This window comes from Microcebus murinus, chromosome X (assembly GCF_040939455.1).
Source record: "Microcebus murinus isolate Inina chromosome X, M.murinus_Inina_mat1.0, whole genome shotgun sequence".
NCBI classification, from domain to species: domain Eukaryota; kingdom Metazoa; phylum Chordata; class Mammalia; order Primates; family Cheirogaleidae; genus Microcebus; species Microcebus murinus.
The window spans coordinates 50,405,134-50,693,491 of record NC_134136.1 but is presented as its reverse complement, the minus strand read 5'-3'; the positions used below and the strand labels follow the sequence as shown (position 1 = coordinate 50,693,491).

General features: G+C 37.7%; 2 protein-coding genes, 2 non-coding genes and 2 pseudogenes across 16 annotated transcripts; 2 read left to right on the top strand and 4 right to left on the bottom strand.

Annotated features, from left to right (window-relative positions):
- Positions 1–53,047: 53,047 nt before the first annotated feature.
- On the bottom strand, positions 53,048–192,516 carry STAG2 (STAG2 cohesin complex component). 8 transcript variants are annotated; one of them, XM_075999191.1, is made up of 35 exons: positions 191,507–191,523; positions 190,588–190,718; positions 138,808–138,951; positions 132,669–132,747; positions 126,786–126,950; positions 117,790–117,886; positions 114,544–114,620; positions 111,807–112,011; positions 109,084–109,235; positions 107,237–107,310; positions 105,646–105,769; positions 104,739–104,837; positions 104,560–104,639; positions 100,005–100,112; positions 97,670–97,781; positions 95,203–95,320; positions 94,678–94,781; positions 93,549–93,641; positions 93,340–93,429; positions 92,555–92,758; positions 90,375–90,445; positions 90,072–90,159; positions 89,897–89,977; positions 87,445–87,537; positions 84,861–85,035; positions 80,146–80,285; positions 77,237–77,338; positions 74,553–74,701; positions 72,654–72,782; positions 68,800–69,023; positions 65,043–65,232; positions 64,842–64,952; positions 61,537–61,663; positions 60,194–60,271; positions 53,048–54,965 (listed from the first exon to the last, which is right to left on the bottom strand). In XM_075999191.1, the coding sequence occupies exons 3-35, from the start codon at positions 138,849–138,851 to the stop codon at positions 54,942–54,944; spliced, it is 3,807 nt and encodes a 1,268-aa protein (XP_075855306.1). In that variant the 5' UTR covers positions 138,852–138,951; positions 190,588–190,718; positions 191,507–191,523; the 3' UTR covers positions 53,048–54,941. The 8 variants fall into 8 exon arrangements, with proteins under 8 accessions (XP_075855306.1, XP_075855308.1, XP_075855304.1 ...); XM_075999193.1 differs by lacking the exons at positions 190,588–190,718; positions 191,507–191,523 and adding an exon at positions 192,148–192,516; XM_075999189.1 differs by lacking the exons at positions 190,588–190,718; positions 191,507–191,523 and adding an exon at positions 191,583–191,981.
- LOC142866006 (U4 spliceosomal RNA) lies at positions 88,169–88,309 on the bottom strand. Its single transcript, XR_012916079.1, has one exon. It is a non-coding gene; the product is annotated as a U4 spliceosomal RNA (small nuclear RNA).
- LOC142866059 (uncharacterized) lies at positions 150,007–150,106 on the bottom strand (annotated as a pseudogene).
- Positions 192,517–233,105: 40,589 nt separating the features above from the next.
- Positions 233,106–277,747, bottom strand: XIAP (X-linked inhibitor of apoptosis). Of its 6 annotated transcripts, none has more exons than XM_075999422.1 (8): positions 277,218–277,552; positions 262,602–262,682; positions 254,790–255,698; positions 253,531–253,630; positions 252,412–252,490; positions 251,694–251,736; positions 244,048–244,248; positions 233,106–237,951 (listed from the first exon to the last, which is right to left on the bottom strand). In XM_075999422.1, the coding sequence occupies exons 3-8, from the start codon at positions 255,664–255,666 to the stop codon at positions 237,758–237,760; spliced, it is 1,494 nt and encodes a 497-aa protein (XP_075855537.1). In that variant the 5' UTR covers positions 255,667–255,698; positions 262,602–262,682; positions 277,218–277,552; the 3' UTR covers positions 233,106–237,757. The 6 variants fall into 6 exon arrangements, with proteins under 6 accessions (XP_075855537.1, XP_075855538.1, XP_012601093.1 ...); XM_012745635.3 differs by lacking the exon at positions 262,602–262,682 and adding an exon at positions 277,605–277,747 and having other exon boundaries at positions 233,107–237,951; positions 277,218–277,344; XM_075999421.1 differs by lacking the exon at positions 262,602–262,682 and adding an exon at positions 277,605–277,722 and having other exon boundaries at positions 233,107–237,951; positions 277,218–277,418.
- On the top strand, positions 259,608–260,752 carry LOC105860714 (partitioning defective 6 homolog beta pseudogene; annotated as a pseudogene).
- LOC142866100 (U7 small nuclear RNA) lies at positions 261,642–261,703 on the top strand. Its single transcript, XR_012916163.1, has one exon. It is a non-coding gene; the product is annotated as a U7 small nuclear RNA (small nuclear RNA).
- Positions 277,748–288,358: the final 10,611 nt, after the last annotated feature.

The following is a 288,358-nucleotide window of genomic DNA, read 5'->3' as shown; positions in this document are numbered from 1 at the left end:
GGGGGTACAGATTTTAAGGTTTCAATAAATGCCTATTTCCTCCTACTCATAAACTCTTGAAAGAAATTATTCCAAAATATGGTCTCCCGTCTTACACAAAAAGTGATAATGGCTCTTCATTTGTATCAGAAGTCACACAGCAAGTAAGTAAAGACCCAAATATAGAATGGAAATTACCTGCCTCCTGGGGACCACAATCGACAGAAAAGATGAACCACACTCTGAAGAAGACCATTGTTAATTCGGAAAACCCAGTTGCCTTGGGATAAAGTGCTATCACTTGCCCTCCTTTGGAGAAGAGTGTCCCCTAGAAGCAGGCTCAAGTTAAGCCCCTATGAAATAGCTTATGGGAGACCCTTCCTAGCCTCCCGAGGTATGTATGGGATACAGCAATAAAAGAGGAGGACTGAATCAAGCAGTACATCAAACAGCTAAATCAAATATTAGCCACTATACATGAGTTTGCTTGTTCTGGGTTTCTGCCACAACTAGAGGTATCCCATCATCCTTTTCAGCCAGGAGACCAAGCACTGCTTAAGGCTTGGAAAGAACAAGGACCAGAACAACAACTGCAAGAGAAGTTGAAGGGACTAAGCGAAGTTACTTCTGACAACGCACACTTCCTTGAGGTTATCCAGAGTGAAGCTGTGGGCACATCATACCAGAGTGAAGAGTTGCCCCGAGGAGGAAGAAAACTGGGCACCCCAGTAGATGAGTCAGCCTCTGGAAGACTTAAAATACTTATTCAAAAAAAAAAAGCAAAATGGGCCAGGCGCAGTGGCTCATGCCTGTAATCCTAGCACTCTGGGAGGCCGAGGTGGGAGGATTGCTCAAGATCAGGTGTTTGAGACCAGCCTGAGCAAGAGTGAGACTCCATCTCTACTAAAAATAGAAGGAAATTAATTGGCCAACTAAAAATATATAGAAAAAATTAGCCGGGCATGGTGGCACATGCCTGTAGTCCCAGCTACCTGGGAGGCTGAGGCAGCAGGATCGCTTGAGCCCAGGAGTTTGAGGTTGCTGTGAGCTAGGCTGATGCCACGGCACTCTAGCCAGGGTGACAGAATGAGACTCTGTCTAATATATATATATATATATATTGTTTTTTTCTGATATAGCCTCAGAAATTACAGCCCATCACTTCTGCCATATTTTATTGGTTGAGGTAGTTACAAAGGTCAACCCAGTTTCAAGTGTAGGAATGCTGGGGTTTAGAAAACAATACTCCGAACTATGGCACTTGTACATGCTAAACAAATGAAGCAGCCTTAGGTCTCTCTGACTTTCTCCCTTCCCAAACTTCTGTCTCTCCCAAAGCACAGGAGGAGGCTTTACTCTGATATTCCCTTAACTATCTTTTTTTTTTTTTAAATTTCGGCATATTATGGGGGTACAGATTTTAAGATTTCAATAAATGCCTTCCCCCCTCCCCCAACAAGTCTGAGTTTCCAGCATGACCATCCCCCAGATGGTGCACATCTCGCTCATTATGTATGTATATACCCATCCCCCTCCCCCCTGCCCAATACCCTATTACTGTAGCACCTGTGTGTCCACTTAGGTGCTACTCAGTTAATACCAGCTTACTGGAGAATATATCTGGTGCTTGTTTTTCCATTCTTGGGATACTTCACTTAGTAGTATGGGTTCCAGCTCTAACCAGGAAAATATAAGATGTGCTATATCACCATTGTTTCTTAGAGCTGAATAGTACTCCATGGTATACATATACCACATTTTATTAATCCATTCTTGGATTGATGGGCACTTGGGCTGTTTCCACAGCCTTGCAATTATGAATTGTGCTGCTATAAACATTTGAGTGCAGGTGTCTTTTTTGTAGAGTGTCATTGGATCTTTTGGGTAGATGCCCTTCCCTCCACTATCTTAAGACTGGATGCTTCAAAGAGAAAACAATTGACCTCTATACCCTCTCTGAAATTTCATTACCTATAGAAGAAAAGAAGACTGAGGAATGGAACCAAACCTGGGTGAATTTTTTCAACTTTTTCTCTTGGGCTCATTTAAATTCCAAACAGGGTCATTTGCAAGTCAGTTTATTCCTCAAGAGTCCGTTCATTCTGTCTCAAGGGTCCATGTACCACCCCTCAAAAGAATTACCTATATTCCACTCTCTCCCCTCCTCTAGGAAGAAGAGTATATAAGCATCTGTACCTCCTTTGGGTTATTGGGTAATCATTCTCCTGCCATTCTCCTATGCTATGCACTTTAAATATATTTGTATGCCTTTTTCTCCTATTCATCTGTATATTGTCAGTTCATTTTCAGCAAACCTTCAGAGGGTGGAGGGGAAGCTTTCCTTTGGCCCATATGGGAACATAGATGCCCTCTCTTGATAGAAAAGTGCCAGTATCAACATCACATTATAAGAAGAGCACATAGGATAGGATTACTATGGCCATCTTTGAAAAATGCTATCTTGTAGAGTTTTCTATATGTGTATATGTGTGTACTGGTTTTCAATTATATGTACACCTCTTTGTGTGTGCATGTGTGTGTGTGCTGAATCACAATATAAATAATTATTTCTTTTATTCTTTTTTCTCTCTGAAAACAGATGACCTCAGAAATTATTTCTCATTATGGATCATGATACCAAAAAAGTTGTAAAACACTATCCTCGTGTGATGGCCTCTGCATGCCTCTTTGACACCTTCTTTCCTCCTAGCTCACTACATTGAGCTATACTTCTTTTCCTTCCTTTCCTTTTTGGTGCATCTGGTCTCTGGTTTCCTCAGCCTTTTCTTTTTGATCTAGGGAGAGGAGCGTGCCCCCCCACCCCCGCCCCGCCACCAGCTTTACATCTGCATGATACCAAAATTGGTTTATAAATAAAAGAAGCTCTCGTAAATTAAGTAAATAAACTCAAAAGCTCTTCAAGTTCATGTGAATTTGGTAATCTTTGGTAAATAAGCTATTTATTTTCGAAAAAAATTATTGGTAAAATAAAAATTAAAATGTCTTCAAAATTGTCAACATACATTTTTGACTGAGTTTACTGGTCATTTTCATATTTGAAAGTATGAAGGTTTGACACAAATTATAAAACTATAAACCCAGCCAAAACAAATGTTCTATGTTTGTGTGATTGTTGAATTTAATAGTGTTGGTGTTCTCTCAAATAGGTTTTTAAAAAGAAAAACATTTTTATAAATTTAAAAAAAAAAGAATAAAATTTAAAAATTAAAAAAAAAATAGTGTTGGTGTAATGAAAACAGCTAAATCTCCTGTGTTGACAGCAAAATTACCCATGTGTTTAACTTTAAGGTTCTTGCTTAGGTAAAAAGTAGGCATGCCTAAACAAAAATGAGTGTCTGTATTAGAATAAATAAAACTCTAAGTAAATGGTAGCACAAAAACAGAAGCTTATGGTCAAAGGGTTATGAAGATATTTTGGTTTTGGTCTCTTAATCCTAGTTGCTGATGCACTTTCTTCCATTGACTTTATGGTCTGAGAAAAGCTACACACAAAATCTGTTTCTGACTCACTCGATCATCTGATATTAACAGTACCATTAGGAAGGATCGCTTGAGCCCAGGAGTTTGAGGTTGCTGTGAGCTAGGCTGATGCCACGGCACTCACTCTAGCCTCGGCAGCAAAGTGAGACTCTGTCTCAAAAAAAAAAAAAAAAATTCTGGTTAATGTATGTGATACTATATATTAAGTGAGGCAAAAATATAAAGATATGGCTTTAAAAATTATTTTATTTATTTTTTTATTTTAGCATATTATGAGGGTACAAGTGTTAAGTTTACATATATTGCCCATGCCCGCCCTCCCCCCTTGAGTAAAGATATGGTTTTATAGAAAAAATTATAAAATGGGCATAAAATGCTTTTGTTTAATTTGGAGGTTATTTAAAGGTTTTTATAAAACAAGATAAAAAACAATAAATAGGAGAGGTATGAAGAAAGTTATAAAGATATATTTTTATAAATAAACAGAAAAGAAAATAATTTTATGTGAAAAAGATCTTATATGGTAACTTTTTGGTCCTTAAGTAAAATGACTGGTTTGTAAGGAAAACTTAGGACAAAACAAAAAGCCCAAGCATGTCATAGCGGGCCTATGTAAGTTACAAAATTTTTAAAGTTGGCTATAATTACAGGGAAAATTTTTAGGTTATAACAAGAATCTCTGAAAATATTAGTTTGTTCTTAATAAAATTAGAAGAGGTTTTAATTCTAATTCTATAACCTGCTTCTTTTGAAACTTCTCAGATTTATATGTCAGAATTCAACTTTTGCCGTGTCTTGCTGCTTTCAGCTTTTTCTCCCCTTGAGAGGGCCTGACATGATAACCCTCTCCTCCAACCTTTTCACTGGTTCCTGTAACTTTTTTCCCCTCTGCTTCTAGGTATGCTGTTAAGGTCTGATGCTGAAATGTTTATTTTTATTTATTTATTTTTTTTGAGACAGAGTTTCGCTTTGTTGCCCAGGCTAGAGTGAGTGCCATGGCGTCAGCCTAGCTCACAGCAACCTCAAACTCCTGGGCTCAAGCAATCCTCCTGCCTCAGCCTCCCGAGTAGCTGGGACTACAGGCACGCGCCACCATGCCTGGCTAATTTTTTCTATATATATTAGTTGGCCAATTAATTTCTTTCTATTTATAGTAGAGACGGGGTCTCACTCTTGCTCAGGCTGGTTTTGAACTCCTGACCTCGAGCAATCCACCCGCCTCGGCCTCCCAGAGTGCTAGGATTACAGGTGTGAGCCACCGCGCCCCCGGCCTGAAATGTTTATCTTAAAGATCTGAAAAGCAATGTTTTTTCTTAACGTCTTGCTATGTCCGAATTATTCAATATGGTCAAAAAAATCTTACTATGCTGTTACTAAGAGTTGTGTATTCCCCTTCTCAAGGTATTAGTTTTCTAGTTTCTTGTTCTTTTTATAATATAATGTTCACTCATGACCCTGGACACAGTTTTCTATGTCTCATAAATTCTGGGACTCTTTTCATGAAGTTTGACTTCCAAGTTGTTTAAACGGGTTTCCCATAAGAAAAAACAATCACACTAAAGAAAGTTTTTTCTTTACCTTTTGGGTAACAGGGCCTAAAAAAGAAGAAAGTGTTTATGCTTTATCAAGATAATTTCTGTGTTGTCTTTTTTAATTTATTTTTGTTCTGCTCCATTCCTCCCTCCCTTTGTGTTGTCTTTATTAGGTTTTTGTTTGTTGTTTGTTTTTGAGACAGTCTTTATCTGTGGCCCTGGGTAAAGTGCCTTGGTGTCAGCCTAGCTCACTGCAACCTCAAACTCCTGGTCTCAAGCGATCCTCTTCCTGAGTAGCTGGGACTATAGGCGGACCATGACACCCAGCTAAATTTTCTAGTTTTAGTAGGGACTGGGTCTTGCTCTTGCTCATGCTGGTCTCAAATTCCTGAGCTCAAGCGATCCTTCCACCTTTGCCTCCCAGAATGCTAGGATTACAGACATGCACCACTCCACCTGGCCTTTATTAGTTTTGTGACTAACTAGAAAAACTAAACTTTAAAAGGGTTAAGGATTTTACACCCATGTAACTTCCTGAATAACCTTTAAAGTTTTTGATGACTATCATTCTTGATTACATAAACGACCATTAGTTTGCAGTGATTTGCGATTCTATTTTGAACAAATGTTTTAAACCTTTATGGCTGGGCACTGTGGCTCACACTTGTAATCTCAGAACTTTGGGAGGCCAAGGCAAGAGTATTGCTTGGGGCCAGGAGTTTGACACTACCCTGAGCAATATCACAAGACCTTGTCTCTACAAATATTTTTTTAAAAAAGAAAACAAAAGCAGTTTTCAAGTATAAAATATATTGTTATTAACTATAGTCACCGTGATGTACAGTAGACTCCTGATCTTATTCCTACCCATATTTTTTTCTATATCTTTGCATTTTAATGTTTAACTCTAAACAGTGTGTTGCTCCCCTAGCCCCCCCCTCCGCCATGACACTTTTATTTTTTTTTTTGAGACAGAGTCTCACTCTGTTGCCCAGGCTAGAGTGTTGTGGCATCAGCCTAGCTCACAGCAACCTCAAACTCCTGAGCTCAAGTGATCCTCCTGCCTCAGCCTCCTGAGTATCTGGGACTACAGGCATGGGCCACCATGCCCAGCTAATTTTTTCTATATAGTTTTAGTTGGCCAATTAATTTCTTTCTATTTTTGGTAGAGACGGGGTCGTTCCTATTCAGGCTGGTCTTGAACTCCTGACCTTGAGCAATCTTCCCGCCTTGGCCTCGCAGAGTACTAGGATTACAGGTGTGGGCCACTGCTCCCGGCTGGGACACTTTTCACACTTTTCTTTTAAAAAAGTAAACTCTTAGGCCGGTGGGGTGGCTCATGCCTGTAATCCTAGCACTCTGGGAGGCCAAAGGGGGAAGATTGCTCAAGGTCAGGAGTTCAAGACCTGTCCCGTCTCTATCAAAAATAGAAAGAAATTAGCCAAACAATTAAAAATAGAAAAAAAAATTAGCCAGGGATCAAAACTTTATAGTACAAAGTAAATCGAAACTTTACAGAACAAATCCCTTTATTCAAAGGATTTGTTCTGCAAAATTTGGATTTAGTCAAAAGTTCACACTTAAGGATCCAGAAGGCTACATGTGGCCCCACGTGTGGCTCATGCCTGTAGTCCCAGCTACTCGGGAGGCTGAGGCACGAGGATTCCTTGAGCCCAGGAGTTTGAGGTTGCTGTGAGCTAGGCTGATGCCACGGCACTCTAGCCCAGGCAAGAGAGCGAGACTCTCTAAAAAAAAAAAAAAAAAGAGTAAACTCTTTGCATCGGGAACTGTCTTATTCATACTTGTATTTTCAAAATCTAAAACAATAGGTACATAGTACATGTACAGCTAATGTTTGTTGAATGAAGTTAATTCAAATCAAACGAATGTTTCAATTCATTAAAGATGTTGTTACACTACCCTGGGGTGCTTTGTCGTTAGTAGTTTCCCAGAATTAAAAAAAAATGTTTACTTCTCCAATCAACATATCATTTCTCCCCTCCTTGTCCTATGGAGCTGGACAGGGGTGCGTATAGTAGAAAAAAAAAGGGAAAAAGAGGGAAGGGACAATAAGTAGTGTCCTTAAAGCAGCAGAACTGTATTATACAATATCAGTCTAAGAATAATAGGATTCTATTTCTACACACGTTTTCCTGGATTTATTGCTTGTGTAAAATAAGGCATACCATTAAAGTAGCAGAGTATTGATAGTGTAATAGCAGAGTATTGAAATTATAATAATGGAATTAATTCAGACATGGTTCTACTTCAACGGGTCAAATATTCAAAAATAATTGTACTATTTTCTTACACTGATAAGTACTTTATGGTATAGATTTGAAACCAGAGACAGTTTTGTTTTTTGTTTTTGTAAAATAAGGCCTATTTGGGTCAAAAGAAACCTTTATTTGTATGAATTACATTTCTAAAAATAATAAAAATTTTAGAAGCAAATGTGAGCTTTAAAGTCTTCTCACAAATTTATTGCAAACATGGTTAACATAGAAAAGTGCTTATGCATTCAAATCCCTTTTTTCCTGGGACTAGTCATTTTAATCTGTTTTTCATACACAGTCCTTGGATTCAATCCTATTATAAATGACATAGGTTGGCTTGAATTCTGTCAAATTGTTCTCCGAGTTCTTGGTGCAATCTTTTAATCTTAATATTTCATTTTAAAAATTTTCCTCACTTAGCATATTTTCCACCATCTCTAACCACCAATGTTTTCTTTGTTTTTTACTTAATGCCATCTAATTTTCTAGAAGCAGAAGGTGAGGCTATTACCAGGTGATGAAGGTGTGGCTGATATGTGTTAAAAACCAGTAATTAAAACTCCATAATTCACTTTGTTTCACTTAAACCTATTTCTTAGAAGTGAAAGAGAGATTTTGTTAAAACCTAGTATATTTACTTTACATAATCTTTTCTGATGGTATTTTCCCCAGAATGATGAAGAAAAAGGAAGGTTTATTTGGATAAATTGCTTTGAACAAGGTAAACTCAGGAAACCTAGCCACTGACTTATTTCCACCCTCTGAGTAAATCGAAACTTTACAGAACAAATCCCTTTATTAAAAGGATTTGTTCTGCAAAATTTGGATTTAGTCAAAAGTTCACACTTAAGGATCCAGAAGGCTACATGTGGCCCCAAGGCCACAGGTTCCCCACACCTGGTTTACACTGTCACATAAAATAGAATAAATAGAACCATGACATATATTTTAATAGCCTATTTCCCCCACCCCGACATCTTTATATGGTTAACATGAGCTCAGTAAACTTAGATATATTCATGATACCTTTTTTTTTTTCCAGAGTCTCATTCTGCAGCCCCAGCTAGAGTGCAGTGGCATTATCTTAGCTCACTGCAACCTCAAACTGCTGGGCTCAAGCAATCCTGCCTCAGCCTCTCCAGTAGCTGGGACTACAGGTGTGTACCATCATGCCTGGCTAATTTTTCTAATTTTTTTATAGAGACGAGGGTCTGGCTGTTGCTCAGGTTGGTCTTGAACTCCTGACCTCAAGCAATCCTCCTGCCTCGGCCTCCCAGAGTGCTAGGATTACAGGCATGAGCCACCGCACCCACCCCATGCTAATCCTTGACGTCCTCAACTCATTTAAAAATAAAACAGGCCGGGCGCGGTGGCTCAAGCCTGTAATCCCAGCACTCTGGGAGGCCAAGGCGGGAGGATCGCTTGAGGTCAGGAGTTCGAGACCAACCTGAGCAAGCGCAAGACCTCGTCTCTACTAAAAATAGAAAGAAATTAATTGGCCAATTAAGAATATATAGAAAAAATTATCCGGGCATGGTGGGGCCCGCCTGTAGTCCCAGCTACTCAGGAGGCTGAGGCAGGAGGATCGCTTGAGCCCGGGAGTTTGAGGTTGCTGTGAGCGAGGCTGACGCCATGGCACTCTAGCCCGGGCAACAGAGTGAGACTCTGTCTCAAAAAAATAAAATAAAAATAAATAAATAAATAAAAAAATAAAACAGATACTATTGAACACCTACGTGCCAGGCGTGACTCTTAATACCCAAAAAGCCTATAAGCACAGACTCCAGTAGGAAATTTCTTGGCGTTAAGCCAACCAGAGAGCTATTTGGGGGCGGGAGGGGTAGGCTACACAGATGACTGCATCTTCTGATGGAGTTAGAATGTCCTGAAGTTCCTGTTTTTTTTCAGTACAGTCCCTAATCCTGAGCCTTCAGCCTATTGAAGATTTACAGAATTCCACAAGAATGAGGAAAGTGAATATTAGTACAAGGTCTTTATAGGAATTTAAAGAGAAAACAGAGGATCTAATCTTTGCCTTTTAAGATTTTTACAGAAGCTTTCCAGAGACTGAAACTGCTATGGGAACTTTCAGAACTCTTGGCCTGAAGTGAGGGAGGCAATTTCCAGTGCCTTCTCCCCATCTCGTTTTACACCTCATCATTCACTCTCACAGCTATGGCCCATAATCTGTATTAAAGTCTTTTCTGAATTCTCATCAAAGTTAACTAATCTCTAGGGCAGGGCTCCTCAAACTTTTTAAACAGAGGGCCAGTTCACTGTTCCTCAGACCATTGGAGGGCTGGACTATAGGTTAAAAACACTATGAACAAATTCCTATGCACACTGCACATATCTTATTTTGAAGTAAAAAAACAAATGAGCAAAAACACCTACATGTGGCCCGTGGGCTGTAGTTTGAGGACGCCTGCTCTAGGGTGCAATAAATCAATCTACGCTAAGGTATTAATGCCTGATCATGCAGTATTTCAAAGAGGGCTTGCATTGGAATAGGGTACTCCAGAAAGCATATGGAGTACATGCAAATGGAATTTAAGGGGCAAATTCCACAAAAAATGACCTGGAGAAATGAGATTGTGTATCTCAACCCACTTATGGGTGGGGTAGGCCCTGGAGGCACTGGTCGTAATTAGATCATTCTTGCACGAATTTCTTCAAGTTACTTCCTTGTTGAAACTTCCTTGTTGACTCTAGGCCCTTCCATCGCTACTACTGTTCATACTATATAAGATAAAACAAATGTCAGTATGCAGTTGCATCATTAGTAAAATGGACCTTGAAAGAAAAGATAAGCAGTTTTCATTATAGACATGAACTCTAGTAGAACATCTGTAATACTTGATATTTAATATTATACTCCCTCATAAGTTTTTTTTTTTTTTCTCAAAGACACATCTCCCTAACTCAGGTGAGGGCTGAGATCATATCTTTTGCTTCTTTTCTGCCCATGTTATAATCCTTAGGTTAACCTATGCACAGAGTAAATATTCCCTATTCGTTGAGGAATTTAAGCAACACCTGATGATCGACTCTAGGAGGATATTCAATATCACAGGGTTTGTGTATTTTTCTACGTTTTACACAAAAATCAATTCTCCTCTTTCTTTTCTACATTTTGGTTACCACTATCTTGAAACCGCCCACACAGGGTTAATCAGAATTACAAGCCAAACCGGGCATGGTGGCTCACACCTGTAATCCTAACACTCTGGGAGGCCGAGGCAAGGATCGTTCAAGGTCAGGAGTTTGAAACCAGCCTGAGCAAGAGTGAGACCCTGTCTCTACTAAAATGGAAAGAAATTAATTGGTCAACTAAAAACATACAGGAAAAATTAGCCGGGCATGATGGCACATGCCTGTGGTCCCAGCTACTCAGGAGGCTGGGGTAGCTGATCAGGAGGATCATTTGAGCCCAGGAGTTTGAGGTTGCTGTGAGCTAGGCTGACACCATGGCACTCTAGCCCAGGCAACAGAGTGAGACTGTCTCAAAAAAAAAAAAATTACAAACCAGGCTTTAGGCAAAATTATATTAATAGTTACGTCTTATCTAGGGTGCACTGTTGCACTTCGACCAGATAGGGAAAAAACCCCACCCGAGGGCCCTGCTAATTGGATTCATATGAAGCTTATGGCTGATCCTACTAATGATAGGGAAAGCCCCTACCTGAGGGCACTGAGGCAAAATACAGGTGAAAGCTTACGGCTGATCCTACTAATTAGATAATAGTAGATTGGTTGTATAAATGTATAAAATGGGAAAAAATAAGGAAGCATTGCTCAAAGTTTGGTGGCATGCCCCTCTGAGCTCACTGGCATCATACCTCTCTGAGCCTGCCAGCAAAATAAAAAGCTGATTCTCTGAACTTCTGTGTGCCACTTGGTTCTTTCCTGGTCAATCGCTGGTTATCTGCCGTAACAGACCCACTTCCCAGCACCTGCTAACTAATCAAGAGTCATGCAGCATACTGACCACCTGCTACCTAGTACCCCACTGTTCCTACACATAGAATCTCTGATGCTAGAATCGTAAGAACTTTTTGCTTAAGAATTACTTAAGGTGTTTTTCAGACCTTGAATTCCAGTGGAATGGCTGATGCCAACCAGTCTGAAGACCACCACCAAGGAATTGACTCAGCACAAAAATGTAGTTTCTTCATCTCCCTGTCCCATGCCTTCAACCCGCACTTCTCAACCAATCATATCCCCACACTTCTGTTACCGAAAACTCGGCACTTGTCCACGAGGCCGAAGAAGAACGAAGTCAAGGGGTTTGAGGAGGAAAGAAAGAGAGTTTACTTTGCTGGCAAAGGAGGAAATATGTTAGACCTTCTTGTCTCAAAAAAACTCACATTTCCTGAACGTTCACAGAAATACAAAGCTCTTAAAGGATGGACTCTCAGCTTTAGGTAATTACTGTTCAACTACAGTTGATAATTCTGATCATCCCATCTCAGCTGAAGACAATCTCATAACCTCCACTCAGGACCTCCCTTTACCAGGTCTGGGCTGGGCCATCTCCTGTTGCACAAATAAACACAAGACTTACCCACCTCCTCCCAGCCACGGGCCTGAGGCAGGGATGCAGGCTTTAGAGACAAAAAAGTATTTTTTTCCATTTTTCCAGGCCATTCCCCTATTACACTTCAGCCAATGACCTGTCAAGACCCCTTTAGAAACCCTATCCACAAACCTCTTAGGGAGGTGGATTCAAGGTTTCCTTCCGTCTCCTTGTTTGGCTGCCCTATAAATTATTAAACTCTTTGCTACATTCCATTGTCTCATTATATTGACTCACTTGCACATGGGCATATGAACCTATTATGGTTACAGCCTTTTTTATTTATTTATTTATTTTTTGAGACAGAGGCTTGCTTTGTTGCCTAGGCTAGAGTGAGTGCTGTGGTGTCAGCCTAGCTCACAGCAACCTCAAACTCCTGGGCTCACGCAATCCTCCTGCCTCAGCCACCCGAGTAGCTGGGACTACAGGCATGCGCTACCATGCCCGGCTAATTTTTTCTATGTATATTAGTTGGCCAATTAATTTCTTTCCTTTTCTTTTTTTTTTTTTTTTTTTGAGACAGAGTCTCACTTTGTTGCCCAGGCTAGAGTTAGTGCTGTGGCGTCAGCCTAGCTCATAGAAACCTCAAACTCCTGGGCTCAAGCAATCCTTCTGCCTCAGCCTCCCAAGTAGCTGGGACTACAGACATGCACCACCATGCCCGGCAAATTTTTTCTATATATATTTAGCTGGCCAATTAATTTCTTTCTATATTTTAGTAGAGGTGGGGGTCTCGCTCTTGCTCGGGCTGGTTTCAAACTCCTGACCTTGAGCAATCCTCCCACCTCGGCCTCCCAGAGTGCTAGGATTACAAGCGTGAGCCACTGTGCCCACCTAATTTTTGATTATTTATTTTTTAAACCACTTTATTGAGGTATGATTGGCATATAAAAGCTATACATATTTAATATATACATCTCAATATGTTTACACATATGTGAAACCATTATCACTATCAAGGCCATAAACATATCCATTACCTCCCAATGTTTCCTCCCACCTCCTTTATTATTATTATTGTTTGGGGGGTTTTGTGTGTGTAATAGAAACACTTAACAATAGATCTCTCCTCTTAGCAAATTTTAAGTATATGATACAGTATTGTTAGCTATAGGCACTGTGAGGGCGGCCTTGCTGAAATAACAGGAAAATATCTAATGCCGCAATTTTCTAATAATAGTTAACGATCAGTCTTGAGCTCTCCGTACTCTCTCCCAAGCTGGCAGGCACCCTGCAGGGTTCCGTAGTCACTGTCAATGGAAAAAAGCCAAACTCTGTAAAATAATTTTAAAGAGATTTATTCTGAGCCAAATTTGAGGACCATGACCTGGAGCCACTCCCAAGAAGCCTTGAGCAACTGGACTCGGTGTGGCAGGTGTAGGGCAGAGGAATTTGTAGGACAGAGGAAGGGCAGAGGAATTTGTAGGACAGAGGAAGGGCAGAAGAGTTTTTCCAATTGTCGGGAATTTACTTGGGTGGGGCAATGAGCTAACCGCAAACCTTTGCTTCTGGTCATTGCTTGCTTGCTACACCGCTGTATGGGGAATCATGGGATGAGATCATTAAAGCATGGGCGACTGGCCCATCAGGCAATAGGGGGCAACCAACCCGCCAATTATTTCAAAAGGCAATAGTGGGCAACCAGTCATTTTAAAGGTCAACTCATGATCCATGCAGTCAGCTTGTGCACAGTTTGTGCACCATGGGGATAAAAGGCATGCCGTTGTTCCAGTCGGGGTCCTTGCCTGTGAGAGTGGCCACTGCGTTGGTGCTCTGGGGCTTGGACCCTGGCTAGCCAGAAAATAAACCTCCTTTTGTATGATTGCATCCTCGATGTCTCTGCTTTTCTGTCCGGTGGGGCTGTGGAAGGTCGGTCCCTAACAGCAGGGTTACTGTTTTTTTTTTTTTTTTTTTTTTTTTGAGACAGAGTCTCACTTTGTTGCCCAGGCTAGAGTGAGTGCCATGGTGTCAGCCTAGCTCACAAAAACCTCAAACACCTGGGCTCAAGCAATCCTGCTGCCTCAGCCTCCCGAGCAGCTGGGACTATAGACACATGCCACCAAGCCCAGCTAATTTTTTTCTATATATATTAGTTGGCCAATTAATTTCTTTTTATTTATAGTAGAGACGGGGGTCTCACTCTTGCTCAGGCTGGTCTCAAACTCCTGACCTTGAGCAATCCACCGCCTTGGCCTCCCAGAGTGCTAGGATTACAGGCAGGCGGGAGCCACCATGCTGGCCAACATGAAGCTTTGTAAAGGCTTGGAATGTTTCAACATAAGGAGCTGTTTTCAGAGATAAGGCACCAGACATATTTGTTGTGTAAATTGAGGACCTGCAGGTTTGTCTTGCATACCCTTAGGCCTGTTAATGGGTTACAAAGGATGTTCCCAAGGGGCAAGATAAGGCTTGTCTGATCTCCTTCCTCCTGGCGGGCAATTTAGTTTTAGGATATTCCTTTGGCCACAAGGGGGTCCATTTAGTCAGCCGGTTGTGGGGTGAGCCTTAAAATTTTACTTTAGTTCACATCACAAACATCTGAAAAGAGCCAAAGACAGAAAGGAAATCTAAATCTTCCTCTTTACATTCACCCCTGGTCACAGCCTTTAGAATTTGTTTAATAGCCTCAATCAGTTCCTGAGAAACTTCAGGACAGACAGCAGGAGAGTAAACTCCTGGCCTTAGTTTCTGGCCCAAAATCCTTCCCCTGCATAAGCCTGACCACATTTCATAGATAACCAAGTCTCCAGGAACAGGGAAAACAAGAAAGACAACAACCTGAAGTCTTGCAGCTGCCTGCTAATTACTCCACAACAAATTACTATTTTTTTCTCTTTGTCCCCATAAAAGCTCAAGCCACTTGGCCTTGCTGCTGGCATCTTCCTTCTCTTTCTTTGGGAAGACATACTATTTCCCTGCTCTCTTCCCCCCTTTCTCTTTTTTCCTCTCTCTCCTAAGAAGATAAAATAAACCTTTTTACTTTTATACATCTTAATTTCTGTGTGAAAAATCTTTCTCCACTGGCGCTGTGAACACCTACCAGGCTTTCCACCCTAACCGGCATTATGCTGCATAGTAGATCTTCAGAAGTTATTTATCTTGCATAACAGAAACTTTGTACCCTTTAACCTTCACCTCCTCTTTACCTCCTCCCTCCAGCCCCTGGCAACCACCATTCTACATTCTGCTTCTATGAGCTTAACTTTTTTAGATTCCACATATAAGTGAGGTCATGCAATATTTTTCTTCCTGTGTCTGGCTTATTTCACTTAGCATAATATCCTCCATGTTCAGCTATGTTGTTGTAAATAGCATGATTTCTCTCTTTTATAAAGCTGAATATTTCATCCTATGTATTAATATTGATATATACTACAATTTCCTTATCCATCCAAATTCTTTTTTTGAGACAGAGTCTCACTCTGTTGCCCCGGGTAGAGTGCCATGGCATCAGCCTAGCTCACAGAAGCCTCAAACTCCTGGGCTCAAGCAATCTTTCTGCCTCAGCCTCCCGAGTAGCTGGGACTACAGGCATGCACCACCATGCCCAGCTAATTTTTTATATATATATTAGTTGGCCAATTAATTTCTTTCTATTTTTAGTAGAGACGAGGTCTCACTCTTGCTCAGGCTGGTCTTGAACTCCTGACCTTGAGCGATCCGCCTGCCTCAGTCTCCCAGAGTGCTAGTATTACAGGCATGAGCCACCTCGTCCAGCCTCCATCCAATTTATGATAAACATTTAGGTTGATCTTGTAACAGAGTAGTCTCCCCTCCTCCCATAGATATGGAAGGGAAATACTGAGAGTGGGGAATATGTAACAGAGGGAATGGCCTAAAAAAAAAAAATGGCAAAAATATTTTGTGTCCTTTAAAACATCCTCCACTCTCTTTTGAGAACTAAAGCCTGCATCCCTGCCTCAGGCCTGTGGTTGGGAGGGGGTGGGTAAGTCTTTTGTTAATTTGTGCAACAGGAGATGGCCCAGCCCAGACCTGGTAAAGGGAGGTCCTGGACATAGGTCACAAGATTGTCTTCAGTTGGAGATGGGATGATCAGAATCATCAACTGTAGTTGAAGAGTAATTACCTGAAGCTGAGAGCACATCCTTTAAAAGCTCTATATTTCTCCTAATGTTCAGGAAATTTGGATTTTTGAGACAGAAGGTCTACCATTTTTCCTCCTTTGCTGGCAAAGTAATAAAATGTCTCTTTCTTTCCTCCTCAAACCATCTGTCCTCATTCTTCTGATTTGGCCTCACAGACAAGTGCTGAGTTTTTGGTAACAATCCCATATCTAGGCTACTGTGAATAATGGAACTGCAGATATCTCTTCAACATACTGATTTCTGTTTCCTTTGGATATATACCCAGAAGTGGGATTACTGGATCATATATGGTAGTTATATTTTAGTTTTTTCAGGAACCTCCAGAGTGTTTTCAATAATGAATATAGTAATTTACATTTCCACCAACAATATACAAGGCTTTCCATCTTCTCCACATCCTCACCAAAATTTACATTTTGTCTTTTCATTAATAGTCATCCTAACAGGTGAAATGATATCTCATTGTGGTTTTGATTTGCATTTCCCTGATTAGTGATATTGAGCATGTTTTCATATACAGTACCTGTTGGCCATTTGTATGTCTTCTTTTAAGAAATGTCTATTCAGGTACTTTGCCTATTTTTAATTGTTCTTTTTGTTTGTTTGTTTTTCTGCTACTTAATTGCGTGAGTTCCTTGTATTAATATGGTTTGGATATGAATCCATTGTCTAAGTCCAGTTGGGCTATTATAATGAAATACCTTAGGTATAAACAAGAGGAATTTATTTCTCCCAGTTCTAGTGACTAAAAAGTCCAAAGCGCCAGCAGATTTGGTGTCTAGTAAGGGCCTGTTCTCCATGTATGGTGTTACTGTTACAGCAACTGTTACAGCAAGTGTTACAGCGGGTGGTCCCGAGGACAAACCGAGTGGCACTCAGAGAGTAGGAAAATCAAAATTCTGAGACCCGTCTATCCAATTTTTCCCACTTTAATTAAGTTGGGGTGGCCTGAAGGGTGGGGTATCAGGCGTAGGTTAGTTGATGTGCCAGGTAATCGGTTAGTATTATGTTCCAGCAGGTGTGAACAGCTCTTGGCGGAAGAAAAACCCGAGCGGCACACAGAGTTGGAGAGTCAGCTTTATTTCGCCGGCGTGCTCAGAGAGGCATATCTGCCACCAAACTCTGAGCGCCCCCTTTTTGTTTTTCTTTTAGTTTTATACCTTTTGGGGGGTTACAGTTAGCCAATGGCAAGTTTTCACAAAAGTCACCTCATTTACATAGTAGTCAGCCAATCAGAAGTATGTCCCAAAAGTTACTTCATTTACATAGCAGTCAGCCAATCAGAAGTATGTCCCAAAAGTTACTTCATTTACATAGTAGTCAGCCAATCAGAAGTATGTCCCAAAAGTTACTTCATTTACATAGCAGTCAGCCAATCAGAAGTATGACCCCAAATCACCTCATCAGCTGTGAGTATTAGTAGCTGCTCAATTTAGGAGCAGGATAAGCGAAACAGGAGGGTTTTGGTAGAACGCCCTGATGTTATGCTGATGCTGGTCTTCTGTGAGTGGTGGGGGATCTCTGGTGGCTGATGTCAAGTAATGGATTAGTTGATGGGTCAGGTCACAGGTTAGTGCTATGCTGATGCATGTCTTCTGTGAGGGGTCTCAGGTGCCCGATTCGCCAAGTAATAGATGGGGTTTTTCCTTATCATTACCAAACTAAAGTTGGGACTGCTTGCCCGGCATACCAAAGCCAAAGATTGGCACCAATATTTGCAGTGAGAGAAAGAAAGGCATTTATTTCATGGCACCAAGAAGAATTGGCAGCTAATGCTTAAGACGGGGATTCACCAAATACGCACAAGCAAGCGTTTTTAAAGGCGGGGTACATTTCTGGAACATGGAGGTTATATATCGCTTTGGCCCAACGAGGCGCGATATTTTGAAGTGAAGGTTTACAGGTCACAGGTGGATTCAGAGATTATTTGATTAACAATTGGTTAAGTAAACTAGGCCTTGTCTAAAAACTTTTAGGATCAGTGGAAAGGAATGTTATAGTTTGGCCTGTGGGCATGACTGTCTCCAGACCCTTCAGGAAGAAATTTACAACAAAGAACGTGTAGTCTTCAGTTCCTCCTTATCTGAGGTTTACAAGACAGCAGTGGGCATTTTCCATCTGGTCTGGGTCCAGGTTTCTGAAAAACAACTCAAGAACATATGTTAAGATGTTATCTATAGGGAACCAAAATGCTCTGTGACTCTGGCTTGCTTGGGAGACTATTGTTTTAAGTTATTACTATCTTCCTTATCAGTTTGCTCTTTTAATTTTCAAGGCTAGCTAGGTGCAAGGGCGCTAATACTATTCATTAAGGCTCCACCCTAACAGAAATTCCTAAGGGAAATATTATCACATTAGGGATTAAGTTTCAACATATTAAATTGGAGAGGGGGGACACAAAATTCAGATTTTTTTTCTCACCTAAGATGCCTTTCTTTCTTTCTTTTTTCTTTTTTTCTTTTTTTCTTTTGGCATATTATGGGGGTACAGATTTTAAGGTTTCAATAAATGCCCATTTCCCCCCAAAATTCAGATTATACCACCTCCTAAGATATATAGTTTGCAAATATTTTCTCCCACTCTATGGTTGCCTTTTCATTTTGTTGATTATTTATTTACTTTGCTATGCATAAGTTTTTAGTTTGATGTAAGCCTACTAATTTTTTAAGCTGCTTAATTTTTTAAAAATGAATTTAAAACTATGAAACAACATGCTAAGAAAAATAAGTGAGCCATATCACTCCAAAACTATAGCTCAACTGTAACTCACATCTGCATAAAAGGGGAAAAAAAATATCTGGTTTCTTGGAACTCTGACCCGAGGTGGCAGATGTCAATTTCATGTGAATTGAACATTGGCTAAAGACTAAAAGATAACCTATCTTAGAGAATAAATTTGTACGGAATCATTGCCATTTCATTATAATACACATGTTACTATTGTTAATAATGTCAAGGGGCCGGGCATGGTGGCTCACGCCTGTAATCCTAGCACTCTGAGAGACGGAGGCGGGAGGATCCCTTGAGCTCAGGAGTTCGAGACCAGCCTGAGCAAGAAAGAGACCCCCGTCTCTACTAAAAAATAGAAAGAAATTAGCTGGACAGCTAAAAATATATAGAAAAAAAAATAGCCGGGCATGGTGGTGCATGCCTGTAATCCTGATAGGGAAAAGCCCCTGCCCGGGGCCCCTGAAACAATGATAGGGAAAGCCCCCGATGATTGGATACAAGTGAAGCTTATCCTACTAGGGAAAGGGAAAGCCCCCACCCGGGGGCCCTAAGGCAAAAACCACTACTGATTGGATACATGTGAGGCTTATGGCTGATCCTACTAATCCCACCATTAATTGGCTATTGGTTGTGTGTAACCCCAAGAAGTGTATAAAACTGGAGAGAAATAAGGAAGCAGTGCTCAGAGTTTGGTGGTACACCTCTCTGAGCCCGCCGGCAGAATGAAGGCTGACTCTCCGTGTGCCACTCGGTTCTTTCCCTGGTCAATCACTGGTCACTTGCCGCAACAGTCCCAGCTACTCGGGAGGCTGAGGCAGGAGGATCGCTTGAGCCCAGCAGTTTGAGGTTGCTGTGAGCTAGGCTCACGCCATGGCACTCACTCTAGCCTGGGCAACAAAGTGAGACTCTGTCTCAAAAAAAAATAAAATAAAAATAAAGAAAAAAGAAACGCTGAGGGAAGAGGAATGCACGATGCCAGGAAAGGTGAAAGGAAGTTAATTTTAACATCTGCATACAGACCAGCTGAGTCCAAGTTGGCACCATCCCCGAAATAGCCAGTATTCAGGGGTTTTATGAGCTGATTTGGGCAGCCTCCCTTCCTCACCAAAGGGAGTGTGGGACTATCTTGCATAAGCAGGAAATACCTTGCAAGAGCAGGATGCTGCGTTTTGGCTGTTTATGGGCAAGGGGCCTAAAGGCAGGGAGGGTTGAGGGTCCAAAGGTCAAGCCCCTATGTAATTTCCCACTGGCCTCCAAATTCAGCCTAACAACTATTGAGATCATTTCCTCAAAATTTCCTCAATAAATAAGATTCTGGCTGGGCGAGGTGGCTCATACTTGTAATCCTAGCACTCTGGGAGGCCGAGGCGGGCGGATTGCTCAAGGTCAGGAGTTCAAAAACCAGCCTGAGCAAGAGCGAGACCCCATCTCTACTATAAAAATAGAAAGAAATTAATTGGCCAACTAATATATATATATATACCGGGCATGGTGGCGCGTGCCTGTAGTCCCAGCTACTTGGGAGGCTGAGGCAGGAGGAGCGCTTGAGCCCAGGAGTTTGAGGTTGCTGTGAGCTAGGCTGACGCCAGGGCACTCACTCTGGCCTGGGCAAGAAAGTGAGACTCCATCTCAAAAAGATAAATAAATAAATAAGATTCTGATGTAAGTCTATCCTCTACTTTTTCTTCAGTTGTGTTTTATTACATTACTTTCTAGTCCATATTTGGAGCAGTCTTTCCATTCTTCCCATTTGACCTTGTCTGTGGGCCTTGCCCTAAGGGCAACCCCTCCCCACAAAAACCCACTAGACTACATTCAAATCCAGGCTTTTTTATTTTCCCTCAGTTTTATTTTTTTATTTTATTTTATTTTATTTTTTTTTGAGACAGAGTCTCACTTTTGTTGCCCAGGCTAGAGTGAGTGCTGTGGCGTCAGCCTAGCTCACAGCAACCTCAAACTCCTGGGCTCAAACGATCCTCCTGCCTCAGCCTCCCAAGTAGCTGGGACTACAGGCATGTGCCACCATGCCCGGCTAGTTTTTTGTATATATATTTTTAGTTGGTCAATTAATTTCTTTCTATTTTTAGTAGAGACGGGGTCTCGCTCAGGATGGTTTCGAACTCCCAACCTCGAGCAATCCGCCCGCCTCGGCCTCCCAGAGTGCTAGGATTACAGGCGTGAGCCACCACACCCGGCCTTCCCTCAGTTTTAGATATTTTCTTTTTTTTTTTACTTTTGGAATAATTTTAGAATACAGAAAATTTGCAAAGATAGTATAGAGAATTATCATATGCCCCCACCCAGTTTTTCCCAAGGTTAACATCTTACATGACCCAGGTACATTTGTTGAAACCAGAAAACAAACATTCATACATCATTATTAACCAAACTTTGGGCTTAGATTTCTCCAGTTTTTTGACAAACATCCTTTTTCTGTTACTGCATGCAATCCAAGATACTGCATTGTATTTAGGTGGCCTGTGGCCTTTCTTTCTTTCTTTTTTTTTTTTTTTTTTTTTTTTGGAGACTGAGTCTTGCTCTGTCGCCCGGTAGAGTGCAGTAGTGTCATTGTAGCTCACAGCAACCTTAAACTCCTGGGCTCAAGTGATCCTCCTGCCTCAGCCTCCCAGAGTGCTAGGATTATAGGCGTGAGCCACAGCACCCAGCCTGGCCTTCCTTTTAATCAGCAACAGACAACCAGGAGTTTGAGGGCTCCCCATCTGTTGTTCAGGATATCACTTGTTATGGAAAAGCTGTTCTCACTTTTTACAAAATCATAAAGTACATTAAAACTGGAAAATCTGCCTAGCAAGTATGTGTGCTGGTTTCTGAGGACATCGTTGGCCCACTAGTTCTTCTTCCCCACTCCTGAGATTCTGCCTCAGCAACTTTCTCCAACATTTAATGTGGCTTCTTCCCTCAGAGTGTCTTCCTTAACCCCTGCAATTTTCACATCCATGACTAGGGAAAGTTAGAAACAACCTGTAACGTCTGACAATCATTCAATGACTCTAGTGATGCTTCACTTCTGCAGCCTCCTCTTTTCTAAAGAAAACCACAGTCCTCTCTGGGTCTTATCCTAGCCTATCTCCTGGTCGAATTTTTTCATGTTCTTCACTGGTGTCTCTCTTTTCTCAGTACAGGTGCACTCTCCACTTACTTAGCCACCCTAGTAATCTTAAAAGGGCCCAGCTCACAAAAGGAAGAGATTTATGTCTCCCAGGGCAGGAGTTGGGGGTGGTATTAGTGAAGGCACAGGATATTATGTGGAAGTGAAGTCAAATGAAACAGGATGTTATGACATTCCTCTGTGTGCTATTATTGATTACAATCATCCCAGCACTTTTCCAAGTCACATCATCCAGGACAGTTCTGGAGCAGGGACAAAAGTAAAGGTCAGATGTAGGGATACACTGACGTTTATCTTTGGCCTCAGTATTTAGCCAAAATATTCTCTCATCTTTGGCCTCACCCTTTGGAAGGCTAAATGTCTACCTCAACATCACTTCTGCCATCCCAGAACTTGTGCACAATGTGATCATGTATATTACCCTCTTATATAATTAGTACCAAAATGTCAGTAATATGAACAAAGAATGACATTTAGATTTATTTTTAATATCTGAATATTTTCAAATATAGGTAAGCTTTCTAGATGCTAACTGGAGTAAAAATCTCCCTATGTGTTGAAATCGTTTAGTCATTTGAAGTATTAATATAAATGCATATTTAGTATGGTAGGAGTAAAATATTACAATACTTAATGGTGATTATGGAAATTTCTAATTTTAGGTATAAACACAATTATTAGGAACTTGGAAAAGGTTAAATAGGGAAGTAGAGGAATAGTAAATATAAATATTAAGATAATATTAAGTGGCCAAATAGATTTAAGGTAATCATATTCTTTTAAAGCCACTAATTTTTTAAATAAGAAAAAAATAAAAATTGGATATTATAATTCTTTTTTTAATTTAATTTTTTTGTTTTTCTGGAAAAACTAGCAATACGATAGATATCATATTTCTAATCTTTGTATTATAGAATTCTTTTGTATTAGCATTCATAACAATAAATGAAATAACCTTTAAGAACTGTATTTAATTTTTATTTAATTATAATAAGGCCATGAGTGTTATTATAAAAAAGTCTTATTTGGAAATCTTTCATAGTTTATGAAGATGAAATAAAAGCTGAATGTCAACTTTTCCAACTCAAAATTTCATGAGGAAGGCCGGGTGCGGTGGCTCACGCCTGTAATCCTAGCACTCTGGGAGGCCGAGGCGGGCGGATTGCTTGAGGTCAGGAGTTCGAAACCAGCCTGAGCAAGAGCGAGACCCCGTCTCTACTATAAATAGAAAGAAAATTAATTGGCCAACTAATACATACAGAAAAAAATTAGCCGGGCATGGTGGCGCATGCCTGTAGTCCCAGCTACTCAGGAGGCTGAGGCAGTAGGATCGCTTGAGCCCAGGAGTTTGAGGTTGCTGTGAGCTAGGCTGACGCCACGGCACTCACTCTAGCCTGGGCAACAAAGTGAGACTCTGTCTCAAAAAAAAAAAAAAAAATTTCATGAGGAGGAAAAACTCCAAAATCACTATATTTCATCGAAATATAATATCAAAGAATGAAATGACTATAAGGAGAAGATGTTAGGCCAGGCGCGGTGGCTCACACCTGTAATCCTAGCACTCTGGGAGGCTGAGGCGGGCGGATTGCTTGAGGTCAGGAGCTCGAAACCAGCCTGAGCAAGAGCAAGACCCTGTCTCTACTATAAATAGAAAGAAATTAATTGGCCAACATATATAGAAAAAATTAGCCGGGCATGGTGGCGCATGCCTGTAGTCCCAGCTACTCGGGAGGCTGAGGCAGGAGGATTGCTTGAGCCCAGGAGTTTGAGGTTGCTGTGAGCTAGGCTGACATCACAGCATTCACTCTAGCCTGGGCAACAAAGTGAGACTCTGTCTCAAAAAAAAAAAAAAAGATTTTCTCAATGAATCCCAGGTACAAAATTCCTTCTAGAAATTAAGTTACAGGAAAACATTTTGTCTGAATTATATTCTGCTGTGCACAAAATAATTAATGATACTAGTAGACATGTCACTTTTTGTGCATCATACAGTGGGACATGCAGAAACCACCAGAAATCTTAAAAAAAAATTAGACAATGGATTAATGCCTTTGTTTTACTTGCTTACAAGTATCAGTTAGCTATTGTTATATTTTAAAAGCTTAGTGGTTTAAAAGAATAACCATTTATTTGACTCACAATTCTGCAGGTTAGGATTTAGTCTAGGCTCAGCTAGGCATTTCTTCTGGTCTCAGCTGGGCTTTTTCATGTCTATGCTCAACCATGGGTCAGCTAGGCAAATCTGCTTCCGGTGGTAGACTGGATGTATACATGCAATAAGTGCCTAGATACAGGTGGAAATTCATAGATGATTTTCATATCTTAAAAGTCTATTACAAAAAAAAAATTCTATTACAAGCTAAGCATTGTGGTGTACACCTATAATCCCAGCTATTTGGGAGGCTGAGGCAAGAAGGTCACTTTAGTCCAGGAGTTTGAGACTAGCCTGGGCAACATAGCAAGACCTCATCTCAAATTAAAAAAAAACAAAAAAAAACAAAAACGTTTTTTCAAGTTAAAAAAGAGTCTATTTTTTTTTTTTGCTTCATTATCACATTTCTACATTCATAGTTTAAAGACAAATTTCTCTCAAAAGACTGTATAAAACATCAAGGGCTGGTTTCCATTCCAGTCAAGATGTAGAAACACACTTCACCCAATCTCTCCCGCTAAATGTAGCTGTAAAACCTAGGCTGAGCGCAGTGGCTCACGCCTGTAATCCTAGCACTCTGGGAGGCCGAGGCGTGAGGATCGCTCAAGGTCAGGAGTCTGAAACCAGCCTGAGTAAGAGCCAGACCCCCGTCTCTACTAAAAATAGAAAGAAATTAATTGGCCAACTAATATATATGGAAAAAATTAGCCGGGCATGGTGGCATGTGCCTATAGTCCCAGCTACTCGGGAGGCTGAGGCAGAAGGATTGCTTGAGCCCAGGAGTTTGAGGTTGGTGTGAGCTAGGCTGACGCCACGGCACTCTAGCCTGGGCAACAGAGTAAGACTCTGTCTCAAAAAAACAAAACAAAACAAAAAAACCCCAAAAAAACAACAAAAAACACCCCACAAAAACCCTGGATACATGGAGCAGCTATTTGAAGACTCTGTAAAGTAAATGGTATCAGACATCTTGAAAAAGAAGACAATTCAAAATGCCACCAAATTGGCTCCTGTAAGCAATCCTGTCATGGCAGGGGCAGCAGCAGTAGCAGGGGCCCACAACTCTGAGGAGGTATGGTACCAAGAGGGTGAGGCAAACACCCATTGCTTTGTTTCCCTTTCTCTCTTTTCTCCCAGATATGAGCATAGTCACAAGAAGTACATGGCAGAACGTGATGATAACTAAAGTCCTAGCTTTCTGGCCAGAAAACTCAATATGGGAGCGCTAGAAACCTCAAAGTACTGGGGAGATGGCAAGAGGGAGGAGATGACCCCATAAAATTATTTAGGAACTCCTTAGAGAACTGTACACCAGAAAAAGTCAATCTTACTTTATGTTAAATTAAGAAATAAATTAAAAATAAGATAAACACAATTTTAAAATAATCAAAAGAGAGAAAAAACAGCAAGGACATATAAAATATCAAGATGATATTTTATATCATCATTGATATATTATTTATATCATCATTGATAAAATCTTGATAATAATATCTTGATATTTTATGTCTTTTCTGTTTTTTCTCTCTTTTGAGTAATTTTAATTTTAAATTGGTAATCTAAACATTTTTACCCCAATATGCTGAAATAAAAAAAGAAAAAAAATGCATGATGGCAACAGTCTTAAAACTGCTTCTGAAAATATTCAGAAAACACTTTCTTCAAGCATTGCACAAAACTGACGGTACTGGGAAGTAAGTGTTCCTACACTGTAATGTTAATTAGCTTGATTTAATCATTGCACATTGTATAAATGTATCAAACGTCACTTTTTTTTTTTGAGACAGAGTCTTGCTTTGTTGTCCAGGCTAGAGTGAGTGCCATGGCGTCAGCGTAGCTCACAGCAACCTCAAACTCCTGGGCTCAAGTAATCCTTCTGCCTCAGCCTCCTGGGTAGCTGGGACTACAGGCATGCGCCACCATGCCCGGCTAATTTTTTCTATATATATTAGTTGGCCAACTAATTTCTTTCTAGTTTTAGTAGAGATGGGATCTCTTGCTCAGGCTGGTTTCAAACTCCTGACCTTGAGCAATCCCCCGTCTCAGCCTCCAGAGTGCTAGGATTAAAAGTGTGAGCCACCGTGCCCGGCCCCAAATGTCACATTTTTAAACAAATAAATGTATACAATTATGATTTTTAATTAAAAATAATGTTAATAAAAATTTAAATGTGAAAACCTCATTTTTAAACAAAGAAACATTTAATAATTTTTCAATACTATTTTGGATTTACTTTTTTTTATAATGACAGAGTCTTGCTCTGTTGCCCAGACTGGAGTGCAGTGGTGTGATCATAGCTCACTATAATCTCAAACTCCTGGGCTCAAGGATCCTCCTGCCTCAGCCCCTGAGTATCTGAGACTATGGGCACAAGCTACTGCACTTGATTGATTTACTCTTGTATTTTTCTATGATAGCATTACTTAATTTTGTCCTTGGCTTCAGGTAAATATTGATTTTTAACACTTGACCATTTTTCATTTTGCCTAAATATGTATTTGGTCACTGCTATTCACAAATTAAATAAGAATGGCAGAATCAGCTGGGCTTGGTGGCTCACGCCTGTAATCGTAGCACTCTGGGAGGCCGAGGCAGGTGGATTGCTAGAGGTCAGGAGTTCGAAACCAGCCTGAGCAAGAGGGAGACCCCATCTCTACTATAAATAGAGAGAAATTAATTGGCCTATATATATATATATATATATATATATATATATATATATATATATATATAAAATTAGCCGGGCATGGTGGTGCATGCCTGTAGTCCCAGCTACTCGGGAGGCTGAGGCAGGAGGATTGCTTGAGTTCCAGAGTTTGAGGTTGCTGTAAGCTAGGCTGACACCACGGCACTCACTCTAGCCTGGGCAACAAAGCGAGACCCTGTCTAAAAAAAAAAAAAAAAAAGAAGAATGGCAGAATCATTATTACTCCATTTAACCTGCTGGAAATTCTATGATTCATCCAACAGGCATTTGTTCTGGCTCCTCCTTAATATCACTTTGAAGTAAGTAGATGCTTTATCTATCCCCACATGCAGAAGGATTTATAGTTACAAACTGGAAGTGACAGCTATAAAGAGGGGCTTTAAACCAATCCTTAAAAATTCAAAGTCATCATCTTGGGTGGACATTCCCCAACATTTATAAGTTCAGCAGTAACAGTCCTATTCAGTAAGTCATACCTTTTACAACTAGTTTCTTTGGGGCTGGCTCATCAGGAAGTTACATTGTTCAAAGCTAAATCTTTCCTGACCTTTTTCATGACTGAGATTTGGTTATTGTTTTAAATTTTTTCCAGCCTAAAATCACTATGGTGATGCTCTCCAGTTTAGAATTATAGGGTCTGGTTCATCTCTGTGCTAAAGCAGACCACAACTTGCTTCTGGAGAGTTTTATCGGTCCTGACAGGGAGTTACTCCCTTGGCATGCCTCCATGCAGAAGGGCAGCGGCTTTCTGTTCAAGGACGGGTTCTTGTTTGGCTCATCTTTCACTTGGGTTGACTTTTAAAGCACATGTCTCTGTACCTTGGCAAACACAGAATAGTTGTACCTTAAGAACTTGTCAGAGAGGATATCCTCAAACTCACAGTTGCTCAATACTTATCAAAAGGTCAGCTGAGAGAAAGAATATTTATAGAGGATCACCTAAAGGCTAGGAAGTCCATCCACTTCTCTAGTCTAAAATTTATCCCTAGGTAAAAGTGAGATCATCAAGAAAACTGTATCCCTGGACTGATTTGATTTATCACGTCCCCAGGCCAGCTCACACCTGTAATCCTAGCACTCTGGGAGGCCGAGGCGGGCGGATCACTCAAGGTCAGGAGCTGGAAACCAGCCTGAGCAAGAGCCAGACCCCATCTCTAGTATAAATAGAAAGAAATTAATTGGCCAACTAATATATATAGAAAAAATTAGCCGGGCATGGTGGTGCATGCCTGTAGTCCCAGCTACTTGGGAGGCTGAGGCAGGAGGATTGCTTGAGCCCAGGAGTTTGAGGTTGCTGTGAGCTAGGCTTACACCATGACACTCACTCTAGCCTGGGCAACAAAGCGAGATTCTGTTTCAAAACTATATACATAAATAAATAAAAATATCACGTCCCCACCCTGTACCCACCCTCTGCCATGGAATTTTTTTTTTACATATACATATTTAAAACAATGGTAAATTAAGTGGTCTTCCAAAATCACCCATACTGTCGGTGAATGATCACCTCAGAGTCTATTTATTAATATTTGGTACTTGGAACAGGTAGCTAGCATGTTAGATCTGTTTCCACTCCACAGAACAAATCCTCCTCATAATTCTTTTTTTTTTTTTTTGTCATTTCGGCTAGAGTGCCATGGCATCAGCCTAGCTCACAGCATCCTCAAACTCCTGGGTTCAAGCAATCCTCCTGCCTCAGCCTCCCGAGTAGCTGGGATTACAGGCATGCGCTACCATGCCTGGCTAATTTTTTCTATTTTTAGTAGAGATGGGGTCTCGCTCTTGCTCAGGGCCCAGGCTGGTCTCCAACTCCTGAGCTCAAGAGATGCCCCCTCCCTGCCTCTGGGCCAGCCTTCCTAGTAATTCTTTCCTTCTCTCTCATCCTTCTCTGCTCCCTCCCCCATTTTCTCACCACCCTTTTTTTCTTTCGACATTTTGGTATGGAAATTTTCAAACACACAGAAGTTACTAATAAAAGCATTTTAGAGTGAACACTCATATACCTACCACCTAGAGTCTACAACTAACATTTTAACTACACATATCTATCCAGCTCTTCCATAAATTAATCTTATCTTCATGCGTTCTGAGATAAGTTGAAGACATCAGTGCATTTCACACCTAAACACTTCAGTATACATATTAAGTAGAGTTAAATTTTTGTTTATGGGGTTTTTTTTTGTTTTTTTTTATTTCGGCATATTATGGGGGTACAGATTTTTTAAGGTTTCAATAAATGACCATTTGCCCCCCTCCCCCCCAAAATCTGAGTCTCCATCATGACCATCCCCCAGATGGTGCACATCTCACTCATTATGTATGTATATACCCACCCCCCGCCCCCTTCCCACCTGCCTAATACCCTATTACTGTAGTACCTATGTGTCCACTTAGGTGCTACTCAGTTAACACCAGTTTGCTGGAGAATATATCTGGTGCTTCTTTTTCCATTCTTGGGATACTTCACTTAGTAGTATGGGTTCCAGCTCTAACCAGGAAAATATAAGATGTGCTATATCACCGTTGTTTCTTAGAGCTGAATAGTACTCCATGGTATACATATACCACATTTTATTAATCCATTCTTGGATTGATGGGCACTTGGGCTGTTTCCACAGCCTTGCAATTATGAATTGTGCTGCTATAAACATTCGAGTGCAGGTGTCTTTTTTGTAGAGTGTCATTGGATCATTTGGGTAGATGCCCAGCAATGGGATTGCTGGATCAAATGGTAGATTCACTTGTATCGCTTTAAGGTATCTCCATATTGCTTTCCACAGAGGTTGAACTAGTTTGCAGTCCCACCAGAGCGTAGGAGTGTTCCTCTCTCTCCGCAACCACGCCAGCATTTATTGTTTGGAGACTTTTTGATAAAAGCCATTATCACTGGGGTTAAGTGATATCTCATTGTGGTTTTGATTTGTATTTCCCTGTTGATTAGAGATGTTGAGCATTTTTTCATGTTTGTTGGCCATTCTTCTGTCTTCTTTAGAAAAGTTTCTGTTCAAGTCCTTTGCCCACTTTTTAATGGGGTTATTTGATTTTTTCTTCCTGATTTTCGTGAGTTCTAAGTATATTCTAGTTATCAGTCCCTTATCGGATGCATAGGATGCAAAAATTTTCTCCCATTCTGTAGGTTGTCTGTTTACTTTCATGACTATTTCTTTGGCTGTGCAGAAGCTTTGTAGTTTGATCATGTCCCATTTATTTATTTTTGTTGCTGCTGTGATTGCCTTTGGGGACTTCCTCATAAACTCTTTGCCCAGGCCGATGTCTAGGAGAGTGTTTCCAACTTTTTCCTCTAGAGTTCTAATAGTTTCATACCTTAGGTTTATGTCTGTTATCCAGCGTGAGTTGGTTTTTGTGAGAGGTGAAAGGTGTGGGTCCTGTTTTAGCCTTCTACAGGTGGCTATCCAGTTTTCCCAGCACCATTTATTGAAAAGGGATTCTTTTCCCCAGCGTATGCTTTTGTCTGCTTTGTCAAAGATTAGATGGCTATATGAGGATGGTTTTATATCAGGATTCTCACATCTGTTCCACTGGTTAATATTCCTATTTTTGTGCCAATACCATATTGATTTAATTACTACAGCTTTGTAGTATAGTTTGATATCTGGCATATTAATGCCTCCCATTTTGTTTTTGTTGCCTAGAATTGCTCTTGATATTCGGGGTCTTCTTTGGTTCCATACGAAGCGTAAAATTATTTTTTTCTATATCTGTGAAGAATGCTGATGGGATTTTAATAGGTATTGCATTGAATCTGTAGATCAGTTTGGGTAGTATAGACATTTTGATGATATTGAGTCTGCCGATCCACGAGCATGCTATGGGTTTCCATCTGTTTACATCCTCTGCTATTTCCTTCCTCAGTGTTTCATAGTTCTCCCTGTAGAGGTCTTTTATGTCCTTGGTTAAGTATATTCCTAGGTACTTTAATTTCTTTATTGCTATTGTGAAGAGAATTGAGTCTTTCATTTGGTTCTCAATTTGATTGTTGTTGGCGTATATGAATGCCTCTGATTTCTGTGTATTGATTTTGTATCCTGAGACTTTACTAAATTCATGGATCAGTTCCAGGAGTTTCTTGGTTGAATCTTTGGGGTTTTCTAGATGCAATATCATATCATCAGCAAACAGTGAAAGTTTGATCTCTTCTGCCCCTATTTGGATACCTTTGATTCCATTTTCCTGTCTGATTGCTGTAACCAAGACTTCCAGCACTATGTTGAACAGAAGTGGAGATAGTGGGCAGCCTTGTCTGGTTCCAGTTCTAAGTGGGAATGATTTCAGTTTTTCCCCATTCAGTATGATGTTGGCTATGGGTCTGTCATATATGGCTTGTATCATTTTTAGGTATGTCCCTTCTATGCCTATTTTCTTAAGTGTTCGTATCATGAAAGGGTGTTGAATTTTGTCAAAAGCTTTTTCTGCATCTATTGAAAGAATCATGTGGTCTTTGTTTTTGCTTCTGTTTATGTGGTGAATTGCATTTATAGATTTACGTATGTTGAACCATCCCTGCATCCCTGGGATGAAGCCCACTTGGTCGTGATGGATTATTTTTTTGATAAGTGTCTGGATTCGGTTAGCTAAGATTTTGTTGAAAATTTTTGCATCTATATTCATTAGGGATATTGGTCTGTAGTTTTCTTTTTTTGTGGCATCCTTTCCTGGTTTTGGTATCAGAGTAATATTCGCTTCATAAAAGGTGTCGGGGAGGTTTCCGTTCTTCTCGATGTTGTGGAATAGTTTCTGCAAGATAGGTACTAGTTCTTCTTTGTAAGTGTGGTAAAATTCAGGTGTGAAGCCATCTGGACCGGGACTTTTCTTTTTAGGGAGACTTTTAATTGCTGTTTCTATTTCAGTTGTTGAGATTGGTCTGTTGAGGGAATCTATTTCTTCCTGGTTGAGCTTAGGGAGGCTGTGTGTTTCTAGAAATTTGTCCATTTCCTCCACATTTTCTAGTTTGTGTGCATAAAGATTTTTGTAGTATTCATAAATTGTATCTCTTTGGGATCAGTTGTGATATCTCCTTTTTTATTCCTGATGGAGCTTATTAGAGATTTCTCTTTTTTGCTTTTCGTTAGCTTAGCCAATGGTGTGTCAATTTTGTTTATTTTTTCAAAGAACCAACTTTTTGTTTTATTAATCTCCTGAATAGCTTCCCTGTTTTCAATTTCGTTTAGTTCTGATTTGATCTTGTTGATTTCACTTCTTCTGCTGGGTTTGGGGTTGGTCTGTTCTTCTTTTTCCAGCTCTTTGAGTCGTTTCATTAGATTGTCTATTTGTGATCTTCTTGTCTTTTGGTTATAGGCATTTATGGAGATAAACTTTCCTCTCAGAACTGCTTTAGCTGTGTCCCAGAGGAGTTGATAACTTGTCTCTGCATTGTCGTTTTCTTTATAGAACTTTTTTATTTCCGTTTTGATTTCTTCATTTACAAAGTAATCATTTAGTAGGAGGTTGTTTAATTTCCACGTTTTTGTGTAGAAATGTGAGTTTCTGTTAGGGTTGATTTCTAGTTTTATTCCACTGTGATCTGAGAAGGTACATGGTATGATTTCTATTTTTTTAAATTTGAGATTTTCTTTGTGTCCTAGGATATGGTCAATCTTAGAGAATGTCCCGTGAGCTGATGAGAAGAACGTATATTCAGTGGATTTTGGGTAGAATGTTCTATAAATGTCAGTCAGACCAAATTGTTCTAGAGTTTTGTTTAAGTCCATTATTTCTTTATTAATTTTCTGTTTGGAGGATCTGTCTCGTGCCGTCAGTGGGGTGTTGAAATCTCCGGCGATTATGGAGTTGCTATTAATCCATTTGCTTAGCTCCAGTAAGCTTTGCTTTATGAATCTCGGTGCACCTAAGTTGGGTGCATATATACTTAAAATTGTTATCTCTTCTTGTTGGACTGTGCCCTTCACCATTATATAATGACCCTCTTTGTCTTTTACTACTTTTGTTGGTTTAAAAACTAAATCGTCTGAAATTAGAACTGCCACACCAGCCTTCTTTTGGCTTCTATTTGCTTGGAATATTGATCTCCACCCTTTTATTTTTAGTCTATATGCATCCTTGCAGGTTAGATGTGTTTCCTGAAGACAGCATATACTTGGCCTGTATTTTCTTATCCATTCAGCCAGCCTATGTCTCTTGAGTGGAGAGTTTAAGCCATTCACATTTATTGAGAGAACTGATAGGTAAGGTAGATTACTGATCATTCTGTTGGGTTGGATGTTGTTGCTATGATTTCTGTCTTGAGCCATTGTAATATCTGGCCTTTAATATCTTTGGGTTTGGGTTGTTTTTATATTCGTGGGTTATTATTATGATGTTCCGTGCGTAACGCTGTTTTAAGTACTTCTTGTAGGGCTGGTCTTGTCTTGGTGAATTCTCTGAGCCTTTGCTTGTCTGAGAATGTTTTTATTTCTCCTTCATATACGAAGCTTAGTTTTGCAGGGAATAAGATTCTAGGCTGGGCATTGTTTTGTTTCAGAAGAGTGAGAATGGGGCCCCAGTCTCTCCTCGCTTGTAAAGTCTCATTAGAGAAGTCTGATGTTATTCGAATTGGCTTTCCCTTGTATGTCACTTGCTTCTTTCGTCTTACAGCTCTTAGAAGGTCCTCTTTAGTTGATACTTTGGTCAGTCTGATGACTGCATGTCGTGACATCTTCCTGTTTGCATTGAATCTCCCAGGGGTCCTCTGAGCTTCTTGAACTTGTATATCCAGATTTTGAGCAAGGCCTGGGAAATTTTCCTCTATTATATCTTCAAACAGCTTGTCCAACCCTTCAGTGTTGTCTTCTTCCCCTTCTGGTAACCCTATGATCCTCACATTAGGTTTCTTCACATAATCCCACAGCTCTTGTAGGCTTTGGTCTTTTCTCTTATTTCTCTGCTCTATTTCTGTGACGGATTTATTTAATTGGAGGGTGTTATCTTCAAGCTCTGAGATTCTTTCTTCTGTTTGATCTACCCTGTTCTTGAGACTTTCCACTGTATTTTGTAGTTCCTTGAATTGATTCTTCATTTCCAGGAGTTCGGTTAAACTTTTCTTCATTGTGTCTATTTCTTTTTCCATATCCTGGAGGCTTTTTGTGGTTTCTTTGTGTTGGTTATTGAGTTGTTGTTGCAGCTGGGTGAGTGTTCTTATGATCCACATACGAAATTCCTCTTCTGTCATATTGGTTGCCTGATTTTGGTTGGTGTCCGTTTCTAGGGGGCTGGTGCTCCTCTTTGGGGGAGTGTTTTCCGTTTGGTTCTTCATATTTCCTGAGTTCTTTCACTGATTTCTTCCCATGTGGATCAGTTGTTGTTTCTTTCCTTAAGTTATTGTTTGGGTATTCACACACCTTGTTTAGTTTCTGAGGTGTTAGCTGGTGTCTGTGGGTGAAATTGGACCACTCCCTGTATATTGAGTCAGTGGGTGCCGTGGAAAGGCTGTGCAAGATGCCGTCCCTGTCAGTAGGTGGCGTTTGTTTGGAGGAACAGGCTATGCTGTTGATTTTGTGTCCTGTTATCAGCTCTTGTTCTGGGCGGAGCTGGGTTGGGTAAGCCTGCCCTCAGGCAGTTAGCAGGGGTCAAAGTTCTGTTCTCTGCTTCCAGGGAAAGCTGTCAGGGCGGGGCTGGAATGGTCCCACTCAGCCAGAAAGTCTGGGTGTGGGGGTGGGGCTGTCTGAGACCCGCAGTCTGGAGCGGGCCTCGCTTCTTTCCACCCTCCCCAAGGTCGCAGCTACTCCTGGGCCTCTGCCAGCAGGCCAGACCACAAGCCACCAGGCCTCCCCGGACTGTGATGTCGGAGGGGAGGTTCCCTGCACAGGAACGCCACCTGGGTTGGGCGCACGGCCTCCTCCTGGGAGGAGGGTTGCCCTCTAGGACGCCGATCCACCCCTGGAGGCACACACACCTCAGTAGGCTGTTCACGTATAACCCTTCTGTGCCTCGGGCAATGCTAGCCCTCGGTGCAGGGGATCTGGTCTGCAGGTCTGACCTCTGCATCCCAGAGTTCAAACTGTATCCCCACCAGGGAGAGGATTTCCGGTCCCAATTCACCCACAGGGAGCCCAAGCTGGGTCTATGTCTCTCAGCCTCTGAGTCGGCACCGTTCTCCTGGGAACACCGTGCCAGCAGCACCTTGGAGGGCGGGCGGGTAGGGAGCTCACAGTCTGAGTTCCCCTGAGTCAGCTCTAGGGTCCCAAAAGGGAAGGTCCCGTTCCCTGGAGGTGCCTCTGGCTGGTGGCTGTATTGTCTCTCTGCAGCCGCGGGTAGGGTCGGCGGAGGGGAGGAGGAGGTAATATGGCGCCTGCCGCGCGGCTCGGGTCTGTGCACACTGAGGTGCCCGGAGGAAGTTCGGAACCTGGTGCCACGTCTGCTACAGCCTCACTGCTGGCTGGCGGCAGCGGTCTCTGGGCTGGTGTCCGCAGGTCTCTCCACCTGCTGGTGAGCCCACCAGCAGTCCCAAATGCAGGGGAGGGGAAACAGCAAATCCACCTACCCTTGCCGCTGATCTCCGGGCTGCTCCGGTGGTCTCAGCCTCCAGTTCTCCTCCGCAGCCTCTTCCCGTGGAGTCTCCCATGGTCTCAGGTACCCCTCCTTCCGGCCCTTGTCCGCTGTATGCTCGTCTTCTTCCTTCTTTCCTCTAATTTCTGCTAGAATCTGTCTTTTCTGCAGAGACACTCTGTCTGGCGGTGTTATTCGTCCGCCATCTTGCTCCACCCCTTTTCAGTTTATGGTTTTTGTTATTAGATAAAATATATGTGAAAAGCACAAATCTTATGTGTAAGGCTTTGAGTTACACAGGTCAAAACTTATCATGCTATAGGATATCACCATCACCAAACAAGTTCCCTCATGTCTTTCTCCAGTCAACCCTGGCCTCTACATTGCTAAGGTGATCACTGTTAGGATTTTTTCCACCATAGCTTCACTTCTGTGAGAATTTCATATATATGAAATTATATAGTATGTACTCTTTTGTATCTGGCTTTTTTCACTCAGTATAATGTTTTTGATATTAGTTCTCATCGTGTGCATTGGTAGTTCATTCCTTTTAATTGCTGAGTTGTATCTCAATGTATTAATAGACCAGTTTATTTATCCATTTTTCTGTTGATAAAACTTGGACTAATTCCAGTTTGGGGCAACTATGAATAAAGCTGCTGTGAACATTCTTTTTTTTTTCTTTTTTTTTGAGACAAGAGTCTCACTCTGTTGCCTGGGCTAGAGTCCTATGGCATCAGTCTGGCTCACAGCAACCTCAAACTCCTGGGCTCAAGCGATCCTCCTGCCTCAGCCTCCCGAGTAGCTGGGACTACAGGCATGTGCCACCATGCCTGGCTAATTTTTTTCTATATATATTAGTTGGCCAATTAATTTCTCTCTATTTATAATAGAGACGGGGGTTTCGCTCTTGCTCAGGCTGGTTTCGAACTCCTGACCTTGAGCGATCCCCAGCCTCGACCTCCCAGAGTGCTAGGATTACAGGCGTGAGCCACCACACTGGCCTGCTGTGAGCATTCTTATACCAGTATTTTTGTACACATGCTTTCATTTCTCTTGGGTAAACACCCCAAAATGGAATTGCTGGATCACAGGGTATGTGTGTGTTTGGCTTAGTAAGAGACAGACTGCCAGACCTTTTCCAAAACAAAATATGAGAGTTTCACTTGTTCCACATCCTTGCCAATATTTTGTGTTGTCAGTCTTTTTAATTTTAGCCATTCTGGTAGATGTGTAGTAGTATGTCATTTTTATTTTTAATTTCCATTTCCCTCATGATAAATATTGTTTAACATGTTGCTGTGTTTATTGTCCACTTATATATCTTCCAAAATGAAGTGTGTGTTCAATTATTTTGCCCATTTTATTGGGTATGTATTTATTTCACTAAGTTGTTAGTTCTTTATATATTTTGGATGCCAGTCATTTTTCACATACACCGTGTTTCCCCAAAAATAAGACCTACCCATAAAATAAGCCCTAGCAGGGTTTCTAAGCATTTGCGCAATATAAGCCCTGGGCGTGCCTACCCAGCGTATCTGCACAACCCATGCATTTCGTTGGGGAGTGGTAAAGAAGATGAGCAGCCCTTCTCATCTGCCCCATCATGACATCTACTATCCCAGAGGTGACAGGAAAAGTGTGGGCAGCCCCATCAACAAGGTTGGCTCCTCCTGTCAGGTCCCGGCCATTCGTTCCAAAGGAAATAGAGTAGCAAGAAATTCAGGATGGAATTTGGGGTTTGGAGAGTTACGATGTTACAGAAGATGACTTAACTATATTTGAATAAATGTAGATTGTTGCCGGGCGCGGTGGCTCACGCCTGTAATCCTAGCACTCTGGGAGGCTGAGGCGGGCGGATTGCTCGAGGTCAGGAGTTCGAAACCAGCCTGAGCAAGAGCGAGACCCCATCTCTACTATAAATAGAAAGAAATTAATTGGCCAACTAATATATATATAAAATTAGCCGGGCATGGTGGCGCATGCCTGTAGTCCCAGCTACTTGGGAGGCTGAGGCAGGAGGATTGCTTGAGCCCAGGAGTTTGAGGTTGCTGTGAGCTAGGCTGACGCCACGGCACTCACTCTAGCCTGGGCAACAAGCGAGACTCTGTCTCAAAAAAAAATAAAAAAATAAAAAAATGTAGATTGTTGTACCGTACTTAACAAAAATAACACATCCCCTGAAAATAAGCTAGGATGTCTTCTTGAGGAAAAATAAATATAAGACCCTGTCTTATATTCAGGGAAACATGGTATGTTTGATGAATATTTTCTCCTAGTCTATGGCTTATCTATATATTTTCTGTCTTTTTTTTTTTTTCAAGATAGTGTCCATGTTTCCCATGCTGGTCTCAAACATCTGGGCTGAAGTAATCCTCCTGCTTCAGCCTCCCAAATAGCTGGGATTACAAGTGCATGCCACCACACCCAACTGCTTAACTATGTATTTTCTTAATGGTGTCATTTCCCTAGCAGAAGTTTTGAGTTGTGATGAAGTCTATTTTATCAATTTTTCCTGCTAAAATAGTTGTCTCTGTTTCTTGATAGCTGCGTGTGTCCTAAGAAACCTTTTGCCTAATGCCAAATCATGAAGATATTCTGTATTTTCCTCTAAAAGCTTTATACTTTTGGTTTTTACATTTAGATCTATAAATCACCTCAAATTGATTTTGTGCATAGTGTGGGACAGGGGTTGAGTTAATTTTTTTTTCATATTGTTATCTAGTTGTTCCAATACCATTTTATTCAATAAGGTAGCAGAACATAAAATTAAGATACAGAAATCAATAGGCTTCATATACACAAACAATAACCAGTTAGAAAAGATAACTGGTAGAGGAAAATGACACTCAAATAGCAATAATGAAGATAAACTAAACAAGAATTGTGCAAAACCAATGTGAGGAAAGCTATAACACACTAATGGAGTACGCAAAGTAAACGTGAAAAAATGGAAATATAGCCCCTGTTCTTCAATAGAAACAACTCATTATCATTAGTCCTCTGTAAGGAATGATAAGGAGGAGATATCAGTCCTCCCAAAGTTAATTTTAAAATTTAACACAACTTCAATAAAATACTAACAAGGGTTTTTATGGAGCTAGACAAGTTGATACTGTATGAAAAAATAAATAGGCAACAATAACTTGCAAAACACTGAAAAGGAAATCCTATGTGGAATGTTAAAGCGGGCTAAAAAGCCTTTGTAAGTAAAACAGTGTGATACTTCTTACATGAGTAGACAGACTAGTGACACAGAAAAGATAGTCTGGAAATATATACCAAGTACATAGGGAAATTTAATGTATGATAAAGGTTATATTACAAATCACTGGGGCAAAGATGACATTTTTTTTCTTTGAGACAGAGTCTCACTTTTTTGCCTGGGCTAGAGTGCCATGGTGTCAGCCTAGGTCACAGCAACCTCAAACTCCTGGGCTCAAGTGATCCTACTGCCTCAGCCTCCTGAGTAGCTAGAACTACAGGCATGTGCCACCATCCCTGGCTAATATTTCTGTATATTTTTAGCTGTCCAATTAACTTCTATTTGTAGTAGAGACAGGGTCTTGCTCTTACTCAGGCTGGTCTTGAACTCCTGACCTCAAATGATCCACGTGCCTGGGCCTCCCAGAGTGCTAGGATTACAGGCATGAGGCACTGCGCCCAGCCGACTGTATTTCTTGCTGATGTCCTGTTGCCATGAATTTTCCAAGTGTTGGATGATCTTCTTGTATTTGGCTGTCTATTTGATCTCTAGTGATACAAGGGAAGTTATCACTTATTCCCCCAGATAGTTTTTCCCTACTTTTGTTTCTTCTGCTTCTCCCTTAGTGATATCTATGATTGTTATATTTGTTCACTTTACGTAGTCCCATATTTCTTGGAGAGATTGTTCATTCTTCTTATTATTATTATTACTTTTTTTGGAGCCAGAGTCTTGCTCTGTTGCCTGGGCTGGAGTGCTATCAGCCTAGCTCACAGCAACCTCAAACTCCTGGGCTCAAGTGATCCTCCTACCTCAGCCTCCCCAGTAGCTGGGACTATAGGCCTGCACCACCATGCCCGGCTAATTTGATTCTTTTTTCTTTTCTTTCTTTTTTTTTTTTTTTGTGACAGAGTCTCACTTTGTTGCCCGGGCTAGAGTGCCGTGGCATCAGCCTAGCTCACAGCAACTTCAAATTCCTGGGCTCAAGCAATTCTTCTGCCTCAGCCTCCTGAGTAGCTGGGACTACAGGCACACGCCACCATGCCCGGCTAATTTCCCTCTATATATTTTTAGTTGGCCAATTATTTTCTTTCTATTTTTTAGGAGAGACGGAGTCTCGCTCTTGCTCAGGCTGGTTTTGAACTCCTGACCTTGAGCAATCCACCCGCTTCGGCCTCCCAGAGTGCTTGGACTACAGGCGTGAGCCAATGTGCCTGGCCTGAAGAACTCTTAAAAATTAAGGAGAAAATTTCAAAAACTTAAGAATAAGCAAAAGACGTGAACAGAAATTTCACAGAAAAGACATAAAAATGGCTTTAAAACAATGTAAAAATGTTCAGCCTCATTTATAGTAACAGAGAAGCAAATTAAAACTATACTGACATACTACTTTTTTTTTTTTTTTTGAGACAGAGTCTCACTGTGTTGCCTGGGCTAGAGTGCCATAGCATCAGTCTGGCTCACAGCAACCTCAAACTCCTGGGCTCAAGCCATCCTCCTGCCTCAGCCTCCCGAGTAGCTGGGACTACAGGCATGTGCCACCATGCCCGGCTAATTTTTTTCTATATATATTAGTTGGCCAATTAATTTCTTTCTATTTATAGTAGAGACGGGGTCTCGCTCTTGCTCAGGCTGGTTTCGAACTCCTGACCTCGAGCAATCCGCCTACCTCGGCCTCCCAGAGTGCTAGGATTACAGGCATGAGCCACCGCGCCCAGCCCATACTACTTCTGAATAACCAGACTGGCAAGAATTAGAAAACATGCTAACACATTCAGTCAGTGAGGCTGTAGAGAAATAGGCACTCATATATACAGTATACTATGCTCGTAGTAATGCAAATTGGTATAACACTTTCAGAGGGGGGATTTGGCAATATCTAACAGAAATACACAGGCATTTACCATTTGAAATAGCAATTCCACTTCTAGGAATTTTCCCTGAAGATATATCTTCAACAATACAAAAATACGTATACACACAGTCACTTTAGTATTTTTTTTGCAGATGCAAAACAATGAAAACAACCTAAATGTCCTCACATAGAAGAGTGGTTAAACCATAGGTTATCCATACAATGCCATATGAACTGCAAGAAAGAATGAGAAAGAATCTATGAATGATATGAAGTGAGTTCTAGAACATATTATTAAGTAAAAGAAAGAGTGCAAAAGAGTAATAAAGAAGAGAAAAGGCTGAGCGCGGTGGCTCACGCCTGTAATCCCAGCACTCTGGGAGGCCGAGGCAGGCGGATTGCTTGAGGTCAAGAGTTCGAAACCAGCCTGAGCAAGAGCGAGACCCTGTCTCTACTAAAAATAGAAAGAAATTAATTGGCCAACTAAAAATATATAGAGGCCGGGTGTGGTGGCTCACGCTTGTAATCCTATCACTCTGGGAGGCCGAGGAGGGCGGATTGCTTGAGGTCAGGAGTTCGAAACCAGCCTGAGCGAGACCCCGTCTCTACTAAAAACAGAAAGAAATTAATTGACCAACTAAAAAAGTGTGTGTGTGTGTGTGTATGTATATATATATATATATATACACATACATATGTATATAAATTAGGTGGGCATGGTGGCGCATGCCTATAGTGCCAGCTACTCGGGAGGCTGAGACAGAAGGATTGTTTGAGCCCAGGCGATTGAGGTTGCTGTGAGCTAGGCTGATGCCACGGCACTCACTCTAGCCTTGGTAACAAAGTGAGACTCTGCCAATCAATCAATCAATCAATCAATCAATAAATAAATATAAAAATATATAGAAAAAATTAGCCGGGCATGGTGGAGCATACCTGTAGTCCCAGCTACTCAGGAGGCTGAGGCAGGAGGATAGCTTGAGCCCAGGAGTTTCTGGTTGCTGTGGGGTAGGCTGACGCCACGGCACTCTAGCCTGGGCAACAGAGTGAGACTCTGTCTCAATCAATCAATAAATAAAGGAATCTGGGTGAAGGATATACAGAAATTCTTTGTACTAATTTTTGCAACTTTTCTATAAGTCTGAAATTATTTCAAAATAAAACATTTAATGTAAATTTTATAACAAAAGGAAAAACTATAAATATTGAACTCTAGTAAATTATATGCCTACTGAAAAAAGAATTCTAATACAGGTTGGGTACCTTAAAATGGGATGTTGCCAAACAAAATAAACTATTTGGTACTGCTCAATTCAGAGGCATCCATGGAGAATAACAGACAAGATGGTGGATAAGGAAAACAGATGATAAGGAAATCTCATGCAGAGAGCAGAACCAGAATATGAGAAAAAGACTTTCTTCACTGTCAAGGCAGGACGTTTTCATAATTTCTGTCTAGCAGGATTCCTAGGGACAAGTGACTGTTATGTTTCACATACTTCTCTGTTCTGAACATGAGTTATCGTGGTTATTCTGTCCATGGTACACTATTCCATATGGGTATGCTATGGTTTCAATCTTTGTCCCCTCCAAAACTCATATTGAAACTTAATAGCCATCGTGGGGATTGGGGGCCAAGATGGTGGACTAGAAGCAGCCTCTACACACCATTGTCACAGAGCAGGTTGCAAATGACAAGCAGATATTCACCTTTCCATCAATTACCTAAGAGAGTGTATTGGGAGTCAACAGAGCAGAGACAAGAGGTTCCCAAAGTAAAGAGGAAAGAAGTGGGGTGACCCTCTAGGCAGGATCAGAGATACATGGGGAAGGCGCCAGCATGTGGGGAGGAGACAGAGGAGAGAACCCCAGGGCTCCACACTTCCCCCATAGATACTCCAATCAGAGCTGAAAGAGGGCTGCCACCATTGGACTGAACAGGTTGCTGACTAGAGGCTGTGCAGTGGCATTGCTCCAGGGAGAAAGCACAATGGGGTTCTGCTGGCTTATGGACCATGGGTACTTAGGCTAGTGCCATTTTGAGGTCCAAGCTCCAAAGCACTGCATCTACCCAGGGGCCAGATCTGTTGCTGCTGCCTCCCTATAGCCCATGCCAGGCTGGGGAGGGAGTGGGAAGGGTGGGCATTCTTGCATGCCCCATGGGTGGGTGTTGCACAACACCATCACCACTGACAGGGAACCCAGGCAGAGTGGGTGCCCATGGACCTAGAGCCCACTGCAGCCACCTAGGCAGCCCCACGCAGCCATAGTTTTTACAGAACTTGGATGGAGAGAATGCCTGCAGCCTCAGGTGCCTGCCACCACAATCTGAGTGGCACATACGCTGCCACCAGTATGCCATCGCCTGGGCAATGCAGGCACCAACAGACAGGGGTGGGGCAAATGCTCACACTGCCACATGGTCAATGCTCTGCTGAAACTGACAGACATGGGTGGGATGAGTGCTCATGAGAAGTGGACTAATGAATGCTACCACTACCAGACCTGTTTAGGGCAAATGCTCACATCACACACTATCTGTGACAACACAGGAAATGAGGAGATGCAGGAGAGCTGAAATTGTTAAAGAATCATAGTGTATCCACCTCTCTCTTGTCTGGTCAATATTCTGGAGTAGGACTAAAGCATGCCATTCAGGGACTCTCTGTCTCGTTACTGAGCAAGAGTTCCCAGCAGAAAAAAACAGGTCAATCATAAAGCTATCTGTCTTTAGCTCTAAAGAGGTCTCAGATGAGAAGGAACCAGCAAAAGAACTTTGGCAGCATGCAAAAACAGGCTGTTTTGACACCCCCAAAGGATCACAGTAGTTTTCCGGCAATGGACTCCAACCAAAAGAAAATTGTTGAAATGTCAGATATGAAATTTCAAATATGGATGGTAAGGTAGATCAATGGGATTGATGAGAAAGTTGAAAGCAAACACAAACCAAAAAAAATTAATTCAAAATATGAATGCAAAAATCACTAAAGAGATAGATAATATAAGAAAAAACATAACAGCAATTCTAGAAATGAAAGAGTCATTTAGGGAATGTCAAAATACAGTAGAAAATTAGAATGACAGACTAAGCAAAGCAGAAGAAAGAATTCCAGAGCTTGAAGACAAGGCTTTTGAATTAACTCAGTCAGTCAAGAATAAAGAAAAAAGAATCAAGCCAGACGCGGTGGCTCGCACCTGTAATCCTAGCACTCTGGGAGGCCGAGGTAGGCCGATTGCTCAAGGTCGGGAGTTTGAAACCAGCCTGAGCAAGAGCAAGACCACGTCTCTACTATAAATAAAAAGAAATTAATTGGCCAACTAATATATATAGAAAGAATTAGCTGGGCATGGTGGCACATGACTGTAGTCCCAGCTGCTCAGGAGGCTGAGGCAGAAGAATTGCTTGAGCCCAGGAGTTTGAGGTTGCTGTGAGCTAGGCTGACGCCACAGCACTCTAGCCCAGGCAACAAAGTGAGACTCTGTCACAAAAAAAAAAAAAAAAAAGAAAGAAGAAAAAAGAATCAAATTAGCTGGGCATGGTGGTAAATGCCTGTAGTTCCAGCTACTGGGGAGGCTGAGGCAGGAGGATCACTTGAGCCCAGGAGTTTGAGGTTGCTGTGAGCTAGGCTGACAGCACTCTAGCCCAGGCAACAGAGTAAGACTCTGTCTCCAAAATAATAATAATAATAATCAAGAAGAATGAACAATCTCTCCAATCAATATGGGACTATGTAAAGTAAACAAATATAACAATCATAGATATCCCTATGGGAGAAGAAGAAGAAGCAAAAAGTAGAGAAAAACTCTCTGGGGGAATAAGTGATAACTTCCCTTGTATCACTAGAGATCAAATAGCCAAATACAAGAAGATCATCCAATACCTGGAAAATTCATGGCAACAGGACATCACTAAGAAACAGAGTCGGCCGGGCGCAGTGGCTCACACCTGTAATCCTTGCACATTGGGAGGCCAAGGCGGGAGGACTGCTGGAGGTCAGGAGTTTGAAACCAGCCTGAGTAAGAGCGAGACCCTGTCTCTACTATAAATAGAAATAAATTAATTGGCCAACTAATATATATAGAAAAAATTAGCCGGGCATGGTGGCGCATGCCTGTAGTCCTAGCTACTCGGGAGGCTGAGGCAGAAGGATTGCTTGAGCCCAGGAGTTTGAGGTTGCTGTGAGCTAGGCTGATGCCATGGCACTCACTCTAGCCTGGGCAACAAAGCAAAACTCTGTCTCAAAAAAAAAAACCACAAAAAACAAAAAAAAAACAAAACAACAACAAAAAACGAAACACAGTCATCAGTCTGGTCAAAGTCAAAGTGAAGAAGAAAATCCTATAAGCTGCAAGCTGAAAGCATCAAATAACTTACAAAGGAAAACCCATTAGACTAATAGCAGACATCTGAGCAGAAACTTTACAAGCCAGAATGTTGGAGTCCCAGTTTTAGTCATCAAAAACAGAATAACTACCAGCCAAGGATTTTGTATACCCCAAAACTAAGCTTTGTAAATGAAGGACAAATAAAGTCTTTTTTTTTTTTTTTTTTTTTTTTTTAGTAAGAGTCTCACTCTGTTGCCCGGACCAGAATGCTATGGCATCAGCCTAGCTCACAGCAACCTCAAACTCCTGGGCTTAAGCAATCCTACTGCCTCAGCCTCCCGAGTAGCTGGGACTACAAGCATGTGCCACCATGCCCAGCTAATTTTTTCTATATATTTTTTAGTTGGCCAATTAATTTCTTTCTATTTTTAGTAGAGAGGGGGTCTTGCTCTTGGTTCAGGCTGGTTTTGAACTCCTTACCTTGAGAGATCAGCCTGCTTCGGCCTCCTAAAGTGCTGGGATTACAGGCATGAGCCAACATGCCCAACCAACAAATAAAGTCTTTCCAGATAAGCAAACACTAAGGGAATTTGTCACTACTGGATCTGCCCTACAAGTTACGCTTAAAGTGCTCTATACATGGAACAGAATCAATACCCGCCCGTGTAAGAACACCTAAAATTTAAAACTCAGAGCTCTCTTATAAAACAGTAGCACAAGGGAGAAAACAAAGCAACTATATAACAATGAACATGATGAATAGAACAGTATTTCACATATTGATACTAACATTTAAAGTAAATGGTCTTAATGCTCCACTTAAAAGACACAGATTGGATGAATGCGTTAAAAAACAAAACCCAAATATATGCTGTCTCCAAGAAGCTCATTTAACTCACAAAGATTCTCATAGATTCAAAGTAAAGGGGTGAAAAAAAAATATTCCAGACAAATCAAAAGTGAGCAAAAGTAGCCATTTTTGAGCACATAATATAGACTTTTTTTTTGAGACAGAGTCTCACTTTGTTGCCCAGGCTAGAGTGAGTGCCGTGGCATCAGGCTAGCTCACAGCAACCTCAAACTCCTGGGCTCAAGCAATCCTACTGCCTCAGCCTCCCGAGTAGCTGGGACTACAGGCATGTGCCACCATGCCCCGCTAATTTTTTCTATATATATTAGTTGGCCAATTAATTTTCTTTCTATTTATAGTAGAGATGGGGTCTCGGTCTTGCTCAGGCTGGTTTCGAACTCCTGACCTCGAGTAATCCTCTTGCCTCGGCTTCCCAGAGTGCTAGGATTACAGGCATGAGCCACTGCGCCTGGCCAAAATAGACTTTAAATCAACAATGATAAAAAAGACAAAGATGGCCATTATATGATGATAAAGGGAGCAATTCGATAAGATGTAACAATCTTAAATATATATGCACCTAACGTAGGAGCTTTCCAATTTATAAAACAAATTCTACTAGATATATGCAAGGAAATATACAGCAACATCATAATATTAATAGCTGGGGACTTCCACTGATAGAACTGGAGAGATCATCGAAGAAGAAAATCAACAAAGAAACACTGGATTTCAATGGGACTCAAGAACAAATGGACCTAACAAACATTCACAGAACATTGTACCCCAAAACTACAGAATATATATTCTTGTCCTCAGCACATGGGAGATTTTCCAAGATAGATCATATATCAGGCCACAAAACAAGTCTCAGCAAATTCAGGAAAATCAAAATTATACCATCTATCTTCTCAGACCACAGAGGAATAAAGCTAGAAGTCAATTCCAAGAGGAACTCTCAAAACTACACAAATATAAAAAAATTAAACAATCTGCTGCTGAACAATCCTTGGGTCAATGACGAAATCAAGATGGAAATAAAAAGATTTTTCAAATTGAATGACAAAGATGACACAAGCTTCCAAAATCTCTGAGATACAGAAAAAGCAGTGCTAAGAGATAAGTTCATAACCTTAAATCCCTACATCAAAAAGAAAAACAGACCACAAATTAACAACCTTATGTCACACTTCAAAGAACTAGAAAAAGAACAAACCAAATCCAAAACTAGCAGAAGCAAAAAATTAACAAAGATCAGGCCGGTCCTGGTGGCTCACATCTGTAATCCTAGCACTCTGGGAGGCCAAGGCAGGCGGATTACTTGAGGTCAGGAGTTCGAAACCAGCCTGAGCAAGACTGAGACCCCATCTCTACTATAAATAGAAAGAAATTAATTGGCCAACTAATATATATAGAAAAAATTAGCCGGGCATGGTGGCGCATGCCTGTAGTCTCAGCTACTCAGGAGGCTAAGGCAATAGGATCGCTTGAGCCCAGGAGTTTGAGGTTGCTGTGAGCTAGGCTGACGCCACGGCACTCACTCTAGCCTGGGCAACAAAGCGAGACTCTGTCTAAAAAAAAAAACAACAAACAAACAAACAAAAAAACCCACAAAGATCAGAGCAGAACTAAATGAAATGGAAACAAAAACAAACAAAAACAATACAAAAGATCAACAAAAAAACAATACAAAGGATCAACAAAACAAAAAGTTGGTTCTTTGAAAAGACAAAAAATCTCCCAAGAGAAATTTAATTGCCATTGTAACACTATTAAGATGTGCAATTTTAAAGAGCTGATTAGGCCATGAGGGCTCCACCCTCATGAGTGGGATTGTTGCCTTTATAAAAGGTCAAGTTTATCTCCCTCTTGCATTTTTGTTCTGCCTTCCATCATGGAATAATGCAGCAAGAAATCCCTCACCAGATGCTGGCACCTTGATCTTGGACTTCTCAGCCTCCGTAACAGTGAGAAATAAATTTCTATTATTTATAAATTATCTATTTCTGAGGTATTTTGTTATAGCAGCACAAATGGACTAAGGGTGTTAGAAGATATCTATATCTGTGCCTGATGGAGAAGACTGTGCATAACCCAGAGAAACTGGACTTTGAGCTGCATATAGTAACTGAATAGGACTTTGAGTCATTTCCTTTGGTGGAGGGAGCAAGTATACATCCTGAGGATGGCAAGCAGAATGTACATGGATGGCCAGAAGGGAAAGACTAAGGGAGAAATTGCCAGTGGTCTGGCAAAATCCATTCTTCCTTTCTTCTTGGACACATGCCTGGGCTACATTCCCCAGCATCCTTGCAAGTTAGGTGTGACCATATAACTAAGTTCATCCAATGGAATAAGTGCTGGGTCCCACTTCCAGGTCTGGCACATGAAAACCTCCCACATGCACTTCTCCATGTTTCCCCACCTTCTGTGAACTAGAATGGTGATGACCAAAAAAATCTTGGAAGCCATGTGTTAAAGGTGGCAGAGTTGCCTGCCATTAGACTGTGCCCCTTAACAACCATGTAAGTAAAGACATCAATTTGCAAAAGCTGTCCTAAATTGCTACCACAGGGAAAATAAATTTATGTATCAAGTCATTGAATTGTTAACTGAGTCTCTTCTTACAATAGCTTATTCTTCTGAAGCAATACAAGAGGCTATGGATGCTCTAAATGCATGAATGGGTTTTTTTTTTTTTTTTTTTTTTTTGAGACAGAGTTTCACTTTGTTGCCCAGGCTAGAGTGAGTGCCATGGCATCAGCCTAGCTCACAGCAACCTCAAACTCCTATGTTTATCAGTTGGCCAATTAATTTCTTTCTATTTATAGTAGAGACAGGGTCTTGCTCTTGCTCAGGTTGGTTTCGAACTCCTGAACTCAAGCGACCTGCCTCGGCCTCCTAGAGAGCTAGGATTACAGGTGTGAGCCACTGCGCCCGGCCACGAATGGGTTTTAAAGGTGCCAAAATCCCAAGAACAGGCTAGATAAACCATTAAATTCTATAGAAGGACTGGTTAACAGTGTCTACGCCTACACTGAGACTTGATATAAAGGATGTTGGACCTAAGGGATTTAGACTCAAAAAATTTGACTCTGACCTAAATGGATTTTGGCAGGCATGAAATTGAGTGCCATGCTCTGCTCCAAGCTTAATCCTAACACCCCATCCAATCTTCTCTCAACTCACTACCAAAGCCATTTGGTAGTGGGGAGGAAGTGGGGAGGAAGATGATAGAACTCGTTGCTCCACTAAGAAGGGAGAACCAGGAAAACACAGCAAAGTTCCCATGTGATTAGGCCCTGACAGCTAAGGAAGCTGTGGATGTAATACAGCAATTACAAGTTCAGTCAATATTGTACATGCTTTGAGGGCCGGGCACGGTGGCTCACGCCTGTAATCCTAGCACTCTGGGAGGCCGAGGAAGGAGGATCGCTCAAGGTCAGGAGTTCAAAACCAGCCTGAGCAAGATTCCGTCTCCACTAAAAATAGAAAGAAATTAATTGGCCAACTAAAAATATATATCCAAAAAATTAGCCGGGCATGGTGGTACATACCTGTAGTCCCAGCTACTTGGGAGGCTGAGGCAGTAGGATCACTTGAGCCCAGGAGATTGAGGTTGCTGTGAGCTAGGCTGATGTCACTGCACTCTAGCCCAGGCAACAGAGTGAGACTGTCTCAAAAAAAAAAAAAAAAATAGATGGTGAGGATGTGGCTAAAAGGGAACCCTTATACAATGTTGGTAGAAATGTAAACTAGCACAGTTATTATGAAAAGTAGTATGGAGATTCAATTCCTCAAAAAATTAAAATATAACCACCAAATTCAGCAATTCCACTACTACATATGTATCAAAGGAAATGAAATCAGTATGTTGAAGAGATAGCTGCACTCAAATGTTCATTGTGGTATTATTCACAATAGCCAAGATATGGGAGCACCTAAGTGTCCATCAATGCATGAGTGGATAGAGAAAATGTGTATATACTCAAATGGAATCTTATTCAGCCTTTAAAAAGAAGGAAATCCTGCCATTTTCAACAACATGGATGAACCAGGAGGTCATTGTGTTAAGTGAAAGAAGCCAGACACAGAAGGACAAATACTGCATGATCTCACTTATGCGTAGAAGCAGAGAATAGAACAGGGGTTAACATGGGCTAAGGGGAGGGGAAGGTTGGAGAGATGTTGGTTAAAAGATACAAAATTTCAGTTAGGAGACATAAGGTCAAGAGATCTATTGCACAACATGGTGATTATAGGTAATATTATATATAATCAATCTACTAAGAGATTTTAAATGTTCTCACCATAAAAAATGAGGTAATACCTGCTAATTAGCTAAATTTGGCCATTCCACAATGTATATTTTCTTTTTCTTTTTTTAGCACATTCCTTCCTGTTGTATGTATACATATTTAGAAACATATATGACAAACACACAATTTTGTCAACTAAAAAATTTCATTTAAAAAGCAAAATAAACTTATAGTAAGTAGGTAGCCTTTCATCAGCCTCAAACTTACTTCAGTTGAAGAATCTATTTTCAAGAATTTACAGTTTATTGATATAACTACACAAATGATAAACCGTTAAAGTGTATTATTTTCTGCAATGGTAGAATAAGACCTCATGTGACTAAAATACCCATATTTAAACAAATCAGTTTATTAAAACTCATTTAAAGGTACCCTGCTACTACTCTGGATCTTTGCCAATTCTGAGAACATCACATACAAAACAAAAACATTTGTTACCAAAGGTACCAGTTGTGAATGTTCTTTTCATTTTTAAAGCTGATGTAAGGTATTGGATAACCAACTACCCCTTCCAGTCTTACCCGCCCATAAGCAATTACTAAATAGTGCTTACATTCAAGATAGTTGTTTATGTTCTCTCCTTTGCCTTAAATTGTCACCTTTGGCCACCTTGCCTCTCCTTTCACCTAGCCCATCTCTCAGTTTTTAAAATGCAACTCAAGTAGCAGCTTTCTTCATAATGGCCATAAAAATAGAAACAACCTAAATGTCCATCAGCCACTAAATGGATAACAAATTGTAGTATATCTTTACAACAGAATACTACTCAGGAATAAAGATAAACTGTTGATACACACAACTTGGATAAATCTCAAAAACACTTTGCTGAAATAAACCTCACACTAAAAGAATACTGTATGATTCCATTTATATAAAGTTCTAGAACAGCCAAATTTAATATACCTCAAGAACTGAGAGATGACTGACGAAAGATACACATGTAATATAAGTTAGTATTTTGTTTTAAACAATGTCTAGCTGCCTAAGCTAGAAATGTAACAGCTGTTGCCTTTAGAAAACATGGAAACACAGATTGATTAAGGAGCATAAAGGAACTTTCTGGGTTGATGGTAATGTTCACTATCTTCTAAAGGAATTTGGGTTAAACAGCTATAAGCATTTGTCAAAACAGCAATATATACTCATAGTTTGTATATTCACAGTATATAAATTTTACACCAAAAGAAAAATAGTAAACAAATATTAAACTTAATGATATGCATGAAGTATTTAGAATATAATGCCCATGTCTGCAATTTACTTTGAAATACATAAACAAGACAGATGGATAGACGGATATGTGGTAAAGCCAAGTTAAGTGTGTTTACTATAAAATTCTTTCAACTTAGTTGTTATGTGTGAAAATTTTCATAATAAAATGTTGGGAAAAAAATTCAACTCAAATGTCAGTCTTATAAGGCTCCCCAGGCACATCCACTGTTTGTGCCTCTCCTCTGTGCTCCCATTAAAACATTTAACTTACTTCCTTTTGTTAGTTTTGATTCTGCATCCCAACACCCAGCAGAAATGAAAGTAATTTCAAAACAAAGTCTGTCTTGTTTGTCTTTGCCTTCTCAGCAGGTAGCACAAGGCCAGGCACACAGTAGACAGTCAATGAGATTTTCTGACTTTAAGTGATACTTGGCGAGCTTCCCCCAATTTCCTCATAACCAAAGGGCTTGTGCTGCTTAATCGCTCTCCTTTTGCTGAATCATTACAGCTACCAGAATAGTCTATCTGATCTGGTGCTCACCCGTGTGAATCCTTACAAGTTCCCTTTGTGGAAGAATATTAAAGACATCTCTTCTAGGTTATCTTAATCTTCTTTCCCAGTCTCTCAACTTTTAAAGCTATTAGCAAGTAACTATTGATGGGCTCAGAGTTCAGATTCAATTTATACTTTCTTCATAGAAGCCAGCTGGGTAGCATATTTAGGACAATGTTTATTCACATCACTCAATTCCATAGCCAGCTGGACTCCTTAAAGATACACATAGGACAACAAATAATGTACCATTTTATCTTTGTGCAATTAGGTACTCTATCCTTATGTATCAAATACTTTCAATACTTCCTGGGATTTAATGCAGCCAGATTGCCTAGGCTTGAATACCAACTCTATCATTTACTAGCTATATAGCCTTGTCTAAGGTATTTTTCCATGCTTCATTTTCCTCACCTCCTGATTTGCTAAAAAAAAAAAAAAGGCGGGGGTGAGGTGGGGTAGAAAACATATATCACCTCTTATAAGTCTTAATGAGTTATAACATGTAAATTACTTAAACTAGTGCCCAACTATTAGCTGTCATTTCAAATGTTCAGTTGTGAAAAACAGTGATAGAAGACAACTCTTCTAATACCTACAAACTAGCTCAAATGAACAATGTGCTAGTGTTACACTGATATGAATTTCTTTTAAAGAGTACAGTGTAAATCTTGACAACACATTGCAGAAAGAGTTTTCAGTTTTGTTTTTTTTTTTTTTTGGAGACAGAGTCTTGCTCTATTGCCCAGGCTAGAGTGCCATGGTGTCAGCCTGGCTCACAGCAACCTCAAATTCCTGGGCTTAAGCAATCCTTCTGTCTCAGCCTCCCGAGTAGCTGGGACTACAGGCATGCGCCACCATGCCCGGCTAATTTTTTCTATATATTTTTTTGGTTGTCCAGCTAATTTCTATTTTTAGTAGAGACAGGGGTCTCACTCTTGCTCAGCCTGGTCTTGAACTTCTGACCTCGAGCCATACTCCGATCCTCCTGCCTCGGCCTCCCAGAGTGCTAGGATTATAGGTGTGAGCCACTGCATCTGGCCTTTCAGTATGAATTCAATTATTAAATTCTATTTCACATCTTGGCTTTTACCCTTCATGCCAAGAGCCCCTTATCTAAGATAGGTTTCTGTCTCTCTCATTCACTAACTTGGCACACCCTGTTAGTTTCCTTCCAGCCACTTATTTTAAGTTTATTTTATTTGTTTTCCATACTGGATCTATGAGGGAGGGACCTCTAATACATGCCTACACATAGTAGGCTCAAATGTATCCTGCATGAACAATGTAGACATTTGAAAGTGTGTTTATCCCATACCAGATTAGTAACTGTTACAGGTTCTTATTTTAAAGTAATAGCCTAATTAGGGATTTAGTCTCATTTGAAAATACATATAATTTATTAAAAATATCATATGGTGGTGTTTTCTATAAATTATTCTTAAACACATTAAAAGATGTGATAATAGATATGATTCTCAAACCATTTATAGCCACCCTTCCCCATGATTATAAGAGATAAAAACATACAACATATTGTAGGTTTATTTTTATTCAAAAAGTTACTGTCTCAAGACATAAATACAAATCAGAAAACAGTACAATTAGGACAATAGAATGTGGAGGACAACAGGTTAGAGTAATATATAAAACATTTTTAGCTGGTTGAAAACAAAGCTGTAAGAACTGCTTTCACAAAGAAGTACTCCTTTCAAGAGTGAGAAAAAAATCAACTTAGGTTTAAAATCATATATACAGTCCTCTCAGCAGTTCTAGTAAATGCAGTGGTGTGTAAAACAACATAGGCAATACTTTTTGCACATAACAATATTTGTTGATGGAAAATCTGTTAGACAAGTCTGGTTTCATTTGTTATTAACCATGATTTAATAAAATAATTGTTTTTTTTATCATGATCTTTTAGCTAACCTATGGTTTTTGGCTACCACAGCCCAATGCTTGTTGATTCTGAATCTAAAAACTGAAAGCCTTTTGGTATTCACCCATCTGAAGATATTCTTGTATTGCAAGCATATTAAGGCATGGAATGATTAAAATAATATACCTCAAGAACTGAGAGACGACTGACAAAAGATAGATACACATGTAATATAAGTTAATATTTTGTTTTAAACGATGTCTAGCTGCCTAAGCCTCGCAAAATGAGTTGATGTCAAAATGGCAAGTAGCCACTTTCTGTTTTAAACTAATTTATTTGTGAAAGGACATAAAATGAAGTTTAAAGCTTAGCTTTCAAAGAATATTATGGGTTATGAATTCTATTATCCCATCTAATTTACATACAGAGGAAATGTACTGTAACCTGTTAGAAGTATCTTTAACCTGAAGACTGCTTGCAAAGACAGATAGATAAAACAATATAAAATACAAATTTAAAAATCATTTTAAAGCATGAACACTCATGCTTTTCTATTTTTAAACATTGTTAAACTTTCAATATAGTTCTGAAACCTCATAATTTTAAGTTGGAATTTAAAAGTAAGAAAAAACTAAACAAACTGCGCAATTATAAAATCAGCACCAATTTATATATATATATAATTTTATTTAAAATTTAGATCCCTATTCCCACACTCTAATAAGCTGTATAATTTTTGTTTAGAATTTTTCTGCAAACATACTACAATAAGCTTCTTTTATTTGGAGACAAAATACAGTGGCACTACTGGAAGGAATATCACAACATTACATTTTTACCTTAAAGGACAAGCAAACTTTCAGGGTTGATAATGGGATAAGCATGTTTGAGACGGGTTACCTTCTGGCAGTTCACTGCATCTGGATATTTCTGAAAAGTATAGAGAAGCTCTTGGATTTTAAAAATATCTTAAAATACTTTTAGATGAAAAAATTGTAAAAGTTCTGCTTATAAGTTTACTTTTCTCCACAATTACAATATTTAAAACAAAGTTTTGTTGATTGATGTTTTAAGCATTTAAGTTTAGAATGCTAAAAACAATTCTATCCTACAATTTCAGGGTGGGGAGATAAATTCATCCTTGACGTTTCTTAGATGTAAACAGAAATCCAGCAGAGGCCATCATTATTTAGTACAACCAGTAAATAAATGTGAGAGAATTCATATCTGTACCAAATGCCTCTTAAGATTGTTATATTTTTTTTTAAAAAAAGCATGAAATAACTGATTCAAAAGCCAACTAACAGCGCATAAATAAAATATTTACTTTCTAAGAAAAACTGTAGCTTATCATCAAATTGTTTACTTGTCCTTTACTTTTTTCAGGCAAACAAAACTGCCCCTCAATGCACTTGATCTTGGTAAGCATAAGCATGTCATATTCTCCTTAGAGAAAAATCTGTACAGAATTTCACTGTATCTACCACACTTTATTTTAAAATTTCCTCTTCCACTTAGAAAATGACTCCACCACAGATTTGTGTACTGGTATTAAAACATTGACACTCCAAGAACCTAATGAGAGAGAGAGAGAAAGGGGGAAAATGTCATTAAAATAGTCATTCATTTCTTTGTAATGTATCTATAATACCACATTAATACTTTATTAAGTTAAATGACATGCTAATAAAACCACTTTGAAAACTTACCCTCTCTTCAGATATGTAATTGTAAAATTAAATTGACCATCAGTAAATAAAATGAAATAAGATCAGGACTAAAGGCTGGGAGTGATGGCTCACTCCTGTAATCCTAGCACTCTGGGAAGCTGAGGCAGGAGGATTGCTTGAGCTCAGGGTTTCAAGACCAGCCTGAGCAAGAGCTAGACCCTGTCTCCATAAATAGATTTTAAAAAAAATCAGAACTAATCAAGATGCTACTTACCTCACAAATATAACTAAGAGTAGTGACTTTGGCTTGATTATGTTTATATACACTCCTAATCCATAGGCAATGCCCTGAACATAGGCATTTGCTGAATGAACAAATGAATGTGCTTTTGGCACAGGTTCACTGGAAAGAGTTTAAGAAAGTCTTGCAAACTTGGCCATTTGTACTCTGAAATGGGTATAGTTTTTAAAAAGGTATTTGAACATGCAGACCCAAAAAAAAAAAAATCCAAGAACAATGCAAGTATATAGAAAGCAGAAAGCTTTCTTCAGAAAATCTGGCCTGAGTGAATGAGCAGAACTACAAGTTTTAAGAAATTAAACAAGCAAGGTTAAGTCTGGGCAAAGTGACTTATATTGATGCTTTTCTATAGATTCTAATTGGGAAAAGAATGTTAGGTAAAATCTAATAATTACTTGTCACTAAAAATAAAAGCAGATGATGAATGGAACAAGCCTCTCTTGTTCATTAAGCAAAAATGAATACATAACTTTAGTGTATATACTAAAAGTTAGGTTGTTCAATTAAAATTCTTAGAGAATTTTATTTTACTCATTATGTCAATTAATATTTTAGAATACTGTAATAAACTAATAAAAGCTGATATCAAAGCCAGATGTGAGCTGAGATTGAGATCGCAAAGGGCTCTTATTTATAAGTTAAATCTCACTTGAAAAGCAATAGAATTTAAATTATTTTGATCTGAAGGAATTGCTTATTTTCAGACTAAGAAACAAATATCTGATTGGAGCCTCTAAGTAAATAAACAAACAAACAAATAAAACAAAATATAGTATCCCTTCTAGCCATAACACTATGAATCTGGGTAAGGAAAGGTCTGATATTGAATGAAAGGATAAAATCTTAATTAGCAATTCTTGGTGTAGAGTGTGGCATAAAGATGAACTCAACTTTCTTTCCAGAGTGCCTGACTGGAAAGCACATGAACAAGTGAAATTTTGTGGGGTTTTTCTTTTGGGGGGGGGGGACATTTTATAAAGACTAGTGTACAACTAGATTCTTCTACTAAAACATTATATATTAGGTTCATTATACTGAGCTCTTCTTATACCAATTTTATATTACAGATAATACTAATAAGAGAATTTCAACACAAGAGAACATTAGTGACATTCTCTTTTCTATGCTAATACAAACTACCTGTTTCTAATGTTAACATTAATAAACACTTAAACATATATTTAAAAGTATAAATATCAAGCTTTGGTGTGTTGTGGTAAAACTAGCAGAAAATGACCATTATCACAATGGGATAAACCAATTTTATTTACAGATATAAAACCAACTCCTCCATAAATCTAGAATATTATGTATATGCATCTCAAAAATGATATGCTAAGAATTTTTATATTACCACTCCTGGGTGATGTGAAAATCTTATTTTAAAAGATATATTTAGGCCAAGGCGGGCAGATTGCTTGAGGTCAGGAGTTCAAAACCAGCCTGAGCAAGAGAGAGACCCCATTTCTACTATAAATAGAAAGAAATTAACTGGCCAACTAATATATATAGAAAAAATTAGCTGGGTATGGTGGCGCAACTGTAGTTCCAGCTACTCGGGAGGCTGAGGCAGCAGGATTGCTCGAGCCCAGGAGTTTGAGGTTCTGTGAGCTAGGCTGACGCCATGGCACTCACTCTAGCCTGGGCAACAAAGCAAGACTCTGTCTCAAAAAAATTAAAATAAAATATATATTTAGCATTTATTTAGTAATAACCTGAAGTATCTATACTAAGGTGCTTTGAGTTATTTCACCTAGAATTGGAGAATCTTAGAATCGGACATTACAGAATTTGAATCCTAATTTTACTATTGTTTTGATAACTCACTTATCATAGGCTTGAGTAAAAACAGATGTAGGTTATTATATAAAGGCAAACGGAATTTTATATTCAAATGTTTCCATTATTACATTCTTATGACTGAGATAATATGGGGTAAATTCTAATGTATATTTTTAAAAAACCAACCCTTATTAACTTCAAGAAATACATTGTCAAAGACTTCTTAAAGATACCTCAGCCATTAAAGATTATTGACCATTCAGTTATGTGGCTGCTGCCATCATGTGGTAATACTATAAAACTACAGTTATAAGTATGTATGCTTATTTTCCTAATTTTAGCAGCAGAAGCAGCTAACCTGTTATCAAATTAAGAATAAATAAAGGCCTCTCAGTTGGAACATAGTTAATATACATGAGAGTGCCATAAAGTTGTTATAAAGAACAAACAATTATTAAGGGCCCTATATTTGGCTTCACTGAGATTGTAGCTTTCTCTAAATGTTAAATATCAAACATAGATACACAAACTTTACATTGCTGTTTCATTGTTTTAGTTATCTGAGGTGGAGAACACCTTTTTTGCAAATCTAATACATGACTAATGAAACAAATGCTTAAAGTTCTCCTGACGTCAGACAAATATATGATAAAAATATGCAGATCTCTAAATGCCCATATCAATTATGATTATAGTTCATCATTTCAATTTACTAATTATTTGTCTTGGTATTTCACCCAAATGAGGCCTGATTTTAGTTTCGGGAAGTACAACAGTAGAGAAAGCACAAGATTATTAAATAAAAAGAAACTGGGAACAAATTACAACTCTGACACTTACTAGTTGTATAGCTCTCGGTAAATCACTAAACCACCTCTTTGGTCTCAGTTTGCTTGGGTATAAAAGCGGGAATTCTACCACCTTTCTCACAAAGTTGCTGAAGAGGGTCAAAATAAATCATGCCTAGCATAGTGTCCAGCATATAAGCTCTCAAATACTAGCTTCCATACTCTTCATTTCAAAGTGGTAGTCAAGTTCCACTAGAATATGAATTCCTTAAGGACAGAGAAAGTGTCTTATTCATTTTAGTAACAACTTACAGGTTAATAAATTGAATGAATGCATTTCATCATACCTGCTTGAAAATATTCTCTATTATCCCTCATCATAATAATCTCTATCTTCATGTTTTATTTAACAATTAGAAGATACATATTTCTAGATTAATTATCAGTAAACCACATACTTTAATATGCACTTAAACTATATAGACATATGGGTAGAATAGGTCACCTATGTACTTTATCATAAAGCCTTGCTACTCATTGGTCTTCAGACCTGAAGCATCAACAGTATTTGTTAGAGACGCAGAATATCAGGCCACATTCCAGACCAATTGAAACAGAATCTACGTTTTAATAAAGTCTCCAGATGATTCAAATGCACATTAGAGATTTTTAAAAATACTGATTTAGAAAAACAAAGGAAAAAACACAAAAAAAAATTAAAATAAAACAAATAATGATTTGAAAGATTCTAAGGTGGTCTGTCCAAAGACATTTCAATACCCACTGCTGCTGTACGAAACTCTATCTTTTGGGGTACAACAAATGACCTTATTAATATAATATGTTAGTGTGAATTTTTGTCAAATAGTTCCAAGAGCTATCTGAAAGCAGATTATGAGGTGGGGGAGGGCAAGAAGGGAATGGTAGAAACTGGGGCATAGAAAGCAGGCCTTAGCGGATGGTATGAAGTCACCTGAGTTAGGTGTTAGAAGGAATTAGCATAAATGGGTAGATAATAAAAAGGGACATGGAAGGTTACTTAAATTATTTATTTATTAGAAAAAACTAAACACCTACTATGCTAGGCAGAACTCAAAATGAATAAAATCATCACTGCCTCAAAGAGTTAAGTCCAGTGAGGGATCAGCATATATAACATCCTATCTCACAACATCAGTCTGTAATTGTCACAATGAAAGTATATACAAACTATTAAGGAAGCAGAGAATAAAATATCTATCTGGAAAGGTCAGTAAAAATTGCAAAGGTAATGTCAGAACTGAGTATTAAAAGAAGAATTCACCAGGAGGAAAAGGAAGGGGGTACTTCCAGCAGAGAGAAAAGCTTACAAAAAAGTCATGGAGTAATTAAAGAGCATAGTACATTTGAGAGGAACTATAAGATTTGGTATGGCTAATAAGTATACATGCAAGGAAAAGGTTAAGGTTAAGGTGGAAAAGGAATCAAATCACCAAAGGCTTTGTATGTCAGGCTGAGGAGCTACAATTTTTTTCCTAATGGCAATGGGGAAAAAAAAATCAATAAGAGACTTAGAACTCTGAGAAGATTAGATTTGCATTTTAGAAAGATGACCCCAGAAGAAATATAAAGTGGGGGTGGGGCAGCAAGATCAACTTAGAGGATGTGCAATAGTCCAAATGAAAACCAAGGACTTAAACCAAGTCATTGTCAGGGAAAAAAAATGACACAGGGGACTGATATGAGAGGTACTTAAGAAAAGTAACTGACAAAGCCCAATAATAACCAATTAAAGGTTAGAAGAGGATAACTAACTCTTCATCCTAAACATCTCAATACCCTTCTCTTCATTATCAAAGCCTTTGTTCAAGTTCTCATTATTTTTCACCATGCCTTTATATTACAATTGTTCCCCTCATCCTATCCATTCATAAATGCCAAGGAAATCTTCTGAAACACAATTCTGATCATGCCATTCCGTCATTTAAAATCCTTCAGCTGGCAACCCAAACTTACAGGGACAGTCCAAATTCCTTAACATAACATTTAAGTCCTAGTTGGCCAGGGATTCGAAAGTACTTTTCTAATCTGTCACCACTACTGCATCACCACCATCCCCCTCCACTTCCCTCCCACTGAAATTCTACCCGCCTGCCTTTTTTTCTCACAGCCAACTGTTTTCATCCATTCTCAGTATGCTGCCCTAACTTTACAACCTCAAACTCAGGGAGAGCCTTTACTTTTGATTTTGCAATCGTGGGGTACATTTTAAATTAAACCTACTGATTCGTCCATAATTGAAGCTGGATCAAAGAAATCAGGCTTCAGTTCTGTTCTCTCTCTTCTGTTCTTTGATGGTGGCTAAGGGAAAAAAGGAAGTCAGTTGACATTTGTTATACCTATAAACCAGACAGTAACTGAAAATATACAAGTTAAATGTTCATATGGCCTATGTGACTGTAAGTGTACTTACAATACTTTAAACACTGTACACTCAACTACAGAATGTTTAAAAGTACAAAAACAATTCATTTGTGGAAAATTATTCTGAAAAACAAAAACTGGAAAACTCATTTCATTTTAATTTACTTTAAAAATCCTTCTCTCAAATCATTTTCCCTTCAAGGTGTCAAATCACACTATTCTAAAGATTTAATTATTTCTTTGAGAATATACCATAGTATGCCAAAAAGTAGAATCAGGAGCCTGGGCTTGGCCAGGCGCAGTGGCTCACGCCTGTAATCCTAGCACTCTGGGAGGCCAAGGCGGGAGGATCTCTAAAGGTCAAGAGTGAGACCCTGTCTCTACTAAAAATAGAAAGAAATTAATTGGCCAACTGGCTGAGGCGGGAGGATTGCTTGAGCCCAGGAGTTTGGAGGTTGCTGTGAGCTAGGCTGATGCCACGGAACTCTAGCCCAGGCAACAGAGTGAGACTCTATCTCAAAGAAAAAAAAAAAAAAAAGCCCAGGCTTATAAGTCTCAGCTTCACTGCTTACTAGTTTTGTCTCCTTGGATAGGTTACCTATCCAAGCTTCAATATATTCAATCCTCTCAACCTACCTCACAAAGTTGAATGAGATATGTAGAAGCATTTTATATACTGTAAGCCCTAATCATATTAACAAATATAATCATATATATTTAACTTCCTCCAAAGTTTAAGTAATTTTACTTCATTATCTGATAATGAAATATGTTAGTAATAAGGTAGTATCAAGTTAATGTGTTGTTCTGATAATGGTAAATAAATGGAAAATTACAAGGTGATATGATACTTATTATGCTAACTCATAAAACATTTTGGAAAAACTTAATACATAACCATTAAGTATCCTTTGATATTCATAGTCAAATTAATGTTAAGCAAAATATATCCATTAAATCTATATATTCCTAAACTAATTTCAAAAGAAACAGCTAATTTTTATCATCTTAAGCTAGGATCTAACATCCTCACCAAACTCACCCTTCTCCTCAATCCCTTCTCATATACCTAAACCTCTGGCAACTACTTTATTTAATATTTCTCCAAAACTTATTTTTCGTGATGTTTCTTTAATAAATACCCAACTTAATTTCCAAGGGGTCTAAATTGAAAATCTTACAAAAATCCTTAAGTTTCTTACCAAGTCTATATCCATGGTGTCGAAATCCATTCCCTCATTAAGATCCTCAATCCTCCCTTCTGAGGACATCATAACATCTTCAACAATTGGCTCTTCATCATCTTCCATTAGGCTAGTGCCACGCCGACTGGAGAAATATAAAACAAAGTCAAGATCTGAACCAATACTGTGACTATTAAAATACAGGCAGCAGTATGTGGCTCTCTATATTCAAGTATAATGGAAAATGATGGAATTAAAGGTCAGGGAGAATGATTAGGCATCGATCATGTCATCAATGATGTCAAACCCCCAACGTTCACTTGTCTAAAAATGCTAAGCAGTTATGTTTATTCTATACTGCTTCAATACATTTAGCTTTATAGGTCTGATATCCCATAAAGAAGGTTCAATGAGAATTTCCCACATGGGAACATATAAGATACCTCAAATCCTTTTTGAAAGTAGGCAGGATACAAATTAATAAACAAACATAAAACAGAGACCAAAGAAATGACATTTTCAGAATACATATAATTTCATCAATACATAATGCTAATTTTACCCATCACTCATTCATTCAGTACCTAATATGTATCAGGCATGCACTCACTCATTCACACAGTGCCTACTATGTGACAGGCTTTTACTGTGTGCTATGGTTGTAAAAAAAAAAAATGATGAAAAAGACATGGTTCCTGCCCTCAAGGAGCTCACAGTCTACTATGGGAAACAGAGATAAACAATTAATTATGACAAAATGTGATAAATATTACAACAGAACTATGCATCAAGTGCTATAAGAATATGAAAGAAGGGATTAAGGAAGAAATGAGCAATGCTTATGCTGAAACTTGAATTGTTGTGCCCTATGAAACTCAAAACTAAGACATATATAGAAATGTAAAATAGAAAATTAAGACCAAAAGCTTTATATGTTATCACATAATTATGGAGAATAGGTTCACAAATTAGCCCAGATCAGCATAAAGTAGCCAACATAATAGTGAAATTAGGTATGATTTGCTCTCCAGTTTGGCCAATATTAACTTGCTTTTCTTATCCAAAGACACCTCCCTCTAAACAGAGACCATCAAAACCCCATCGATTATTTACTGAATGCTTAAAATTTACACAATATTGTGCTATGTCTTTTAAAACTCTTTTCCTTGTAAAGACAGAGTCTCACTATGTTGCCCAGGCTGGTCTCAAACTCCTGGGCTCAAATTATCCTCCTGTCTCAGTCTCCCAAAGTGCTAGGATTACAGGCATGAGCCACTGTGCCTGGCCTGTGCTGGGTCTTAAAAGATATAAAGATAACAAGTCTGATAACTTGTCTCCCTGGACAAATATGTTGATAATAGTCCTTATTTCCTAACAGTTCTAGATAATAAAGATAACCTTACTATATTTAACGGAGGCAACTTTGCGGATCATGTTACAGAAAACCAGAAATCTATTCTGCATTTTGTTTGGAGTATAAGGAAGATATGTGATATAAACTTGAAAAAATAAGATAATCTGGAAGTATTTTCAGTTATAAGGCAGATACCATTACAGAAAAATCATTGTAAGACAAAAATATTTTAAGGTCCCAGGCAAGAGACCACTTATGGTCACAACCACCACCAAAAAATAATCCTGTGGTAATAGTTATTTAACTGAGATAATCCCTTGTAGTTGCCTGGGGGAGATTATCTATAATTGGGAATTGAAACAAATTGCAAACAAAAGAATAATGATATGATAAATGCTACTGAGTGATGAGATTCTATATAGGATCTTGGGAACTACTACAAAGTTTTCAGGGAAGATATATAGATCAAACGACTACATGGCAGAATTCTGGAATATCTGGACTAGTGACTGGTTGAAAGCTAAGAAATTAGTTGTAGAATCCAGCATTAAATAAGAACATACATTAGGGGAGTGTGGCCACAGAAACAGAGAAAAGGGGATAGAACCAAGTGATAATATAAATGATGACCATATTAACCAAGTTAGAATCAGTATCTATACATGTAATAGGGTATACTTTTTGTCTCTAGAGGTTCTTAAGAGCACTATGGAAATAACTAAAGTGAATTTATGTAGGCTACCATCAATGTGGTAAGTGATAATTTCTTAAGAAAAGTGAAATCCTTATTTAAAAATCAACAAAACAGAACAAAATATAAATTAAAAAAAGAGGGTAACATTTACTACCTCCCAGTTTTAAATATATACCACATTATGTTCCAAGTACAATGCTTTCAAACTAAAAAACTTAATCAGATTCATCACACTTTAACCTGAATACCAATCAAGACATGAAAAACATTATCTAAAGACTGCTTGTCTGCCATTTCTTTTAGAGCCAAAGCTAATGAAGATTTCAGAAAGATTTATTAAGTTCTCATACAGAATCTGGTAAAAACGAAGTACTTAAAAGGTAAACAATTTTTTTTAGCATTGAACATTTATTCATTCAATGAACATTCACCTAGCACCTTTTATGTGCCAAGCACTGACAGGCAATGAATGTGGTCCCTGCCCTTGAGGAGCTCACAGTCTAGACAAAGGGACAAACTCATAAACAAATAATTACAATACAACATGGTAAATGCTATAAGAAATATGAATATACATAGTGTTATGGGAGCATAGATGACCGAAGCTTCACTTAAGGTGACACTTGAGCTTGTTCTTTTACGATGACTTTACCAGTTGCCAGGGAATGGGAAATGATACTAAAATGTAGGCAGGGGCCATATTTTGAAAGATCTTTGCATGCCATGAGCTAAGGGGTTTGGACTTTATCCAGCAGGAAATGGGGAGCCATGGAAAGGTTTTAAGTTAAGAGTTACATGGTAAGATTTCTATTCTAGAATAATAATTCCTGATGGCAGTGTGAATGATGGAGCGGTGGGGGAGTGTAAAGGGAGGGGTTTGGTGAGAGGATAAATGGGAGATTTGAGGGAAGAAAACCAGTTAGAAAGCTAATACAATAGTTCAGGTAAAAGATGAGGGCCTGAACTAAGGTAGGAAAATCAATTAAGTTGTAACAGAACTATAGTTTTAATTCTGTGTACCAAAATAAACAAGGATTCATATTTAAACTTTTCCAACAGATCAACCTAAGATTGGTCCTTTGGCTAACTAGTTAATATTAACTTAAAATGTTTTTTTTGTTTCCTGTTGGAAAGACCAATTTTTAATTCCTTGATTATTTCAGCTTAAATTACTCTAGAGAGTTTGCTGAAATTTTTAGATAAGGCACACATTAAAATATGTTAAAATGAATTAGTGAACTTCCTAGACTCAGACAATAAGGCACTCTCACTTACATGGCATGCTGAAGATTAGTTCGCAGTTTAACATAGCTCATTGCTGCTCTCTCCTGCTGTTGCCTTGCTTCCTCTTGTTGTCTTTGAGCTAACATCCATGTTACCTGCGTGCTTCAAGGAGAATTTTATTCTTCTTTTAACTTAACTTTTTTCTATGTAATTAATAAAGTTATAGTACAGAAAATGATCAAGTGTACTTACTTATAATCAAGAGGAGGTTGATGATGTTCAGTCTGCATTGGATAGACACTCATGAAGCTATCCTCAGGCCGTAATCTTTTGGGCTCTCTCATAATAGTGGAGGTGAGTTGTGGTGTCTGCATCATAACAGGGGTGTGCAGTGTTTGTTCTCTGCTTAACCACATACTGTCACTACTACTGCTTTCTTCAGCTGAAAAAGAAAGTTAATAGGAATTAAGTCCACTTACTAATTGTGACTAATCAGATGTCTAATACAACCATCTATTGCTTTCAACATGCTAGTGCTAGGAAAACAGGCACATGAAGATACAGAAGGCGCAGTCGCCGCCTGCTGTTTATAATCTAGCTGTGGACAAAGAACCACTAGGCAATTATAATACAGTATGGTAAGTGCTAGGAGAGAGGGAAACACGGGGAATAGGAGCAGCTGTGAGAAGCGTCAGAGCCAGCTACTAGGAAGCAACTTCTAAGTAGAGTTAGTATTGAGTGGGCTGTGAAGGCTTTTCTAAGCAGGGAGAAAAACATAAGCAAGAGCACTGAGGCATGAAATAACAATGACTGAACCCTATTAATCTGCTGATATCTGACCTACAAAAAGGGCAATTTCATATGATTCAAACTAATAGTTTGCTACTTTGGGGGTATAAAGATTGAAAGAGTGGCAAAAGACAATGGCTGGATAAAGAAGGGGGAATCAATTTGTGCAAAGTCTTGTAAGCTGTGCCAGCTAAGATGACAAGGAACTGCCGCTGAAAGTTTTAAGGAAAGGAAACAATTTGGTGAATTACATGTTTTAGTCAGGGCGGTGGCAGTGTGGAGGGCGGACTTGATAACAGGAAGACTGGTAAGCAAATAGGCCAGTTAAGAGGCTAACTGTATTGCTCAAGTGAGCAAGACATGATAAAAGGGATGGAAACCAATAGGAGATTGGTTCCCAATCTATAGGATGCAGACTGCTTAGCAGGTCATAATAAGCAATTGCGGGGGGTGGGGGCATAAATCCATGTGTACATTAAGCACTGGAATAAAAAAAAAAAAAAACCACACAGGTTTCACCTGCAAAAGCTACTTTTCCCCCAAATGTCTATAGATCTTACCATGATTAATAAAAGTCAAACTTGCATACAAGTGTTAGTGAATTAACAGTAATTTTAAAAATCACTGAGTTGGGAGGTAACGCTGATAGCACTTGGTGATTGACTTTGAGTTTGGAAGAAAACTATTTTATCAGAAGATTATATATGTGTACATAATACATAAGTTTTTAAGGCAAGAGTGGAAAGAAATGTGGCAATAGCTAATACCCTAGTAATAGATGGATTTGACATAAATTCCATATTTTGCAATATAATTACATTAACCTTTATGGTCCACTATATTCAGGCTCCAATACTGTGTTCAAAATTGCACTGACCTGGCCAACCTATCAGTATTTATCCTTCCTTCTTCTAATTTATTAATGCCTCAATTTCTATGGCTTTCAAAAAACCTGAAAAAAGAGAGCATGGACTCTTTCTTTAAAAAGTGAAGTACCTGGTTTGATAATCTATTAATATTTGTAAGATGTTATATAAATACCAATTCGTGTGTGTCCCATGAGGTCTAAGAAAAAAGATTTGATGGCGCAGCACAAATCTCTAACTATTAAGTACTGATTCAGATAAGAAAAACCTTTTAAAATTTACAGTGATATGCAATTTGATAATGTTTTCTATGTTTAAAAAGAAAATTTTATTTTAACTTCTTATAAACCATCAGTCCTAACTATTTTAACTGGCCAGGGATACTGTAAAAGAGATTTCCTCACCAACCATGATGTTGGGACCATATAACAATCAAGTCTAAAATTGTACAAGTTAGAAGTATAAGGTTATGCCTTTATAGTACTGGACAAAAATACTAAAACCATTAATCCATGGGACAGTCAAGTATTAAACACTATACACCTGGTGATAAAAAATAGCTGATAGGTTATGTGGCAACTTAAATATGGCCCCCAAATTCTTTGACACCTCTCACATAAGAAGTGGGGGTTTATGTCCCCTTCCCCAGAATCTCTGTGAGTGCTTGGCCAATAGAATATGGCAGAAGTTATGCTATGCCAATTTCTGGGCCCTGGCCTAAGAAACTGGTAGCATCTACTTCTTGTCTCTTGGAACACTTGCTCTTAGAGCTCAGCAATATACTGAGATGGAGAGGTCAGATGCAGGTGTTCTGGGAGAATATAGCTGAGGTCCCAACTGACAGCCACCATCAGATACGTAAGAGAAGATGCTTCCACATGATTCCTGCAACCAGCCTTTGTGTCTTCCTAGATAAGGCATCAGACACCCATGGTCCTGGCTATGTCCTAAGTTTATAAGTAGTTTGTTATTCAGAAATAAAAACTAGGCCGGGCGAGGTGGCTCACGCCTATAATCCTAGCACTCTGGGAGGCTGAGGTGGGCGGATTGCTCGAGGTCAGGCCTGAGCAAGAGCGAGACCCTGACTCTACCATAAATAGAAATAAATTAATTGACCAACTAATACATATAGAAAAAATTAGCCAGGCATGGTGGCGCATGCCTGTAGTCCCAGCTACTCAGGAGGCTGAGGCAGTAGGATTGCTTGAGCCCAGGAGTTTGAGGTTGCTGTGAGGTAGGCTGACGCCATGGCACTCACTCTAGCCTGGGCAACAAAGCAAGACTCTGTCAAAAAAAAAAAAAAGAAAGAAAAACTGGAACAAATTTTAACAACTATGCTAATATGTTTAAAGGTCCCTAAGGAAAGAAAAAAAGTCCCCAGTCCCATTTTGAACCAACTCTGAAGTGTTAGGAGCTCAAGAGCTTTAAGCATCATAATGCACTGCTACCTCTACTACCGTGTATCCCCGAAAATAAGACCTACCCATAAAATAAGCCCTAGCAGGATTTCTAAGCATCTGAGTAATATAAGCCCTACCCTGAAAATAAGATCTAGTGATGGGCGTATTTATGCAGCTTATCTGCACAACCCATGTGTTTCATCACGGAGTGGTAAAGAAGACGAGCAGCCCTTCTCATCTGTCCCATCACGACAGCTACTATCCCAGAGGTGACTGGAAAGGTACGGGCAGTCCCACGAACAAGGTCGGCTCCCCCTGTCAGGTCCTGGCCATCCTGTGCGTGCTGCAAGCTGAGACTTTGAGGGGAAAAATAACATATCCCCTGAAAATAAGCCCTAGGGTGTCTTCTTGAGGAACAATAAATAGAAGACCCTATCTTATTTTCAGGGAAACACGGTATGATAGATAGCACTTTCTATTTCTATCAAGTTCTTCATGATTAATGGCCTCTTCGTGGAAATTCAGAAGTTGCAACCTCTCTGAATCTGTTGTTCCACTTAAACTAGATGATCTAATCTCTTGGGTAATAACTAACTCTATAATACTGAGTCCACTTCCCTATGCATACAGTATAGAATAGTGATTAAAAATGCAGGTGGTTTAGAGTGAAACTGCCTGACTCATCTACTTAATACTTGTGTGAAATTTGGTAAGTTACTTAACCTCTCTGTGCTAAGTTTTCTCATCTGAAAAATGAGGATATACTCCAAGAGCTGTGAGAATTGAGTTTACGTATGTAAAACGCTTAAAACAGCACATTTACACATAACTGACACATTATGTACACTATTACTGAGCAACACATATCTCAAATAAAAAATAAGGTGAACCTTCACGACAATTCAGTTGATAGACATTATGGATAAATACAATGAGAATAAACTATATCCTTACGGAGTGCAAGCTGCATGCCCTCAACCACTTTCCGTTTTCCTGTAGATGGTTTTGATTTTTTACTCCGTACAGTTGACCCCCGACTGCTGATTCCACTAATTACTGACATGGTATCATCATCACCACCAGCTAGCAAAGAATTTCGGTAAGACATCAGAGGAAGCCACACATCTTCTCTTCGGAGTGACATCTGAAAGGTCATGAACTTTTCCAAGTAAACATACCTTTAAAAGAAGTAGAAACTCTTAGCTTTGATACAGAAAACTGCCAATTCTACTAACCCCTAGTTGTGTGAGCATGGGCATATTATTTCACTACTCAATCTCAGACTCATCAGAACACTGATGAGCAATTTTGTCTCTACCAAGACTCTCACATTGTATGAAATAATTCAGAGCATTTCAGATAAACGTTTGTTGAGTACCTACTATGTTCCAGGCACCAGGAATAGATGAATCAGATATGATCCCTACCAGCAAGAAAGTATCAGCCTGATGGAAACAATAAATCCACCCATGGTTCCAAGTATCACAAGGCTTTTTTATCACTGTTATTTTTTTATTTCAAGAGAGTTATTGGAAAAATTCAATATTTGTGGTGTCTCTGATTCCAAGTCTAGTGTAAAACATCTAAGCTATTAGATCTAATGTTTTTTAATATTTTAATAGGAGCTTTGTACTATTGACTCAATTAATTTTACCATGTAAAATACCCACATTTTGAACAAGGAATTTTTAGACAAATCAATTTTGTTGTCTAGATACAACTTGATCTAGCCAAATTGTTGTTGAAACCACTAGGGGGTTTCAGTCTAGGTCTAGTTGCTCATCACACAAAGAGCAAAAGATCCAATTACTGACACAAGAATTGCCAAGGAAGAAAGGAGTTTTTAATATGACAGACATCTTGTCAGGAGATCTGAGAGAAGCTGCCTTAAACCATTTCCCACAAGGCTTGTATGTAATTCTGTAATAAAAATTTAACTAACATTCATGTGTCTACTATGTGCTAGGTATTTTTCTCTCAGGTTAACTATTCTTATAATTCAGTGAGGGAATTGTTCTCCCCATTTTATAGACAAGGAGAGAAAAGATAAAAACTTAAGAATTAATGGGCCCACAATAATAAACTAAGCAGCATAACCATGATTCTAGTCCTAGGCTCTCACATTAGAGTTCAATAAGGCTAAATTATGCTTTGAAATAATAAAGACAATTATTTGTCAACTAACTGTAAAGTGCAATTCAAATATCTGCTGTCATCACGATGCATTCCAATAAATTCAGATTTACCAGTTCTGAACAGCATTAAAGAGAACAGGAGCCGGGCGCGGTGGCTCACGCCTGTAATCCTAGCTCTCTGGGAGGCCGAGGCGGGCGGATTGCTCGAGGTCAGGAGTTCAAAACCAGCCTGAGCAAGAGCGAGACCCCGTCTCTACTATAAATAGAAAGAAATTAATTGGCCAACTAATATATATACAAAAAATTAGCCGGGCATGGTGGCGAATGCCTGTAGTCCCAGCTACTTGGGAGGCTGAGGCAGGAGGATTGCTTGAGCCAGGAGTTTGAGGTTGCTGTGAGCTAGGCTGACGCCATGGCACTCACTCTAGCCTGGGCAACAAAAGCGAGACTCTGTCTCAAAAAAAAAAAAAAAAAAGAGAGAGAACAGGAGACACCAATTACAAAACATACTGCTTTGTGTTAGCTGTTCCATATGACTTTCTAATTATAATGTACTTCAGTCATACATAGAACAGTACTCCTCCAAGCGTGGCCCATGAACTCCAAAAAATGTCTACAATAAGAGAGCTTGAACCAAAATATACTCACTGGCAGAGAGATTTACAACTATGTACTCACCGCATACCTAAACAGAACATCACAGGTAAGTAGCCCTCCCTCGAGCTATTCCCATTTCTCCTCCTCCTTGTCTAAGAGGTTACCACTAACCTGAATTTGCTATTTATCATCCCCATGCATTATTTATTATATTTTAATAGACAGTTGTCTATAAGCACCATAGCATAGTTTTGTACTTCGTTATTTGTACTCAACATTATGTTTTTAAAACCATTTGGACTGCTGTGTGGTATTCCATCATATATCAATCTATTTTTTTATATATCAATCTATTGATCCATTTCTAGTTGATAGATGTTTAGGCTGTTTTGAGATTTTCCTTATTCAGACAATCAAAAAGTCAACATTATTTTATGATTCTCCTCATGCATGTGTTCAAGAGTTTCTGTAGTGTATCTACTTGTGAGTGAAATTACTGGATCATGAGGCATTGTCAAATTGCTCCACAAAGTGGTCTTATACCAATTTACGCTGTCATTAGCAATGTATAACAGGCTTTACTGGTCCACATCCTTGTATACGTTTGATAGTATTAGACTTCTTAATTTTTACTAATCTGCTCGGTGAGAAATGGTATTTCATTGTTTTTATTTTTTTCTCTGATTAATACTGTCTATGCGCTTTTTAACTGCATTAAATTTATACATAATATGCAGAAATTGAGTACAGTTGGATCAGTTTTACAAGTAAATCCATGTGTGTAACACACATGTGTATTAAGATACAGAACATTCCCGTGACTCCAGAAAGTACCCTGTATTCCCAATCTCTCCAACCCTACAAGTAACCACTACTGTGATTTCTACCACCATAGTTTTGTCTGCTTTAGACTTTCATATAAAATCTATGCAGTCTTTAAATAAATAAAATACTGGTGGGTTTTCAGAAGAGATTATCTATACTATGGGGTATTCATATTCTTCTGCCTTTTTATACCTCAAAGCAAAGGGGAAAGGTAGAAAAAAGATTTTGAGAATTTAAATCCATTTTCTGGGCTCTCTTAAGTCACCATACGAGGAAAGTAAACCAGAGAAGTGCCCTGTTTAAATCATCTATTGAGGACAGGAATAGTAAAGTAAAAAGATAATATATGGACTTCCACTTTCCAGTGTATCCATGGCTCAACACCCAGACTAACTAGGATGCTCCTGATGGATCCCTGATATTATTGTCTTTTAAATGATCCCTCCCTAGATGGGTTAAGGCAAGAATGCAAATAAGAATACATAAAGCAGCTGCATACAAAATGGTGCATGCCTGTAGTCTCAGGGACTCGGGAGGCTGAAGCAGGAGAATCACTTGAGCCTGGAGGTCTGGGGTCAGCCTAGGCAACATAGCAAGGTCCCATATCTTAAATAAAAAAAGAAAAAAGAAAAGAAAAGAAAGGCCGGGCACAGTAGCTCATGTCTGTAATCCTAATACTCTGGGAGGCCGAGGCAGGATGATTGCTTGAGCTCAGGAGTTCAAGACCAGGCTAAGCAAGAGTGACATTCCATCTCTACTTAAAGAAAAGAAAAAAATTTAGCCGGGCGTCATGGCGTGCCCCTGTAGGCCCAGCTACTTGAGAGGCTGAGGCAGGAGAATAGGTTGAGCCCAGGAGTTTGAGGTTGCAGTGAGCTATGATGACGCCACTGTACTCTACCTAGGACAACAGAGCGAGACGAAAGGGAAAGGGAAGGAAGAAGAAGATGTAAAACATTCAAGTTACACCTCAAAAGACACAACTATACTGGGAAGAGAATTTACAATATTAAAATGGAGTATTATGCATATAGTTATAATCCTTAATTTATAAAGTTGTTGAAGTATAAAGTTTTTCCTGCATTAATGCAATCCTACAATTCTAATCCCTGCATGTAAAGGGGAGGAATCCAAGTATAACAATTGCTTTTAAGAATTATAAAATGCTTCTACAGACCCAATCAGTCTAAAAAAAAAGAAAAAAAAAAGAATTATAAAATGAAATTAAGTAGAACATCTCTAGCAAATACATACACTGTTCTTTTGTCTTGTCGGAGTAGTTTAGAAGAAAATTCACTCAGAATATCAAGAAATGCCAAATTTAAAGGTGGATGGCTCTCCCCTTGTGGATTAGGCTCTTTAAAAGCAAATTCTATGCCATCTCTGCAAAGAAAAAATTACTGAAATAAATATTTGAGAAAGTATAATAAAACATTTAATAACTTAGAAAAGAAATTTCACTCTCTACTTCCTTTGAGATGCTTTTAATTTGAGGGATAGAGAATAAGGAGGCTGTAAGTGTAAGCATGAGCGAATACATTTACATTTTATGTCACTGTTATTTCTTTAAAACAAAATCACACACACGCACCAGCTTGCCTTCAGCTTGGTATATCCACATTATTTACTCGTACTTTTTTCCACAGAAAATACCAAAATTTTTTCACATAATGATAAATACATTATCTGTACTTTTCAAGACATAAAGGAATGACTATTTATAATGACTCAATTAAGAGTAAAGTTTTAAAGTTAAACTTCACTCGGGGCCCATTTTAACTATACTTATGTGGCAATAAATACCTTTATTAATCAAGAAAACAACTAAACATTATACTCTATAAAAATGTAACTGGGTACAAAACAATTCAAATGGAATTGAGGAGGAAAGAAAGAAGGCTATTACATGAAGAAAATGATGTCTTACTACTCAAAATAATTACTAGATGTGTGGTCCTTAAATATTACCTAAAAATGCTATCCAATTTATAAAAATGAATTCGAGGCTGAGCATGGTGGCTCACGCCTATAATCTTAGCACTCTAGGAGGCCAAGGCGGGAGGATCGTTTGAGTTCAGGAGTTCGAGAACGGCCTGAGCAAGAGTGAGACCCCGTCTCCACTAAAAATAGAAAGAAATTAATTGGCCAACTAAAAATATATAGAAAAAAATAGCCAGGCAGGGTGGCGCATGCCTGTAGTCCCAGCTACTCGGGAGGCTGAGGCAGGAGGACGGCTTGAGCCCAGGAGTTTGAGGTTGCTGTGAGCTAGGCTGATGCCACGGCACTCTAGCCCAGGCAACAGAGTAAGACTCTGTCTCAAAAAAAAAAAATAATAATAATTAGGAAGTTTTAGAATAAGGTTACCAGAGAGAGTGAATTAATGCTACAGGTGGTATGGGCAAACTTAAGAGCAGAAAATTTTCTTCAGGGAAACAGACATTTAATACTTTTATAAACTAAGTAATCAAGGGGGTAAGAGAAACAAAAAACAGAAAGCTTTCAATGAAGGAGAGTTCAAGCCTTTTGATTTTCCTAAAGGCAAGGTTCCTTAACCCACAATTAAGAGATAAAGGGTTTTAATATACAAACATTGGTTATGTTAAAACTCTTAAATGTACCCATACTTAAAAAGTGTAACTGATCATTGAATTACATGCCCAATATAAAATCAAACAATTTCCAATTGTGATACGGGGAAGAAAACATGCAGATGGAAAGAAGGTTGTGGCTCAAAACAAGGGGAAAGTCTACAAAATAGAGAATAGAACCAGAAAGAGAAAACTTGAGACAAAGGAATCAAATCTGAAGGATTTCTCTAGCAGTGAGACTATGACAAAAGGTGATTTAAAAAAAAGATTTTGTAATGCCTGATAAATTTATGCTGCTTTGCTTCATATAATTTATAAAGACTTTATACAGTTTTCAGTGAAAAAAAAACTTTCTTATAAAGGGAATTTTAATCCCAACTCATTTGTAAATTGAGATAGCACTGCAACTGGTTCATAAAGTAAAGAAAGGAAATATGGTACAGATTTATAAATCTATATATTTATAAATAATAATAAAGCATAAATTTAATTTAGTTATTTCAAATTAAAGGGCTAGATACCAAAAAAAAAGTTCATGACTAAAAATAAAGTATCTGAATATTACTTGTGTAGCATGGCAATGGCTTCTCTTGTTTTCAATTGATCGAGTCCAAAAGTTAAAGCAAAACGTCGAGCAAGTTCTTTTATGCCACTAAATGTAGAAGATGATCTATCAAAATTATAGCCATTTTCCTGTATCATTTCATTAAAAAGCTGTTTGAGAAGAAAGAAAGCATGTTAGAGTTTTTTTTAACAACTATGGATTAACATCTTTTAAAATATGATATTTTCTATTTAAAATATAGATGTCCAATAAATGAGACACTGTACATGGATTTTAAAAAACGATACAAATGACCAAAATTATAGCATTTCATACACTAAAATTAGAGGTCATTATTGATATTAGAAACTCGTTAGGTTAGTTTGGGCAGAATCCTATTCTGCTGGTATTAATTGGATATTAACAGCAGATAAAAATACAAATAAAAAGGAAACCCAGTAAATTATTAGGCAACTATGCTTTATTATTTACATTTAAGTGATGAATCTTCACATCAAGAAGTTTCATCATACAGAAAGCTTCAGAATTTTGATGTTCTCTGACTAACCAGCTCTAATTATAGAACTTTATTCCAAAGTATCAAAATTTATGCACAATATTAGTACAAAAATGTTTATTGTAGTGCTACCTATAATGATGAAATTTGTGAAAACCTCAACATAAACAAGAGGAATCTGGTTAAATTATGGTCCATCTATAAATTGGAGTATTATACAGTCACTAAAAATAACAGTTATTCTAATTACCTTGATCTGATAATGACACATTATATACATATATATGTATGTATGTATCAAAACATAACTATGTACCCCATAAATACATACAATTATGTGTCAATTTAAAAAATGATGAAGATTTTGGGTATATATCTAAAGAAAATGAAATCAGTATGTTTAAAAGATATCTGCACTCTCGTGTTCATTCCAGTTTCACTCAAAATAGCTAGGACATCATATCAAACCAAGTGTCCATCAACTAATAAATGGATAAAAAATGCTATTCCATTGTGTGTGTGTGCAACGGGTGTGTGTGTATTATTCAGCCTTTATAAAGAAGGAAATCCCGTCACTTGGGAAAACACAGATGAACCTGGACAACATTATATGATATGAAATAAGCCAGGCAAAGGAGGAAAACTACCGTATGATTTCACTTGTATGTAGAATTTAAAAATGATGAACTCATAGAAACAGAGAGGAGAATGGTGGGTGCCAGGCACTGGGAGTGGGGGAGAGGAGATGTTGGCCAAAGGGTACAACAGGGTAGAACAGGATGAATCAATTCTGGAGATCTATCATAACACATGGTAAGTATAGTTAAGAATAATGGACTGAGTGCTGTGGTTCACACCTGTAACCTCAGCACTTATGGGAGGCCAAAAACAGGATTGCTAGAGGTTGGGAGTTTGAGCCCAGTCTGAGCAACATAGAAAGACCCAGTTTCTACAAAAAATAGAAAAATTAGCCAGGCAGGGTAGCATGTGCCTGTAGTCCTAGCTACCTGGGAGGCTGAGAATTGCTAAAGCCTAGGAATTTGAGGTTGCAGTGAGTTATGATGACACTACTGAACTCTAGCCCAGGTGACAGAGTGAGATCCTATCTCAAAAAAAAAAAAATTATGTATTGTATTATATATTTGAAAATTGAGAGATGATCTTTAATGTATATGTTAATTTAATTAGCTCAATTAGTCATTTCACAATACATACATATATATCAAAACATCACATTGTATACAATTTTCATTAGTCAATTATACCTTAATAAAGAAGATAGAAAAAAATAAGCCCCTGCTAATCACAAAATAAAGTGCTAAGGACATTATTTAATAGCATGAATGTACTCAGGGTTTATTAATATTAAAATGCAGACTTGCAAAATAGAATATACAATATAATTTAATTTCTATAAAAATTAAGATTTTACATAGGCATAAAAAAGACTAAGAAGGCTATTAAAAAATAAAAAGGTTATTGTTAAGTGAAAACATTAAGGATAACTTGTATTTGTTCCATTTCTTATATTTTCTAAAGCTAGCAATTGTTGTATAGCAAAAGTTATTAAATATTTAAATGCTACCTTTAAAAACTTTTAAATTTTATTAATTTTAACAAGGAATATTCAGATTTGCAAATGAAATTAAGAACTTTCATACTTACATTTCTAAAAAGCAAGAAAGTTTATCAAATTGTAATGGGCTGGATTATGTTTTGCATGCAAATTTTGTCTCCAAAGACAAAAGCACACTAGGCAAATAATTTAACTTAATTAAACCTGCCTTTCCACTGCCAAAATGAAAACGATGGTTGCGTTTTAGTTATAAAAAATTCATATATGCTCACTAAAGTCTGGATATGGAGAAAAAAGTAAAATTCACATGAAATCTACCAAAGCAAGTTAACTACTGCTGACATGACATACATTAAAAGTTTTCGAATACTGCCAAACTGCTTACTTTATCTATTTCCTCCATACCTTAGACAGCTTATAGGTTTTGCCAATCTTGACAGTCTGAAAGCAAAAAATGATCTATTTCATTTGCACTTTTTTGTCTACCAGTGAGGCTGAATATTTTATATTTCTACTTTTATACATCCTTTGCCTGGTTCCAAATGCTACCTTATTCTGCTAATTATTAAGTGTTAATTATGTTACCTAAAACTGGTACTCTTAATGCCTTACCTGTTGCAGACTGAGAATGAGGGTCTTAGCACACTGAATTTTGTCTATCTGCCTTGTTTTACTCATTGTTTCTTTGATGATATCTCCATAGTCATTATAATACTAGAAAAGAAATTTACACAAATTAGTGCTTTATATATTAAAACTATCGGACAATAAGAATAATTTTATGTTAGTCATGTAAACATTTCACAAAGTATATATTTGGCTGAAATTATGCCTTACAAAACAGGAACTAATGATACCAAGACTTTAAGATCATTTCTAAGCACAAAACCTTAACTTCTGTAAGTTCAGACATACCGAACAATTAAGACCCAATCAAATAAAGCTCCAGACTTGGTTTTAAATAAATGAGGTATGGAATAAAACAATAATTGGGTTATGTAGATTTTCAGAAGTAACACAAAGGATATAAACAAAGTTCTCTTTGTGAACTATTAAGACAATGAATATAATCATAATTACTCTCAGAACTTTCTGTAGAGACAAGGTCTCACTGTGTGTGGCCCAGGCTGGTCCTGAACTATTGGCTTCAGGCAATTCCTCCCACCTAGGCCCCTCAAAGTGCTAGGATTACAGGTGCAAGCCACCACACCCAGCCATAAACCCCTTTTAAAAGAAAACTTATTGTGCATGACATTTACATTATGCATTGTACATGAACTTTTTCTTTTCTAATTTGAGACCATATTTCAAAATACATATATAACTATCAGAGAAAACAGACTAACCACTTTCCTATTAATAAAACTGACTTTAATCTAGAATACCTAAATCTAAGTTTAAAATTTGTGAAATAGGCTGGGTGCGGTGGCTCATGCCTGTAATCCTAGCACTCTGGGAGGCCAAAGCAGGTGGATCGTTCAAAGTCAGGAGTTTGAAACCAGCCTGAGCAAGAGTGAGACCCCCGTCTCTACTAAAAATAGAAATAAATTAATTGGCCAACTAATATATACAGAAAAAATTAGCTGGGCATGGTGGTGCATGCCTGTAGTCCCAGCTACTTGGGAGGCTGAGGCAGCAGGACTGCTTGAGCCCAGGAATTTGAGGCTGCTGTGAGCTAGGCTGACGCCATGGCACTCACTCTAGCCTGGGCAACAAAGTGAGACTCTGTCTCAAAAAAAAAAAAAAAAAAAATTGTGAAATAACTTCATAAGCAACCTTAGTTTTTTAAAAAAACTAACAATTATCATGCCAAATGTTTGAAATTCCAAAGTAATTTTCAATGGTACTAGAATTCTTTCATGTAGCAAAATATTATAAAGAAGGGATTAACTTGGTCTTGATATATATATATGTACATAGATATATAATTTCTTAAAGCAAAGGCTATAAAAAGTTTTACACTTACAATTAGATTTTACTTCAGAAAGGATTTTAAAAACTCTCTTACCATATTTGGTCACATTCTGTTGATATAATTAACAATATCTTTTCTACTACTACTTCAAAATTAGAGAATCTCACATATATTTAGGAAAAATATGAGTAACGTATTTGGAATCAAGTCAAACTTAGAGAACCAAAAAGAACCTTAGCTATCCCATAGCAGATCAGATGAAGAAACTCGGGATGCAAAAGGCACTGAATTACTTAAGGTCACAAGATACGTAATAATCAAGCTAAAAACACCACCCAGGTCTCCAGACTCCTCTAAAAGAACACTTCTTAATTCTACATCAAGCTCAGGAAGGACAGAAACCTGTTACCTTAGAATAAATCAGAAATGCAATTTCTAATAACAAGAGCTAACCTAGGAGAGGCCATTTCCAATATTCCAAATGCAAATGAATACAATAAACCCAAATGTCTATTAACTAGAGGAGTTGAAGTATAAGGCAATGTTAATGAATATATTAAATATTTTAAATAGAATTATTTTATATTAGAAAAGTAATTTACTTGAGCAGGTTGGAAAAAAGATTATCTGTCTGTCTGTCTGTCTGTCTGTCTGTCTGTCTCTCTCTCTCTCTCTCTCTCTCTCTCTCTGTCTCTCTCTCTCTATCTCTCTATCTATCTATCTATTTTTGAGACAGTCTTGCTCTGTTGCCTGGGCTACAGTCCCATGGCGTCAGACTAGCTCACAGCAACCTCAAACTCCTGGGCTGAAGCAATCCTTCTGTTTCAGCTTCCTGAGTAGCTGGGACTACAGGCATGTGCCACTATGCCCGGTTAATTTTTTCTATATATTTTTAGTTGTCCAGCTAATTTCCTTCTATTGTTTTAGTAGAGACGGGGTCTCCTTCTATTGTGTTAGTAGTGACAGGGTCTCACTCTTGCCCAGGCTGGTCTTGAACTCCTGACCTCGAGCAATCCTCCTGCCTTGGACTCCCAGAGCACTTGGATTACAGGCTTGAGCCACCACGCCCAGCCAAAAGTAATTTATTATTTAGAAAATTCAAATAATAGGCTCCAGGACTGTTAGGGTTGAACAACAACAACAACAACAACAATTCAATGGCAACCAAGCATAAAACCCAGGCTTATAATTATCTTTTTTTTTTTTTTTTTTTTTTGAGACAGAGTCTCGCTTTCTTGCCTAGGCTAGAGTGAGTGCCGTGGTGTCAGCCTAGCTCATAGCAACCTCAAACTCCTGGGCTCAAGCGATCCTCCTGCCTCAGCCTCCTGAGTAGCTGGGACTACAGGCACGAGCCACCATGCCAGCTGATTTATATATATATATATATATATATATATATATATATATTAGTTGGCCAATTAATTTCTTTCTATTTTTATGGTAGAGACAGGGTCTCGCTCAGGCTGGTTTTGAACTCCTGACCTTGAGCAATCCGCCCACCTCGGTCTCCCTGAGTGCTAGGATTACAGGCGTGAGCCACCGCTCCTGGCCACAATTATCTTTTAAGCATTTAAAAACTATCTTGTTATCCATGTTTGAACTTTACCTTCATATACTGCTTGAAGATATCTGCAGCTGTATTCATCTCCACCACAGTATATACAATTAGCTTACAAAATGCTGCAAGTAAATTTCTCCTCTTGTGCAGAGCTTCAATTTTACTGGCTTCATCCTCCTGCTGACCGTCTGGCAAAAAAGAGTCCCAAACATTAAGCCATCTTGTACTTTACTTCAACAATATATTATTTTTAATTCTTACTATAAAACATCTTTTTATTGGAGAATTTAAAACAGGAAAAACATTTAAATTAAAAATTATAACCATTTGTAATTTATTCCAATACACCTAATTTTTGTGACATCAAATAATAATCAGGAGGTTGCTTGGAAAACATGGAACAGGAACAAATGGAGTTGAGTCAGAGGAATTGATGTTTAGTGAAGTCAGGTTAAGCTTGCCTAATACATTCATATAATTCCCTAACAGGTAGTTTGTCAATGAAATTTGCATATTCAATGTATGTTGCTTAAGGCTCCTTCTTTCCTGAATGCAGTCAACCTCAGAAATTCTCCTATTCCTGCCAAGGATGATCCCACCTTACCGTACCCCTATCTCTTGCTGACACATTCTTCCTTTATACATACTAAATATATTCAGTTAGGCCGGCCTAAAAACCATTGTGTCTTTTTAGGATAACTTCACATATTTCTGCTCTGATCCATCATGTGAGATCCTGACATTCAGTTCTCATGAGAACAGACTTCTTTCCAAATTCATAGTCAGGGAAGCCCCACTGCAGCCTTCAAGTACTGCCAAAGGACTGTTCCTAATTATTTGATACTGTAAATACAACTGTGATGAAGCCTTCTTACATAAAAAGCCGTGTAAAAAATTTTTCTCTGGACAGATTTTACAAATGAAATTACTTAAAAAAACCTCCATCTCATTAATTTACATTTCTTTGGTTATCAAGTGAAGTTAAAATTTTTCTCAATGTTTATTAGCCATTTATAATTCCTCTTTTGTGAACCATCTGTGCATATCCTATCAGATCTTCAATGTAAGATCCCTAATATAAAAAATATTTTGTATAAAATATGAATGTTCTTTTACTTTTTAGTTAGTTAGTTAGTTAGTTAATTATTTAACCTGCTCTGGTAATCCTTGATAACTGCTAGGAAATTCAAACCAAATTTTAAGAATAAGACTTTGTTTAAGACAGACCATCGAGGCCGGGCGTGGTGGCTCACGCCTGTAATCCTAGCACTCTGGGAGGCCGAGGCGGGCGGATCACTCGAGGTCAGGAGTTTGAAAACAGCCTGAGCAAGAGTGAGACCCCGTCTCTACTATAAATAGAAAGAAATTAATTGGCCAACTAATATATATAGAAAAAATTAGCTGGGCCTGGTGGCGCATGCCTGTAGTCCCAGCTACTTGGGAGACTGAGGCAGGAGGATCACTTGAGCCCAGGAGTTTGAGGTTGCTGTGAGCTAGGCTGACGCCATGGCACTCACTCTAGCCTGGGCAACAAAGCGAGACTCTGTCTCAAAAAAAAAAAGACCATCAGAAAAAGTTTTAGCACAAGTGGATGTCCCAGGATGTCAAGGCCATTTGCTTAGAAACTTGAAACATATTATTTACTCTTTAAAAGGGTTACACTGAATATACATACACACTAACCTTTTCTCAATGAATCTGTCATTATAACAGATGATTTCTACATGATATTGTTTCCAATCAGTGTTTAGTACTGCTCACAGGAACTAGAGGTATACAGACCATTTCCCTCAACAGACTAAATTATCCGATGATATTAAGAGTTTTTAAGCTCTGGTTTTTATTTTTCTCCACTTCTTGCTTACCCCAAATTAGCCACTGTTTGTCTTGCAGAGATTAAGGAACATAGAGAAGTGCCTAACTCACTGAGCCTTTCATAAAGTGTCAGCTATCATATAATTATGTATTATCAGTATACCACCTCTAGAAGCATTCCCTATTTTACTCTCCCTTTCTAATCTGATGTGGGATAACAAATCAAATATCCAAGAGTCTGTAATAACAGGCATGAGATGAGGATGTATAACAGTGGAAATTGTCACACATTACTGGAAGGAAGATAAAACAATACAATCACTTTGGCAACGTGATCAAGTTTAAGATGCACATACACTATATAATCCATGGATTCCACTCTTGGGTATACATTGGAAAAGCACTTGTACATGTGCTCAAGGACTTAAACATTGGAGTAACTGTTTTAACATTATTTTAACTAGGTAAACTGCTTTAACATTATTTTAACTGAGTAAAAAGTAGAAACAACCTAAATGTCCAACAATAGGAAAATAGATAAATAAATTGTGGTTAATTCATATCACATAATGTTTAGCAGTTAAGATGAATAAATTATATATAGCCACATGTCAACACTGAAAGATATCAAAAATGTTAAAAGTCGAAAGCAAGTCACAAAAGTTTCAACATGATACCATTTATGTGGAAGTTAGCAACAGAAAATATATATTGTTAACAGATACATAAATCCCTAGTAAAATAAAATTAAAATGCAAAGGTGTGATAAACAGCAAATTTAAGATAGCTGTTATATTTAGAGAAAAGGGGGGGAATACTGGGATAGGGGAAGGACAAAAATGAGGTCCTTTTTTATAACTATGCTTTATTTCTTTAAAAAATCTAAAACAAATATAGCTAAATCTGACAAAGACTGGTGGGTGGATATGTAGAAATCTGTTCTATTTTATACGTTTTCATAGTGCTAGAATATATTTCATTGTAAAAGTGTAAATATAAAATACAAAGTCCAAGCGGATAACACTCTGTGGGTAATTCTAGGAAGTTCCTAGAAAACTCAGGAGTACTGGCAAGCATATTCTCATTCAATTTCCTGTGGTCTAAATGAAGCTGAGGCAGTCCCCAATTAACAAAAGGATTATGTACCAATTTATTTTGTATCAGGTTTTAGAATGCAACTATGCCTTCCCATAGAAATTTTTAAAAGTCCTATTCATTTTTTGGGGGTGCATTTCAAATGTTAGGCTTTTCTCAAAGATGTTTCAAGCCCTGCAGACCAGATAGAGCTTCCTCTACATGCCCATAACACTTTGTACATGCCTTTGTTACTTATCAGATTGCATTATAACTACTTGTTTTTAGATGTCCTTCCCACTTGAATTTAATTCTTGAAGAGATCTTGCCTCATTTTTTTATATCCATAGCATCTAATATACTGCTGTTGATCAATAAATGTTTGTCAAATCAATGTTATGAATAAAAGCTTAACTGAAAGTATATAAACTTTACTATATGGAATTTGAAAACTGTTTTGGCTACTCCAGGTTTCTCAATTATGTTCTGGGTAAGTTTTTAGTATGTGAGCACAAAATTCTTTATTGCTAAAAATAAGCTACAGATCATGTCTTTTTTTTTTTTTTTTTTTTTTTTTGAGACAGGGTCTCACTCTTTTGCCAGGGCTAGGGCTAGAGTGCAGTGGCATCATATAGCTCACTGCAACCTCAAACTCCTGGACTCAAGAGATCCTTCCACCTCAACCTTCCAAAGTGGTGGGATTACAGGCATGAGACACCATACCTGGCCATGTCAAGATTTGTGTATGTTTATTTAGAACCTGACATGCAGTGATATATTAGTATGGATATATACATGCTGATGTTGTATTTTTCTTCAAGAATAACTTTAAATTAAAAATAAACTCAGAAAGAAGGGACCAAATACTACTTGTTTTTCCATGACCTCAGGTTCAGGTAAGGCAACTAGGGTGTGAAGAGTAACTTAACACTAGGTCAGGCTGGTTTGATTATTTTCCTGCAAACATCCTGTACTGCCCCAGACTTTTACAGAACAATTTCAAACATTTTCCTAATATTCAGAAATCACATTAATACTCACAAAATATAAAAACCCATGTGACACAAAAGTATACAATAAAAAGTTCTTCTCAAATTACCTGAATATTGATATTACCAACAAATAAGGGGAAGAGGGAGTAAATATTATTGAGTACCTATGATGTACCATGTTTCCCCGAAAATAAGACAGGGTCTTATATTTATTTCTCCTCAAGAAGACATCCTAGGACTTATTTTCAGGGGATGTGTTATTTTCCCCTCAAAGCCTCAGCTTGCAGCACACACAGGATGGCCGGGACCTGACAGGGGGAGCCGACCTTGTTGGTGGGGCTGCCCACACCTTTCCGGTCACCTCTGTGATAGTAGCTGTCACGATGGGGCAGATGAGAAGGGCTGCTTGTCTTCTTTACCACTACGCCACAAAATGCATGGGTTGTGCAGATATGCTGCTTAGCCACGCCTACCACTAGGTTTTATTTTGGGGGTAGGGCTTATATTGTGAAAATGCTTAGAAATCCTGCTAGGGCTTATTTTATGGGTAGATCTTATTTTTTGGGAAACACAGTATGTCCAGGTACTGTACTGATCACTTTGCTTAATTTTAATTAATTCTGACAGTTTTATAAGATAGCTACAAATTAGAAAAACAGGCTCAGGGCTAGTGAGAAGCAGAGAACTGACTTGAAAGCCTATGCTCTGTGATGTCACATTTTGTTTACAATGTGATAAATAATGAACAAAAGTATGCTAGAACATATATGGGTACTTCACATTTTAAGGTTAAAATATAATGCAGTGCAAAAAGGAACACTATTGTTACTTAAATTTTATGGTAGGCACACAAATTTAAGAAAAAGATGGCAATAAAATTACCTGCACTATTATTATCATCATCCTGTTCAATGAAGACATGATCCAAAATAAAGCTGAGCAACTCAGACTGCAACGAAGAATCAGGGGTGTAAACTAAAGGCTCTAACATGTCACGCCCTCCTGACATAATCTGATGGCTGAAGATCATCAAAATATCACATAGGATAGTGAAGGCCTATTATTAACGGAAAAAAGAAAAACATGCTATAATCTGAAGTTTTTTTCCAACAGACACAAATAACATATATATATATAATATTTTCTTAAAACTTTAAATTTGAGAAGTATAATTTCTGTAACAATTACCAATATTTGCATAATGCTTTACTAACTGCAAAGCAATTTCACAAATATTCTTCCTTATTTTTAGCAATGTTAAGTTACTTGTACAGTTTGTTAACACTGCCATGTAGTTATGACTCAAACTCAAGTTTTGACTTAAAATACCATACTCTGCACTATACCACAATGCTTCAATGTATTCATTCTCAAATATGAAATAATGTATAAACTTAGAACCATTCTTTATTCTATGGAAGAAGAAAAACATCAAGGAGATGAGTATAACAATAGAGGTCACAAAGCCTATGGTGCTTTTTAAGCACTCTCATTGTTAACATGCATACTGATTAAGTCAAGAAAACATAACCAGGTACAGGCCTGCTTGCTACTCATCAGGTAAACCTGAAGTATAAAAAACATAAACTTGAAGTTATCTCAAAAAATTTAGTAAAAACTCTACCAAGAGCTTTAAATGGAGTCAACCACTGGTAAAAATTAGTCAAAAGGTAAGCGGGAAAAAATTATCTGTTGAGAAAGAGTGATGAAATAGAATTTTGGGGTCACAAAGTCAATTGGAACATATATTTAAAGGAAGACCATTGATGGAAAGACATATAATATAGATCGCAAAGCAGATCTCATCAACACTTTTGCCTTTTGGCAACTAACCACATTATCTCTTTATTTTATGCTTTTACTCCACCAATCAGTCTCTTCTATTTTACTACTATAATAGTAATTTGCACCCATTAAAATTAGTAACATACAGAATTGAGGATATGAAGTGTTAAGTATGATGATATTTACTAATTAGGTGAACTGGCAGGTCAAGCTGATTAGGGCATATTCCTGGAAGCTATTAGGAAGATTGACACACAAGCTATTTAACAACCAAATAATCTTAAGGCCTGAACAAACGATTGTGTGTTAATGCTACAAAAATAGGGAATATTATGCCAACTATCCTGGTGGCACATGCAAATATAAAGTAATATTCTGTGCATTAGATTTGGTTCTGTGCATACTCCATTAAAACCCAATTCTAAGCATTTGAATCTAAACTCAATTTACAATCATCAGAAATCTTGTTCCTTTCATCTCAATTCGCAGAGATGAAAATTAAAGTTCCAAACATTTTATTGCTACAGTTCAAAACTACATACTTAAAATTGGAGAGAATTCAGCAATGCAATAGTTACGGCAATATACTTCATATTTTTGCAAGAAAATGCAAAATTCAGTTAACAGCATCTTGGCCATTGAATATCCTCTAATTTATATGTGCCCAAGCATATATGTATGGTACGGACAAGAGAGAATATAAAATAAGAAACAAGAGACTAACAGTAGGGCATTGAATGCAAAATTTTAACTATAAAAATCCAAATATATTTTATTAAAATTAGTTTTGCTATTTTAAAATGAAATAAGGACAAGTGACAAAAGGGTCAGTATATCTGAACAACACTCTGAACTAAAATAGTACTCAACATACCACAGCTTCTGAAAATAGCACTTAGGGTGACTACTAGAATTCTACCCCAATAAACAAAGGTTAAGTTGTATAAAATGTTTTTTTTTAAAAAATCTTGAAATCACCATAAGCATTTTAACTATGCCATAATATTTCTTATAAAATTATTATCAAAACATACTCCCATAAAATCATTTAAAAAGCACGTTTCCAATGCAGTTTATCCTCTTGAATTATGGAATTAGAACTAAACACTATCTTAGTCTCAGGATCAAACTAGGTAACAGTCTACTTCCAGAGTTGAGATGGTTGGCAATAATGGAATCATGAAGGCATATGAAGTGGGAAGGTAACACTTGGAAGACAGGCAAGTGATTAAAATTTTTATTTCAGACAAAGTCCACACAAAGATCAGGATGGGCAGGAATATCAGTACCTGATAATATTCTCAGAGATGACAAAACCTTATGTACCTTTCCTCCTGGAAGCAAATTTGCTATATTAAGCTGTTCTCAGGAATGACTTTTATAATTTCAAACATCTATAATTTGTATAAATGTGTCTATTTACCATGTGTGTCATAAAGAAACAACAACACAGAAGAACTGTAACATGAGGGTAACCTTTAATGCAATTATAAACTCCATATGAAATTAATCAATTATGTACAAGCTCAATATATTAACATATTTTTTAGCATGGCATATACATGGACAGATACAAGATATTTCTCATTTGCTCACTCTTAGTATTATTTAAATTTTCTAATTAGTTCAGATTTTATGAGGGTTACTTACAAAAACATTACTATCTATAGTAATTACTAACCTGTTCCTTAACAGTAGTATTCACGTTGGTCAGGTAATGCTGACATATCTGACAAAATACCCTCATCTGTTTCTTTAAACGGAGTAAGTCCTCCTTGAAAAAATTTCACATGAACATTTTTAAATATTGAAAAAAAACTCATTTAGTATTTCTTTAAAATGCTTTAAATTACACAAAACGTTATCTTTTATATATATATATATATATATATATAGAGAGAGAGAGAGAGAGAGAGAGAGAAAGAGCGAGCACACTCACTAAACTTTACTTGTGCATTTGATTTATATTTCTTCTTATATAATTTACCAGAAAGGAAAACAAACAAAAAAAAAGAAACATTTTTCTAATAAATCTCAGCCTTAAAACTATCAGGTGTATTAATGGATAATATCCTAGGTGGTCTGGGTCCCATAGAATGAAAAAACTTATATATGGCTATCTTTAATAAAGCCACTAGCTCAGAACTTAAAGAGTAAAGATTTATGCTCCATGCTCACTTTATTATCTGAAGGGTGGCTAACTCACAAATGAAAGAAAGCAATTAATAAAAAAGGGATGGCAGCTTCCATTTGTTGTTTGAAGGACACTGGTTGTACTTTTTAAAAACTCACAGTGGCAAAAATCAGTTCTGTGATATCACTCTAAAGTTTAAAATGTCTCTGAAATTTATAATTTCTTTTTCTAAATATTTACAAGTTTATTTACTTTTTTTTTTTTTATTCAGTCCCCGTAGGGACTGTCAAAAATTGCCAATGCCAACTAGATTGCGATTCATCATAATGGGGTATTGGGAAAAGTTTTCAATTAGCAATAATCACGCCTTGGATAGACCTCATTGGTTATGATACTGCCAACACACAAAGCTATCAGTTTATTTAAAATAGAAAATAATTCTATAAAGATCAATCACATGAACTTATTTTAAGTTATAACCTTTGGCCCACCTTATGATACTGGATGCCAAATGATAGACTATCAATACATATCTGGTATAAGTAATAAAAAAGTTAAATTAAAATCAGGTTTAACTTGGAGATAACATTGGGTGAAAACTCAACCAAGCTTTACATAAATAATCTATTCACCATTTTCCTCTACTAAAAGTTTTGCCTTTTCCCCCATTTTAATTTCTAACTTTTAACATAGGTGAGCAACCATATATGTTAGTATGGTCACTGCTCCTACTATATTTTTTAAATAAACTTCTTCCTAAGTGTAAAAAAGTACACAATTTTTATTTTATTTTATTTTTTGAGACAGAGTCTCACTTTGTTGCCCAGGCTAGAGTGAGTGCCGTGGCGTCAGCCTAGCTCACAGCAACCTCAAACTCCTGGGCTCAAGCAATCTTGCTGCCTCAGCCTCCCAAGTAGCTGGGACTACAGGCATGTGCCACCATGGCCAGCTAATTTTTTCTATGTATATTAGTTGGCCAATTAATTTATTTTTATTTATAGTAGAGACGAGGTCTCGCTCTTGCTCATGCTGGTTTCAAACTCCTGACTTTGAACGATCCACCTGCCTTGGCCTCCCAGAGTGCTAGGATTACAGGCATGAGCCACCGTGCCCGGCCAAAAGTACATGATTTTAACAATACTATATAAATTTTGAGAGGAAAAAACCATTTATAGATATAACAAAACCTTAAAAGCACAGAGAAATTCTAAGCATTTAATGTTATTCTATAGGTTTAGGCAACATAAATGTATTATCAAGGGGATTCTCTTTTGAAGAAAATATCTATGAATAACTAAAATTGTAACTATCAGAAACTGCTTAATATTTATAAAAATGAGCCCAAATAACATTTAAGGCAACATCTACTACTATAAGTACAATGTTTAAGCTTCTAATTTATAAATGGAAAAGGCAATCCTGTTTAGTTCAATTACTAAACACATGAAGGATTACCATTGTGAGAAAAGCTTTAAAAGTTTTGGTACTAGTAAGCTGACACATATACTCAATCAGAAAATATATTCATCAGAAAATGACTTATCGTGAATTTGGGACATGACTAGAGAGATCTTGAATAAGAATAAAGTGGTCCCAAAACAATACCAAGGCATAAGATGATCTAGGGGCAGGGAGCTTATTACCTACTGTTTCAAAGGCTTTTGGTCACCAATTTTGGGACTATGGAAAGTCACGAGTTATGCCACCCACTAATGAAAACAACTTTTAATTAAAAAATTGTACTTTGAAACAAACCATTCTTCCACTGAATATACATCAAACTACAAACAGGACTATTTTTTAAAGGTACATGTTAATAAATAATAAATTAGAACCAAGCAACACTTCATTTAAATAACTGGTCTTGCTAAATGTATAAGTTTGCTGAAAACTACTAAATTTTATATATTATATATGTATTATAATATATAATTTATATATTATATATAATATATTATATATATTAATCTAATAAAAACACTACTAAACGACCACAAACCTTTGTAGAGCTGCTTTCAGTTATCTTAGCAAGTTGCCAAAGGATTACATAGTGAGTACACTGCAGTGCATGAATAACAATCTGTAAAAAGAACCAAAAGAAGACAGTTAAAATTGAAAAGTCATAAGACTTTGTTTCTCAAAGTTAAATATGTAACTTGTAAATAAATAAAAACCTGTTCAGGCATGTCTCCATTTTCAATTCCGGTTTTCAGAAGTTTGTAATTACAAGCAAACAAGTCCCACTTTGAAAGATCATGGGCACTGTATAAAAGAGAATTAAATTATATTAAAAAGCAGGCCCTAAATCACAACTGTTTTGAACTTCAGTGTTAAATATAATGAACTTTTTAACATGCTCCCACAACAAAAGATAAATGTGTATTAGAATCTGTTAACATTGTAAGCCATAAAACATGCAAGTTGATTTTCATATTTGTACACTTTCAAGAAATCAGAAACTTTAAGATTCAACTTACTTATGAAAAGCAGTAATCCTCTTCAACGTTGACAATACCTGATACGCATCATCTTCATCAGGTTCTTCGCCCTATGGATATTAATTATACATTAGGAACCAACAAAATAAAAACTCCTAAGGATATCAAAATAGTGATACTACCTTGAAAAATAAAGAATATATGCCTGTAATCCCAGAACTTGGGGAGGCCAGGGAGGGAGAATTTCAAGACTAGCCTGGGCAACATAGTGAGACCCTGTCCCTACAAAATTTAAAATTTAAAAATTAGCTGGGCATGGTGGCATGTGCCTGTAATGCCAGATACTCAGGAGGCTGAGGCAGGAAGATCGCTTGAGTTCGAGGCTATAGTGAGCTATGATCACACCACTGCACTTCAGCCTGGGCAGTAGAACAAAACTCTGACTCTTAAGATAATAATAGTAATAATAATAATAATACAAAACCTACAAATTAACTCTGTCATTCAATACCAAAGATGTGGTAAAATTTATGGCAATATGGCTGGGATAATGAGTCAACTCAATGTTGTTATCACAGGAACATTATTACCGAGACAGAAAAATGGAATGACATTTTTTTCTCTTTTTAAGTAAACCCTGACACAGAACTCTAAATATGCCAACTATTTCACAGTAATAAATGCACGAGAACAGTAAGGAAAAATACAGTAGATGACAAGCAAGAGATTATAAAGACAACACCTAAAGGACAAAACCTATGCCAAACCCTACACATATCTTCAGAAAGATATGAGACTAATCACAAGTAAATGGGGAAAAACCCCTCTGAATAATGACTAGATATGCTAGTCCTTTTTGAACTAATACGTATCAATGTGTCTTAATATAGCTTCCAGTTAAGGGTAAGTCAGGTTTTGAAAAATGTTATAAAATCTTACTATGTGAAGCATAAAACTGTTTAAGCACTACTGAAACTACCCTGTTGAACACCAGGTCTCTCAAAAGAAAAGCATACTTGTTTTTAAACTTTAATTCTTCTACAAAGTAATTAAACTTAATTAACAAACCATTGCTTGATTTTAAAATAACTTGTCCTAATCATAATCATATTCAGGCAAGAGTAGAGCCATTAAAATTTTAATGGAGAATATGATCATTGTACATCGATGTATGTGCACAAACCTACAATTAGTAAAACCTAATAAGCCTGGATTAACATCATATGCCAAAAAAACTTGACAGTAATTGATAAAACAAGAATTGAAATTACAAAGTCTATATGACTTTTACAGTATTAATGATAAAAGTGATTTGGAGGCCAGGTCTGGTGGCTCATGCCTGTCATCCTAGCACTATGGAGGATTGCTTGAGGCCAGGAGTTCAAGACCAACCTGAGCAATAGCAAGACCCCATCTCTACAAAAAAAAAATTAGAAAAATTAGCCAGGTGTGGTGGCGTGTGCCTGCAGTCCCAACCACTGGGGGGCTGAGGCAGGACAATCACTTGAGCCCAGGAGTTTGAGGTTGCAGTGAGCTATGATGATGCCACTGCACTCTAGCCCCAGCGACAGGGTAAGACCTTGTCTCAAAAAGAAAAAATGTGATTTGAAAAAGAAAGAGTAAAGGCATTAATTTGACAATTATGACTTTTTATTCAAATAGATTTAACTGTAAATATATATTTCCAGAATAAATAATAATCACAATAAAAACACAACTGTATCCAAGTGCCATGCACTAAGCCTCTTTGGAAATACAACAGCACAACACAAGAAACTCCAACACTGACAGTGGCTATAACAATAATTTATCAAGGCTTTATAATACCAAAGACCATAATGGCCTTTCCTCAGCAACATTGCTAAAACACTAAAAAAACAAAACAAAACAAAACTACCTTTTTGGGTTACTTTGTTTTAATCTAGCTCAATTTTTCTGTTCCATTAATACCCTATTCCAGAACAGCCCCAGGTAATGGCCCAATCATTTCTTCAAACTAAAACAGATGTTAGTTTTGTTCTCACCTTCTCCAAGTCACAGATTCTTACTACTTTCCTATTTTGGTGGAGGAGTAATAGTAGCCTGATCATTCAATGAACAAAAAGCCCGAGAATCTTTATAACATCCTGTTAGGGACCATCACCAAGCCTGAGACTTGGGTGACTAATTAGGTTACTGTAGTAGAGAGACCCAACTAAGAAAATACTTGAAATATATACCTCTTGTAGAAAATCTTCAAGAAGCCGATTAAATTTATCTGCCAATTCATCTATCAGTTGACTTCTTGAAATATCTACTCTGTTGAAGATCGTGAACTCTTCATTACAGAGTGCATGGTAAGTTTTAGAACATGCTTCCAAAACATCTGTATCTGTGTGCTTCTCTACGATGTTCCGGATCTGTCGCAATAAGGCATCCAAATGCTGCAAAATAATTTTTTTAAAATCAAAACAAAAGTATATATGATACACATAAAGTGACTGTACCACTATACCACTGCAGAGAAAATTTTCATATGTAATTCTACAATGTAGAGCATACATTTTAAGTGTTTTTCTAGTTGTGGTAACTAAATACAATGATCCATCCATACTTATTTTCTCAATTTTTAACAGGAATAGTATTACCTATCTCACAGGGCTTTGGTAAGAATGTTAATACATATAAAGAGCTTATAATAGTTCCTGGAACACAGTAAAAGTGTTCAATGAATAAGCTGCTTTTGTTTTATAACTGTTATTATCTAGTTACTCACACTCAATCTCTATATACAATCAATGATATTGTCACATACTAAGAATGAGGTATGGCTTGGGCATGAAGCAAATGAAAGCCTCATTAGCACCACTCTCTAAAACGAACTGATCTAAAATACAGAAGATATATAAAACAGGTCTTCTTTCATATTACAAAAACATTTTAAAAATATAAACAAAGTGTATGATGGGATGAACTAAACTAACAATTTCTCTTCAAAGTATTTTATACACAAATAACAGCTTACCTTTTCTAATCGTCCAGTGGTATATATTTCCAAATCAAAGTACTGAGGCAACTGCAACAAATTAGTCACCTTTTCTGCATCTACAGAGTACTGTGAAATAAAAAGATCATGTTAAAAACATCAAACTGATAAGTAAACTAATATTCTGTGAGGCATTCCAAAAATCCCTATGATTTCTTAGTAACACTATGATGCCAACACAAACTTACTTTTGCTAATAACTGAGGAAGGGCTACAGCAAAAAGTTCCGTGATTTTTGTCCTGTCATCTAACTGGGTCTTCTTCTCCTTCGCTGTCAGCACCTAAAGTAACACAAAAACTTTTATTAACATTTAAGTTCATTAACACTGTTAAGTAATCAAATTTAAATAATACATACAAAATAAATAAAACTGTATTTTAAGTGATGAACACAAAAAATTCTACTGTAAAACTTTAACCCTAAAAATGATACAAAAGAGAATAACTTAAATATTATCAAAAAGCAAAGCCACATGAAAAAAAAAAATCTCAATAGTCCCAGAGGGAAAAATCAATATCCAATTAGAATAACTAACTCTACCTTTGGATGTAAGGAGAATCAATTAGGAATAGGAAATATAGTTTAGGAGCTTATATATAATGGGATTGAGCAGCACTTCTGCTTGCCCCAGAAGATGAGCCATGAACATAAATTATAAATTCAAAATAGTAAGTGACTACAAAGAACTAAAAAAACAGAAATCAAAAACAATTTTTAAACCAAATAAAATAAAAGCATCACATAATTTTCAGTATTGCTTGTGAATTTTGTTTGAGTTATACACAAACACATATATATATGTGTATGCTAGGTCACAAAATAAAAATGTATTTTTGTGCTTCACAATAAAGAGTTTAAGCACCCATGGAACTGTTAGTGTAAATTGCATATACATGTTTCTTTGCAATAATTCATTAAAATCTGATCCCAGGAAATAGGAATTTCCCTATTTTGAAGAATTATCATCTCCATTTTATATTAGAATAAAAAGAAAGCGAATCTATGAATAAACCAAAACACCGAAATGCACCATTCTAAAATGGTATACTACATTCTTTCTTGAAGGCAGGAACTATCAATCACTGTATCACTTGCAGTAACTAACAAAGTCTCTTATCATATAGAAAGAATTCAAATTTCTCAAATTGCTAATGCTTTAAAATTTACTTCTAACACATATTTATAAGCAAAGGTCATCAGAAAAATAAGACATAAGATTTCAAAATTCTTGTTCCATGGTTAAAATAAGACTTTTTAAAAAAAGATAGTGAAAAAAGAGAAATGTAGTTTATAATACTGAAAATACATTGGCATACCCTTTTTCCTGTCCCTCTTCCCACGGGAGGATGACATTCAGCTGCTTGTCTAATAGTACAAAGCATTATTTCAATCAGAGCACTCTCTTGCCTGTCTGTCAGTGCTTAAATAGAAAAAAAATCAGAAAGAGTTAACCTATTTCTTCTCCCTATATGCCACTTGTAATATTACATAACAGTTTCTTCTGCCTGTGAATAGAATTTCACCTAAGGTACTAAAGAAAATCTCATGACTATATCACAGAAAATATCAGAGTAAGTTAAAGCTTCCTAATCCCCTCAGAATTCCAAATCTGTCCATTATGGATCCACACATTTTAGTAAAGAAAATATGATCCCAGATACAAAAACTAAAGAATGTTGACAGCAATTACACTTTTCTACATAGCATGAGATTCGTGCATATGAAGAAAACAAAACTATGCACAAAGTAGGATTTTTTACACTTATGTTAACACTAAAAAAGGTAAAGAGCTTTTTTGAAACTGTTTAGATGGAAAAAATACCGTCATGAGATGTCCTTACCTTCCTCTCCACTAAGTGGCTCCTCCAACAACAGGCTATTCATACATTCCCAGTCTTTCAGCAGCTCGGTAGCACAGTCCCACATGCTATCCACAAGGTATGCTGCATGCTCATGCAACTAAAATTAAAAAAGAGCAATGTGCTCTTAGATAAATAATATACTAGCCTTAACTCTAAAGAATAGAAGCTTTGTTGGCACCATGTGCAAACTTTTACAGCGATCTGTTTTCTCAGGTGAAATGGAAGAAAGGACAGACAAGCAACTGCCTTAGTTTGCTGGGTTTTGTTAGGTAAGCTTTGTTAGGTAGCATCTTTAAACATTTTTCACAATATTATTAAAACATTAACATGAAAGATTAAATGTATACATACTGCTTATTTGGACCTAATATTACATGAGTTAACTACTCAATTCTTAAACACACTACGAATTTATTTTACCAAAATGGGGGAGTAACAGTGGTTAATTAAAACATAAAATACAGGTTTATTTGTAAATCCAGTATATAAGAAAATCATCCTCTTCATTCAGTAAAGCTTAAAAGACCTTACCTATTCCCAATTCATTTTACGGGATGAGTGTAAACATTATACAAACACTTGTGAAAGACAAATAAAAAATATTATGGACTAATATCCTTCATGAACATAGAATGTCCTCAAAAATTGGCAAACTGAAACCAGCAATATATAAAAAGACTAGACCAAGTAGGGTTTATCCTAGAAATGCAAGGTTGAGAAGACCTTCAAAAAACTCATTTAACACATTAACATAATGAAGAATAAAAATAAAACAATTGGGGCCGGGCACAGTGGCTCACGCCTATAATCCTAGCACTCTGGGAGGCCAAAGCAGAAGGATCACCTGAGCTCAGGAGTTTGAGATCAGCCTGAGCAAGAGTGAGACCCCGTCTCTACTAAAAATAGAAAAAATTAACTGGGCGTGGCAGAGCGCAGCCGGTTGTCTCAGGAACTCATAGTCTCAGTAACTCGGGAGGCTGGGGCAGGAGGATTGCTTGAGCCCAGGAGTTTTGAGGTTGCTGTGAGCTAGGCTGACCCCATGGCACTCTAGCCCGGGTGACAGAGCAAGACTCTGTTTCAAAAATAAATAAATAAAACAATCATCTCAAGGAATGTAGAAAAATCATTTTACAGAATTCAACATCCATCCATGATAGAACCTCTCAGCAAAATAAGTGATATAAGGAAACATCCTCAATCTGATAATAACTATCTATATAACACCCACGGCTAACAATTAATGTTGAAATACTGGATGCTTTTCCCATAAGATCAGGAGTAATTCAAAGATATCTGTTCAACATTCTACTGGAGGTCTACTGGAAGTCTTAGGCAGTTCAATAAGGCAAGAAAAAAAATTGAAAAAACTGTTAGAAAGGAAAAGATAAAATTATCTTTATTTGCAAATAACTTGATTATATATTGCAGAAAATCCTAAAGCATCTAATTAAAAAATTACTAAATAAGTGAATTTAGCCAAGTTGCAGAATAGGTCAATTCAATAATCAAAAACCAATTATAGGGCCGGGCGCTGTGGCTCACGCCTGTAATCCTAGCTCTTGGGAGGCCAAGGCGGGCGGATTGCTCAAGGTCAGGAGTTCAAAACCAGCCTGAGCAAGAGCGAGACCCCGTCTCTACTATAAACAGAAAGAAATTAATTGGCCAACTGATATATATATAAAAAAAAAATTAGCGGGGCATAGTGGCGCATGCCTGTAGTCCCAGCTACTCGGGAGGCTGAGGCAGAAGGATCACTCGAGCCCAGGAGTTTGAGGTTGCTGTGAGCTAGGCTGATGCCACGGCACTCACTCTAGCCTGGACAACAAAGTAAGACTCTGTCTCAAAAAAAAAAAAAAAAAAAACAATTATATATCTACAGAAAGGATTAGACAATTAAAAGGCCCTAACACTAATTAAATAATATATGATATGAACACCAAAAATAAATTTTGAGCTCTCTCAAAATCTGATTAGCAAGTTAGATTTTTCAACTTGAGACTGATATAAATCCACCTCTACAACAATAGAAATAACAGCAGGTACCAACATTTGAGAACTTACAATGTGCTAGGTCTGTTAAAAGTTTTACACAGGTTATCTCAGTGTTATCTGAGAATTTATAACCCATCTTTCTTTAATAGGAAACTGAAGCTAGAAAGATAAAGTAACTAAACCAAAGTTATACAAACTGTAAGCAGAGGACCCTAATTGATTATCAGGTTTTTCTGATTCCAAAATTCATATTCTCAGCACTATACATAAATCCTATTGTTTGAAGACCTTACTAAAAAGTAGAAGGTATATTTTAAAGATTTTGTTGTATCAGTATATCTCCAATCTATTTAAAATTTACTGTGTTACATGGAAGATGTTAAGATGTACCTCATTTTAACACCCTTCTCCAAAATTTTTTGAACATAACTATAAAATAAACAATACAACTAACCTCACTTTCTAGAAAGAAAAAAACCAATGTCTTAACCAGGTTGGCATTTGGACCTTGTCTTCCCCTTCTTTTCATCATTCCATCATCCTCTGGATCTCTACGACTGAAGAGCCTATGAACAAAGTAAAAATATTTATTATAAAATAACAAAAAACCCTATTTCTTAATCAAAAAATTAACTGTCCGGATTCCATATATAAACATTAATAACAAAGGAGTAAAAGGGAAGGTACAATACTGTCCAACATCGAGCAAACAATTGCTATAAACCTTTTTCATTTCATCCTTGCTGGTACTTCTAAGTCCTTTTAAACTAACTTCTCAAGTTAACTATAATGAGTTATAAATTATTTCTTTTGAAAAACCTTACTGCATTTTATACAACTGTTTCCATTCATAAAGTAGTACACTAACCTGCACTATTTATGCACAAAAATCTATGATATATATTTTTCTTTAAAACGAAATGTATCTTTTCCTTCTATCCTTATTGCCAAACTATCCCAACTTAGTGTTCTTTTTCTATGGATAGCATGACTGTTCTTTTTTTTTTTTGAGACAGAGTCTCACTTTGTTGCCCAGGCTAGAGTGAGTGCCGTGGCATCAGCCTGGCTCACAGCAACCTCAATCTCCGGGACTCAGCGATCCTACTGCCTCAGCCTCCCGAGTAGCTGGGACTACAGGCATGCGCCACCATGCCCGGCTAATTTTTTTTTTTTTTGTATATATATTTTTAGTTGGTCAATTAATTTATTTCTATTTTTGGTAGAGACGGGGTCTCGCTCAGGCTGGTTTCGAACTCCTGACCTTGAGCAATCCACCCGCCTCAGCCTCCCAAAGTGCTAGGATTACAGGCGTGAGCCACTACGCCCGGCTGCATGACTGTTCTGTCTCATAAACAACAAAAGAGAATTAACACTGGATAGTGATTAATAGAAAACTGTAAAGTGAATGTTTTACACCACCTACTCTTTCTAAAAAATGTTGTACCCCAAACAGGCATTTTAATAAAATCTTACAAAAAATCAAAGTTTAATACAAGTGGTTCAAAATGTTCTCTTTGAAAGCCATCACAGAACATTCACTGAATGTTTTCTGTGATCAAACATTTACACTGTTATCCATACTACCTGACATGTTAAATATCATCATAAAAGTAAAAGGATTGTATGATTCTTGCAATATTAAGTACTTGAAGCAGAACCTTCTAATATTTTCTAAAGCAAAGGAAAATTAAGTTGAAGACTAAAAATTGTAGTATAGGCAATATTTTAAAGTTGAAGTAGGTGAAAAGAAGAGCAAACAATTAGGAAGAGGTTAATCTTAATATTATAATATAGTTAGGTATCTTTTTAAGCATGTCCATTAAAATACATGAGTATATTTTCCTTTAAAGATCTAACTTAAACAGGGAGGGTGGGAATGGGGTAAGGGATAAAAATGTACCTACTAGGTACAACATTCACAACTCTGGTGATGGGCACACTAAAAGCCCTGACTTCAGCATTATTCAGTTCATCCATCTAACAAAAATACTTATACCTCCTTAATATTTTTGGGAAAAAACAATTAAATTAAATTTTTTAAAATCTAACTTTAATAAATCAAAGAACTTGGAGAAGAGAAATCTAAACTTTTATTTTTGTTTTTAATTTTTTGCTTTTCTTTTTTTAAAATTTATTTCTTCTTTTATATTCTATTTTTTTCTTTTTTTTTTACTCTAACACCTTTTATCATCATTCCCAAGAAATCTAAACTTTTAGGGAAATAGTAAATAAAATGTGAAAGTTTCAATTTGACCTGTACTATTTTTTAAAAGTTTTTAAATATAGTTTTTAATATCAAGTATAATAAACTACTGGCCAGGCCCGGTGGCTCACGCTTGTAATCCTAGCACTCCGGGAGGCCGAGGCAGGAGGATAGTTTGAGCTCAGGAGTTCAAAACCAGCCTGAGCAAGAGCGAGACCCCATCTCTACTAAAAATAGAAAGAAATTAACTGGCCAACTAAAAATATATAGAAAAAATTAGCCGGACATGGTGGTACATGCCTGTTGTCCCAGCTACTCGGGAGGCTGAGGCAGGAGGATTGCTTGAGCCCAGGAGTTTGAGGTTGCTGTGAGCTAGGCTGACGCCACAGCACTCTAGCCCAGGCAACAGAGTGAGACTCTGTCTCGATAGATAGATAGATAGATAGATAGATAGATAGATAGATAGATAGATAGACAGACAGACAGACAGACAGACAGACAGACAGACAGATAGATTAAAAAAAGATAATAAACTACTGCTATGAAAGTATACTATAGAAAATGAATAGCAGAAATACAGACTTACTTTTTGTAGAGAAATTCTCCAGCTGCTACTGCTACTGGCCGGTGAGCTGAATAAACCAGATGATAGACATTTTCACAATCTTCTGCAGTAAGAACTTCTTCACTACTCCTAAAAAGAAATTAGTAAAAGGTGTTTTTTTAAAGTAATGTCATAATTCTAAATGTCTTAAGAGTATAAAAATTCACACTCATAGATTTTTTAAAAACTGTAAACTCTCACAGAGTTGTGTTAGAGAAAAAAGTAAAGAAACCAACTTTACTTATTGTTTGCCAGTAAAAGCTTACCCCAACCAAAAGAACTGAATACTGTATTAAGATCAAAGATAAAAAATAGCAAGTAAAATTAAGAGTGAATACAGAACGTAAAAAAATGAATGTTTAACAGAATAATGTGACATAGATGCCAAAGAGAAAGGAAGACAAAACTAATGCAGAAAGTGGCAGCATGCTAAGAATTTAGAGTTAATAATCACAGATAACACTGCATATATTTCTTAGTAATATTAAGGAACACAATATCACGTTAAAATATACTAATGCCTTTACCTCACACTGATACTTCATCTATCATGTACTGAATACCACATAAGGCAATATAAGTGGATTTTCCAAATAATTAAAACTTAAGTGACAAAGATCTTTAATTCTAATCTATCATTGGAAAAATCTTACTAAAATGTAGTGCTCATTTTCCTGATCTTATGTCTGAGAACACTGCATAGATAGTTGAAGAACACAGATCCTTTTTACTTTCTGGTTTTCTGCTGTACTAAAGGTTTCCAGAACTCTGATGTCAAAAAAATGTTACTTCTTTTTCAGAGAAAAAGAAACTACATTGTTAAAATTCAAGTTTCAAAGCACTTTGATTTAAATTACTCTATGTATAATACTTTATTGTTTTGGAAAAACCACTGTGTCTTTCTATAACCAAAACTTTGAATCAACCAGTTAAAGTAGTACAAATCTATGGTAACTCATTCATTTTAACTTTTTGAGAAGGAACATTCCTAACAAGTTTCAATTATTAGGTATATACCCAGCTGAAAAATCAACATAAATGTCTCTATTATTACCTTTAATAAAAATATCAGAAACAGTAAGGTATTCATAGTGTATTATGGAGGATGGGGGAAGCTACAGAAATATATTCAGAGTACTATTCTTATTTCAGAATTGTTTCTGTATCTTTACATGTGTTGTTTATAATTTTAAATCCAATTAAAAATTAAGGAAACATGCAATAGTTAATAGACTGCTCAAAAAGCCCCTACATAAGTGTATTCTCCAAAAATGTCAATATATCTGAAACTGCCTTCTTTTTAATTACTGCAAAATAGTCTATTTCATATAAATGGGGATAATAACCACCATATCACTGGGCTGCTATATTAAATGAGATAATCCACATAAAGTGCTTATATTATCTATTATTTCACATACTAATTTAATTCTTCATCTACTGACAATCATCTCAGTTGTTTTCAAAATTCTGCTATTACCGCGGTGCTTCCAGCCTGTAATCCTAGCACTTTGGGAGGTCAAGGCAGGAGAATCACTTGAGACCACGAGTTCAAAACCAGCCTGGGCAACACAGCCAGACTCTTTCACTACAAAAAATACAAAAATCAGCCAGGCATGTTGGCACATGCCTGTAGCCCAACTACTCAGGAGTCTTAGGCAGGAAGATAACTTGAGCCCAAGCGTTTGAGGTTGCAGGGAGCTATGATGACACCATTGCACTCTAGTCCAGGCAATAGAGACCTTGTCTCAAAAATAAAGAAAAAAAAAAACTGCTATTGTAAACAAATGCTGTGTTACAGAACACAAATGTTTTAAAATTTGATAGACACTGCCAATTTTCTCCAAGGAACTTAAACCAAATTATACTCTCATTAACTATAAATGGGCCTATTTCAGCATAGCCTCAATAACATAGTATATTATCAAACACTTTTTATCTTTGCCAAGCAAATAGGTAAAAAAAATAGTCTCAATTTAAAATGTATGTCTTTATGTGTGGCTGAACATCTTCTCTTAAGTTTAAATTTCTATTTTATTTTCCCTCAATTATCTGATCCATAACATTTGACTACTTTCCTACTGGGCTTCTGGTCTTTTAATTGATTTGCAGAAACTTATCCCTTTGATGCAAATATTTCACCCAATCTGACATTATCTTTCTTTTTTGAAATATTAAGCTGATATTTGCTTTCAGAGTTTGTTTATGGCACTTTATGCCATACAGATATTTTTATTTGTAATGTGGTTAATTCATTGATCTTTTTATGTCTAGGTTTTATGTCATGTTAGAAAACTTTTTGTGCAATCATTTTACACATAAAATAAAAATTTTAACTCTTCCCACATTTTCAACTAGTGCTTTTATGGTTCCATTTATTAGCATTTAAATAGTTCTTCCATCTGCAAATTATTTTGGGTTAAGGAATGTAACAGGAGCCCCATTTTACTTTTCCCCCAAATACAAATTGTCACAAAAACATTTATTGACTGTACTTCTGACAGGAAATGCCACCTTCATCTTATACTAGAATTCTACACGTATTTATGTTTGGTTCTACTCCACTGATCTTTTTGTCTATTCATGTACCGAGACCATAATTAAAATTACTACAGTTTTTTTTATAATTTCGTATTTTATCTTTTAAAAAATACTATGGCTTTACAATATAACTTAAAATCATGTTGGACTAGTCCTTACTCATTAGTTTTTAATATATTCTGCTGGCTACTCTTACACAGTAATTTTTCCATATGAGTGTCAGAATTAGCTTTCTATGGTTAAAAAAATACTCTGTCATTATTATTTGGATTGTGTTAAATATACATATATAGTGAAATAATAAATCTTTAAATATTGAGTTTTCTTAAGGTAAGCTTTCCAAATTTAAGTATTTTTTATGTTCCTTACTTGCATTTTATTTTATTTATTTATTTTTTTTGAGACAGAGTCTCACTTTGTTGCCCAGGCTAGAGTGAGTGCTGTGGTGTCAGCCTAGTTCACAGCAACCTCAAACTCCTGGGCTCAAGCGATCCTACTGCCTCAGCCTCCTGAGTACCTGGGACTACAGGCATGTGCCACTATGCCCGGCTAATTTTTTCTATATATATATATATATCAGTTGGCCAATTAACTTCTTTCTATTTATGGTAGAGATGGGGTCTTGCACTTGCTCAGGCTGGTTTCGAACTCCTAACCTCGAGCAATCCACCTGCCTCGGCCTCCCAGAGTGCTAGGATAACAGGCGTGAGCCACCGCGCCTGGCTACATTTTATTAATGTTTCTTCATATACATCTGGTGGATTGCTTATTACTAGGTGTTTTTATAAAATATTTAATTTTGAAAAAAGATTTTGATTTTAAGAGGCCTAACATACCACCCAAGTGATTAGAATGGAGACGGCACTTGATAAATATTTATTTTAAAAAGCAGAAAAGAAATGTTGGTGAGGATGTAGAAAAACTGGAACTCTTGTACATTGCTGGTGGGAATGTAAAATGGCACAACTGCTATGAAAAACAATGTGGCAGTCCCCTCCCCCAAAATTGAATAGGATACCATATGATCTAGGAATTCCACCTCTGGGCATACACAAAACAATTGAAAGCAGGGACTTAAACAGATACTTGCACACTCATGCGCATAGCAGTGCCATTCACAATTGTCAAAAGGTAGAATGGGCCCAAACTCATTCAGGGATGAATGAATAAACAAAACGTGGTATACACACATACAATGAAACATTATTCAGCCATAAAAAGGAACAAAATTCTGATACATGCACTATAATATTGATGAACCTTGAAGACATTCTGAATGAAATAAGCCAGACACAAATGGACAAATATTTTATGATTCCACTTATATGAAATAGGAAAATTCACAGAGCCAGAAAAGAACCAGTGGTTAACAGGGTCGGGGGTAAGGGAGTAGTGGGGAGTTAGTGTTTAATAGGTACAGAGTTCCAGAGATGGATAGCAGTGGCAGTTGCACAATAATGTGAATACACATAATGCCACTAAACCATATATATGGACACATACTCGAAAATGGTTAAAAAGTGGTAAATTTTATGTTTTCCATATTTTATCACAAATTTTTAAAAAGTAAAAAAATGAATAACATCATTTCTCGATATGAGTATATCAAATAGTAGACATAGTTGAATATGTCTTCAATTAAGATTGTTTATAGGTACTAACAGAAACAGAAGTTTTAGTAAATGCTCATACTCTAAATGTGTGATAAAATATAATAAGCACATTTTTAGTTTCAAGAGCATCAAAAACAGTAAAATAGGAAGGAAACTGGCCAAGAGAATGGGAACACATGAATTCCTTGCTCAGTTAGAATTTCACAGGTTCTATGTTTCCTTCTTCCTATGTTTTCTCAACTTTACATGAGGAAACTTCTAGCTGTACAATCACACAATTTAAGCTATTAAAATTTAGAACTAGATGATTTGGAAGCAAGTACTCTAATCTATTATTTAGATATCTGCGCATTAGTTCAGATATGTAACAAATACATACTTACTGTAAAACAAGAGTGAGTAATTTTATTGCTTGTACTGCAACATCATACTCTTTGTCAAGGGTCATAGACACAATTCTATCCTAAGGACAAAAAAAATCAAAATATTTTTTAAAAAGAAAGCAAGAGAAAAAATATTTTCAAATTATAGGTAATTTTTAAATACTTCAAGTAATACTAACCTTGAACCGACTGGTAAAAAGCTCCAGTTTGGAATTCAGCTCTTTGTTATAATAAAGCCCTTGTAGAGCAGTAAGACATTTGAGTCTTACTTCACCTTGCTAAAAAAAAAAAAAAAAAAAAACATAAGAGGAGAAAATGCATTAACACTATGTATTTTCAACCTGAATATTCAAGATGTATACAGTATTTTCTACTTTAAAGTTTTAAACATATTTTATACAGCAGCATTTCTTCAGAAACCGTTATCGTTGATAATGCAAAAAGAGAAATCAGTACATACACTTAAGACTAAATATCTATGGGGTTATTATTTCTGTCAAATGATCGTTTTTTAAAAATTTGTTTAGAGCAAAATTACTGTGAAAGACAATAGAAGCATATTTCACAGTAAATTTTCCTTTACAGAAAGTAATGTTTAGAAGTAGTATATATAAAGAACTTCTTCAAGGCTGGTAAAGAGGCAGTCTAAGAGAACAGTAGTTTAATGAAAAAAATAAGTCAGAGACCAAATTGTAAGGTATAATTTGGCTAAGATACATGCATTTCAAAAGAAAGGATCAAAATTGAAGAATTTGAAAAAAATATATAGCACTCAGCTAACAACGGATTAAGGGGTCTTTCTCAGTGTTCTAAGAAATGCTTCACTATTACCACTTACATGATCCTAGTGTTTCAGCACAAAACTTCATTCACAATGAAGGCTAAATCAGTAGCCAGGATTTAAAAAATCTAGGGGACTTTATGTGATCGAGATCAAGTTTTCACAGAGCAGATACAAAAGAATAACGGAGAAAGGTTTATTAGGAATGTGGCTCCAGGTATACATACAGGCAGATAACTCATGAATGATAGCTGCAGACAGCCATGACTTGTGTAGACAGAAGCAATCTGTAGGGCGTATCTTACCTTATCATGCATAGTCCAACCAACATATTTTAAATAACTGTCATTAAGAAAGGCATCGCTATACATTTTCATCCAAATGCCAATCTCCTCAATGCATATAGCTCGGATTTCAGCTATTGCATCACTGAATAAAAGAAGGAAAATTATGCATAATTAGTGCTACTATACCCAGGACTTACCATTTATTTAAGACATGCCAAGGGGCTGGGTGTGGTGGCACACGCCTGTAATCCTAGCACTCTGAAGGCCAAGGCGGGAGGATCGCTCAAGGTCAGGAGTTTGAAACCACCCTGAACAAGAGCGAGAGCCCATCTCTAATAAAAATAAAGAAATTAATTGGCCAACTAGAAATATATATATATAAAATAACCGGGCATGGTGGTGCATGCCTGTAGTCCCAGCTACTTGGGAGGCTGAGGCAGTAGGATTGCTTGAGCCCAGGAGTTTGAGGTTGCTGTGAGCCAGCACTCTAGCCTGGGCAACAGAGTGAGACTCTATCTCAAAAAAAAAAAAACAAAAAAAAACCACATGCCAATGACTTCATACCTACTATAAATGTAACAGTATCTCAAGTATAACTAGGGATTAGAAAGTAGAACTGAAGCATGGCCCCAAATGACAAAAGCTTACAGTCCAGGTGGCAAAGCATAATTACTAACACATACAAATTTAAAATTAAGTAAAAATACAAACAAAATCCCATCCCCACCTTTACACCATACCACATCCCAGCCTTTGCTCATATTTGCTGAGCATAGAGTGTTCAGAACACAGCAGGCACACTAGGTCTGGCTAGAGCTTAATTTTCCGGGTGAGAATTACTTACACATAACATTGAGGTCAAGCTCAATTGGGATTTGAATGTCATAATAAATGATTTAAAATTCATCCTGTAGGTACTGGTAAGTCATTGAAGACAGAAGAATAACACAATAAAAGGATGTTTTAAGAAAACTGTAATAGTCTCTAGGCATGCGAATGATGAGGTAACAGACTAAGGTAATGGTGACAATAGAAATGAAAATTTAAGAATGGACATGGGGACATTACAAAGCAAGCATTAATCTGATTCAATACTGTCAAGTTGAAGAAATGTGAGAGAAGTTGAATAAAAATACTACCAACATTTAAGAATACACTACAGCAGAAATTGTATAAGATTACCTATTTCGTTCCTTTGTTCAATCAAAATAGCACAAGAAAGTATCTCACTTTAACCTATCCAAACTTTCCCACTGATACTCAAATGGAAGAGAAGAGAGTCAGGAGTCAGCATATAAAGTCTCTACTAACACAGTACATCCAAAAGCAATTAAATATTTTATACCCTGACTCCTAATAATTGCAGTAACTTCCTCTGGCTGGGCAGCTACAAGTCAATCACATCATTACCTGATTTTTCAGATGGGAAACATCAAATTCAGAGGAGTTAAATGACTTGACCAGAGTACTCAGTAGCTGAGGTTAGATTCTAACATTGATCTACTACACCATTCTTTCCATTAATTTATACAGCATAAACCAATAAACATCCAAACTTGCAAAGTAAAAATTACATAGTGCTATTTATGAAAAAATTGTCCTGACTTACCGGTATCTATGTACAAACACTCCTTTAAATATTGCATTCATCATATTCTCTATTTCATCTTGATTTTCCTGAAGCTGTAAAGAACACATCATTTCTTTTCAGTTACAAAGGAAGACAACCAAAAGAACACTGAAAAGTTGTTACAAGCAACAAAAAATGCAGGATTCTCCATTATTTTGGTGGTTACATCTAATTTTTAATTTTACTAAACAACAATAACCACTTAGAAAAAACAACAGTTGTACATCAGGTAGCTAAAGTTTCTTGGTACCTGAAATATCTGACTTGGGTTTTAATATTTAGCTGGTAGATTAATTCTTATCTAACGCTTACCAAATTCCATTGTATAAAGGAACTGTAAAGAAATTTGTTATGTAATTTATTATTAATGCTACACATCATTTGTTACATATTTGTTCATATCAACAAAGCTTAACAATTTCTCATTATCTTGATATTTATAGTCTGAAAAAGAGTCAGCTTAACCAGTGCCTGGTCAAAGAACAAAAGTAATTAGAATAAAATAACCAGGTAAAAAAACTGTCTCGTTGTTAAACTCTTTTGAGGGAATAAAGATTGACTTGAAACAATCAAGTAAACATTTTAAATATTGGATAACTAGTATATTCACATAAATTTTCAATTCAGAGCTTGGAAATAAAGATTCTTTTACAATCTAAGGATAAAATTAGCTTTTAGATCATATTCTGTGCTTTTATAAAATGTATTTTTTTCTTTGCATGAATATAATCTTGTATTTCCAAATAAGGCTAACAGAGGCATGCACTTCTTATATATATTAACACAGTCAAAAGTGCAGGATGCCTTTCAACGTGTTTTAAAACATAACCCTAACCTAGTAGTATATTTGCACAGAAATTTTAATCTCAAATCTCTTTTATCTTTATCTACTTATTCTAAGTTCATAATTCTAAACCTGTGTCCAAGAATTACGCCATAATTTCAAGGATTAAGAAATGCTTTATACTCACATAATAAGTCAAACAATGAAATTTATTAAGTAAGTTAAGGGGCAAATGTACTCATTTTTCATTTCAAATTATATAAAAAATTTGAGAAATTTAGGCATGAGGGAAATGAGCAGTATTTTTCTAGAATCAAGGTATTATTTCAGAAGTAAACAATTTAAAATTACAGCTATTTCCCCCACACAAAAAAAATTCAAGGTCAGTTTATGGATTACCATGACAACTATTTTGAACTCAACTGCATTACTAATATTTTTGAAACTTCAGACTTTGTCTACTAGAAATGAAAAGAAATATCTCCACTGTTAGATAGCAAAATATTTTATCACCAATGAAGAAAGAATTTAAATTACAAACACAACATCAGAGGATTTTATTTACTATTATTTAGTGTAAGGCTGACAAGAAAAAATCTTCCTCATTCAAAGTTAAATTTGGTGGGCAATCATTAAGGTTAATCTATAAGAAACTGATTTAGATGCCAATAAATAGCTTAGAAGCTAATTTTCAAAATGATTTCACATTATTGCAAAACCTCATTTCATCCTACCAACAAGGTGTGGAAAGTTTTTCACGATAAAGATGAATAATATGAAGGTTTATAACAACTTTTCAGACTGATTGATCCAGGTCTCCTTACTTAAAGCCCAGTACTCTTAATACTAGTCCATGCAGACAGAAAAGATACACAAGGTATTGTTAGCATGGTTACTGAACAGAACTTTAAGTTACACACATAACCTGAAATATGTTAAACTTAAATCTTTCAAAAAAATACCTGAGGTGCTAACAAAGTTATAACTAATGGTAACCAAGTTGCTCACATTAATAGCCCAAATGTTCAATATAAAAGTATACCTCTTTTCGCTTTTGTAGCAGGAGTTCTAGCCTCTCATTGGCTCGTTTTCCAATCATTTTATTCCGTTCTGCCTCATATTGCCTTTGTGTATTATCCATATTAATGCTAAGATTTAGTGCCACATTCACTAAAGCTGTCATCAACTTCATAGCTATTTTTAAAAGGATAAAATGTTGAAATTAGTCTAACAGATGCAAAAATTTACAATTTAAGATCAAATTAAGCAGAGATGAGCTTCTCTGCTTCTAACAGAAAAGAAAAATACAGCTGCTTGCTACAAATGACAACAGTAATAAAACAACAGCTAAGGTGTACTGAACACTTACTATGTGTCAGTCAGTTACCTATGTTAAGTACTTCCATGGATTATCTCCTAATCCTCACAATTGCATTCAAAGTTAAGAATTATCCCCATTTCATTCATGAGGATATTGAAGCTTGGAGAGATTAAAAAACTTGCCTCAGATTACAGTTTGTATAAGTAGTTAAACCCAGACTCGAAACAAGGTAATCTGACTCCAAAACTTTGCTTAAATCCTACTATTTTATAATACGTCCCCTAAATGATCTTTTTCATTGATCAGGATTCACCTTCTGAGTAAATTTTAGTTCGTACAGAAGTAATTTAGCTCTCAGCAATTAAAGGGAACTTGGCTGTTTTATACCAAATTACACTGTGTAAAAATGTTGAAGAGTTTTATCAGTATTTGTGTTCCTTTAATTTTATTGTCACATATCATAAGGACAATGATGAGACTGTGAAGAACAGATCTACATGAAAAGTCAGAAGTACAAAGAGTAAAACGTCACTCATTTAAGTGCCTTTTCATAAAACTTCCTCCAGATCCCTACCTCCTGTTACTGAACTCTTAAGCCTGGGACAAGAATCTTATTGCCTGGGATTTAAAATTTATTAATTGAAAGATCTGATCAATTTATGTTTTAACTTGCTCCAGACCATTTCTCAGACTTGGTGCATGGCATGATGCAACAAGACAAAACTATATCTTAATTTGTGGCTACTGGTTCTCTTAAAGAGAGACTTTGCAGTTTTCTGCTTTGTGCCATTTCATACCCTGAACAAACCAGCTGGTCACTCTGATCTAAAATAAATTTATTCACCTTGTGCCATAATACTTGTTTTAATTTACTTTTAGCCATCATTTTTTTTTTTTGAGACAGAATTTCACTCTCTTGCCTGGGCTAGGGTGCCATGGTGTCAGCTCACAGCAACCTCAAACTCCTGGACACAAGCAATCTTCCTGCCTCAGCCTCCCAAATAGCTGGGACTACAGGCATGTGCCACCGTGCCTGGCTAATTTTTTTTTATGTTTAGTTGTTTGGATAATTTCTATTTATAGTAGAGACGGGGTATCGCTCTTGCTCAGGCTGGTCTCGAACTCCTGAGTTCAAGCAATCCTCCCGCCTCGGCTTCCCAGAGTGCTAGGATTACAGGCCCTGGCCAGCCATCAAATTCTTGACACTTAATACCATATTAAGTACACAAAGCAACAGCACATTCACATTTTGTGATTTAAAATCTGAAAGCAAAAATGGTGAAACTATGAGAAACCATCTGTATTTTTAATAATGGAAAACTTGGAAGTATATCTTTAATCATAGTTTTAATTCTAAGAGAAAATATTCTAAAGGAAAAAAAATCCCCCCAGTTAAAGAATGAAAAATTTTGTTTTCAAAATTAAAATATTATTGAGGCTTAGAAAACTGTAATAACAAAGCCTATTTGATTTATTCAAATTCAAAATCACATATTCAATAATAGTGTATCAGCAACTTTACCTTTAGCACAAAAGATATTTTTTTAGGTGTAAAAATATAACTTATTTCACTAAAATGTAAAGATCAGAGAATTTGGCCTGGCTAAAGTTACCCAAAGACAAGAAAAATCAACCTTTTGTTGTGTGATTAAAAGAATAAGCACTGGCCAGGCGTGGTGGCTCACACCTGTAATCCTAGCACTCTGGGAGGCCAAGGCGGGCGGACTGCTCAACGTCACGAGTTTGAAACCAGCCTGAGCAAGAGTGAGACCCCATCTCTACTAAAAATAGAAAGAAATTAGTTGGCCAACTAATATATATATATATATATATATATAAAATTAGCCGGGCATGGTGGCATATGCCTACTCAGGAGGCTGAGGCAGAAGGATTGCTGGAGTCCAGAAGCTTGAGGTTGCTGATGCCATAGCACTCTAACCTGGGCAACAAAGTGAGACTCTGTCTCAAGAAAAAAAAACAAAAAAAAGAATAAGCACTATCCAATAGGGGCCTTCCTACCTGGGGAGGCAGGGTATGCATACCAGAGACAAACTACAGGGTCATCAGAATTACATATCCAAAATGACTGTGACAGTTTTCCCAAATCTGCTGTCATTATCTTCCCCTGATAACATCCTCTAGATACCGAACACATACCTATTGTCCAATTTTCTCTTATTGTTTCATGGTATTCAAATACATTTACCACAAGGAAATCATCATATACCAGCTATAGTATACCTTCACAGAATGAACACTGAAAATGCCATCCCATTTCCAGTAATTCACAGGAGGGTTGGGGGTGGGCGAAGTGTCCTGTTAGTGGTCACTTTATAAATAAGATTATTTAACTTGTGTCACTATTATTTCCTTTCTCTTTTAATGAGAACCTTTTTTCATCTCTAACCTAAGGCAATACACAGAAAATATTTCCAAATACTGACCTGCCAGGGTGCTTGTATGTCGAAATGCTCTGACTTGTGAGTCAGACAGTCCTGTAAGAAGTGAAATGACTGTATCCATCATGTATTCATCATATATGATGCTATATTGACATTGTCGTACTAATACGCCAATGAATTCACAAAAACTGGATTTGAACTTCTTCCACTGAGGACCAGCCATGGTAAGTGGATAATCTCCACTATCCTAAAACAAAAATGTAAAACAGCAATTTTATTCAAAATGCATGACTTACAATTTCTCTGTTTTCAAAATACCCTAGGCAAAAGCATGGAAAGACTCCTTTACTTCACCTTTCTTCTTCAATAAACCCTCAAAGTAGACTCTGAAAACTTGTGCTCTTTTATTTAAGACCAAAATAGATATATTGAATTCATTTTAACCAATGAAAATACATACCAATTACTCAGAGGTTACGAATTGAAAAAGCCTCCCTCATCAAAGCAAAACATTCTTCTGATAAGCACAGATATGTTTATTAAACTCCTTTAAAACAAAAGCAAACCAAAACCAAACCAAAATTGTATTTTTAAATGGATTCAAAATGATAATATCATACTCTCGGCTAATCTAACGAAATGAGGTATGATCTATAAATCAACAAAAGATTACAATGTATGTTTTCATTAGCTTCACGACATCAAATAGTGAACAGATGTAAACAAGCAGATAATTTTTAAAGAAATAGAAATGTAGCTAGTATAGCCTTGAAAGAACTGTTTTTTCTTTGTACAATGACAGCATTCTCCAGTCTCAGGTTAAACAGAGATTCTCCACAAATTATTAAAAACAAGTCCTTCTAAATAAAAGCAGAGACCAATACCATACAGAAATAATTTTATCAGTACAGTTTAGTAAGTTTTTAACAATTAACTGTTGTCATTAGAGCATTTGTTTTAATCTTAAGTCATTCCATATAAGTTGAACTGTCTCATCTGAGAACAGAGTCCTAATACTCCACAAAAAGGTTCTCTCTCTCTCTTTCTTTTTTTTCTTTTTCTTTTTTTTTTTTTTTGGAGACAGAGTCTCACTTTGTTGCTCAGGTTAGAGTGAGTGCCGTGGTATCAGCCTAGCTCACAGCAACCTCAAACTCCTGGGCTCAAGCAATCCTGCTGCCTCAGCCTCCTGAGTAGCTGGGTCTACAGGCATGTGCCACCATGGCCCGGCTAATTTTTTCTATATATACTAGTTGGCCAATTAATTTCTTTCTATTCATAGTAGAGATAGGGTCTTGCTCTTGCTCAGGCTGGTTTCGAACTCCAGACCTTGAGCAATCCGCCTGCCTTGGCCTCCCAGAGAGCTAGGACTACAGGCGTGAGCCACCCCGCCTGGCCCACAAAAAGGTTTTCTTCATATTTTCCCATTAGCTCATTTAGTGACTATACTGAAATATATCATCTTAATTGTTGTTAGAAACTTGGTTTGTTGACATTTCAAATCATATTTCAGGATGATTATATCAAATAGTTGTTTCTTTGTAGTAAAAAGGTTCTCAATAAAACATTTAATATTAAAAGGTTAAAAATATCATTACTCATAATTACCTCTCAACCACTTAGGGACTGATTAATAGCACTTAGTGATCATCAAAGTCATTTTAACAACTCATCTATCTTTTAGAATGATAGCTAAAAGCGCCTTCATTAGAGTAAGCAAGAAAAAAAATGATCAAATAAGACATGGTTTTCTACTTGAAAATTCATAATGAAAAGTTTTAGAAGAGTAAAACTACTGGTGCTGGAATACAGCTGTGAACCAAAGAAACAAAAATGCCTTCCTCCAAGGAGATACCTTCTACAGGTTTTTATTGGTTAACAAAACTTCAGAGAGGCCAGGCGCGGTGGCTAATGCCTGTAATCCTAGCACTCTGGGAGGCCGAGGCAGGCGGATTGCTCCAGGTCAGGAGTTAGAAACCAGCCTGAGCAAAAGCCAGACCCTGTCTCAACTATAAATATAGGCCAACTAATACCAATAGAAAAAATTAGCCAGGCATGGTGGTGCATGCCTGTAGTCCCAGCTACTCGGGAGGCTGAGGCAGCAGGATTGCTTGAGCCCAAGAGTTTGAGGTTGCTGTGAGCTAGGCTGATGTCACGGAACTCACTCTAACCTGAGCAACAAAGTGAGACTCTGTCTCAAAAAACAAAAAAACTTCAAAGAGATCACTGTGATAAAGTATCAACTGAGTACAGCACTACGGAGGTAAGGAGAAATCAGCTCAGTCTAAAGTACTACTTAATACTTTTTGTTCTTATTACTCACAGTTAAAACATAAAGGAAGTTTCAAACAATAAAATAATTTATTTATATTTCTTTGCCTAAGCTACCTAGTTCCCCAAATACTGTGCAAATCTTCCTTTTACAACATTCTAGGATGTTATGTTCTATTATATTCTCCCTTGAAATTTTAATTTTTGACAATAATAGCTACCATATTTAATAAGTTCTTGCTATGTTCCAGGAATTTTAAAATGCTGAGCAATTTTCAAACATTACTCAATTCAATCTTCATAACAGCCATATAAGTATTATTATCCCATTTTACATATGATGAATCTAATACTAAGACAACTTGCCCAGGGTCACACAGCCATCATTTGATTAAACCTAATATGCCAAACCTCTTATCTACAGCACTAATACTTAGAATTCAAGAATACTTTAGAGATTAAGTCAAAATCAACATGCATAAAATTATGAAAATACAGAGTAATAATTTACCTCATCAAATTCTTCAGTCATTTTTCGAATTATCTCAGAGTTCTGCATATGTCTAAACATTTCTGCTGTGACAACTCCTGAAATTTTTAAGTGTCAGAAGTTAATACATGGTGTGATGAAAAAAATAAAGAGAACTTCTAAGTCACTCTCTAACACTAAGAAGTCTACATTCGCATACTTATTCATCTGATCTTTACCATGATACTCAAATCTATAAATAAATCACAAACAAATGCTACTCTTGACATGAACAAGAAAACAGCCCCACTCTTCTGACAGCTATCTTTCTTCCTAGCAAAATTAATTTTAGTCATTTCTATGTGACTTGCATTACTCATGCTATAATATTTATACTGGGGCTTTGCCCTATTGACATAAAATATGTGTCATCAAGGGTGATACAGCATTCAGGGTAACATTTAAAACCTTGAGGGTGAACCTGAATATAGAGAAAAGAGTAACAGTTCACTTTAGCCAGGCTTCTTTATTAAGCACTGTTGTGTGTAAGACAACTACATCCTAACATCCTCTAAAAGGCCAGTTACTTGCAGTTCCCACCCCTCTTGAAGCCTGTAATCTAGTTGGAAGTAAAAAATAAATAATAATAAAAATGGAAAGAAAGCAGAGAGGAGGGGGATGAGGGGATGGGCAAATTCACACCTAATGGATACAATACACACTATCTGGGGGATGGGCATACTTTAACTTTGTCTCAAATGGTACAAAAGCAACTTATGTAACTAAAACGTTTGTACCCCCAAAATATTCTGGAATAAAAAAAACAGAAAAAGAAATAAAGTATTAAAGATAGTACATAATGAATGCCCTGATGAGTGGCAATGCCAAGAAATACCATAGTTCAGACTGCCCCACCCCCCCAAAAAAAAACCCCGTATATTAGGGGAAAGGTATGTTAGGGAAAAAAACACGTATGTTAGGGATTCAAGAACTAGTTCAAAGAGAAACAATTTCATAAAGAGCTTTAGAATCTTAAAGGAGTATATGAGGGGGCGGGAAAAAAAGGGTACACAGTAGAAATTGTAAAAATTAGCCAAGTGGAGATCAGACATCAGAAAAGGAATTTCTAGAAAAAAGTTACGTTAGGAGACAATGCAGGAAGAAGATGTACATGAACTTTCACGGATGCGGCATCATATTTACCAAAAAAGGTGGGGGAGGGAGGAAGAAAAAATAAATGTAAAAAATGGACTTTTAAAAAACTGCATTTTTATTGCTGGATTATTTATTTGTTTATCAGTCTAATCACTAGGAATATCATCTAGTAACATCTAAAAGAAGAATGTTTTAGTACAGAAAGATGAGATTTATAAATAAGAATTAGATATAACTAACATAAATTTTCAATTGACCACAGCTATATTTTGTATATGCATTCGTGTGTGTGTGTGTGTGTGTGTGTGTGTGTGTGTGTACACACAGCTGTATAATTCCTGCTTCATGGATGAAACTAACGCTAAGAGAAATTAAATAATTTCTCACAAAAAAATTCTCTGAAATTATTCACCTAAAATCATGCTGCCTCCCCTAGGTGAGATCAATATCTAACAGTGCCCTGGAAGAGCCCTTACTTACCACAACCTTAAAGAAACAAATAATTGTTTTAAAAAACTGACAAATTCAGAATGAAGCACTATTTCTCTGGCTCAAGAAACACACTCTCAAAAACCTTTTGAAGGGCTTTTGCTTTTAATCTAGAATCACGTATATCTCTTTAAAACCTTCCCATACTTTATACTCAGATAGACAATGCTAAAGAAGCAAAAGTAACTCAATCTCTGAAATAATTTCTATGAAATGAACATTTACGTATAAATAATTTCACAAAAAACATACTGTATACATTGTGTCAATGCCCCATTTCTAAAGCTCCTCCCCCTTCTCATAAACCACATGACAATAAGAGACAAAAATGAACAGACAATGACATCAGAGCAGAAAAGAAAGTAGCTGTCACAAACTATGCGTTTAACTCCTGAGGAAGGTGTGAAGCCACCATTAGAACATTAGGCCAGAGCCCACTGCCTTAAAAATGTGGCAGACATGAAGCAAGACTGCTAAAAACTGGTAAATTGAAAAGTGACAGCTGGAAAAAGAGAGGAAACACCATTGGTGGCAAAATCACCATCGGAGCAATCTGGAGCCATTCAATGTAGGGCCAAACATCCCTGCATGTTTCAACAGCCCCCCAAATCATAACTGTATTACAATAAAATAACTGATGCTCATAACAACCATCCTGAGTTCACAGAAAAAATTTAATTCTATCAAAATAATTTCTTGTTCATAAGTACCCAATGACCTTAACTTTGATTATAAGGTAAATTACTCCTTATGGAGATTGCTTAATTCCAAATATAGTGGCGATGTTCAAATATATGTGACAATTTAAGTTTTCAACACCTTAAATTTTTAGAAATCTTGACAACCCGCTTTGTGACAAGGTATATCCAAATGTTGAGTCAGCAAGCTCTTATTTTATAAACAAATTAATGCCAGAAAAGGAATGAATCTAATAGAGGAAATATTCTTTGTGGCCTTGTTTTAAGACTACAATTCAGAAGCCTAATTAAGAAACTCAAAGCAATGGCACTATACTATAAAAGGAAAGAATGAAGATAAAACATAAAATTTGAACTCATCAAATTACTTCCGGCACCTATTCAGTTGTTCTGTACTTGATCTTCTATTTGCAAAGAATCTAACACCCTGCTACCAAATGTAAATTTTTTCTGCCTCTTAGAAGAACTGGCAATTTCATCAATACCTTACTTAACTTAATTTAACTTACTTACTTACTTACTTACTTACCTACTTACTTACTTACTTACTGTTATTCATGGCACTTTTTAATTCCCTACACTTTACAATTCCCTGCCATTTGAACCTGTATATCTTCATTATCTTCCTCATCCCTTCTTAATCCATTTCTTTGTTCTTAAAACCAGATGCTGAAAGTAGGAAATATATCTAATAAAAGTAACATAACAATTACAAACTACTATGTTTTTAGATAACTTTCACATATGAATACAACTTTGTCAACAGGATCTCTTTCTCTTACTTTGTTCTTTGCTCTTTTTTCCTTATACATTTTGTATAGATATAATGCAAATAATTCAATACCTTGGCATTATTTTCCATGTAAAGTGTTAACATCTCTTTAGATGGAACAAAGAAAGAAGTGACTATTTGAGATATTCTGCCTCCAAAATAAACATATCTTACCTTTACAGCCTGAACACTGAATAAAAAAGTTGATAAGGTCAAGAAGTGCTATATCTCGGTCATGCTTGTATGATTCTATCCAATCATCTACCACCGACTACAGCAGAGGGAAAAAAAATAAAATCATTAGCTTTTTCTAATGTTCTCAAAATCAATTAAGTCTGATAAAAGTCATAAAAATTAACATTATATAGTATCACATTGCTTTAAATTAATGTATGCACTTATATATTAAAATTTAAATTACAATTTTAACAATAAAAAAGAATCAAATTGAATTGCCTGATAGTGCAAAATGATAATCTATTTATTTTGTATTAAAATGAATCTGAAAACTATGGAACTCAATTCTAAGAAGTATAATTACTTCTTTTGTAGTAACATTAAACACATCCTAGAAAATATTAAAAGCCACATTCATGTCTCTCACTGGCTAAAATATTATAATAAATATTTAAATATTAACACTGCAATGTAATCAAAATTTTAAGTGAATGCCCAGGTTAATGAGGAAATACAGAACAAAATAACAGAATTTTGTTCAATAGTCAGCAACAATAGTCCCATATTAATAAGAAAGGCAAAACAAAGTCTAAATAAAAGTCAAAAGAAAGTAACACAGTTCATGGATCTGGAGGCTTAATACTGTTAGACACCAATACTCCTGAATTAATCTACAGATTCAGAGCAAGCCGTATCAAAATCTGAGCTGGATTCTTCACAGAAATTAAAAAGCTGATCCTAAAATTCTTATGGTAATACAAGGGACTCTGAAAAGCAAAATCAATCTTGAAAAAAAGTTGAAAGACTCAAGCTTCATGATTTCAGGACTTACTATAAAGCTATAGTAATCAAGACAATGTAGTACTGGCATTAAGAACAGACATGTAGGCTAGGCATGGTGGCTCAAGCCTGTAATCCTAGCACTCTGGGAGGCCGAGGCCAGCGGATTGCTCGAGGTCAAGAGTTCGAAACTAGCCTGAGCAAGAGTGAGACCCCGTCTCTACTATAAATAGAAAGAAATTAATTGGCCAACTAATATATATAGAAAAAAATTAGCCGGGCATGGCGGCGCATGCCAATAGTCCCAGCTACTCGGTAGGCTGAGGCAGGAGGATTGCCTGAGCCCAGGAGTTTGAGGTTGCTGTGAGCTAGGCTGACGCCATGGCGCTCACTCTAGCCTGCGCAACAAAGCAAGACTCTGTCTCAAAAAAAACCAAAAAAAAAACAGACATGTAAATCAATGGAATAAAATTGAGAGTCAAGAAATAAACCCTTATATTGATGATTATTTGTTTTCAACAAGAATGCCAAGATAACTGAATGGGGAAAGAAGAGTCTTTACAAAAAATAGTACTGAGACATGGGATATTCTCATGCAAAAGAATGAAGTTGGAGTCTACCTCACGTCATATACATAATACTTAACTCAAACGGATCAAAGATCAAAATGTAAAAGCTAAAATTTTAAAACTCTTAGGAGAAAACAGAAGTATATCTTTGTAACCTGGTATTTGGCAAATCCTTACTAGTTACTCATCCAAAAGCACAAGCAACAAAAGAAAAAAAGAATTCAACCTATTAAAAATTAAAGCCTTTTGTACTTCAAAGTATTTCATCAAGAAATTGAATATACAACCCACAAAATGGGATAAAATATTAGCAAATAATATATCTGATAAACGATTTGTGCCCAGAATAAATAAAAACTCTTACAACTCAGTAATTAAAAAAAAAGCCAAACAACCCAATTAAAAATATGGGCAATGGATCAGAATAAACAGTTCCATAAAAAAGATATACAAACAGCCAATAAGCACATGAAAAGATGCTAAAAGTCATTAGCCATTAAGAAAATGCAAATCAAATGGTGATATAGCACCTCTTGTATTTTCCTGGATAGAGCTGGAACCCATTCTACTAAGTGATGTATCTCAAGAATGGAAAAACAAGCACCACATGTACTCACCAGCAAATTGGTATTAACGGATCAACACTTAAGTGGACAAATAGGGATAACATTTATGGGGTGTCGGGTGGGTGGGGGGATGGGCAATATACGTAACCTTAACATTTGTACCCCCATAATATGCTGAAATAATAATAAAAAAAGAAAATGCAAATCAAACCACAATGAGATATGACTTCACACCCACTAGGATGGCTATCATAAAAAATACAGACAATAACAAGCATTGGCAAAGTTGTGGAGAAATAGACTGCTCAAACACTGCTGGTGGGAATATAAAAAATGGTGCAGCCACTTTGGAAAAACAGTTTGGCAGCTCCTCAAAAGGTTAAATATAGAGTTACCACACTGCAATTCAACTCCCACGTATACATCACCCAAGGGAAATGAAAATGCATGTCAAGCGAAAAGCTTATAAAAGAATATTCAAAACAGTATTCATTATTCACAATAGCCAAAAAGTAGAAACAACCCAAATGTGCATCAAGAGATGAACAGATTTAAAAACTGTGGTATATCCATACAACAGACTATTCTTTGACAATAAAAAGAAATAAAATTATAATACAAGCCTCAACATGGATAAACCTTGATAATACTATGCTAAGTCAAAGAAACTACTCATAAATAATCACATACTATATGATTCCATTCATATAAAATACCCACAATAGGCAAAGTTACAGAAAGTAGATCAGTGGTGACCTAGAGCTGGGGATGAGGACACGAGTGCTAAAGGGCATGAGGTTTCTTTCTGGGATATTGAAAATATTCTAAAATTAGATTGTGGCTCACACCACTATTAGAGGTGGCTCATGCCTGTAATCCCAGCTTTCTGGGAGGCTGAGGTAGGGGGACAGCTGCAGCTCAGGGGTTCAACACCAGCCTGAACACAGAGAGACCCCATCTCAAAAGACAAGAGACTAAAATTAGATTGTGATGGTGACTGTATAACTCTGTGAATATACTAAAAAAACCACTGAATTTACACTTGTAAAGGGTGAATTTTATATTATGTGAAATGTATTTCCAGAGTTATTTTTTGAAAAATAGGACAGAACTAAAAATTACAAGTAGTTATTATATTCCTTTGGGGACAGAAGGGGCAACCACAAAACTGATTAAAAATACAATTTTTCAATAAAGCAAATCAAACTCTGGAGAATAAACAACAGCTAATGTAAAAAACAAAAGGTCTGAAGATGAGAATGTTGGCAAGTTATACACCAATAAATATGGAACTTAGGTACACACAATGACTAAAACATGTATAATTCGATGTACAAAAAGAATCATATGATTACACAATAAGGAAAAATTAAGGAAATAGTATCTAAAAATTGCCTGGCTCAAATAGACTGACTGGAATTATTCTAAAACTTTACTTAATTTGAGGATTTGAATCCTTTTCTGTATTTTACAACATCTTATTTATGTTAACCAACATAATTTATAAAACAAACATGTTTAAGATTTTTGCCAAATATGGGCAATAAATAGCAAGAGAATATATCATGGGACTGTGATGATTTTTAAAAATGGCCCCCAATTTTTTTTCACATTGCTTCCCAGAGTACAGTGATGCTTCCAAAATTGAGTCATAGATGGCCATGCAGCATCTGCATTGGTCTCTTAGAGCACTAGCTAACTGGACACTACCTCTCGGGGCATTCTCTCTCAACCCAGAAGCCACACTGTAAGACCAAGCCATATACAAAGGCCAATAGTTCTGGCTGAGCCCAGCCTTTGAGTTACTACAGACTAGGCAACAAACATGAGTAAAGAAGATTCCCGGGCCGGGCGCTGTGGCTCACGCCTGTAATCCTAGCTCTTGGGAGGCCGAGGCGGGCGGATTGCTCAAGGTCAGGAGTTCAAAACCAGCCTGAGCAAGAGCGAGACCCCGTCTCTACTATAAATAGAAAGAAATTAATTGGCCAACTGATATATATATATAAAAAAAAAAATTAGCCGGGCATGGTGGCGCATGCCTGTAGTCCCAGCTACCCAGGAGGCTGAGGCAGAAGGATCACTCCAGCCCAGGAGTTTGAGGTTGCTGTGAGCTAGGCTGACGCCACGGCACTCACTCTAGCCTGGGCAACAAAGCGAGACTCTGTCTCAAAGAAAAAAAAAAAAAAAAAAAAAAAAGAAGATTCCCGATGATTATGGTCCCTAAGTGTGTTAGCATCAGGCATCCAAGCAGCTCCAACTAAAGCCACAGCCATTATGGAGCAGAGATAAGTCATCGCTACTTAGTTCTGATTTCAGATCCACAGAATCATTAAAATAATAAAATGGTAATTGTTTCACATCATGAGTTTGGGGTGGTTTGTTATGCATCAACAGATAACTGGAGGCCAAGCGCAGTGGCTCATGCCTGTAATCCTAGCACTCTGGGAGGCCGAGGTAGGAGGATTGTTTGCGCTCAGGAGTTCGAGACCAGCCTGAACAAGAGCGAGACCCCCGCCTCTACTATAAATAGAAAGAAATTAGCCAAAATAACTAAAAATAGAAAAAAAATAGCTGGGCACAGTGGCACATGCCTGTAGTCCCAGCTACCTGGAAGGCTGAGGCAGGAGGATCGCTTGAGTCGAGGAGATGGAGGTTGCTGTGAGCTAGGCTGATGCCATGACGCTCTAGCCCACTCTGTCTCAAAAAAAAAAAAAAATAGATAACTAGAACAATGGCCACTCTTATCAATAAAGACACAAAAATAGGTAATGAAATCTTACAAAGAGACTACCATATAACATTAAAAAGTAATTCATGAAGATCAAGTACAGTCTACACCAGGGGCCAGTTCACTGTCCCTCAGACAGTGGAGGGCTGGACTATAGTTTTAAAAAAACTATGAACAAATTCCTATGCACACTGCACCTATCTTATTTTGAATTAAAAAAAAACAAATGGGCAAAAACACCCGCATGTGGCCCACGGGCCGTAGTTTGAGGACACTTGGTCTACACTGTATTTTATTGCAGAAGAATATAAGTCTTCTACAATAAAAATAATGCAGGCTATCATACTGAAATATGTTTAGAATTTTTAATCATCAAATAGTATGTTGAAAACTTATTCAAGAAAATTCAACATCTATTATAATTAGGGGGTGTATATATACTTTCTCCTTTCTTAAAATGTAAGAACTATTTTTTTAAATCTCTAGTTTATTTGTGGTTATGCCCCCTTTTTCATTCTTTTTTTTTCTAAGAGATTGATTAGGTCTTCCTATGTTCCCCAGGCTGGCCTCGAAATCCTGGTTCAAGCAATCCTCCTGCCTAAGCCTCCCAAGTACCTGAAACTACAGGTGTGCACTACCACACCCAAGAACTATTTTTGAACCAATAGCCAGTCTTTTATTTATTGACTCTCATAATTTTTAAGATAGGTATATCTTAGGGATACAAAAAAAGAATACATGAGCCTTCATCAAGGATTAATAATTGAAAATCTAAGTCAGACATGTATGTAATAATAATACAATATGCTAAGCACTATAATGGGAAGACAAGTGTAAGAAACACATGGGAAAGGAGAAAGAGATAGTGTCTGAGAATATTTTTCACAAGAGTGAGGTTTGACTCACTCAGTACTATTTGATATGAAAGCGAGGAAAAGAAAACTATTCCAGGCAACAAGAAAAACAAAAAGGCCGGCCTGGGGACATGGTACATACTACGGCTAGAAAATATAAACTTGCCATAAGGAAATCTGGGCTAGAAATTTTAGATAAAAAAAAAAATATATAATTTTCTATAAAGGGGAAACCAAACTTGATTCTAAAGTCAAGTTTGGTTTTAGAAAGGTAACAAATGGGAATACACATAAACTGTAAGTGGTGAGAAGATTCAAAGAAATCAATGGAGATACCGTAGACATTCCCTTTCAGGGGGAAAATACATTCGGAAACAGAAAAACAGATGGCATAGAGGTACAATCTTAATATATGACAAACCATGAAAATACAAAAATAAGAAAAATGCTCATTCTTTAACATGAATAATTAAATATAAAGTTAAACCATCATATTCTATTAAAAATTTTGATGAGCCAAAAAGTTAAACAAAAACCCTACAGACTAGACAAAAATAGAATAGCCTAATTAGCTGTGGCTATAAGCTGAGATTTCTGATGGCTATGGGCTGAATGGCTGTTACCTCAAACTTTCTATGTTGAACTCTAATCAGCAATGGGATAGTATTTGGAAGTACAGCCTTTAGAAAGTGATTAGGTCATGAGGGAAACGTACTCATAAATAGGATTAGTAACCTTATATAGAAGGTACCAGAGAGCTGCCTTGCCCCTTTTACCATGTGAGGACACAGTGAGAGGGTGCCATCTATAAACCAGAAAGCAGGCTCTCACCAGACAATGAATTTGTAGACACCTTGATTTTGGACTTCCCAGGCTCCTGAATTGTTGAGAAATAAATTTCTGTTGTTTATGAGCTATTCAGTTTATGTTATTTTAAAAATAACAGCCCAACTGGACTAAGACACTGATGTTAAAAATGAAAGATACCAGGAAAAAAAAACCATTAATGTATTTAACTAATTAGAACAAAATATTACAGAGGACATGTGAAGTAGAAAAATTAAAAGAAGGTGGGCTTGGTGGATCATGCTCATAATGCCAGCACTCTCAGAGGCCAAGGTGGGAGAATCACTTGAGGCTGGGAGTTCCAGACAAGCCTGGGCAATATAGCGAGATCTCATCTCTATAAAAAATAATTTTTAATTATCTGGGTATGGTAGTGCATGCCTGTAGTCCCGGCTCCTTGGGAGGCTGAGGCAGGAAGATTACTTGAGCCTGGGATTTGGAGGTTGCAGTGAGCTGCACTCCACTCTGGGTGATAGAGCGAGATCTAGTTTCAAAAAAACACAAAAATTTAAAATGTTTAAAAATAAATAAGGCCGGGCGCTGTGGCTCACGCCTGTAATCCTAGCTCTTGGGAGGCCGAGGCGGGCGGATTGCTCAAGGTCAGGAGTTCAAAACCAGCCTGAGCAAGAGCGAGACCCCGTCTCTACTATAAATAGAAAGAAATTAATTGGCCAACTGATATATATATATAAAAAAAAAAAAAAATTAGCCGGGCATGGTGGCGCATGCCTGTAGTCCCAGCTACTCGGGAGGCTGAGGCAGGAGGATCGCTTGAGCCCAGGAGTTTGAGGTTGCTGTGAGCTAGGCTGACGCCACAGCACTCACTCTAGCCTGGACAACAAAGTGAGACTCTGTCTCAAAAATAAATAAATAAATAAATAAATAAATAAATAAAAAGGAAACTAATGAAATGCAATGTAACGGCCGGGCACGGTGGCTCACGCCTGTAATCCTAGCTCTCTGGGAGGCCAAGGTGGGCGGATTTTTTGAGCTCAGGAGTTTGAAACCAGCCTGAGCAAGATCGAGACCCCATCTCTACTATCAATAGAAAGAAATTAATTGGCCAACTAATATACATAGAAAAAATTAGCTGGGCATGGTGGCGCATGCCTGTAGTCCCAGCTACTCTACTCGGGAGGCTGAAGCAGAAGGATTGCTTGAGCCCAGGAGTTTGAGGTTGCTGTGAGCTAGGCTGACGCCACGGCACTCACTCTAGTCTGGGCAACAAAGTGAGACTCTGTCCAAAAAAAAAAAGAAATGGAATATAACATAACTTAGATAATTTATCCCTTTGATAACATTATCCCAAATTAGGAACTGGAGAGAAAAAATTAATTTTTAAAATTAGGGAATGACTAAACCATATAGCACAGTAATATAATAAGACATTATTTATTTTTAAAAAGCCAAATGTATATTCAAAACAATCACTTAAACATTAAGCAAGAAAAAGAGTCCACATCCTAATGACAACTACAACTTTAACAAATTAATAAATGAAGGTGAATTAGAATGCTGAAAATGAATTTGTGCCTATTAAGTTCTCTATTCTATAAAACTGGTGAAAGCTCAACTTAGTAAGTATTTTTACATTTTACACATAAAATTTCTCCTTATTAGTTTCAATTGATATTTTAAATTTTGTTTACAAAACCATACGTATTTAGACAATTCTAGATTTGTTAACAAGTTTCGTATTTCAGATTTTATAAATAAAAAGTCTAAGTGGCTAATTCTCAGAAAACCATCTGTGTGAACCTGTCATTGATTAAAATCAATTCTATGAAGAAAAACTATTCCCTATAGCTTTCATAAATTAAATAAAAACTTTATTAGACAAAGATATGCCTCCAACTTTTTACTCATCTAAGAAACATGCACAAACAATAAAATTTGTAATAACAACAAAGATCAAAAGAACTTAATTCACTAAAGTGGACAGTGATTATATAGGTCACTCAATCAAGAATTCTATATGGGCAGAATACTTCATATTTTAATACCAGCTATATGAATTCAGGGGAAATTGAAACCTCAAAGCCAGAATTTACATCAGCATACTTTCTGACCAAATAATATCTTATTTTATGCCATTAAAAAATAATAATGTAGGCTGGGCGCGGTGGCTCACGCCTGTAATCCTAGCTCTCTGGGAGGCCGAGGCGGGCGGATTGTTCAAGGTCAGGAGTTCGAAACCACCCTGAGCAAGAGCGAGACCCCGTCTCTACTATAAATAGAAAGAAATTAATTGGCCAACTAATATATATAGATAAAATTAGCTGGGCATGGTGGCGCATGCCTGTAGTCCCAGCTACTCGGGAGGCTGAGGCAGGAGGATTGCTTGAGCCCAAGAGAGGTTGCTGTGAGCTAGGCTGACGCCACGGCACTCACTCTAGCCTGGGCAACAAAGCGAGACTCTGTCTCAAAAAAAATAAATAAATAAATAAATAATGTAGCAGAAAATTACTCAAGACACAGCATAAAGGTCTTACGTATGAATAGACAGGTCCCTAAAATTTTCAGAGGTGGTTGTTTTTCTAATAAGTAGTGTATTTTTTAGATGCAATAAGAAAAATCAGGGCTATACTTTATATAACTCACGAAAGTTTTAAATGTACAAATAAACCGAGCAGAACACCATAAATATTACCTGCATAGCACTCTTGCCCATTTTAACAACTTCAAACAACATCATGTTTTCCACTCCATTCTGTTGGTGATGACCATTCATTCGGTTTGGACCAGAAGGAGGTTTTCCTCCTCCATTTCCACTTTTGCCCTTTTCTCCTGGGCCCTTTTTGCCTTTTTTACAAGTCTACATAGGAAAAAAAAAAAAAAAAGGTGGTTAAGTTATATCATCATCCTTAAGATTTCAAAACAAAGCTACTGCAGAAGCAGCTGATAGGGAACATAATTATGAGCTGCTTAAACTTGAACTAAAGAATGTCATCTGCATATATTGTAACAAAATGATAGTTACAACAGCCTCCTTGTGGTGTCAATTGTTTTCATTTATACTATCATATCTCACATAACATTATATTAATAGTTATGAGCAAAATTTCTACAGACTGCACAGGTCCAAATTGCTATTTCTATGAGCTGAGTGATTTTAGACAAGTTACTTAACCACATTTGGCTTCAGAGACTTTTTTCTACTGAGGATAAAACTGTGCCTACACCATAGGTTTGCTGAGACAATGAAAACTAAGTACTTAGCAACATATCCAGCACATAATAAAGTCAGAAAAATGTCTGCTACTGGTATCAATGTAAAATGAGAAAATATATGAAGAGGAGCAAAATAAATGATACTTAAATCTAAATTTGTTAGAAAGACCGAACTGAACGCTGACACAAAACCCAGATTTGAATCAATTTTGAAAAGTAATGTGAAATCACATTAAAAACCTTCAACATATCAACAAAGTTTGAAAACCACTGCAAAAATCTCTCTGAAGTATAATCAGAGAAATCCCAAGAGTACAGGAAATCAGGGTGGCTGTCTATAAGCTTTAAAATACTCCCTTATGCTGTTTTAAGGTACAGAGTGGAGTAGGCAGTAAGAATAACAAAACTCTCTATCAAATAAGCAACTTATACTTAGTTCAACTTTTTTTTTTTTTTTTTTTTTGTTTTGAGACAGAGTCTCACTTTGTTGCCCAGACTAGAGTGAGTGCCGTGGCATCAGCCTGGCTCACAGCAACCTCCAACTCCTGGGCTCAAGCGATCCTCCTGCCTCAGCCTCCTCCCGAGTAGCTGGGACTACAGGCATGCGCCACCATGCTCGGCTAATTTTTTCTATATATATTTTTAGTTGGTCAATTAATTTATTTCTGTTTTTGGTAGAGACGGGGTCTCGCTCAGGCTGGTTTCGAACTCCTGACCTTGAGCGATCCTCCCGCCTCGGCCTCCCAAAGTGCTAGGATTACAGGCGTGAGCCACCGCGCCCGGCCCTTAGTTCAACATTTTAACTTGATTTTTATTGTCTTATAAATCATTGTAGCGCCCTGAACAAGGAATTCTGAACAGTATGAACAGGTTTATCAATCTCATTCTTACCCTGTATCCTCCCTTCAATACCTATTTATCATAAAAATTAAATTAATGAACACTATTGAAATGAAGCCTCATTATAGAAAAGTTGTAAGTGTTAGGGATGGGGGATTAAAAAATCAGTGAAAAGGTTCCCTACATGCCTCAGTTTTAAAATATCTCCCACAGCTTTTATACCTTGTTCAAGAAAAACAAGCCATTCCCTAATGTAGAGTCCTCATTTCTAAAATGCTAGGGAAGGATTAAAATATTCATAGAAATATTTTCCAATCCCTGGATTTGAAGATTTTTAAGCCTTCTTGTAGACTTACACATTTCTATGATCTAGAGAGTAAGCATCAGCAAAACATTCTATAAAGTACTGGGTAATAAATATTTTAGGCTTTGTGGGCCACATACCATCTCTGTTGCATATTCATTTTTTTTGTTTGTTTCGTTTTTGAGACAGGGTCTCACTGTTGCCCAGGCTACAGTGCAGTGGCATCATCATAGCTCACTCCAACCTCAAATTCCTGGGCTCAAGAGACCCTCCTACCTCAGCCTCCCAAGTATCTGGGACTACAGGCATATGCCATCACGCCTAGCTACATTTTGTTTGTTTTGTTTTATGTGGAAATGAGAGAGCTCCCTGCGTTGCTCAGGCTAGTCTCCAACTCCTGGCCTCAGGAGTGTTCCCCACTTGGCCTCCCAAAGGATTACAGGTGTGAGCCACTGCACCCAGCCACATATTCTTATATTTATCATCCTTTAAAAATGTAAAAACCTGTTCTTAGGATGTGGGCAGTACAAAAACAAACTGTGGTTTGCAGACCCCTGATTATACAGCCACGCCCACAAAATTTCTACTACGTGTGTGCACTTTATTCCACAGAGAAAATTCCTCCTTCAAGTGTCTAAAACCACCCTATGCTTAACAGTTACTTCAAACTGCTCCTGAACACCTAAAAGATATATTCAATTTACATTACAGTAGTCCTCCCTTGAGTTTTGCTTTCCTCCATTTCAGTTATCCTTAATTTAGCCAAGGTCCAAAAATATTAGAAGGAAAATTCCAGAAATAAACAATTCATGACTAGTGCAATGAAATCTCTCACCATCCCACTTTGTCCCGCCTGGGACATAAATCATTCCTTTGTCCAGAATATCCACGTGGCAGTTAGTTACTTAGTAGCCATCTTGGTTATCATATTGAAAAAACATAGTATATACAGTGTTCTTGGAATATACCCCCAAGGATAAGAGGGGACTATTATATTTTGTAAATGAGATTCAGTCTTTGTGAACCTAATTCATTAATTCCTAATTGTAGAATGAAAAGCTTTTGTCCCTAGTAAAAGGAATTTTGGAGATAAGGGTGAAAGAAAAGATCAATTATAAAGAATATACCAGAAAAATATAAAATGTTAATGTAATTAACATGGAGCTATATATTTGCAATTTATCTATTAAATGCCTCAATAGTCCCTGTCGGTATGAAAAACTAATTAGTACAATTAAAATGGCTCAATGGGTATGCGGTGCCAGAGGAAAAGAAATGTGCAAGGAGTGATAATACAAGTACAGAAGTAAACATGCTAACCTGTGTACAATCTTGGACCAAAAAAAAAAAAAATCTAAAAAAAAAGACTCTCGCAGCCAGGTTGTGGTAGCTGGGATGTTTGTGGCCTCCCAGCACTCTGGGAGGCCAAAGCGGGAGAATCATCAGAGGCCAGGAGTTTGAGACCAGCCTGAGCAACACAGTGAGATCCTCGTTTCTACAAAAAACAGAAAAACGTAGCCAGGCGTGGTGGTACACACTTGTATCCTCCGCTACTTGGGAGGCTAAGGCAGAAGGATCTCTTGAAGGAGGAGAATCGCTTGAGCCTGGCAGTTGGAAGATGCAGTGAGCTATGATGATGCCACTGTACTCTTATCACCAGCAACAGAGAGAGAGCCTGTCTCAAAAAAATAATAAACTTTCAGAGGTAGTACAATAATGGGTTAAGGGCACACACCTGAGCTCAAATTCTTTAACCAATGGGATTCTCTGGACCTCAGTATTCTATCTATAAAATAAGGAAGTTTTCCAATCCACAAAGTTGTTCAAATATTTAGATTAATATATATAAAATCATTAGCACAGTCCATGGAACATTCTTAGTATGGTGTCAAATGCAGTTGCTCTTATTATACTAATAAATCCTTGATCTGTCTCCTAACACCTCACCCACAGCAGTGGCTATATAAACTTAACTAAACTGTGGCACAAAAACTTTAGGGAGTCCTTTATTCCGCTGCCACCAGGGATCTTGCTCCAAATTGTAAAGGCAAAAGTAGAATAAAGAAAAAGTGATTTTTCTGATGAATAGCTCACTAAAATTAAAGCTATCTTTGAATAGTCACAACATTTCTGTTCATACTCCTCTCTCAAAACTTCTGCTTCTTTTTTTTTTCATTTTTTTTTTTTTTTGAGACAAAGTCTCACTCTGTTGCCCAGGCTAGAGTGCCATGGCATCAGCCTAGCTCACAGCAACCTCAAACTCCTGGGCTCAGGCGATCCTCCTGCCTCAGCCTCCTGAGTAGCTGTGACTACAGGTATGTGCCACCATGCCTGGCTAATTTTTTCTATATATTTTTAGTTGGCCAATTAATTTCTTTCTATTTTTAGTAGAGACGGGGGTCTCACTCTTGCTCGGGCTGGTTTTGAACTCCTGACCTTGTTCAATCCTCCCACCTCGGCCTCCCAGAGTGCTAGGATTACAGGCGTGAGCCACCAAGCCCGGCCTCAAAACTTCTTTATAAGGAACTATAAAGAAAGCATATAAAATTAGGAAACACGTGAGTTATAAGCACTCTAAAAAAACCCTCCAGGAATAGTTAAATAAATTATGTTCCATACATAAAATATGATATTATGCCACCATTAAAAATTACACAGATGTCATTGTGGTGGTACGTGCCTGTAGTCCCAGCTACTCAGGAGGCTGAGGTAGGAGAACCTCCTGAACTTAGGAGTTCAAGGCTGGCCAGGCGAGGCAGCTCATGCCTGTAATCCTAGCATTCTGGAAGGCTGAGTCCAGAGAATAGCTTGAGCTCAGGAGTTTGAGATCAGCCTGAGCAAGAGCAAGAACAAGACCCTATCACTACAAAAATAGCAAAAAACTAGTTTGGCATCATGGTGTCCACCTGTAGTCCTAACTACTCAGGAATCTGAGGCAGGAGGATCAGTTGAGCCCAGGAGTTTGAGGTTACAGTGAACTATGATAATGCCACTGTTCTCTAGCCACGGTGACAGAGCGAGACTTTGTCTCAAAAGGGGTGGGGGGAGTTTGAGGTCATAGTGTGTTGTGTTATGACTAAACCTGTGAATAGCCAGTTTACTTCAGCCTGGGCAATATAGAGAGACTTCGTCTCAAAAAACAAACAAACAAACAAATAAATAAATAAAAAGAATAGAATAATAAAAATTGCAAAGAGTTTTACATTCACTGATAGGAAAGTTGTTGACAACACACCATTGAGTTTGTAAAGCACATTAAATAATCAGTGTGCATAATATGATTCCATTTAAGTAAAATTCTTTTTTTTTTTTCTTTTTTTTACTAGAAAGATTGGGTGAGACATTTAAGTAAAATTCTATATGCATGTTTATATATAGGTATATGTATTATATGAAAGTATATTCATCAAAATATTTAAAGAAAAAATCACCTCTGAGTAAGAGGATTATCGAAAAATTTCACTTTGTTCAATGTAAATTTCTGTATTGTTTAGACTTTTGCAAAGTAAGTATGGGTCATGAAAAAATATAAATCCAAAATTCATTTTGGGGGAAGAAATTGCTGAACAACAAAAATAAATCATCTTTTGCATGATACATTTACAAACATGAACAAAGTCAAACGTACTTTTCAAAACAGCAAAATGATTTAACCATTTACCAAGTTATCCATAGCTCCCGGCTACCCACTCGTACTCATACTTGCATTCTACTGACTCAGAACTTTATCAGTTTTAATCCTTAACATTACTTATGAAGAGTAAAATGATTATCCATTGTAACTGATTAGACATAAAACTAGTTGTAGGTTACATTTTTAGAGTGCTTTAGAATAACAAATTTTATGTATTGCTTTGCTTCATATTTTACCTGTTGTGGGAAAATAAAAAATAAAAACAACAGAATATCACATTTTGCTTAGCATACTTTGCTTTACAAAATAAATAAACTATTGGAAACAATAATGTATTATTAATTCCAACTTTACAGGATTGGAAATAGATAATCAGAAGCTATTTAGTCTACAAGACAAAAGGACCACATTTATTCAGAAGGCTTACCACACCAATCAGCCCCCTAAAAAGACATTTTTAAAAGACAACATCTGAGACATACCTAAATCTCTATATATTTATCTATATCTGAGCTAACTATACACACACATGCGCACATGCACTATCTTAAAAGCCAAAATAAAGTCACATATTTGGTACATACTTTTCCTTTGCCTTGCTTTTGGTTTTTTCCTTCAATGTCTTCAAAATCTGTGTCAGAAGAAAAATGTGTCTCTGACTCCCTGTGTCAAGAAGATAAGCAATAATTAGAAACGTAGATGGAGTTTCTAATTTTTGCCATATTTTCTAAAAGAAAAGCTTGGTTAACTCATTATAAAACTCCATATTATAATTAAAATAATTAAGACGCTTTTCCAAAACATGATAATATAGCACAGTACCAAACACACAAGATTACCTAAACTACAAAAAACTTCTAAATATCTAAACATTTTTTATTTTGTTCACTTTTAATCAAAGCATGAAAACTAAACCAGTGACCCTCAAAATTTAAACCTAGGGACTGTGGTGTTCTGTTATAATAACTGGTTTCATTTTCTGGTTTCCAGACCATAGTGCTGAGGGAAAACTGTATTTTAATACTAGGCACTGAATGAAGTTAATTAGGGAATTTTAGTAATATTATAGACCCTCTGATCTCTCCTACTTCATTCAAAAAAATATTTATAAATCTAGCTTTGAGCACTCTATAAAATACATATTTCTGAAAGAGTATACATAAAACTTTTATTTTTTTGAGACAGAGTCCCACTCTGTTGCCCTGGTTAGAGTGCCGTGGCATCAACCTAGCTCACAGCAACCTCAAACTCCTGGGCTCAAGTGATCCTTCTGCCTCAGCCTCCCAAGTAGCTGGGACTACAGGCATGCGCTGCCATGTCAGGCTAATTTTTTCTTTTTTTGGTAGAGACAGGGTCTCGCTCTTGCTTGCTCAGGTTTGTCTCAACTCCTGAGCTCTAAGGATCCGCCCACCTCGGCCTCCCAGAGTGCTAGGATTACAGGCATGAACCACCGTACCCAGCCTATATAAAACACTTTTATAAACTACTGTAAATCATTTGAAATATAGTAGGAAAGTGTGCTAAGTGATCAAAATGCTTTATGAAGTAAAGCGGTGGTGAGCTATAGTCAGGAGAACCAGTTCTGGTACTAAGTAACTGTGTGATCTTGTACAAGTAACAACCTCTCAATCTTCTCATCTATAAATACTTTATAAGCAAGAAAGTATGAAATCTTTAAAAGTCTCTTCAATCTCCCACATATAAATCTACAGTCCTAAAAAACTGTCCCTTGTTTCAGATGAGGGGTGGAACCACTTTGTATAATCTGGATTTTCTCACACACACGGAAGCAGACTGCTTTAAATAAACATGTGTGATGCTTTCTATATGTGTAAACATGGGTTTATCTAAAGAGTAGTAAAATACCCTCATCTATATGTTTAAGGCAAGGCATACTTACATGAGTATTTGAGTCACAATAAATTTTAGAGTTGAGCCACACCCATAAAGGTTATACCATCCTTAATCTGTAAACTTAGTACCAGTTTTGGTTAAAATAACTAAAATCAAAAAGACTATCTTTATAAAGCTAGTCTTCTCAATCTAGATTTCTTCTATTACCATTTTTATTGCTACAATAACCCGCTGTCCAGAGGGTATGAGGTAGCACAGACTGAGATAGGAATACTTCATAAATCTAAAGTAATGGTTAAGTTGCTAATAGGAAAAAAATTACTATTTAGAGCACTTACCTACAAAAGTAATTTAAACAATGTACTGAAGATGGTGGCAATCCTAACTATGTCCTAAAATGTTGAGAGGAAAGGGCCTGTAATAAATACCATTACCCAGAGTTAATGCACCAAAAACTGAATGACTACTGTAATATTAATCCTGAAACTCATGTCTATTATATCTTAAGATTGTTGTCATCAATATTTTTCTCACATGCCTATATGGTCTTTTAAATTAAAAATTAAAAATGTTTTTAAATATTTTGGTGTACAAAATAATATTTCTTTCGTCCCAAGGCATGTGTGGGACCATCAGCTCTTTTATAAATCTGCGAACAATCACTAGTCTTTGTAATATTCCAATGGCCAGAGTAATCAAAGGTTCAATTACACTTTTAATCCTAATCTCCAGGCTATCCCAACTAAAAGAATGAGCTACTAAAGGTATAATTACTAACTGAAAAACCTTTTCAAGAAAGCTGGAGTGAGTAATCAGAAGAGAGTCTAAAATACCTCCAAGAGAGGAAACATTCTGTTGTCTTTCTTCAACACTTTCCTGTGTTTATAAGATTAAAAAAAAAAAAAAAAACACCACCAAAAAAACTATCCTATATCCCATGTGAAATAAAATATATGCTTATGGAGCATATTGTGTTAACCATTTAGTGGCTTGAATCATCAATCACATGACCGAATCTTCCAATCCGCTTTACTGTCCTCCCCGCACCCAACATACCCAATCAAATACTAGGTCTATTCTACCTCCATATCAATTTCCTTTTATCCTATTTCAAGCTCTAATTATTCAAGATATTCTAATAGTGAACAGTCTAGTCCATTATACAAACTTTTTTTTTATCTTTTTTTTTTATTTCGGCATATTATGGGGGTACAGATTTTAAAGTTTCAATAAATGCCCTGCCCCCCCTCCCCCCACAAGTCTGAGTCTCCAGCATGACCATCCCTCAGATGGTGCGCCTATCACTCGTTATGTATGTATATACCCGCCCCCCCTCCCCCCCTCCCCAATACTCTATTACTGTAGTACCTATGTGTCCACTTAGGTGCTACTCAGTTAATACCAGTTTGCTGGAGAATATATCTGGTGCTTGTTTTTCCATTCTTGGGATACTTCACTTAGTAATATGGGTTCCAGCTCTAACCAGGAAAATATAAGATGTGCTATATCACCATTGTTTCTTAGAGCTGAATAGTACTCCATGGTATATATATACCACATTTTATTAATCCATTCTTGAATTGATGGGCACTTGGGCTGTTTCCACAGCCTTGCGATTATGAACTGTGCTGCTATGAACATTCGAGTGCAGGTGTCTTTTTTGTAGAGTGTCATTGGATCATTTGGGTAGATGCCCAGCAATGGGATTGCTGGATCAAATGGTAGATTCACTTGTATCGCTTTAAGGTATCTCCATATTGCTTTCCACAGAGGTTGAACTAGTTTGCAGTCCCACCAGCAGTGTAGGAGTGTTCCTCTCTCTCCACATCCACGCCAGCATTTGTTATTTGGAGACTTTTTGATAAAGGCCATTCTCACTGGAGTTAAGTGATATCTCATTGTAGTTTTGATTTGCATCTCCCTGATGATTAGGGATATTGAGCATTTTTTCATATGTTTGTTGGCCATTCTTCTGTCTTCTTTAGAAAAGTTTCTGTTCAAGTCCTTTGCCCACTTTTTAATAGGGTTATTTGATTTTTTCTTGCTGATTTTCGTGAGTTCTAAGTATATTCTAGTTATCAGCCCTTTATCGGATACGTAGGATGCAAAAATTTTCTCCCATTCTGTAGGTTGTCTGTTTACTTTCATGACTGTTTCTTTGGCTGTGCAGAAGCTTTGTAGTTTGATCATGTCCCATTTATTTATTTTTGTTGCTGCTTTGATTGCCTTTGGGGATTTCTTCATAAACTCTTTGCCTAGGCCGATGTCTAGGAGAGTCTTTCCAACATTTTCCTCTAGAATTCTAATGGTTTCACACCTGAGATTTAAGTCTGTTATCCAGCGTGAGTTGATTTTTGTGAGAGGTGAAAGGTGTGGGTCCTGTTTTAACCTTCTACAAGTGGCTATCCAGTTTTCCCAGCACCATTTATTGAAAAGGGATTCTTTTCCCCAGCGTATGTTTTTGTCTACTTTGTCAAAGATTAGATGGCTATATGAGGATGGTTTTTTTTTTTTTTTTTTTTTTTTTTTGAGACAGAGTCTCACTTTGTTGCCCAGGCTAGAGTGAGTGCCGTGGCGTCAGCCTGGCTCACAGCAACCTCAATCTCCGGGACTCAGCGATCCTACTGCCTCAGCCTCCCGAGTAGCTGGGACTACAGGCATGCGCCACCATGCCTGGCTAATTTTTTTTTTTTTGTATATATATTTTTAGTTGGTCAATTAATTTATTTCTATTTTTGGTAGAGACAGGGTCTCGCTCAGGCTGGTTTCGAACTCCTGACCTTGAGCAATCCACCCGCCTCGGCCTCCCAAAGTGCTAGGATTACAGGCGTGAGCCACCACGCCCGGCCGAGGATGGTTTTATATCAGGATTCTCACATCTGTTCCACTGGTCAATATTCCTATTTTTGTGCCAATACCATATTGTTTTAATTACTACAGCTTTGTAGTATAGTTTGATATCTGGCATATCAATGCCTCCCAATTTGTTTTTGTTGCCTAGAATTGCTCTTGATATTCGGGGTCTTCTTTGGTTCCATACAAAGCGTAAATTGTCTATATATTCTTAATGTATTTAAGAAATTTCATAATCTTCTCTTTATATCTTTAAACTATGAGCTCATAAAGGTGGCAGAAATATCTAACTTAATTCCTCGCAGAATCTAATACAATGTTCCTGTATACAGCAGGCATTTAGTATTTTTGACCAAGGTAATAAATAACTTTTTCAAATAAAGAACTGGAATACATAAAATCCTATTAAAGGCCGGGCACGGTGGCTCACGCCTGTAATCCTAGCACTCTGGGAGGCCGAGGCGGGCGGATTGCTCGAGGTTGGGAGTTCGAAACCATCCTGAGCGAGACCCCGTCTCTACTAAAAATAGAAAGAAATTAATTGACCAACTAAAAATATATATACAAAAAATTAGCTGGGCATGGTGGTGCATGCCTGTAGTCCCAGCTACTTGGGAGGCTGAGGCAGTAGGATCGCTTGAGCCCAGGAGTTTGAGGTTGCTGTGAGCTAGGCTGACGCCACGGCACTCACTCTAGCCAGGGCAACAAAAGTGAGACTCTGTCTCAAAAAAAAAAAAAAAATCCTATTAAAGATACTGTTTGGGGGGAACCTTAATGTCTTTGATCCCAGTAGACTCCACCAAAGCTCCACTAAAGATAACAAAATTACTAAAAATATGAAAATCTGCAAAACATCAAAAGCAGACACTGGCTGCCATTATGTACAATGGGGTCTATCCATTGTCTTCAAAATTTGTAGCAACCAAACTCTCATCAAATCAAGTCTCATGGAAATACAATGCGGGGTGGGTGGTGGAGTTATACTGTGTGTTTGTGTGTGTGTGTGTTAAAGTTAAAGGGATTCGCAGGCAGTTTAAAGTTCACTTTTCACTGAGGCACCTTATGAAACTATAGCTTAATATGAATGTCATTGTTACATATGGTAGTTCAAAATCTTTCTTATATCAAAATCCAAGGAACACTTAGAATAAAAGTTGACTAATGAGTATAGGTAGCTTTTTTTTTAATAGGTAGCTTTTAATAAGAGGGTAAAGACGGTATCTATGTTGAAATCACTTTATCAATCAATCATGCATGTAACCTGTTTTTGCAAAAATTATGGGCTGCATGTTCTACCCTCCTACATTTGTTTTTAGTCTATTACCATTTGAATTTATAACAAAAACCTGACTTTACATCCTAAATACTACTTCATGGTATATATTGCTCACTAATGAGAAAACTTAATTTTTTAAGAATCTCGTGATGCTCCCTCAAAGCAGTTGTTGTCAAGTATAGACTCAGAACTACACAGAAAAAATAATTTGTGCAGTATATAAATTAAAAAATAAATTTAAAACATAGCACCAAAGAAGTAGGGAATAATTACTATTACAGAGGTCAATGAGTGTTGATATAAACTGCTTCAAAGTATAAATGCTATGGCAAATATTAGATCTTCTCAAGCAGAAGTAAAAAAAATTTTTTTGAGAGTCTCACTCCGACACCTTAGGTAGAGTACAGTGGCATCATCATAGCTCACTGCAACCTAAAACTCCTGGGTTCAAGTGATCCTCCTGGCTCAGCCTCCAGAGTAGCTGAGACTACAGGTGCCCACCACTACACCTGGCTAATTTTTTCTATTTTTGGTAGAGGCCGGGTCTTGCTTTTGCTTAGGCTGGTATTAAACTCCTAACTTCAAGGGATCCTCCTGCCTCAGCCTCCCAGAGTGCTAGGATTATAGGCGTGAGCCACCATGCCCGGCCAAGCAGAACTGAACTTAACTCAAGTTAATACATTTCCCATTTTGAGAGGAAAAAGGGGTATTTAAAAATTATCATAATATAATTTACTTACTGTAGAAGATTAAAATCAGTTGGTATTTCTGGAGCTGCTATCATTTCTTTATCATCTTCTGGAACACCTCAATGTCAGAAATATATTCATATATTTACGTGTGCAAAATGACGGTTTGCTTCTTTCTTCTAAGACATATAACTCCTTTAAAAAGGAGAAAATAACATATTTATTATAAACACACCAAAAATATTGGGAAGAGATATGCATACCCAAAAGTGAAATTGCCCAGTGCCTGCCTTATTTTGGTAACTAAGGATTTTGCTCCCCTGCATTTGACTGCTTTTTCTAGATATGGATTTGTTACAACTCTTGCAGCCCCACAGTAATGACACATAGGAAAAAAGGAAGCTTGTATAACTATTATTTTTAAAATTTCTTATGATTCTCTAGCCTAGCTCTATGTATATACATTAATACATCCTAACCTAAATAGGAACAGGATGGGAATTTTTCACTGGCCCTGCAATCCCTGTGACAATGTTAAACCATAATACGATATGCCTGAAAATTTATAGCTTTTGCTGATGGTGTACAGATACAGTTAAAAGGAGCTAATAAAAAACCTAAGGTATAATTTTAAAACACTTTAAAAACAGGTTCTTCTACCCTAGAGGAAACATACATTCCAAAGCCTGACGTTAAATAAATAAACACTTCATGATAACACCACACTGTGTTGAAAAGAGAAGAGGAAAAAACATTAGATTTAATCTATTCCTCCCTCAAGGAACTTACAATCAATTTAAACACCAATAATGTCATATGGACAATAGATGAATGCCATTTGTGACCAAAGTAAATACATGTCTGGCCATAGAAAGGGTATTATTTTTAATTTTGAAGGTCAAAGATACATTTCCTAAAAGATAGAATGATCTAAAAGCAAATGATCAGTCTATAAGGAGGAGAAAACAGGCTAAAGCTAAGGTCCAAAGCTCTTAGTCTTATCTTTACTTTTCTTTTTATAATTTTCTTTCTGTTATTTTTTCTTTTATTTCCAAGTAAATTTAGTACTTGGTGGCCACCTGATGAAAAAGTAGATAAGACCAAATATATCAAATAAATAATAAATGCTCAAATATAACATATTTACAAACTCCTAATGATCTCTTCCAATGAAGTAGACATCACATAATAAACAGCTCAAGTTTTCTATTAACTTAAATCTCTAAAAAACATAAATGGCTAATAATATTTAAAATACAGAAATTCAAAATACTGCATTTCCCAGCTTACTCTAGTAAAGCTAAAGTAAAATACTAGTTTTTGTTCACAAAAATGTATAAATGAGGTAATAAGAGAAACAAGAATGAATAATCCACAAATTAACCATGAACAATCAAGAATTATATATACCACCACTGAGTTTATTTTTTTTCTGAAAGATACTGAGATTGCAAAATCTTTAGCTATAACTGTTAATATTGTCTTGAAAGGAGAAGGCCCTAAGTCACTGTACCAGGACTATTCCCCTCCAAGACCACTAATTGTCAGTCTGGCTTTATTCATAGTTAACACAAGGAATTGCCCAAGTAGTACACCAGAGTTCTGAGGCTTGTTATGATATGTAGGATATGCCTTTACCTCCTAAAATGCTAATTTATTTTAGAAAGAAAACTATTTTATTTTTTTAAAGGGAATAGGAGAGGCACAGATCTAATAAATTCTAACCAACAGGTCAGGTCATCCAGATGGCAAGATGGAAATAAATTGGCCATGAGATCCTTGGCACGTCTGTCTGTCTGCCTCTCTGAGCATTTCATAAAAACCAAACTTACTGCTTTCTTTCAATATAGTTTTTACACAAACTTTAAAGATATTTCATAAACGCAGTCTCCTAAGAAATTACAGATGAGGAACATAAAGAATGTATCAGCTCTGAAAAGCAAGGAGCACTAAGCAAAATACTGTGTGATATACGACATTATCGTGAATAGCACAAAATTAATTTCTAGTGTAAAAGAAAGAAGTCTTACCAGGTCAAATTATATTGCACAGCATAGGCTATACTAACATGTACTTGGTTAATATGAAACCAAAGCAAACACTATATTTTTAAAAGAAAAATTAAAAAAAAAAACTATTTTTAAAAAGAAAAAATATTGTGTCATGATCTGACAGACTTAGAAAAACATTATTGAACTGGTCATTTCCATACCACGGTTAAATATTTGTTTTTTAAAAATCCATCCAAGTAAAAATATTTACCATGTGCCAAACAATTGTGTTTGGCACATGTGCTGGCCAAAGAGAATACTGTCATAAACAGGAGAATGATGATTCTTGCCCTTACTACCTATATGAGAAATGTGAAAACATTTATTTCTACTAGAAAGCACCTACCTCTTATAGTCACCTAATATTATTAAACGTAAGAATGCTAAATTCCATGTATTTGGGCTTCTGCTATTTTAATCATTGTCTAAACAACTAATTTTTCATCAAAACTGTTTATGATAGCTCAACAAAAATTGTAAATATTAAAGTTGCTTTGTAATTTAAAAAGGAAAGAACACAAAGGATAAATTGGCATTAGGTTTTTTAAAAGAATATAAACTTTAATCCATATGAAGAGCTAAGAATATTTACGTTTTTATTTTAAATATCTACAGATGCATATATATAGTTTGTTTTCCCCAAAGACTTAAATTAAAAATTTCACATCATTTTCAAATGTGCTTAATACCATTTGACCTAAATTGGGAAACTAAAAACTATAAAAATTATGTTATGTTCAAATAAGAGTTTAAAAATCAAACTTACCACACCATATCTGGACTACAGTAGGTTATTAACTTTTTTAAAAATATGCTCAAAGATCACAAGGTGGAGCTCTTACCTAGTGTCAAGGAAAACTTTGAGGTCTCTCACATGTACCAATTCTCTGTAACTACTATAAGTTATTAACATTCCAACAGCTTTGGAGGATAAAACATAAAAGTAAGTCTCAATCACTATTTTCCTTTTGGGAAAAAACTTTCGCAACAACAACTAGCTTCTGCTTCTCCTTACTGAAAATTAAACAATCACATTTGTAGACAGGTTGAATAGTAAAACCAGGCTGAGCATGGTGGCTCACGCCTATAATCCCAGCACTTTGGGATGCTGAGGTGGGAGGATTCCTTGAGGACAGGAATTAGAGACTAGCCTGGGCAACATAGCAAGATCTCTCTACAAAAAAATTTTAAAATTAGCCCGGCATAGTGGCATGCACCAGTAGTCCTAGCTACTGGGGAGGTTAAGTCAGGAGGACGACTTCAACAGAGGAGGACTAGGTTACAATAAGCTACATGTTAGTGCCACTGCATTCCAGCATGGTCAACAGAACAAGACCCCATTTCAAAAAACAAATAAATAAAGTAAAACCATTTTCCTTAGGTTCACATGTATAGTATGTTGCCATTCATTTATAATTACTGGATTAGAAAGTAATAAGTGATCATATAGTTTTAATTTTAAACATGAAATTCAAGTAAAATACTCTTAGGAGCATTGCTTTTTTTTTTGAGACAGAGTCTTGCTTTCCTGCTTAGGCTAGAGTGAGTGCCGTGGTGTCAGCCTAGCTCACAGCAACCTCAAACTCCTGGGCTCAAGCGATCCTCCTGCCCCAGCCTCCCGAGTAGCTGGGACTACAGGCACAAGCCACCATGCCCGGCTGATTTTTATATTATATATATTAGTTGGCCAATTAATTTCTTTCTATTTTTATGGTAGAGACGGGGTCTCGCTCAGGCTGGTTTTGAACTCCTGACCTTGAGCAATCCGCCCGCCTCGGCCTCCCAGAGTGCTAGGATTACAGGCGTGAGCCACCACGCCCGGCCAGGAGCATTGCTTTTGATAAAAACAGATATAAAAGCTGAAATTTAATCACCATAACTTTTCAAGTTATTATAATTAGTATGTGTCTTTGGCCTGTTGCTCAAAGTTTAGATTACAAATTAAATTCGGTAAAAAAAAAAATTTTCTTCTACTTCTAAACACCCATCAGATACCTATTACTATTGCATATTGATACAAACATGCAAAAATTATGATTATGTTTGCATCTTTTGTCTTTTTTTATTTTTTGTCTCAACTGACTTGGGAAATACGTTTGCATCTTTAACTCTGAAAAATGAGTTGCTAAATTCATTAAAATTACCCCCCCCAGAATAAAAGCATACACAAAACATCCTGATATCTTTCTTTGATATTGTTTTAAAATCTTAAGGTAATCTTTTTTTTTTTCTCTTTTTGCTAAAAGAATGATTATTTTACAGGTCTTTTAACTCAATCTGAAGCAGTCTCAAGACAAAAAATAAAAAGCTGCAAAGCCATCACTAATAAGATTCTTTGGAATCCATAAGCTATTGAAGAATACAGGTAGGAGGTGGCACTTAAGTAGATGGTTTGTTAATTCTCTCACTAAAAATGTAGAAATATTCAACTACTAAAAACTGGCACATTCATACACCACATGCCATTCCCTTATCTTAACACTCCTCCCCAAAGGCTCACATACTTCCACCTATAATAGATCACATCCAGGAAATGTCTACACCCTTCTAAAATGCCACCATCATTATAACAGAAATATTAAAGATTAGGAATTACCCAAATGTCCAATCATGCATTAAGAGACAGTATATCAATGTAACTAATATAACATTCATACAATGACACTATTTATGACTGTGTACCAATGTGGGTAAAATATATGTTAAAAACCATACATTTGGATGTAATATTAACAATAAAAAAAGCAAAGGAAATCAGTTAACATATCAGGGTGGTGAAAATGTGGATGAGCTTTAAAATTTTAATTTACGATCTTACTATTAACAAAAAAAGTAAATTATGGGGGCTATTAGTTTTCAATGTACTCTATAAAAACCTGAACTACCTGAGGGATTATGATATAAAACTCAAAACTATGCTGTTTGTTAAAATTTATTCATATTTCATGTCCATGATCTTATAAAGTTAATAAACATATGAAAAACTGAGTTCTACCATAAAACTGTCTTCATTATGTTTGCCTACTCAAGATTAGCAGGGAACAGAAACTTTGTTCTTACAGACTCCTGACAACAGGACCCAAGGGTATGTTCCTTTTATTGGCCTAAGTACTCTTTCAGGAGACAGCAGACAAGTCTGTCATTTAGTCTGAGGTTCTCACTGCTAAAAGGTAAACTAGTTCCTGCAACAGTACATTTGATCAAAACAGGATAGTAGCATTTCTACGTCAAATGATACATGGCAATTTTAATCCACAGTGTAAGAAATAAACAGCTCATCCAAAATTTAGACATAAATACCTATCTTCAAAAAGAGAAAAAAAAAAAACCCTACTGCCCCTTTGATGATTAATAACCTTTAAAAAAATTCTCCTTTCCCAAAAGATATTTTTCCTCCCTCTTTTGATATCCCTAATTTGTGCTAAGTCTTTTGAGTAAACGACATGGCGAAAAGAATAACAAATCAAGCAATGATCATGTGTACTCAGACCAGTAATAAAATCTTAAGCTAAAAGTTCCTTGATAACACTCATACCACAGCTACTACACATATCGTTCGCAAACATCTTTTCTCTTCCACAAACCTGGATGAAGTCCTAAAGAATTCCTAATGGTAGTCCTGCTCTAGTGCAGAAATAAGTAACCTAGAAGGGTGTGCCTGGAAGAAATCCGCATATATAAGAAAATTAATGACCCTGTCTACTTTTCCTAACTAACTGTAGGATAAGTTCATTTTTGCAGTCAGAAACTTTAAAGAAGAAGGGAGAGAGGCCAAAAGTAAAGGCCCTTCTAAAATAACTAAGCAGACAAATTGAACATGCCTAAGGCTAAAACACTTCAAAAATAACTTTTACTTTCAGGAAGAGGGGAAGGAGCAAGCTGGGGCAGTCTACAGATACACCATCACTACAGACTGCCAGAAACTAAAGCCAGACAGAACTGGAAACATTTACCTGTTCCCTTCCTATTTTTAAGTGTACGATAAGAGGTGCTCAGCAATCTTCCTAGTTTCCTTGTCTACCAACATTCACCAACACTTTCAAAATATGATTCAAGCCCTCACCAAAATTGAGATCACCTGGCCCAACCTACATATTCAGCCTGCCCTAGTTCTTGACTATCAGTTCTGATTTCTGTTAAAAAATAAAAATAAAAAATCTAGCATGCACTTGTGAACTTAGCAACAAATAAATACTAACCAGTGGGGGGGGGGGTTGCAGAAGAAAAGGCTTCTGCTTTATTCCTGCAGACCTAGTACTCTATCAACTTTACTCAGTTGTAACCTGTACCTAAATCACCCCAAAATCATACCCTGGGTCTAACATGTTCTTGCTGTTCCACGTCTTCTACCCGATCCCAGGAACTAGAGTCTGTCTCTTGAGTTGCTCTAACCTGAATGCCACAAATATTGTTCTCCTGTCATCGGTCTGACCATACTGACACTAGCTGCTGCTTGACACTGGATACCATATGATAGCTAACATACTGGATACATACTCACTCTCAGATTCCACATCTGCTAATTCTCTAGTCTGCCCTATAAGCTGCAGTTGACTAGACATCATCTGGCTCTATTCTAAATAAACAGCAAAACAGCAGCTAATAATTTTTAAAAGTGTTGTCAATGCCTTAACTCTTTTTTTTTTTTTTTTTTTTGAGACAGAGTCTCACTTTGTTGCCCAGGCTAGAGTGAGTGCCATGGCGTCAGCCTGGCTCGCAGCAACCTCAAACTCCTGGGCTCAGCGATCCTCCTGCCTCAGCCTCCCGGGTAGCTGGGACTACAGGCATGCGCCACCATGCCCGGCTAATTTTTTGTATATATATTTTTAGTTGGTCAATTAATTTATTTCTATTTTTGGTAGGGACGGGGTCTTGCTCAGGCTGGTTTCGAACTCCTGACCTTGAGCAATCCGCCCGCCTCGGCCTCCCAAAGTGCTAGGATTACAGGCGTGAGCCACCACGCCCGGCCAATGCCTTAACTTCATATCTCACTTACATCTGAATAATAACTCAACATTTAGCTTTATGTATTGACTTAATTTTATATCTATACATCTCCCATTAACACAACTCCCTATGTCCTAAATGGTAAAACATCACAATAGGTTAACTACAACTGGGTGTAGTGTCTATCAACATTTAAGGTGAGACCCAATTAACTGGTGAGTATCTATATCTGAAAATAAAATTTACACAGCTAAATTCATGTGTTAACACTCATAAATGTTATACCACATGATGTAAGCACAATGTTATTACCATCAATACCATTTCTCACTGGGCATCATTGGCTCATTGGCAAACTTCAAGCAATGGCAGATATCAAGGCAAATTCCATAGCAAAGTAGACCAAGACAGGATAATTCTGTTTGGATTTCAGGGGAAGTCTAAATTTTCATGTCATGTGCTCAATAGATTACATCAAAAGCGTCCACATTTATTTATACAAGGTAGTAAAAAGTTCTAAATGAAATATTGAGTGTTTATTAATAATTTGCTTTAAGATGGAGATACAACTGTAGCCAAATAAAATTCAGTAAGTTAAAAACAATAAAAAAGTATAAAATCGCTTTATGGAGGGTAATGGAAAATTTTAAACTAAAATTTAGAGCTGTAGTGACTAATAAGCACAATACCCCATTTTTTAAATTTAGTATGACCACACAACAGAACATACCTGTCACATACCCAATTTTTTTGTTCCTTTCTCTTCTGATTAGTTAAGACCTTATTAAAATATCTCACATAACCAGCCACTTAATATAACCCACTAATCCTTTTGTCTACAATCACAGTACACAATTCATAGGCTTGACTTATATTCATATTCAAGTTCAGAATCAAATATGCTTTCACAATTCAGTTTGTGAATACAGTAGAGTTACTTGCCAATTTTTACTTCAGATCTAAGAGTCTGATTCTTCATTTGATAATTCCACACAGTGGTAACAACAGACCCATATCCCTGACAAATACTGATGCAAATATCCTTAACAAAATAATAGCAAAACAAAATTCATGAGCACATAAAAAAGATTATAAAATACACCATGACCCAGTGAGATTTATATATTCCTGGAATGCAAGGCTGGTGCAACATATAAAAACCAACATAATACAGGACATTAACAGAATGAAGGACAAAAACCACATCATTGTCTTAACTGATGCAGAAAAAGCATTTGACAAGATTCAGAACCCTTTCACTATAAAAACAGTCAACAAATTAGAACTAGAAGAAAACTACTTGCTATTGTTTGATTGCCCCCTTTGAAAGGCATGTGGAAATTTAATACCCAATGTGGCAGTACTGGGAGGCAGGCCTTTTAAGAGGTGATTTGGTCATGAGCACTCTGCCCTCATGAATGGATTAATCTACTTGGGGACTAATGGCATAATAGATTAATGGATAAATAGGTTATCTTGGGAGTAGGACCAGTGGCTTTAGAAAAACAGGAAGAGACCTGAGTTAGACACACCCAGCCCCCCTGCCATGTAATGCCCTGATTCATTAGGGACCCTACAGAGAATTCCCACTAACAAAAAGGCCCTCACCAGATGTGGCCCTCAACCATGGACCTCTAAGCCTCTAAAACTATAAGAAATAAATTCCTTTTCTTTATAAATTACCCAGTTTCGGGTATTCTGTTATAAGCAACAAAAAATGGACTAAGACATTATCTCTACATTAAAAAGGTCATTTATGAACAGCCCACAGCTAACATCATACTCAATGGTAAAAGACTGAAAGCTTTTCCTCTACAATCTGAAACAAGGCAAGGATACCCACTCTCACCACTGCTATTCAACATTTGATTGGAAGTCTTAGCCAAAGCAATTAGGCAATAAAAATATAATATAAAAGGCATTAAAGTTAAAAAGGAAGAAATAAAAATGATCTCTGTTCCCAGATGACGATCTGTATGTAGAAAACCCACAGATAAAAAACTGTTAGAACTAAAACAAATTCAGTAAAGTTGCAGGACACAAAATCAACATGCAAAAATTCCGTTGTACTTCTAAACAATAAAAATGAACAATCTCAAAAGTAAATTAAGAAAACAATTACATTTACAACAGCATCAAAAAGAATAAAATAATAAAGAATAAACCTAACCAAGGAGCTAGAAGACTCGTACATTGAAAACCACAAAATATTGCTGAAAGAAATTAAACATGACACAAATAAATAGAAAAACATCTTGTCTTCATGAATTGGAAGACTTAACTATTGTTATGATGTCTATACTACCCAAAGGATTCTACAGATTCAATGCAATCCCTATCAAAATCACAATAGCATTTTTTTCACAGAAACAGAAAAATTCATCCTGAAATTCATATGGAATCCCAAGGGACTCTGGATAGTCCAAACAATTCTGGTAGGAAGAACAAAGGAGGACTCCTTTGTTAGAGGACTCCTCTAAGGACTCCTTAGAGGACTCACATGTCCTAACTTCAAAACATTACTTACTATAAAGAGTTCTCACTTAACAGCAAGGATAAGGTCTTGGAAACTACCACTTTAAGCAAAACAATATATATCAGGTCCCTGAATGAATAACGTTATAATGTTAATGAGAAACATAAATTGTTTTCATTATATGTTGTTTCACTTAAAAGTCACAGTTTCCAAGAACTCATCAATAATGTTAAGTGAGGACCTACTATACAAAGCTACAGTAATAAAAACTGTGAGGTACTAGCATAAAGAAAGAAAGACCAACCAACCAACCAACCAACCAATGGAATAGAGAACCCAAACATAAACCCTTGTGTATTTGGTCAAATGATCTTCAACAAGGGCCCCAAGACCACTTAATGGGGAAAGGAGAGTCCCTTAAGCAAATGGTGAGGTGGGGGGAGGGGGTGACTGGACATCTACCTGTAGAAAAATAAAGTTGGACCCTTATTGTACACCATATACAAGAACTAATTCAAAATAAAGACCTAAATGTAAGATCTAAACCTGTAAAAGTCCTCGAAGAAAACAGGAAAACCTTTGTGATGCTGCGGTTGGCAATGATTTCTTCAATGACACAAAAAGTACGAGACAAAAGAAGCAAAAATTAAGGCCAGGTGCAGTGGTTCACTCCTGTCATCCTAGCACTTTGAGAGGCCCAGGTTAGAGGACTACTTCAGGCCAAGTGTTTGAGCCCAGCCTGAGCAACAGTGAGATTCAATCTCCACAAAAGATAGAAAAATTAGCCAGGTGTGGGGACACAAGTCTGTAGTCTCAGCTACTTGGGAGACTGAGGCAGGAGGACCACTCAAGCCCAGGAGTTTGAGGTTGCAGTGAACTGTGATAAGGGCACTGCACTCTAGCCTGGGTGACACAGTGAAACCTGGTCTCAAAAAAAAAATTTGATTTTTTGGTTTTTTTAAGTATGCAAAGGACTTACACAGGCATTTCTGGAAAGATGATATACAAATGGCCAACAGCATATAAAAAGAAGCTAAACATCACTAATCATCAGAGAAATGCTAATCAAAACCAGAATAAGATATCACCTCACACCCATTAGGATAGTTACTATAAAAAAAAAAAAAAAAACAGAAAAGAATACATTATTTAGCCAGGATGTAGGGAAATTACAACTCCTGTACACTGTTAATGGGATTGTAAAATGGCACAATTGCTATAGAAAACAGTAGGAACATTCCTTTCAAAATAAAACCAGAACTACCATATGATCCAGCAATACCACTTCTGGGTACTCAAAAGAATTGAAAGCAAGGTCTGAAACAGGTATTTGCACACCCACGTTCACAGCAGCACTATTCACATTAGCCAAGAGAGGTGAAAGTAACTCAAATGTACATTGACAGATACATGGATAAACAAAACGTGGTATATACATACGATAGAATATTATTCGGGTTCAATAAGGAAGGAAATTCGGTAACACACTACAACATGAATGAGCCCTGAGGACATTATGCTAAGTGAAATAAGCCAGTCACATAAAGCCAAATTACTATGATTCTGCTTCTGAGGTATCTAAAGTAGCCAAATTCATAGAAACAGAAAGTATAATGGTGGTTACCAGGGACTGAGTGAACAGAGGAAAGTTGAGTTGTTTGATAGGTATAGACTTTCAAATTTTTAAGATGAAAAATTGCTGTAGATCCGTTTCACAATAGTATGAATATAGGTAACACTACTAAACTATATGCTTACAAAATGATTAAGATGGTAAATTTTATGTTTTAAATAATTTTATAGCATGTCATGCTTGCACAGGGGCCATGCTAATCTTCTCTGTATGATTCCAATTTTAGTATTTGTGCTGCCACACATATACAAAGTGTTTTTTACCATGATAAAAAAAAATTAAATTTAAATCTTTTATCAAGCAAGCTTCTCTCATATGGTATAGACCAGGGTTCCTCAAACTTTTTAAACAGGGGGTTAGTTCACTGTCCCTCAGACCATTGGAAGACCAGACTATAGTTTAAAAAAAAACTATGACAAATTCCTATGCACACTGCACATATCTTATTTTGAAGTAAAAAAACAAACGGGCAAAAACACCCACATGTGGCCCGCGGGCCATAGTTCGAGGACGCCAGGCAAAAAATCAATCATTTGAGAACACCTTCCTACTAAACAAGCGTATTATATAACATAACTATTGATATCTTTTGAGATGTAATTTTATAAATTAAGACACTGTATAACTGATATCTATTTTGACAGACTTTTTTCTCCTACTTAATAAGGTTTAGAATGCACAAAAGTTATGTTAATTTTGCAGAAAAAAAATCAAAAGAAAGAATCCAGCTAGCTGTTCCAAAATACATGGAAGCACTTGGATGAGTGAGAACAATCCCAGCTACATTTTTTAAGTTACTCACCATAGAGTATGAAAATTATTACTGAAATTCATTTTACAAATGTTTAACATTTCTCTCCCATGTTCAAAATGTGTTGGTATAAGTCAAGTCTCATAGTTACTGATGAGACAAGAACACAAAACTTAAAGCCAGGGGGAAAAGCAAGAACCTTCTAGCAGCAATGCAAGCAAGCTCCATTCAAGGGTTAGCATACTAAATGGTCTCCTGATGAAACTAGGAATTAGGAATAACTGATCTCTAAAACGCAACATTTGATTCCATTAAACTCAGGGGAGGAAGCATACAACATAAATATGATCCACTAAAAAGAGATATCTACATATATAGTTAGATTACTGGTGCTAGATATCACCAGGGGCCCCCACGCACACATTTTATCCTGTAACCTATTCCATTTTCCATGACTTTATATATACCCATGAGTATAAAGTATACTTTACTATGCCTTCTAAACAGACCAACTCTCACTCTGAGTCCTAAGATAATGGTAGTTTTTAACCCTTCCTAGAGCAAAGACCAACAGACTACTTTATTTCTAAACCACAATGAATACATTAAAGCATCTTACAAAACATCCCCAAAAGGACTATCAAGATGCTTAATAAGGAAGCAAAATAATGAGTCAGCAAACATTTAATATTGAGAATATATTAGTTAATATAAATATATACTAGGGCTAATGTTTTTATGTTTTAGTCTTAAAAGTATACTCTACTTCAGAGAACTTGAAACTACCTTAGATTCATAGTTATTGCAGCTTTGCCGTTATGACATAGTTTGTTGTACCAGTGGTTTATCTGCTAAGTCATTAGTGAGGAAAGAAATTTCTCAATTAGAAAATTCTTTCTACAGAAAAACATGTGTTGTAATGATCCATTTCACAAAAAGGTATCTGCCAAATAATGCAGCAACACTAAAAACAACATGTATGAGGAGATTCTTCTTATGCAAGGATCTCCCATCTTATTCTATAATTAACTTTGGCAACAGTACTCAAAATGCTCTTTTTATCATGAAAAACAATCTCCCTCTCCCTCTTCCCCCACCACCCGCCAATGATTGTGCTCAGCTCTCCTGATTAGTAAATTCCAACTAAGGAAGGAAAAACTTTTTTCCTCCAACTGCTTCATATAAATTATTCTGATGTTTGCCAAAACTTCACTCACATCATTTTACTTGAATGTTTATCTTCATTATGTCCCCACACACAGGTTATTCATGTGCCACCCGCTTTGCCTAACCATAACATCTTACTAGGTATTCAAGTATATTTGATCTGTTTTTCTGTCCCAAGTTACAGAGTAACAAGCAGAGTTTCTCCATTGCTATATACTTTTTAACTTAGTTACTAGTAAACCTACTATTTCAAATTGATCATAACTTGTAGATCAGAAATGGTTCAGAAGTCATTGTGGCAGATTCAACTCTCATACCATAAAAAACAGCATTAACACAACTCTGAAATTCTTCTGTTAGGTCTAGTGCTTAATATTAAAGTTTCCATCAAATTATGTTGAACAATGTGCTACCTTTCACACAAGTTGTAAAATAAGAATGTGTGTGTGAATGGATGTATTTGTATACACAAAAAGAAATACTGGAAGGATTAATAAGAAACACATTTTAATGTTTGTAGGAGAGAGGATGATAAAAAGAATATAGGAGGCAGGAGTCTGTGGAAGACTTCCATATATAGTTTTCCACATAATTTTAACTTTTGAATTAGGAAAATATATTATTTATTCAAAAAATGAAACTGAATTTTTATAATTCCTAAAATCAAAAACTAATTGGAAAAAATAAACCTAATTGTATACATCAAATACCATAAGCATACAGAGAAAGCATTTATATATTGAGTTCAGAACAAAATACTTTGTTTATCCTTAGCGGGAAGAATTCTAAGGACAAAAATAAGAAAATTTATCTTCATGCAATAGTTCTGTTGTTTGTTATAATATTATTTTCTTCTGAAGTTATTTTCTTTATACTATAGGAGAAACCATATAAGTAATCATGTTAATGAGAACCAAGATTTTAAGTATAAAAGAAATAATTAGCAAAGAAACTTAAAAGTTTCTTTTCTTAAAACTTTAAAAAACAAATGCTAAAATTGAAGGAGGGAAATGCAAATTAAAACCACAATCTAGTATCACTACACCTATCAGAATTGCCAAAATAAAAACCAATGACAACACCAAAATGCTAGCAAAGGTGCAACAAAACTGATTCTTACACACTGCTGGTGGAAATGTAAAATGATACAACCACTCTAGCAAAGAGCTTAAAAGTTTCTTTAAAAACAATACACATTTTTACCATAACAATCAGTGGTCTTACTCCTGAGCATGTATCCCAAAGAAAGGAAAACCAACATCCACACAAAAACATGTACACGAATGTTCATAGAAGCTTCATTTGTAATAGCAAAATATTAGAAGCAACTCTGTTAGGGGTTGAATTGTGACTTCCAAAATTCGTATGTTGAAGTCCTAAACCTCAGTATTTCAGAATTGGATCTTATTTGGAGTCAAGGTCTTTATGAAAGTTACTAAGTTAAAATGAAGTACTTCGAATGGGCCCTAATGCAACACGAATGGTGTCCTTATAAAAAGGGGAAATTTGGAGACAGGCACACAGGGAGAACATCACGTAAAAGTACAGACAGACATGGCGGTAAGGCTTCTATAAGCCAAGGAACACCCAAGATTGCCAGACAACAACCAAAAGCTAGGGGATAGGCATGAAACAGATTCTCTTTCACAGCCTTCAGGAGGAACCAATCCTGCCAACTCCTTGATCTTGTATTTCCAGCCTCCAGAACAATACATTTCTGTGGATTAAGTCACCCAGTTTTTGATACTTTGTTATGGCAGCCCTAACAAACTAATACAAACCCAAATATCCTTCAATGAGTGAATGGTTAAACAAACTCTGGTACCTAGAATACATCTCAGCAACAGAAAGGAATGAACTGTTGAAATTTAACAACTTGGATGGATCTCAAGGGAATTATGCTAAATGGAAAAAAAAAAACCACTCACCAGGTTGTATACTGTATTATTTCTATTTATATGACACCCTGAAAATGACAAAATTATGAAGAACATATTAATGGTTGAGAGGGATTAGGGACTAGATAGAGGGAAGGGGATAAGAGGGAGGTGAGTGTACCATAAATGAGTAGCACAAGGGATCTTTGTGATGATAGAAAAGTTTTCTATCTTGGTGGTGGTGGTTACATGCATGATAAAACTGCATAGACTTATACATGTACACAGTTACAAAAATGAGTATGTATAACTGGCAAAATCTGAATAAACTGAAGTCAGCCCTCTATATCCACGAGTTCCCCACCTTTGGATTCAACCAAATGCAAATCAAAAATACTTGGGGAAACAGCCCAAGTGCCCATCAATCCAAGAATGGATTAATAAAATGTGATATATGTATACCATGGAGTACTATTCAGCTCTAAGAAACAATGGTGATATAGCACATCTTATATTTTCCTGGTTAGAGCTGGAACCCATACTACTAAGTGAAGTATCCCAAGAATGGAAAAACAAGCACCAGATATATTCTCCAGCAAACTGGTATTAACTGAGTAGCACCTAAGTGGACACATAGGTGCTACAGTAATAGGGTATTGGGGAGGGGGGAGGGGGGCGGGTATATACATACATAATGAGTGAGATGTGCACCATCTGGGGGATGGTCATGATGGAGACTCAGACTTTTGGGGGGAGGGGGGGAAATGGGCATTTATTGAAACCTTAAAATCTGTACCCCCATAATATGCCAAAATAAAAAAAATTAAAAAAAAATACTTGGGGAAAAACGAAAAATAACAATAAAAAAATACAAATGAAAACAATATAAGAACTATGTACATAGCATTTATATTGTCAGAGGTATAATCATCTAGAGATGATTTAAAGTATATGGGAGGATGTACATAGGTTATGTATAAATATCAGGCCATTTTATTTAAGGGGCAGAAGCATCCATGGATTTTGGTATCCCTGGGTCTTGGAATCCATCCATGGATTTTGGTATCCCTGGGTCCTGGTCCCAGTTCCCTGGGAACTTGGATATCAAGGGAGAACTGTATGTAGACTGTACCAATGTCAATTTCCTGGTCTTGATATTATATTACAATTATGACAGATATTACCATTGGGGGAAAGTGAATGAATGATACAAGGGATCTTGCTTCTATTTTTGTAACTTTCTATAAATCTATTATATACTAAGATTTAAAAAATTTTAAACAGAATCTTAAAATTTTTAATAGAATACAGAAGAAAAGTGAAAGCAGGGACTGGAACAGGTATCTGCATGTCTATGTTCATAACAGCATTATTCACAATTGCCAAAAGGTGCAAACAACTCAAGTGTCCATCAATGGAAGAACAGATGATGAACACAATTTGGTACATGCATACAACAGAAAACTGGCATTCACTCTTAAAAAAAGAAAATTCTGACACATGCTACAACATGGATGAACCTAGAAGACATTATCCTTAGTGAAATAAACCAGTCACAAAAAGAAAAATGGTCTAAAATTCCACTAATATGGAATATATATGTAAGGTACCTAGAAGAGTCAAATTCAAAGACAAAGTAGAATGGTGGTTGGGTGGCCATGGGAATGGGAAATTAGTGCTAAATGGGTACAGATTTTCAGCTGGGAAAGATGACGTTCTGGAGATGGATGGTAGTGATGGTTACACAATGATGTGAATGTGTACGTAAAGCCACTGGACTGCACACTTCAAAATGGTTAAAATAGCATATTTTATGTTGTGCATATTTTACCACAATAAAAAATTTAAAAAACAAAATGTTTAATTGGAAATACCAATATAAACTCATGTTTTTTAAAAAAACTCAATATGACTACAGTGTATTAGAATATACTAATATATCAATGAAAGTTTTATCATTTAAGTTTCATTATAAAACTCAAAAAACAGTAAGCATAAATACACACTATCATTATAGTAACTAAAATCAACACTTTAATTTGAAAATTGGTAACTAAAGGAAAATATTAAGTATTTATCCTGTCTTTCCATTAAGAATTGTATTTCAGGCCGGGCGCTATGGCTCACACCTGTAATCCTAGCACTCTGGGAGGCCGAGACGGGCGGATTGCTCGAGGTCAGGAGTTCGAAACCAGCCTGAGCAAGAGTGAGACCCCGTCTCTACTATAAATAGAAAGAAACTAATTGGCCAACTAATATATATAGAAAAAATTAGCCGGGCATGGTGGCACATGCCTGTAGTCCCAGCTACTCGGGCGGCTGAGGCAGGAGGATCGCCTGAGCCCAGAAGACTGAGGTTGCTGTGAGCTAGGCTGAAGCCACGGCACTCACTCTAGCCTGGGCAACAAAGCGAGACTCTTGTCTCAAAAAAAAAAAAAAAAAAAAAAGAATTGTATTTCAGCTAACAATCTCAGTTGATAAGGAAAGTTCTCCTTTAACAAGCCAGTGAATACAGAATGAGTGACTTAGAAAACTGTTTCATAACTCCTAATCAGTGACTCAAGAAAGGATTATCAACTACTGTTAAAAATATCAGGTGTATGATTGATGCAGAAATGGCCATCTTTTCATTCCCATGTAAAACCACACAGATTAAAATGTGAAAACCTAGCAGTGCAATGGGAGGATCAGATGGTTACCCCCCTAAAGCTATGGATTAATTTTATTATCACTAACATATCTATTGATGAGATGTATTAAATATACAAAATCATCAAGGATGTGTTCTAGCCAAAAATATTTTAAATTGAATTCCTGAAGGTTTTTTTTTTTTTTTTTGAGACAAGGTCTCTTCCTGTTGTCCAGGCTAGAGTGCAGTGGTGTCATCATAACTCACTGCAACCTCAAATTCCTCAGCTCAAGTGATCCTCCTGCCTCAGCCTCCCCAGTAGCTAGTATTACATAGGCATGTGCCACCACTCCCAGCTAATTTTTCTGTTCTTTTCTTTTCCTTTTTTTTTTTGTAGAGACAGTCTCGTTCTTGCTCAGGCTGCTCTCAAACTCCTGACCTCAAGTTATCCTCCAGCCTCACCCTCCCAAAATGCCCAGATTATAGGCGTGAACCATTATGCCCAGCCTCCTGAAGGCTTTAAATGTAACTTCCACTACAGGAAATACAGGGGACAAGTGGTAAAGCCTATATGACCACTAAAGAACAAAAACAGCCAGAAGATAGAACTTTCCAAAGAAAACTGCCCCCAACTATTCAACAAGATGGTGTAACTAAAATATGTGATGGTGGGGTACAACATGGCTAACTCTCAATGTGCTGAAAGAAGCCAGTCATAAGAGTACCTACTGTATGAGTTAATTTATATGAAATTCAAAATTCTAAAAGATGCAAAGTATGGTGGCACATGCCTGTAATCTCAGCTACTCGGGAGGCTGAGGCAGGAGGATTGCTTGAGCCCGGGAGTTTGAGGTTGCTGTGAGCTAGGCTGATGCGACGGCACTCACTCTAGTCTGGGCAACAAAGCGAGACTCTGTCTCAAAAAAAAAATAAAAAATAAATAAAAGATGCAAAGTAATCTACCTTGACAGAAAGGAGATCAGTAATTGCATAGAGCCAAAGTAGAGGAGACTGACTGCAAAGATGCAAAAAGAAATTTTTAAGGGTGATGGAGATGTTCTTTACTTTGATTATGGTGGGTGGTTACAAGGGAATATTCATTATGAGTGAAGTTTATTGTACATAAATTATGCCTCAATATATAGTCATGTGTCATATAACCATGATTATAAGTTCTGAGAAACACATCATTGGGCGATTCTGCCACTGTGCAAACATCAGTGTACTTACATAAACCTAGATGGTATAGCCTACTACAAACCTAGGCTACACGGTATAGCTTATTTCTCCCAGGCTACAAACCTGTACAGCATGTTACTGTATTTAATACTGCAGCCAACTATAATGCAATGCTAAGTATTGTTGTTTTTGGTTTTTTTTTTTTTTGTTTTTTTTTTTTTGGAGACAGAGTCTTGCTTTGTTGCCCAGGCTAGAGTGAGTGCCGTGGCGTCAGCCTAGCTCACAGCAACCTCAAACTCCTGGGCTCAAGCGATCCTCCTGCCTCAGCCGCCCGAGTAGCTGGGACTACAGGCATGTGCCACCATGCCCGGCTAATTGTTTCTATATATATTAGTTGGCCAATTAATTTCTTTCTATTTATAGTAGAGACGGGGTCTCGCTCTTGCTCAGGCTGGTTTTGAACTCCTGACCTTGAGCAATCCGCCCGCCTCAGCCTCCCAGAGTGCTGGGATTACAGGCGTGAGCCACCGCGCCCAGCCTCAATGCTAAGTATTTATGTATCTAAACACAGAAAAGGTACAGTAAGCCAGACACAGTGACAGTGGTACAAGTCTGTAACCCCAGCTACTTGAGAGGCTGAGGCAGGAGGATCCCTTGAGCCCAGAAGTTTAAGACCACACTGGGTAACACAGCGAGACTCTGTCTACAACAACAACAACAAAAGAGTACAGCAAAATATGATATAAAAGATTTTTTTTAATGGTATGCCTATATAAGGCACTGGAGCTTGCAAGACTGGAAGTTGCTCTGGGTGAATCAGCAGGTGAATGGTGAGTGAATGTGAAGACCTAAGGCATTACTGTATACTACTGTACACTTTATAAACAATGTACACTTAGACTATAATAAATTTATTTTTAAAAATATTTTTCTTGGCCAAGTGTGGTGGCTCACACCTGTAATCCCAGAACTTTTGCAGGCCAATGTAGGAGGATTGGTTGAGGCCAGGAGTTCAAGACCAGCCTCGGCAACATAGCAAGATCTATTCTTTACAAAAAATAGAAAAATTAGCCAGGCATGGTGATGCATGTCTATAGTCCTAGCTACTTGGGAGGCTGAGGCAGGTGTATCTCTTGAGCTCAGGAGTTTGAGGTTGTGGTGAGCTTTGATGCCACCGCACTCTAGCCCAGGCAACAGAGCAAGATCCTGTCTCAAAAATAAATTAATTAATTAAGCAATGATTAAAAGTATAATATAAAAAATTATAAACCAGTAACATATTCCTTTATTATCAAGTATTACATATTGTACATAACTGTACGTGCTATACTTTTATATGACTGGCAGCTGGCAGCACAGCTTTGCTTACACCAGCATCACCACAAACAAGTGAGAAATGCATTGTGCTACAATGTGACTAGGTGAGAGCAATTTTTGAGTTCCATTATTATCTTACTGGAACACCATCATATATGTAGTCCACTGTTGATCAAAACATCATTATTCAGCACTTGACTATAGCTGATATAAAAAGAGGGTGGGCAATGCTAGATTATTAGAGTTATGGCTTAAGGGACCAGATTCAATGCATAAGCACAGTTTGGATAAACCAGGTAGAACAAACAATTACGAATAATTGGGGAAATTTGAATATGGACTGGGCATTAAGAAAATGAAATTTAAAGAGCAAAAATATGAATTAAAAAATTAAGAAAACAACAGAAAATGAATTTTTATTGACATGGAAAGATGGAACTATATAAAAAAGGAAGGAAGAAAGAAAAGGAGAGAGGGAGATAAGAAAGACACAAAAGCCTATGTACAGAATGATGTCTCTTTTTTCTAATGGCACATATGTATGCATAGAGAATATCTGAAAAACAGAAATAGCATGGTTTTGCTTTATTTGTAGATATCTGTATTTTCTAACTTTCTACAACATACATGTACAACATTGTTAAGAATATTTAACTTTTGACCAGCCTGAGCAAGAGCGAGACCCCGTCTCTACTAAAAATAGAAAGAAATTACTTCGACAGCTAAAAATATATAGAAAAAATTAGCTGGGCATGGTGGCACATGGCCTGTAGTCCCAGCTACTGGGGAGGCTGAGGCAGGATTGCTTGAGCCCAGGAGTTTGAGGTTGCTGTGAGCTAGGCTGATGCCACGGCACTCTTGCCCGGGCAACAGAGTGAGACTCTATCTCAAAAAAAAGAAAAAGAAAAAGAAAAAGAAAAAGAAAAAGAAAAAGAAAAAGAAAAAGAAAAAGAAAAAGAAAAAGAAAAAGAAAAAGAAAAAGAAAAAGAAAAAGAAAAAGAAAAAGAAAAAGAAAAAGAAAAAGAAAAAGAAAAAGAAAAAGAAAAAGAGGCCGGGCGCGGTGGCTCACGCCTGTAATCCTAGCACTCTGGGAGGCCGAGGCGGGCGGATTGCTCAAGGTCAGGAGTTCAAAACCAGCCTGAGCAAGAGCGAGACCCCGTCTCTACTATAAATAGAAAGAAATTAATTGGCCAACTGATATATATATAAAAAAAAAAAAAATTAGCCGGGCATGGTGGCTCATGCCTGTAGTCCCAGCTACTTGGGAGGCTGAGGCAGAAGGATTGCTCGAGCCCAGGAGTTTGAGGTTGCTGTGAGCTAGGCTGACGCCACGGCACTCACTCTAGCCTGGACAACAAAGCGAGACTCTGTCTCAAAAAAAAAAAAAAAAAAAAAAGAAAAGAAAAGAAAAGAATGTTTAACTTTTAAAGTATATTTAAACATCAATCCAGAGGGGAGGGAAAAGGGAAAGAAAAAAAATCAATCCAAAGCACACGAAAGATCCTGAAATCACTATTTATTAGGGAAATGCAATCGAAACACAATAAGGTACTACTTAACCCATTAGGATGGCCATTACTTAAAAAATAAATAACAAATATTGGTGAGCATATGGATAAACTGAAACCTTGTGAATTGCTGGTGGGAATGTAAAATGGTACAGACACTGTGGAAAACACTATGACTGTTCCTTTAAAAATTAAACATAGACTAATACCACATGATCTAATAACTGCACTTCCAAAGAACTGAAGGATTCGAAGAGATATTTAATACACCTACGTTCATAGCAGCATTATTCACAACAGCCAAAATCTGGAAGCAATCCAAATATCCATATCAACGGATGAACAGATAAAGAAAAGTAGTTCATACATATAATGGAATATTATTCAGTCTTAAAAAGGAAGGAAATTCTGGCACACTAAACAACATGAATAAACCTTGAATTCATTAAGCTAAGTGAAAAACAAGCCAGTCACAAAAGGACAAATATTCTATGATTCTACAAATATGGAATACACATATGAATGAAGTACCTAAAGGAGTGAAATTCAAATAGAGTATCAAATTGTGGCTGTCAGGTGCTGGAGGTATAAGGGAGAATAAAGAATCATTGTTTATGGGTACAGAGTTTCAGTTCAGGAAGATTAAAAAGTTCTGGAGATGGATAGCAGTGACAGTTGCACAACAATGTGAATATACTTAATGCCACTAAACTGTGCCCTTCAAAATGGTTAAAGAGCAAATTTTGTTATGTATATGCTACCACAATTTTTAAAAATCTGCCTAGTCAAAATCCTAGCAAGATTTTTTTCAAAATCAACAAGCTGATTCTCAGTTTTGAAAAAGCTAAGAAAATTGAATAGCCAAAACCAATTTGAAAAAGTTGAGAGGACTCAACTTGATATCAAGGCTTTGTCTATAAAGGTACAGTAACAAGACAGTGTCAATGGTGACCAAGACAGATCAACAGAATAGAACAGAAAATCCTGAAATCGACCTACGCACATATGGTCATTTGATTTTTGACAAAGTTGCAAAGGCAATTCAATGAAGAAAGATGGTCTCTTCAACAAATGGTGCCGGAATGACTGGATATCCATATATCCAATAAAAGTTAATTCTTCCCATACCTTCTATCATATGCAAAGATTAACTCAAAATGGATGCTAGACTCAAATGTAAAAACCTAGAACTATAAAAACTTCCAGGCACTTTTTAACTGCAGCCACCAAAAGTGGAAACCGAAATATCCTTCAACTGGTGAATGGATAAGCAAATTATGTTACTCCATATAATGGAATACTATACAGTAATAAAAAGGCACAAATTTCTGCTACACACAAGGGGGCTAAATCTCAAATGCATCCTGCTAAGTGAAAGAAACTAGGATCAATGGGTTACTTGTTATATGAAATAATTTATGTGATAGTCTGGAAAAAGCAAAAAACAGTATGGATGAAAACAAGATCAGTGGTTGCCAGGGACTTGGGTTGGGAGAGAAAAAAATGAATACCAAGGAGTATTGGAGATATTTGGACATGGGAATATTGGTATTATCCTATATCTTGATTGTGGTGATAGTTAAGACAACCATATACATTTGTCAAAATTCACAGAACTATACACTAGAGAGAATGAATTGGACTGCACATAAATATCTTAATAATTTTTTTAAAAATCTGTGTTCATCAGTATTTGTCCCCCCACAACACTCAAATGCTTCCTACTGATTTACTTCATCAGCATCTACACTGGAACCCCAAACTATCTGTTTTAACTGTCTGAATAATATTTAACTCCATGTTGCTATATGAGTGTTATTAACACATATTGTCTTTCATACCAATTGACACGAGATTGAAGGTTTTGGCCAAAGGCTATATGCATCTATAATTTTAACAGATCATATCAAAACTGCTCTCCACATACAGGGGTTATACCAATTTATACCTCTATCAGCATATGTATGGATCTATCAGTTTCACCAACAATGCGGTCAAGACTTAAAAGATTTTGGCAATCTGCTAAGTGAAAAGTGGTATTCAGGGCATAGGTTAACTCCCTACACGAAATTCCACTTCACAAACTCAGGAACCAAGCATACATTTTCAATAAATCCTTTGTTATTCAAAACATCAACCAAACACATTTGAATAATATGGTATTCCTCACTATCTGAACTCTTGGTAAGGAAATCAGGAATAAAACAGGTTTGGCTAAGAAGGGATATTTGTATTAAATTAAAATTAATATTCACTTCTCTAATTTACTTGTTTAAGTATTACTCATATTGTCTTTTCCACAAATGCTCTTTGCTCATATCCTCTGCCCATTTTCCTAATAGACTAATGATCTCTTTCTTACTGATGCCAAACAACTCTTTATGTGTTATGATAGATGGCCCTTCAGGCTTCATACGTCAAAGGTTCTCTCCTCCACTTCCAGAAGCAGACCATTTACTTTTAGGCTTTTTTGTGCAAAAGGTATTACATACAGTCCTACTATATCATCTAGTCTGACTAAACCTTGTCCTCTAGGGCTTTATCTTGTAGCCTGCTCACCCCTTTACCTACTCCCATTGCCACATACAAAGGATATTATTTTGCACTTTAGCTTTCTGAGATCAGCTATCCCTGGGCTAGCTCACTATTCTCCATGCTTCTTTGATGCACTACCTACCCACCCCTACACACATTTTTTGTAATCTGCACATTTTATCAGTCTCCAAGTATGCTAAAAATAGGAGTCTGCAGAGGTTTTTTTTCTGTTCATGTTGTTGTTTCTGTATTATACCTGAGGAAAAAAATACTCTCACACCACCATGGTAAGACAAGTCTTACCAAAATACTTAAGCAAGTAATGGCATAAGATGGCTTCTACAGTGCATTAACTTCCCCTAAATACTAATCAAAACTGAATATTTTTTAAAAGGTTAAAAGCTTTTATCAATGGCTAAGAGGCAAAAATCTGGGCTGGAACCTGTCTTCTGCACATTTGTCTCACAAATATATGGTTGTCTTATTAGGAAAATCCACATAACAGCTCTTCAGAACATAAATGAGATTATGCTTTTTAAGTATTCTGAATTACTCAACTTCAAACATAAGGTCTTAGTTACATTTCTTTGTATTTAAGTAAATATCTAAAACTATCACATAGAAAACGCTGAAATATTTCATACCTCATTCAATACATGCAATAAAAACAATATTGTTTCCTTACAATTGTACACACAAAATGATCTCTAGCAAAATCTTGAGCAGCAGAAAATCCCCAACAGCTGCTACACTTTACCATCAATCTTATTATAAAGCAATAGGCATTTGCCATGGTTTGAATATGGCTTATTTATCCCCACCCAAACTCATGTTGAAATTTGATCCCTAGTGTAGCAGTACTGGGAGGTGGGGCCTACTGGGAGGTGTTTGGGTCAAAAAGGCTGATCACACATGAATGACTTGATGCCAGTTCAGTGAGGTAGTGAGCGAATTCTCGCTCTGGTGAAAACTAGATTAGTTCTTGCAGGAACGGATTAGTTCTTGCAGTTCAAAAGAGACTGAGTTGTTACAAAGCCAGGACACCTCTTGGGTTTTTTTCTAACGTGTCTGCTTCCCCTTTGACATTCTCCACCATGTTTTGACCTAAGATATAACCCACACCAGAAGCCAAGCAGATGTCATGCAATGCTACCCAGCCTGCAGAACTAAATAAACCTCTTTTGTTTATAAATTACCCAGCTTCAGGTACAGCAACACAAAACAAAATTTGTTGCAATTATATTTCCTGAAGAGGAACAGTAACTCCCCCATAATACCTATAGGTGATGGCTTAATAAGTGATGGAAAATTCCATCTATAAGAGAGCAGTTCTCTTAAATTTCAATATAAGAATCATATAAAATTGCTTGCTAAAATGCAGGGTCGGCCGGGCGTGGTGGCTCATGCCTGTAATCCTAGCACTCTGGGAGGCCGAGGCAGGCAGATTGCTCGAGGTCAGGAGTTCAAAACCAGCCTAAGCGAGACCCCATCTCTACCAAAAATAGAAAGAAATTAATTGATCAACTAAAAATATATATACAAAAAAAAATTAGCCCGGCATGGTGGCACATGCCTGTAGCCCCAGCTACTTGGGAGGCTGAGGCAGCAGGATTGCTTGAGCTCAGGAGTTTGAGGTTGCTGTGATTAGGCTGATGCCACCGTACTCACTCCAGCCTGAGCAACAGAGTGAGACTCTGTCTCAAAAAAATTAAAAAAAAAAAAAATACAGGATCACAGGCCCCACACCAGGGACTCATTCAGTAGATCCACATATAAGTCTCAGGTATCTGTATTGTTCACAAATCCCCTAACACAGGTGAATCCATACCCCACTTTAAGAACAGCTACTGTTAAGACATGGAATTAGCAACCTGTGATATACAGGATGACCCAGTTTTAGAGACACAGAAAGCATAAGTAGGCCAGGCGCGGTGGCTCACGCCTGTAATCCTAGCACTCTGGGAGGCCAAGGTAGGCGGATTGCTCAAGGTCAGGAGTTCGAAACCAGTCTGAGCAAGAGTGAGACCCCGTCTCTACTATAAATGGAAAGAAATTAATTGGCCAACTAATATATATAGAAAAAATTAGCCGAGCATGGTGGTGCATGCCTGTAGTCCCAGCTACTCAGGAGGCTGAGGCAGTAGGATCACTTGAGCCCAGGAGTTTGAGGTTGCAGTGAACTATAAAATAACACCACTGAACTCCAGCATGGCAACAGAGTAAGACCTAGTCTTTAAAAAAAAAAAAAAAGCACCCAGAAAGAAAGAAACATCTAGGTGTCAAAAAGCCTGATGTCATCAGGGAACTACAAACAGCTAGATATTATTAGTCCAAGGTATAAGGGGAAGGGAGGCTGGTTGGTTTGGAATGCCCCTCAGAAACTCCTACTGAACCTCAATTATTATCATCCTATGTAAGACACACTCTCTGAAGTCTCCCAGATAATCCTCATTCTGTTTCTATACTCTATACTTCCGTTATGGTAACTCTGTATTTGAATATTTTTGTTTCTTTAGCTACCATCTATATTAAGACTGTGGACTGAGAATAAAAACTGCATCTTATACACAATTAACTCTGAAAAGGCACCATTAAAATACATACATAGTAAAGTTTGGTTTTTTTTTTAACATAGATTATGCCCTAAATCACATCCCCATGAACGTCCCACACAACAAAAAGTGTTCAGTTAACTTAGTATACAGAAATAATTATTCAATCACTTTTTCTAGAAGAAAAACCACTACATCATATATGTGTGTGTGTATGTGTGTGTGTGTGTGTTTTAAAAATCCCATGGGGATACCTAGGCTTAGAAACACAAAGTACACACTGATTTAAAAAGTGTTAATACTGTAAAATGTAGGGTAGCATCATTAAACGAAACAAACAAGAGCAACAGGTATGATTCCATTTGTTTATACTTCGACAATTTCTAGAAGGATACAAGTAAACTTATTAGCGGTGGTTACCTGTGCAGACTTGGAATGGAGGGACTGGCATTTTTCACTTGGCACCCCTTTTGTACTGAATTTTTACCATGGGCAGGGATCATTATTTTTATATAATACAATTAACAACAAAATTCTTCCTTCTGTTGTAGTATGCTCTAAAAATTTAAAAATTCTCAATGTTGTAATTAACAAAAAAGAAAAAAAAAGAATAAAATGAAAAATAAATAAAATAAAAAATAAAAATTTAAAAATCCTTTGAAAACACGAGGACCATGCTTCAGAAACTATTAAGTCTACCAGATACTACTACTATGAAATACACAACAACCCAAGAAAGGCAAAGATTCTAAGGAATTACAGTACAAGGAACTCTCAATAGTTTCACTTGTGGACATACTCCTTGAATATTAGCTTAAATCAAATGGGAGGGCTGGGGAGACAGACAGACACACAAAGACAGGCAGGGAGACCCACACAGAAAGAACGAACCTCATCAGTTTAACGAGAATGAAACAACTGAAAAAGTATTCTGTACGTTTTCAAACCACCAAGACCACAGTACCATTTACCCAGGCAAATTCTTTTTAACAAGGTTCTTTTAAAATCAGAATATAAATGAGGAATGCGAGAATCAATGGTGTACTGTGTCTTGTAGTACTCACAGATGACTGGAAAAAGAGAAGAAATCAGACTAACACCTCAACCAGTCTTTTTTATGGAAGCAATGAAACAGAAAAGAACACACATACCATAAAGTATATCAACCATAAAATATATGAAGTAATTTGGAAGGCAGAGAGCAATAAAGTATTTGCCTTGCTGATTGACAAGACAAGCTACAGAGAAAGCAATGGGCATAGATTGTAATGGATGATTTCCCTCATAATACTGCAATGGGGCATATACCTAGGGCTTTAAAAATACTTCTTTAATGACACCAAGAAGATTCTAAAAAAAAATTAGGATACAAAAATACTTACATAACACAAAAGTCTATTTATTGCAGCTATCATTTAAGAACAAGAAAAGAATAAAATAACAGTAAAATTCAAGGGTGAAATGCAGGTTAAATGATAATGTGCTAAGAGTTTACCAATAAAATAAAAGGTCAGTAATTGAGACCATTAAAGTTCCCCCAACACATAAGAAATACACTAGACCATGGCATCTAGATTCAACCTCTGAATGTTTTGATGTCAATGTTCTTCAGTATACACCACACAGAAAGCATGTTGTCTTGGTTTTTCCCCTCTTGATTATATAAAATTATCTTTTAAAAAAATCAGAACAATCACATAGCATTCCAATACCTTGATAAATCACCTATTTGGATTTTCCTTCTCAGCCATTGTCCATAAGTGCATGTACATGCCTCTGTGCAGATTTTTAAAAACTATAATCACAAAATGAATACAATTGTGCATAATTTTTTCATCTCCACATGCATTTCTATCATTTCTGTAACTCATAAAAAAGTCTAATAGTTTATGAAATTCCACCAGATGAGATATAATCTAGTCATTTATTGCTAGACATTAAGATTGACCCCAATACCTCATTATAATAACTAATACTGCTTCTCACATATACATTTTATGTGGAATTTTCCCTTACTTTCTCATTATTAGATCCAAGTAGACCAACATTTATTTTAGGGCTCTAATCAAGATACAGGGTACATCTCTACAACTTTCTTCTACTTGTAAAATGCAGAGAGATTTGTACTTATTCCCTGCAAGGTTACTAAGAATTTAAAATGACAGATGCCAAGCTCCTAGCTTAGTGCCGAGCACTTAGTAAAATTCAATAAATGGTAGTAACAATATTAAAATCTTCGTGTTCACTAACACTTAAGATGATAATAGTTATGCATATCAATCTGTATGAATGCTGATGTAAAATAGTGGGTTATATTTGCTACTAACACTTTTCCAAATTTGTTTTCATCTTTGTTGCCCCTTTCTGTAGTATAATGAAATGAATTTCATCTCTGTGACATTTTCAATAATGCTAACATTATCAAGCACATTCCATGTGCCAGACACTTAACATAATACACTATTTTTACTTATTTCAAGGTAGGTGATATCCTGCCCATTTTACAGATGAAGAAACAAAAGTTAGGTAATTTCCACAGGGTCACACAGTTAATAAATAATGGTGTCATAGGGTTCTACCTTAAATCTACTTGGCTCTAAAGGTTAAGTTTTTTATACTATCCCAAACTCCCTCAAAATGTATTCAAATATTTTTGGAAGCTATACACCATTACAAGTACAGACATGTGCCAGAAAACTATTAAAGAAACACAAATACCCTTGTTATTAGCCAGTCAATTCATTAGGTAGCACATACTTCTCCAGAATCAAAAAAATGTAGATTAGAAAGAACACAAGACTGATCTGAAGAGATCTGGGGTTGGAATCCCGGCACTACTATATTAGCTTTATATTATTAATTTATTTCCCTCATATATATAAAGGAGGTTAGAGTACTAGTCTGTAAGACTCCTTCCAGCTCTAAAATTCTATGGTTCTAAAAAATACAGAACCAGAACCAGGAAACACAGGGAAACAGTTATAGTGCTTATTTTACCAATTCTAATTGTGTGACCTTGAGCCAAATTGCTTAGCTCCTCTGAAAGACTAATTTCTCATTTGTAAAGTAGCATTAATAACACAAGACCTCCCTCCCTAAAAGATTATTATTACTATGAGGACAAAATAAAAGTGCTATGTAAACTCCACAGTACACTAAAACTATGGTGGAATCATTACTACTATCACATTTGGTTGAAACACATAATGAGCAGGATGGGCCAGGCGCCATGGCTCACGCCTGTAATCCTAGCACTCTGGGAGGCTGAGGCAGGCAGATTGCTTGAGGTCAGGAGTTCTAAACCAGCCTGAGCAAGACTGAGACCCCCGTCTCTACTAAAAATAGAAAGAAATTAATTGGCCAACTAATATATATAGAAAAAAATTAGCCGGGCATGGTGGCACATGCCTATAGTCCAGCTATTCGGGAGGCTGAGGCAGTAGGATTGCTTGAGCCCAGGAGTTTGAGGTTGCTGTGAGCTAGGCTGATGCCAAGCACTCACTCTAGCTTGTGCAACAAAGTGAGACTATGTCTCAAAAAAAAAAAAAATGAGCAGCATGGCTCAGATTTTGATATTAGGCAATATCTTCAACAGTGGAGAATACAGTGCAAGCAAAAGCAAACATACATCCCCCCACAATCTACAAGATGATGGCAAAAAAAGAAATAGTTTCTAACTACTCTTTCCTCACCTGCTTCAGATATCTTAACTTCTGCAATATGCAAAAGAAACTTGTCTAAATTTGGAAATAAATCAAAGTAGATGCTTAAGAGTAAAAGTTTAACTTGTAAAGATAAAACTAATCAGAATAAAATATGCTGATAGTCACAGTTCAGACAAAGTTAAACACAGCAAAAGATTTATTTGATGAACTTTGAATTCTGTGTATTCTAACCTTAGCTCCAACTTCTTGTATTCTATAGTAATACTGAAAAGCCCCTCAGAACTCTTAACTTTTTTCTGCTTTTCAAACTGATTTTTTAAAAGCTGAAATTTCTGAAAGTTCAGAAGTTTAGTTGCATCACAAACAGAACTAAATTTATTTTTAAATATTTTAATTAGTATCCAGATATATTAATAAATTAAATCACTCATATTCATTCAACAAATATTTCTTGAGCACCTGCAATATACCAGACACTGTTAGAAAAACCAAGTTTAGGCAGAGTGGTGGCTTGTGCCTGTTATCCTAGTACTCTGGGAGGCTGAAGCAGGAGGATTGCTTAAGCTCAGAAGCATGAGACTAGCCTGAGCAAGAGTGAGACCCTATCTCTACCAAAAACAAAGGGGAAAAAAAAAACCCAGCCGGGCATAGTGCATATCAGCATGCCTATAGTCAGCTCCCTGGGAGGCTGAGGCAGAAAGATAGCTTGAGCCCAGGAGTTGGAGGTTGCAATAAGCTACAATGTCACTGTACTCTACCCAGGGCAATGGAGTGAGACTCTGTCTCAACCACAACAAAAAAGGGCAACTCAGTATCCTTTCTCACAACCCCCCCACACCTTAGAGACAAATAAAAAGAAAAGAAAAAAAGAGAAACCAAGTTTATAGCATTGAACAGAAATGTTCTTACTCCATGGAACATAAGGCACATTAGGGGGAAGAGAAACAAGAAAATAACAAGCACTAGTAAATGTTAACATGAAAATAAAACAAGATGATTGTGTTGAAAAGAGCATGGGGCTCTCTATTCACAATATTTAAATGTAATGTTAATATGCATGGTCACTGCAAGCAAAACTATAAATACTTTTTCTTTTGAGACAGGGTCTCACTCTGTTGCCCTGGCTAGAGTGCAGTGGCATCATCATAGCTCACTGCAACCTCAAACTCCTGGGCTCGAGCAATCCTTATGCCTCAGCCTCCCAAGTAGTTGTGCCTACAGAGGCGTGCCACCACACCCAGCTAATTTTTTCTACTTTTTGTAGAGACAAGTCCTTACCATTACCCAGGCTGGTCTTGAACTCCTTGCCTGAAGCAATCTTTTAGCCTCAGCCTCCCAAAGTACTAGGATTACAGGCATGAGCCACCTCACCCAGCCTAAATAATACATTTTTATCTTCCTAAATAAAAAGTATTAATCTATAAAGGGTACGGTAAAATTATTCTATATGGTATTTTCATTTGTCCCTAATCTCTTTCTAGATCAGTAAATGTTTTCAATACTAAGTTGCTAGTGTCTCTTTAATCACTCTAATAGTTAGTTAGTCTAGATATCATAAAGAGTATCTTTTTCCATAGATTTTGCAATGCCTTGGTACTGACAAATCCCAAAGAGGAAGTCTATGGACTTCCTACCTAGTAGTATTCTATATGGACTACTACCACCTGGCATAACCATAAATGCAATCATAATTATTTTTTAAAGAATGATGTCAAACAGCCAATTTTACTTTATCCACCCTGCTCATGACAAAAAAATAATGATTATTAATAAGAAACAGACTGAACTGCTAATAAAAATCTCCTTTCAATATAGGCTTCATTGCTAAAATGATTACACTGCAGTAAAAAAAAAAAAAAAAACTCTGGGCTTTTCCCACTGATTCTCTCATACTCTATTTACAGAACACTTGAACTCAGCGCATCCACAAACTGGCTGTACACTGAATGTAACTTAGCACTACTGGGCTAGACAAGAGGAAGGATAGATTATTACAAGTTTCCTAAGCAACTGCTTGCTGTTTGTAAATTGAAATCAAGTAGGAGAACCGTAAGGTGAACAGACATTACAAAATACACAAACCCAATTTAAAATAAGTAGATACATCTATTTAATACTAAAAAACACCAGTACTAACCAGAAAACTACTGTATATTCATAAGGCCCTCAGGTTAAACTGAAGTGTTGTCAGTCACATCCAAAATACCTTGCTGAAAAACAAGGGGAAATGCTTATTCTATCTAGTAATCAAAGAAATGCAAATTAAAGGAGTCTTAGGTACTACTGGCCAAGACTGTTTAACATCTCCAAAGAAGGAATAATATGGCTAGCTAACATGTATCACAGTACTGGTGGCTCTGTAAAATGGGTGCAACCCTATTAAAAAACAATATAGCTCAGTTACCAAGAGCTTTAAAAATGTTCATGCTGACTGACAGCATGATCCCACTGCTGGACATAATTAGATAGTAGGAAAAAAATTAAGCTACTTCTAGAAGTACTGCTGTCTAAAAATGAAGACAAAGAAACAGGCAAATGTGTACAAGGAAAACAATTAGGTAGTTCATGATATGGCAAAAACAAAACAAAACAAAACACAAAAGTCTGCATAGGCCAGACACAGTGGCTCACACCTGTAAAACTAGCACTTTGGGAAGGCAAGGCAGAAGGATCGCTTGAGGCCAGGAGGCCAGGAGTTCAAGACCAACCTGGGAAACATAGCGAGACCCGATCTCTACAAAATTTTTAAAAAAAATTTAGTCAGCCCTGGCCCAGCTACTCAGGAGGCTAAAGCAGGAGGATCCCTTGAGCCCAGAAGTTCGAGGATGCAGTGGGCCATTGCACTCCAGCCTGAGCAACAGAACAAGATCTCGTCCCCCAACCCCCCAAAAAAGAGTCTATATAGCTCTACCACACATCACATTCAAAAATAAATTACAGGTGGGGCACGGTGGCTCACACCTGTAATCCTAGCACTCAGGGAGGTCGAGGAGGGTGGATCGTTTGAGCTCAGGAGTCTGAGACCAGCCTCAGCAAGAATGAGACCCCCTCTCTACTAAAAAGATAGAAAGAAATTAGCTGGACAACTAGAAATACATAGAAAAAATTAGCTGGGCATGGTGGCACATGCCTGTAGTCCCAGCTACTCGGGAGGCTGAGGCAACAGGATCGCTTGAGCCCAGGAGTTTGAGGTTGCTGTGAGCTAGGCTGACGCCATGGCACTCTAGCCAGGGCAACAGAGTGAGACTCTGTCTCTAAAATAAATAAATTACAGATGCGTTAAATTTTTAAATGTCAAAAAAGTAGAAGAGATTTCCATGTGGTAGGTCCAGGGAGGCTAGAGTGCTGCAGGGGATATTGGAATATGGAAAAGCATTTGATGTTTTATATTCTTTTTACTTAATACATATAATATTATAATCATATAAAACATGCCCATGGCACTCTGTACTTCCCCTTTCGTAACAATTACAACTGCTTATTTAACATCTTTTTCCCGAATAGACTGTAAATTCGATGAGTGCAGGAACCAGGCCTCTCTTTGTCACTGCCACATCCCCACTGCTTAGCACAGTGTATGCCATATACTAGGTACTCAAATATTTGCAGAACAATTCCACTTCTGGATATATATACAAAAGAATTGAAAGCAGTGACTCAAACAGATATTTGTACATCAATGTTCATATCAACATTAATCACAATACCTAAAAAGTAGAAGTAACCCAAGCGTCTGTTAACTGATGAATGAATAAACAAAATGTGGTATCTACATACAATGGAATATTATTCGGCCTTAAAAAGGAATGAAATACTGATACAAGTACAACATGGGTGGACCTGGAAAACATTATGCTAAATGAAATAGCCACACACAAATGGACAAATATTGTATGATTTCACTTACATGAATGAAATACCTAGAATAGTCAAATATTAATACAAAGACAGAAAGAACAGTGGTTACCAGGGACTGGGAGGTAGGGGAAAGGGTATTAGTGTATTACTGTTGAATGGGTACAGTTTTATTATGGGATAATGAAAAAGTTCTCGATATGGATGGTGGTAATGGTTTCACAACAGTATGAATGTATTATACTTACTGTCACTGAACTGTACACTTTATTTTTTTTTTTTTTTGAGACAGAGTCTCGCTTTCTTGCCCAGGCTAGAGTGAGTGCCGTGGTGTCAGCCTCGCTCACAGCAACCTCAGACTCCTGGGCTCAAGCAATCCTCCTGCCTCAGCCTCCTGAGTAGCTGGGACTACAGGCACGAGCCACCATGCCCGGCTGATTTTATATTATATATATTAGTTGGCCAATTAATTTCTTTCTATTTTTATGGTAGAGACGGGGTCTCGCTCAGGCTGGTTTTGAACTCCTGACCTTGAGCAATCCGCCCGCCTCAGCCTCCCAGAGTGCTAGGATTACAGGCGTGATGAACTGTACACTTTAAAATGGTAAATTTTATATTACCAAAATATTTTTAGAATGAATCAAGTGAAATTATGCGTGGCTTTCCACGTTGATCATAATTTCCCTTTGAAGTATCACCCAAGAAGCAGAAAAATGAGATGATCCTATAAGATATTCATCTCCAGCATTATTCTACCCAAGTTAGCTTTTCCACAAAAGTTGAAGAAAACTAAAGTGGTTGCCTACACATGTATTTCACATAGAATAAAGTCTCCTTTCCTATTGTTACCACTGTTCTTTTAATAGCATTGTGGGTTAACGGAGGTGTAACAGACTTTTGTTAGTTAGCCTGGAATGTAGTCATCATGTGTGATATCCTTTCTTGAGGGAAAATCTGCAAAACAAGCAACCTACAAATATTTAGAATACAATGTGCCCATTGGTCTGTCTAATATAGTATAAAAAACACGTTTGGCACAAAAAGATAAATACTGCATGATTCCATTTATATAAGTTATCTAAAGTAGTCAAACAATTAGAACAGAAAGTAGAATACTGGTTGCTAGGGACTAAGGGGAGAGAAGAAAAGGGAATTATTGTACAGTGGGAATAAAGTTTTCAGTTTTGCAAGATGAAAAAGTTCTAAAGATCTGTTGCACAACATTGCACGTGTTGTTAACACTAACTTACTGCACAGTTAAAATGGTTAAGATGGTAAGTTTTGTTACAAGTTTGTACAGAAGGAAAAAAAAGTTTTCCTTTTCAAAATAGACTGAAGCAAGTTAAATCATATTTTTCAGGGTTATTTTGAAGACAATAAATTATACCATAACATTATCCTAATAACACTCACAATCAATTCTTTGATTAGCCAGACTAATATAAATATTTCAAACAAAATAATTCCAATACAATTTTGACTTTTTAGAATGTTTCCTGGGTAGAATGTTCTGTAAAAAAAAAAAAAAAAAAAGAATGCAGTAAGTCAGATAGATCCTCCCTTCTCATCTCTGACCACTTCCCAGCTTAAAACTATTCTTGGTAACCTGGGACCCAGTGTGGGAGAAGAACCCAACTCCCATGAGATGCCACAAAGAAAACAATCTACATAAGGATAATTGTTGATTATATCAGCTTTAAAGATAATTTTAACTTGACATAATTGGAAGAACAGTTTTTATACTGTATACAATTTAAAAGCATCTCCCAGATGGGAGAACATGCCATCTGGATTCTTTTCAAATTTGAGATGCTTATGGATTGTATGCTACATTATCCTAGATTTTCTCCTATCTCCTTGACCACTCACTCTTAACAGTGGTCCTACTTCCTCTAGCCCAGTTAACAACATTTTCACCCCTGAGCCTCTGGCTCTTTATAAGTTCTCCCCTCTAAAAGTCAATATACTTTATGCACAGTGATCCCAATACACATCTCCTGCTCTTATCACTGCTGAACTACAGTTCCAATGTCTCTTCTTCCCCAAAATCAGCTACCACAGCTATCACTACCATGTTCCAACTACATACATTATTGCAAGAAATCTTTTGAGAAGCAGAAGCAAAGAAAGGGGTATGCATTCCAAAACATCAGAAAAGACTATGCGCTATCAATATTAAATATTAACTAAAACATACTCATTCAAAGTTTCAGTACATTGTATTTTTAAAATATACACACATATGTATCTAGGAATGTATGTACGTACGTATGTTGTTTATGTTATCTGCTACTAAATTATAAATGGCAAAGGTAGGAATCTACCTATTTGAATCCAACCCCCTGCTTCACATCAAACTCCATGCTTTGCACATAATAACTACTCTATAAATGGTCAAAGAATCTTCAGGAAAAATAAGGGTTGAAAGTTAAGACAGTACAGAAGCTGCAGCTTTAAGGCAGACCAGTACTAACAAATGAAAGGCTCCACAAAACCTGTAAGAGAGCTGAAGACATTTACTCCTTCCCAAACTCAAGGCAATTCATGAGATTAGGCCTCTAAACTCTACAAGAGACTCAATTGTCTCCCCACCCCCTCCCCAAAGTAGGCCTAAGTACCTGCGACAGTATTTCTGTTCCAAGGAATGCCCATCTTTTTCTGTTAAAAATTATATCAGTTTACTTCAGGACTGGCTTGCAAATAAGTCTAATGTGTCTCTGGCTAGCACATAATGCATTCACTCAACAAATATTAAACACCTGCTACATCCGAAGCACCAATCTAGGTGGAGTTAAGGCAATATGAACAAGGCTGACAAATAATACCCTTGCCCTCACTGAGTTTACATTCTAGTGTGGAGAAAGACAACCTATATAAATGTATGTTTGATGGTCACAAGAGATATGGAGATAAATAAAGCAGAGTAAGGAGGAAAGAGAGGGCAGAGAGCAAGGGATATCATTTTGTATGCAATGGCCAAGGAATGTTTCATTGAAAGGATAATATCTGAGCAAAATATCCTGAATAAGGAATCAAGCCAGGGAAAGGGATCAGCAAGTACAAAGCCAAAAAAGTTGGAACCTATTAGGTTCAGTTTTTTCATCTATAAAATGGGTATAATAGCCTCTACCATTTAAGAATTGAAGGTAGTATATTACTTCAAGTACCCAACATGTGGAATGTACTCAAAAAATCTGATTATCACAGTAATCTTTGGGCCTACCATACCAGCAAAACCCTCAGCATATTGTCTGGCACACAGGAAACACTCAGAAAAAGTACAGGTTGAGTCCCCCTTTTCTGCTTGGGACCACAAGTGTTTCACATTTCAGAACTTGTTGGGAATATCTGCATTATACTTGCCAGTTAAGCATCCTCCAAATCCAAAACTCCACAATCCATAATGTTCTAATAACATTTCCCTTGAGCATGTCAGTGCTCAAAAAGTTTCAGATTTTGGAGCATTTCAGATTTCAGGTTTTCGGATTTGGAATGCTCATTATTATCTAATTTCTGTAATAACCTATAAGGCAGGTGGGACTATACCACATTTACAGCTAAAAAAGCTGAGGATCAGAGATTTACCCAATCCTCTGCTAACCTCTAAAATTCCTATAAAGATATACAAATATACTCCACAATTAAATAGAGTGCTTAAGGCCAGGTGCAGTGGTTCATGCCTATAATCCCACCACTTTGGGAGGCCCAGGCAGGAGGATCACTTGAGGCCAGGAGTTGGAGACCAGCCAGGGCAAAACGGCAAGATCCCATCTCAACCAGGCGCAGTGGCTCACACCTATAATCCTAGCACTCTAGGAGGCCGAAGCAGGCGGATTGCTCAAGGTCAGGAGTTCGAAACCAGCCTGAGCAATAGCAAGACCCCGTCTCTACTATAAATAGAAAGAAATTAATTGGCCAACTAAAATATATATATATAGAGAGAGAGAGAGAAAAGATTAGCCGGGCGTGGTGGTGCATGCCTGTAGTCCCAGCTACTCAGGTGGCTGAGGCAGGAGGATTGCTTGAGCCCAGGAGTTTGAGGTTGCTGTGAGCTAGGCTGATGCCACGGCACTCACTCTAGCCTGGGCAACAAAGCGAGATTCTGTCTCAAAAAAAAGAAAGAAAGAAAATCCCATCTCTACAAAAAATAAGAAAAACTAGCTGGGCGTCACGTGCTGCTGTAGTCCTCGCTACTCAGGAGGCTGAAGCAGGAGGATCACTTGAGCCCGGAAATTTGAGGCTGCAGTGAGCTCCACTGCACTCCAGCCTGGGCAACAGAGCAAGACCCTATCTCTTAAAAAAAAAAAAAAAAGACTTAAAATACACTGTCAGGATGAGGAAACCCTTCACATTAATGTCCACTCTTTAGCAGTATGGCAAAGTATGTAGTATCAAGAACTTGGTAGCCAGATTCCTTGGGTTCACATGAAGGCTCCACCACTTCCTATGTATGTATCCTTGGGTAAGTTTAAATTTTATATGCCTCCATTTCCTCACCAGTAAACAGGAAATAATAATAGCACCTATACTTCACAGGGTTGTTGGGAAGATTAAATGGGTTACTTTTTGACCTCACTTTTATTTCAGTGCTTCACATATATCTACTGTTAGTAGTAATAGCATGAAAGTAAGATAAGGAAACCACCATGAAAAATTTTCAATTTTCTATGGAGAACTTTTGAAATTGTAAAGATACTGGAAGTAGAAAAGCAGCAGAAAAGGCTAGGAAAAAATGAAAAACAAAAGCTGGCATCATAATGTTGCCTGATTTAGACCAGTTTACCTGAAGAGATTGTTGCTATTAGAATTATTGTCCTTTTAGGCACTACCTTTGAGCCAGTGAGATATATGCCAACAATGCTTTGAATAACATTTTGATGCAAAGTGTTTTATAAAAAGGTTAATTCCTTAAAACGAATTCAGATGTCACTTTACAGAGGATTAAAACAGTACAAAATGACAAACTTTATTATCTCCCTGCCACTCAATCCTTTTCTAGGTGTTACTTGATGTTTATTATAAAATATGAAACATATCATGTGTAACTTCAAATTGAGAATGATCTATCCTCCATCAGTTCTCAGTAGAAAATAAGCTTTTCTCCTACCTAATCCCCAAATATTTTTTGACTACTTTGAGAAGTTTAACTTCACCCTATGTCTTATACATTTAGAATTCTTGCCTCATTTTATTCTCTTTCCCCAATGAGGTATCACTATGAAATCTATAAATCATCCCACTGGGAGGCAGTGTATCACCGTGTAAAGAAGTGTTCCAGAATCAGGCATAACTGGATTTAAAAGTAAGCTCTGCCACTTATTAGCTGAGTGATCTTGGGTAAGTCTCTTAACCATTCTGAACCTCAATAAATAAAAATATCCACCAACTACCTCAGAGGGTTATTGTAAGAAACAAAAAATTAAATGTTAAGGAGCCTAATACAACTTGCCATACAGTAAGCAGATGTAGTAAATGGTATCCTGTCAAAACAAACTTTATCATTAATACAAAGCCAACTAGGGGAAACTACCTCTCTACCAACATACAGCTCTTAAATATGAATACTAATAATGCAATTATAATGCAGGGTTACATTTCTTTAAAACCTAAGGTTTTAATTCAATTACTATTTGACAACCTGTACAATATACACTGCACAATGATAAGGATTCAAAATCAGATAGAAACATAGTTTCTAGGCCATGCACGGTGGCTCACGCCTGTAATCCTACCACTCTGGGAGGCCCAGGCAGGTGGACTGCTCAAGGTCAGGAGTTCAAAACCAGCCTGAGCAAGAGTGAAACCCTGTCTCTACTAAAAAAATAGAAAGAGGCCAGGCACGGTGGCTCACGCCTGTAATCCTAGCACTCTGGGAGGCTGAGGTGGGCGGATTGCTCGAGGTCAGGAGTTCGAAACCAGCCTGAACAAGAGCGAGACCCCGTCTCTACTATAAAAATAGAAAGAAATTAATTAGCCAACTAACATATATATATATATATATATATATAGAAAAAATGAGCCGGGCATGGTGGCACATGCCTATAGTCTCAGCTACTCGGGAGGCTGAGGCAGCAGGATCGCTTGAGCCCAGGAGTTTGAGGTTGCTGTGAGCTAGGCTGACACCACGGCACTCACTCTAGCCTGGGCAACAAAATGAGACTCTGTCTCAAAAAAAAATAAAAAGAAATCAATTGGCCAACTAAAACTATATACAAAAAACTAGCCAGGCATGGTGGCACATGCCTGTAGTCCCAGCTACTCCAGAGGCTGATACCACAGCACTCTAGCCCTGGCAACAGAATGAGACTCTGTCTCAAAACAAAGCAAACAAACAAACAAACAAAAAAAACATAGTTCCTAGACGGAACTCTTATTAATAAGAGATAAATTTGGATATTTGTTAATATTGTACACTTAAACACTATATATTTATACACAAACACAAAATTTCTTCTCAGGTTAGAACCCTATTTTTCTGCAGCAACTTAGAAAACCGCTTTAGTCTAACTTCAAAGAAGTAGGAACAAATTCCCTATTAAAAAAACTTTTCTAATAAAATCCCATACTGTCCAATTATTTAGAACACCCAAATATGAACACAACTACTGAATATTTCTCAATGAATACCAATAATTTATGCATTGATATTTAATTAAAACTCAAAAAAGTACATATACTTAGAACTGGAAAAATCCATTTGCCATTGACAAGTTTGCTTTTCAAAAACACACCTTCATGCTTCTGTTTCGCTGCCAGCCATGGCTACCACCACTTCCTCAATTCTCCTGCCAAGAGTAAAGTCTGAAGAATGTCTTTTGGCCTAAAGGAGTGGTGGAAACAGGGAGGGACATATCGCAAAGGACAAATATTATTATGGCTTTGCTAATATTTCCTACATTTTGTCTCCTTTATTGTAGAAGGGAAATTCTCAAAGGTTCATGTTCCTATCTTCAATACCATTTCTTTAGATCACAAAAAAATGTCTTTTTTTAGCAAAAGGATATTAAATGTGTTCTTTGTAATAACATTCTAGTCTCCATGAAGTTTGCAAATTAGGTACAAAGCAGTAGACACACTGGTGACTGGAAAAACTCTCCTTGCTTTTGAGAAAAGAAATGGTTAGAAATCTAAGGAAAGGATATCATATCCCAATCCTTAAATGGAAATATTTCAAATATACCAAACCTCAATCATACACACATACACATCACACACAGAAAATGAATGTAGTGTCATATACTGCTAGATGAAATTTCAAGCTAACATTCCAACAAGAATCCAAGGTCAAAAATTAAAACACAAGTATGTATAAATTTAACTTCCCATTTAAAAACACACATTTAGAATATGAAATAAAGACAGACACACAAAAGAGTCCCAAACTCTGTGATCATTAATTGCCCTTTGCTTTTACACAGAATCATAACACCATTTAGAAGGTCTTAACCTTTGGATGACAGTCAGTAAGTGCTTATACAGGATGATCATGGGCTCTTTTAACTTAGTTTATTAACCACCACCAAAGACCAAAACATTCCAAGGCCACATTAAAGTCCTCAATTGTTTTTGTTTTCTTTTCTTGGTTATTTTGCCCCTAAAGTTTTTCAGAGCAGTCCTTACTTTTCAATTCTTGTCATTAATCTCAAATTAAGGACACTGTCAAACTGCATTGATGCTATTGGTTTTAGTTTAATACTCTTTAACATAGAGCAATCACAGTACATATTTCTTTAAATAGGTATGTTTAACTCTTTAGTTCTAGGAGGCCTAGGAGGGAGGATTGCTTGAGCTCAGGAGTTTGAGATCAGCTCTGAACAACAGCAAAATCCCCATCTCTACAAAAAATAGAAAAAAATTAGCCGGGTGTGGTGGTGTGCACCTGTAGTCACAGCTACTTGGGAGGCTGAGGCAGGAGGATCACTTGAGCCCAGGAGTTTGAGGTTGCAGCGAGCTATGATGACACCACTACACTCTACCTAGGGCAATATATTGGAGCATGACTCTATGGGGGGGGGACTTTTGTGCTGATAAAGTCAAACTGACTGTATTTCCTCAGGGCAGAGACTATATATCTAGTTTACCATTCTATATCCCACCTCTAGTAGATACTTTACCAACTGATTTAACAATGAGCCCTTGAGCACCTGATAAAATACACACATACATTTCATATAATACATAATTGCAGTGTTCAGGAACCTCCATCCTATCCATGCACCAGCGCTTAAAAAACAGCAACATAGGCCGGGCGTGGTGGCTCATGCCTGTAATCCTGGCACTCTGGGAGGCCAAGGCGGGCAGATTGCTCGAGGTCAGGAGTTTGAAACCAGCCTGAGCAAGAGTGAGACCCCGTCTCTACTATAAATAGAAAGAAATTAATTGGCCAACTAATATATATAGAAAAAAATAGCCAGGCATGGTGGCGCATGCCTGTAGTCCTAGCTACTTGGGAGGCTGAGGCAGTAGGATAGCTGGAGCCCAGGAGTTTGAGGTTGCTGTGAGCTAGGCTGATGCCACGGCACTTACTCTAGCCCGGGCAACAAAGTGAGACTCTGTCTCAAAGGAAAAACAAAACAAAACAAAAAAAACAGCAACATAGTTTTTAAAAAAACCCAACTGTATTCATTTCATATAATAAATAAAATCTCCCCAAAATAATCTTTTGTCTACTATAGTCACTATACAGCCCACAAATTCCTTCATCTGGTTAGAAATGCCGTCCCCTTCAAGATATACTCTCTCCTCATAATGGTTATAATGAACTAAATAAAACACTTTTAAAAACTGAACAGACCTACTTAATGGCTTTTTTTTTTTTTGGAGACAGAGTCTCACTCTGTTGCCCTGGCTAGAGTGCCATGCCATCTGCCTAGCTCACAGCAACCTCAAACCCCTGGGCTCAAACAATCCTACTGCCTCAGCCTTCCAAGTAGCTGGGACTATAGGCACATGCCACCATGCCTTGCTAATTTTTTCTATATATATTTTTAGTTGCCCAGCTAATTTCTATTTTTAGTAGACATGGGGTCTTGCTCTTGCTCAGGCTGGTCTCGAACTCCTGACCTTGAGCGATCCTCCTACCTCAGCCTCTCAGAGTGCTAGGATCACAGGCTTGAGCCACCACGCCCAGCCCTTAATGACTTCTTATAAGATAGTGACACCAACAAAACCTCCAAAAGTGAACTAGCTAGGGGGAAAAAAACACAGATTACTCAATGAAATATTAAAATAGCCAAGTATGAAAACAAAACTGGAAGTTAACTTAAGATCAGACAAAAACAAAAAAAAAAAAGAAAAAAGAATGCAGTTGTGTGATACCTTTGAGAAAAACAAAACAAAACAAAACAAAAAAAAAGATCAGACAGATGTCTACTCTACCACTCACCTCCACTCAAGAAGGGGAAAAAAAGATCTTAGTTTACAATATAATAGGTCCACAACTGTGCAGAAATAATTTCTCCACAATTAAATTCATCTTCAGTAATTTCTTTTTTGGGGGAGGGGGAAGCAGTACCACAGCATAAACAGGCCAGAAATATAAAAATAACCATAAAAATCATAATAAAAAGGACTATTAATTTTACGAAATGATACATCAATCTCTACAAAACTTTCAAATTATGTTACAGAATCAATTTAACTTCAGATAAGTTTCTAAACTGGACCTTTTTCTTCCTCTTGTAATACCACTTCTACCTAGTCACAAAATTATTTTTCTTCCAGCTGTCTTCAGAAAAAAGTTTCCACAGAACTCCCATGAAATATCATACAATCTGCACTTATTCTTACAAAAATGGTAATGAGAACCTGAGTAACATGAAAGGAAAACAAACTCAGGTGTAGTTATCTTGGGAGTTTTCTTTTTTTTTTCTTTTTTAACTTAGGAAGGTGCTTTTCAACATTAAGACATATAATCACCTCAGTCAAATAGCCACTTTAAAAATTCAACTGGAAATTCTCCTGAATTTTAAGAAACACTGTCTTGTCTTTTATTACTAACCCTGCACCAATAAAAACTCCCCAAAAGAGTAAAAATAAACAAACTATCAGAATATGGCGCTTTACAGTAATTTAAATCACTTTCACACCTACAGAAATCTCTGTAGGGGTTTTGAATCCCTTCTTACCATTTACTAATTGGGCAAGTTACTTGGCCCCCCTAAGCTTTGGATTTCCCTTATGAAAAGGGGATATTAATTAGGGTCATCATATATCCTAGTTTCTCTGGGACAGTCCTAATTTATGTTATTATCCCACCATGCCATCCAGGTGATGTCCCCTTTCACTCTCAAAAGTATCCTGGCCTGAACAATAAATCTAACTGGTCATCCTACCTCATAGGGTTATGAAAATCAAGTGAGCTAATACACCTAAAGCATTTGTAAGGGTATCTGGCTCATAATGTAAGAGTTTGGTTAGTATTAGCTATTGTCAATGTTAGTCACTGTCAATAACATTTTATAAAAGGTTTTGAATTGTATAATGAACAGTGCTTCCACAACATTATTTTTTACAAATAAAATTAAGCATTTAACTTTCCACATTCAATTCTTTAAAACAAGTAGCACTAACTGCTTGAAATCAACACTAATCAATTTATCCCACAGAGATGGCAATACCATCAATTGCATTCCCATTTTATCATACATAAATTTTAATAGAGGCTATATTCGGGTTACTAGCAGGAAAGTGACTGTGAAAAGTAAAACTTTGCTCAGTGCCAAACCAAATCCCTTAATATTCTAGCCTTTCTCAACTAGGGTTCCTCATGTTAACAAAAGAACCCAGACAATGACTTGAGTGACTATTTTCTGAATTCCCCCAAGAATGGTACTTAACTAGTATCTTTCTAGATGTGCAGGAGAGAAACTAATTCATTATATTCAAGGGATGCCTTGGGGAGTAATTCTGTCATGGAACACCAGTTCTTGGCACTCTTGGAATACAAAGGAGAAAATGTAGATGAAAAGACTCAATACTGAACAGTCTGTGTAGAAGACTACTGTTCATCACCTGGAAAAAGTATTTCCTACAGGATGAAGCTTAAGGGAATAAGCAACATAAAGGATATAAATTTAGCTGGCGTAGTAGTACACACCTCTAGTCCCAGCTACTCAAGAGGCTGAGACTGGAGGATTACTTGAGCCCAGGATTTTGAGGCCAGCCTGGGCAACACAGCAAGACCCTGTCTGTAAAAAAAATAATAAACTTTTTTAAAATTTAAAAAATACATATAAAATATGATTCATGTATATGAAAAGCACTAATATATATTCAGAAATCCAACATCCAGCATTCTTTCAGAGAAGAAAAAGTCCAGTTATAATTTATGAAAAGCAGGGACGAAGAAGAAAACTAAGACCAAGATATTGATCACTAATGAACCTAATAATCTAGGGCCCTGATACTATTTATCACCTGATAAAAATAAAATAAGAAAATTTAATAAAGTGAAAGATGAACTAACAGAAAGTAGAAGCAAACAGAAGAGATATCAACAGAAGAAAAGAGAAAGTTTGAGGTACTATTAAATAACAGAAAAAAAATCTCCCTATAGAACCAGAGCACTGAATTATTAAAAGATTAGCCTAAATTTTTACTTCAAATCTAACCACTCAATAAACAAACTGAAGGACTGAGAAACTATCCTCAGACACACTTAACCTCCATTTTGGACAGAGCACAAATGACATAAAGAAAAAAACATCTATGAGACCACTCCAAAATCTCCCTAGTTTGTGTGACAGTATGTATGCTTTCCCCTAAAAAAAAAAAAAAAAAAAAATTCAAGAATACAATTTAACATATTATCCCACAAATTTTAATGAGCACATTCAAATAAAATCAAAGCTAAGATTTACTTCAACTATTAGTATAAAATATAATATAGACCTCTTATCAGGCAGGAACTCATCAGACCCTGATTAAAAATCTGCATTTACCTTGTACTGCACATGAAGAAAAACCTTGATTTTGTACAATGTAAATAATAATGCATGCTTTCTGATGATAGATAGTCCAAGACCTAAACCAGATAAGGGATACAACTGAGTTTAACAAAAAATCACAAAGCTTTTCAAATCAGGATAATCTGGGTGGGCCTGAATCCAAGGCTGTCTATTAACATGTGACTTTGGACAAGTCATTTACTCTCTGATAGCCTCAATTTCACCATCTGCAAAATGGTAAGAACAACCTATCTTGTAAAGTGGTTGAAGAGATTAAACAGAAGATTAAAACATAGTTATTGGAATGCAAACGGAACTCAATTGACAGTTAAATTAAGTTTCATCAAAAAGTTACAGCTCAGGCCTGCACGGTGGCTCATACCAGTAATCCTAGCACTGTAGGAGGCCGAGATGGGCGGACTGCTCGAGGTCAGGAGTTCAAAACCAGCCTGAGCAAGAGCGAGACCCCATCTCTACCATAAATAGAAAGAAATTAATTGGCTAACTGATATATATATAGAAAAAATTAGCCAGGCATGGTGGCACATGCCTGTAGTCCCAGCTACTCGGGAGGCTGAGGCAGTAGGATTGCTTGAGAGCCCAGGGGTTTGAGGTTGCTGTGAGCTAGGCTGACGCCATGGCACTCACTAGCCTGGGCAACAAAGCGAGACTCTGTCTCAAAAAAAAAAAAAAAGTTACAGGTCAAACTCATTGCAACAAATGTTATTCTTGCAAAAATGTAAATAGGATTTACTTCCCCTCCCAACAACGTACAACACAATTTAAACTTACCTCTTACAAAGGAATTTTACATTCGAGTTGTCCACTAATTTATCCACAGCTTACAGAAATCTCCCTAGTTTGTCTCATCAAGCCTAGTTGTGTATTTTCCAAATGAAATACAGTCATGCACTGCATAATGACATTTCAGTTGACAGACCTCATGTATTCCCATAAGATTATCATTTTTCATCTTTCACACCATATTTTTACCATGCCTTTTTATGTTTAGATACACAAATATTTATCATTGTGTTAAAGTTTTATACAGTATTCAGTATAGTAACATGCTGTATAAGTTGATAGCATAAAAGCAATAGGCTATACAATATAGACTAGGTGTTTAGTAGACTATACCATCTAGGGTTGTGTAAGTAACTCTGATGTTCACACAACGAAATCGCCTAAAGATGAATTTCTCAGAATGTAAGGCCATCATTAAGCAATATATGACTATAATTAAAAAGAACAGACTATCAACATTATTCATCCTCTCTTTCTTTGGGAGGAGAAGTGGAAAACAATTTCAATAATCTCTTGACTTACTATGAAAGACTTATTGGTGTTTACTAGTCAGTATCAAAGAACTACAGCAAGCATACATTAAAAACACAATTCAGGTAGATTTCTATAGCTGCTAAAGATGTATAGACTTTTTTAAATGCACAAACACAAAAATTATTCCCCACCAAACACCACCACTTACATTGAAGAAATGTAAAATTTGGTTAAATTAAATGCAAAGCAGGCAACTAAGGAGACTAAAAAATCAAACTGACAATTTTGCGTTCTCACACATCTTTGCCAAACAAACCATGCAATAACCACTATTTGTGATACCTGGAGATACAAAGAATTATTATACAAGAACAGTATCGAACCACAAATTAAAAGTCCTAAACATATATCAATGCAGAAAACTACAAAAGAAAAATGTAAAGAACTTTAAAATTAGCCTGTATCTTTAAAGTTCCTTCTTTATTCTTCAACAATTAATCACATTTCAATACATATTGATGCCCACAGCTAACCAGGACTGTTCCTTTTCTTTGCTATTCTTCCCAACTCTCAAAACAGTGCTCTACTATATAGTAAACTGTAAATTTTAATTTAATGTTAATTTTAAGTTCAAAAGTTAACTTGCAGCATCAAAAACTAAGTCTTCTATTATAAAGAACTCAAAGTAAAAAGAATATGTTATTCACTGTTTACTACCTTCCCACACATGACTGTGGGCAGTATCAGTTAAATATGCAGAATATTAAACATCACTAAATTGTCCATGGCATATTTACACATCTAACCCTAAATTCCCAGAGTTGAACTTAAGCCTGCTCCCCAAAGTCCACTCCATCCATTTTAATTCATATGTCCTCAGGTGACCACAAAAGTAGATAAGGTAAAAAAAAGAAAGAAAACAATGAAAAAGAAATGTAGAATTTAATTTCATTTAAATTTGTATTTAAGTGTTGGGCTTTAAAAAATCCTAACTAAACTTCAAAGTTACCAAACTCATAATGTACTGGTTTAGTAGTTTTATCTATTGCCTCACCACAATAAAATAAATCTGATGCCACAATCTGCATCATCTACTTAAGAATATTTGCATATGAATAAAAACTTGAAATACGTAATGTATCTTCCATTAACATCCTTCTAAACCTAGAGGACTGAATACGAAATATACAAACAGACTACAGTTAACAGTTATAAAATGTCTGTTCCTAGATTGGGGTGGAATTTTGCTTAATAATGATTAGGGAACACAATCAAATATAAAAATTAAACATCAATTATTTTGTATTCCCTTCAGAACTGTGACATATATTCCAAAATACATCTCAAAGGAAAGAAATAAACCTAATACTGAACAATACAAAATTGCAAAAAATACTTACCTTAAAGAATTTAGAAGCAGTTCATGAATATACTAATTAAGGAAACCAAGGGTTTTAACAGCAATGCACTTTTACTGCTTATGGGTAATGCTCAGAATGATAACAGAAAGTATTAGATATTTTACATATCATCTTTTAACTTGTTATAGCACCAGATATTAAAGAGGGGGGTGATTTAAATCATTTTAAATGTAAATATTCATTTTCGTATCAGTTTAAAAAACCCACTTGATCCTCCCTGCCAGTCTCTGATACCTTAGAATACTATAGTTATTTCACAGTGGGAAGGAATAGCTAATAAGTACGTTTCTTTTCCAATTTGCTTCTCTACTCAGTCATTAAACACTAAATACTGAAACTGAATTCAGCTACCTCGATCTTCCTACCAGGAACGCTCCCTATGGCACCCCAATCCCTTCCACTGTCGCTTATTCCAAGTGCCAAAGCCCCTCCTATTAATAGTAAATCCCTTTCATACTGACTCACTGTAACTCCAACTTGACGAAATAGACACCAAAGAGAATTTACAAAATTTGCAAATGGGTTTTTCCTATTTTCAAAGAATTTAAAAGGAAACTAAATGTTAAGCACACTCAGACTAAGTTACAGACATTTAAAGTTGAACCAATTCATAAGCATTTGTGACTTATTCTATATTGGTTCAATTTAAATATATTTCTGAAAGTTTTGCCAGGCATTATGTAATTACTTAGACACAAGGCTAATACACAAGGGTAAATTTCCCATGCAAGTAATTTTGATATGTAAATATAAAATTAAGTCATTACATCAAGATTGCAATACAATTTGGAAATTTTTCTAACTATGGAAATTTTTAAGTACACACAAGAGTAGAATAATAGCAACAATGAATTCTCCTGTAGTCATCCAGCTACAATAATCAACTCAAGGACACTTTGGTTTAATCTCTACCTCCTACCCATTCCCTCTCCCCATAATCATCCACAAAAAGAATTAAGAGGAAGACAGTGTTCTGTAAGTACGCTGAGAAAAACCCAAAGATAACATAAGTATCAAAGAGTAGCAAGTTAAGTCAAAAATCCAACAATGTAACTGTACAGCTACTCTACACAACTTCTTTGTAGATGATAAATTTCTTTAAGATTTCAGTTAAACACAAAGAACCATTTTTAAGAATTTTAAAGAAGTCCATCCATAAAACCGAAAGGACATATTTAAAATTATACTTAAAAGGATAAATAGGACTATGTGAGGAAGATGTACAATTAGCTTGCAATTAGCTTGCATTCACGCAGCACCTTAACTCAAAACGAAAAAAACCAGACTATTTAACATGATGTGTCATAAAATTATAATTCAAACACTTGACAAGCCCCTGAACATTTGCACCTTTAACTGGTCCTTCTGATACCTAACTATAGATTGATATCAACATAGAAAGGAAACGAGGGATTTTAACGTAAGTGGTTTAAAATGTTCAAAATTAACCCTACTGTTCACTGGGAAGTATATAAAAGCCAAGTCTAAACTACCCGAATTGTATGTCTAAGTACATATAGAAATGTAGCCACTTTCCAGGGCCGTTGTTTTTTAAAAAAATAAGTTCATATATACCCTTAAACGCAACGCGCTAGGCTACAGACAGAATTAGGAGACCGCCTCCTGCTTTTGCTCCTAACCAATACGCAGAGAGAGAAGGTTGGCAGGAAAGTGCTGCGAGGACAGTAACAAACACCAGCAGCTCCCGAGCAGGCCCTGCTAGAGCCAGGAATGACGCACTTCGGTAACCCGACTCTTTCTCCCCTCCACCCCCGCCCCCAGCAGCGGTGCTGACACCGCCAACAGCCCGGAGTAGGAAAAAGACAACAGAAAAAAGACAGAGGTTGGACCGCACCAGGTTTCATCAAGAAACCTCGATTATTCCTCTTTCGACACTAACCACTAGGACTAAACAGGAAAAGAAGCTTCGTGCTTAAGCAAGTCCCATCATGGTGGTTTAAGAGTCACTAAATTAAGCTGATAATGAGTCCAATCCACAGAGACAAATACAGGGTGTGGCTGCTGTGAAATACGGCGGTCCGTGGGAGAAAAGGGGTATGGAATTTACACTCCTGTGTGAAGGGAAGATGAGGTTGGGGGGGGCGGCCCGCGCATTTTAAGGAACCATTGCAAACCAACACAAGCTTCTCCTCTACTTACACCTAACCCTACAGATCAAAAGTTTCTAATAGATATATCATGTAAACTGTAAATAACCATTTAATCAAACACCATGACCCTCAATTTAAAAACTACATACGAGCATACGAGAAAGGAGGGAGAGGGAAGGGGTGGTAGGAAACAACATAAAAAACATTGTAGGCCACAGAGGAGAAAGTCTCACAAACCGGATGAAACTACTAATGCAATATTAAAAATTAAAGCCGAATGCTGTAGCACAAAAAAAAATCACACGACAGCCTATTACAGTTAAGGATTAAAAATAAAATGACATATACACCAAGGGGGAGCGGAAACTAAATGTCGAAAGTACAGCGGTTTATAAAAAAACTAAAGGCAAAACAGGACATTCTCTCTACGGGGAAAAAAAAAAAAGGCCGAAATCAACAATACGTTTATGATTCTAGGCCAGAAGAAAATGGGAACGGGGCTCAAAGTTTTGCGGAACTACTTGATGCTGTTTCCCACACCTTCTCACTCCCATGGCCCATCCGACCCTTTCCGTCCCAAAATCGCCGTCCACAGATCTCTGGATACGTGGTAGAAGAAAAAAGAAAGTCGACCCCAAGCAAGAATAAAAGTGTGGAGGGAAAAAGCAGAGGCTGCCTACCTGGGGCAAGGATCAGCTCAGTTCGTGCCTTTAGAAAGACAGTGCGGGAGGGGGTGGGAATGAAAAGCAGCACTAAAACTAAAACAAAAGTGGCGCCAAAACCCCCCAACAAACAGCCTTCCACTCCCGCCCTTCCCCCCCTCCGCCCATGCCAGGCAGGCAGGGCCCCCTTCGGGGCAAGGTCTGCGCGCGGGGGCCAACACCGCCAGACCCCAGCCTATTTATAAAATTGTTGCCCTAAGAAAACTGACCGAAGTCGGGCCTCAGAAGGGATGGAGAGATCGATGCCAATCGCTTTCCCAAGCAGTTCCCCCACCACGCGCTGGAGATGATGGGGCGGGGGAGAAGCAGAGGGGCCCGTCACATGAATGTTGTTCCCTCTCTAGGAAGGGAGGAAGAGAGGGAGGGAGGGGAGGGAGGGAGGAAAGGAAGGAGGGGAAGAGAGAAGGGAGGGGGCACGAGGGAGGGGTGTGATCAGAGTAGATTTTCCCTCGCCTCCCTCGGTCCGAGGCCCAAATATACACAACTGAGCCTCCTCTTTCTCCCCTCCCCCCTAGGTTCCCAGCACCACCATTTTGCTCTCTGCCTTCCCCTCACCACGATACCGCGCTCTCCCCCACCCCAGCCACGGCCTCCCCGGCTTTCCTCCCCCGACTACGGCTCGCACCCCACCCCACCTCCAGTTTTGGCTCTCCTAGGCTTAAGAGCCTGCCGGAGAAAAGAAACCTAAATCTAATGCTACACAGAGAAGCGGAGCCTCCATCTTGCGCTGCTCCGCGTTCTCCATTTTGGGCCACCCATTGGGGGGGGGGTCTCCGTAGAGGCCCCGAGGGAGAGTTGGGCGAGGGAAGGAAGAGAAAATCTTCAGCGAGGGTAGTCGAAAAGAAGAGTCCTGCGGTAGAAAGCCACTCTAGGAGTAGGAGGTAGGGAGGAAGGGGGGCTGGAAGTTCCTTGGAAGTGTTGGGGTAGCGACTTGGGGGGAGAAGGGAGAAAGGAGGGCTGGGGGTGACGCGGGGGCGAGGAAGGTTCTCTCCGCCTGGACTTAGTCACCCGCTCCATGGCTGCCCCCCATGGGGGCAAAGGAAGCAGAGGGGAAATTAAATGGCAACAGAGTGCCCAACCTCTTTCCCTCCCAACTCCTCTCTCTCGCCCTGTTTCAACCATACACACCTCACGGTGGGCTCCGCGCCCTCCGGGTGCCCCTCCAAACTTCTAGAAGCTTCGCCTCCGCCATTTTATAACTTACCTCCCCCCTCAGCGTACACAGAGGCAGCAACGAGACTGTTCGCCTCCCCCACTCCTCCTTCCTTCTTTCTCAGGCCGGGGGCTTCTTCACCCCTGGGCTTGTACAAGATTTTTTCCCCTTCCTCTTCTTTACACCCTCGAATTCTACTCAGGGACGGAAGCTCCCGCGGTTCTAGAGCGGTGGGGGGTTTTGAAAGTGGCGGTCGGATCCGGCGGGTTTTTTTTTTCTTTTTTTTTTTTTTTTTTTTTTTTGGTGGCGCTTCGGGATTGTTTGGGGTGTTCGCTCTTCGGCGACTTGGAGGCGAATGGAACGCGCAGGCGCCATCTGTCGGCCACGAACCCGCGCCTGGCTCCCGTTGGGAGGGAGCGGCATCTAGCGGCAGAGAGCTGGTACTGCAACGCCTGGCTCCCAGCCCTCCCACCCAGCGTCCTCCTCCCAATCACCGACCAATAGTGGCCGACTGACTCCCGGGTTCAGCGTCTCCGACGCCGCCTGCAAACGAGGCGCCCGCAGGGGCGCGCCGCCGAGTGGGGTAAACAAGGTGCCGTGCCCGCGCCTGACTTACTCATTCGTTTGGCTGCGCTTCCGCCGTGGACTCGATCAAGCTGCGGTTTCTCTGTCTTTATTGGGGGATTCAGGGGAGGGCGATAGGAATGTCCAGCGGAGCCCCGGGCCATGGGAATTCAGAGGCGAGGCTCGCTCGGGACCCATTCGCTGGGCCCCTCTGCCCCTCGTGCCGCTCCCGGGTGGCAGCCCAGTCGGGCATCACCCTTCGAAGTCCCCTGTTTTGACACGCCCCGGCGAGGGGTCTGCGGCCCTAGTTCCTAGACCCTCGCTGCACCCTCGTCCCTCCCCCTAACCACCGAAAGAACCAACTCCGCCTAACTCTGGCACCTGATCCTAAGTGGTTTAATGGGGCTTGGTTTGGGGTTTGGTTTTTTTTTTTGTTTTGGTTTTTCTTTTGCTTCGGGTATGGGGAGAAAGCGAGCTGATTCTCTACCAGGAAGATTGGCCCTGGAAAAGAAAAACATTTTTTTTCTTGGCAACCTACTGTTCGTGTCTACGAGAAAACGTGGTCTCTTGCTTCCAAGGTTTAGGACTCTTAAGGAACTGAGCTACTAGGCTAGGCCGGGCGCTCGACCAATTTGTTTGCCACTCTGGGGGCGGGGGAGGAGATAGGACGGAGCTAAGCGGAGGGAAATCGAAATTTGGGCAGAAGGCGTCCAGGGGGACCTACCGGGTCTTCCCCGCCTCCCCCGCGCATCCACTGCTTTCCTGAAAACGTGGGCGGAGGAGGCCTCACAACATTGTTAGGAATTTAGGTTCCTCCTTATCTTGCCTTCCCAACCCTCCCCCAATGTTTGAAGTGCTAAAAGACCCCTTCCGCTCCTTAGACCCCAGTTAACTCCAGGTCTTTATCACCCCTGTTTTTTTTTTTTTTTTTGGTTGTTTCTAATCCAGTGTCCTGGACCTTTGACCGCTGAGAGTTCTCTAACGCCGGGGAGAAAAACGGGGAGGGCCCCTCTGAAGCGCCACTTTTCCTAGGGCTGGAAGAAGTGACCTATTACAGTGTCACCATTACTGTTATAGAAAGTTACTAGGTTCATACAGTAGTGTTTGGTTAAGAGCTCTTCATTTCTGTTTCTTTTGTTAAATTTCGATTAAAATATATATGAATACATACTTAATAACAAACCAAATTTTCCAAATGAGAAATATTGTAAGCCCCGTGTCAATCGTAAAGCTTTCACCCCATATCACCTCTAAAGCGTTCCTGGTGCAATATAATGATTATTTTCAGACCTTAAATTATATTCCTTCCGCGTCTGTGTGTCTTTCATCCTCTGGGCTTATTTTTTTTCTGCAACTTAAAAAAAAAGTTATGGTATATTTAATCAACTAAACAATAAAAGTTAAACAGAAACATCTAAATATCAATAACAAGAAATAAAGTCTGAGACATTTTTACTTACCTCTAAAGCTTTGGGGAGTGGAATACTATTCAAAATAAATTTCCATTTCTTTTATAGACCGTCTTTGGTAGAATGCTATACAGTTTTTAATAGATTCCAGTTACAGAATGATGCAGCTAGAACATTAAATGGGAGTAGTGGAAAATTTACAGAGTTATATAAGTTAATACAAAATTCCACTTGAAGTAATACAAAAATGGGGCTGTGTACCAAATCATTTTACATTAATTTAATTGAATTGTGCCAATTTAATATCAATTGATATTAAATGATTTCTAGTTTTAGTATTACCTGAAAACTACTGATTTTCTGCTCCAAACATCACATTTATAGTACATGGCACAAATAGTTTTTCAACTGTTTTATAAATTTCTGTTCTCAGTTGATTGTCTATGTAGCAACTGAGACTTTAAGCAGTTTTATACTTTGAACAAAACTGAAAAGTTTCTCTGGTAAACTTGCTCTTATTTTGTGAAAAATACCACTGAAGAAGAATAATGACTGTTGCTGGTATAACATCAGAAATAAATTTTGTGGCAAATTTATACTGACATCTGAGTACATTTCACAGTATCCCCCGCCCTCTTTTTTTTTTTTTTTTTGTTAGAGCTCATTCAAAAACTATTCAAGCCTTCAATACGTACAGATCACAGTGCTATGTGTCCCAGTCCTATCCTAAGAAGTGGAGTTTATTTCATAAGGTACCAAAATACCTAAAGAGTTCACCCTTCGAATTTGAAGACAAAGTGAGAAAATGCTATCAAATGAAATATGTAACTTACATAAAATAAGCTTAATCTTAATTATTTGTAACATGTCCTTCATGAGATAATATTGTAAGGACAAAAGCTTAGGTGCCTGATAAGAAATATTGCAAAAGAAGAGATAAATAGTTAGAACTTACAAACATTTGATACTGTGTAAAGGGCAATACACTATTTCATGCAAAAATATTCCGGTCACTAGAAATTCATACCCTACAGTGTACCAGAGATAATCCTTCAGGTTTACCATAGTCTGAATAAAACATCCCAGAATTCTCTTTGCTCTGACTCCATGCAAATGGAGCAAATTTCTGATTATAAATTAGATTTTCTAGATAGTCTCCTACTCTGGACAGCATACATATATATTTTGTATTTTCTGTGATTCCAGACATAACTTAAAACCCAGAAACCTGAAGATACATAAATTTGAGTCTACAGAAATTAAAAATTATATATAGCAAAACACCATAAACAAGGTCAAGAGATACACTATAAACTGTGAGAAAACATTTGCTACGCAAATGAAAAAGGCTAATCTAAATATATGAAGAACTTTCACGAATCAGTAAGATAAAAATTAAAACTCCAATAGAAAAATGAACAAAGGCTATATATAAACAGTCAACTTATTGGAGAAGAGATACAGATGGCTAATAAATACCGAAAACAGTGCTCAACTTCATTGACCACTAAGAAATGCAAAATAAATACCACTTCTTCTCCTACCAGATTGGTAGAAATTTAAATTTTTGATAATACTGTGTTGGTAAAGAACTAAGAACTCTCATATACCATTGGGGGAGTATAAATTGCTAAAAAAATGAGAAAAATTTGAAAGTATTTCAGAATAGTAAAATGTAAAATTGACCTAGCAATTCCATTTCTAGGAGTCTATCATACAGATATATAAGTTACACAAAGATATATATATATAGAAAGATTTTCATAACAGCTCTATAATAGAAACTGACAACAATAGAAATGGGCATTATCAGGGGATTGGTTAAAGAAATTATGATAACATCCATATAATGGAGTCCTATGCCCACCATTAAAACAAGTATATATTTATCTAGTGATTTGCAAATATGTCCAAGATGTAAGTGAAAAAAACAACTTGCAAATAGCTTGTATAGTGTGATCCCACTTGTGAATATATTTATATATACATGTATTAGTATATGCATAAGATATCCTTTTTAAAATTTTTTTGTTTTGACAATTGATCTCATAGACACAGAGAGTAGATGATGGTTATAGGCTGGGAAGGGTAGAGGGCAGGGAGTGATAAAGTGGGGATTGTTAATGGGTGCAAAAATATAGATAGATAGAATGAAAAGTATTTGATGGCACAATGTTAGTATAATTAACAATAAGTTAAGGTACACGTTTAAATAACCAAAAGTATGATATTAGAATGTTCCTAACAAAGAAATAATAAATGCCTGAGGTGATAGATATCCCAATTACCCTGATTTGATTAATCCACATTGTATGCTTGTATAGAAACATCACATGTACCCTATAAAGATATACAACTATTATGTACCCATAAGAATTAAAAAGATACATAACAAAAAAATTAATTAAAAAAATTAATAAAATTTTTGTTTTGAGATGGGGGTGGAGCATGGGGGGGGAACTCCCTAAGCCCAGCTAGTGTCGAACTCCTGGGCTCAAGGGATCCTCCTGCCTCAGCCTCCCAAGTAGCTGAAATTACAGGCAAGCACTACCTTGCCCAGCTTTAAGAAGATATAGGAAACCTAGTAATAGTTACCTCTCAGGAAAGAGGTAGTACAGAGTTCCATGGCTTATAATTTTGCTTTTCACTGTATACATTTCTACCTTATTTTAATGTTTATTTTACAATGAGCATGTATTACTTATGTAAGTTTTAAGATCTTAACACTGGTTGCTCTGGAAAACAGTTTGGCACTTTCTTGTAAAGTTAAGTTAAACATACACTTACTGTATGACCCAACAAACTTACTCCTGAACATTTATCCTAGAGAAATGAAAACTTATGTTTACACAAAACCTTCACAAGTGCTCACAACAGCTTTATTTGTGATAACCAAAAACAGAAAATGACCCAAATGTCCATCAACTAGTGAATGGTTAAGCAAACTGTGGTACATTCATACAGTGGAATACTAAGCAATAAAAAGAAACTATTGATACACACAAAAACTTAGATTCATCTTAAGGGTATTATGCATAATGGAAAAAGCCAATCTCAGCCAGGCATGGTGGCTGAAGCCTGGAAGACTGAGGCAGGAAGATCTCTTGAACTCAAGAGTTAGAAGCCAGCCTGGGCAACATAGTGAGATCCTATCTCTAAAAATAATTAAAAATTAAATTTTAAAAATAAATTTAAGGCCAGAAGCAGTGGTTCATGCCTGTAATCCTAGCACTCTGGGAGGCTGAGGTGGGTGGATCGCTCAAGGTCAGGAGTTCGAAACCAGCCTGAGCAAGAGTGAGACCCCGTCTCTACAAAAAATAGAAAGAAATTAATTGGCCAACTAAAAATATATAGGAAAAAATTAGCCGGGCATGATGGTGCATGCCTGTAGTCCCAGCTACTCAGGAGGCTGAGGCAGGAGGATCACTTGAGCCCAGGAGTTTGAGGTTGCTGTGAGCTAGGCTGATGCCACAGCACTCTAGCTCAGGCAACAGAGTAAGACTCTGTCTCAAAAAAAAAAATTTAAAAAAAGAAGAAGTTTTGAGAGAGGAGTATGAACAAAAATGTGACTATTCAAAAATAGCTTTAATTCTAGTGAGCTATTCATCAGAAAAATCACTTTTTCTTTATTCTACTTTTGCCTTTACAATTTGGGGCAAGATCCCTGGTGGCAGCAGAATAAGGGACTCCCTAAAGTCCTTTAATTTTGAAAATATAATGGAATCATATTATGTAACTCTTTGAGGTTAGATTTTTCTTTTCTAAATGTATTTTTATTTGTTTTTTAAATTAATTAATTTATTTTTTTGAGACAGAGTCTCACTTGGTTGCCTGGGCTAGAGTGCCATGGCGTCAGCCTAGCTCACAGCAACCTCAAATTCCTGGGCTCATGCGATCCCTTGCCTCAGCCTTCCCAGTAGCTGGGACTATAGTAGCGAGCCACGACGCCTGGCTAATTTTTCTATTTTTAGTAAAGACTAATTTTTCTGCTTTTAGTAGACACGGGGGTCTCACTCTTGCTCAGGCTGGTCTAGAACTCCTGAACTCAAGTTACTCTCCCGCCTCTGCCTCCTAGTATACTAGGATTACAGGCGTGAGCCACCACACCTGGCCTTTTTCAAAATATTTTTATACAAGAACTAGGATTTATCAAAGAAAACGTTCAAGAGCCACGACTGGTGGTGGGCCCAGGACAGACCCAGCAGCAAATGCCGGGAAAAGCCACTGGCTATTCACAGCCTGCCCATGGTGGGGCGGGCAGCATCTGTGCTGGCTCCTCGGCCCACAGCCAGCTTGGGGAAAGTCCAGGCCCTGCCTGCAGAGGAGCTGCTCCAAGCTGACCCGGAGGAAGGGCTCGTGGCACAAATGCTGCTTGCTTCAAACAGGACACCCTCAATGCTGGTTCCCCTGAAGCTCAAAGCTCCTTCCTGGGTATTCAGGGGCAAGAGCAGAGAGAGAAGAGCAGAGAAAACCCACCTCACACATACTCCCCACAGCGATGATCACCTTCTGCCATGGCTTCCCTTCCTTGCTGCTCTGGGCCTGGAACCTGGGTGGAAGCAGCCCCTCCTCCTGGAAGCAGCCCCTGCCTCATCTCTCCCAGGCCCCAGAGCGCCCTCTCCGGCCTTCCCACAGGGCTATGCAGTAAAAATCCAGGCAAGGAGGCGGCCTGTCCAGGCCATGTACTTTCTCAAATACTTTTGATTCATGGTTGCTTGAATCCAAGGATACGGAGCCCACGGATGCCAAGGGCTGACTGTAATTCATTGTCCTTAACCTCAGCTTGCAACCCATTGAGAAAAGATAGTCAAGGCCGCTCTTTTGCGTCCTTGCTTCAGAGATGACGGTAGGAACAACGGTAGTGCCAAAAAGGGTCGTGGCCATGTGTATCCTATTAGCTGCATGAACTGCCCAATGCGTGCCAAAAGGCAAAGCTAGAAAGAAGTTCATCATTCGGAACATAGTGGAGGCCACAGCTGTCAGGGACATTTCTGAAGCGAGTGTCTTTTATGCCTATGAGCTTCCCAAGCTGTATGTGAAGCTACATTACTGTGTGAGTTGTGCCATTCACAGCAAGGTAGTCGGGAATCGTTCCTCCAGAAGTCCGCAAGCACCGAACACCCCCACCGTGATTTAGACCTGCGGGTGCTGCCCTAAGACCTCCACCAAAGCCCATGTAAAGGGTTGAATCCTTGAGGCCTGAAGAAAAACTATCCTTTGGAAAAAATAAAATGGAAATTATACTTAAAATAAAAAGAAAAGATAGTCAAGGCCAAGCGCCTTGGTTTATGCCTATAATCTCAACACTCTGTGAGGCTGAGTCGGGAAGATGGCTTGAAGCCAGGAGTTCAAGGCCAGCCTGGGCAATACAGCAAGAACCCATCTCTATAAAATAAGAAAAATTAGCTGGGCTTGGTGGCACATGCTTGTAGTCCCAGCTTGAGCCCAGGAGTTCGAGGCTACAGTGAGCTATAATCATGCCATTACGCCACTACATTCTAGCCTGAGCAACAGAGTGAGACCCTGACTCATACACACACACAAAAGGGTAGTCAGGATGAAATGAATCCAGTCAAGTGTTATAGGTGCTATTATAGAAGATTGACAAAGTAGATTGTGAGCACAAAGGAGAACGTAGGCAGAAGTCAGAAAAGGATGGTTAAGAGTTTAAATGACATGGTATTCATTAAGCAAACAAAAGATGCAGAGCTTTGCCCAGGGAGGGGTATGAACAAAAGCACAAAAACGCCAAAACAGGCAGCTCCTCTCCTGGAACTATTACACGAGTAATTCATTTGGCTGACACCTAGGAAGTGGAGGGCAGGGGGCACTATTGAAAGAAGAACTGGAGAAGTTTACACTGGAGATGAGGCAGGAGCCCAATCACAGAGAGCCCTTGTATGTAGCGCTGAGGAAGAAGTTTGGTATCCTGTAGGCAAGAGAGAGCCATAGAAGCAACATGCTCAGATTGACATTTTTAAAAGATGCCTCTGGGTGATGCATTGGGAAGGGACAGTGTGAGAGGTGATAGGCTTGAACTAAGCAGTGGCAGTGAAAATGTAGTCAGGGTTTAGACGGCGTATATATACTTTTCAGCATGAAACAAGATGATTTTAATAATTACAGCAAACAACTTCATTTTGTCTTTATTTGATAATCCATTCGGTTTTCCTCTCTGCGTGTGAATGTGTGTGTATAGATAGAGGCACAGCCTTCACTGAATGGGGGTTTCCATGGAAGCAAAGCTGAAACTTAACAATATCTGAGAGATTTCAAGGAAAAACTACCTTCTGCCTGAGTCATTTGAGAAATGCTTGCCAAAATAATTGGTTCCTATCAGCAACCAATTCTTTCAGCACTTAATGCTGCCATTGGTCCTAGTTATCTGTATTAAGTAGCTAAACATGCCATAGGGTTTGTTTGTGTAGATAGATGACATTTGCATTATTTTTTGAGTGCCAACCTTTTTTTTTATTTTAGACAAAGTCTCACTCTGCCCGGGCTAGAGTGCCGTGGCGTCAGCCTACCTCACAGCAACCTCAAACTCGTGGGCTCAAGCAATACTACTGCCTCAGCCTCCTGAGTAGCCAGGACTACAGGCATGTGCCACCATGCTCGGCTAATTTTTTCTCTACATATTTTTAGTTGGCCAATTAATTTCTTTCTATTTTTAGTAGAGATGGGGTCTCAGTCTTGCTCAGGCTGGTCTCGAACTCCTGAGCTCAAACGATCCTCCCACCTCAGCCTCCCAGAGTGCTAGGATTACAGGCATGAGCCACCTCGCTCGGCCTTGAGTGCCAATCTTTTAATAAAAAAACAAATCAGACTTATCAAGGCACAGGAAGACCTATCAATTCAGAATTATGGGCTACTTTTTTTTTGTTTGAGAAATAGTCTTACTCTTTTGCCCAGGCTAGAGTACAGTGGCATCATCACAGCTCACTACAACCTCAAATTACTGGCCTCAAGTGATCCTCTTGCATCAGCCTCCCAAATACATGGGAGTTGAGGCACATGCCACCACACATCAGGCTAATTTTTCCTATGTTTTGTAGAGACAGGGACTTGCTTTTTCTTAGGCTGGTCTCCAACTCCTGAGCTCAAGCGATCCTCCTGCTTGGCTTCCCAGACTGCTAGGATTACAGGTGTGAGCCACCATGCTCAGCCTAAATCCATACACATTTAATGATTACATTACTCTTCATTTTGTTTCTGTTGTAGAACTTTTGCTGGGTATTTGTTGTTTCAGAACTAGCAATAGCTTTTGGAAGCAGAAGCATTACCATTAGCAGAATAATAGATCCTCCCCCCCCAAATAAACATTTTTTGGCTATGTCCTTATATTGCTGAGAGTGATTTTGTTAAAATTAGCATTGCCCAGAACCTCCAGTAATTTTCTTTTGGCACGCATACAAGTTTATAAAGCCAAAGTCATATTAGTAACTGAGGACACTAATATTATTAACAACAAAGACTACTACTTGAATTTAAGTGAAATATTTGTTACTGATAACTACCAACATTAAGTAAAATTCAAACACTAGAACCACTGTCAGCATTTGATGTCTATCATCGGTAGCAAGTTTACTGTTACATGCTGATAGCACTTCTAATGTTAGACACTAGGAATTAATGCTAGAACTGCTTGTGGAAAGATTAAGAGGTGTGAAAAGAGAATAAGTGGAGATTTGCAAAGTGGAAGAGAGTGAGAGAGAAACTTCTGAGAAAATACATTTATCCCAAATATATAGACAATGCTGGATTAGATTCTGGACCAAACTTTTTAATTTTTTTTTCTTTTTTAGTATGCTCAGAGTATTCTCCATAGCAACAAACATTTTTAAGCTATAACGGACATTATTGGGACAATTGGCAAAATTTGAATAAGACCTAGTGGATTATATAATAATATTGAATCTGTTAATTTCCTAATTTTTGGTAATTGTGTTTATGTAGAAGAATGTCTTTATTCTTAAGAAATACATGCTGAATTATTTAGGAGTAAAGGGGGCATTATGTCTACAACTTACTCTCAGATGGTTCGGAATGAAAGGTAATATAAATATACTTGTTATACATACCTTATATGTAGTGGTGGTGTGCTAGAGCCTGCTAGCACCAGCTCATAAGAACTAATTGTGCATATGTCTTCCCAACTCCAGTTCAGTGTTCTCAGGTTGATAGCTTGAAATCAGCCATGGTGGGAGCATTTACACCATGGAAATCAGTAAACACTAGAGACCAGGGCTATTCCCCCCACCCCCAGGATAACCAGTTGTTAAAAACGTATTTGTCATGAATCAAAATCTAAAATAACATCTAGATTAATGAAATTTTTTGTGTTGTAATAGTAATAATTGATGGGTTTTTATATTTTGCTTTTAGCCTGAGTTGATACAATTTTTTAAAAATCTAGTGCTATCTAGTAATAATATTTTAATGTGCCATCTTCTAATCACCTGAAAGCATCTTTCAAACTTATCTTCCTTGCAGTTCCCTGGTGGTACAGTAACTAAGATTTGACACTTTCAAACTTACCTTCCTAAAGAAGTGGGTAAATATATACATTATCCTAGCTTTGTAGTTATTTATTGTACACTGTAAACTAAGAGCGATCAAGTATCTAGCAGTAGGAACCACTTTAGCTTTTCCCAAACACACTGCTTGCCTCCCAAGCATCCAAATCCTTCATGGGACTTTGTCAAGCCTCATGTTCCCCACAAGGTCTCTCTTGAATACCATATTCCACATTTTTCCACTCTTTCGGTTCATAGAATGTGTGGAAGATACATAGAAGAGCATCCAGACCAACCCCCTCATTTTTCAGAGGAGAAACTGAAGAGTCAAGAGATTAACTTCCCCAGTATAGCACAATGTTCAGTAACAGAGTTAGAGGCAACACCCTAGTTGTCTCATCCCCAAGTCGACTAGGCTATTTTTCTACACCACTGGAGAACACATTTTCCAGACCAGATTTAGATACAAGATTATAGTTTTCTGTTTCCTGGCCAAATTTAGTATGCTTATTCATTTTGAGAGTAGGAACATCTATCTAGCACAGGAGATGCTCAATAAATAAAACTTGGTATCAATAAATACTTGGTATGTCCATTACTTTGGAATGTCTTTCATATAGTCTTTTTTTCAAAGAGGCTTTTTGATTTATTTACAAAGCTGTAAAACCTGACATGCATTTTCTTAGAGCTGTAAATGAAGATCTAGCTACCAACAATGAAAGTAGATGACTTGTTTCACAGAGGGTGGGACATCCAAATGTCTTGGTGCCAAATTATAAAATGAGATCAGCCTTGGAGTCTTTACTGAGGTTTTATTCTATCAGATTTAAATATAGAAATATGGCTTATAGAACACTTGGAGAATCAATTTAAAGTCACTTTACAGGGCAAAATATTACAGACAATTAGATATTCTTAAATGAGAATATATCATTAGTAATACAAGAGAAAGCAAAAAATAATGGCTATCAGAAGTTGTTTTCCCTATTTTTTAAAAAATATAACACTTGCTTATAATATTTAGAAAGAGAAAATGATAAAATTTAAATATACGTTTTCAAAAAGACTACCAGATGAAACTTAATGAGGTTAGTAGTCTACGTAAGATCTCAATCATCAGAGACCTTTTAACTGGGGTCTTTATTCCTTTATGAGTTGTTGAAACATTCTTAAGGTTTATAGCCTACCATTCAGCAAGTTAAGACCAATAAAACACCCACTTGTTGAATCCAGTCTTATTTCCCAAGAAAAAATAACAAAACAGAGTTTGAAAACACATTCATTCATTATAACTGCTGTGACTTAGAGCTCAAAAACCTTTGAAGTATAATGATCAATCAGATTTTTTACACATGCTATAAAAATGGTATGCTGTCTGATTGCAGGTTCTATTATAAAAATTAAAAGGCAAACAAAAATTAATAAGACAAGTATTTGCTGTCATAACATCATTATTTCAACCAAGTTGTGATTTTGATGTTCAAGAGGATAATTCCAGACATTTGGAAAGTCACAAGCACTATTGCTTTTGAAAACATTGGAATGGATGAGACATATTAATAATTCCTTTACCTATGAAAAATAAATCAAAGCTACAATTTTAAAAAATGTATCTTTCTAGAAATAGTTAATTAAAGATGAAGAACTTTACAGAAATTTCTCATATATGTGCACAAGATAACATGTACAAAGATGTTCATTGCAGCACTTTTTGTAATGGAAACAAGCAAAATGTCTACCACAAAAAAGTGAGTAAATATATTGCAATATATTCATATGATAGAATATACTACACAGTAGTTAAAATGAATTAAACCTACACGTATCAACATGAATGAATCTCAAAAACATTATGTAAAAAAAGCAAGGTGCAGAATAATAGCTAACACATGTGCTTAGTATAATTGTCTAAGTGTTTTATGTGTATTGACTCATTTAATCCTGAAAATGACCTTTTGAGGTAGGTGCTATTATGAATTCCCATTTTATAGATGAGAAAAATGAGGCACAGGGAGATTAAGTAACTTGCCTGAGGTCACACAGTTACACATACAGCATATATTCCAGACCAGCTCTGTCTCTGATGTTTGTATTCTTATTCACTGAACTGTACTGCCTCTATTATTGATAGTATAATACGATTTATATAAAGCTTAGAATATGCAAAACAATGTTATATCCAGTTTATGGATAGGTACATATGTGTTAAAAATAAAAAACATGCATGGAAATGAAGGTATTAAATCCATGATGCGGCTGTTTCTGAGAAAAGGAAACAGAAAATAAATGAGGGCAGAAGGCTTCAACTGTATCTGTAAAGTCTTATTTCCTTTAAAAAAAATGATCTCCCATAAATATGGGAATCTGTTAATATTTAACAACGCTGGGTGGTGGGTATATGAGGGTTTATTATATTATTCTCCATTTTTCTGTATATGTAAACTATTTCATAATTTTATTTTTTTATTATTTATTTATTGAGACAGAGTCTCACTATGTTGCCCAGGCTAGAGTGCCCTGACATCAGCCTAGCTCACAGCAACCTCCAACTCCTGGGCTCAAGCAATCCTCCTGCCTCAGTCTCCCAAGTAGCTGGGACTATTTCATAATTTTAAAAACAGAAATTTTTAAAAAGAAATGAAAAGGTATAATATAAAGCCAAAATATTTTATTTGGATCTCAAGTGTAATAAACAATTCTGATTGTAATTTTATTTTTTTTTAATTTTTTTGAGACAGAGTCTGGCTCTGTTGCCCTGGGTAGAGTGCAGTGTCATCATCATAGCTCCCTGCAACCTCAAACTCCTAGGCTCAAGTGATCCTCCCACCTCAGCCTCCCAAAATGCTAGGATTACAGGTGTGAGCCACTGCTTCTGGCCATGATTGTAATTTTAAATATTTACACAAATAATACTAAATAAGGATCCTATGAAGTTTGGAAAACTTTTTTCATTTTAGTTGAAATGCACTAGGATATTTAATAACAGCTCAATGATAGTCTGAGAAAAATTAGATTCTATGGATAAAAGTAATGAAAACTTCACAATAATATATTATTAGCATATTAGCATACTTTCATACAAGCACCACATATAAAGTCTCTTGAAAAACCATGGCCAAATTCAAACCAGAAGTCCACATAATCATTTTGTAATTCCTTATATACAATACTGTTTTTATATACATTAAAACTACATTGCTTGAAGAAAATCATAATCAAGGAAAAGGAAGAATTCTGAGAACAGCTTTCAGATGTATCCTGATAAACTACCAGGTTTGATAAGATGGAGAACTCTACTTGAATAATAGGGCATTTTGTGTAACAGCTAATACAACATTTTTAATTTAAAGGTCAAACAATTGATTTGGAGAGAGGGAGAAGAGACTGTTCCATCTTCCTGTTTACAGACATTCATGTAGTTACAAATGACCTCCTAAGAGCTAAGATGCAGTAGCTTTTTCTTAATTTGCTGGAAAAGGGGTTTTAAAACACTGTTAGAAAGAAACACCTTTATTCCCCTTTTAACTAAAACAAAAATTTCCAAATAGATTTCATGGCAATATACCTTTTGTTAGAAATACAGTCAAGAGCTCAGAATTTTATAAATAATCACATAAAATTTTCCTCCCTTTTAAATTTTTCTGCCTTCCTCTTACATATTTCAAAGCACATTTTTTTCTGTCCAGAATAATTATGCCCATCCTTTAACCTGGAAGTTAGAGGAATTTTCCACTGCAAATGTTGCTGTGTAACTACTGTGCCCATAAATTATGTCTCTAAAGCATTGATTCTCGATGATTTCCAATGTAGTATTCACTCCATACTCTGAGGGTCAGACAACATTTGGCACATCTTCAAATCTTGAAAGTAACATGGACTTAATTACCATGTTTATGAGACATTTGTTGCCTCCTCTCTTCTTCAATGTGTGTGAGCTCATCCCTTTGGTGTGGAAGATCTGAGGAAAGAAGGTGAGAAGGAAAAATTAAATGAGGCTAGGTGCAGTGGCTCACGCCTGTAAACCTAGCACTTGGGGAGGCCGAGACGGGAGGATCTCTTGAGGCCAGGAGTTCAAGACAAGTCTGAGCAACATAATGAGACTCCTATCTCTACCAGAAAAAATTTTTTTAAAGTTAGCCAGGCATAGTGGCATGCACCTGTAGTCCCAGTTACTCAGGAGGCTGAGGCAGGAAGATCGCTTGAGCCCAGGAGTCTGAGGTTGCTGTGAGCTATGATGACACCACTACATTCTAGCCTGGATGACAGACTGAGACCCTTTCTCAAAAAAAAAAAAGAAGAAGAAGAAAAAGAAAAAGCCCTTTCTCAAGAAACAGAACAGATTGTGTGTGTGTGTGTGTATGTTTATTTATTATAAGGAATTGGCTCACATGATCACAGAGGGTGAGAAGTCCAAAGATCTGCAGTTGGCAAGCTAAGATCTAGGAGAGCCAGTGTTGTAGATCCAGTTTGAGAGCCAGAGAGAGCCACTATTTCTGTTTGTGTCTAAAGACAGGAAAAGATCAATGTCTCAGCTCAAGCAGTAGGTGAGAGGAGTTCCTGAATTACTCTCAGGAGGGTCAGCCTTTTTGTTCTTTTGAGGCCTTCAACTGATTAAATGAGGCCCACCCACATTGGGGAGGGCAATCTGATTTACTCAGTCTACCAATTCAAATGTTGATCTCATCCAAAAACACATTCACAGACACATTAAGAATAATATTTGAAGCCAGGCATGGTGGCTCATGCCTGTAATCCTAGCACTCTGAGAGGCCGAGGCAGGAGGATCACTTGAGGTCAGGAGTTCGAGACCAGCCTGAGCAAAAGCGAGACCCCATCCCTGTTAAAAATACAAAAACTTAGCCAGGCATGGTGGTGTGTGCCTGTAGTCCCAGCTACTCAGGAGGCTGAGACAGGATCGCTTGAGCCCAAGAGTTTGAGGTTGCTGTGAGCTAGGCTGACACCACAGAACTCTAGCCTGGGCAACAGAGTGAGACTCTGTCTCAAAAAAAAAAAGAAAGGAAAAAAGAGAATAATATTTGACCAAATATCTAGGCACCCTTTGGCACAATCAAGTTGACACATAAAATTAACCCCCACAGTCCACTTGGCCACCACCCCAACCTGCTTCCCTTCCTTCTTCCCATAGATAAATCTTTTAAATACTTTTACCTAAATAGATATAGAAAAATATATAGTGGTGTTTGACATAAATGGTGTTATAGCATACATACCCTTTTGTGACTTGTGCTTTTCATTCAACGTTACGTTTTAGAGATTTATCCCTGTTGATATATATGATAGTTCATGAACTTTACTATATAGCATAATGCTTCATTGTATGAATGAGTTACATTTTATTTAAGCATTCCTCTATGGATGAACACAGAGGTTGTTTCTTATTTATCACTATTAACAACAGTTCTGTAGTAAACATCCTTGTGCACCTGTGGGTATTTTTCTCTACCTACAAGTACAATGTATGTCATTCTTTCAATGGAAGAGAAATAGTTTAATAAAAACTGGATGTAGGCCAGGCGCGGTGGCTCAGGCCTGTAATCCTAGCACTCTGGGAGTCCGAGGCAGGCGGATAGCTCAACGTCAGGAGTTCGAAACCAGCCTGAGCAAGAGCGAGACCCCGTCTCTACTATAAATAGAAATTAATTGAACAACTAAAAATATATAGAAAAAATTAGCCGGGCATGATGGTGCATGCCTGTAGTCCCAGCTACTCGGGAGGCTGAGGCAGAAGGATTGCTTGAGCCCAGGAGTTTGAGGTTGCTGTGAGCTAGGTTGACACCACGGCACTCTAGCCCAGGCAACGGAGTGAGACTCTATCTCAAAAACAAAACAAAACAAAACAAAACAAAACAAACAAACAAAAGACTGAATGTAATATTTTAAGCCAGTCTTTGGTTTGTGTGTAAACTTTGAATTGTTGCCTTTGATAGAAGGCCTTGAGATAGATACACTATGACAAGAGGCCAGCTGTCCACCCAAACAGGGCTCTGCAGAGTGGCTGTAATTTGGAGAGAATTGACATAATTCATAGTCCACTTATTTCTGCAAATCAGGATCTAATTTTTGTCAGTGCATCCATTGGGATACCGCCTGTCCAGTATCCAGCTACCACTGAAGCCACCTTAGGTATAATAAAGTAGACTGTTCTCATATTTCCCAGAGCATTTCATGTGTTTTTTACAAAAATTTGTTCTTTAAGTCATTGGGCTCACACAAGATTATTTGAGCCTTTTGGTGCCTGTGGCTCCTAAATTTGGTTGTCATTTATAAGCACAAGTTTTCATTTGATTTTTTAGATATGACAAACTGAAATACTCATTTATTTTATTGGCTTTTATGCCTGTTTATAAGTGAAGAAAATCCCTTATTCAGTAACTAGGGATTGTTACTATTTTACAGATGTGGAAACTGAGGCTCAAAAAAGGTTAACTGAATTTGCCTTTGGCCACACAGTTTGGAAATAATAGAGCTAGGTCTCAATCCCAAGTCTGTTTGATTTCAAGCTCAGTGCCTTTTCCACAGTATGTTGCAGCCTTGCATGGCATATTTTCTTTCTCTATCGCTGACTCTGTAACAGTATTATGAAAGTGCTTTGAGACCAGGTGCACAGACACATACCTGTAGTCCCAGCTACTTTGAGGCTGAGGTGGGAGGATCACTTGAGCTCAGGGATTCAAGGTTGTAGTGTACTATGATCATGCCTGGGAATAGCCACTGCACTCCAGCCTGGGCAACCTAGTGAGACACTGTCTCTTAACAAAAAAAGAAAGAGTCAGGCGTGGTGACTCACGCCAGTAATCCTAGCACACTGGGAGGTCCAGGCGGGAGGATTGCTCAAGGTCAGGAGTTCCAAACCAGCCTGAGCAAGAGCGAGACCCCATCTCTACTAAAAATAGAAAGAAATTAATTGGACGACTAAAAATATACAGAAAAGATTAGCCGGGCATGGTGGCGCATGCCTTAGTCCCAGCTACTTGGGAGGTTGCGGCAGGATTGCTTGAGCCCAGGAGTTTGAGGTTGCTGTGAGCTAGGCTGACGCCATGGCACTCTAGCCCGGGGAACAGAGCAAGACTCTGTCTCAAAAGAAAGAAAAAGGAAGGGCTTTGAGATATATAAAGGACCAAGTAAATAATAAATAAGTAAAAGCTACCATTATTGAACACATACTCTATGTCAAGTACTGGACTAGGCACAGTGCCTTATCTCTAAACCTCACAATATCCCTCTAAGGTAAATATCACCATCCTGCATTATAGATGAGAAAACTCAGGTTCAGAGAATTTATTTTATTTTATTTTTATTTTTTTGTTGCCCAGGCTAGAGTGCAGTGGTGTCATCATAGCTCATTGCAACCTCAAACTCCTGGGCTAAAGCCATCTTCCTGCCTCAGCCTCTGGAGTAGCTGGGACTACAGGTGTGCACCATTGCACCTGGCTAATTGTTTTTATTTAAACACGGGGTCTTTCTATGTTGCCCAGGCTGGTCTGAAACTCTTGGCCTCAAGCGATCCTCCCACCTCAGCCTCCCAAAGTGCTAGGATTACAGGTGTGAGCCACCACGTCCAGTTGGCTCAGAGAATTTAACACATTAACTGCCATGAGAGTTGTATTTAACTCATTCTAGTTTTGACCCTGGGGCCACGTGAAGTATATATAAAATCTGACTTGTTGATGTTCTTATTGTTACAGTTAATATTGACAATTTAATTATAAAAATATGAATTAAATGAATAGAAGTCAATAAAGTCTGTTTTTCTATTTATGTTTACCATTAAATTACACTCAAGGGTTTTATTCTATTTTTGTAATAAAACACTGTGGCCTCAGGGAAAAATTTCTGGGTATTTTTGTGTGTGGCAGTCAATGTGTTAAATAACTTGCACAAGAAGGTCAGAGCCAGTATTCAAACTCAGGTCTATTAGGATGCAAATTGTATGTGATTTCCTCTACAACCAAGCTACCTTGCAATGTATTATTTTTTTTGTATTTGTATGTATTACTAATATCTTCATTCTGGTCAAGGCTATATGTTTTTCAGACATCCTTTGTGTCCCTTTCTAGTTTCTCTTAATACAATATAGGTTTCTTCTCATTTTTAATGTTATTGTAGAACATTTGAAGGAAGTCTTGCTGTTATCTAGTGCCTTCTTCATTCCACTGTCATATATATTTCTCTTAATAAAATGATTTTGCTTCCATTTTTTTTCAACTTCTGACAGAGCATCAGTAAACAGAAAATTTATCACCTGTGAGTAGTCCTCTGTTTTTTTCTTTAATATAATTTAGGTCTTTATCAAATAATGTTTCTAGTTCTATAAGCATTTTAATCTTAAAAAAAATGGTTAAAACAACAGAGGAAGAGGAATTACCCATAAATTTTAGGAGTCATTCACTCATTCATTCATCCATCTACCCATTCAGTACAAATTTATAGAGTGCCTATTACATGACAGGTCAATTTTTAGGTTCTGGGAATAAAAAGGTGATTATGAGATCATTTCTATTCTCAGGGAAACTCACAGTAGGTGGGGGAGACCTACAGGTAAATTGACAATTACAATACAGTGTGATGGTGCTGTGCCTGAGTGAGCGAGTAATATAGTGGTTTCAAGAGTAGGTCTTAGGGCAAGGCACCAATGTTCAAACTTGTCCCTTACTAGCTGCCACTATGAGAATCCACTTCATGTAGTTCGTATGAGAATTGAGTTATTCACATGAGTGGCCAATAACTATTACTATTATGAAAGCAATAAGCATTAGGTGCTATGGCAGCACAGAAGAGGGGCACCTGACCCAGATCGAGAGGAGGTTGGGGAAATATTCCTAGAGATTGAGTCTTAAAAGAAAACTGGGTGTTACCCAAGTAGAGAAGAGGGCAACCAGTATTTAAGAGAGAGTGTAGCATGGACAAATGCACCAACACATAAAGGAACATGGTATGAATTGAGGAAAGACAAGAAGTTTGATATTGCTGAAGTCTAAAGGGCAATGGAATGGGGGAAGTGGAGGGAGATTAGGTAGGGGCCAAATCATGGAGGGCTCCAGTAATGAGTGTTAAAGTCTTTGAATTTCATCTTTAGTGCAATGGGAATCTATGAAGGCTTATAATGAGTAGACTAACATCAGCAGATGCTTTTGGTAGAGGTGGAGGTATTATGGAGCATGAACCAAGGAGCAAGACTGGTATCAGGGAAACCTATTAAGAGGCTGTGATAATAGGTCACAGGAGAAATCACAAGGCCCTGAACTAAAGCTGTGGCAGTATAGATGGAAGAATGGGACAGAGTCAAGAGATACTTATGAATTGTGATAAGTAGAAGTTGGAAGCCATTTGGATGCATGAGGTAGATGGGGGGTGTGAGTCCTTGTTTCTGACATTTACCTCGACAGGAAATACAGGAACAGCAGTTTGGAGAGAGGATATGTTCTTGACTTCAGTTTGGAGTGCTGGCAAAGTAAGATCTAAATCCCTTGGCATGGTATTCAAGGTCCTCCATGATCTGGCCCCAAATTATATTTCCAACTTTATCTCCACATTATAGATTTCTGGACATCAGATTACTACCGTAAAAGCTGTCTTTTGAGACTATGTACCTATTTTTTTTTTAAACTCCTGCCTCTTTCAGGTAGTTGTATGTCAGGAGCATGCCAGTATATAGCAGTGAACACAGACATAGGGACAAGTAAAGAGAAAATGTGATGAATACATGTATATTTATACTTATACATACACATATATTAATATACATATCACAAATGATGAATGAAGAGGTGACATTACAGCTATATGATTGCTGAAAATGGCTCCCAGTGAATTATTCCTCTCTGTGTCCATGCTCCTTTGTAATGTGACTCTGCTGCTCCTCCTGTCAATTAGTGGAGTCTATGTCTCCTCCTCTCAAATCTTGGCTGACCATGTAATTTCTTTTGAACAACAAAATGTAGCAGACATGACATCCTGAGATTCTGAGCCCAGGCAGGCCTTTAGATAACTAGCAGCTTCTGCTTTTGCCCTTGAAACCCAGTTGCCATGTAAAGAAGTCCAGCCTAGTCCGGGCGCAGTGGCTCATGCCTGTAATCCTAGCACTCTGGGAGGCCGAGGCCAGCGGATCACTCAAGGTCAGGAGTTCGAAACCAGCCTGGGCAAGAGCAAGACCCCATCTCTACTAAAAACAGAAAGAAATTAATTGGTCAACTAAAAATATATAGAAAAATTAGCCGGGCATGATGGCGCATGCCTGTAGTCCCAGCTACTCGGGAGGCTGAGGCAGGAGGACTGCCTGAGCCCAGGAGTTTGAGGTTGCTGTGAGCTAGGCTGACGCCACAGCACTCTAGCCCGGGCAACAGAGTGAGACTCTGTCTCAAAATTAAAAAAAAGAAGTCCAGCCTATACAGCTGGCAAGAGGCCATGTGAAGAGAGAGGCCCAGCTGTGACAGTGTCCCAGCTGAGCCTAGACCCCCAGATGACCCACCAGCTGACTGCAGCCACAGGAATGAGACTAGGTAAGACCAGTTGAACTGCCCAGCCAACCCACAGAATCTTTTTTTTTTTTTTTTTTTTGAGACAGAGTCTCGCTTTGTTGCCCAGGCTACAGTGAGTGCCATGGCGTCAGCCTAGCTCACAGCAACCTCAAACTCCTGGGCTCAAGTGATCCTCCTGCCTCAGCCTCCCGAGTAGCTGGGACTACAGGCATGCGCCACCATGCCCGGCGAATTTTTACTATATATAATAGTTGGCCAATTAGTTTCTTTTTATTTATATTAGAGACAGGGGTCTCACTCTTGCTCAAGCTGGTTTCGAACTCCTGAACTCGAGCAATCCTCCCGCCTCAGCCTCCCAGAGTGCTTGGATTACAGGCGTGAGCCACCGCGCCCGGCCTCAACCCACAGAATCTTGGGAAATAATAAAGCAAGTTGTTTTTGTTTTTTTTTTTTTTGAGACAGAGTCTCGCTTTCTTGCCTAGGCTAGAGTGAGTGCCGTGGCGTCAGCCTAGCTCACAGCAACCTCAAACTCCTGGGCTCAAGCAATCCTCCTGCCTCAGCCTCCCGAGTAGCTGGGACTACAGGCATGCGCCACCATGCCCGGCTGATTTTTATATTATATATATTAGTTGGCCAAATAATTTCTTTCTATTTTTATGGTAGAGACGGGGTCTCGCTCAGGCTGGTTTTGAACTCCTGACCTTGAGCAATCCACCCGCCTCGGCCTCCCAGAGTGCTAGGATTACAGGCGTGAGCCACCGCGCCCGGCCAAGCAAGTTGTTTTAAGCCACTCAGTTTTCAGGGAGTTTGTTATGCAGCAATAGATGAGACAAGCTGGCAATGGGAAGGTGAATAGGTATTCTCTCGTAAGGTAATATAGGAAAGAGCTTTCCACGCAGAGTAAATATTTTTTTTTTATTTCAGTATATTATGGGGATACAAATGTTTAGGTTACATGTGTTGCTTTTACTCCCCTTCCCCCCCAGAGTCAGAGCTTCAAGTGTGTCCATCCCCCAGATGGTGAGCATCACACTCATTATGTATGTATATACCCATCCCCACCTCCCCCCTCCCACCTGCCCGACGCCCGATGAATGTTATTCCTATATGTACACTTAGGTGTTGATCAGTGCAACCAATTTGCTGGTGAGTACATGTGGTGCTTATTTTTCCATTCTTGGGATACTTCACTTAGTAGTATGGGTTCCAGCTCTATCCAAGAAAATACAAGAGGTGCTATATCACCATTGTTTCTTATAGCTGAATAGTACTCCATGGTATACATATACCACATTTTATTAATCCACTCATGTACTGATGGGCACTTGGGTTGTTTCCACTTCTTTGCAATTGTGAATCGTGCTGCTATAAACATTCAAGTGCAGGTGTCTCTTTTATAGAATGTCTTTTGTTCTTTTGGGTAGATGCCCAGTAATAGGATTGTTCGATCAAATGGTAGATCTACTTGTATCTCTTTAAGGTATCTCCATATTGCTTTCCACAGAGGTTGCACTAGTTTACAGTCCCACCAGAAGTGTATGAGTGTTCCTATCTCTCCACATCCACACCAACATTTGTTTTGGGACTTTTCGATACAGGCCATTCTTACTGGAGATAAGCAATATCTCATTGTGGTTTTGATTTGCATTTCCCTGATGATTAAAGATGTTGAGCATTTTTTCATATGTTTGTTGGCCATTCTTCTGTCTTTTGAAAAGTTTCTATTCATGTCTTCTGCCCACTTTTTGATAGGGTTGTTTGATTTTTTTCTTTATTTATATTTTATTTTCTTTATTATTTTCTTCTTTCTAACTTTTCATCTTAATTTGTCCTAATTGTTTGATTTTTTCTTGCTGATTTTCCTGAGTTCTAAATAGATGATGTTTATCAGCCCTTTATTGGATGTGTAGCTTTCAAAAATTTTCTCCCATTCTGTAGGCTGTCTGTTTGCTCTGGTGACAGTTTCTTTGGCTGTGCAGAGCATTTTAATTTGATCAGGTCCCATTTATTTATTTTTGCTGTTGCTGTGATTACCTTTGGGGTCTTCTTCATAAATTCTTTGTCTAGGCCAATGTCCATAAGAGTTTTTCCAACATTTTCTTCTAGAATTGTAATAGTTTCACGCCTTAGGTTTAAGTCTGTTACCAAGCATGAGTTGATTTTTGTGAGAGGTGAGAAAGATGTGCATCCTGTTTCAGTCTTCTACATGTGGCTATCCAGTTTTCCCAGCACCATTTATTGAATAAGGATTCTTTTCCCCAGTGTATGTTTTTGTCTGCTTTGTCAAAGATCAGATGGCTATATGAGGATGGTTTTATATCTGCGTTCTCAATTCTGTTCCACTGGTCAATGTCCCTGTTCTTGTGCCATTCGAGAGCTGTTTTAATTACTATATCCTTGTAGTATAGTTTAACGTCTGGTAAATTGATGCCTCCCATTTTGTTTTTATTGCCTAAGATTGCTTTTGCTATACAGGGTCTTCTCTGGTTCCACATGAAGCATAAAATTATTTTATCTATATCTGTGAAAAATGATGTTGGTATTTTAATCGGGATTGCATAGCCCTCTGGGAGGCCGAGGTGGGCGGATTGCTCAAGGTTAGGAGTTAGAAACCAGCCTGAAAAAGAGCGAGACCCCGTCTCTACTATAAATAGAAAGAAATTAATTGGCTTACTAATATATACAGAAAATGAAAAAATTAGCCAGGCATGGTGGCACATGCCTGTAGTCCCAGCTACTCGGGAGGCTGAGGCAGTAGGATTGCTTGAGCCCAGAAATTTGAAGTTGCTGTGAGCTAGGCTGATGCCACGGCACTCACTCTAGCTTGGGCAACAAAGCGAGACTCTGTCTCAAAAAAAAAAATAGGGATTGCATTGACTCTGTAGATCACTTTGGGTAGTACAGACATTTTAACAATGTTGATTCCAGGCAGAGTAAATATTACAAGCAAAGACACAGAGGAGTAAAAGTGTATATCCTATCTCAGGAATGGCAGTTGGTATTGTGTGGTTAAAGGAAAAACAGAAGGTGCACAGCAGGGAATATCTGATGAAAGGGTAAACAGGGTATAGGTCTGGAAGAGAAAAGTGTTATAACCAGTTGTAACTTAATGATGAGCCTTGGCTATATCGCATCTTAGAACATCATACAGGAATTGTGTTTCTCCTGTATGGTTCCTTTCATTTTGTAAACTGTTTTCTCCCAAACCTCCTCAAAGAAATGATTAAGTCACTATCCAGTTTCCTTCAATGCCATCATGTAGAGATTACTAACAAGCACTTACAGAATTTAGCTGCCTGCCCAGTGGGTAGGTTAATGTTGGCTTTCATTTTTTTCTGTTTGCTTTGCTGTTCATTTATTTAAAAAGCAAACCTTAAGGTGATTTTTTTATATGCCCCTCTGGTCCCAAGAATGGCCAGAAGGATATCAAGATCACCGAGAATAATTTGGAGGTTGCCAAGGACTTATTTAAAAGTGTTTTCAAGTCCGACCGAGAACTCTAACATTTAGAAAAAATAGAAAAAATGAAAAAATAAAAAAAATAAAAAAGCAAACCTTTATTGAGTTTTTAGCATATGCCAGGCACTATAAGCAACATTCTTACCTTCTAGAAGTTCATAGTCTATCTGATGAGATTGACAGGCAGTAAGAAATTATAGGATAGCCTGGCATAGATGCAGAGACATAGAAACACTCATACACTGTTGGTGGGACAGCAAACTAATACAACCTCAAAGAACTAAAAGTAGAACTATCATTTAATCCAGCAATCCCACTACTGAGTATTTACCTGAAGGAAAAAAGAGACATTCTATAAAAAAGACACCTGCACTCAAATGTTTGTAGCAGCACAATTCACAATTGCAAAGAAGTGGAAACAACCCAAGTGCCCATCAATACATGAGTGGATTAATAAAATGTGGTATACGTATACCATGGTGTAATACTCAGGTATAAAAAAATACTGAACTAATACCTCTTATATTAGCCTAGATGGAACTAGAGATGATTCTTCTAAGCGAAGTATCACAAGAATGGAAATACAAACCCCACATGTACTCACCATCAAATTGTAACTAATGAATCAACACTTATGTGCACATACAGAAATAACATTCATTGGAAACCCTTTAGGTGAGGAGGGAGGAGGGAATGGGTAAATTCACACCTGATGGGTACAATGCACACTATCTGGGTAATGGACACACTTATACCTTTGACTCAAATGGCACTAAAGCAGTTTGTGTAACCAAAACGTTTGTACCCCCATAATATTCTGAAATTATATATATATATATATATATATATATATATATATATATATAAGATATTATAGTATAGCAAGCTTAGACCCAGAGAGGAAGGAGAGATTTTCATATAATTATTATCTAATACAATATCGTATTTATACAAAGAATTTTCATCATGATCCTTTGTTTCTGAAATAATAGATTCTAGGTTTTCAATTGGCCATAAAAGTGTAATTGGGTTTTGGTTGGAGATCACCTAGAATACTTGAATGTTAATGTAAAGTTTGCTTCAAAAAAGCCAGATTACACATGGCCAGACCTCCCTTTCAGTTCTTATTTAATAATTTTCTAAAATCCTCACTTTCTAAGTTCCTATTATTTTCCTTTCATTTTCTTCTTACAGCCTATGACCAGTTCTCTGTTTTATATACTTCTCATTTTTTGTATAATTCCTTAGCCATTTTTATTTCTTAGAATGAGTTCTGTGCTAATACTTGCAGCCTCTGGATCTGGAGCCCCTCATTACTTCTTTTTCCCTTTTTTCTTTTAATAATATTTTCTTCAATTCCCTCTACTCAGTTTTTCTCCTGGCTCATTAGAAATTGCAGTATAGCGACCAGGCGCAGTGTCTCACACCTGTAATCCTAGCACTCTTGGAGGCCGAAGGGGGAGAACCTCTTGAGCTCAGGAGTCTGAGGCCAGCCCTGGCAAGAGTGAGACCCTGTCTCTACTAAAGATAGAAAAAATTAGTCGGGAGTGGTGGTACGTGTCTGTAGTCCCAGGTACTTGGGACGATGAGGCAGGACGATTGCTTGAGCCTTGAAGTTTGAGGTAGCAGTGAGCTAGGCTAATGCCATTGCACTCCAGCCCGGGTGACAGAGAGAGCAAGACTATCTCAAAAAAAAAAAAAAAAAAAAAAAAAAAAAGGAAAGAAATTGCAAAATTGCAGTATAGCCGTTTGATTTTGTGGTAGTGTACTTAGCTGACAGTTCTACTTTGCCTACATGTTTGAAAACCTCTAGCTGAGGAGCCCTCCCTTCCCCCTGTCATGTTTTTCCCAATTTGGTAATCTGTGTCTGCTAGGTTATGAGCTCTCTCCTATTCCATGCTGGTACTGAGATCCTTAACTCAGCCTCCAGGAAATTACTTTCCTTCTTGCTTGGATGATAAACTTCAAGTCCTTGTGGAATGGAAAATATTATCCTGTTGAGCTTTCAGGATGTTGTCTAAAAGAATACTGTTATTTGCCAAGAATATCTATATAGTAGTTGGACTTTCAGTACAGTATATGCATCCCTCATTATTCAGCCACACCTAGTCTTGTGTATTCTACCAATAGGATACATGCAGAGATTTGACTTTGACCCGGAATTCTTTTCTTTTCAGTTTTAAATCGAGGTGTTAGTTTGATTCTATCTGAATTACCTCATTATTGACTCACACAGAATAATTTAATCGGAGAAGCTTTTAATACTTAAAAAGATGGGCTGAGCAGGTTTTTCCTCTTTGACTCATCAGGATAATAATTATCTAACAGCAAATATCAACGGCTACAATTAGTCTTTCTTATCTCACTTTGGTCGTATCTGCTGCTCCTTTTTTTCTTTATTTGGTTCAAATATATATTCAAACCTAATTTAATCAGGTCCCATTTATTTATTTTTGCTGTTGCTGTGATTACCTTTGGGGTCTTCTTCATAAATTCTTTGCCTAGGCCAATGTCCATAAGAGTTTTTCCAACATTTTCTTCTAGAATTGTAATAGTTTCACGCCTTAGGTTTAAGTCTGTTACCAAGCATGAGCTGATTTTTGTGAGAGGTGAAAGGTGTGGATCCTGTTTCAGTCTTCTACATGTGGCTATCCAGTTTTCCCAGCACCATTTATTGAATAAGGATTCTTTTCCCCAGTGTATGTTTTTGTCTGCTTTGTCAAAGATCAGATGGCTATATGAGGATAGTTTTATATCTGGGTTCTCAATTCTGTTCCACTGGTCAATGTCCCTGTTCTTGTGCCAGTTGAGAGCTATTTTAATTACTATATCCTTATAGTATAGTTTAACGTCTGGTAAATTGATGCCTCCCATTTTGTTTTTATTGCCTAAGATTGCTTTTGCTATACGGGGTCTTCTGTGGTTCCATATGAAGCATAAAATTATTTTATCTATATCTGTGAAAAATGATGTTGGTATTTTAATAGGGATTGCCTTGACTCTGTAGATCACTTTGGGTGGTATAGACATTTTAACAATGTTGATTCTGCTGACCCACGAGCAGGGTATGGTTTTCCACCTGTTTCCGTCCTCTGCTATTTCCTTCCTAAGTGTTTTATATTTCTCCCTGTAGAGGTCTTTTACCTCCTTAGTTAAATATATTCCTAGGTACTTTATTTTCTTTGTTACTAGACTTAATATTTCTTCATTTCAAAAATAAGTCTATTACTTACAACATTTGCTGACATTTGATACTATTACTGTGAAGATTTAACCTTCTTATAGATCTTATATCTATTTTTTTCCATTTTTTTGTGATATATATATATTTTTTTCTTTATTTCGGCATATTATGGGGGTACAAATTTTAAGGTTTCAATAACTGCCCTTTCCCCCTTCCCCCCACAAGTCTGAGTTTCCAGCATGACCATCCCCCAGATGGTGCACATCTCACTCATTATGTATGTATATACCCGCCCCCCCATCCATTTTTTTTATTATTCAGCATATTATGGGGGTACAAGTGTTAAGGTTACATATATTGCCCATGACCCCCCTCTCCCCTCCAGTCAGAGCTTCAAGCGTGACCATCCCCCAAACGTTGCACATCTCAGTCATTATGTTTGTATATACCCATCCCCTCCTCCTCCCTCCCACACGCCCGACACCCTATAAATGTTATTCCTGTATGTCCACTTGGGTTTTGATCCATTAATACCAATTTGCTGGTGAGTACATGTGGTGCTTGTTTTTCCATTCTTGAGATACTCCACTTAGTAGAATGGGTTCCAGCTCTATCCAGGGAAATACAAGAGGTGCTATATCACCATTGTTTCTTAAAGCTGTAATATCTATTCATTTCTCAAAACAAATCTGAACCAGTAATTTTGCAGGAATGACACCTGGGTTAAGGCAAATTTCTGCCCAAACATTAGCATGGTTTTTCCACCCTTATTTGTAAAAATACAATTTTATAATAAAGGAATTAAATGGGCATTAGAAGTATAGTTGTTTTTAAAGTTCATATCTTAGACCAACTTTAAAAAGAAATAAATATTGTACAATTCATCATCATTCTGACTAATCTGTAACCTAAATCCTTTATGTGGAATGTTAAGTTGTAATCAAACACCTTTTCCTCTTCTTTTCTGATTTAACAAACTTTGGTTCTAGGTCACTCAATTCTCAGAGGGCAGCTCATCTCTTAGGGCCCAATTTTTTTCTCTTTGTGTCAGCCACAGGCTATTTGTCTTCTTCTTCTTCTTCTTCTTTTTTTTTTTTGAGACAGAGTCTCACTTTGTTGCTCAGGCTAGAGTGAGTGTGGTGGTGTCAGCCTAGCTCACAGCAACCTCAAACTCCTGGGCTCAAGCAATCCTACTGCCTCAGCCTCCCGATTAGCTGGGACTACAGGCATGCGCCACTATGCCCGGCTAATTTTATATATATATATATATATATATATATATATATATATTTTTTTTTTTTTTTTTTAGTTGGTCAATTAGTTTCTTTCTATTTTTAGTAGAGATGGGGTCTCGCTCAGGCTGGTTTTGAACTCCTGACCTTGAGCAATCCACCCGCCTCGGCCTCCCAGAGTGCTAGGATTAGAGGTGTGAGCCACCGTGCCCGGCCTGTTTGTCTTCTTACCTCTGCTAATTTGAGCAGGGCCTGGGAAAGTATTTGTTTGTTAAATTTTTTAATTGAAATTGTTATTGATATGATTGTAGATTTACATACAGTTGTAAGAAACAAAACAAAGAGATACCTTGCACACTTTGCCCAGTTTCCCCCAGTGGTAACAGCTTGCAAAACTATGCTCTAGTACAACTAGAATATTAACATTGATAAAATCCACTGGTCTTATTCAGATTTTTCCAGTTTTACTTGCACTCATTTGTGTGTGTATGTGCATGTGTGTATTAATTTATATACAATTTGATCACTTGTGTAGATTCATGTGCCCACCACCAGACTCGAGATACTAAACAGTTTTCCAGCATCACAGATTCTTTCGTTTGCCCTTTTATGACCACATCCACCTCTCTCCATCCTTCCTTCCCTAATCCATGGCAACCATTAATCTGCTCTCCATTTCCTAAATTTATCATTTCAAAATTGTTGTATAAATAGACACTTTTCAAAAGTTTTCTGCACTTAGAGTGAGAAACATATGCAGCGCTATCATATCTCAAGAAAGGTAAAAACCCTCTTGTGTTTTTTACTCCATTTGAAGGAAAGTATTTTCTTTCAGCAGAGCAAAAAAGTAAAATTGACCCACTCTTTGGATATTTTGCTCTGGTAAAGTTCTAGTTTGGTGATGGTAACTGAAGCCCCTTAGCAATGGACACTGCTTCAAGTATTGGTTTCTATAAAAGGAAATAAGCTCCCCAACCACCCACCAGCATCGCATAGTTCAGGACAGAACTTTGGGGGTGGAGGGAAGAAAAGTTTTTGCCTGAGACTCATATATTAAAATTGTCACACATATTGATAAAGGACAGAATTCAAACCTAACTTAAGAAAAATGCTTGATTTATACTCATAATCTCATATTCTTGGAAATCTACCTTTGGATTCTTTGGGGCTATCAGGGAAAGAGTACTTTCCTTTGAACATAAAGATGCCACTAAGGATCCAAGTTCATCCACATTCTTTAGGAGATATAAGAATGATATCAGCCAGGCGTGGTGGCTCACGGCTGTAATCCTAGCACTCTGGGAGGCTGAGGCCAGTGGATTGCTCAAGGTCAGGAGTTTGAAACCAGCCTGAGTAAGAGCAAGACCCCATCTCTACTATAAATAGAAAGAAATTAATTGGCCAACTGAAAATATATAGAAAAAATTAGCCAGGCATGGTGGCACATGCCTGTATTCCCAGCTACTTGGGAGGCTGAGGCAGAAGGATTGCTTGAGCCCAGGAATTTGAGGTTGCTGTGAGCTAGGCTGACGCCACAGCACTCTAGCCTGGCAACAGAGTTAAGACTCTGTCTCAAAAAAAAAAAAAAAAGAATGATGTTGTTTTTCCTGAAATGGGAAGGGATTCTCTCATTTCCTTCTCTCAAATGGCAGAATGGCAAAAGGAATTTGTGGGAAGGCTAGGCAGGTTAGGGGTCAGTGGTTCTTTTCTCAAGTATTCTCAATTGGCTTTGTTGGTCTAGGTTTTCCTATACCACCCAGAGAGACTCTAATGTTGTCACAACATCTTGCTGGTTTCTCCCCTCTTGTTTTCTGCTTGGCCAATCCCAGCCCCTCTCCTTCCCCAAACTCAACATTCAGATTTCAACATCTCTTTTCTTCTCCTGCTGTGGAGTAATTTAAAGAATTTCACCTGCTGCGTGTTTCCAACAGGCCAATTAAAATGGGGAGAGGGAGAGGAGGGAAAGGAGAAGAATAAGAACAGCAAATAAGAAATGACCAAGTATTCAGTAAAGCAAAGAGGGCCTCCTGTTAGGTTTCAGTGAAGCCATTGAGCTGATCTTTTACAATCTTTAGGGATTGTCATCAGAGAGGAGATGAGTGAGCCAACTGAAGTGGAAAACTTGAGAAATGGAGGTACAGGGTGATCTGGAAAATTATATTCCCCAAAAGGAAAGACTTTAAGAATCCTAAAGTCCAGAGGATTAGTGGCCCTTACTACTACTGTAGGTTGCATTCTGTTTTAAAGGCAACTTGTATCAGTGGCTAAATAATGTAGTAGTAATCTGAGAACAAGGAAACCTACCTGAGCTGTGTCATTGGGAATACCTATTAAAGAGTGAGTAGAGGAAGCAAGTCTGAGAGACTCAACTGCAGTGTGTAATTATGCACTTTGAAAGCACAGTTCAACCACAGATCTCAAAGCACATTACCAACTTTAATTATTTTTCATAACACCTCTGTGAGACCATTATTCCCCACAGACAGATTAAGAAACAGACGGAAAGTTTACCAGGCACCTTCAATCACCATGAATCATTTGCTGAGTTGCTCCTGTTCCCCATTTGTCATTTGAATTAATTGACCATTTCCAAATGAAGAACAGAACGCGTGCTTGAGCAGTGCTTTGAGTGAATTTTGGCTTCTGGGTTTTTTTTTTGGGGGGGGGTTGTAAACAAGGGAGACTGAATTCCTTTTAAGCTGGAATGGTGTTTGAACAGTTATTATTCAATAGAATATGTATGGAAACATATTAAAATATTTAAGATACATGCCAGCACACACATATAAATCTATAGTGTAACAACCCAGGTGGGTCCTCTTGTTCTCCGTCATTAACCTTGCATAGAAATCATAGCAAAACAACCGCAAATGTATCATGTACAATCATAAAGCTTTAGGATCAGGAACAACCTCAAATCCTTTAGTTTTGGTGGCACCACTGTCATGAAACCTACTCCAATTTTTAGGCCACTCCCTCACTTGTCCTTCTTTCTGTGTTCCTGTTGTAATGATAGTCCATACCACACAGTCTAGCACTGTATCACACTGTATTTACACTATTTTGTTCTTTTGATTTTTTTTTTTTTTGAGACAAGGTCTCTGTCACCTGGGATAGAGTGCAGTGGCGTCATCATAGTTCACTGCAACCTCAAACTCCTGGGCTCAAGAGATCCTCCTGCCTCAGCCTCCCGAGGCACAAATCAACACCCCTGGCTAATTTTTCTATTTTTTATAGAGATGGTGGTCTTGCTCTTGCTCAGTTTTCTCTGGAACTCTTGGCCTCAAGCAATCCCCCTGCCTCAGCCTCCCAGAGTGCTAAAATTACAGGCATGAGCCACCTTGCCTAGCCTTTTGATTTTTTTTTTTCCAAACAAGTCAGTTGTCTGATTTTTTTTTTTTTTTTGAGACAGAGTCTCGCTTTGTTGCCCAGGCTAGAGTGAGTGCCGTGGCGTCAGCCTAGCTCACAGCAACCTCAAACTCCTGGGCTCAAGGGATCCTCCTGCCTCAGCCTCCCAAGTAGCTGGGACTACAGGCATGTGCCACCATGCCCGGCTAATTTTTTGTATATATTAGTTGGCCAATTAATTTCTTTCTATTTATAGTAGAGACGGGGTCTCGCTCTTGCTCAGGCTGGTTTCGAACTCCTGACCTCGAGCAATCCGCCCGCCTCGGCCTCCCAGAGAGCTAGGATTACAGGCGTGAGCCACCGCGCCCGGCCAGTTGTCTGATTTTTTAAAACTAGCTTTTTTTTTTTTTTTTTTTTTTTTTTTTGAGACAGAGTCTCACTTTGTTGCCCAGGCTAGAGTGAGTGCCATGGCGTCAGCCTGGCTCACAGCAACCTCAATCTCCTGGGCTCAGCGATCCTACTGCCTCAGCCTCCCGAGTAGCTGGGACTACAGGCATGCGCCACCATGCCCGGCTAATTTTTTGTATATATATTTTTAGTTGGTCAATTAATTTCTTTCTATTTTTGGTAGAGACGGGGTCTCGCTCAGGCTGGTTTCGAACTCCTGACCTTGAGTGATCCGCCCGCCTCGGCCTCCCAAAGTGCTAGGATTACAGGCATGAGCCACCGCGCCCGGCCTGATTTTTTGAATTAAACAACACAACAGTCACCAATGGCCTTTGTATTATGAATATGTTTGGAATGGGGGAACACCTTGTGGATGATGTATGTAAATCTCTTCCTGCTAATAAGACTGTAAACTCCAGGAAGACTGAGCTTCACTCTTATTTTCTTATATCCTACCTCCCAGAATTTCTTAGCACACAGCAAGCACTTAATACACACTGTTAATTTAATTTAATGGGATTAAGAGATGTTGGTGGAGGCTAACAATGAAATGAAACAAGGTTTCATTGAACTCATTAAACAGGGTGGCTTAATTTGAATATACATTTCAAATAAAAAGGAACCTGTGTGAGACCTATATAATTCATCCAGCCCCAGCAAAGGCTTAGAACAGGTGAGGGTCACCTGGTGAATGGATATTCTTTTCCTTACCCACTAACATACCTTACAAAACATACTTTAGAAAATTATTTACAGCCGGGCATGGTGGCCTGTAGTCCCAGCTACTCGGGAGGCTGAGGCAGGAGGATCGCTTGAGCCCAGGAGTTGGAGGTTGCTGTGAGCTAGGCTGACGCCACGGCACTCTACCCCAGGCAACAGAGTGAGACTCTGTCTCAAAGAAAAATAAAATAACTTACAATCCATGACAATCATGCATTTGAAAAAAAAAAGAAAAGAAAAGAAAAAAGAAAATAAATTATCACTGTAGTTTCCTGCTGAGAAATTCAAAACTCATCATATGAGCTTGAATTTCTATAATCTGTTGGGGGAAAGGGACCAAATTTATCCGACATGTGTACATCAAGGGACCTAGCGTACATAAAGAGTGCTTGAGGATTCTCAATAAATGCCTTGGGACCTCTCATTCAAAACCCCCACTTTTAGTTCTTCAGATCTTGCAGAATTTCATGATTTTGAGCTCTGCACATATTTCACTCTGAGACAGAACTCTCTTCCCTCACCTTCTTGACTTCTTCAAGGTCCCCCTCCTCTAGATTTCCCCAGACCCTCCCCCAAACTATTCGCATTAGATATAGCTCCTATTGCTATTTAGCGATCTATGACAGAAAGGACTCCCAAGCATCTAGCACAGTCTGCTGGTACAAAGTAGAGTCTAATGTTTGTTTAAAAAAATAATGAAATTTCTAAAAAAAAAAAAATCAGTACTGATTCCAAATTGTATTCTATTTGTCAATGCACAACTTTTAGATGAGGTTTTCCCAGTCCATTCATTTATCCATTTGTTCATTCATTCCTTTACTCATACATCTACGTACTGAACAAAAATTAACTTAGTGCCTACTAATGGACTAGATAGTGTGCTAGTTATTGAGAATATAGTGACTAGGGAGACATGGTTCCTGACTTATAAGGTTTGCCTTGGCAATATAGTGAAACGTTCTCTTTCTCAATTCCAAATTCTTGAGATCAGAAAAGTAGTTATAAATTTTGAGTGTTTAGAATTACTTTAATTTTCAATTCCAGTTGAGTAGGCATGCTAAGGACCACATATACTTATTCATCTAATTTGATTTAGTATCATATGGCCAGCCAGGACTTGCTGTCTAAAAAAGAGCCTGGATTTGGACGTATATATGTCAGACAGTGAGGCAGCCAATTTAGTTAATTTGTGCCAAAAAATTAACTAGAAACAATTTCACTACCTATAAGAACAGCTTGACTGGTGATTCACATGATTTAGGTGAATCATATAACCTCTATGTATGGGGTTCCTCAGCTGTAAATTACAAAGATGCTAAGAATATAAGGAATGAGAGACACAGTGGCATAGTGCAGGAGTACCAGACCAAAAATCAGGATTCTTGTTATGGCTTTGCCTCTACCTATCGGTATGAGATATGACCTTGGGCAAGTCACCTAAACTTTCTGTGGCTATTTCATTATCTGAAGAATTATAATAAACTGTCCACTTCACAGGGATGTTATGAAAAAAGTAGGTAAAGTGGTTTGAAAATTACAGCTTCACAGATGTTGTGTAAGTTGATATCACTATCATGTATCAAATCCTTTAGGAATACATCCCTAAATTTATCTGTTGTATATATTCTTATTTTCACATTAGAAAACAGAGTTGACTTGTCTGCCTAAGTAAATCTATTTAAGGGCCACTTGAATGGCAGGGCTTAAGAACACAATTTCCACAGTTGTACACAGCAACAATTTCTCCAATTATCTCCATGCCATTACCTGTGTACTTCTGATTTAAACACATGAGTAACCATGTAGAGAGTGGAAGGGAAAAAGATAATGTATGTAAAGGGTTTTGAGAGCCATGGAAATGGCCAAGAAGCGCTGGGCATGGTGGCTTATGCCTGTAATCCTAGCACTCTGGGAGGCTGAGGCGGGAGAATCGCTCAAGGTCAGGAGTTCGAGACCAGCCTGAGCAAGAGCAAGACCCCGTCTCTACTAAAAATAGAAACAAATTAATTGGCCAACTAAAAATATATAGAAAAAATTAGCCAGGCATGGTGGCACATGCTTGTAGTCCCAGCTACTCAGGAGGCTGAGGCAGAAGGATCGCTTGAGCCCAGGAGTTTGAGGTTGCTGTGAGCTAGGCTGATGCCACGGCACTCTAGCCCGGCAACAGAGTGAGACTCTGTCTCAAACACACACACACACACACACACAAAAAAAAAAAAAACCAAAAAAGAAATGGCCAAGAAGCTGCATAAATGAATTTCATCACTCTACATCCCTGATTAATCAGACACTGGTCCACAACTGTTTCATTTTGTGTGAAACTATCCAGTAATTACTCCAATAAACTACTTAGAGGAATGATTCCTTGGACTTATAAAGAGGGTTTATACTTTCCGAATCTCTTTAATGCCCATTTTCTTATATGATCCTTACAGCAATCCTCTGAGGTAGGTACAAAGGACTTATTATCCCCATTTTTATATTTTTGTTATGTTTCATTTTATACAACTAATCAAAAATTGATTTATTACTCATACACAATATAGGTCTTTTTGCTTAATTCTTACAGATCACATAAAAATATAATGTATCTAACAAATTTATAACAGAAAACCAAGAATGGTATAAGTACAGCACAGAGTACATTTTTTTTTTAGTAATCAAATAACAAAAAAAAAAATCTAGTTGAAAGAAAAACAGGTTTTTCCAGATGAGTTAGGTCATTCTCTTAATGATTAACACAGGTCTTTGTTAAATTTCTACTAAGAAATTGTGTATAATGTCCATTGAATTAAAAATAAAATGATTTTTAGTAATTTTTTTCTACTTCAAAAGATTAATTTTATGGGAAGAGATTTGTAGTCTTTTGCTTTTAATACTAGTTTCTCTGAAATATCAGTTAAGTGTTCATGAACATACTCATATGTTCTCTTTTTTTCCCTCAATATAATTGTCAGTAATCTGGCAGAAGCAGAGCCTAATCCCTGCCAAACAAAATTCCAGTATTTAATGAAAAAATACATTTTTGATGCCTTAGCCAAAAATGCAAAGCCCCTTATATAAGCTAATGGAATTAAAAAAGAAATCCCTGGTACCTAGTAACAGGATAAAGCTAAAGAAACACAATGCACACACTTAAAGAAAAAGGACTCTCAAAAGTTTACTAAACAGACATCTATAACTTTGTATAGAAATCATATTTTTGAAACAAGAATTAGATTTCCTAATTGAAATGAGAATTAGATTTTTGGAGCAAGATCACTGTTTCAATAAATATTATCTCAATTAAGTGTATCCTACTCTTTCTTTGCAAATTTAAATTCTTCTGAGAAATTACAAGAAGAAAATAACAAAGTTTGAGTTCTCTTAGGTTCTTATTCCTTACTTCTTGTTGTTGTTGCTTTGTTTTTTGGGGGGTGGGAAGAGGATGGGGGTCTCAATATGTTGCCCAGGCTAGAGTGCAGTGGCTATTGACAGGCACAATCATAGCATAGGACAGCCTAAAACTCCTGGACGAATGCTCCTGGTACTTATTTGTTTTTAACTAATATTCTTCCAATATTTATTCATAAGCCTCAAATTAACAAGTATAGGTCCATGCAAAAGATTTCTTATGCTATCATCATTAATTATGGTGCAGATGGAGTTTGGAAAATTTCAAATTAAACAGAATAAAATTTAAAAAAAAAATCTTCCAAGCAGATCACATTTATACAAAGCAAAATGGTTAGGTTGTGCAAGTATTTGTCATAAGCAAATCAGTGGTTTGGGAAAAAAAGAAAAGAAAACTAACTCCACTGACTGTCTTCTAACCTCACCTATTTTTTTTTTTCCGGCATATTATGGGGGTATAGATTTTAAGGTTTCAATAAATGCCCATTTCCCCCCCTCCCCTAAAAGTCTGAGTCTCCATCATGACCATCCCCCAGATGGTGCACATCTCACTCATTATGTATGTACATACCCGCCCCCTCCCCCCTGCCCAATACCCTATTACTGTAGTACCTATGTGTCCACTTAGGTGCTACTCAGTTAATACCAGTTTGCTGGAGAATATATCTGGTGCTTGTTTTTCCATTCTTGGGATACTTCACTTAGTAGTATGGGTTCCAGCTCTAACCAGGAAAATATAAGATGTGCTATATCACCATTGTTTCTTATAGCTGAATAGTACTCCATGGTATACATATACCACATTTTATTAATCCATTCTTGGATTGATGGGCACTTGGGCTGTTTCCACAGCCTTGCAATTATGAATTGTGCTGCTATAAACATTCGAGTGCAGGTGTCTTTTTTGTAGAGTGTCATTGGATCATTTGGGTAGATGCCCAGCAATGGGATTGCTGGATCAAATTAACCTCACCTATTTTAAGATTTTTATTTTGGTCATAGTAGAGACTAATGTAAGACCTTTGGGTGTGGATTTATACAACTCTGAAGATCTTTGGAGGCCTAAGATCTTTACTCCACTGTTTTCTTTGGTTCTTTTGTGCCACAATTACTTAAAAAATTTCAGAACCAAAAAAGAATTCCAAACTACTAATTATTATAAATTAGAGAGGCTGACTCCATCCAACTCTGAAATGCTACCATTCCAAATTCACAGCTCACATTTCACTGAAGCTTTGGCTTTTTCTAGAATTAAAGGTCTGTCCTGTACAATCTCAACTGGTTGCTGTGGCACTAGCAGTTGAGTGAGCCTTCAAATACTTAACACTTATCATTGCTTGAATGGAGGACAGTTTACTGGCAATGAGCAAAGTAGGGCTATTTTCAACTCAGCAGGGAAAGGGTTGAAGAAAGATTCTCCATTATAAAGTTCAAAGTGTATGCAAGAGTAGTACAAATCATAACTGAGTCAGTAAAAAAAAAAGTGTATGCAAGAAAGTTTTTCTGAAAAGTAGAATCAGAAGAGACCTACAAGCTGTTGCATTTTATGCCTTCATATTTTTGGTAGCAAGAGAAATGTAGGACTGGGTCAGCAATTAGTTAGTTTATAGGGAAAAGTAAGAAAGGTGAGGATGATATTCATTTGTAGAGAACTGTATCAATTTGATTTACAGCTTTCAGCTTTGTAGTGTTTTCTGGATTCAGACCCCATATTATATTCCAGTGGTTTTCAAACCGGGCTAAAGAACCTGCATCTAGACCACCTAGAGGGCTTGTTAAAATAGATTGCTGAGTTGCAACCTCAGGTTTCTGATTCAATAGGTTTGAAGTGGGGACCAAGAATTTGGATTTCTAGTATGTTCCCAGATGATACAGATCCCACTTTGAGAACCACTAGGTATCCATATACCATGCAGTTAGCCTACTAACATTTTTTTTTCAAAAGCCAGTGCCATAGTAAAGTCTACTAACTTTTAATAAGTATCATACTTATTCTACTTATTATTTGACAAGGTCTCACTCTTGCACCCAGGCTGGAGTGCAGTGGCGCAATCATGGCTCACTGCAGCATCAAACTCCTGGGCTCCAGTGATCCTCCTGCCTCAGCCTCCTGAGTAGCTGGGACTACAGGCACACCCCACTGCACCCGGCTAATTTTCAAAAAATTTTTTGTGTAAAGACAAAGTCTTGGGCCGGGCGCTGTGGCTCACGCCTGTAATCCTAGCTCTTGGGAGGCCGAGGCGGGCGGATTGCTCAAGGTCAGGAGTTCAAAACCAGCCTGAGCAAGAGCGAGACCCCGTCTCTACTATAAATAGAAAGAAATTAATTGGCCAACTGATATATATATATATATATATATATATATATATATATAAATGAGCCGGGCATGGTGGCGCATGCCTGTAGTCCCAGCTACTCGGGAGGCTGAGGCAGAAAGATCACTCAAGCCCAGGAGTTTGAGGTTGCTGTGAGCTAGGCTGACGCCACGGCACTCACTCTAGCCTGGGCAACAAAGTGAGACTCTGTCTCAAAAAAAAAAAAAAAGACAAAGTCTTGCTATGTTGCTCAGACTGGTCTTGAACTTCTAGCCTCAAGTGATCCTCCTGCCTCGGCCTCCCAAAATGCTGGGATTAAAGAACTGAGTCACCACACCCAGCCTTATTCTACAATTTATAAGCAAACTACCAAATGAAATAGTGATAACATGGATTAAAAGTATCTTTGAAATGATAATATCAGTTTTGGAGGGGCTTTCTCTTAATCTTCAAATAGCAGAAAAAGAAAGTTGTTTTTAATTATTTTTAAAATGAATATTAAAATTCAGCAATAATAGTGAATTAAAAATTCACACATTTGGGTGTGGTGCATGCACCTATAGTCCCAGCTACTGGAGAGGCTGAGGCAGGAGGATCGCTTAAGGCCAGGAGTTCAAGGCTGGAGTGTTCTATGTTTGTGCCTGTGATAAGGTGCTATACTCCAGCCTGGGCAACATAGCCAGACCCTGTCCCTTGAAAAAAACTCACACATCTAGCCAGGTACAGTAACTCATGCCTGTAATCCTAGCACTCTGGGAGTGAGGCAGGCGGATTTCTCAAGGTCAGGAGTTCAAAACCAGCCTGAGCAAGAGAGAGACCCCCATCTCTACCACAAATAGAAATTAATTGACCAACTAAAAATATATACACAAAAAATTAGCCGGGCATGGTGGCGCATGCCTGTAGTCCCAGCTACTCAGGAGGCTGAGGCAGGAGGATCCCTTGGGCCCAGGAGTTTGAGGTTGCTGTGAGCTAGGCTGACGCCACGGCACTCTAAGCCCAGGCAACAGAGTGAGAGACTCTGTCTCAACAACAACAACAAAAAAAAGAATAAAAAATTCACACATCTGGGTAATTTTTTTTCTTCTCTGTTAGAAATACAGAATGAGGTAATTACAGGAGAAATGACATTATGTCTAGGATTTAAAGTGTGCCAGTGGGTGGATGAGGTAGGGTGGAGGGAATCCTAGATGAAACAAGACTGGCAAAATGTTGATAATTGTTGAAGGTGAGTACCATGGAGTTCATTATACTTTCCTTTTCACTTTTGTATAAATTTGAAAATTTCTGTAATAGGAAGCTTTGAAAATTCACATCTTCATATTAATGGGAAGTGTAGTTGACATGCAAAAAAAATGGACTGCATTTAAGACAAGGTTTATCTCAGGTAACAGTGATAACACTGTCAAAGAGCAGATAACCAGTTCCTACATAGAGTAGGCCTCAAATACATCTTTTTTTTAGAAAAAGTTGATTTTATTTTTGAAGTGTCTTTGAGGTGTAATTAATATATGAAAAATGCACAATTTTGATGAAATTGAACATATGCATACATCCATGATATCATCACCACAATCAAGGTGCTAAATATATCTGTCACCTCACAAAATTTCTATTTTTTTAAATGCAGGATATTATGGGGGTACAAACATTTTGGTTACATGAAATGAATTTGCTTCACTCAAGCCAGGGCTACAAGCATGTCCTTCGCCCATACAGTGTGCCCCGTTGCCATTAGCTGTGGGGTTTACTCAACTACAAAAAACAATGGTGATCTAGCACCTCTTATATTATCCTGGATAGAGATTGAGCCCACCTTTGAAGTGAGGTATCACAAGGATGGAAAAACATGTACCACATGTACTCACCATCAAACTGGTACTAATTGATCAACACTAAGGTGCTCACATGGTAGTAATACTCACTGAAATGCAACTCTTAATTTAGGAATTGCCATTGTGGGTAGGGGAATAGCCACTTGAAATATCTACTCTTAAATTTCTGTCTGCCAAAGATCCTTTATTGCCTTGATGTTTATCCCACCAGATTGCTTGTAGCTTATGAAACTCTCTGGTCAGCTGCTTCTACAAACTCACAAAAATCCTTTGCTGCCTGCCTCAAAGGGACAGTGGCTTTTTAGGTTCATTGCTACTTGCTTGATTCAAGATTTGCTATAGTGACTATACTATCTCTTGGGACAACCAAGCCAATCTTTATGGGAGAGGGGTGTTCCTATTTTAAAACATTAAAATTATTTGGCACTGACATTAGTGGACTAAAAAAAAAAAGAAAATTGACTTTTCATGTACTTATAGAATTCCATAAATTAATGTGAAAGCCGATGTCTTTCTTTTCTTCTTAAAACATGACATGACATGGTATGTACCTTATGCCTGATCCAATGGCATAAGATATATTTAGGAGGTCACATTTTAGTATTTTAAAGAGGGCAATTTTATTTTTTCTAAGAAAATGAAACAAATACAAAGTAATAAAATATCATTTTAAAGAATAGTACTTTATTGAATAAGTTTTATTCACAGAAAAATAAGCTTTAATCTACAATGAATGGCAGATTATACAGCAGAAAGCAATTTTCTTAGTTTTCCATATTGATAGAAAGGTTCCTACTAAATGAAAAAAGCCATAAAATTATATTCACAAATATAGTACTCTATCTCAAACCATTTCACAGGATTATTCACAATACTAATACCATGACATAATAATCAGTCATTCTGTCAGGTTAAAGTATAACAGTAATGAAAAAAATGCAAAATCTAACAGAAATTACATTAAAGCCTCTGTTATATCAAATCAAAAATGCAAATTTGGTACTAAGTATATACAAAATGGTAAAATATATAGTAATTTTAAATGTTACATTAATGATACATAATAGTAAATTCCAAAAATCTATATGCATATCTGAAAACTCTAGACTTCAAAATAGAATCTTACCACCCAAACATTAATGTCATATTGTCCAATTTGAAGATACAGTCGTCCCTTGGTACCTGCATGGGGTTGGTTCCAAGGACTCCCCGGAGATACCAAAATCCTGGGATGCTTAATCACTTTGCATATAACCTATGCACATCCTCCCTTAAACTTTAAATTATCTTTAGATTATTTATAATGCCTAATACAATGTAAATGCTATGTAGATAGTTGTTACACTGTATTGTTTTTTAACTTATATTTTTTATTGTTGTATCGTTTTTTATCATTTTTTCCCAAATATTTTCAATCCTTGGTTGGTTGGATTCTCAGATGCAAAACCTGAAGGGCCGGCTGTATATGTATTTAAGATTGTCCTATTATATTAGTTATAAAGTGTCACTTAATATGTAGTGAAAATTATGGCATAGTGGAAAGAATAGTGGAAAAAATAAACATGTGAGACCTTCCAGGAGAGGTAGCTTGGTGAAATTTTTCACCTTCAAACTATGTCCTAGTCAAGGCTCTGCCACTAATTAGCTATTATATCTTTGAACAAATTACCTCACCTTTGAGCCTCAGTTGCCTCACCTGTAAAATGAGGGGGATGAATTAGACACTCTCTAAGGTCACTTCCAGCTCTGACATTCTATGATTCTATTATGCTGAAAAAGAAACACTATGTTAAGTGTATTGAAACTGACTATTACAGTATAATTGAAACTGATTATGGACAGGGGAATAAGCCAATTGTTTCTATTGAGAGCTCAACTAAATTTGAGAATAATTTTTTTCAGATTTTTTAAAAAATAAATATTTTTAAGGGTCTGACTTATTTATTTATTGCAATTTATGTCTTAACTATGAGAAATACCAAAGATGAATAGGAGTCACTGAAAGAGTTACTAAGAATTTCTTCTAAATTTTAGCTCAAATTTCCAGGTCAAGGTAAAACCCACAAAGGGGTAAGAGGGTATTAGCATGGGAATTAATATTTATAGCAGAAGCTTTACATATATGATCTCCTGAACTCTCATAACCTTGTAAGATAGGTATTACTCTCATTTTACAGATGAAGAAGTTTGAGTTTTCTTTTTAAGCTTTATTTTACTTTCTTTTTTTAGCTCCAGTTAATGGAAGAGAAGTTTGAGTTTTTTATATTCCTTCCTATTTTCTTATTTCTCTAATAGCAATGATATGCAACCTATCCCATTTCTCCTACACCCCTTTCACCCTTTCCTCATTCAACACCTGGGTAATCAGGAAATAAAACAATAATTTGGGTCTAAGGGGCACAACATATTCAACTAATGCTGGGGTGGTAATCTTCATTCAGAGAGTTCAAAATACAATTTGTATCCACTAAAATGAAAACAGAAAAAACTACCAAATTTAAATAACATAACAAGCACAAAATATCATAATATACAGGGCCAAATCAGATTATATACACTCACTACACCTACCCTAACCCATGTCACCCACCCCCCAACCAAGGGGAAGAGGGAAAAACCAATTCTATCAGGAAAAGCAATACAAAGCCATTAATTAATAAACTGGAATTTACTCTATAAATGCTAAACCCATTTCTCAAAAAGTAAGACAAGGCTTTTCAGCACACTAAATCATTACAAATAAAGATAACTATTACAAAGCAACTTGAATCTTCACATGACCAAAATGTAGTCAAATAGGTGGTTGCTTGAAATCTTAGTCAACTTTATACAGAAAAGGAATGTCCACATGTAGATACTGAGAGTTGTTGGGGAGGGGGGGCACACAGTTGGATCTGGTTATATTTTTTAACCTTGCAAATGATCAATTTTTACTTGATTAGATGGAAAGGATTCGGTGCTTTTTATAGTGGGAGCATAGACAAACACTGGTAAGTCTCCAAAAATTTGATTAGAAGTTGGAGTGCTGAGTGATTTCAAGAACCCAAAGCAACAGCATTTCTAAACAATTCTTAAAATAAACTTGTTAGCCACATCAGCTTCATGCATTAAATTTCACAACTCATGGAGAGAGAAAAAAAGTCTTGCTTAACTCTAAACATGTAGGTCTTAAAAGAAGAATTTTAATGAACTGAGGCTCCCAAAACAGGAAAAGTCTTAGGTTAAAACAATTCAGTCTTTGATTTCTTGGCTAACAACTAGATTGAACTACCTATCTGACCTGGAGCTGTAGTGTCCTGGAAAACATAACTGAAAAATTTTAACACTTTTCTTACCTTGTAGGAAGCTTTAAATTTAAATCTTAGGTTATACAAGTCAAATTCAACTTAATGACTACATAATTAAACCTAAGTGGAAGACACTGCAAAGGTGAAGAACTGAGGATTTACATAATAAAACAGAAACAGGGCAGTCATTATTTAATTTTAAAAATTCTCATTTAAATTTGCAATGCTTTAAATGAATATCACTTAAAGTAGTAATCAACAGAGGTTAGGAGAACATAACAATACTCCTTCTCTTAGAAAATACAACAAAAATATGGTTTCACTATCAAACTTTTCTCTGCAGTAACATGCCTCACTCACCTCTACAATAGGTCTGCTGTGAGAGTCTTGTAAACCCTGGATGTTCCTTGAAGCATTTTCAAACTTACATTTTTTTACCCATATTGACTCTTATTCAAATGTTTTTAAAAAATATTTAAACAACTATTCTTGTCTTGCCAATATTTTATAATTTTCAAGAGGTTTTAAGGATCTTGAGAGAACATTTCAGAAATATCTACTACTATTACTAGTCAAGAAAACAATTTAGGTAAAGGAAAAACTTAACATTTTGTCCTATATACATCTTAATCATCCTAACAGTAAAAACTCACATGAAACTTTAAGATACAAGATAATATGAGAATCTCAACATGGAAAGCTGTCACTATAACTACAAGCAGTGTACAAACATGCTTCTACTTTTACCTACGTAAGCTGACAGATGTTTAAAATACTGGGTTAACAAAGATCTTTTAGTAAAGTGACTTAGGCAGGCTTAAACTAGCAAGGATTAAGGATGAATCCTTACTAATTAATTGGAAGATCTGAGACATATTTTATATTTCATTTTACAAAATCAGAAATATTTATTTTGAAACAAGATAAGAAGACATGGTCTACCTGTCAGAAAACTACCACTCAGAAATATTTCTCATCCACAAGGCAGGAAAAACATAAAAACATTTAAATTTCACATTGGCACCAAAAAGGTTAACTGCCCTGCCTTCTTGGATTAGAAAAACTAAAACTGAGCAATAAGTAGTTTTGCAGGCGTTTGAACATGCCTAAGCCTTTAAATCAGTAAAATACTTTCTAAAATTTCTGATTACCAAAGTAATACATACTTATAAAAAACTGAAACAGAACAAAATAAAAAAAAAAAAAAGTGAAAGGCCCCTGGCAAACCCCCTCTGGGACCTACCCCTCACCCCCCACCAAGAGAAACCACATTTAACAATTTGGTGCATATCTTTCCAAATCTTTTGTTCTATACATATACAAAACACACACACCTTGATTTGGCTCATACTATACATAGTGTTTTGCCACTTGCATTTTATACTTAATATATCTTTGACATCTTTCCATGTAGTACACGTTGGCTAGATGGTATTCTATCATTAAATACCCTTTCAAAGATGGCAAAATTACTTTTTAAAAATCATTCATACATGTTTATAATTTTAAAAGAAAATGGACAGAATCCTAAAACACAAAGATAAACATCTAAAAATAATCTCTATCTTTCCACCAATGTGGAACAGTTCATTCCTTTTTCACGCATAACAAATTATGTGATTGGGGAGATTAACTCTAATCTCCACGTTTCTACAGAATGCTCCATTTGTTAAGCCTATCTGAAAAGAACAAAAAATTCATATGATTAATTCAGTTACACTTAGAAACTAAGTCAGTATACTACAAATACATATTGTGACCAGTTATAATATCCTGTTTCTTAGTCTAGGACTTCAATTAATTAACAGTAAAAGAAATTGGATAAATAATACAGCTAATACCCTGAAAATCCAGAAATTCAAAGTTTAGATTGCCAACTAAGACATTGCCATTTACATTTTTTTTATACTTGGCAGCAAATGCTAATGGAATTCAATGCTGATTACTTAAAGTCGGTTCACATCACACAATCAATCAGGATAATAAGAAGAACATAACATGCCTACTGTGGAGTCAGATCAAGACATAAAAATTTTTTGCTTGAAAGTAATGATTGTGTAGCACATGGGGCATTTGTCAACTGCTTCAGCACATTGTTTACAAGTGACCAGATGTCCACAAGGAATAAAAACTACAGCAATATTTCTATCCATACAGATTTTGCAAAGCTTCTCCTCTTGCAGGCGCCTTAGCTGCTCTTCAGTACTAATCTCTGCACAAAAAGAAAAGAATAATGCTAGTTTTACACTTTCTTAATTGTTTTAGTTCATTGAAACATGTACTGAGCCCCTAGTATGTGCCAGGCACTGGACTAGTGCCAGGAGATATGGGGATGACTCACACATGGCATCTGCTCTTAAACAACTTGCATGCCAGTGGGAGAGGATGTAAGATGAGGCTACAGAGGTAAGCGCAAAGTACAAAGTGATAAGTGCTATAATAAAGTTACGTACAAAGTGCCCTGGGACAAGATGAGAGAACAAGTTCTTCTGTTCAGGCTAGTTAGGGAACGCTTCACGGGTTGGCAGCAGCTGGGTTGGGGGAGGGGGAAAGTAGAGGAGTGACATTTATACATGGACAGCAATTTCCCAGGCAGAAAAGGAAGGGTCAGGTAAAAGTAGCATATGGAAAGGGCATGACTGATTCCAGAAATGGACGGATGGATTTGAGGGACATTTCTGACATGGGATAAGTAGGATTTGGTAATTGACTGAATCTGATGGCTGAGGAAGAAAGAGGAACTAAAGCTGATTGCTAGCTTGGCTGACAAAGCTATGGTGATGTCAATAGGAAATATAGAAGGAGGTACAGGTTTGGGATTTTCAGATGTTTTTGAGGTGTTTGCAGGACATCCATATAAAAATACCCAGTAGGCAACTAGAGAGTCAAATCTTGAGGTCGGGAGAAGTCAGGGCTAGAGATAGAGATTTGGTGTCATCAGCATATAGGTGGCACTGAAGTACTTGCTTAATTCAGTCTTTTCCAAAATAGGTTTTGTGAAATGTTAACAAATATGCCAAAAAAGTGTATCATGGTCATTTATAACTCTAATGATAACAAAAGCAGAAGCAGCACCAGTTAACAGTAATATAGCATAAATACCATGTGCTAGGCATTATTCCAAATGCATTACACATTTTAACTATCTTTGTAATCATTGTATACCCGTGGTTTAAAAATCTGGCCTCATATAAGAGTAACTTCTGGCATTTTTAAACAACAGATTCCTGGGCCCCAATCACAGAATCTAAAATTTCTGGGGTCGGGCATACTGGTATTTGGGAACCATTGCCACCCACTACAATGTAGTACAGTATAGTATATGCTCCCGCTTGGAAATGTACAATGCATTCCCCTATTTAACCTTGGAGCCCCTTTTTCATGGCATCCTTTTTAATATCCTGGGGAACACTATTCTGAACACATGTTTGGGAAACAGCTTAATTTTATTCAACAAATACTTACTGAATTCTTAACTAGGTTCTAGGCACTAGAGATACAATTAACAAATATATAGACCTCAGGCCCCCAATAGTTCATATACAAGTAAGGAACACCAGTAAACAGGAAATTATATTATGATGAAGGTAATTACAATGTGTTATGAAAGCACAGGAAGGGTGTGTGCAAGTGTGTGCACGTACGCACGCATAAAGGAAAGCCTCCCAGAGGAAGTCATTCTTAAACTGGTGCCTAAAAGATGAGTTAGGAGTTAACTTGGAGAGAGAAGGCCTTGGGGGATAGGGGAAATAAAAGAAGCATGTTCTGGGTAGAGGAAATGGCATCAGCAAGCTCTAAGAGAAGAAACAGAACATGGCCTGCAAGTGTACAGGTAAAGCTTAGGCAAAGAATTTGAGGGGAAAAGAGCATGAAATGAAGCTACAGAAGGTTATCAGAAGCCTGACTGTAAAAGATTTGGCAAGCTATGTAAGGGGTTTGGACTTAACCCTGAGGGCCCTGGGAGCCAATGAAGGGTTTTAAACTGGAGTGAGATATGATCACATTTGTGCTTCAGAAAGATTTCTCTGCCTAGGGGATAGAGGAAAGGATTATTTAATCCCTTTCTTCTTAAAAAGCAACTTCCTGGGTATAATAAAAGCTATAGGCTCAAACATGGAACATATCAGAGATAGAAAGATAAAGCACCTACCCTCAAGAAGCTTGGTCTAATGGACAAGACAGAAAGAAAACAGTTCCAAAACAATGTAAAAAATGCTCTACCAGCACAAGGAGTAAAAAAGAAGGAACTGCTAACTCTGGGGTGGGTACCGGAGAAAACCTGAATGAAGTGACTTCTGAACTGAGCCTTGAAGGATGAATTCACAAGATGGATTCAGGGAGTTGGGGGTGGAGTGGAGAAAGTGACTCGATATACAGACAGGGAAAAGGCATTTAGGGCAGAAGAAACAACATAAGTAAACAGATGGCACTATAAACTGACTTATATGAAAGAATCAACACCAAAAAAAAAAAAAAAAGTCAGAATGAAGTGTATATTCATGCCAAAAAAATCAAAAGGAAGAAAACAAGTAATTTATGTATTGCTTTTTGATGTGATACTGCAATGAGTTGAAAAAAAAAATAACACTGGTCCAGATACCTAGCCAAATTTATAGAGACAGAATGAAATGCCATGTCTACCAAACACTGATACCATCAACTCTACCTTTTCCTACTTTATTTAAGCCTTGTGATACAGCTACTAACTTGAAATGGTGATGCTCTGGGCATAGATTTTTTCCACCAGCCTTATAGTTTACCTCTGGCAATTGCTTCACCCTAACCTTAAAGATAACTATTGGATTCTTTTTTTTTTTTTTTTTTTTTTTTTTTGAGACAGAGTCTCGCTTTGTTGCCCAGGCTAGAGTGAGTGCCGTGGCGTCAGCCTAGCTCACAGCAACCTCAAACTCCTGGGCTCCAGTGATCCTTCTGCCTCAGCCTCCTGGGTAGCTGGGACTACAGGCATGCGCCACCATGCCCGGCTAATTTTTTTTTTTTATATATATATATCAGTTGGCCAATTAATTTCTTTCTATTTATAGTAGAGACGGGGTCTCGCTCTTGCTCAGGCTGGTTTTGAACTCCTGACCTTGAGCAATCCGCCCGCCTCGGCCTCCCAAGAGCTAGGATTACAGGCGTGAGCCACAGCGCCCGGCCAACTATTGGATTCTACATCCTTCCCTACAGCACCTTTCCCTTACTACTTCCCACAAGGCCCTCTTCTAAGTCAGGAGGTTCTTGGCACATGAACAATAAAAGCAATAGCTAGATAATCTTTAATGTTACTTGCTAATATTTTTACTACATCATTTGTTTTTTTTTTTTTTTGAGACAGGGTCTCACTCTGTCTCCCTGGGCTGGACTGCAGTGTTGTGATCATAGCTCATTGCAGCCTCAAACCCCTGGACTCAAGTGATCCACCTGCCTCAGCCTCCTGAATAGCTGGGACTACAGGCACATGCCACAACACCTGGCTAATTTTTCTATTTCTTTGTAGAGACAGGGTCTCACTCTTGCTCAGGCTTACTATTAATACATCATTTTAAACCTCTTCTAGAATGAACTGATATTATTCATTTTACTATTAGAGCAGATCTATGTGGACAAATATGGGTTATTTGATTTTTATATTATATACAGTAATATATACATAAGGATTAACATAAGTGCTTTAGCACATATACTAAATAAAGGGCTTTATCTAGCATGATATAATTTTTAAAAAGAGGAAAAACGCTAGCATCAGATCTAGGATTCTCAGTGACAATGTTATCCTTTTTCTAATAATTTTCACCTGCTTCATTTCAATTAGGCCCATCCTTATTTTGTATAAAATTAAAAGAATCTTAGTGCCAGCCTTTCCTCATTAACCTTTGGGAAGAGAAATAGGCAGCAGTCCCAGCATGAATAGATAGCCTGTGTCAACTGCCTGCCTCTCAATTTAGTGAGACTAAGGAGAACCAACTGATAAATTCCAACTCCCATCTCTGAGGACTGCCATTTACTTAGGCCCTCCTTCCCACACCATCCTAGTCTGCAGTCTCAGTGATAATAAGAGCCCCCATCAATTCCTATTGGATAGAGAAAAGACACCCCCCCCCAATGCACTGTCCCTTTTTTCTTCCTGCTGAAACCCACTAAATTCTTCTGTTGCAGACAACACTTTTAGGTATAAAAACTAACAAATTATAGGCAAACTTAATTTAGCTTTAGTTGTGTTTACGTGCAGGGAAAAAAGACACAATTGCGTGTATTTCTATTACAGTAGAAAGATGACCAAGTAAATGATTTATTTTATCACCACCAAGACAAGTGGAACTTGTACTGGTTTTTGTTTTTGAGACAGAGTCTCACTTTGTTCCCCAGACTAGAGTGTCGTGGCGTCAGCCTAGCTCACAGCAGCCTCAAAAGCCTCAAACTCCTGGGCTTAAACAATTCTTCTGCCTCAGCCTCCCAAGTAGCTGGGACTACAGGCATTTGCCACCATGCCTGGCTAATTTATATATATATATATAAAAAAACATATATATATTTATTTTATTTTATTTTATTTTTTGAGACAGAGTCTCACTCTGTTGCCTGGGCTAGAGTGCCGTGGCATCAGCCTAGCTCACAGCAACCTCCAACTCCTGGGCTCAAGCGATCCTCCTACCTCAGCCTCCTGAGTACCTGGGACTACAGGCATGCACCACCATGCCCAGCTAATAATTTTTTCTATATATGTTTAGTTGGCCAATTAATTTCCTTTTTTTTTTTTTTTTTTTTTTTAGTAGAGACGCAGTCTCACTCTTGCTCAGGTTGGTCTCAAACTCCTGACCCTGAGCGATCCACCTACCTCAGCCTCCCAGAGTGCTAGGATTACAGGCGTAAGCCACCACACCCAGCCTGGTTTTAAATAAATATATCTCTAAGGAAAAAGTAGTAAGCTTTCTCCTGAATCTTTTATATCAATGGATATAATTTTAAATATCATTAATATTCATATAATTTTATGATTTACATAATTATCTGGATAATGTTTCAAAAGCATTTGAAATATCTTAAAGATCAAAAGGGTCTTAAATGTGTCAAAAATAAGTAAACTTTTAGGTTTATTAGCACTAGGTGAATTTTCACCTTTTGGAGGAGAGTAGTCAAGAGCTTAAAGAGCAGTGATTATAAGTATCCAAAAGTGTATGTAGTTTGAAACTTCTTCTTTAATCTTCAATGTTGCTGCCAAGCATTATACTATCCATAAAGGAGGAATTCATATTTTTTATCTTTTTTCCATGTCTAATGTGATGATATTTGGAGGTGGGGCCTTTGGGGAAGTAATTTGGTTTAGATGAGGTCATGAGGGTGAGATTCCCATGATGGGATTAATGTCTTTATAAACAGAGGAAGATAGACCAGAGCACTTCCTCCCCATGCCTATGCCATGTGAAGACACAATGAGAAGGCAGCCATCTGCAACCCAGGAAGACGGCCCTCACTAGGAACCAATCTGCTGGCACCTTGATCTTGGACTTCCCAGCCTCTAGAACTGTGAGAAATAAATATCTGTTGTCTAGGCCACCCAGTCTATGGTATTTTGTATAGCAGCTCAAGTAGATACAGCATTATGGTTGTATTTTAAAAATGCTCTTATCTGGCCGGGCGCGGTGGCTCACGCCTGTAATCCTAGCTCTCTGGGAGGCCGAGGCGGGTGGATTGCTCAAGGTCAGGAGTTCGAAACCAGCCTGAGCAAGAGCGAGACCCCGTCTCTACTATAAATAGAAAGAAATTAATTGGCCAACTAATATATATACAAAAAATTAGCCGGGCATGGTGGCGCATGCCTGTAGTCCCAGCTACTTGGGAGGCTGAGGCAGGAGGATTGCTTGAGCCAGGAGTTTGAGGTTGCTGTGAGCTAGGCTGACGCCACGGCACTCACTCTAGCCTGGGCAACAAAGTGAGACTCTGTCTCAAAAAAAAAAAAATGCTCTTATCTGTTAGCAATATCTCAAAGTATTTATAGGTAATAATATATATAATATCCGGTATTTACTTTGAAGTACTATGGCAAAAAAAGGGGAAGATATGAAACAAGATTAGAAAATGATGACTGAATTGTTGAAGCTGGTTGATGGGTACATGAGGATTTGTTATAACGTTCTCTCTACTTTTTTGTGTATGGTTGACACTTTTCATGATAAAAATTTTTTTTAAATGTTTACCCTAAAGAAGAGGTGACAGAAGGGAAATGAATGGGCCACAAAGTCACATAAGATACTATCCATAATGAATTGCTGTTAGGTTTATCTTGCTTTTTAAAAACATCCATGCATACCTTTATGCAATGAAGTCTGACTTGATTCATCTTGTGTACTGTCTTTCTGAGCACTCACTAGATCTGCAATCAGAACCTCAAATGATTTATAGTTGCTCCCAGATGTCTGAATTTTTTCTTCCATTATTTTCTTAATGTCCTTGAAACTGAATCCCATTCGTATAGCTTCTTGTACCATAGGATTTTGAAAGATGGTATCATCTGAAAAGAAAATTGGTGAGGAAAAAGAACATAGAATTTAAACAATTGCTTTCATTAACACAACTCAATAGCAAAATATAGTTAAAAAGAAAAAATTAAGCAGCAAGCGTAAAACCAAAAACAAACCAGCAAACGAAAGCTGCTTTGGCAAGATTTTTTGAAGTACTCATGCAGTGAAGGATCATGTTTAGAATCTTACAATTAATTGCAAAGGCAGTGAGTATGTATTTTGTAATGCTTCAGATTATTGAAGATTAGGTGCTATCAAGACCATTAAAATAGGGCAAATGGCTGGGTGCAGTAGCTCATGCCTATAATCCTAGCACTCTGGGAGGCCAAAGCAGGAGGATCATTTGAGCTCAAGAGTTCGAGACCAGCCTGAGCAAGAGTGAGGCCCTGTCTCTACAAAAAACAGAAAAATTAGCTGGATGTGGTGGCACATGCCTGTAGTCCATGCTACTCAGGACACTGAGGCAGGAAGATCACTTGAACCCAGGAGTTTAAGGTTGCAGTGAGCTAGGATGATGCCACAGCACTCTAACTGGGGTGACAGAGCAAGACTTTGTCTCAAAAGAACAAAACAAAAACAACAACCAAAAAACAATGCAAGACAAAGTAAAAGAGGTAAGAAAAGGGTTAAGTGCTTCAAATATCTGAATTGTTTTGAATCCAGCTGTATTAATTAACAGCTAAGATAAGGTACTTAAAGGGTGGATGCTGTTACCAAGTCAGTAGCAATTATTTGGAAAAAATGATGAGAAATTGAGGGAAGTCTTAGTCTGTAACCTTGTATGTATCAGTTTCCTAGCTCTCAGACTTAGTTTCTGTAGTTGAGGGGGTTAGACTAGATAGGGCAGAAAGTCAGTGAAAACTCATTTTTATGATAATCAAAGTAGGAGTACAAGATGTGGAGGGAAGTGCTAAGAGAGGAGACTTGTACCCTCTGACTCATTAATTCCTCTCTTGGGCATAAAAAAATGAGTGATTATCTCCACCAAAAACATGCACGAGATATTCATGGTGGCATTCTTTATATTTATAATAGCCCCAAACTGGGAAGAACTCAAATGTCCATCATCAGGTGATTAAACAAATAAATTGTGGTATAATCAAACACTACAAAGGAAGAAAAACATCCCAAACTATTTTCATAGAAAATATGGGTGAATCTCATAGATATGATGAGCAAAACATTATCATAATGATGAATCAAACACAAAAAAGTACACACTACATGATTCCATTTATAAGAAATTCAAAACTAACTTAAGGTAATAAGCAAAAATAATCTATGATAATAGAAGCCAGAATATAACTTGGGGTGGGTATTGATGGTGAAGCAGCCTAAAGGAGCTTTCTGGGGTGGTGGAAATGTTCTATATCTTGATCTGAGTGATGGTTACACAGGTGTATATATATGTTAAAATACATCAAGATGAAAACTTAAGATTAGTGTACTTTAAGAACTTTACTCTATGTATGTTATACTTCATAAATGTTTTTGAAAAGAGAAAAGGATGGAAAAGTAGAGATGTAGGTATTTGATTATAAGAAATATATATGGTAAGTAATGAGATATTTTTTAGGTATGAAAGTAACTTAAGATTTGTGTTTGATAAAGAAAAACTCTGTTGGGAGGTTATAATGCAGACAAAAGACCAGTGAGGAGACTACTACAATAGCCCAAATGAAAAATAAGGGCCTGAGCTAGAGCACAATCAGTGGGGAGGGGACGGATTTCAGACAATATTAAAACGATGGAATCTATCGGACCTGGTGGTTAATTAAATATAGAAGGATTAAGGAGAGCAAATAGCTTAGAATGACTCAAATTACTGGGCAACTTTGTGAGCTGTGGAAGTATTAACCAGTACAGGAGAAAAAAAGAACAGGACTAGATCCAGTCTGAGTGGTTTTTAGAGATGCTAAATTTGAGATGTTTTGGGGATTTCTAGGTAGAAATGTCCAGAAGGCAGGTGGGCATTGCTCTTTTCTGCTTCTCCTATTTTTGACTTGCTTTTTTTCCAGTTTGTTTTGTTGCTGTTTAAGTCTGCCCACCTAATCAGATGTGACCTCTTCAGGCACTTCCCCTACCACTACCATCTTACTCTCATTTATATGAGTACCAGGTTTTAATATCCTCCTACTTTGAGGTCCTACAGGTATTTCAAACTCAACTTGCTAAAAACCAAAAGCAGGGACAACCAGATATCCACATGAAAAAGAATGAAATGGACATCCACCAGATATTATATACAAAAATTAACTCAAAATGGATCAAAGACCTGAATGTAAGAGCCAAGACCATAAAACTCATTTTTTTTTTTTTTTGAGTCAGAGTCTCCCTTTGTCACCCTGGATAGAATGCAGTGGGGTCATCATAACTCACTGAAACCTCAAACTCCTGGGCTTAAGTAATTCTCCTGCCTTAGCCTTCTGAGTAGCTGGGACTATAGGTGTACACCACAATGCCCAGTTAATATATTCTATTTTTAGTAGAGATGGGGTCTCACTCTTGCTCAGGCTGATATCAAATGCCTGAGCTCAGGCGATCCTCCCACCTTGGCCTCCCAGAGTGCTAGGATTACAGGCATGAGCCACCAGGTCTGGCGCATGAAACTCTTAGAAGAAACCATAGGTATAAACCTTTGTGACCTTGGATTAGGCAATGGTTTCTTAAATGTGACACCAAAAGCACTGGCAACAAAAAAATAGGTAAATTAGACTTCATCAAAATTAAAAACTTTTGTGCTTCAAACAACACCAATAAGAAAGTGAAAAGACAACCCACAGAATGGGAGAAAATATTTGCAAATCATATATCTGACAAGGAACTTATAATTATTATTATAGTTCTTACATGTAAAGAACTATAATATATAATAAGCTCTTACAACTCAATGCTGCAGGCACTTTGGAAATTGCTATTTCATCAAAAGGTTAAACAAAGAGTTACACCACATGACCCAGCAACTCCATCCCTGGATATATACTCAAAAGAATTAAAAAAATATGTCAACACAAAAACTTATACACAAATGTTCATAGCAGCATCATTCATAACAGCCAAAAAATAGAAACAAGCCAAATGTCCATCAACTGACAAACGGATAAACATATGCAGTATTATTCATACAATGGAATATTTTTCCACTATAAAAAAGAATGAAGTACTCACATATGCTATCACATGGATGAACCTTGAGGCCACATATTGCATGATTCCATTTACATTAATGTCCAGAATAGGCAAATCCATATAGACAGAAAGTAGATTAGTGGTTGCCTGGGGGCAGGGAGGGCAATGGGGAATGACTATTGATGGGTGAGTATAGAGTTTCTTTTTGGGGTAATGGCAATGTTCTGCAATTAAATAGCAGTAATGGTTGAACAACCTTGTGAACATACTAAAACCCACTAAACTGTACACTTTGTAAGGGTGAAATTTATGTTATATGAATTATATCTCAATTTAAAAACATTAACTCTAGGCCGGGCGTGGTGGCTCACGCCTGTAATCCTAGCACTCTTGGAGGCCAAGGCGGGTGGATTGCTCAAGGTCAGGAGTTCGAAACCAGCCTGAGCAAGAGCGAGACCCCGTCTCTACTATAAATAGAAAGAAATTAATTGGCTAACTAATATATATAGAAAAAATTAGCCAGGCATGGTGACACATGCCTGTAGTCCCAGCTACTCGGGAGGCTGAGGCAGCAGGATTGCTTGAGCCCAGGAGTGTGAGGTTGCTGTGAGCTAGGCTGATGCCACGGCACTCACTCTAGCCTGGGCAACAAAGCGAGACTCTGTCTCAAAAAACAAAACAAAACAACAACAACAAAAACATTAACTCTAGACCGGGTGTGGTATCTCACACCTGTAATCCCACACTTTGGGAGGCTGAGGCAGGAAGATTGCTTGAGCCTAGAAGTTCCAGGTTACAGTGAGCAATGATCACACCACTATACCCCAGCCTGGGCAACAGAGTAAGACGCTATCTATCAACACATTAACCCTAACCTGAGCAAGAATCTCATTAGTCATAAAAAGATTATTATGCATTGTAAGGATGATTAAATACCAAAAAATATTATCAAAAAATGTTATAGCTATTTCTGCCATCTTGGAGCCCGTAGAGGTCTGCTGGGAACAGGACTTCTAAAAGGCAAATAAGTCTGGAAAGCTGCAGTCCAAGGTCATCTTTGCTGGCTATAAGCAGGGTCTCCGGAAACAAAAAGAGCACACAGCTCGCCTTAAAATTGAAGGTGTTTATGCCCGAGATGAAACTGAATTCTATTTGGGTAAGAGATGTGCTTACATATACAAAGCAAAGAACAATGCAGTGACTCCTGGTGGCAAACTGAACAAAACCAGAGTGATCTGGGGAAAGATAACTCGGGCCCATGGAAACAGTGGCATGCTTCATGCCAAATTCTGAAGCAACTTTCCTGCTAAGGCCATTGGACACAATCCATGTGATACTATGCAAATGAAAGGTAAACAAATAAAAGTGGTCTAGAGGCCAGGTGCGGTGGCTCATGTGTATAATCGTAACACTCTGAGAGGCCAAGGAGGGAGGACTACTTGAGCTCAGTAGTTTGAGACCAGCCTGAACAAGAGCAAGACTCCATCTCTACTAAAAATAGAAAAATTAGCTGGGCTTCATGCTATGCGCCTGTAGTCCCAGCTACTCAGGAGACTGAAGCAGGAGGATCACTTGAGCCCGGGAGTTTGAGGTTGCAGTGAGCTATGATGATGTACTCTACCCAACGTGACAGAGCAAGACTCTGTCTCAAAAAAAAAAAAAAAAAGTGGGCAAGAGATGTTCTTATGGGGAGGATCTTTCTTCTCCACCCCTGGGCAGTGGTCCTTAACAAATCATGCAAACTAGTCTAGGGTTCAAGAGTTCAGGGTGCCACTCCTGCCTCTGAGTCACCACATAACGTTGGAATAGTTATCTCCATTCTCTGTAGACCTCAGCTTTCTCCCTGAGCGAGCTTCAGGAACTCAAAGTTCCTTCCAAGCCAGATATTCCATTAATTCCATGAATAATAAAATCATCATATTCAGAAAAAAAAAAAGAAATGTTACAGAAGCTGGGTGTTGTGGTGCATGTCTATAGTCTCAGCTACTAGGGAGGCTGAGGAGGGAGAACTGCTTGAGGTGAGGAGATCAAGGCTGTAGTGTGCGATGATTGCACCTGTGAATAGCCACTGCACTCCAGCCTGTGCAACAGGGCAAGACTCCTGTCTCAAAAAAAAGTTATAGAATCTTTGTTTCTGAATAACTTTAAAAATATAGGCTGGACTAAATGATTTCTTAGACTATACTATTATGTCCATTACAAACCCCATATCAGGGGGATACAGTGGCTCACCCCTGTAATCCTAGCACTTTGGGAGGCTGAGGCAGGAGGATCACTTGAGCCCAGGAATTTGAGGTTGCAGTGAGCTATGATGACACCAATGTACTCTAGGCCTGTACCCTGGGCAACAAAGCAAGACCCTGTCTTAAAAAAAAAAATACCAAAACCATATCAAAAAGTATCAAAGTAATTCTCCTTCTCAAGCATATTTATGAATATATATAGTATTCTCCTCCCTTATAATCCTTAAGATACTAAACAGATGATGCTACAAGTATAGGGAGTGGGGAATCACCAGACATATTCTAAATTAAATTTTCTACTATTTTTGAAACATGATGCCTAAGTTGAAAATGAGATCTGCAGTGTGATATAGAATTCAGAAAACCTTGTTTACAGTCCTAGTTCCACTAATGACTTGTAATGTGATTGTAGGTAACCTCTTAACCTCTGTTTCTTCATCTGAAAAGTGGGGATATCTTTCTCGGAAGCAGGTTAGAGGAAAAAAAATAAATTAATTAAATAAATGAAAAGTGACGATAACAGTATCTTCCCTGCTTAACATAATATCTTTCTCTGCCCACTTTAAGGCTTTTTTTTTTTTTTTTAAGAGACAGGATCTCACTATGTTGCCCAGGCCGGACTGAAGTGGCTATTCACAGGTCCGCTCTCACTACTGATCAGCATAGTAGTTTTGACCTACTCCAACCTGGGCAGGTTCACCTTGCCTTAGGCATCCTGGTAGTCCCTAGCTCCCAGGAGGTCATCATGTTGATACTGAACTTAGTGTGGACACCCAATCAGCATGGCGGCACATTATAGCCCAGAACTCCTAGACTCAAGTGATACTCCCATCTCAGCCTCCTGAGTACATGGGACTACAGACATAGGCCACCATGCCCGGCCCACTTTATGGTTTTTAAAGATGTCTATGATGAGTAAAAAAATCTTTGTGATAAAAACCTCTACCTCTTTATGAGGGAATAGGAGGTAAACAAACCAAACCTTACCGTTCTGTGAAGCTAGGGAAGGCATAAAGACAGCATGCGATAGAGGCAGGTGGGTTAGGGCTAATCATTGTGATAGCACATTAGTACCACATGTAATTCATAATCCTGGCTTACTTAAAGAGCCCAGGGACAAAAATACACTTAACCCTTTCTCTCGTGATTTTAACAGAAATGGGAATGAGACCGCCTATAGCTGGTTCCTCCTGAACATGGAAAAACTGTCAATGGCTGTACTAATGTTCTTAGAACAGAAATATCTGACTAAAATTTACAGGCACTTCATTAAATTCTTAAATTTATAGCAACCTTTTTTTTTTTTTTAAGAGATAGGGTTTTGGCCGGGTGTGGTGGCTCACGCCTATAATCCTAGCTCTCTGGGAGGCCCAGGCGGGCAGATTGCTAGAGGTCAGGAGTTCAAAACTAGCCTGAGCAAGAGCGAGACCCCGTCTCTACTATAAATAGAAAGAAATTAATTGGCCAACTAATATATATATATAAAAAATTAGCCGGGCATGGTGGCGCATGCCTGTAGTCCCAGCTACTTGGGAGGCTGAGGCAGAAGGATTGCTTGAGCCAGGAGATTGAGGTTGCTGTGAGCTAGGCTGACGCCATGGCACTCACTCTAGCCTAGGCAACAAAGCGAGACTCTGTCTCAAAAAAAAAAAAAAAAAAAAAAGAGATAGGGTTTTGCTCTGTCACCCAGGCTGGAGTGCAGTGGCACAATCATAGCTCACTGCAGCCGCAAACTCCTGGGCTCAAGTGAGCGTCCCATGTCAGCCTCCCCACTATCTGGGACTACAGGTGTGCAGCACCATGCCAAACTAATTTTTTTTTTAATTTTTTGTAGAGACAAGGTCTTGCTACATTGTCCAGGCTGATCTTGAACTCCTGATCCTCCTGCCTCGACCTCCCACAGTGCTGGGATTATAGGTGTGAGCCACTGCACCCAGTCAGCAATTTCATCTTAAATAAATATACTGTGGTGACCTTGAAAGAATATGTTCTCTTTCTACCCCATAAATATAATAAATTCACAGTGAAATTAAAAGTATATTTAATTTAGTAAGCATATTTACCAATTCTTTTAGTTAGTGACGGTGTTTTTTCAGCAGTTGTTACCTATAATAGAAATGTGAATTATAAGTTAGAATTCTTTTTGGTAAGAGGCAAGTACCTCAATTTGAAAAGTTATACTAATCATAAATTTGAAATAAATGGGCTTTATTCCAACTCAATATATGAATGTTCACAAGAGGCACAGCCTGATGGAGCTAGAAGTTGTTAAAAGATCATCTAATAATCCAGTCCCTTCACTTTACAGACAAGAAACTGAGGCCCAGGGAGATTGAATGACTTATGGTAGAGCCATCATGGTAACTGTCTCCCATGCTAGTCCAGGGTTCTTTCCACATGTTACTTATGCCTTGGCCACCCCAGTTCATCCTATCAATTTAGATACATTTTTGAGATTTTCAATATCGTCTGCAAAAAGTTTAAAACTACTTATGAGTACAAAGCACATTATACAAAGGTCTAAATTCAGAAGGCAAGGGACTTCAGTATTTTAGTTCTTCAAGATCATTTTTGCCTAGAGTGATATTTAAATCAGTTCATGCTGATCCCCTTTTCACAGATTTGCTTCAAAACTAAGAAGCATTTTTCAAGCTCTCCCCTGCTAAAGCTCATCACGTATTATTAATTTATAATACTATACTGTGAATTTTACACAAAGAAATAATTGTAAAACAAATGATATAATATTTGAAAATATATATTATACAATATGGGACTTACCAGAGACTCCTCAAGTGAATGGGTTAAATGAATATTGTTTATATATTCTTGTCCTTTCTCTTCTAACAGATATTTACACCTAAACAATTAAAAGAAGGTTCAACTTTAGTAGCTGATAAATTAGTAAAGTATAAGATATAATCTCAATCATATTAATATCATTAACTTGCTTTTTGGTATTTCTAAGGAGCAAAAGTAAAATGTTACCCAATTCCCTACCCAATTGTCATTTTAAGGTTTAAAAAAGTTCCCTTTGCTATGCTACTTTTGCTGTTAGTAGAGAAAAAAAATACCAACTTGAGAACTAAACTTTTAAACAAGAGTTATTACATTTGCACCTTAACATTTTTTTAAAGTTTTAAATAGTTAATCTCCTTAAAAAGTTTTATTTAGAGGATTAACCAATTGTACATTTAAAAGGAATTCTTTAGGCTTTTCAATCTTTCCCTTTAAAGCTGTTTAAGGCTAAGATTTCTTTTCAAATGATCTATCTCAAGTTTTAAGTTGTACTCTTTCATAGGCCAGGAATTCACATCACTTATATACCTGTGTACTTTAAAATAAAGAGGCAAGATGGCAAAAAGACATTTAGGGCATATTATCATCCTAAGATGCCACTGGTGTAAGGAGCATGATTATTTTATTACATACCATCTAAAACTGCCGCCAATTAAATTATGACCTACCACCAGATGTGTCCTGATTTCAGCGATCTCAAAAATGTGAACAATTATGTGTCTTAGTCAATGAGATACATTAGTATTTCCTGGGAGCTATGATGACTTCTTAAGGAATCTCCTTGGCAACATGGGCTCTCCTGTGCCTATCATGAAAGAGCCTACTTCCAACAACAAAAACACATACATTTCCTAATTTGTGTTTAGATATGGAATAATCTTATGTCATAGACATGACACATACATAGTGAATGTTTTGGTCACCAGAAAAGGCTGAGGTGGGTTTTTTTCCTTATAAAGTAGGTGACCTCATTTTTATAAACCTGGTACAAATTTCAAGCCACAGCAAAGGAAAAAATTGTTGAGGTGAAAAGTAATTCAAGACTTCCCACTGCATGCTGTTCAACTTGCCTGTTAATAAATGAACAATTAAATATCTTACCCTGGATACCACTTAGCATGTTGTTCCCAAGGGTCTTCACTGGGCTTCCAATCAGTTAGCCCTCCTCCACAGTGAAAGCACTTTACTTTATCACCTTCACCTAAGAAAACACACAAGATATATTTATTTGTGCAGTTAGAAACTTACACAAAAATACCCATTTTCACACCTAAAAATTAAGCACATCTAAATTACATGAAAATCTCATAGCTTAAAGGACATTCAAGTTCACATCTAAGTAATAGACATGATCTTTATCATTTGAGGAAATAAACACTCAATTCACTGATCTAAAGTATTTTACAGAAGACAAATAAAAATAAAATTGTCCTATGTTAAAAACTAAAATTGTTACTTTCTTTTTTACGTATGTCATTTGGGCCATTAATATTGCACTTTGTGTTTCAAACGGTGAAACTTTAAAACAAGTTATGTTCCAAGTGTTAGTAACGATAAAGTTCTAACATAATGAAATTACAAGATTAAGTTTCTCTAAGGTTTTAGCTGAATGACACTAAACAAACCTTCAAGATTACTATTTGATTCTATATAAATAAAATCTTTTGACATAACCAATTTTTATAAGCACTATCAATCTTAAAAATAAATGGGTCAGATATATAATGGTATGATTTTAAAAATATCCCCTGGAAGCCATCACATTAATGGCCCTTCCTGACTTGTCTATAGCAGTCCATGTGAAAGGCATTCATTTGAAGCAGTAGGCATAATACAGGGCAGTTTTCAAATATATAGTCTATGTACTAAAGGTAGACATCAATTTTAATACAGTAGAACCCAAACTAAACTCTCTAATGCTAACTCTTTTTATAGGTTGTTGTAAGGCTTAGAGAAAATGTATGTTTTATATATATATATATATATATAGAGAGAGAGAGAGAGAGAGAGAGAGAGAGAGAGAGAGAACATATAGTAGGTGCTCAATAAATGATAGCTAGTATTACTATTAGACCAATTCTTCTTCTATCAGGGATATCTACCATCTACCAGGCATGTCATCCCTCTCCTAAAAACAATTACATAAAGATAAACATGACTCATGATATGGTAGTTTTTCCTGCATAAATTCAGTAGTTACATTACAGATTCAACACGAGAGTTCACAGAATAATAGTGATATAATCATGCCAGCTTATACCTAAATATTTACCAGTTCAAGGGGCTAAAGGCATCTATTTAGTTTTTAGGAGCTCTGGGATAGTTGTAAAGGTATTTATTGGTTTTATAATAAAGTTTACCTAAAGCATAAAATCCAGCTCTTGCAAGCTGCTCCTTGTTAACTGAGTATATCCACGTCCCAAAAGTAATGATCCGTGCTTCATAATCTGCCATGGATGGATTTCTTGGAAGATTTGTTGAATTTGGGAAATTCCTATCAGAACTCACAACATCAGATTCACTTCGAATATTAATGTTCCGGCCCAAAACAAAGAAGCAATTAGGAAAGTGTCGCCTATGCTCTGACCAGGCACGATCACAAGGTTCCCAATTTTTCAGTTTTCCACCACAACAAAAGCACTGCACTTGATCATCAATACCTGTGTAGTAGAGTCCAGCACTAGCTAACTCTCTTGGGGTTAAGTGGGCATAGTCTGGCCAATTCTGAAATGACTTTAATCTAGCTTCTTCACTACACATAGCAGGGTTCCTTGGGTAAATGGTGTCTGATATATCTACAACCTGTCCAGTTCTCAGAAGATAGTCTGCATGAGTTTCAGATGGCCTGTCTAAAGCAAAATGATTTCTGTTTCCCAGATAGTTTTCAACTTTGTACTGACCATTCTGGACACCAGGATTTGTAGGTTGCATGGCACTATTTTCAAAATAAAAGCCGTTGATAAATCTGCAATTTGGGGATACTTTCCTGTGTCTTCCAACTGCTGAGTCTCCATATTGCCATCTATCTACTGCTGCATGACAACTAAAGCACCGCACGGTATCTCCTTCACCAGTATAAAGAAAACCTGCTCGTGCCAGTGTTGATGCTGAAACAGGACTACTACTTGGAAAATTAGCAAAAGTTTTTAATCTATTAAACTCTTCTACAAATTCTTCATCCTTATTGATGTCTGCAGGTATACAAGTTTTAGATCCTTCAAAAGTGTTAAAGGTCATCTTCTCTTGAAAATAGGACTTGTCCACCTTTTCTAAAAAGAGAACATTACATTAGGAAATCCAAAATATGAAATACAAACAACATACTTTTGTTATTAGGAGCTAACAAATTATGTACTCATGACATAAAAATAATTACACAATTTCTAAGAAACATTCTAATTCTAAATACTAAAGTTTAACATTACCACATGATTCAAGTCATAAAATCTAGAATTTTTTTCTTCTCTTGTGGAAAGTAATATTCAAATAGGTAGAACAAAACTATTAATTTTTAAGTGCTTGTTTTACATAACTATGGAAACTATGTGATGCAGAATATATTATAATTATTAAACATGTCAAATCATTAATTAGTAAAGACATGAAAGAAGCATAAAATATGCAGATTATTAAAGTCTATGCATAATTGTTAGAATAGATCATTGTATATTCAAGCCATTAAAGTTCAGTTTTTACAAATTAAAAAAAGAATGTTCAGAATATTAATGAATTCATTTCTAACATTTTACTTTTTTGCTCAGAAAATAAGTTTTATTCACAATATTGATTCCAATGTGTTCTTTAAGAACATCACGTTATTTCTAATTTTCATGTACAAGAGCCTATTTTTTGGTTGAAATTGGATCATTCCACATATATATATATAATACTGCCCTCTAGAGGGTGGCTCAAGAAGTGCTAAGAATTTGCAGACCTCACTGTGGAGTTAACGTTTGCCATCAACTTCGCTTGATAAAGCAAGGAACAATCTGTTCAAATGGAAAAGAAGTACTGTTGCAACCTATTAGATTTGCCAAATTGCGGCTGTGTAATATGTAACCCAGATAAGATACTAAAAGGAACCAGTGGGTTATGAGGAAGATAGCAAGATAATTTATCCTCTAAACCTGGATACTTTTGAAAGTGAAAAATGATGTTACTAATAATTACATGGGGACAACAGGCATAAATCAGGGTTGCCTCAGGCAAACCAGAGCATGTGGTCACCCTAGTTATGAGGCAAAGCTGGTTCTCCAGTATGTCCCACATTGCCTGATACTGTGCTCAGTATAAATTTGTCAAATACAAAATAAAAGAATGCGCACAATGACTCTATCTCTACCTCTTATGTGCATTAGTTGATTTCTCAGGAAGAATCAGCTAGCTTTTCTGGCTTTATGTTGGTACAACATGTCTTGGAATAGCACCTATCTTGGAGTAATATTCAACACAAGGCAAGCTGGCAATGGACTTCAGTCTCACCTGGCCTTGTCAATTCACAGTACTGTGAATTGACAAGGTATTAACTTATATGGTATTAACTTATATATACTTGAAGAATTAAGTTATATCTGCATCTAACAGTTTTTGGAACATAGTCTCTATGACTTTTGATTATCATTTCCCAGATATCTGACATTAGTTAGCTTCAAGGCCCTTTGTTGAATCAGCATAATAAACTGAATGGAAAAAATCAAGACTCAGAGAACCCAAGGCTAGCTGATAGGCTAATGAGCTACAATTTAATAGGGTAACTGTAAAGTATTACATTCTGGTTTTTAAAAATCTGTTGCAAAACTAAAGGAAGATGGAGACTTGGTTTGGAAAGATATCACGAGAAGGCAAACCTCCAGATTAAAACCCTAGGATTTTAGTTAATTACAAATTCATGATGAGCCAACATAACATGACTGCTAAAAAACTTAAATCAACTTCAGGCTGCATCAGTGTCCAGATGTGCAACATCAGGATCCAATTCAATTACATATTGAATATTATTTCCAGAATCCAATCCAGCTACATATTATTATTTTCAGTTCCAAATACATTTTATTTTTTACTTTTTATTTTTACTTTTTTTGAGACAGAGTCTCACTCTGTTGCCCGGGCTAGAGTGCCATGGCATCAGCCTAGCTCACAGCAACCTCAAACTCCTGGGCTCAAATGATCCTCCTGCCTCAGCCTCCTGAGTAGCTGGGACTACAGGCATGCACCACCATGCCCAGTCCCAAATACATTTTAGAACAGTCAGTAATAAAGTTTAAGGTCCTCAGAGAGTGATCAGGATGATGATAAAGTATCATGTGAGGAATAATTGAAAGAGCTGAGGATGTTTATCCCAAAGGGGGAAAAATTTGTGAGAGAAAGGGTAGAGAGGCTAGGCTAGAATAACTACCTTAAGATATCTTAAAAGGCTATCATGTAGAAAAGGTATCCAAATTCTATGTAGTTTGAGGGCAGAATTAAGGTAACAATATAATTATAACCAGTAGATTTTAACTCAATATAAGGATGGACTTTATAATAATCAATAAATAGCAATACAAAATGGATTGGGTTGCCTTGTAGATTATGAGTTCCTGTTCCTCCCATCACTGGAGGGGAGTTCAGCATGGACTTGGAGACTGTATTAAACATTTCAAAGTCTATAATTATCCTGAAGAATTAATGATCAATATAATCCAAAACACATGAAAATTATCTTCTCTGAGGTGGTAAGTTTTATTTCTCAGGTCAATCAAAATAGAAGTGTAAAAATCAGATACATTCTCATTTCACAGTGGTGATTATTTTGTGTGGTTCAAGTAGTTACCCCATTTCAGATAATATTAGATAAAACCCCATCATTCAACATGAGCAGAAGAATCTCTATTTAAAGCTTTCAAGTGGAGACCTCATCTTCCCAGAGGTTATTTCCATGCTAATAGTTCAGATTTCACTGTTTTGAACAGCAGATATCTATTCAGAAGCACTCAACTGAACACTACATATACATTATCAGAGTGTCAGCTTTTGGAGAAGGGTGTGAAAACAGAATTACCAGAGAGGTTAAGAGTGAAAGGGAGAAAGATCACTGGCAAAAGATAGACATCCTGGGGTTGAAGGAAGGCATCAAAAGAAAGGGATGGGAGAGGATAAAAAAAAATTAGGATCTAAGCCAAAGAAAGTGAGGAAATGATATTGTAGAAAATAAGTATATATGGAGCACAGGAATTGTGAATATAGAAGAAAACAGGGTATGACATATTGGGGAAGGGTGATAAAAAGGCTTCAGATATGAAACAGTCTGAGTGCCATAAAGTATGTTGAGATAATGTAAGGCTTCTCTGTGAAAGCAAATTCAGGCTTTGTACTGGGTAAGCAGAAAGGCAGGAAGGCACAGAAAGAGAAGGATGTAAAGAAAGCTTTGGCATAAGGAGCCAAGTGGTCAGGAATCTTGTTGGGGACAATAGCACTAGGAAGCTAACAATGGCACAAAAAGGACCAGCAAGGAATGGCGCATGTTTGTTTATATGAGGGGTTTGGAAGATTTTAAGATCATGATATGTTGTGAGGGTTTAAAATATTCATGCACACACACGTATAGCCCAGTCAACCATGTAGAAAGCCACTGGCAGGTGCCAAAGATAGGTGGTGGATTGCTAATCTAGCAAGAATATGGGAATGAGGAGGAGACAAACACAAAAATTTGCCTACCTGGTATCTGCATACAACACAAAAGTTTCTATTTCTCCCAGCTTTTTATTATTAAGGTTTTCAAACATGGAGAATAAAGGTTATTTTAATGGAGAAAAACATATAAAATAGAACATACACTGGACAACCACAGCATGAAAACATATACTCATGGAAAAGGCCTCAAAAGTAATATTCAATAAATCGAAAAAATATGCTAAGGTGCTGAGATTACAGGTAATCTTTTCTTCCAAAATGTCTTATAATATTGTCACTTAAAATCTCTCAAGTTGACGCTGCTGGGCTGGCTCAGGCATCCGGTCATGGGGTGGGGGACAGCAGAGAGCCAGGAGGTGGGTGATGTTTTGCACCCACCCCACCCCCCACAGCTGGGGCTCTGAGGGAGGGAGCTGCCTTCCCACCCACTGCCTCCGCACACATGTCTCAGGTTGTGGGTGTTTGGGACAAACGCCTGCACAGTGCTCCTGAGGGGAAGCCCGGCACTCTGCATGAGCCATAGCCAGAGCTGTAGCCGTGGTGGCCAGTGGCACCAGGTGGGCCGCAGCTGCTGGGGCATCCTGAGGGTGAAGAGGTTTGGCCCTGAATTTCGTCGGTTTTTTCTAGAAAGGACAAAACTTCGAAATTTTGAAGAGTTTTATGGATTACTGCAATTTGTTCATAAGATACCTAATGTTGACATTTTAATAGGCTATGCAGACATTCAGGGAGATGTATAACCTATAAATAATGATGATGACGATTATGATAAAGCTATTTCAACAGCCAACCTACTGCTTAGGATTTTTATACAAAAGCAGGCAGGAGGCAACAGTGCCTTTGGTACAGACACACTAATAGATAAGAAAAGTGTTTTAATTGATGCATTGTATCTACCAACTACAGAAAAAGCCCACATCGATTCACTGGTATGCCCGCCCCAAGACTTCAGACCTGTGTCGTCTATTACAGATGTGGATATTCTCCCAGAAATTCATCTCAGGGTTCATCTTTACAAACACTGCACTAAACAGTCCCTAGAAATCTATATCTGGGATGGTTTCAGCCTAAGGGAGACACCACAAGGCTTAGAGAACATCCTGGGGATCTTTATATCTTGGCTTGTTCCAGGAGGTCTCGCTCACGGCACAGGACTATTCACTGTTAATAATGAAGTTTTTACAAGTTGATGGTACACAAGTTTCAGGGAAGCATCTGGATCAGGTAACAGACATGATGACTGCAAACAGCAGCAACTTCATCATAATGGTGAGATCAGCAAACCAGGAGAATAATCTTGCTGGGAACAGACAGATTTCTGGCAGCTCCAGCCAATCTGCTTATAATAGCCTTCTTTGCTATGCACAGCAGATTGGACCAAATTCTGAGCCAAAGGATGAAGACAGAGATGAAGGTGACATTATAATAGAAGATAATGGTGTGCCACAGTGTGCCACAGAAGATTGCTAAAGGTGTTTCTACTACCAAAAGCCTGGAATTGTTAACACAAATAGAACTTAGTTTTGAGTCTTGACAGAATGATTTTATTCCTTCTAATTGAGCGAGCTTAGCAAGTGGTACAAACACAGAATTTGAAACACATGCTCCAGATCAAAAACTCTTGGAAGATGGAACAATCATATTATCATGAAACCACCATTTGAATGTTTTCTGAGTGAAGATGTCATAGGACTTATAAATTTGGCTACTTAAGGGCCCTTAAACTTCTGAGCCAATGACCTAAATAGGCATGAGAAAAGTAATATTGCAAGTTTAAAATGTTATTAAAATAAATAGAAACCAAAAGTAGATTAGTGGTTGCCTAGGGCTGGGGGGGGGAATGGGGAGTGACTGAAAATGGTTACTAGGTTTCTTTCTGGAGTAATGGAAAATGTGCTAAAATTAGATTGTGGTGATGACTGCACAACTCTAAACCACTAAAAACCACTGAACTGAACACTTTAAATGAATTTTATGGTATGTGAATTATATCTCAACAAAGCTGTTAAAATGTTATTAAAATAGCAGTTTGATAAAATGTAAACAAACTTTGGTGGATTAGAGGTGATTTTAAATCTAAAATAAAGGAGCTTTTGCACATGAAGTTATGTGCTTTTGATATAGAAAATGGGATATTACAGTGCATTTTCAGAACTACGTGAGAGGACAAAGTCATTTCTGTCTGAAGTGGTTACATGTTTAACCTGCTGCGCAGAACCCAGTTAACTTTTCCTTTAACCACATTCTTTAAATTCTAATGTGAAAAAGTTTGATTCTTTTTTGGTACTCTGACGACCTCAGTTCTTACATTCCCAGTATTTTTATTCCTTCATGTTGTTCATCTGTTGCCAATTTTAGCATTAACTTTCTGAAATGCATTTCCTCCTAATTTCTAAGAAATCAAACCAATTGGCTATTTTTAGGAGTTGTTTTCCATGTTGTGATGCACTGAAGCTATGTTCCTGAATTATGAAATTCTATGACAGTTGTTCACATTGGTGTTTGTCCATCCTATAGCTTATATACTTAAAACTAATTGCAAGTGTTACAGCTTTTAGAATTAGTCTAGCAGCTTTTCTGGTCCTCACCAGAAGACACCCCCCCCCACGTAAAAAAAAATACACTAATTCCAAAATTCTAAACAGGTATAAATTGTTTGAAAAAGCGGTTAAATTTCATCGACTCTAATATAATATAAGACACTTTCTTCTTTAATTCTTGTCCTTATTCCCAATATTACTGAAAAGCATTCCCTGTGTGTGTCTGTATGTACATTTTACTCTTTTAATGTATTCAACTGCTATGAAGGTTTTGGATACAAAATATACCAAGATTAAGAGATTTTTATACACAGGACAAACTTATCTACTTCTTGGATTCTTTTTCTTTGTGGGGATGGAGGAACAGAGTCTTGCTCTGTCACCAGGGCTAGAGTGCAGTGGCATCATCATAGCTCACTGCAGCCTGGAACTCCTTGGCTTTCCCAGGCTCAAGCGATCCTCCTGCCTCAGCCTCCAGAGTAGCAGGGACTACAGGCATGAACCACCACGCCCAGCTAATTTTTTCCTGGCCTCAAGCTAATATCCCACCTTGTCCTCCCAGAGTGTTAGGATTACAGGTGTTACGGCCCTTAGATTCTCCTTGATGGGATTATTCTAGGAATACTGCCTAATTTTGGGAGAAATATGTGGTATTTACTATTGACAGGTAGAGTGTATCCATATTATTTTCATTAGGCTGTTTATTTCCCATGCATCCTCTTAGAAAAAGTAAAAGTAAGGCTGCTTTCATTCTTGCCTGATTTATTTGGTATTTATCATTCTACAATGTGCCCATGTAATACAGTATGCTTATATAAAGAATATTATAGGGCGGGCACGGTGGCTCGCACCTGCAATCCTAGTACTCGGGGAGGCCAAAACGGGAGGATCACTTGAGCTCAGGAGTTTGAGACTAGGCTGAGCAAGAATGAGACCCCATCTCCCCATCCAAATACTAACCAGGTCCGACCTTCCTTATCTTCCAAGATCAGACGAGATTAGGCGCGTTCAGGGTGGTATGGCCATAGACAGACCCCATCTCTATCAAAAGGAAAGAAAAATAAAAACCCAGCCAGGCTTTATGGCATGGGCACCTGTAGTCCCAGCTACCCAGGAGGCTGAGGCAGAACAATTGCTTAGAGCCCAGGAGGTGGAGGTTGCAGTGAGCTATGATCAAGCCACTGTACTCTACGCCAGGGCAAGAGAGTGAGACTCTGTCTCAACAGAAACAAACAAGGCAACTGAACACCCCTCATCACAGCCCCCCACCTCTTCAAAAAAATTAAAAAAGAAAAAAAATACTACAAAGCACTTAAGTTCCCTATGGTTTATGGATAATTCCCCAAAGCTATTTATTAATTATATGGTATAGCTAGTATGGATGCTTTTATAACAGTTGTGTGCTATTAAAACAATAAAGAGTCAAATGACTCAGTTTCAAAGATTTTCTCTATATGGTAAAAATATATTAAGAAATAAAGTCTTGATTAAATGGAAAAACCTCTCTAAGGTTAAGGTAATAGAAAAAATATCCCTTGTAGGAAAAGATTTTCTGTAAGATTTAATATCAGAATACTACTCAAAAGCATATATAAGTATTAAGCTTTCTAATAAAAATCTGCATTACTTGGATTAAAGATTAAAGTAATTTAAGAAAAAGATATTGAACAGTCAATTTTTACTGGTTTAAGCAACTTTTAAAAACAATCTACAGTTATCACAGCATCTTAGAAAAAATAGTTTTCATATATGTACCAGACACTGAAAAAAATAATTTTGACTCTGAAGATTAATACAAAGCTAATTATTTAAAATAGCTAACTAGGACTGAAAATTAACTATTATAAATATCCACTAAATGTCTTTAAAAGTCAAAATAGCACTGTGTAACTAATCACTATTCTTAACAAAGTAGCAAAATCTACTACTTAGAGTCTTTTTCTCTATTGAGCTCATAGATCTCCGCAATCTGTTTTTCTGATATCTAGATGAAATTCATTCAATCACTACAGGCTCATTTAATGAACTACAAATACTTAACATTATTCCTGCAACCAAGGGCTTTGCCTCTCATCATCAAAAAGTATTTCTTAAGTAACTATATCTATGTGACATAGTACACAAAGAGGAATTAAATGATTGGTATGGGTTAAATTATGTCCCTTGAAAAGATACATTGAAGTCCTAACCATTGGTACCGATGAATGTGATCTTATTTGCAAACAGGGTCTTTGTGGATATAATCGAGTTAAGATGAGATCATTAGAGTGGGCTGTAATCCAATATGGCTGGTATCCTTATAAGAAGACACAGACACAGATACACAAGGAAGACAGTCACGTGAAGACGGAGACAGAAACTGGTGTGATGCATCTACAATTCAAGGAACACCAAGGATCAACAGCAATACCAGAAGCTAAGAGAAAAACATGGAAAGGTCCCCTGCCTAAAGCTTTCAGAGTATGGCCTTGCTGATACTCTGATTTCAGACTTCTTGCCTACAAAAACTGTGAGAGGATAAATTCTGTTTTAAGCCACCCAGTTTGTGGTACTTTGTTATGGCATCCCAAGAAAACTAACAAAATGATGTTAAAAATATGACAGGAATTATACAAGTAATATAACCCTACTAGTTCCCCTTCTATTATGATCATGTTGACTAAAATACATTGTGTAACTAAATAAAGGCATCTTTTAAACTCAGAATACATATATTTATTTGCTGATGGCCCACGTTGTACTAGAACAAGATTTAATAATCTCTGCATGAGTGTATGTTTGCATGCACATATATATGTATGTGTGTGTATCCTTTTTATACTGAAGGTCCCTTATGGCAAGGGCTGTGTCTTACTACATTTGTATTTCCAATGCCTACAGCAATGTATGACACACAATAGTGCTTAATAAATATCACGCAAAAGAATGAATGTTGAACCACCTCTATGGGGCCACTATTGTTATCCTGAATACCACCCACCACCTCGCCTGGACTCATGAGACCACTGTGAGTACTAAAAATCATTAATATGCCATTGTTCATAGGAAATGCGACCAAAATAGGAAATATGTGCACACTATGCAAACAATATAATTCTTCAGTGATAAAAACCTATGCTAAAATAACATTTATTTTATATGTGCTAACCAAAAACATCATAACTTAAAATTTATCTCATTCAGCCTCCAAGTATACCAGCTATGTACAGCACCAATTCTCTGCCTTCTGTTGCCTCCTCAACAAACATGTATTAATACATTTATAACAAAAAATAAATTAAGGCTGGGAGAGGTGGCTCATGCCTGTAATCCTAGCACTCTAGGAGGCTGGGATGGGATGGCTGCTTGAGCTCAGGAGTTCAAGACCAGCCTGAGCAAGAATGAGACCACGTATCTACTAAAAATAGAAAAATTAGGCGGGCATCCTGGCATGTATGTGTAGTCCCAGCTATTCAGGAGGCTGAGGCAAGAGGATCGCTTAAGCTCAGGAGTTTGAGGTTGCAGTGATCTACAATGATGTCACTGCATTCTAGCCAGGATGACAGAGCAAGACTCTATCTTGCCTGGGCTAGAGTGCTGTGGTGTCAGCCTAGCTCACAGCAACCTCAAACTCCTGGGCTCAAGCAATTCTCCTGCCTCAGCCTGCCTAGTAGCTGGGACTACAGACATGCACCACCACACCCAGCTGATTTTTTTTTCTATATTTAGTTGTCCGGCTAATTTCTTTCTATTTTTTAGTAGAGATGGGGGTTTCATTCTTGCTGAGGCTGGTATCGAATCTAACGTCAAGCGATCCTCCCGTCCTGGCCTCCCAGAGTGCTAGCATACAGGCATGAGCCAGCACACCAAGCCACATAAATAAATAAATATTAAAAAAATAAAATTTATCCACTATCTTTTTTTTCTTTTTAGGTTGTTATTCAGGTGCATTTATTGATTGATCGATTCACTGAGACACAATCTTGCTCTGTTGCCCCTGTTATAGCTCACTGCAAACTGAAACTCATGGGCTCAGATCCTACTTCCTCAGCCTCCTGAGTAGCTGGAATTGCAGGCAGGTGCCACTATGCCTTGCTGATTTTTTTGTGTTTTTAGTAGCGACCGGGTCTCTCTCTTGCTCAGGCTGGTCTCAAACTCCTGAGCTCAAGCGATCCTCCCACCTCAGCATCCCAGAGTGCTAGGATTACAGGCATGAGCCCCCGCACCTGGCACACATTCTCTTTTTACTTATTTCTTGCTGAAATGTTACAAGTTTTTCTCATAAGTCTCCTTTTTCCCCTACAGAAGATACAGGGTAGAAATACTCTTTAAATAAGCAACATTCTCCCTGACCCAGTGGAGGTCAATCCCTCTTTTAATTATCTTAAAGTATTAATCATAGACAGCTCCCTGCCTAGAAACAGGGTTTTGATATACAAAGTATACATTGTTGCAGTATCTAAGAAATGTATCTATGTCAATAAATCATAGCACAAAAGGTTAATTTTTTTTGGCTGGTCTGAGTGCAGTGGTGTTTACAACTAACTGATCACAACCAGTTACAGATTCCTTTGTGCCTTCTCCACTCCCACTGCTTCACTTGATTAGACTTAAAAATAAATTTTTTAAAAAAGTTAAATTTTTAAAATGATATACCCTGAACAAAAGAGCACAATTTTTAAAATTCAGTTTTTTATACTATGATACACGACCATAAAAACCCAACTTTTATTCAGATTGTTCATTTACACTATGGAAGTTTTTCAAACCATGAAAGATATTTCCTTTTAATTTTAAGTTAAATGGTCAATAGCACTTTTTTAGGGTTATTCCATCAAACCAAAAGTTCTTTCCTACTCTTACTACGAGGCCCGGTGCAGCAGCTCACGCCTATAATCTTAGCACTCTGGGAGGCTGAGTGAGGCAGGAGGATCGCTTGAGGTCAAGCATTCAAGACCAGCCTGAGTAATAGCAAGACCCCATCTCTACAAAAAAAATAGAAAAAATTAGCCAGTGCTTCACTTAACTAGCCTAAAAAAAAAAAAAAAAAAAAGGAAAGAAAAGAAAAGAAAAAATTAGCCAGGCATGGTGGTGCACCACCCCTGTAGTCTCAGCTACTGGGGAGGCTGAGGCAGGGGGATCGCTTGAGCCCAGGAGTTTAGGTTACAGTGAGCTGTGATGACACCACTGCACTCTAGCCCAGGCAATGGAGGGAGACACTGTCTCAAAAAAAAAAAATTATTTCCTACTCTTACCATAAAAGAGATAACTATGTGAGATGATGGATATGTTAATTTGCTTGACTGTAGTAATCATTTAATTGTGTACATCAAAACATCATGTTCTACACCTTATATGTTTACAATAAAAAATTAAAAATAAATACACATGTATAAAACAAACAAAAAAGTTCTTTCCCGGCCGGGCGCTGTGGCTCACGCCTGTAATCCTAGCTCTTGGGAGGCCGAGGCGGGCGGATTGCTCAAGGTCAGGAGTTCAAAACCAGCCTGAGCAAGAGCGAGACCCCGTCTCTACTATAAATAGAAAGAAATTAATTGGCCAACTGATATATATATAAAAAATTAGCCGGGCATGGTGGCGCATGCCTGTAGTCCCAGCTACTCGGGAGGCTGAGGCAGAAGGATCACTCAAGCCCAGGAGTTCGAGGTTGCTGTGAGTTAGGCTGACGCCACGGCACTCACTCTAGCCTGGACAACAAAGTGAGACTCTGTCGCAAAAAAAAAAAAAAAAAAAAAAAAAAAAAAAAAGTTCTTTCCCAACAATTAAGCACTGGGGTCATTCAAATAACTGAATGGCATTAATGAGCACTTAGCCCACAAGCTCAGTCAACAACTAAGTGATTAATACTGCTGCATACAATGTATGCTTGATCATTAAACCTATTTCTGCAAACACTTGAAAGGGCATACTAAAAAATCAAAAAAAGGAATATCAATTGCATGTTCTACACTTAATTTAGAAAGTCATAGTAATATTTAAATTTGTGCACAGACACCCCTCCCCAATCTTTGCCAATTTATTTATCATAATTAACTCCAAAGGCACAGTTCCCTCAGGATGGACACAGCCTAAGGTATCCCCTCATCTTTTCTTAAACAAACTATGGGACCATGTTCCCCAAAAGAATGTTCTGTATGAAGAATATACAGGTTTCAGATTCAAGAATTCACTACTGATCACTATTATACCCTATTCCATTTCATTGAAAACTGTTCAGAACTTAAGACTTTTTTTTTTAAGACATGGGATCTCATTCTGCCACCCAGGCTGGAGTGCAGTTTTATAATCATAGCTCACTGCAGCCTCGAACACCCAGGATCAAGTCATCCTCTCCATCTATCCTCAGCCACACCAGTAGCTGGGACAACAGGTGCACACCACCACAGCCAGCCAATTTTTCTATTTTTTGTAGAGACAGGGTCTCACTATATTGCCAAGGGTGGTCTTAAATTCCTTGTCTCAAGCAATTCCCGTGCCTTGGCTTCCCAAAGTGCTGGGATTACAGGGGTGAACCAATACATCCCACCCAGAACTTAGGAAATTTTACAGGCCAGGTAAGGTGGCTCATGCCTGTAATCCTAGGACTCTGGGAGGCCGAGGCAGGAAGATCATTTGAGCTCTGGAGTTTGAGACCAGTCTGAGCAAGAGCAAGACCCCATCTCTACTAAAAATCGAAAGAAATTAATTGGCCAACTAAAAACATATACAGAAAAAATTAGCCGGGCATGGTGGCTACATGCCTGTAGTCCCAGCTACTTGGGAGGCTGAGACAGATGGATTGCTTGGGCCCAGGAGTTTGAGGTTGCTGTGAGCTACGCTGACGCCACGGCACTCTAGCCTGAGCAACACAGTGAGACTCTGTCTCAAAAAAAAAAAAAGAAGAAATTTTACAGTGATCATTAGTAGTCTTTGATGCAAAAACAAACCATCTACAGTCAAAACTGTAGAACCATGACATAGATTAATACCATTCAGAGCCCAGATCAAAACCTTTGCTAAAACCAAAGCAGGCAGGAAAAAAAAAAAACAAAAAAAACTAAAACTGTTACCCTTTTTAAAAGGGGAGGAAAAGGATCCTACTATCCAGGCTTCAAATGCTTTATATACCTTGCAAGAAGCTTTTCTGTGCACATGCATGCTATACATATTTTAATGGGAATTTATTATACACAGTAATTTATAACTTGCTTTTTTCATTTAATAATATATCATAACCATCTTTTGACATCAATATTTATCTGGATTAGACTGTTTTTTAAATGGATGACTAGTATCTAACTATGAATGTGTCATAAGCTTACCAATCCCAAACTGAACATTAATTTTCGATATATATTTTTAGGAGACAATATACACAATTTCAAATAATTCAAGAGGTACAAAAGCTGCATTGATTCAACTCCTGTACCTGAAATCTCTCCTTCCTAGAAGCAATCACTCTTACCAGTTGCTTGTGTATTCTTCCTGAGATGTTCTATGAATTTAACAAGCATGTATGAGCATGTATGAACATTTTAAAAAACACAAATGTTAACATATTCTATATACAGTTACCATCATTGCTGGACATTTAGAAAGCTAACACTTTTTTACTATTATGAACAATGCTGGAGTGAACATCCTTCTATTTAAGCCTGCTTACATCATATTTGCTTTTACCACCAATAATAAATGGCCTCAAACAGGAGTGTATCCTATCACCATCTCCCTTTAATCTAACTTGTTTTTGACTAGTAATAGTCCTTTTTTTTTTGAGACAGAGTCTCTCGCTCTGTTGCCCCAGGTAAAGTGTAGTGGCATCATCATAGCTCACAGCAACCTCAAACTCTGGACTCAAGCGATTCTCCTGCCTCAGCATCCTAAGTAGCTGGGATTACAGATGCCTGCCATGATGCCCAGTTGATTTTTCTATGTTTAGTAGAGATGGGATCTTGCTCTTGTTCAGGTTGGTCTTAAACTCCTGAGTTCAAGGGATCCTCCTGCCTCAGCCTCCCAGAGTAATGGTATTACAGGCATGAGCCACCATGCTTGGCCAATAATAGTTTTAAGAAGCATGAATACGCTGATAAATCTATAAGAAAAAGATGAACACCTTGACAGAAGATAGACAAATTTACAAATGGGAAGTACTAATGGTCAACAAACATATACAGAAATGTTAAATTAGTAACCAAAGAAATAAACATTTTAAAAGATACCATTTTTATCCCATTTGGCAAGGATCATCCATCACTACCAACAACAAAAACACAGCAGGGGAAGGTATGGGACAATAGGCACTCTCCCTAGTAGAACTAAAAATTGGTACATCTTTTCTAGAAGGTAATCTGGTAATATGTCCTAAAAGTCTTAAATATGATTACCTCTTAAACCACCCATTCTAGTTCTAAGCATATTCTCTAATGAAATGATCAGGGATGTATTTTTAAAATGTATTTTATAAGGATGTTCAGGATGTGGTGGCCTGTGCCTATAGTCCCAGCTACTTGAGAGGCTAAGGCAAGAGGATTGCTTGAGCCCAGGAGCTCGAGTCCAACCTGGGCAACATAGTGAGACCCTGTCTCTATTTTTTTCTTTTTTTTGAGACAGAGTCTCGCTTTGTTGCCCAGGCTAGAGTGAGTGCCATGGTGTCAGCCTCGCTCACAGCAACCTCAAACTCCTGAGCTCAAGTGATCCTGCTGCCTCAGCATCCCGAGTAGTTGGGACTACAGGCATGCGCCACCATGCCCGGCTAATTATATATATATATATATTAGTTGGCCAATTAATTTCTTTCTATTTATAGTAGAGATGGGGTCTCGCTCTTGCTCAGGCTGGTTTCGAACTCCTGACCTTGAGCAATCCGCCTGCCTCTGCCTCCCAGAGTGCTAGGATTACAGGCGTGAGCCACCGCACCCAGCCGAGACCCTGTCTCTAAAAATAAATAAATTTTTATTGACCAGCCTAAAAATAAATAAATAAATAAATAAATAATATTTTTAAAATGTATATATGGATGGTCAATAAAGTGCTACCTACAAAAAAAACCCCTCAATATTCAACAAAAGAGGACAGTATTGGCTGGGTGTGGTGGCTCATCCCTATAATCCCAAATTCTAGCACTTTGGAAGGCTAAGGCAGGAGGATAGCTTGAGTCCAGGAGTTTGAGGTTGCAGTGAGCTGTGATAGTTCCACTGCACTCCAGCCTGAGGGACAGAGCAGACTCTATTTCTTAAAAACCAACCAAACAAAAACCAGAAAACAGTACTGTGGTAATCTGGGACACCAGGCAGCCATTAAAAACTCAGGTTGTAGAAGAATACTAAATTACATGGACATACGTTCATGATATTGTATTAAGTGAAAAAGGCTGGTTACAAAATAATATTGTAATGTATAGTGCCAATTATGACAAAAATAGATATATTCCCTCTTTCTGAAATGCTGGTGGAAAAAACCCAGACACATAAAGACAGACTAAATTACACATCAAAAATTCTACTGTGTTTATCTCTAAGCAGTGGGATTGTTGATTTTTATTATTTTCTTTGGCTTTTCTTTTTTTTTTTTTTTTAAAAGACAGAGTCTCACTCTGTTACCCAGGCTAGAGTGAGTGCCGTGGTGTCAGGCTCGCTCACAGCAACCTCAAACTCCTGGGCTCAAGCAATCCTCCTACCTCAGCCTCTTAAGTAGCTGGGACTACAGGCATGAGCCACCATGCCCGGCTAACTTTTTTATATATATTCAGTTGTCCAATTACTTTCTTTCTATTTTTAGTAGAGACGGAGTCTTGCTCTTGCTCAGGCTGGTCTCGAACTCCTGAGCTCAATGATCCTCCCGCCTCGGCCTCTCAGAGTGCTAGGATTACAGGTGTAAGCCACCACGCCTGGCCTGTGTTTTTCTTAAATTTCTAAATTTTAGTCAGCAAATATTATTAGATTGTAATGAAGAGAAATAAGCAGCTGGACTTTTTTTTTTTTTTTTTTGAGACAGAGTCTCACTCTGTTGCCTGGGCTAGAGTGAGTGCGGTGGTGTCAGCCTAGCTCACAGCAAACTCAAACTCCTGAGCTCAAGCAATCCTTCTGCCTCAGCCTCCCAAGTAGCTGGGACTACAGGCATGTGCCACCATGCCCGGCTAATTTTTTCTATATATTTTTAGTTGGCCAATTAATTTCTTTCTATTTTTAGTAGAGACGGGGTCTCGCTCTTGCTCAGGTTGGTTTCGAACTCCTGACCTTGAGCTATCTGCCCGCCTGGGCCTCCCAGAGTGCTAGGATTACAGGCATAAGCCACTGTGCCCGGCCTGGACTCTTGATTAGTCAGGGACCCTTGTACAATCCTGCCCACCAGATTGGGGGTGTTATTTGTCTATTTGCCATATGACAATAATTCCTTCATGCATCGATGCATTGGCCCAGTAAACTACCAATAGCACAGGGCCTGGTACTGCAAGGTTTTGTCTTTTCATTCACAGAAGAAAATTTTTGTAACTTACAACAAGAAGAGGGGAGGATATATACTTTGCTTTTTGTCTATCCTGAGAATTTTTGCCAGCTTGCCACTTAGGTAACTGCCTCTGAACAACACATGTGAGAAAAGAGAAACTGTAAATTGATGTCAACACTGTTGATCACCAGGTTAAAAAAAAAAAAAAAGCAAGAGAGACCTGACAGTGACTACCTTCTATAAAAAAAAAAAAAAAAAAAAAAGCAAGAGAAAGAGGGAGACACAGAGAGGGAGGGAGGGAGGGAGGGAGGGAGGGAGGGAGGGAGGGAGGGAGGGAGGAAGGAAGGAAGGAAGGAAGGAAGGAAGGAAGGAAGGAAGGAAGGAAGGAAGGAAGGAAGGAAGGAAGGAAGGAAGGAAGGAAGGAAGGGAAAGAAAAGAAAGACAGAAAGACAGACATGTCAAGTCCCAGAAAGATCGATCAGCACCTCATGCTAATAGAGAAAGATATCAAAAAAGAATAAAAAACTGAAAAAAACAAAACAAAACAAAGTCCCAGAGAGAAAAGGAGTGATCAAGTCATGTCTGTGTTGGTTGGCCAGGAACAAATGCCTTTTGGTCCATTGCTTGAATGGCAGTAAATCAGCAGCAGAGAGGGCTGAGAAACACTGATAATACCTGATTGCTACTTTTTGTTAATTTGAATTGAAAATAAAAGGACTTTGTTGAAAAATGTTTCTGAGTGATGTCTATCTCTGGAATTCTGACCCATTCATTCACTGCTTTGTGAAAATAATCAATGAATTTGGGGCCATTTTTACAAAAGGTGCAGCTCAGAATCAAGTATACTGAAAAGTAAAACCATTATATTTTGTAGACATTCACAAACAAAAATTGTTCACAATAACTATGTTTGTGCTGAATAGAATAGTAGAAATCACTTTTTCATTTCACAGATAAAGAAACTAAGACATAAGGAAGTTAAATGATTTGACTAAGGCCATAGAGCTGATTAGTGGCACTGGAACTGGAACTCATTCTGCTTTGATACTTGTCCAGATAACTTATCCTGACACAATGATTAGAATGCAGTACTTACAATCAGATGGCTCCACAAGTGTCATGCTGAGGTTCTTTTAATGGATGACTTTATAAGTGGGTAATACCTCCCCTAGACATTTCTCAGTATGAAGCATTCTATTTATTCCATGATCATGTTGGGATCTCAAGCATATGCTCAAACAAGTTCTTGATAAGAGATTACATCTTTTCTTTTTCCCCAATAAAAGCATTTAGCTCTATCTAAAAGCTACTCTGCTGTCTATACTCAAATACTTAATAGGTTTCTTTTCTGTCTAGGTTTGAATTTTTAAAAACAATACAAAGTAAACTGTGCCACAATAAGTGACTACAAACCAAATTAAAATAGAACAACCTATTTAATGAGTATCCACCTGTACCAAACAGTATCTACAAACTAATTTTCCTTTTCCTTTATCCCACCACTTTAGCTACACGTAAATATCTTCTCTAATCTATTACACATGCTGGATTGAAACTAAAAATTTCCTTTTATTCTATTCCAAGTTTTATTTTTTTCTTTTCATCCAATAAATTTGTTTGTACAAGCAGAGGCATTTGGTCAATAATTTTTTACCCAGCACCTACTTACTACATGCCAGCCACTGTCAATACACTGATTTTTTATCCTACCTCTGCAATTTAATAGCTATTTGAATCTTTGGCAAACCCTTCTGAGCTCCCACAAATTTTCTCTGCCCTGTGCTAAAACAATCTCAGAATATCAAACCTAGAAGCCCCGTTTCTCCCTCTTTTAATCTATTTCATACCCACTCTACAAAATAAAATTAAATAGGCCAGCCTTTAACACAGTAATGAAACAGATTGCTTGCAGCTCTAATAAATTAAAATTCAAGTACTTAGCATGTGAAATTTAAAAATAAATGAAAGTATAAGCCATAAGGTTTATATCTCAACCTTGTTCTTAATTTCTTGTCCCTTTGAGATATTTATTCCAAACAGACTTGGGATTGTTATATGAGATTTCTTTCCTTGATAAAATCTGAGATAATCAGTCTTTAAAACTATTATAATGGGTTTTGAATCTTTGGAATCAACTAGTCCAACTTGTTATTTTACAGATGAAGAAACCGTAGTATAGAATAGTATGCAGGATAAATAAAAACTATATTTTGAAAGAGTTTGCATGACATAGGAAATGCTCATGATAGAACGTTGAATGGGAGAAAAAGGATTAAAACAATCTGTATACAATATGATCCTAATTCTTTATCCTATTTCAAGTTTTATAAATTTTCTATAAGAAACACATATCTCTTTTATAACTTAAAATATTCAAAATATCCCTTTTATGTTTTGAATCAATAAAAATATCAAAAAACGTTGTGAAAAAATAAAAGAAATATGAAGGCACCAAGAGGCACAATCGCACAGCTAACTGGAAACAAAATAAAGACAAGAACCCAGGTCCTATGGCAACCAATCCAGGACCCTTTCCACTGTACCATATGATGTCTAAGACAGAAAAATGATATTTGTTAACTGTAATATTAATTTTTTTACCACTACTTTTTGTCTCCTCAAATCTACTCACACAATGACCTTAAACAGTGCTAACATTTTATAATACTATTACCAGATTAGCCCACAGAGACAAAGCTTGAGAATTGACAGCTAATGATAATCTCTCAGCCTCTAAAGAACAAGGGCATCTGTTTTGCCATAGTCATCTTTGGAACCCTACCACATAGTACAATGCCTGGCACATAGTAGGTATTCGGTAAGTGTTTATTTTGTAAACCATAGCTTTTTATTTCCCTGCTAGCACTAGCTACCAGACTTAAATATTAGACCGAACAAAAGCAGTGAAATACCATTATTTTACATGTGGTGTCTCTAAACATTTACAAATATAAATAGGATTTACGAAATAAATTCATGTTTACAACAAAAGTAAGGAGAACATTAATGTTACTAAAATATTTCAAGCACCATACTAATTAACTGGTACATTCATTACAATAATTCTTATTGAAATGGGCTTGGCTAACCTTTAGTCAGCATTATTTTGTTAGCCTAGTTGCAATCATCGAATGCACTAGAAAGCAATAAAATTACAGGTGTTGTACAAGGGGCACTGGACTAGAAGCTAGGCTCTAGTCCAAGCCCTGTTAATAATCAGATATATAATCCTGTGCAATTCACTTTTTCTTCTTTGAGTCTTAATCTATTTGTAACAACAAGAGAGCTGATATAATGCTGGACAATTCATTTTTTCTTCTTTGAGTCTTAACCTATTCCTAACAATAAGAGAGCTGAACTCCTAATCACTGGGGACCTTTCTAGTCTTAACTTTTTAAAAAATTATTCATATCCACAAAGATTCTATAATCCGCTTTTTCACTGTGTCAAATTTGACATTCTGAATGTTTTATATCTTGATACATTATTCAATAATCAAAAAAAACTTAGCACATTTTCTAAAAATACATAAAGACTAGTAACATATCATTTTTACCATTTTACATTAGGAGAGAGGAATAAAAGAAAACCAAAGGAGAAACATGAGTATCCAATAATCAGGCCTGCTTTGTCAGCTGAGCTGACATTAACCACACTGGATTTTACAGTACAGACACATATATGTATATAAATACATGTGCATATCATTGGTATATACTTTTTAATGCTGATATACATATATGTGTGTGTGAACTTGAAAATTTGTTTCAATTATAAAATCAATACTTGTTTATGGTAAGAAATTCAAACAGTACACTAAGCCACATATTAAGTACAAAGTAAAGTCTCTCACCCCTCTTCTCTATAAGTAACCACTGTTAACATTTTTCTTGTGTATCCTTCAAGAAATTATCTGGACAAATACAAGTACACATATGTATATGTGCATGTGTGTATAAATCTTTTTAACCCAAACTGTTGCCACTTCTTGAATGGTGGGGAGAAAAAAATCTCAAGCACTTCATAAGCATGTTGAATACACTGAAATACATCAAAAGTGATAGCACAACTAATGGCACAAAGTAGTATACTCTTCAGAAATGTGTGTTGAATTGAATACATTTCATTTTTGTGCTTGGAGGCTATATGGAGCACAGAAAGAGTGGTGGGCAAGGAGCCAGACAACCTGGGTTCTAATCTAACTAGTTGAGTAGCCTTAGGCAAGCCATGAAGTATTCTGAGCCCTCATTTCTGCTTCTGTAAAATAACAGGGTTCGAACTAAACTCCCTTCCAACTCTAAAATGTTATAATTCTAAGATGGCCGTCTGTAACAGTGTTCTCTTGAACTGGCTGTAACAAATGTTATCAAGGAAAAAGAAGAAAGACGCACTATTGAAATCTAATCTTACTAGAGTGAATTTCTATGAGTCATTAACTACGAAGGGACAGTCGTGATAGAACTAGTGTCATAAGTATATCTGAAGGCAAAGTAGTAGATTACTAAAATCTGATAGGTTTTTACAAAGCTTTGATTGACGTTTTTCTTTTTTGGAGGTGGAGAGGGCTATTGCTTAGTTTCAGCAATAACCACTCCCCCCATCTGGAGAAGAAAACAATTTAAGTGTATTATGGAGTTCAAATAATGAAACTGAAAGTCAAATTGACATTTTGTTTTACAGAACATGCTGGGGAGGTGACTAGGGCAGCAAAGGTTGGAAAGAATTACTAGCTAATTTCCTCTTCTGGAATCTCTTTGGCCCCTATTCTTTCGATTTCACACACCCTAGCCAGACACGCTCCACCTCGCTCCATACATGCCACAGGTATCAGATGGGGGTGGGGAGGAATCCCTTTGATCATATTTTTTTAAAAAGTTATTTGACTCGATTTACCTTAGGTGTCACGGGATTTAGGGAGGCAGTCCTGAGGGCCTGAAGCCAGCCACCCACCCACGCCTTCCTTCTGCAGTCCCGGTAACCTGGGCTAGGAGCCCCGGCCTGGCTATCCCCGCCAGGCGGGCGCGGCCTTCCCGCCCTCCCCAGCAGCGCCGGACCCGTGGAGAGTGGAGGGGAGAAAAAGGGAGGGGAGGGGAGAAAAAGGGAGGGGAGAGGAGAAAAGGGGGAGGGGAAAACCGCACAAGCTGTACCCACCGCGCCAAGAGAGCTGGCCCCAACCGCCCGCGGCGATCGGCTCGGTCCCGAGGGGAGGGTCCTGAAGGAGGGGCGGGCTGAGCCCCAGTCTGGAAAAGCCAACTCTGCTCTTCGGCCGGGTCCCTGCCTAGGTGAAGGAAACGGAAGTCCCTGCGTCTCCCTCACGCGCTTTCACGCGCCGGCCCTGGAGAAACCCCGAGTCTGGAAACCCGAAGTATGGCCACGTCAGGGACTCCAAGGACACACCGGGCGCGGTCCGTCTGTCTCCCAGCCCAGGCCGCGCCACAGGGCCCCAGCAGTATCCTTCCCACCCCCCGGCCGAGAGGTCAGCCTCCAGCCCTGCAAAGCCCCTCCTTCTTCCCCCGCCTCCGCCATTTTTGAACTCACCACTTGGGCCCAGGCGTCCCTCGATTAGAGCCGCCCCGCTCCGGGCGCTGCCAAGGTCCCGCCACTTCCCCGAGCCGGAAGGGGGCAGCAGGAAAAGACGAAACCCTCTTACCCCCCCCCCCCGCCCCCCCAGTTGGAAACCTGAACCTGACCGAGCGGGCGCACATGCGCAGTGGACACCTAGTAGTCCCCGCCCACAGCTCCAGCGTTTCCTCTCTTAGCCTCCAGGGTGGTTTTTCCCACGGTTTTTACCTGCTAGGCTCTGGAGTTGAGAAATAAGGGAATAGAGGTAAAAGAATGAAAAAGAGAAGAGACAATGGAGCTCAAATTTTGAGTTCTTACTATAGACCAGGTACTGTGCTAGTCATATAACGTGTTCTTTGTTGTAATTTTGATAACCTTATAAGGTAGGCACTCTCTTATTAAACCCATTTTACAGAGGAAACTGAGGCCCAGAGAGGATAATTATCCCAATATCACGTGCCAAATAAATGCGAGAACTGAGATTAGAATCGGATCTGTTTCCAAGGAGGTAAGGTAAGGGTGAAAGGAATGACAAGAAAGGAAGACCCTGGGAGTCGCAGGGGGTTAGGATTGGGAAGTAACAGGAAAATTAATAGAGGAGAAAGAAAGCAGACGGAGAGGAAACAAAGGAAGTTTGTGTACATAAAATCTTATCATACCCCGGGTTTATTTCAAATATGTTGTAGGATTGTTTGATTGACATACGAATTTTTGTTTCAGGATCTTGGGCTTTTACAGGCTAGTGTAGTGAGATGATGGGTTCTGAATATTTTATTTCAAAGGGAAAGATAATAAGTATCCTGCATTGTCAAATGATGTTTCCTTTCCCAAAAAGGGAACTTGGAGGGAGGGGAGGAAAGAATTTTCTTTTTGGTTCTTACGTGTTTGTTAAGATATTATCCCTTCTGATCACCTTTCACTGTCACATCTCAGAAATCCTCACATCTGATTTATTGCAATAATAGTAATTGTAAACAAATATTTATCTCATTTAATTCTCACAGAAATTGTATTTAGTATGTAAGTCATCCCTATTTTACAGATGAGGAAACTGAGACTTAGAGAGGTTAGGTCACTTGCCCAAAGTCATGCTGCTAGTCTGTGTGGAAGCTAGAACAGTGATTCAAACCCAGATCTGTCTGATTATGTTAGGTTGGGACAAGGAAGAAGGGAAACAGATGCTTTCTCTGAGGGGGGTTTGCATTGAGAAATAAATGACAGTAGGAGATTCTTTGTCTACTAGGAGGAACAAATTGACCAGAAGTGAGGCTTTCAAGAAAGAATAGATGATGTGTCAAGGGGTCTCCAGGGACTGACCAGATATTTGGTCTACAATAAAGGGTCTCCAAGGACTGACCAACCAGAAAGAGGTAGAAAGGCCACAAATGAGGGTCTTTAGAGCATGAGTACAAGTAAGGTGACAGTATCTTCAAGTGACCTACCCTTATTAACATAGTAAAAATCACACCCAACAGCTCCATGACAGATTACAAATACCATGACAACCCCCAGAAATTGCCTTACAAAAATAGAAAAGGGGAAGATTCATCATTCCAGGAATTCTCCACATTTTCCCAAGAAAAACCATGAATATTCCACCCCCCACTTAACATAAAATTAGGAAATCAACATAAAAGGGAAAATCTTGTTAAACTCAGGGTCTCCTCCACTCGTTGGGGTTGACCTATTCCTTCTCTGGTATATACTATACTTTAATAAACTGTCACACTTTGCTTGCTTGCATCTGCTTGGTCTGCTCATTTACTCTGTCGACTCGGTACTGGTAACCATTGTTCGGTACTAGAAACCAAAAACCAGGAAACACGGGGACCTAACATCCAGTTCCTATACCTGATAATCACAGATGTGTCTAACCATTACCCAGTCTACTAACTGACTTCTCTGTCCCGAGACTGGTTTCCCCCAATCCAGCCTGCATAAAGCCATCTGAGTTAAATCCTTCCATACTGCCTCCAGGACAATATTAAAATTCCTTAAGTTCATGTTCACTCTACCCTTGGGTACCCTACCATATCTTCTAACAAATCAGAGTTACTCACTGTGACCCCACCCATCCCCAGTTTTCCTGCCTTCCAACTAATTTGCTCAAACTGCTTCCTCTGCCTAGGTGAAAAGACTGCACCTATATGAAGCCTTCTTTGATTCCTTTAGCTAAAGGTCTTTTCTTCATCCTCTGAACTCTCTTGGCACTTGAATTTTTGGTTTTGCTTTTTTTTTTTTTTTTTGCACTTTTTTATTGTGGTAAAATGTACATAACATAAAATTTATACCAATTTAACCATTTTTAAGTGGCATTAAGTACATTCACATTGTTGCACAACCATCACTACCGTCCATCTCCGGAACTTTTTCATGTTACTTGGTACTTAAATTTGTACCTCTGGCTGGTCCTGGTGGCTCACACCTGTAATCCAAGGACTTTGGGAGGCCGAAGTGGGAGGATTGCTTGAGGCCAGGAGTTTGAGGTTTCTGTGAGCTATGATCATGCCACTGCACTCCAGCCTGGGTGACAGAGCGAGACCCTGTCTTGAAAAAAAAAATATGCCTCAGTCATAGCGCATAGTGCTTGCAGCCATGTAGTATAGCTACTTGTGTACATACCTTATCTCTCCTATGTTGTAAGCTCATTTATGGCAAGATCTGTTTTGAGCTCATTTTGTAATTCCTCCAAAACCCTTAGAGTCATTTTTAATTTTTCTCTCTCATGTCCTACATCCAACCCATCAGCAAATCCTGTCATCTCTGTCTTCAAAATATATCTACAATATCACCAATTCTCATCAATTCCACTGTTATGACCCTAGTGCATCTCTCTCTTGGACTATAATAGCCTCCTCACTGGTCTACCAGCTTACATCCTGCCCCCTCCAGTCTATTTGGAACTGCAGTCTACAGCAACCAGAGTTATCCTCATGAAATATGTCAGATCATTGTTAATTCTCTGCTCAAATCCCTTCATTGGCTTCCCATTTCACTCAAAGTAAAAGCCACAGATTTACAATGACCTACAAAGGCTATGATAGCCAGCCATGAAGATGACCCTTAGTGATCTTTACCTCTTGCTATTTATACCCTTGGGTAGGTCTCTTCTATATTGAACCAGGGCTGACTATGTCACCAATAGAATATGTTGGAAGTGATAGTGTGTGACTTACAAGGCTAGGTCATAAAAAGCATTGTGGTTTCTGCCTTGCTCTCTTTTGGATTCTTTGCTGTGGGGGAAGCCAACTGTCATCTCATGAGGATACTCAAACAGCATGTGGAGAAGGCCACATGGGGAGAAACTGAGTCCCCCCATCTCCTCCTTCCCACCAACAGCCAATACCAACTTGCCAACCATGTGAATGAGCCACCTGAGAAGAGGATTCTTCAGGCCTAGGCTTCAGATTATTGCAACCTCTTGATACCCAAATCCAGAACCACTCAGCCAAGTCATTCTTGAATTCCAGTGTATTATTTTTTTCAATAGCTAAATTTTAGCACAATTTGTCACACAGCAGTAGATAACTAATACAAAGACCCTAAACAATCTGGATCCCTGTTACTTTTATGTCCTTGTCTCCTACTACTCTTCCCCTTGTTTCTTTGGTTTTCCTGCCTCAGAGCCTTGTCACTTACTGTTCACTCTTCTTGGAATACTCCACCCAGATAGCTCCATGGCTTGTCCTTCCCCTCCTTCAAGTGTTTGCTTAATTGTTACCTTCTCCAAAAGGCCTACAGTGACCACTATATTTAAAATTACAGTTCCTTCTCCCACCACTCCCAATCTCCCTTCCCCTGATCTACTTTCTTCTTTTCCCATGGCATCTATCACTTTCTAACATACTCTATGGCTCTTTTTATTTATTATTATGTTTCTTTATCATACATCTCTGCCCTCTCACCCCTGCTAGAATATAAGCTCTGTGAGCACAGGGATCTTTGTTTTATTTACTGATATATTTCTTTTTTTTTTAATTTTTTTTGGCATATTATGGGGGTACAGATTTTAAGGTTTCAATAAATGCCCTTTCCCCCCTCCCCCCACAAGTCTGAGTTTCCAGCATGACCATCCCTCAGATGGTGCACTTGTCACTCATTATGTATGTATATACCCAGCCCCCTCTACCCTCCCCCTTCCCCAATACCCTATTACTGTAGTACCTATGTGTCCACTTAGGTGCTACTCAGTTAATACCAGTTTGCTGGTGAATATATGTGGTGCTTGTTTTTCCATTTTTGGGATACTTCACTTAGTAGTATGGGTTCCAGCTCTAACCAGGAAAATATAAGATGTGCTATATCACCATTGTTTCTTAGAGCTGAATAGTAATCCATGGTATACATATACCACATTTTATTAATCCATTCTTGGATTGATGGGCACTTGGGCTGTTTCCACAGCCTTGCAATTATGAATTGTGCTGCTATAAACATTCGAGTGCAGGTGTCTTTTTTGTAGAGTGTCATTGGATCTTTTGGGTAGATGCCCAGCAATGGGATTGCTGGATCAAATGGTAGATTCACTTGTATCACTATAAGATATCTCCATATTGCTTTCCACAGAGGTTGAACTAGTTTGCAGTCTTTTCTTTCCTTTTTTTTGAGACTGAGTCTCACTCTATTTCCTGAGCTAGAGTGCAGTGGTGTCAGCCTAGCTCACAGCAACCTCAAATTCCTGGGTTCAAGTGATCCTCCTGCCTCAGCTTCCCAAGTAGCTGGGACTACAGGCATGAGCCGCCATGCTCAGCTAATTTTTTTTTTCTGTTTGTAGTTGCCCAGCTAATTTTTTCTATTGTTAGTAGAGACAAGGTCTCACTCTTGCTCGGTCTAGTCTTGAACTCCTGACCTCAAGCAATCCTCCCACCTTGGCCTCCCAAAATGCTAGGATTACAGGCGTGAGCCACTGTGCCCAACCTTCACTGATATATTTCAAGTGCTTAGAAGAGTGTTTGACACAGTATATGTGCTCAGAAGATATTTGTCCAGTGAGTGAATAACATTTCATGAATAGACAGATACCCCGGTAAATAATTGTTGTGTGAATTGTCAATTGGGAGGTAGGAACAGCAAAGGCCAGTATACTTGGGATATTATGTCTAGGTTTTATATGCAGGACCACATATAGATGTGAAATTAGAAAAACATAATTTATGGAAAGCTTGCTCTTACCTGTACAAGGATGTTTTGTTGTAATTCTTTTTGGTTCAAGAGAGGGGACATTCAGAGGAAAGAATGAAGATGTGTTAGCTTGAACCATGTAAAGTTGCCAATGTTCCACCATTGCCAAATGCTGCAGACAGCCATTTATTATGGTTCCACCTAATAGGAGAAAGGAAAATTAATGGCATAAAGATTCAGAGGAAATAAGAAAAAGATGAAATCAAGCACAAAAAGAGGCATTAGCCTTGAATAGAAAAAAAAAAAAGGATACATCATCAGAGACCAAAGGGCATAAGCTGTAGCTAAGTGGAGGGGAATTTTGAGGGTGATCACAACCCCTCGGTGGCAGTTGGCTTCTCCAGAAAGTAAAATGTGTACTTATCTGCTGAGGGGAATAGCAAAGGTTTAGCACTAGAACCCTTTTTGCAAATGCAGTTATAAGTTAAAGCCGAAATAAATATAATATTCTGAAATGGAATTTTAAAAAAAGGGGAAAAAAGCAGAGCTGCTTCGAGCAAAGTTGGGTAGAGTGAGTCCTGACTTCCAGGCCTTGCCCTCGGAGCCATCAGCTTTATGAACCTTCTCTGGTAGAAAGGGTACGTACCTGCAAAGGATTACGCTTCACTCATCAGTTTGAGAATGGCCTTTGTGAAGAGCATTCATGTTGAACAGCATCTATTGGCAACATCTGTCTCTCAGTCTCCTGATTTTTGCTTGGATATCTTGATCGCTAATCTCTTACTCCCTCTTTGCTGCCAGAAAGACTGCGACTGTAATTTCCTCTTTTTGAGCAGTCATAAAAATGTCTGCTCTTATCTTTTGCTGGCAAAACTAGCATCTCCAGCCAGCCCTCCCTTTCCTTTCTCTGCCTTTATTTATCTTCCAGGAACCCAGTCACACAGAGGAGAGTTGTTCTTGTTTGGCAGGGGGTGGGAGGAAGAAGAGCAAACTATCATCTGGAAATAATGGAAATTTCACTGGGCTTTCTATATACTAATCTCCTATGATATAGGAGATATACTCAATCCATACAGTGTGCAACAATCCAACAACAATATCAAGGTCAGAGTGTTGTCAGGATGTGTCTGCAATAAGGGGCAGGTGAAAGCAATTGGAGTTGAAGTCCAGGAGAGAGGCTGGCATGTTGGAGGGGTCATCACCCAGGATGGTAGAAGGATTTGTGTTTAGAGAGGAAGACTATGAGGCCAGAGACCTGACTGGATTCGAGGGAGTGTCCTGAATGTAAATACTAATGGTTAGCATTTACTGAGTGTTTACCACGTGTCAGTCACTGTCTTAAGTGCTTGGCATGCCTTATCTTGCCTTATCTCTCTCCTAATCCTCTCAGTAACGCTCTGGGCTAAGTGTTCTTTTCAGTTTTATTTTGTTTCAGAACCTAGATGAGTCCCTGGCATGTAGTAAGTATTCAAGCCAGGTCAGGTCACTCCTTCACCCTGCAGTGGTTTCTCACTTGGTAGAGGCAAGCACAGGGCACTGTGGGAGCCCAGAGGAGGGACCCCAGGATCCAGATCAGAGCTGGCTCCATCAAGACTTTAGTCTTGAAGGACAAGCGAGAATTAACTAGGTGAAGTAGTAGGAAAAAGGCATTCTTAGCTGACCCATCAGCATGTGCTAATACATTGAAGTGGAACAAAATAGCACGCATGCGGTGAATGGCAGTTGATGCCTTATGGCTGGAGTGTAACCACTAACATTTATTGAATGTTTAGTACATTCACACTGTGTTAAGTGTGTTACATAGTGACAAGGACTCTTTCACTGACCAAATCTGAGTCAGGCTCCTCTGAGTCCTCTTTCTAACTAGGCTATAACCTTGGGCTCTGTCCTTGGCCCACTTAGTCCAGTTTTAGCAAAAATCCTACTGAGCTGGTTTAGCAAAAATCCCCCACCCCTGGTGTCTGATCACCTTCAATATCTGATCAAATTCCTCACCCCCTACTCTCTATCTTATCACTCTAGCCTGCCTTCAGCAAGAATCCTGTTGAGTTACCTAGTGAGAATTCCCCTAGCCTAGATGTCTCCTCTTAGTAACTTTCCATCCACTGCTCCCCTACTCTGTTCCTTGGCTATAAATTCCCATATTGCCTTGTTGTATTCGCAATCGAACCTAATCTCTCTCCTCTACTACAAAATCCCATTGCAGTGGTCTCTAATTCTATTGCAATACTCTTGAATAAATTTGCCTTACCATTGTTTAACAAGTCTCATGAAAAACATTTTTTTAACAATAGATGACCACATTTAATTCTCATGCAACCCTATGAAGGAGTTAATTTGTTAGCCCCATTTTACAGATCAGAAAACCGGGGCCAGGGAGGTTAGGTTGCCCAAGGTCTCAAAAGTAGTAAGTGGTGGAGGTATGAGTGAATAATGATGGGGGATGGGTAGAGTCAGGCAGACAGTTGAAGCTCTTGAGAGGTAGTCAGGTCCAGGACAAAATTTTTCTTAGTTAATTTGTTTGGGTTGTCATAACAAAGTATCATGGACTGTGTGGCTTAAACAACAGAAATTTGTTTTCCCACAGTTCTGGAGGCTGCAAGTCTGAGATCAGGTATGAGCAGGTTCAGTTTCTTTTGAGGCCTCTCTCTTTGGCTTGCACACAGTCTTTCCTCTGTGCATGTGCATCCTTGCTTTCTCTTTTTATGTCCTACTCTCGTCTTCTTATAAGGATACCAGTCAGATTGAATTAGGGCCCACCCTAACAGCCTCATCTTAACTTAATTATCTCTTCAAAGGCCCAATCTCCAAATACAGTCACATTCTAAGATCCTGGGGGTTAGGCCTTCAGCATGAACTTTGGGGGAATACAATTCAATCCATAACATGTTGCATGGCTCATTAAAGAATTTGGCCTTTATCTTATAGGCCAGTCGTTCCCAAACCTGATGGTGAATCAGAATCACCTCAAGATCTTTTTTGAAACTACTAATTCCTGGATACTCCTGTGATTCAGATTCAGTCTGGACTATGTTTTGGGAAAATATAGAGCACCCCCTGCCGGGCATGGTGACTCACGCCTGTAATCCTAGCACTCTGGGAGGCTGAGGCAGGAGGATCGCTCAAGGTCAGGAGTTCAAGACCAGCAAGAGTGAGAACCCTCTCTACTAAAAAAAAAAATAGAAAGAAATTAGCTGGATAACTAAAAATATATAGAGAAAAATTAGCCCAGCATAATGGCACATGCCAGTAGTCCCAGCTACTCAGGAGGCCGAGGCAGGAGGATTGCTTGAGCTCAGGAGTTTGAGGTTGCTGTGAGCCAACCTGACACCACCGCACTCTAGTCCAGGCAACAGAACAAGACTCTGACTCAAAAAAAAAAAAGAGAGAGAGAGAGAGAGAGAGAGAGAGAGAGAGCCCCCCTACCTTCTCCAGCAGATTCTGATGCAGCCAGGTTGGAGAATCACTTCTGGAAGCAGCAGAACCATCAAAAGAGTTTTAAGTAGGGTAGTGAATTGATCAAAGTTGAGTTTTACAAAAATCACCCTAGTAATGTAGAGAATGGATCAGACGGGCCATGCACAGTGGCTCATGCCAATAATTCTAACACTCTGGGAGGCCAAGGCCGGAGGATCACTTGAGGTCAGGAGTTTGAGACCAGCCTGAGCAAGAGGGAGACCCCATCTCTATTTAAAAAAAAAAAGAGAGAGAGAATGGATCAGAGGGAAGGGGCAGGAAGATGACTTAGGAGACTATTGCAGTAACCCAGGAAATGGGGAAGATTCCAGCAGAGGTAGTGGCAATGTTAACAGACTGTAAAGGCATTCTTTCAAGAGTTGTAAAGGGCAGTTATTTTGGGGAGGAAGATGAAAAAGGTGGGGATGACTGAAAGGGCAGGCTTCCCATCTAAGCCAGCCTCTTTAAAGACCCTTCTCAGAAGCCTTATCGTATTTGCACTTACACCTCATTGGCTATCATCAGTTGCAAGGGGGAATGGAAAGTGTATTCTTTTTTATTGCTCAATTGTTATAATTATTTCCTTGTGTTAAAAATTGATACATAGTAACTATATTTATGTGGTACATGTGATATTTTCATAGATGTATATAATGTTTAATGATCAAATCAGGATATTTAGGGTATCCATCACCTCAAATATCAATATTTATCATTTCTTTGTGTTGGGAATATTTCAAATCTTCTCTTCTAGCTATTTTGAAATATACAATAAATTGTCATTAACTATATTCACCCTACTGTGCCTCTCCAGAGGCTGGGAAGGGTGGGGAAAGAAGGAAGAGAGATTGCTTAATGGGTACAAATATACAGTTAGAAGGAATAAGTTCTTCAGCCTCCCAGAGTGCTAGGATTACAGGCATGAGCGACCACACCCAGCCAGGAAAACATTTTTATGTCAAACTAAACATATGCAAGAAGATTCATGATTTTTTTCTCCCGTGTATAGGTGGATGAATACTATGTGTTGCTAGAATGAGACAGAGTTCAGCATCAATTCTATTTCTGTTTTTATTTTTATAGATATAAGCACTGAGAAACTTGTTCAAATGCATAAGATGGGAATAGAGTATTGTAATAGCAATGTCATTTAATTATTTGAACTCTTTCTGAGTCATTTACAAAAAATCACATAGTGATCTATCAGAAAAGTTTTTATGACCTATTTACCTGACTACTTGATTAGATTTTCCTTCAAATTTATTGAAAGCAAATGATTGAAAACCACCTGACTTGCAAACAATTTGTTACTTATTCACCAGAGTCTTTCATTTTGTTAGTAATTTTTTTTTTTTAGGTAGATTCTCGCTTTGTCGCCCTGGGTTTAGTGCAGTGGCATGATCATAGCTCACTGCAACCTCAAATACCTGGGCTCATGTGATCCTCCTGCCTCAGCCTCCCAAATAGCTAGCTACAGGCATGCACCACTGCGCCCAGCTAATTTTTCTATTTTTAATAGAGACGGGGGTCTCACTCTTGCTCAGGCTGGTCTTGAAATCCTGAGCTCAAGCAATCTTCCTGCCTCGGCCACCCAGGATGCTAGGATTACAGGTGTGAACCACCACACCCGTCCTCATTTTCTCAGTTTCTAGGAACTATACCAAAAATGCTTATTAAATGAACAGAAATTATACCTATTTACTTTTTCACTTAGAAGTAAGTTACTTAACCTGATATACTCAGAAAGGGTTGGAAAAATAAAACTATTATTAATTTGAATGAATTTTTTTTACCAAAACAGTATTTTATTTATTCTTTTATTTATTTCAGCATATTATGGGGATACAAATGTTTAGGTTACATGTATTGCCTTTCCCCCCCCCAGAGTTAGAGTTTCAAGCGTGTCCATCCCCCAGATGGTGAGCATCACACTCATTATGTATGTATATACCCATCCCCTCCCCCCACCTGACCGACACCCAATAAATGTTATTCCTATATGTCCACTTAGGTGTTGATCAGTTAATACCAATTTGCTGGTGAGTACATGTGGTGCTTATTTTTCCATTCTTGGGATACTTCACTTAGTAGAATGGGAAAAACAGTATTTTAAAATAAAATACTTCTATCTTAACTTGTGCTTTAAATGTATT

Excerpts from the sequence above, each read along its gene's own strand:
- STAG2 (XM_075999193.1), bottom strand. The coding sequence starts at position 138,851 with ATGATAGCAGCTCCAGAAATACCAACTGATTTTAATCTTCTACA. Across the intron at positions 89,978-90,071 it reads ATGGAGACATGCCTGAACAG|ATTGTTATTCATGCACTGCA; the intron begins GTTTTTATTTAT and ends TTCTTTTTACAG. Across the intron at positions 60,272-61,536 it reads ACACCATGGATATAGACTTG|CCACCATCAAAGAACAGAAG; the intron begins GTAAGAAACTTA and ends TTTTTCCCTTAG.
- XIAP (XM_012745635.3), bottom strand. The coding sequence starts at position 255,666 with ATGACCTTTAACACTTTTGAAGGATCTAAAACTTGTATACCTGCAGAC. Across the intron at positions 253,631-254,789 it reads AGCTGGATTTTATGCTTTAG|GTGAAGGTGATAAAGTAAAG; the intron begins GTAAACTTTATT and ends GTGTTTTCTTAG. Across the intron at positions 251,737-252,411 it reads ATTCACTTGAGGAGTCTCTG|GTAACAACTGCTGAAAAAAC; the intron begins GTAAGTCCCATA and ends TTTCTATTATAG.